The 288358-nt window shown below is 40.9% G+C and overlaps 10 protein-coding genes across 16 annotated transcripts in view; 4 read left to right on the top strand and 6 right to left on the bottom strand.

Annotated features, from left to right (window-relative positions):
• Positions 1-6993, bottom strand: part of cpt1ab (carnitine palmitoyltransferase 1Ab (liver)) — a 16070-nt gene extending 9077 nt beyond the window's left edge. Inside the window, exons 1-8 of the mRNA XM_030790568.1 lie at positions 6898-6993; positions 3864-4022; positions 3338-3480; positions 2486-2657; positions 2008-2109; positions 1507-1644; positions 1325-1402; positions 646-753 (exon numbers count right to left, since the gene is read on the bottom strand). Of these exons, the coding sequence (XP_030646428.1) occupies positions 646-753; positions 1325-1402; positions 1507-1644; positions 2008-2109; positions 2486-2657; positions 3338-3480; positions 3864-4004 (882 nt within the window). The 5' untranslated portion in view covers positions 4005-4022; positions 6898-6993. The remainder of the gene's footprint in view (positions 1-645; positions 754-1324; positions 1403-1506; positions 1645-2007; positions 2110-2485; positions 2658-3337; positions 3481-3863; positions 4023-6897) is intronic.
• Positions 6994-8117: 1124 nt separating this feature from the next.
• Positions 8118-18382, top strand: nap1l4a (nucleosome assembly protein 1-like 4a). 2 transcript variants are annotated; one of them, XM_030790280.1, is made up of 15 exons: positions 8118-8168; positions 9083-9126; positions 9395-9455; positions 9896-10040; positions 10900-10983; positions 11601-11732; positions 11921-11992; positions 12097-12236; positions 12489-12634; positions 14235-14254; positions 14989-15108; positions 16231-16266; positions 16364-16414; positions 16699-16730; positions 17220-18382. In XM_030790280.1, exons 2-14 carry the CDS (start codon positions 9099-9101, stop codon positions 16702-16704), a joined length of 1041 nt encoding a protein of 346 aa, XP_030646140.1. In that variant the 5' UTR covers positions 8118-8168; positions 9083-9098; the 3' UTR covers positions 16705-16730; positions 17220-18382. The 2 variants fall into 2 exon arrangements, with proteins under 2 accessions (XP_030646140.1, XP_030646139.1); XM_030790279.1 differs by lacking the exon at positions 16699-16730.
• A 7313-nt stretch (positions 18383-25695) lies between these two features.
• On the top strand, positions 25696-26112 carry phlda2 (pleckstrin homology-like domain, family A, member 2). The gene has a single exon (XM_030790979.1). The coding sequence runs from the start codon at positions 25696-25698 to the stop codon at positions 26110-26112; it is 417 nt and encodes a 138-aa protein (XP_030646839.1).
• Positions 26113-44181: 18069 nt separating this feature from the next.
• On the bottom strand, positions 44182-70727 carry osbpl5 (oxysterol binding protein-like 5). Its single transcript, XM_030790101.1, has 22 exons — positions 70716-70727; positions 56329-56481; positions 56125-56198; positions 54370-54450; positions 53692-53793; positions 53092-53295; positions 52883-52967; positions 52581-52743; positions 49190-49400; positions 48769-48953; positions 48581-48662; positions 48039-48137; positions 47619-47715; positions 47395-47493; positions 47050-47147; positions 46855-46944; positions 46558-46694; positions 46119-46298; positions 45597-45726; positions 45108-45222; positions 44901-45003; positions 44182-44747 (listed from the first exon to the last, which is right to left on the bottom strand). Exons 2-22 carry the CDS (start codon positions 56462-56464, stop codon positions 44612-44614), a joined length of 2607 nt encoding a protein of 868 aa, XP_030645961.1. The 5' UTR covers positions 56465-56481; positions 70716-70727; the 3' UTR covers positions 44182-44611.
• A 3104-nt stretch (positions 70728-73831) lies between these two features.
• LOC115827040 (receptor-type tyrosine-protein phosphatase eta) lies at positions 73832-99851 on the bottom strand. Of its 2 annotated transcripts, XM_030790994.1 has the most exons (39): positions 99632-99851; positions 93415-93436; positions 92791-93069; positions 92176-92454; positions 91364-91630; positions 90719-90997; positions 90102-90380; positions 89290-89556; positions 88645-88923; positions 88039-88308; positions 87228-87494; positions 86583-86861; positions 85977-86246; positions 85166-85432; positions 84521-84799; positions 83915-84184; positions 83104-83370; positions 82459-82737; positions 81853-82122; positions 81042-81308; positions 80397-80675; positions 79791-80060; positions 78980-79246; positions 78191-78454; positions 77750-78025; positions 77375-77524; positions 77063-77276; positions 76820-76941; positions 76631-76718; positions 76457-76501; positions 76364-76372; positions 76165-76252; positions 75941-76031; positions 75763-75836; positions 75530-75664; positions 75226-75342; positions 74719-74879; positions 74462-74597; positions 73832-74266 (listed from the first exon to the last, which is right to left on the bottom strand). In XM_030790994.1, the coding sequence occupies exons 1-39, from the start codon at positions 99689-99691 to the stop codon at positions 74168-74170; spliced, it is 7881 nt and encodes a 2626-aa protein (XP_030646854.1). In that variant the 5' UTR covers positions 99692-99851; the 3' UTR covers positions 73832-74167. The 2 variants fall into 2 exon arrangements, with proteins under 2 accessions (XP_030646854.1, XP_030646855.1); XM_030790995.1 differs by lacking the exons at positions 88039-88308; positions 88645-88923; positions 89290-89556.
• Positions 99852-108695: 8844 nt separating this feature from the next.
• Positions 108696-140511, top strand: dusp8a (dual specificity phosphatase 8a). 2 transcript variants are annotated; one of them, XM_030790761.1, is made up of 7 exons: positions 108696-108876; positions 114556-114905; positions 122042-122180; positions 137972-138138; positions 138516-138675; positions 138959-139082; positions 139331-140511. In XM_030790761.1, exons 2-7 carry the CDS (start codon positions 114675-114677, stop codon positions 140391-140393), a joined length of 1884 nt encoding a protein of 627 aa, XP_030646621.1. In that variant the 5' UTR covers positions 108696-108876; positions 114556-114674; the 3' UTR covers positions 140394-140511. The 2 variants fall into 2 exon arrangements, with proteins under 2 accessions (XP_030646621.1, XP_030646622.1); XM_030790762.1 differs by lacking the exons at positions 108696-108876; positions 114556-114905; positions 122042-122180 and adding an exon at positions 133242-133403.
• An 8693-nt stretch (positions 140512-149204) lies between these two features.
• mob2a (MOB kinase activator 2a) lies at positions 149205-186342 on the top strand. 4 transcript variants are annotated; one of them, XM_030789990.1, is made up of 5 exons: positions 149205-149631; positions 182655-182815; positions 183297-183390; positions 185382-185506; positions 185921-186342. In XM_030789990.1, exons 1-5 carry the CDS (start codon positions 149615-149617, stop codon positions 186187-186189), a joined length of 666 nt encoding a protein of 221 aa, XP_030645850.1. In that variant the 5' UTR covers positions 149205-149614; the 3' UTR covers positions 186190-186342. The 4 variants fall into 4 exon arrangements, with proteins under 4 accessions (XP_030645850.1, XP_030645849.1, XP_030645851.1 ...); XM_030789989.1 differs by lacking the exon at positions 149205-149631 and adding an exon at positions 167289-167740; XM_030789991.1 differs by lacking the exon at positions 149205-149631 and adding an exon at positions 168562-168809.
• A 6190-nt stretch (positions 186343-192532) lies between these two features.
• Positions 192533-193696, bottom strand: kcnj11 (potassium inwardly rectifying channel subfamily J member 11). Its single transcript, XM_030790612.1, has one exon. The coding sequence runs from the start codon at positions 193694-193696 to the stop codon at positions 192533-192535; it is 1164 nt and encodes a 387-aa protein (XP_030646472.1).
• Positions 193697-195098: 1402 nt separating this feature from the next.
• On the bottom strand, positions 195099-235621 carry abcc8 (ATP-binding cassette, sub-family C (CFTR/MRP), member 8). Its single transcript, XM_030790611.1, has 39 exons — positions 235601-235621; positions 232950-233112; positions 231807-231948; positions 231391-231512; positions 229892-230058; positions 227074-227316; positions 224561-224749; positions 222588-222752; positions 221449-221604; positions 219683-219817; positions 219261-219423; positions 218917-218957; positions 218340-218485; positions 216902-217010; positions 216659-216775; positions 216493-216565; positions 216028-216133; positions 211056-211088; positions 210667-210765; positions 208610-208694; positions 207736-207816; positions 206518-206655; positions 205847-205972; positions 205063-205159; positions 202740-202987; positions 200945-201111; positions 200360-200429; positions 200038-200195; positions 199701-199793; positions 199233-199335; positions 198563-198676; positions 198168-198288; positions 197783-197913; positions 197537-197615; positions 197080-197188; positions 196754-196857; positions 196130-196263; positions 195546-195608; positions 195099-195236 (listed from the first exon to the last, which is right to left on the bottom strand). Exons 1-39 carry the CDS (start codon positions 235619-235621, stop codon positions 195099-195101), a joined length of 4749 nt encoding a protein of 1582 aa, XP_030646471.1.
• A 5706-nt stretch (positions 235622-241327) lies between these two features.
• ush1c (Usher syndrome 1C) lies at positions 241328-258845 on the bottom strand. Its single transcript, XM_030790610.1, has 28 exons — positions 258810-258845; positions 256589-256656; positions 254975-255118; positions 254338-254476; positions 253491-253599; positions 253242-253266; positions 252608-252665; positions 252399-252493; positions 252154-252238; positions 251850-251909; positions 251626-251682; positions 250712-250854; positions 249838-249903; positions 248959-249095; positions 248417-248437; positions 248285-248334; positions 247872-248036; positions 247629-247745; positions 247058-247348; positions 246680-246826; positions 245825-245941; positions 244742-244804; positions 243157-243198; positions 242772-242825; positions 242528-242627; positions 242101-242210; positions 241752-241807; positions 241328-241421 (listed from the first exon to the last, which is right to left on the bottom strand). Exons 1-28 carry the CDS (start codon positions 258843-258845, stop codon positions 241328-241330), a joined length of 2649 nt encoding a protein of 882 aa, XP_030646470.1.
• Positions 258846-288358: the final 29513 nt, after the last annotated feature.

The raw sequence follows: 288358 nt of genomic DNA, 5'->3' as shown, positions 1-288358 counted from the left end.
ACATAAACATACTGTATTTCTGTTAGTGAATGACAAATCTAAAAGGTTTTTTTTTAATAGTCTATCAACAACTGAGACAAGCACATGACAACACAAGTCACTACATTCAAAACATTCAAATGCTCACAAATATTAGAGAGAAAAAGAACATAAACATACTGTATTTCTGTTAGTGAATGACAAATCTAAAAGGTCTTTTTTTAACAGTATATCAACCACTGAGACAAGCACATGACAGCACAAGTCTCTACATTCAAAACATGATCCATTTTTGGCAAACACATTGGCTTCAGACTCTGCCTCTCTTCCACTCTGTGCTCCAGTGAAATGCAGGGGAAGTTAATGTTTAGTCGTCTTCAGAGCTCAAGCAAGCAGACGTGAACACAAGTAGACACTGTATTTGCACTGTCACTGGGCCATATATATAAAATGTTGTCCTGAACAATGTAAGGTCAAACACTAATGGATAACTGTAGCTGTGAGGAACATAAGGTAACATGACCTCAATGCTCTCAGTGCTAAGAGATTACACCATCCCATTTAACACGCAACAGTCAGAGTGCAAAGCTCTACGCTCCTTCATTGGAACTACAGAGAAGAAACGTCCACAGAAGAAACTTCCAGAGAGGAAACAGTAGGACTTACTGGTTTGATCTGGGCTCTGTCCAGTTTCCGTCTGTACAGCATAATGGCATGGATGGCGTTGCCAGCCCTAGCTGCTTGTATATTGGTGGGGAAGACATAGAGGAAGTCCTGATGGACAGGAAGGGGAAGAGAGGAGACAGAAAGAAAGATATCTCTGGTTTAGCATCTTTGAATTGTGAACATCAAGCACTCATCCACCAAAACAGTGGCCTACCAGGATAAGATTAGCAAAGTAATTACTATGTCATTAATAACACAAAAAGTGAATAAAAGTGTCAAACAAACCCTAGATTTCCAGACGTGTTATAAGACTTTGGCCATACGTCACATGGCCATACGTAGTCTACACTGTTGTCATGTAGTAAGACGGGGGTTTACAACCTTTTTCAACATGCACCCCCTTCCCCCCTTGTCTACGTTTGAACCTGCACCCCACAGGTTGAAAACCCCTGTATTGAGCTATCAGAGTTTATGGCAAACTACTGGTGGCCTGCCAAAAAGATTCCCGGCATGACATTGATAATACATAAATAACAGCTTTACTATGACAGTTCACGGGTTACAGAATTTTCATTCAATTCTTACATCCTTACATTCAATCCCCCCAAGAAAAAGGACAGTTGCTTGAACATGTCTTTTTGTTTCCCTTGTACAGTAGTTCAGTGGTCATGAAACTTACCATAGCGTAGTAGTTACTGTTAACCATGATGGGCCCACGACCCCTGAGGTAAATATATTCCTCCCACCAGTCACTGACCTAAGCAGCCCAAATGTAGAGCAAAGGTAAGAACACTCATGTAAACGGATCATGGAAAAAAAAAAAAAAAAAAACCTCGCCTAGTAAACACAGTGTCAGCTTACATAGTTCGAGGCCCACCAAGACTTGAGTTTGAGGTACCACTGGAGCTTGGGCCCAAGGTTCTTCTCAAAGTCTTTTGCTAATCCTTCCATCCTGTTATACTTTTCATCATCCATCAGTGGACGAACAGACTCAAGATACTGCAGACAAAGAATGGAGAAAAAAAAAAAAGTAAATTTAGTCTGCTGCAATGAAAACTTTACAGTTTTACAACAACACTCTCACCAAAGTTGTCATTTTCAACCCTTCAGTAAAAAGTGTGATTTATTCCTTTATCTATAAAAAGCACTTGTTTTGCATGTGATGACGTAACAGTATACTTAAGGCACACTTTATTTAAAGCCAGGCTGGTGTTACGGATGATTCATTTGTGGTTTGATCACAGTGATGGCGAGGTTTCGAAAATCAGCCACTTGGATTTGGCATACTCTCAGAGAACTTTGCTTGCATTTGTCCTGTACGGACATGTTTGTTAGTCATATATGTCCAAGATCTAAACTCACTCTTCTCATTGTGTCCTTCACAGGAGGTACAGGTAATCGTGGCAGGGTATTCTGAAAACTGTAGAGCATTGGCTTTCGGCCAGAGAGCAACTTCACCAGCACCTGATGAGGAGAGAGGGGTTGGAGGTCAACAGAGCAAACAAAAGGAGTAAGCACATGTTTCACCCAGTAACCCTGCCTGGCCTGACAGCACGGTCAAATGCAGGGAAGCAGGTGACCATGATACAAACCACATGGACTTGGACATATTCCCAGATGACATAACACAGATGTAACTGTCTCTCAGCACAAAAGAAGACCAACGGTCAATTAAATCCCATTGCTGTGTGATATAACCTTCAGTTGTGTTTATTTACTAATGCTGAACTTATTTCTATTGATAACTATGTCAGAATATGCATCTGTTTGTTGTGGCCCTGAGTATCCTCTGGCACTGGATGGCAACAGTAGTGATGTAATGAGATGGTTGCAAGCTCACCAGCCAAAGCTTGGTTCTCAGGGACATGGTACCATGGCGATTGTACATCCAGCCGTGCCAGGACAGGAGGCTCTTCAGAATGCTCCTCATGAAAAAGATGATGGTGACCCAAAGGCCTGTGCTCACAAGCACTCCACCAACAATTCGCTGGGTGTCCTCTCCTATGTATTTACTGCAGGTAGAGAGGAAATCAGTCAATCAAAGCAAACCGACTACCGCAACATGCTGTAACTTACCGATAAAGGGATGATGAACTTCTGAGGGTCAGTTAATGTTTATTTGGGAACAGAGTACAGTTTGTACATCAACCAATGGTATCAATGAGGTGACTCAGCCAAACCTGACGTGAATATTTTGTGTAATCTATTAATAAATACCTTCGGCGGGAAATTCCGCTACATACTACCGACGTGAATTTCCTCTTAGGTCTATTCAAACAAAATACCTTTTGAAGTTTGTTTGTTTGTACGTGGCTACGTGTGATAAAATTAGGACAAGCTGTCCTACAGCTTATCAGAAAGTTCCCTTCCTAAGCAACAAAGAGGCAGGCATAAGCTATCATGGTAATATTTATGCCAGTATTTCAGTAATTAAGATCAGTTCTCATGAACAACAGTTCATATTTACAACATCAGATTATGCTGTTTTCGCTTTTTTTTTTTTTCTGTTGATCCCTATGTTGTTAATGACTCAACTGAATGTTTTATTTTCCTTCGAGGCAGTGTTTTCTTGCTCACACAAGACTTTTTTTCCCTTGATTTGGACAAGCACACAAAAAACACTCTAACATCCCACGTTTTACATTTAACAGATCCAAAATGACTACAAATTTTGATGCCAGAAGCTCTTTACCTGACAGGTAGGTAGGCACTCAGTTCGGTGAAGAGCCCTAGAGTAGGGTCCAATTTGGCATATTTGGTGGTGGACATATATCCCACAACTACAACCAGGAGGCCAGAAGGGCTGCCTGGGTACACTCCGGTCATAATCCCATTCTGTCCAAACACAGAGGAGAGAGAGTGTCTTACACAACCTGTCTGTCATCTAAACCAGCTTTAAGAACAGTTTCCACATTCATGCATCCTGCCCTATAATGTGTAATAAACATGTAAGTATTATTTACAACATAACACTGACTGCGGTGATAGCCGCTGTATTAACTGTTCTGAGGATATGAATCCTGTTTCAAGAACTGTGTACAAGCAATCAAGAAAAATGAACTGAATCAGTGGTGTTTATGCAGGGTTAAACTAAGAGGGGTAACCTAAGGGAACAGAATTGAAAAGCACCGTTCTAGCTCAGTCACAATGTGAAAATCTGGTCTTATCAACTACTCATAAATCTCAGTGAACACTGAGAGTAAGAGACATGACGGTACCTTAAACCTGATGAACCTCTTTTTCCAAGAGTGGAGGCCAGAGAGGTAGATCTGACGTAGGGCTTCGTGACACAGCTGCAGGTCAATTCCATCTGGAGTGACTGTGAACTGGAATGCCACCGCCTGGTGCGCTTCTGCCATGCTGGCTGTGTACAAGTACTGTTTAAGAGCAAATGCATTAGCACAACCCTCATAGATAAGCATTCCCGCACAAAGAAACGTCTAACCAACACTGAGTGTCTGCAACATCTACAACTACACACATTTCACACACTGCTTGTTCCATTCATATGACAGGGATACCTGTGCATATATCAAAACAATGTAAAAAAAAGTGAATGCTAAACTTTTGATAAAGGCACCTGTATGGCTAATCTTGTTACATTCTGTATTATAGTGCAGTAATAAAGTTACTATATCAAAGTAATGTTTATTCTGTAAAATAATATTTTCAGATGTAATGTGCTTAATTGAAACCTCAAGAATTCAAAAGAAAAGATGGATGTGAAAGCTACAGTAACTCAATACTCAAACTGAGGTGTAAGGACATAGGACTGAACTTGTGTGCCCTTTGGAAGGTGGCCTAGCTTTTATTTGTAATCTTTATTATAATTAACAAGACCTCTTGTGATAAACATTATCTCTCCGTAAATACAGACACGTGTAGATGCATTTGTTATGGCATCCTGACACAAGAAATTACATAACAGTTTGATCTGAAGGGCAGTCTTATTTGCTTTTATGGTTCCAATGGCAAGAGTTTCTCTTTGGCACAGCTAAAATAGCTTTTCTTGACATTTGAGTTCAGATTTACAGACCTCTTACTTCAATGTGTTGGTGACTGCCTTGATCATTACTGATATGTATTGATAACTGAAATACATTGGATACATTTTGACACAAAAGACTGCTAGCAACTTAAAAGACATATAATTTGTTTTGTCATTAAAGGAGTCACAAGAAAGCAGGTTCCTCCTTTTGCACATGTAAACATCCTATTTTGAATCCTGCAATCTGTTGTCAAGAGAAGGTTGTCCTGTTTCAATATGGTGATATGCCAGACACATGATAATTGTGAATTCTCATATTACCAGAGAGACAGCACGCCAGGAGTTGCACAGCCATACATTTAGTTCAGGTCAAAAGAATAGGTGATTTTTAAATAACACACGCACTGGAGGTATCTCAAGAGAAATAGAAGATACCATGGCACAACTCCCAACTGATTAAACAACTCCAACTCTACTCTGTAGCTGACCTACAATAAAGTGCACAAAGGTCTTTAAAAATGCACCGGTGTTTGTTGTTTAAATTGTATATGACTTTGTTTTGAAGGGCAGCTGAAGGTCTGTTAAAACTTCGTTTTTCTGTGTTTGCTTTAAAGGTAAACTTTCTCAGGTGAAAACAAAGGATATTCCTATGCCATTTTTTTAAACCAAATTTTAAGTTGAAGTATTGTAAGAGCTCAACTGTTACTGGAATTGTCCTACCGTTTGAGAACCTAGTTTAGTGCTGTGTCCATGGAAACCATAACAGGTTGCATGTCTGTTACATATGCATAAAATGAACAGCACCTTTTATGATGGTGAGTATCAGATAACCTTCTGCTTAAAACAATGAGTGCTTACTCAGAATACAACTCTCTTCAGTGGAAACATTGTTGTGAAAATGCACCTCTGTACAAACTTTTTAACGGCATTAATACTGAGTCAAATGACACAAACTGACTTCCACACAAGTACGCAAAAGTTGTCTGAAGGGCACATTCAAGACATTGAGGTAACGTTCATGTTTCCGTCATGGCGTATTTCACTACTCTACTCCCATCCCCCAGCAGCGCTCCCGTGATCACATGACTAGCAACTGGAAACTGGGGGAAAGGTCACACTATCGAAGCATGGGACTCTTCTGAAGAGGAGGATGGTAGAACCTCAGTACAAAACTGAGCAACATCTTATCATTTTCAAACGCACTGTGTAATTAATTTTAACAAAATATTTAAATAATCGGACATATAAGAGATATAATAATTTTGTCAGATTTTAAGGAAAATATACAAATATTTTCAAGTTGAAAGGACAAACCGCGCTAGTCTAAACTGAGCTGTGGCACAAGACCAAAGGAGACAGGATCCAAATAAAGAACGTGCGACTAATACAACTGAATTTAAAGGTTTCGCTTCCGTCGTGCGATGATGAACACAACGCCATGCGCGCCAGATTTATAAACATCTCTATTTGAGCTACTCGCGCAAAGAGTCATAACTGATGGGATTGTTCAAATAAGAAAAAAAAACATAAACCTTGTGTAAGAATCCAACCCAGTTGGAGTTGGCGTCAGCGCTTTATTAATTTAACAAAGCATAACCTAATCGCATACACGCATAAAGCTATATGATAACAGTTACTTTCAAAGTGTTGAGTAGGTTTCATTCTACATCACTTTCAGTTTGTTTTGTAAACGGAGAGGCGTGAGCGCTGAAATTGCACGGGAAATACACGCCCATAAACAATAACTGTTTTTTGTATTGGGTTATTATGACCTCTCTTTCGACTGTTGCCCTTATTCGCATTCGGGCACCTGCTGACCCCCTTGTGCAACACTCAAGTCTGAAGGCTTGGAACCCGGATCTCCAAACATTTAAGTGTAGACCTAAAAGCCTTACGGACTTGGTCTGCTCTGGTATAATCAGAACACGAATTTATGCACCAGGGTTATAAAGGAAAAGTCCATATTTCAAAATCGCAAATTTGCACATTTAATTACAGCAATGGTTCTTATTCTCATGTTTTACGAGTTAAGTACATTAACAAAGTATCAGTGCATTAGACAAAGCAATAACATAATCCCATAATAGGCTACACCTGTACACACCAGAAAAAAATGCGTAGTATAGGGATGCCGGTGGATTTCTATACTTGCCGGTGAAGACCCTGCGGTCTGTTTAGGAGCCGGACAACTATTTATTTGACCGCTAAAAAAGAGCAAGTTTACTTTAATATAATATGAAACCCAATTAAATTGAAATGCTTACCTCTTATGTTACAACTCGTTCGTATTACTGAGGATGGACCTCTTTGTATGTTGACCGACGCGGAAATGAACTGTGGTGGCGACAAACTGCTCCCCTTGCAGTATGAATGAAAGTGAATAAGGACAGGCCAAGGGACCGCCCAAAGTCGATGACGTTACGTGTTTTTGCGATAATTTATGCAAAATGCACTCTCTTGCCCTGAAAAGCACTCAGAGGTTAGACACTGGGTTGGCTGTATGTATATGACTGTGCGATGCGAATGATACATGTGTGCACATATCTAAGTAAAAAATACCAGAGTTCTCTGAAGCAAGTAACTCACGCGCCTAAGTAATGTTGTCACAACGGTATCATGTTTTCACTAGGCTACTAACAACTCCCTCACCTGTCAAATGAGGTGGGCTACACATGGGCTACACAAGTCCCAGGATGAGGAATTCCAGATTTACTGCCCGCCATACAGTAAGCAAGTGATCAGACAACGCTGGTTTTGAGCTGCTTTGTTCGTATGGGATAATACTGATCATTCTGTGATTATGAGGTCAAAAGGCACTACAGGTTGCTATATCTGTAAAACTGGAATATTCCCTAAAATTACCATGTGATAACAGGTTCTTCGCACACTGCTGAGGTCTTGATAAACAAATTTGCATCTCTGTTTATCATTTCTTCGGTCATCCTTATAGTATCGAGATCTCAGTGAACACTGGCATGAGCGTTTTATATTCCCCCTCTCTGATTTGTCTGTTATTTGAGGAGTTTTGACTTGAAATGTTTCAAATGAATGTAAACGTGAGAATTCAGCAAGAAAAAGAAACTCCGCCACATTCACAACTGACATGCCGGCAAGGATACTGACAAAATATTGCTGGTTCCTGCAGTAAGTAAGTTTGTAAATATTTCGAACATCATTTACAACGTCAGATAAACAAATAAACTATAAAGAGTAGATAGTTTGTTGGTCAATTCCTCAATGCTTAATTTATATACCTGTTTAAACTTCATTTAGCCTAACAGTTAGAACGTAACAAAAAATGGTTATTCATTGCTGACTATAGCCCGTTTTATATCTGTCTTGGGGGCACGCTCCGCTCTTCGCCACATAACTGAAACCAATGACGTTTGGCGATACAAAAGAGCCTTTATGATTTGCTTGAATACTTTAGCCTTACAAGGCATAGTCCAATGAGAGCTAGGAATATTGCGAAGTGGTGTACACTTGCTAGTTTGCTGTAGCTAAGAGCGTGAGGACCGTGGATCCTAACGCTGAGGTAAGAGAAGAAAATCTGAATAATTCTTTTTCAAGGTTGATTACATATTTGCACTTGTTTATAGGTGACATTTGCTGATAAAATTGTTTTTTGTCAGGTTGTGCCACTTTGTTTATGTCTTTTAAAGAACGCGACTTGGGGTTAGATAATTTCAGATGTTTCTCAATAACGAGGTGGTCCACTCCATGTGCTAGGATCTTCAGTGCGGTCATTTAACTCAGGGAGACAGTGTAGTAGCCTAACAAGGATTGAGCGATGCAGCTGGTGTCCTAAAATTAATCCGTCAGCAACAATACTCACGTTGAAATACAAATACCCCCTAAAAGTTTTCCACTAACAGAACAGTATTTAAAAACCACAATGTCAGCTACCTTTCTTACATTAGCGTTTCAAATACATTTCGTGATCTAGATAAGATACATTGTGTCTTGTTTGATATCCCATGCCAAACGTTACATTTAACGGACCCAACTATGAGTAACTGGTGCTCTTGTCGACGGCGTGCTTCAGCTCGCATAGCAAACTAGCCTGCCAGCCGTATGTGTCATCGGGCAGCCCTTGTTTTTCGAAACATGCCTGCCATGTCCAATGGGGTGTCTCGAGCGAGTGAAAAAAAAACATGTCATAGACATTTTCCCATTGACACGTACAATAGCCTGCGCTGTATGATTGCAACTTAATTAAACGTAGGCTACATTAGCGACACAGCTCACTAGCTGCTCAGTTTCTGTGGATATGAATGGTTGCACATTTATATTTTTCACAGATTAAAAGTAACAAGAACTCAATATAACCAGTAGAACTGTAGCCTACTGTAGCGTCGTTACGTCTTTGAATTGTTTCAGCTTGCGTTGTCTTAAAATGTCAAACTTACGAAGTCTGTAAAGCGTATTCGTTCACATTTGTGATGACAGGTGAAAGGAGATTGAGATGGAGGGGAAGAAGGCCGACGTCAAAGGTATTTTGGTTTGTGCATTTGTCTTCTGTCACACGTGTCACATTTGTTCATCTGCCTCTATTATAGGCCATCTGCCGGAATACAGTTCTGTCAGAAGAAGTCCCTTTTTAACCGTATTTGATGGAGATAAGGCTTCGATAATATTTTCTTATGTTGTTCTTGTCGTTCTTGTTAGAAATGTAAATGTCTGTTTCTCACGTTGTAGCTTCTAAGCTTTTTGTTACATGCGGTTGTTTATTGCTTCAGGGTTTCCTTTTTTGATTGACAGGTAAGAGTGCAGACATAATAATGCAGTTTAATAGACCAGAGGGAGTGCATCACATGGAGAGGTAAGTACCAGTGATTTAGCCATAGTATAACCATAGCCAAAAAGTAATTTACCATGTAAATGTACTTGAGTGATATGGGAGTATAAATCAACATGTTTACAAATGTATAGTTTGACAGCAGTATCAAAGTTTTTTTCAGAGTTTTTTAGAGTTACCCCTGATCTTGATCTTGCTGAGATCATTAAACATGTAAACAGATACCATTAGGAGAGGACAAATTGCATAATTGCTGTTATTGATAGCAGAACAAGTATGTTTGTGTAATGGAACATAATGACCAGACATTCAAAAAGAGAGGAAATAAGACAGACTGTCCAATCACTATTCCTGTCTTCCTCTTCAACGAGCTTTTCAGATTTGCATGCCCCCTATACAGGTTTACTGTAATGTCTTTGTTTGTGTTGACAATTGGTTTTGTGACCTGTCCTCTCTGTTCTCAGTCTCCTGCCCAAATCAGTGAAGAGGAGAGTGCATGCACTGAAGAGGCTGCAGTTACAGTGCGCCAACATAGAGGCCAAATTCTATGAGGAAGTACACGAGCTGGAGAGGAAGTATGCAGCCCTCTATCAGCCCCTCTATGACAAGGTATAAACTAAAACTACACCATTACTGTACTGTGTAGTGTCCCGAGTGTCAAAGTCATACAATACAGCCAAACAGTAAAATGAAGCAACACAGGTATTGGATTGATCAAGGGCAGTGTCTAATGACTCTCTCTAACATGCCATTTTTCAGTTTTGTTTTAGCACTTGTAGGCACTTGTACACTTTTTGTTTTGTTTATTCAAAACATGTTCTTAATCACCAGTGGAAAATGGAAAGGAGGTATACACAGCATTACGTTGCAGTAAGAATAAACGGAGTGGGTTTAGGGATCTTGTGAAATGCTTTGAGAAATGCTGATATAGCCAGTCAGACTTTCTCTGTTTGTCCTCACAGAACCATAGATTGTGCATTATTTTCACACGAGTTGCAACATTTAGCATTTTTATTATTTATATATTACAGAGCCTATAACCTAAGGAACTTTCAGCTTAGGTAACAAGTTAGCAGCAGTGCTAAGTTAGCAGTTGTTCAAATCACTTTTGGCCCTTTGCTATTCTGGTTCTGATCTTTGGACCTTAGGGGCTCTGATTTTTGGACAGCAGAGACATAGTGTCATTTCCTGCCTCAGCCCTTCGCAAAGAATGACCAACCTCCTTCCTCCTGGTCTAGTTGTTTTCTTTACTAGGGACAAGCTGGCAAAATCATGAGTAATGTTCACTGAGGGCAATGTGGGTGCTATTGCTGTACACAGCCTCCAGAGGGCATAAGGGTATCAGGGTTGTTGGCTCTGGTGTGTTGCGTGGGTTTCTTTGTAATCCTTTCCACATGGGTGTGAATGCTATGTACTGTACTTTTTTTAGATGCTGGATGAGACATGATGTTAAATTTATTTCGTTTAGAGAAGAGATGTGGTGTCGGGAGCGGTGGAGCCCACAGATGAAGAGTGTGAATGGCACAGTGACCGAGAAGAGGAGGATCTGGCTGTGAGTAGATTTGGGTGAATAAAATAAAAGTCTGATCACCTGGATCTTTGAATAATCCAGCTTCATAAATGCAGACTTTTGACAGTGAGACTCTATTCAGCATCACTTCACTTCTCATAGACTGTTCAGAATTACCCTTAGACCTTTTCATAGACTACTCAGAATTACCCTCAGACCTTCCCATAGACTATTCAGAATTACCCTCAGACCTTCTCATAGACTATTCAGAATTACCCTCAGACCTTCTCATAGACTATTCAGAATTACCCTCAGACCTTCTCATAGACTATTCAGAATTACCCTCAGACCTTCTCATAGACTATTCAGAATTACCCTCAGACCCTCTCATAGACTATTCAGAATTACCCTCAGACCTTCTCTTAGACTACTCAGAATTATGCTTCAGACACACTCTTAGGCCTTTTAGGACATGTGTGAAAGGAGGTTTTGGCATCAGCCATATAAAAATTAGTCCATGGTACTTGTATCAGAATTTGCCATGTTAGTTGAATCGGCTCAATCACTACTCATTGCAGAGGTGCTAACTGGTGATACTTGAATTTGGCCTAATTACTGAAGCGCCGGATGGTAATCAGTGACTGAATATATCCCTTTAGGAGGAGCTGAAGAAGAAGGCAGCAGTGGAGGAGAAGAAAGAGGACTCTGCCACCACAGAGGACCCTAAAGGCATCCCTGACTTCTGGCTCACCACACTCAGAAGTGTGGACATGCTTAGTGATATGGTGCAGGTGGGATACCTCACACAACTCTGTTGTGTTACCTTATGTTCACCATGCCTAATGGCACCCACTATAACCTTGAGTTGATCTGGTGTTTAATATATAGATTTTTAATGTAAGTTATTTACCGAATTAGGTGGAGTTGTGAACTGTGTTTTTCTAAGCCTAGTAATTAGTTGTGTTATTTTGTGAATCAGGAACATGACGAGCCAATCCTGAAGCATTTACGGGACATCAAAGTCAAATTCTCTGAACCTGGGCAGCCAATGGTAGGTCTCCGTGAGCTCTTGTGCACAGAGTACATTTGGTGATTTTTAGATGTCATTACGACTGCACGCATTGTTTTTTTTTTTCTCTTTGATTCTCCAAACAGAGCTTCACATTAGAGTTCCATTTTGAGACAAACAGTTACTTCACTAATGCCGTCCTCACAAAAGTGTACAAGATGAAGTCTGAACCGGACGAGGTAGATCCTTTCTCTTTCGAAGGGCCAGAGATTATTGACTGTGAGGGGTGAGTGCCGCTACACTGACTCTCATAAAGTCCTATACAGCTAAACGAAGTGCCTAGGAGGAATCTGAATTGTCTGAATTGTTTTACTGTAGATATCAATTCGTACAATAGTTTGGTTTGAATTTGAATGTTTCATGTCAACGTATATAAAGCAAAGATTTGAAAAAGTTAAATACACTCTGTAAAACATGTGTAACGTTTTTGGGGGTTTTTTTTTTTTCCTTTGTTTGTTTGTTTGTTTGTTTAATTCAGTTGCCAGATTGATTGGCATAAGGGCAAAGATGTGACCGTGAAAACCATCAAAAAGAAGCAGAAACACAAGGGTCGGGGCACGGTGCGGACGGTCACAAAGCAAATCCCCAACGACTCCTTCTTTAACTTCTTTAACCCTGTAAAAGGTAAGTGATGGCCCATGAGCCGAAGCCCATGTGTGACTAGTCATTTAACCATTTTTTAGTTGCCCAGCAGATGGCATCAGACGTCAATACTGTGTGGTCTCTTGTTATTGTAGGCTGCGAACAAGAACCACTGAATCATCCTCTCTTTATACTTTCTCTATATTTTAGTTTTCCTACAACCTTCATCGCTTATCATATTTCATTAAAGAAATGCTTCCTAAATTAGGGTGGTCATTCAGGTTTAGTAACACCTTGAATGTCTTTATTACAGAAGAAATGTAAATTGAATTAGAGTCTTTTACCTACATTACCTACATTTTATCCACATTTTTTTCCAAGAGACTTATTCTCAAGCACTGTGCAGTTTCTGCACATCAAGGAAGTGCCACTAATCTATTATATCTGTAACTGAAGGCATTCTTGCACGGTACTGTTCGGCTCCATTGTCTTTCTGTGTGTTACAGTGTTTGTAGCTCATTCAGTGGTGGAGATGCTCACCTTCACACACACAATTTCGGCCGCCTTACTCACCAGTACTGACTAAATGAGATGTTTTAATACATGCAAACCACGCACTAGACTGGCTTCATTATTTAGCAGGGAATGAGCTGAATATTTCAGTGAGAGAAATTTGAGCTCCCACAATAGAATGGCGTGGGAACAGGTGCTTCTCTTAAATCGACATTGTCATCCACCTCTGGCAGTGTCCATTCAAATATTTTATTTTCTTTTGAGCTTTTCGCCGTGTTGTCGACCAAGCCAACGAGAATATCTAAATGTCAGACTCGAACAACTCTCTCTTTTTATACAACCAGGAATTAGGAAGCTATGTGAGACTTCTTTTGTCTTTCTTTAGCCGATCACCGGAATCTAAGAATACCAGAGGGCTTGTAATTTCAAGAATTTAGTTAAGGTATTTCATTTGAATTTTGTGTGTGTCAACCATTCGCGTTTCCGAAAACGCTCGCCTGGCATTGTTTCACAGGCTGTTGCTTCAGCTCATTCTCATCAGAGCTGAAGAATGCGGCCCTACCTGTGAAGAGTGTGGGAAAACCAAGGTAGTGGTATTCAGGATTCATTCATAAGATTCATTTCCGGATATGTTGACGCGGTAACAGAGACTTTTCAGCGAGCCGTGCTCTACCTCACGGCATTCCGCGCGAGGGTGTGGCTTTCACCTTTGAAGTCACTGTTGCAGAGGCCTTTCGATGCAGTGCAGCGTCGCCTCCAACGTGATGTAATGGAGCACCAATCAGTCGAAGCAACCGAAGGGTTTTAGGCAGACAGGTTAAAACAAACATATCTCCTTTAGCTGACTTTTTTTTTATTATTTATTTTGTTTCGTTTTGGGGTCGTTTTTTTCTTTTACTCTCTCTCAAGCATTTTTCACATTTCATACCAACATTTTTTCTCATTGTGTCTCGTGTTACTGTTTTATTTGCTGGTGTTAACTGATACGGCTCTTAAAAGGCGACACACCATAACTTGAAGTTGTCAGCACATTGTTGACTTTCCTATAAAAATAATTTGAAAAATGTGTGTCTCTGTCATTTTGTTGATCTATCTCTTCCATCTATCTCTTTGTCCCTCTGTCTTGCAGTTTCCCCAGAAGACCCGATGGTGAGTTATACATTTTTTCCAAAAGCAGTCTTAGACACACTTTCCAAACTGTTCTTTGTAAACATTTACTTTGTCTACCTCTCTGGCTACAGAGACCCATTGCTAGACTCTTAGGGAGGGCCAAAGATGTCATACCATGCACTGCATTCTCTCCCCATATGTTAATGGGCAAAAGTCCACATTCAGCAGCCTGTGTGCGTCAGCAGTAGTTTATACATCAACAGCCCTTCACTTGATGCCAAACCCCTTTTCTGTTATGAATGGACCCACAGGTCCTTCAGTTGTTTCCATTTTTTGAGACATGATGGGGCTTTGAATGAGCAGTGTGGAATAAGTGTCTCAAATAAGCGTGAGGCAAAAGTCCACAGTAAGCAGTTTGTGTACGTCCAAAACTGTTTACGCAACAATATTTATGTCCTTCCAGACCTGTTTTTTTTTTTTTTTCTGTTGTGACAGGGCCTGACGATGTCACTGCTAGTCCTTAAAATGTTTTCATTTTCTACCAATGGGAAATAGTTTGGTTGTTTTTTTAATAGGTGACGTGGAAAGAGATCTGTTTTTTTTTTTTACATTAAATATTTTATTTATCCGTTTTTTGATCATAAATCTCTACATGACTCATTCTGAAGCCAATTGAATGAGGAAAACTAACAGATGCTAACATTAAGAGGTTATATATATTTTATATATATATATATATATATATATATATATATATAATTTTTTTTTTTCAGGATGAGGACACGGAGCTCACCTTAGCGGCAGATTTTGAGATTGGACACTTCTTCAGAGAGAGAATAGTGCCCAGAGCTGTGCTCTACTTCACAGGAGAGGCGCTGGAAGATGATGACAGCGTAGGTTACTCACTCCCTCTCTGATGAAAGTGTAAACCGTTTTTGTATTTTACACTGACATGTTATCCTCTTTAAACCCTACGTGACAATGCGGGGGCCTGCAAGCACTACATGGCCACGGCGATATTTTACAACCTCACGCAAAAGGGTTTTCACGTTGGAATTTACTAGGCCAGGCCTGTCTTTTAACGGTTGAGCTATCTTAAGCACAAAGCTAAAGGGTTCAGGTTGAAGCTAATCCTTCTCAGCCTGCGTTTAACATCAAAATTCCTTCACATTTGAATGGAATCTTAACCTTCAAGCCTTCCTTCTAAGCTTACCTTAAAACAGTGATATGAAACAGTGGTTCCGGTCCTGGAGGCTGATTGATTGGTTAAGCTCTACGGCTTGGCTGAGGCTCCCTATTGCTGCAGTATCATTGGGCTTATGAGTGGTAACTGCCTCAACCATTATAGAAACATTTTTAATCAATGGTGATATATATTATCACCCCACAAGAGATGAAACGTTTTTGAAAACAGCACAAATGAAAACATTCATGTCAGTTGGACCTTTTTGGAGGCGTAAACGTAGATGAATGGTATAAGCCAGACTTTGGAGAAAATGGCCAGATGAGAGTACGTCACCACTGTAGATCAATACAGCTAGATTCATCTGATTAAAACTGCAGAGAGCCTTAAACGAAGCTCAAGGTCAATGATTACAGTAACAAATACAATAAAGAGGGCCTTCGCACTGATTTTTAAGTCTGTTGCAGAAAAGAGGTTCGTAATTTCTTAGAAATTTCTATGAAACACAAAAGAAATAATTACAGCATCAGTAGAACCGTCTGAACCGTTTAAACTACACAAAAGACCCACAACTCAGACTCTCCTGATGCTTAATAAAGGACAGGAAGTTCCCATCAACCAACAGTGCCTTTGTTGAAGTTGTGATGTTACTAGCCAACTAGCTTCCAGACCATGTAACTTCATAACAGCTTGGACAAATGAGCAGGTATTTGGCTTAGCAAACAGACAAAAAGGAATGTGTGAAGTGTTTAGTAGTTCTGGATCTTTCTGATGTCTCTGATGTCATATCTTCACATGTGATGTTATACATCTGGTCTGTCTGTTATTGCAGTTTGATGAAGAAGAGCTTGATGAGGGGGAAGAAGAGGTCAGATCTTATTTTTTTTTTTTTTTATGATTATTCAGTTATACGTTTAGGATTAATGATGAAATATAAAAATCTTGTCTCTTTTGGTTTGTTTCAGGATAATGACGAGGAAGGTGATGAAGATGAAGAGGAGGAATACGACCCTCAGGTCAGTTACCAGGTTTTTTTTTTAAAGTTATCTGTTGATTGCACCTAACTTATAATCCTATTTCTAATTAAACTTGTTTATTTATGATTGATTTAACTAATGTAATAGACATTAGTTCAGCTACGGTGAGTTTATAATAATTTCGTGACGTCCAAGGGAGACAGTTGGAAAGTTGTATTGGAGGGAAATGTGTGACTCATCAGAAGTGTGTGACAGTGGAGCCTGTGAAGTAACTGCATGCATGTTTCTGTTTGCACCTTCCAACCCCCTTGTTTTCATTGCAGGCTTAATTCATTCTCACTCCATGCATTGTTAGGTAAGCAACACACGATGGGATCTGTCCTTGTTTTGTCCTTTTCTTTATGTCTTTTCCTTTGTGTCTGGCCGCATACTCCCCATCCACCACTTCCTTCCCCCCGAACAACCCCCCCACCCCCACCCCCACCCCCCCCGCCAACACCACGTACGGACACAATCTGCTCATTCCAGTCTTTCATGACTGGTGGCGGCAGTTTATGACACTTGTGGATCTTGTTGTTATTTTATCTTTCGCATCTCTTCCAAATGGCTACGTAGCAAAGTCTTGGGATTTCCTCATTTTGGCCTCCTCCTGTTTCCTCTTTCTTTACCTTATTATTGTGTTCTTCACTCTTTTCCCCAGCTTCACGAAGAATACCTTCAGTCATGCCACTCTGCTATTTACATTAATGCTAATAGTCTCTCTCTCTCTCTCTCTCTCCCCCTCCCTCTCTCTTCTTCATTCCCTCTACTTTGTCTGCCATCCCTTCTTTCTTTCTTTTCACAGAAAGGGGAGCCCCAGCCTGCCGAGTGCAAACAGCAGTAAGAATGGAGATGTAATCATTGAAAACGTCTGTCAAACTGATCCAAGTCTGTTAACCTGCAGGTCCACTTTCTGCTGGGCCACCCATACATAAATCAGTCAGACAAATGCAATAGGAAACCAAAAGCTCAGTAGTGAAGTGCATGATCTCTTCTGCCTTTCTAGGTTTTTTTTTGTCGACCTTCACTAATTTATATATCGGTTCATGTGGTTACATAGCGTGTTACTACATTTTGAACAGATGCAGGTAACCACAAAGCGAGTTTTGAATAGTGGTGAAAGTTCTGCCAGATCCGAAGTTTCTAGAAAATGAATTACGTAATAGTGCCACTCATTTATAATCTGTGTTCTGGGTCAACGTTGCAATATCTTGAACGCACCCCCGGGATTAAGAAAATTTCCCAGAGATTTATTCCTCTGGCGGATGAGTCACTCAGGGTTTTTTATGCCAATTACAAAATGTCTACCGACAAACTGCTGACAAAGTATCAATGACAACAATAACAACAACAACAACAAAAATACTCATTATTTGTTACAGCCTATTTAAATCAGTGTTCCTATTTTTTTTTTTTTTTTTTTTTGAGTCGATGTTCTCGTCTAGTCCTTTGAGCTCATGGTGGTCTCGTGTAGTTGACTTCAGTAGTGCACTGTATGAATGCAGCTATGACTTGCCACATTTAAAAACTTGTACCGAGCTTCGTAGTGATTAGCTCACTATAGCTCTGCCACAGAGCAGTGTCTGTCATGCCAAAATGTTGTTTTTTTTTTCTTCAGTATTTTCAGGAGGTTGGACCTTTTTTTTTTTTTTTAAAGCTTTATACTCAAGTCAGTTCCTCAGTTCGTATATGATCAGTGAGGAATGCAGGTCATTTAAAATGACTCCTACAGGGTCGCAGAACATAGCACATTTTAACAGAGTTTTGCAAACGTTTGGTTTCCTTTACAGTATGTGTAATATATTTGCATTTAGCTTTTACTTGTGAAAGATAAAGAAGCAAATCTTTATACCGAGGTAATTCTTCACACTCCATTTTAACTGTGTGCTAGCAATGGCCTTATCAAGTCTCCCTGGGCTGTTACACAATATTATATCCAGTTTGTACAAAATTAGTCCAAATATTCTATTAAAACATGTGCAACATTTAAAAAAAAGACTGGTTCCTTTATTTCTGTTCTTTATGCAGGGTTTTTTTTTTTACTTCCTTGCGTTTGAGAGTGAGTTTGTGCCTCACCTCTAGAAAACAGACTTTTAAAATGGGAAATAATGCCTCTTTCATAGAGTCAGATTTCTATGAGAAGAGTATGTGTTCATGAGCTTGATCTGAGGGAACTGGAGTGATTCCCATTCAACCAGATTCTTCCTTCCACATCCTCATTCCACAGCAGTATGTGTGGAATTTCAACACGGATTGGATTGATACCACAGTTATGAGAACCTCTTGACTTTCTCTCATGCACCTTCAAGGTTATGTTCAAGGTCTTGCCACATCACGTATTTTGAATTCTTAGAGAGTCAAGACACTGCCAAGGTACTGTAAAAAAAAAATCTATATATAAAGAAAAAATACATAAAAATTCACCACAGGTGTTTGTGTATTGTTGATTGTGGGTGTGGATGCTCCATGGAGGAAATTCTTTGCTTATCTGCCTGTGTATAGCAACAGGTTTGTTGGTAAATTGTTATTATCCATGTTTCAGTAACTTAGTTTAGCAAAACCGCCCTCAAATGCACAGCTTAACAGGCAGGCAAATAGAGGCTAATCTACAAGACTAGACAAGGCGATATTCATGTAAGAAATGCTTTTAGCGGAATCAGGGTGGAACACGCTGTAAATGGTCTTTTGTGTTCAAAGAAGTGTACAAATGGGTAGTTGGCCATCGTGAAGATGGACCGTGAAAATGTACCGCCTGAGTTGTGGTTAATTGAGACTTCTTACCTTCTGCTATGGTTTAGTGCTTCAAAAACATATGTGTGGTAAAGAAAAAAAAAAAGCTTTATCCAATGTGTTTACAATTCTTGTTCAAGTTCTGACACACCCTGAACAAATCCCAAACCAGAGAACGTCCACATATGTCTCTTTACTACCAAAACAGAAGCTTGCCCTGGTTCTCTAAGGCACCGTATACATGTGTGTTTGTGTGTGTTCAACCCCTAAAGCACTGTTTCTCAATCCTGTTCCTGGGGAGAGGCAGCCTGCTCTGCACATTTTCCATCTTTTCCTGCTCTGCCTACCTGGCCGAACTCATCAGTGGCACTTTTGATGGGCTGAGCACACCTGATTGAATCGAGAGCATGTTCATCACGCTAATCAGGTGTGTTCGGAGAAAGGACAGATAGAACATGTGCAGACCATGGGTCCCCCAGGAGCAGGATTGAGAAACACTGTTCTAGAGGGCAGAGCACAGTCCCTTGTGCTGAAGACTGAACAAGCAATCCTGTTCTTCCTGTATCCCTCTTGATTCACATCAGAGAGGAGCCACATTTCCTGTCCCAGCTGTCTGTGTGTAGCTGTCACTCTTGGCACATCACTGTGTTGGCAGACGTTCAGTGGATTTCTGCAGCTCTTGTGTGGGGGTGCTTTAAGTCCAACAGCGGAAACGGCACTTTCAGTTTTCAGACCTAAACCAGAGGCTTTTGTGCTGCTGAGGCCACCTCTGTGCTCATGTCGTGAATAGGCTCTGCTGAAATACTAAAAGCTTTATTGCATCAGAAATCAGATAAAACTGGGAGGCACAGGATCACCCACTAGGCGAACAATTCACCCATAATTATAGGCGCTGTTTGAGATAAGAAGGACATCCTAGGGCGCCTGAGCCCATCTGGCTCTAAGTTTTCGTAAATGGTCATTACGATTTATGTAGGCGTGAGATTTATGAAAACTAAACCAGCCCACACTAACGGTAAGTTTCCCCACAGTTTGTTGAAATTTCTTTGTGTTGTTAGTATTGCAGAGACTCTGTGTGTGTGGCTTTGTGACGTGAGTCTCAGAATGTTTGGTCACCGCTGGTCTCTCATCGAAGAACTGTATATATTTCTCCCCCTCACAATTGCTAGTAGTGACCAAGTTCCCTCAGGGTTGGTGCTCCCATGTATATTGCTGTAGGTGTGTTTTTCCACAGAGTGCATGGTGAGTCAGAGGTAAAAGTCATGTGGTTTGGAATTTTGTCATCACTAAATGCTTTAAAAGGGAATTGATAGATGTGAGTTTGATTCTGTGTGTCTACAGAGCTGTTTATATGCTAAAGCAGGAAAGACAGAACAAAGCTCTTGCCACATATAAATATTGTTGTTTCCTCTCAGACATTCAGATCCCTCAGGAGAACTGAATGAACGTTTAAGTTAATGAGCAAGGCGGAAGAAAGGTATAACAAAGGCAAATAGTGACTGTGATTCTCCACTGAACGTAAAGCCGAGAAACGATTGACACTTAAGTCATTTAGACGGCACCACTGATATGGTTTGGGTTAATGGTTGACATGGTGTGGTTATGTTATTAGTTTAGTGTCTGTGAGTAGAGCCACTGATAAGGCCAACCCAAGACTCATAGCCTTGTGGACCAGTGTGGAAATGAGACACTGAGTTAAGCAGCACAGAAACAATGATCAGAATGAGGCCCTCAGAAAATGCTCCTCTGCTTCAAGTTTCGTTATCAGAGGGAAGAAAAATCATTGTTAAAAGTTGTAGATATTTCAAAATCAAGGTAAAGAAAAATGCAGTCTCTGATTGGTCCAGACTATCCTTCAAGCATTTCACAGATGTCTAATGCTGCGCTAGTGTTTTTGTAGTGATAATCATCTGCATAGACACCTGCAATATTTCCTGGCACAACTTGCTAACTGTTTAAAAAAAAAAAGCATTTATTATCACGTTTTATTGGAATCACAAAAGCAGATGCATTAACTTTGACATCTCTAACCAAAAAGTTACAAATGATTCTGCCTTTAGAGTTTGTAAGTCCTGTCTGACTCAACAGGAGGTGCTTGACCTCATTTAACGATGAATAAAAGAACTCAATTATGTTAGCAATTACATCGTGGTTTTCAGATGCTAATATGACATAACTTGACAAGAAAAAGTGGGGCTAAGCTTAAGTATCAGGTGTGGACTTGACTTCTTCAAAAAGAAACAGACGCTGTCTAGAACAATCTGTCTCAATGTTCTCATGTTTTCGTAATAAATGAGAGAAGAGTTGAAGATATGTCATATAACCAGAAAATATTCTCAAAAGGCACAAACTGTGGTTTTCATTTGTGGAATTCATAAAATGGGATTTTGCATCTTATTTTGCATAATGTGTAAATGGTGGCTTGAAATGGCTTCATATAATTAATAAACTGTATGCTTCGCCATATGCAAACAAAGTCTTCTGGTCAGCGATTGTGTTTCTTATTCTTGCCTTTGACATTTGCTGTAAATGGTTTGTTAAGTCCACGGGAAAACCCAGGTCATGCAGACCTAAATGAGCTATATAGCAACCAGTGTGAACACTAACATTCCTACTGAGATGTGAGAAGGCAGTCTGAGTTCTTACAATGACCTTTTAATTGGTAACACCCCTCTGTCAGCTGACATACCAACCATTTCTTTCAAAGAGTTTAGGCCTAACCTGCACTGAACCACTTTCTCCTGAACTTTTAACCAGAATATTTGCCCAAACTCTTTCAGTTCTTAGGGCCAGCATGCTCTTAGTTCTGTCCTACCACACACAAGCTTTGATAAGTTTAATGGACAGAAAGCTTTAAAACCATAAAAAAACCCTTTTCCTTTTTTTAGGTTTCCAACATGTCCTGAGACCTGGGGAAGACTCGCTTTAGATAGCAGGACTTTGACCTCTCCGCATGCCGGGACATATCGTTCCTACTTCATTGTTCCCACTGCTTTTGTCATACATCTCTAATGCCATTTGTTCTTTTTCCCACGGTACAGAAGCATTTGCCATGGCCGTTACAGAGCTGGCTTATCATAACAATGCTTCAAATAACTATGAGGACTCATCACTGGAGCATTCTGGACCAGAATACAACATGTGTGTTTATGAGGACAAGGAGAAAGGGGGAGAGGCCTTTGTGTGTGAGGCTGGATTTTGAGAGCGGTCTTAAGAGCCTATATATAGACAGCCCCAAACAATTGGAGCATACAGAACTTGACAGAGATAGGCTGTTGACATGCATGGAGGCCTGTGGGAGAGTTATCAGGTAACAGCTGCGATGCTTGACAAGTCTTTGTCAGTCGTCCGTCCACAACACGGACGGACCACTGGCACACACCTTGAGGCATGTACCATGCATTTCAGCATCAGCAAAGTCTTGCTAATAATTGATTTCCTAGACTAAAAGAGAGATTTACCAGGAATCACTAAGTTATCGTTGGTTGTTGAGGGGATATGGTTTGCAAGTTTTTTTTTAAACTTGGTAAATTGTGGAATAAATTGGATAATCTGTAATACACAGGTTAAAAATAGGGTTGTAAAACAATTGAAGAAAAAAAAATCACTAAATTCATAGTGTTAACCATAATCTATTGCAATTAAAAATTCAAACAAACTCTCTCTTAATTGCAAGTGTTCCATTTACAAATCTTATATTACATTGTAGATATCACACGTTTTAATTAAAAAGGCAGAGAAAACAATTTGCTTTTCTGCCACTGGCCTCTGAAATAGACCCTGCCTCAGTGCCATCATGCACCAAGTGTTTTGTTGGTAGATGGTAAGTAAATCTTTATGCAGGCCTGCATAGCTCCAAACAAAGGCTGCAAAAATACTATTCTGCAATTTACTTAGAATCTTTTTTTTTTTTCTTAATTTACTTAGATAGTCCAGGGCTGGACTATCTTTTTTTTTTTTCATGATATACTTTGATAGTCCAAGGCAGTGTTTCCTCACACAATCATTTCCATGAATGCCGTTAAGAAAATAAATGGCATTTTGATTTCATCACAAATGTTAACATGTTAACTGTGACACCCTCTATAGTTTATAAATCCTGACTCATTAGGAGGTGTCTGACCTCATTTAATGGTGAATAAAAGAACGCAATTATGCGACTAATCAAACGGCAGTTCTGTGATGCTAATGTGACATAACTTGACAAGATGAAATTGTGCCAAGCGTAAGTGTGTGGCCTTGATTTTTTTTTCTTTCTTTTTTTTTTTTTTTGAAAGAGATCAACTCTGTCTTAACTCCCTGTTTTTGTGACTAGCTACAGGACTCCAATACAGCCAAAATAAATCATTTCAAGAGCAGAAATAGTGCAAACCCTTTAGTCACTGGTGGAGAAACTCACATGTTGCCATTTGTAGATCATTTAGAAATTTCATCACCTGTTTTCACAGCATTTTATTATGTCTGCACTCAGAAAATGACGACAATGTTTGGAATTTGTATTTCTCAAAATACACCCAATGACACCCAGGGCAGGATGCTGAAGGATTGGCCATTCCCCTTCAACGCATGAGATAAGACACAAGTAGACAGAAGAGCCTGGTCTTACTAAATACAGCACTGTCTGATTTTGGAACAAAAAGAAAGAGCAGGCACTTTCCCAGCATTCTTTGCTACAGAAGTACCACTCCCTCAAAGCTAATCATTCACTGCGCTGACTCACAGTACAGACATGCCTTTCTGTCTCTATGCTGTTTCCCCTCTGATGACGGCTCACACACACCCTCCCAGCGCTGCCTGGTAACCATAATACAGCCCAGTTATACAAAAAGGACAGAAGAAAGGAAAGGACAGAGGTCTCACTATAACAACTGATACTGGTTTATCCTTCCCTCAACAAGCATTAACAAGTATGATCTTTAAGACCTGGAAATAGGATGTGTGACTTTAGAGAATTAAAAAGACTTACGCCCATGTCAGCCTTGAAGTCCTCCTAGGGATGATTGGTGAAACCAACTATTCATTTTTCAAATGCTGTTGATTTTTCTTCTTATTATTATTATTCTTCCTCTTCTTCTTCTTCTTATCAGTATTATTATTATCATTATCATTATTATTATTATTGTTGTTATTATTATCATCATCATCATTGTTATTATTATTATTGTTATCATCATTATTATTATTATTATTATTATTATTATTATTATTATTATTATTTGCATATTTCTGTTGAATACCCTCCTCTCCACCGATCTCACATTTGCATGTTTGTGTGATGGTTGCACTGGTTGCGGTGAGGAGTCTGGTTACACAGCGGTGTTCATCAGTGGTTGAACATTGTTACATTACCGTTGCCCTTTGTCACATTATCATGATATGTTCATGAGGTTCTCTGGTCTAGACTCTAATTCCAGCAGTCTTTGAGATTAGGCCTCACCTTCCTCCTCCATTCTTACTTTTAACTAATTCAGTCGGTTAAATCAAGCAGTTAATCCCACATTTAGACATATGATGAATGATTCACAAGGTTAACGCTGATAATTACTATGTATCCACATACACACCGTGTAGAAGGGCGCATGACTCAGTCGCCTGAGAAACTGAATGCTTGTGCACTTTCATAAATGAAATACAGTGACAGTAATATTGAGAGATCACAGTGATCCTCATACGATATGTATATTGGATCACACCAGTTCTAGCCCTGCTAGTTATATTAGTTTTTGATTGCCACTTAATACCTAGTCCACTGCTTGTACGTTCATAGCGCTTTAACTCATCATGGTATAAGCCAGTTATTCTCAACTCCAGTCCTGAAGGCCAACTGTCCTGCACGTCATTGATTCCGCTGACCAGTTAATCATCAAGCACTTGATTGGTTCAATTAACTGTGATAATGAAGAATTAAAACAAAGACTTGCAGGACAGTGGGCTCCCAGGACTGGAGATGAGAATCACTGGTATATAAGCTACCTTTTGTATAAAATATACAATCACCACAAGGGAAGAAGCTAATTTGGTAGACAGCTAAAAGAACCTGTAAACTGTAAAATACAAATTTTCGTAGGTTTAGCGAAGAGCAAAATTATCAAGTGGAACTATTAAAATAACGGATCGTTACAGAATGCGAGCTAACAGCCAGTTTGTTAAGAGTATCCATTTCTGGGAGATGATTGCCTCCATAAGGTGCAACTAAGCCTATGCCATAAAGTGTGGTTATATGAATGATCATTTTAGTGAGGGTAATAAAGGAGCAGAACTTCCTTTGCTGTTTCCCGTGCCAACCATCCGCCCACATTATCCCAGTGAATTAGTCTACACCGACAACTGTTGATACATTCCGAAAGATAATGACGTCAGTGGGACGGGCGACGGAGTCTCCATAAAATGAGCGCTCAAACTGCTTCATTCATAACTTCGCACTGGATTCTTACGCGGACACGAGGGAGCTCCGTTGCCGGGGACTTCGCCGGAAAGTCTTCACACTGTTCGGAACTTTGTTTCAACGTTCTCTCTGTTGTACCAAGAACACTAGTTCTAACATTAGCACCATGAAAATGTCGGCGTCTGACACATCCCAGGTTCTGAAGGAGGGTGAGCTCGAGAAGAGAAGCGACAATCTCCTCCAGTTTTGGAAGAGGAAGACATGTGTGCTCACCACTGACAGCCTGAATATCTACGCCGACAATCAGAAGAAGACAAAGAGCAAAGAGCTCAAACTACAGTCCATCAAAAAGGTCGACTGTGTTGAGCGCACTGGCAAATTTGTCTATTTCACCATTGTTACCACGGACAATAAGGAGATTGACTTCAGATGCTCGGGGGAGGACAACTGTTGGAATGCAGTCATTACAATGGCTTTGATTGACTTTCAGAACAGAAAAGCCATTCAGGACTTTAAATCACGACAGGACGTAGAAAACACGTCCCTCGGACAGCAGGAGAGGCGAATGGCTAGAGCACCCTGAGAACTGACACGCCGTTCAGTATACACATGGTGAGCGCTTATGCCATAAGAGTAAAGACTGTAACATAACGAAACCTACTCTACGCTACAAAATTAAAATATGATACCGAACCTAAATGAGATTTCCCATCTTTCTCTGGACTTTCAGTGTCCATATTCTAGCCTGTTTCTGAACGTCATATTTCTCATTTTTTGGAAATGATTAAGATGAAACTGTAATAGATATTTTCACTGACAGTGTTTCAAATGTTCCAGGAGTGGATGACTCATTTTTTTGCCTTTTGTTTTTTTTTTCAGCTCAGAGATATAAAACATGGACCATGAAGGAAGCTTGGACCAAACAGACACTTTCAGCTTGGCTCAGAAGAAGAGATTGCTCAAGATAATTCCTTTTTTGAGCTGCTTCCAAGAGGTCTATTGAAAAGAAAGAAAGAAAGAAAGAAAGAAAGAAATGATTTCAATGTACAGCTCCAACACTCAAGACTGAATCCTTGAACTTTCAAATGCTTGGATAGGAGGGGAAGTTCCCTTAATATCAATGTTAATATGTTAATTTATTTGTCTAAAGAAACATTGTGTACTGAGACTGCTTGTCAGAGAAAGTTGTATGTTTATATGGTCTTTAAGTTATTTACATGTGCTATTGCCATATATATTTATTTAAATAAAAATTCATAACTTGGACACAAATTTTATTTATGTTCCTGTCTTTTTTTTTTCTTTCAAACAATCCACAGAGGATATCAAATGGAACATCAAGAAAAGTGTAACACCGTGACAAATGGATCAAAGCATGACCAAACTTAATTTTCTTCTCACTTCTAATGTAAATGCACCTTCTCAAAGGGACTTTTGAATCACATCAGAGTACTTCATCAATCTAATACCTAGATCTCATATCGCACCGTTTGTACTCAAACCCTTTCACACAGATTTTTTAAGGCGGTATCAGCAGAGTTTCACTAAGGTTTCATTTTTGGTGTCCAAAAAAACTAGTTAAGCTGGATATAGAGTTCCTGGCAGATACTTCATCGCTGGACTGATGACATCTATTGCTTACTCACTTGGAAAGTCCCCACCTTTAGTAACCTAGTTGCCATAAAAAGCTGTTCTGAGATGGTTTATGAAATCAGGGAGGAGGTAAAAACCAGGCTCAAAGGACCTTATCTGCTTTTACTGCCTGTATTTTGCCCTGGTTTTTTGGGAGTTTATTAAGCCGGAAACCAATTCTCACATGACTACCACCCCAGACTCTAGATAGAATATTACCACCAAGCAGCAATGGCACAGCGATAAAACAGCCTGATCACAGTTTAAGTCATTTATTATGAACATAAACTTTGTTACCACCAGGAATGTAAATTACCTGCTTGAAACGGTCAAGGATGTGCATTTTTTCCTATTTAAGGTATACAGAGTTTTACCTAGCAGAAAAAAAAAAAGTCACGTCCACTGTGCGTAGCTGATGCCAGTGTAGTGCACTGATATTGCTGGGCATGTGTCATGCTAACTGGGGATGCAGCGTGCATATATGAAAGGGTCAGAGAGCAGTGAAACTAAGCCCTTGACCGGTATTGCACAGCTTTGCAGTATAGTCAAGCTCAGAGCCTTTGAAGAAGGATCTGACAACTGTGAGGATCAAAGGATGTCCTGATCTGAGCGGTAATACTGTGGACATTTCCTAGCTAAATATATACCTCTTTAATTTACCCTCTCGTAATCTCCCCTTGCCAATGGTCATCTTAGAGCCGCGCGACCACGGAGTCAGGTTGGTCTTTGCTGAGCCGTTTGCTGTAACGCTAGGAGGAAACAAAAGTGAGCCGCGGACCCTGTCTCCAAACCCTGTGAGATATTACTGTTTATTTTGCCGTATCTCGCTACCTGAGGGGTTTGTGCGAGAGCTGCTGTGTTCTTTTGCTTTCCGTCGTACTTCAGACAACCTTGAATGTCATTTCCCAGCTGAACCTAAAAAAAAAAAAAAAGGCTGTACTACCAAGTCCCCATCTGGTCTACATTAGCTTTTCATAATTTGATGACTACAATTTGTGAAAGCTTAAAACTACCGTGGTTATAGTATGGTTGAACATAACAGTTTCCCCTAGTGACACAACGGACGCAATGAATCTCCTAGGATTCTATGGTTAAAATTTATAGGCCTTTTTAAAAAATTAATCATTGCGTTTTAAGATTAGCATTTATGTGCCATTAAGAAGTATGAGCTCAGGAACCATGGTGTTTTGGACATCCACTCATGTTTGTAAGCTGATTGCCCTCTGTGAGCGGAAACCTCTCCCTTACCTCTTATCTAGGTGATAAGCCTCACCCTTGCGCGGATCTCTCTGATCCTGGGAGTCCTAATTCTTCCGACCTGTATGACACATTTCACCCTATTTGAGGGTGTTTCAACATTAAAGCAACAAATTACTTGAAACAGAAGTCATTTCATCAATGTGAGCAATCCATGTCAGAGAGCATGGTGTGGGGGGGGGGGGGGGGTGTTCATTTAAAAAGAAAAAAAAAAAGCTGAACCACACTGTAAGGAAGAATTGCTAGACTCTCTGGTTTATTTGCCTGTAGCTGTGTGAGTCATAAGGCCATTGTGACTCCGGTAAACCAGACCATTCCAGACCAAACCTCTGACGCAAAGGGTCCAGTTACACTATTTCTCCAAACTGATCTCAGTGACACGCACTGAGACCCATCTCCCATGAGGAGCTGGATTGTATGAAGTAAATACAGTCGGACACTAGCAAACAAACTCGGAGTGTCTCTGCATCACCGAAGCAAAGTAAACAGGCCATTTTGTGTACTGTTCACAGATCACTCCCATGCTCCTGACTCCTGGTTATTTTGTCTTCTGTTAGAGAAAACACACTGCAGATGCTTCATGTCTTTATATACAACTCTATTTAATGAACAGGAAAACAGTGTATTGGATATTCCTTTGATTTTATCAGTTGATCGTCAACTCACATATTCAAAATTTCTCTAGATGTTCTTGTCGGCCACCTGCGCCCGCCTTATTGGAAATGATCATGTGGAAGATCTACCCACGCTGTCAGAGCTCATACCTTAGTCATACCTGAGCGCATTCCTCCACCTTCACTAAACAGAGCGGAAAAAAGGAGCTTATCGGAGACATGAGCGAGAATCAAATAAAGGCAATGTAAATGCTGGAGCCACAATACAAACATATGGGCATGTACAGGTGTTACATGTGTTCACAGTTTCCATCTGAATGAGGCTGGCCACATCTGATAGGTCGCTGCTTGTGTGGCTCACCTGACAACACGTCACCCAACCTTAAGGATGACTCAGTGGGTAAAGTTTCCTGATCTTATCTGATATGAGGTAAGATGGTGATGGTAATGTGAGTGTGTGGATGTCTGTGTGTGTGTGTGTGTGTGTGTGTGGATCTGTGAGGGTAGGGGAGGCAGAGGGTAAATGAACTATTGTCTCACCGTTTGGCCTGGATACAGTGGTTGCGTTTTGTTTCATTACATCAGTCAGATTTGAAGTTCGAACAAGCCAGATAAAAAGAAGTCAAGAAGATGAAAAAATTGGGGATCGTGTACACATAATATGTGACAATAATTTCATAATAGTACTTATTGGTTCACTGACATAGATTTTTTTTTTTTAACCATAAGTAGGCGATAACTAAGGATTTCTGTAACTGTGGGTCACTCTTCCAAAAATAGATAAAAATGATTATAACAGGTCAACAAGACATTTTCATGAAAAGGTCATTTGCAAAGAGCTACGACAATATGAATCCAGTGAGGCAGGCATGGTGTAAGGTATCTGTGTACCCGGGACAAAAGAAAATAAACATCAAACTGAAATATTATTTGTGGAATGAGGTTCTGATTGTTAACTTACATATTTTTACGGTCAAATATTTATATACAGTGCTATTATGACAGTGTTTTATTGCTAGCCAACATTCCTGGAACAATGTGAAATCTCTGAGGGGTTATTATATCTCTCTTCCATCGGGGGATGTTATGCAGAAAGTGAAAAGGTAATCCGCGCTGTAAATGAGTCCAAAGAAGTCCTATTTGGGTCATTTTAACATTAACCATGCTCAGCTTACATTTGGTAAAGGGAAAGAAAAAAAAAACATTCTCACTTATTCTGTAACCTTGGCAACAACTGGCTCTTTATTTCATGGGCCAGTTCTCTTGTTTATGCGGTATTCTTTAAAACTAATTTAGAAGTATTGAAAAATTCTCTATACCATATCTAGTTTAAATGTCATCTAAAAGTCACTATTCTACTTTTGATCTTGGGATAAATGATCAGAGGAATTGTTTAAATATTCTGGAACATTCTGTACCTCAGAGTGCTGACGAGCTGATCACTTTAAGCTCTCCATGCTTTTAGGGGGACAACCTATTCTATGACTAAACAAGCACACATATGAGCTGAATCTAACCTGAAATCTATTGGATGTGACATGTTTCTCTCCTGTGAACATCCAGCCAAAGCACACACATGTAGTCACACGGTCTATTAGACACGGATCTGCCGGTACAGTGTGAGATGGATCGTATTTTCCAGCTGTCCTGAGGAGCCTCAGACAGAGAGCCGAGGGAGAGCAGTAAAACATGTCTTCGGGGGGGGGCCGCGCTGGCCGAAGGAGATGTCAGCCGGACGGAGCGATGAGAGAGGAGCCGCCCAGTCGGTCTCCTGACACCCTTCAGATGGAGACCAAGTTACCGCCTGAGTGGGTGTGAGAGCAGACAAGCAGCTTGAAGTCTGTCTCTTGCTAAGATATGCTGTATCATGTCTCAAGTTTGTAGCTCTCAGCACAGCAGATCTGGCAACAGGAGATATGAAACACTAATAACAATACACTGTCTGTTGAAGTGAGAAAGTGACAGTTTAATTAATGTCACATGGAGCTGTTTTTTACACCCTGTGACCTTCTCGGGTCACATCTTGAGGTGTGAAATAACAAAGGTATTAAACAGCATTAAACTCTTGACCAGTAGTGAAAGCTGTAGGAAAACATCACGGACTTTGGATAAGGCAATGCCTTTGATATATGCATGAAATATATTATTGTTTAATATGTAGCCACAGAGGGAGATAGACAGAGAGAGAGAAAGAGAGAGGGAGAGAGAGAGAGAGAAAGAGAGAGGGAGAGAGAGAGAGAGAAAGAGAGAGGGAGAGAGAGAGAGAGAGAGAGAGAAAGAGAGAGGGAGAGAGAGGGAGAGAGAGAGAGAGAGAAACTATTAAAATAACTGTAAGAAATAGAGTGGCATAACTGGAGGTATTCTTCATGAATCTAAGGAAAAGCAACCGAAAAGAGTGAGAACTGATTGCAGAATAAGGTAAGCAGACTTTGCTGAAATATTAAAGATACTCTTATTGAAGCCATTAACGCTTTGAGGGGGAATGACGTGAAGTATCCAAAAAACCACTTACTTCCGGAGAATAGTTTTAAAAAGTACAACTCAGTGACACAATGGAGCATCCAGAGGGCCAGCATACTATTAGTCATAAACATGGGAATCACCAAGACTTTGGCAGGATTGTGTAAGTGATGAAAGCTTTCACAGTTTAGACCGACTTCAGTTACTGCAGCATTCCCATTCATGGTGGAAATTCCCAACCTCAAGTTTCTTTATTATGAATTTAACTTTCCTGTCCCTCAAGCACAAAACACTATAACAGAGTCCATTGTGTGTAACAGTATTCTCATTCAGCCTTTGTTCACCGTATTCTCAGTACAATTACTAGGTATCTTACTTCTGCTCAATCCATACATCCATGGAAAGCCCCTGTCCAGATTCCCAAGGAGCTGATGGCAAAATGTAATTACTTAGTGAAGAGAACCTGGCCCTATGAGTGGAAGTCATGCTTTTGCAGTTACTGACCATTTTTGTTCCCACAGAATAGCACATGGTTATCCAAACTGAATGCAATGGTGATGGTTTCTTGAAGATAAAGAACAGTTTAAATGGATCATGTTTAGGGACAGACTGAAAGCATCCTTAGTATACAACACACACACATGCACGCGCATACACACACACACACCCAAACACTTGTCTGGGCACAGACTGAAAAAGAAAGTCCCAAACACACGCCTGGATGCAGGTTGGAAATGTCCCCAGACTTACGCACATATGTTCATGCCCATACATGCACACACACACACACACACATACACACACACACACACAAATACACATAAAAAAACAATGATGGGATGGGGAGAACTTGCTTCACTTCTCTTCTGTAGTCCTCTGTGTGAGCTTGCACCTGTGCTATATGCAATTACGCATTTCCCCTAAATAAGGAATTGACTTTTTTTTTTCAACAGTATCAAAAAGGAATTCTATCTTTTTTTCCAACAGCTTTTCAACTCCTCTCAGCAGTTTTTCAACATGGTTTTCTAATGGTAGATTTTTTCTTTAGATAGAAACGTCATGCATTTTGCTTGCTATGATCTCTGGCTTTTCAACAACTCATGTTAGTCATTTCATTATCCGTCGAAATGAGAGATGACATAATCCGATAATGATGAAAGGATTAGCGAACCTAACTAGCGGGTTCGATTCCGGGCCGGGAGGGCACTTTCTGTGTGGAGTTTGCATGTTCTCCCCCTGTCAGCGTGGGTTTGCTCCAGGTGTTCTGCTTTCCTCCCACAGTCCAAAGACATGCAGGCCAGTCGAACTGGAGATACTATATTTCCCCTGCGTGTGAATGTGTTTGTCTGTGAGTCTGCCCTGTGATGGACTGGCGACCTGTCCAGGGTCTTTCCCTGCCTTTCGGGCCAATGAACGCTGGGATAGGCTCCAGCACCCCCACGACCCCAGTTAGGATAAGCGGCTTAGATAATGAGTCAGAGAGTGAGTGTTCAAAATGGATAAGACTCCTCCACCAAAGTTATGACATCGCTAACAGAACTGGAATAAGGTGAATGACATGTTCTACCCCTGTATCAAAGTTATGGCGTTGCCAGCTGAACTGGAAAAAGGTGAATGACATGTTGTTGTGAAAGCTAAAAGTTAAGAGTACAGTGAAGGGATTGAGACCATTGTGTAAGAGATTTATCCTAGTGCGGAAGAGAGACAGGAAGCCATGTGTATAACAATAAGTCAGAATATGATGTCAGAACAGAACAACAAAATTATAAATCTCTTTTTCATGTGATGTTATTACTGTCAGTTAATGTTCTGTACGGATGTTCCTGAGATATACTATCCTCTGCAATAAAAGCCCTTTGTTCCACAGAGAAAATGGCAGGTATCTGATTTGAACACAAAGGTATTCTTATCATAAAAACAAATATGACTTTGAAAGGTAACCCAATAAAAATGTAAACTTTTTTTTTGAAATTTGAAACAGAATATAAAATGATTTAAAAGGCACTGCTATCTTTATAGTAAATCAAACTTTCTTATTTTTTCCCTTTCATCTTCAAGTTTCACACTGAAGGGACAGAAATACAATGACGCTTAGGTAGAAATAGAAATATGTGTTCATTGTATAAAATGATGCTAATGTTAGTTTTGTTTTACGTATTTGTGGTTATCAGTTAGAGGTTAAATGATCTTAAAGTTACTGTATTATACTGCATCCTTAAAAGTGAAACTTAGGTTGTTGCTCGTTCATTATGTAATTTCTGCACACACCCTTATTAAAAACAACCAGATACACCCACCCACACACACATGTCTAAACTGTTCTTAGTTTAGTCAGGTTCCATTTTAGGGAGGCTTCTGTGTGTGTGTGTGTGTGTGTGTGTGTGTGTGTGTCTGTGTGTGTGTGTGTGTGCACGTGTATCTACGTGTGTGCGTGTATGTGTGCGCACGCTTGTGTGTGTGTCTACGTGTGTGTATGTATGTGTGTGCGCGCGTGTGCGTGTCTGTGTGCGCGCATGTGCGTGTCTGTGTGTGTGTGCGTGCGCATGTGTGCGTGTCTGTGTGTGTGCGTGTGCGTGTGTGTACGTGTGTGTGTGTGTGTGTGTGTGTGTGTGTGTGTGTGAGTGTGGGTCAGTTTTGCTTGAGTCACTGGAGCTTCCTTCAAAGCTTGACCATTGCACCCGAATGCTGTGTGGAATCCCTGTGAAGGAGCTAATGAACACAAATCTATAAGACACCACGGTCCCAACATGTTCCACACAACAACCTTTATGCTCTAGTGAACAGTATGTACAAGAGATGAGGTTACTTGTGCAGAATATATAGAGCAGTATGCGTGATACTAGTGTCTGTGTGAAATCAATCTATATAAATATCCACTCCTGCAAAACACATTAGTATACACGCTGAACATGCGAGGAAATTCTACTGGTGCTGCAGACGCTCTTTAAAGAAGTAACATATCACAAATGAATCATATGTGTTCAATATTACTTATAGTGGAAAATTCTATTTTTGATATTTTTACTGTGTTTCATTATTTTGCATTAACGGATTGTGCCTAAACATGTTTCACGACATGATTAAGGGTCTCTTTTGTGTGTCAAACAAAGGTATATTTATTTCAGTGGCATTCATTATTAATAGTCTGTGAATAACAAAACATGGATATTTATAGTGCCATTTATCATAAGACATGTTTATTCTACAGTGAAAGCAACATAAATGCAACAAATCCTAGATATTTAAGCTTGTTCTCGCTTTGTTTTGTTTTACAGTATTTTTCTGTGTGGGTGTCCTGAGAATGCTTTTCACCAGTTTTTCCATTACAGACCGTGGGCACTTCTGGACATGCGCCCGTTTTAGATTCAGCCTTAGACCAGTTTCCATTGACCTCTCTCTCTACCCACACGCTGTCTCTGCTCAATATTAAAACACCACAAAATGGACTGAGCGAATGCAAAGACACTCTTGGGGAAACTAGCTACAAAACAGAGAAACCATTTCCTGTTCGTGATCAGATGCTCAGACACACTGCACACCTTCAAAACTCTTCTCTCTCTCTCTCTCTCAAATCTATTTCACATCTTATCCAACTAACGTTACCTGTCTGTATTTTAGGTGTAAGGAGAGAAAAAGGCACAAAAAAAATCACAGTAAAGCGCTAAAACCACACATGGTCGTCAGAGTGGTTCTTGGCACTATGCTTGCATACTGAGAGGTGCTGATTTCAATCCTGTTCACTTCATTATCTTGGAGAAGTTTCTCTGAATGAATGCATCTGCCAAATGACTAAATGTAAATGTTGATGTAAATGTTGATGTAAATGTAAATGTTAATGTAAACTCGATGCCAGTGTGAAGAACATGGGCTGTCTGGTTCAAAAGGGCTTTTTCCATCGCCAGATAGAGTTTTTCCCTGATGCTGTCACCTTAGGCTTTATCACTGATACTCTCAGGTATGCTATCATGTAAAGCTACTTTGTGACAATGTCTGCTGTAAAAAAATTGTCAGCTCCTTGTGCAGACATTGAAAGGGACAAAAGCCTCTCTGTAATTTCATGATCCTTCAGCCATTCGAAACTGTAAGGCCAGAGAAACACAGAAGGAATGTTACATATTTAAATGCTAGCTTGTCCAAAAGTGGAACCAGAATCAACTTTCAATCTATTAACTGAGCGGAACATTTGTATCACTGCAGTGGTTGTGAGTAACACACTCTAGGCAATAATCTTCATTTATGTGTTCAATCAACTGTGCTTTGAATCACTCTCATTGCACTTAGAAACAGATCATAGAATATTATCGTTTCAGTACATCATCGTATTCAGTTGGGGGAATATACATACACCCAAGCAAGGCTCCCTAACAAGTTAAAACTGTAGGTGCCGATGTACAATCCACTGCTCAGCTCTGACCATACAAAATATACACCTCCCCTGCCAAGACCAGAAGCACTCTCTGAAGGTGGAGGGGTAAAGTGTTAGAGTTACAGGACATAAAGAAGGATAAGAGACTCAAGGCAGAGTCTTCTCAAAGAATAAGATTCAAATTCAGCTCTGCTAAATCAGAGGGAGTCCCTGCCCCCATTAAACCTCAGCTTGTTCATGCTTGCTAACGTCCCAACATCAGAGGGCATGCTATCACATTACACACACACACACACACACACACACACACACACACACACGGGACATGAGAAACAAGACCCATCAGCTGTGTTGGCAGGACTCAGGCAGTAGAATCCTGTTTATCAGGCCCTCAGCAGCTGTTTAGGACAGCAACTGCAGAGACAGGACCAAGCAGAAGAGGTGAGAGAGGGGAGGGACCATAAAGGCCAGAAAAGGAAGCGTAGAAAGCCAATGAAAGCGTCCGGTGCCCGCTGATCTCTGCAGTGGCGTTTATCCCTTCCTCACAACAACACAAACACATTTTCTTGAGAGAAACCTCAAGCTAATCCCACGTGATAGATAAAGAAGCCAACAGGCGTACGTGTATTTCAATTCTATTCATTTTATCTACAAAGCACCCCCGCCCCCACCCCCACCCCCAATTAACATCATGACAAAGCACATAGCTTCACGCTATACCAGCTTCTGAGGCACACAGTGAGCAAGCCTACGGAGACAGCGGCAAAGAAAAACCCCTTTGTAGCATGTGTGTGGCGTCTCTTAATGAACGTGGAGACATAAACAGAGGTGGAGTCAGGCAGTCGTACGCAGGCATGAACATGCAGGGGATCTGGGTGTGGAGCATGGGGGATGTAATTAGTCTCTGCTGCATATACTTGGCACAAAAGGTCATGGTTAAGCACAAGCTAAGTCAGTCTCCAAAGGTGCTGAAGCACACATGGGCACGTATGGCCCATGTGGACTCTCGGTGTGCTCTTTTTCATGTCTGGTCGTTGATTGGAGAGGATCCTATGCTTTATTTCTTTAGCATCCTTGTTTAAAACAACAGTTACGTGTGTTGTGTTGCCACTTGAGTTTAAGTGTTCTTATTCTGGCACCTTGCCCCCCTTCATCTTGAGGTTTCAGTGCCTCTAGGGGTGAGTGAGAGTTCTTTGCAACAAGATCTGACAGGCCGTCCACAGCTTCAGCCGTGACAAACCCTTCAGCGTTTAAATCTCAAACACAAGGCAGTCATGGAAACACGTCAAACTAGACAGACAGACGGACAGGGAGGTGGTATTATGGTAAGATACTAATCTGACTCTTTGAGGTCTACATCCTTCATCTTCAGGTGGTGCTTTGAAATAACAGAAGCTGACAGATGGAGACTAGCAGATAAACTCAGGCCTCTGAGGAGATGACAGAGACTGAGTCAACATAAACAGACAAAAACCGGAATGCCCTCACGCCAACATTAACCACCTCAAGACGCCTTAAACTCCTCTTCTACAAAATAACATCACAAGAAATAAGAAAAAAAAAACCCAAAACAAACAAACAGAGCCCAATGACATTTGCAGAAAAGGGCCAACACATAATTTAACTTCCAATTATTTAACAAATTTTACCCTTAACACAACTTATTATGATGACTCCTGGTAAACTTCCAGTCATTTATGTGTGAAAACCCCTCCAAAACAAGCATACAAAAAAAAACTTGATTTGAACTTTGTTTGGGTAATGCATCAAGTTTTGAATCTTCACTGTTTGTGTATGTTTTACCGTACAAATCAGAATGGAAGACCTCCACTACCATCTAATCTCTGAGGTGATAAAAACAGTCATCTGTTCTCTGTGTGACTTAATATACAGCATATGGACAGATGATTTATAACACAAGTAAATCTTTTCATCTGGCTCTATCAGCAGACACATAATTATACATAATAAGTGGGCTATTCTGAAACAGAGGGAACACTTTGGCCACAACAAAACCATATCCTTGCCTTGCCTTTCAATTCAATAGAACTTGCCTGGACATGTTTGCCTCACGCCTTTCAACTCTGTGAATAGTGAGGAAGCGTGTGACTGGCGTGATTATTGTGCAAACATCCGTAGGAGGCATTTCAGCCAATCAGAACAGACACACCTTAATGTGGAACCTGTGAACCTTTTTCTCACCTGTAAGAAAGCCCACATTTTTATCATTTACAAGCTGCATTCTTAATCTGCTGAGCTTTGTTAAGAAGCTGCTTTGTCAACAGCACGTTACATGATGACTGCCTTAACACAAATAAATAAACACCCCCTTTTTTTAGAACCCTTAAAGCATTTTTATTTGTGAATAAAATGTACAGCACAGCAGACAGCTTTTACTCCAACTTTGCCACGTCTTTCTTTGTTAAGTACATTTATCGCTTTATCAAGACAACACAAGTATAAGAAACTAATGCCACTGAACACAAATGTATCAGACCCAGTTCAGAGATACCGATCTTTACAGTTCAGGATCCAGTACATCATCACTCAAGCAAGTGATCCATTGTGCATTCACTTGGTCAGGCGGTCAAGTAGGGAGATAAAATCACTTCTGAAATGGATGGATACATAAGAACACACAGTGCATAAAAACATGCAGTATAATGCATTTTAATGTTCAAGTTTATCGTGTGATCAAATAATTCAACCGTGTCACATCTGTCATGCTCTTAACTGTTCTGAATATTGCACGAAGGTTTCCTGAATCTGAGTGAATGACAAGCAATTGATTTCATGCAGTCGAGAGAAACTGTAAAACTCCTTTGACCAAGTGTTTGCATATTCTATAAAATTCTTCATTAATGTAAAATTTACCAGCTTTCCATTTTTTTCACCACTGGTTTTCACTGACACATTTCACTGGTTGCGACAACCTGTGATTCACCCTGCTAACGTTAGTGTCTGGAAAAATAAAACTAAAAAGGAGTTCTTGACCACATGTTCCCATCGTTAATATCTACAAGGAAGTGAATATTGCTGTCTTGCTTGCAATTCCAGCTGTCAAATGTTTGATCTTGTTGTTGATCTGCAAGTAGCAACAAATTCTTATTCAAAAGATGTCTTGTGCAAGGCAGGGTGGGGAGACAATTTAGCTAGCATTGCTAATGTTGCTCTGTTGCTATGTTGTCGTGTATTTTATCCACTGTCAAGGGAGACTTCTTCCTCAGGCTAGCACAGACCAACTGCTTTTGAACGGCAAAAAAGTCCCGTGTTAGCTTTGGATAATGTCTAAAAACACTACAGATATATAATTATTTACATCATATTCTATATTGTCTAAAACAACACTTGGCTTAGTGATTGGTTAGGGTAAGTTACTTTTTAAACATGGTGAGATGTATCTAAGGGCTTCAGTATTGCTGGTCATTTTCAGTTGCTGCACTGTTTGGAACACAAGAGGACTCTTGCGCATGATGAGGCGAAGCATTTGTAGAAATCTGCAAATAGAATTATGTGTCATGTTTTTTTCCATTGCTGCTTCTCAGAAACAACAGGAGAAAGGCCAAACCAAATGTGAACAGAGACCGCCCTGTGTGTAGGAATCCTCATCTGAGAATGTATGACCACACCAGCAACAGAGCAGAGAAACAATAGCACCGTTCACCGCCTGAGACCGGTGGAATGCTTAAGCACTGGCCAGTGAGCACGGAGCACTTTTTGCAGGATGCTAATACTTATCAGTAACATTATGTCTAGACAGATTGTAGCCGTCTCTTGACCGAGCAGCAGACAGAACCCCCAAGAGCAGGAAAAGAGGTGCTTGACACGAATTAGGGGGCTCGCGTCTCAGAACTGTTATTCAGTCTCTGTTCATAACCATTACAGCCCAGCAAGAGTAGCTCTCGCCTCCAGCTGTCCATGGATTCTCCATTATCACTCAAAGATAACAGAACGGGCATATTTGGACACATTAAAAAAAAAAACAACAACAACAAAAAAACTTCAAGGCACAGACAGTTCCAGGGTGGAGAAATTCTTTTGTAATAATGTCCAGCATCACACGTGACCTAGTTTGGGCTTGTGGTTCAGAGAGCTTCCGTCTGCCCACGCCAGCGTGACAGCACAATGGTCCAGTGTGCACCCACTTACATGCATGTTCTATTTGGGCCTCCAGTTGTCTCCCTTGCAATGCCCACAGGAGCTGTTGCTTTACTTCACCTAGAAGAGCGGCTGACGACTGATACCACACAGATCAGTGACCATGTATTGAACGATGTATCAAACGCTGACCTAATTACCGACACAAAACACACCATAGGAATTCAGGCAAAGTGCAACTAGGAAAAATAATCTTTTCATTGTCACACAAACTCCATCAGTGGCATGTAACAGTCCATTATGGGTGGCATTCAACCACATTCCTTTTTGAATCATGTTAAACAGTGCATTAATCGATGTTTAAATCACGTTAAACAGTGCATTAATCGAAGTGAAAACTGAATACAGCAGGTATTCAGAAAGCCACATAACAAACTGTTTGTCTTAAATGAAAGGAGACAGTCATGGATATTTGCATATTAGGGAAAGTGACCCAAAGAGAGAAAACAAAAGAAGACAAATGCCACTGTTAAAAGATTATTTTTCAGGGCATTTACAAAACTAGGTTGATTTAATGAAGCTCTATCGTGACCAATGGAGCTGTTAACTCATTTGAAGGTCAATGTTGTCACTATTTTTATATTCATCTTTTTATGCCAAAGACAATGGTCTGCTTCTTGTCAGATGTTGTCCAAACTCATATCCTGTGACTCCTCCACCCTGCAGGGTTTCATCATTTCAGGTCTATTCAAACACTGTCACTTGTCTCAGATGAGATCTACGTTAGATAAAACAAATAAGTTAGATCAGAGCCAAAATACAAAACTGCAGAAGAGGGCATAACCAGGTGGAGAGCCAGCCATAACTTCACAGAAATCTGTCCTAAAATAAAGCATTTGTGTGTATGTATCTCATAAGAGTATATCATCCCTGTATAAATATAAATCTACAGATAAGTCACTGTGTAAAAATGAATGATACTTTAGACATTACACATTGTTTCAATGTAATGAAACTTAAATATCAAAGCAGATCTCATGAGTTTAGGCAGGGCTGCTTCAGACAGGCTGTGGTCAGTTTCCATGGAGTCCCCTGGGAATTTGAAACCAGACATCCACCCATACACTATTAATAGTTAAACATAAAAGATGAGTTTGCTTAACCTACAGTGTTCTTGTGAATACAGGTGTGTGTGTGGGCGTGAAGCGGAAACAGCAAAACCACACGACTGCAGGTGCGCGCACACACGCGCGCGCACACACACACACACACACACACACACTTTGAAACCTTTCTTCTCTTATTCCTCTGGCATTTCTTGGCACAGTCTTCCAGTCCCAGTTGCCCGTCAAGCCTGTGTTACTCATGGCAGGCCGTAGATTAAACCCCTGCACATGGACTACCTCATGCCAAACTGGTGCCAATGCAGTGATGCGTCATCCCCTCGCATTACACAGCTATGTGGAGTATGGAGCGGGATTTTCACCTGCCTGGTGCCCGCTTCACCATAGAGTGCTGTTCGCCAAATGCATGCGAGACAAGTTTGATGAAGGTCAGAAGGTCCTTTCTGGATTCTTCCAAATGATTAAACTTAACGTGCCAAGCTAAGCATAGAGCTAAGTCAAGTGAAGCTTATGCACACACACACACACACACACACACACAAATTCTTGTAATGGAAAGAAAATGTGTGTAGCCATTTCGCTCTATGGGAGACAAGTTCAGCCAAGGCTAATCAGTCAACTATATCAACCACCTTCAGGTTGGTTATTAAAGCTTTAAAAAAAAATATATATATATATATATAAAGACTGTTCTTACTTCTTTTCTTACGTTGGAAAAGCACACTGCTGCCACCTGCAGTGTGTTTAATGAATGCAAAGCCACCGACTCAATCAGTCAACAACAAACCACCCATTCCTTTACTTTAAAAAACAACAAACAAAAACAAAACAAAACAAGACCCCTCGCCCCCTAAAAAAAACCCAAAAAAACTCCATATTGGAGAGACTATGTAATATCTGCTATGGGGAACTAGTAACTATTTAAAAGTTTTATTTGGTATCCAAATGCTATACCATTTAATGATGTAAAATGAGAACAGTACAGTGATTAAAATGTTTGTGGAATTTGTTCATATTTTGGGGTTTAATTAAAATGTGTGCTGGTGTCTTTTAAGAGGGCTGCTGGTCTACAGCAAACATGGAAGATGTCATATCCGCTGACCAGTAGTAAGAGCAATGTAGTTTAAAGAGAACAAGGTACAAACAGGTGATTGTAAATGAACTATCTTTATTCATCCAGAGAATTGTACTATGTCCTCTATGAGCTTTATTGACTGCTTTAGTCTGTTGGTGGATCCTTACCTCCTAATTCTAGGGTTGTGGCTCTCCTCTGGAAACTGCAAAGCAACAAGCAAGGACACTCCCTGTGTAGTCATATCTGATAATAATGGAAAGGCTGGAACCATTATATTTCCACATTAAGGGGCACACTCATGGATATATGTGCTCTGATAAATGGATGGCTTGATGCTATTCTCCAGTTACAGCAAAAGTTCATTCCCACTGTCTGTAGTAGGAAAATGTATATATCTTCACAGTTCACCCTGGGGGTATTCCAGAAAGCTGGTTTAGTGAGAACTCAGAGTTAGTTTACTCAGAGCAAGTAGTGAACCTCCTAATAGAGGAGCCCTATAGCTTTGTTTTGCCAGGAGAACAAAGCCATAGGGCTCTTCTATTAGGGGGTTTACTATTTACTCTGAGTTAACTAACTCGGAATTTTCACTAAACCCACTGGAACACCCCCTTGATCTTCTTATGTCTTTTTCTTACAGTCAATACTGCCCCCTAGTGAAAAAAAGGCAGAAGTCAAAAGTTGATAGATTTAAGCCATAAACTCAAAATGGCAAAATCATAGACTTGTACAAATGTAATTTAATTGAATCAATTAAAAGCAAATCATACTTTTTTTTCTATTTTTTACTTTATATTTACAGCATGGATAAGTTGAATGCAGTGAGATCCTAAGTCTGTAGGACTGCTGGTACAGTTAACACTGCATGCTCTATCTGCTCAGTGCTGAAGGGACAATACTGACCTTTAGTCAATGGGAACAACTGTAAACTCCTGCTTTAACTGAAGATGAGGTCCTTTTAGTGTCCGGACTATGTAATGTCTTAGTGCTCAGGTATAAGTTTTTGTTTTTAAATTACATTGTACATGTGGCATACCCTGCTACAGCCACCAATGACTGAGTACCTGGATTTTCATGAACTATTCATATGTAACAAAAGACCACAAAACATCAAATCAAAATGTAAATCTTTACTGTAGTGTTGAAATATGCAATGCATTGACAGTGAACATTGGTAACTGATTGGTTCCAGCTGACAGAGTACTAAGATGAGAGAAAAAGAAAAAAATGGTTCAGACAGTATCCTGTGTGCTGCAGGTCTGGTGGAGCAGGCATTTAAAGAACAAATACATCCAGAAGAAGGAGAGAGGCTAGTTTTCTTCTTACACTCATCCCTACTTCACCTAGACCGTGTGGAAGAACTTTACAATGCTCACAGAATACCTGAATGAGCATTGCCACAAATCATTAGAAAAGAAAACAAAAAACTGGTTTGATTAGGAAATCAACAACAACAACAACAACAAAAAAAGGATCAAAATAAATACATTCACCATTTCCTTTGAAATCATTTTGTTACAAACAAATATATACATAAGAGGACTACGATGAAAACTCTCACTCCAACAGATCTTTCTGTCGACACGGCCTGAGGAGACGGCCCGCGTGGTTCAGTTTCCCAAAGGCCACCTCCATCCCCGTGAAGACGGACCAGACCGCTTTACTGTGCACGTCAACAGTTCTGAACCTTGGCCACATTGTCCTACGGCTGATTGTTCATTCTAGTGTCATGATTTTACAAAACAAAAAAAAACATTAAAAGCATTCCTTACTTAGGACTACACTATTAGTGTTATTTGGCAAGGGAACGTCCTTCTCTACGTCTTTGTGTGTAGCATACAGAACCGAGCTTGTAAACATATACACTTCCATTGGGATTAGAAACACTGTTTTGGTAAAATAATGATTATTAAAAGATGAGACGCACACGTTTATACAACAAAAAAAAAAAAAAAAAAAAAAAGGACACAGAATTGCACTGGAGGGAGTTTCTTCTGTTGCTGTTTTCTTCTGTTTCTTCTGTTGTTGTTGTTTTTTTTTGTTTGTTTGTTTGTTTTGTTCCTCTTCTTTTTTTTGGCTTCAGCATTAAGGCCCATTCGGAGTCTGGAGTGGAAGGGAAAGATAAAGACAACACCATGTATTTGCCCACAGGGCCTAACAGGTATGTACAAACACACACATGGACAGTATTGCGAGGAGTATAAAAGCAGTACACATACATTAATAAAGAGTGACATTTCCACTTCACTCTCCTGTGATGATCTGTTCTTTCTTTCTTTCTTTAAAAACAAACAAAACGAAAGAAGCAAAAGCAAAAACCAAAGGAAAAGAGTGTCTCTCTGAAGTGCTGGGTGCCTGACTATGTGGCGATGGGGGGGGGGAGTGGGGGCATTCAGGAGCTGATTGGTGGTTTGGCTGTGTTTATTGCTAGGCGACGGCGCTGTCCCTGCCGCTGTCTCTCAGGTGAACAGATAGTTAATGAGCAGCTGGAAGAGCAGCAGCAGACAGAGGATTAGGTAGTGTCGGCTGTTTAGAGACATGCTCTCCTCTGCCGACTTGTGACGCGCTATCTGCCGACTCAGGGCACCGAGGTTCCTGCGGTCGAAGAGAAAGGAGGGGGGGGAAAAAAAGACCCGTGTGAGCGAGGAGAATAAAGACAGCACATGCAGGCTCCTTTACTGAGGCACTTTTATCATGGATTAGATCATCTCAGATAACTCAAAATAAAGAGGAGGGAATCATACTTACTTCTGAATGTCTTGCTGTGTCTTCTGTATGGATGCTATAGAGGCCTCTATCTGGGCGATGTCCTTCATCTCTTTACTGCAGCGGGCACACTGGCTCACAAACCCTACGTACCCAACATAAGGAAGCAGACAGCTGAAATGAGAGTCTGTGTTTAGGTGGAACCATTCTTTACAGTTTTCTCTCTCTGTCTCTGTCTGTCTAACTTGCCTTCGTTGTCAGACGACTCGTGCGTGGGCTCTGGTGTCGTGCTGCTGCTCTCTGTGTTTTGACTGCAGCTGGAGGGCTGACTGCTGGCCTTCCTGTGCTTACCATTCACCTGGGTCTATCACACACACACACACACACACAAACACACACAAACACAAACACACACACACACACAAACACACACACACACACACAAACACAAACACACACAAACACAAACACACACACACACAAACACACACACACACACACACACAAACACACACAAGCACAGACACAAGCACAAACACACACAGGAAAAACACAAACAAAAACAGGAAACATACAGTAAACATTACTGTGCACTCAGAGCACTAATTCACTCTTCTTCTTTTTTCTTTTTTTTTTTGCGATTCTGCTAATAATAATACTTTGTTGTCTAACTGTGTATGTAGAAAACCGATCAGATTACTGTGAAGTGACTAATGGATTTTCTATACTCAGCATTACCTTTTGCTGTACGGTCCAGCTCTGGCCGTAAGAGAAGCTGTTGCGTTGGCGCTGTGGTTTCTCCTTTGTCTGAATGATGCCATTCTTCTCAAACTGAACCAGACAGCGCTCTGGGTCCCATGGCTTAGTGCTGAAAGACAAGCAGAGTCACGGAGCACTTCAAAACACCATCGCAGAAAAAAAGACACGTGATCTCTCACAAGGTGAGAAATTCGCTACTTCATATTCAACGTCAGACACAGTACATATCTACAAAAAAAAACAATAATAGCAAGGCTTGTTGGGTCTTAAATGTTCCTTTGATATTTCTTGATCTTTCTTTCTTCCAACGTCGCTGTGATTCGTGTAGGAAGGTGGAGTTTGACAAAGCTGTTACATTAGACCTTGTTTTACCAGATGAAGTGAGATGAGGTGAATATTAAGTGGATACCTCTTTATACACCTGAATGCATATACACAGACTCTGCTCTAAAGCGAGTTCAGTTTTCTTTACAACTTCAGCCTCGTCTTATGAGCACATACTCTGCGTATCTGTACTGCCACTCATTAGTGTCCGGGTTCAGATAGAAGAGTCTCGGGTTCCAGGGCTGATCGCCGCGTTCCCGCGCCTCCTGTCTCTGCGCCTCCTCCAGGACAAACTTCTCCTGCGTGGCCTTGTTCTGGTCTTTGGCCTTAATGGCGCTGGTCACATGCTGCCAGAGCCTGGGGAACATACAGACATGCAGTAATGTGGTCAAGTAATCACCTCAAACCTTTCAAATATGACTGTGATTAAAGCTAGATCAATGTTTGAAATGCATGAATACATGAAGTGTTAGTGTTCTTGCTTATGTATTTACAAACAAGGGAAGAAATGTCAGCAAACACATGTTGAGAAATTAAGAGACAACAAGTGTGTGTGTATGTGTGTGTGTGTGTGGTGTGGTGCGTGGTGTGTGTGTGTGTGGTGACTGTTCTGTACCTTTCAGACTCAAAAGGACCCTGCTGATCCAGTTGGACCACTTGTCTCTTTAACCTCTGCTTGCGCACCTCTGTGGTGGGGTTCCACAGCACCTCCTGGTGGGCAGTCTTCTTCTCGTGTATCAGCACTTCCCCATCCTGTTATCCCAGTTTTATTTCAGCCGTCAGTCATCCACGTTAACACATCGTGTAATGCTCTCATATGAGATTAAATATGTTTGTTTGTTTCTGTGAACGTCACAAAACATGGAGACATTTCTCTTTTAATCTGTGTGTTCTGCTCAGCTCAGACGCTTACCCAATGTCCGTCCACTGTGGCCAGCACATCGTCCCCTAACCGGATTTTTCCAGAAATCTGATTCACGTTCCAAGACGTGCCAAGGAAAGGCTGTATGAGGGGGCAGGGGATAAAGAAAATGAAGATGTGACTCCACAAGGCAACGGGATGTACATTAAAGAAGAAAAAAAAAAAAAACCAAAAAACATACAGTACCTTAAGTTTAAATTCAAGTTCAGTGAAATATTTTGTTTTTTCACACTCAATAGTGATCTTGCCGCCAAGTTCCAGGGTCATGGTACCATAAAGAATGCCTTTGGAAATTAAGAGGGGAAAAAAAGAAAACATTTTAATTGCAGTAATTTGACCTTGTCATACAACATTAATTTAAAAAAATGTTTCCCTGAGTTTCCCCATGATAAAACATGAATGCAGTAAAACATGACCTCTCTAACATTAAAAAGCCTACACAGACCAAACACAGCCCAAACTGTAAAGCTTGGTCCTTTACACAGAGAGAGTGGGAGGGATGTGGGGGGGGGTGTTGGGAAGCAGCAGTACCTTTACAGTGTGCATACGGCATGGTAATGACATACTCCTCATCTCGTGTCAGAAACAGCAGTCTGGCTTTGCCTTCCAATATCGCAGACAGCGAGTTCCCTATGTCCAAATAAGATTAACATGTTTACTGCTGCGCACGCACACACACACACACACACACCAGTCGGGCGTCTGTAGATGTAACTAAGTACATGATAGCAGTCCTCAGTAAAACAGAACTGTACCGTAAAACTTGGATTTGGTCAGGATGCTGCCGCTGATGCAGAAATTGTCCTTCTTGTTGCAGACATAAAAGGCAGAGATTGGGGGGTGGTGTGATACCTACAGGAAAGAAAGGGGACGTGACAGATCATATAACAGATGTCCAAGTCACAGTTATCTTATTGGTTATTAACTGTCACACCAGAGGTTCTCCAGCTCGCCTTACTGCAACTCCAAAATGTGATTACAGTCATAATAACAGCACGCATGAAACTGGAATAATAATATGGACTAACAACAAAAACATATTGTCAGTAGGGAGAGGAGTATGATTGGCTTGTGAGGATCTTCAGGGTACATTTATCATCTGACAGGGTGACAGTATATAATATAGAACAGTATCATTATGATTAACATATATGACGACAAGTTCGGAGTCTCACCTGCTCTGCTATGTAAAACGTACAACTGTCACTCTGAGGGTGGAGCCAGCAACAGCGGAACGTCTCCCCGAGGATGGGATTATACGGCTTTTTCAGCCCCTTAAACACACACACACACACACACACACACACAAAGACACACCACATCAGCAACTGACTAACCACACCCGCACACTCACAGGCAACCCTGTGTGTGTTAGTATTGTCTTGCATGTAACAGACCAGAGCGACTATGACAAAACCTGCCAAACCAGCTCTGTCATAATAACCCTGACTTTTACAGAACTATTGCCCCAAACACTCTGAGCCTGCATAGGGGCCTTGCTGACTCAGGATAAGGGTCTGCTTGTATTACACTAACAAATGACCAAAATGTCCAGTTATGGCACGGGCATGGAAAACCATGCATGTCTAAGCATGCAAATGAAGACGGAGGAAGGAAGAAATAAAGGCTAAATAAAGAAACAGAGAGTGAACAAGCTCATTAGCACAAAGAACACACTTATATGTGTTCAGGAGACACAGAAGAGATGACAGAATACCTTAGGCTTTTTGTAAAAGCCAGACAGATACCAACGCAGCACCTGCTTCATTCTGCAGTACGGGCTTTCCTGTGTCACTGCCCTGATTGAACGAGACAAGAGAAACCAATCAGATGTTATAAAATCTGCCCCCGCGACTAAACACACAAGAAGAGAAGGCGGCGGGGGAGAAAGCTCAGACTGCTTACTGAGACAGGAGGTTGGCGTGGTAATAATAGTCAGACAGCTTGTCCAGGAAAGAGCGTGGCTCTAAGATGAAGGTGGGCAGGACAACTTTGGACAGGTCCATGCCTGGTCTCAGCTGCTTCAGCAAGGTCCAGATTAGACTTTTATTCTCCTCAGAGACTGTCTCTACCTGTGATGCCTCCCCAGCCTAGGAGATGAAACAACAGCCTTTCTCATTCACAGATACCGCATTATAGCGTCTATTTTATTGTGTACATATGATGTATAATTTATTAAGTTTTTTTTTTCCCCAAATAACAAATGGCTTGTTCGCATGCATTATGAAATGACTGTTAGATTTGTAACATCTCATTTGCTTTTATCACACTGGATAATCTGGAAGAGTGAAACAGAAATCTTTCAAAATGAATCCATAGCCCTCACATCACCAATCTCCTCTTCGTTTTGCTCAGCATATGCTGTTGCCTGGAGGCACGGGGAAAGGTCATCTGATTGGTCCATGTCACTCTCTTCAGTCAGTCGCTCCCCGTTCTCATTGGCTGCATTGTCTGAGTCTTCGTGAGCTTCCCTCTCTGACTTATCGGAGTAAGCGTCATTCTCCATGTGATTGCTCTCTAGCATAGTATCATTCAGTCTTCAAAAAGAGAGAAATCCAGCGTATCAATACATGTCAGCCGAGCAAAGGGTCATATCATAGGCCAACACAAGTCTGTAGTTTGATTTTATAAAGAAAACACAAGGTCACTACTGAAGCTTCATTAGTCTTTAACAAATGACGTAAAAACTGAAAACGTTATAAAACAGCATTCAGAGGTAATGACATATTAATAGCACTATAGAGTATTTTCAAGGTTTTTAGTGGAGTAGTGGGGAAACAGTATATCTTCCCAAGCCTGATCAGCTTGGTTGCCTGAGCAACCAAATCATCGCTCACCTTCAAGTAGTCTGAATGTCATAACTGTTAATTACATCACAAGATAAACAACCATATTCATTATTTCAAAACCTGTGGCAGGTCCTTCATGCATCGACCAGATTCAAATAAAGTTATACTCAAGCTACATTTATCCACATGAATTAAAAAAAAAAAAAAGAACATTCATTAAAACACATCTCACGTAAACAGTTCTCTAAAAATATACCATGGCAGAAACCAGCTGAGAGCTACAAGGCTGCTGAATCCCCCTTAATAGCAGGCCATCAGTAATAATCAAGAGATAAAGGACAGTCTTTGTGTCCACTGCTAAGCAGGGGAGGGGCAGTTTCAAAGTAACAAATAACAGCAGCCACACTGACAAGCAGCATCTATCTCTGAGTGCATGTCGAGAAATCCGGAGACTACAAGGATATCGAACGCCTGATGTCCTCAGGCGGTAGAACCGACCAAGCAACAAATGAGTGTGAACAACAAACATCTTCTCTTACCTTGTAGGCAAAACACAACTCCCAAAAAAGGTTGGAGAAAACAACAGCACTGTGTTTCTATAGAGCCTAGAGCACTGCTGCTTCTCCCACCCTGGGTTTCCCAATAGACAGGAAATCGTGTGAGAGATCACGAATGTGAGGCAAGCTGTATTTATGCTGTTTTTTTTCCTTCAGCCTTGGCATGTGTGTGTCTGTGTGTGTGCGCGTGTGTATGTGAGTGTGTATGTGTGTGTGTGTATTTCTTTGCTGTCGCTGATGGCTCTCCTGGGGTGGTGTTGAGTTCACATTATCCTTGTCTCTTCCTGCTCCTTTGCCTGTCACATGACTGAATACGGCAGCGCTGATAGGCTGCTAAGTGCACAGAAGCTGTAAAATGACCATGGGGCCATGTAGGGAGGGGCTGAAAAAAGGGGCAGGAGTTTAGAGAGGACTGCCAACTGGAGGCTATCATTTGCTTCTGGCATGAGTGCAAAAAGACACACAATCTCACACACACACACACATATACACACACACAGAACTAATGCCAGACACAGCAAGATAATTCGTCAGTTTCCAGACACTTGGCTTTAGATCTGATATGGTTCAAAGGCTAAAAAAACACAGCACAGGCCCCAAACTGTTGACTCCATTGTGCTAAAGAACAGACTATAACACAAAGGGAATTGAAGAGCTGGATAGGAGATAGCTCTTTGCCTTTTGTTCTGTCTCCAAATGGGCCTGTTATGGGTGACTGACCCTACAAAGAACATGAGTGCAAAATAACAAAGCATCACTCAACTAACTTTCAGCTTAAAACCTGATTTAGAGCGGAGATAATACTAATATGGTAATATATAAATAACCAAATTCATTGATTGGAAAATTTCATTGATTGGAAAATTGAGATTCAAGAGATTAACTGTTGCTGATTAAATATAAATGCAGTCGCTGGCATTGACATTAAACACAGACAGAACATTAAGCAGTACTGAGATAGAAGTCACTCAGAAGTCAGACAGAGAAGTGAAAGTCTTCAGCCATGACAAAAACATAAGCTTTCACTAAACAACTGGACATCCCCTACACCTAATCTTTACAGAACTGACCATTTGGATTCATAGTTCAGGTAGGAATGACTGTTTCTACAACACATCGTACAAAACTATTAAAACAAGAAGACGACTATTTCATAACGCCTACAAAACTGTTTACTTTACAGACAAAAGCAGCTGACAGGCTGTGTTGATCTGAGCTAACAAACTTTCTCTAAACAATGATTCCAAACTATGTTTCTCAATCACAGATACACAAGTTTCAGCCACCATCTGGGCTGAAATGCAAACACACGGGCCTGGTTCTCATGCAACCCCTCTTTCCCTACAAAATGGATGAGACAACATCTCTCTCTTTCAGAAAGATCCAACTCTTGATTTGATGGGGCCCATCATAACAAGTTATTTCTCATTACTTATAAGAGATTTTATTGGACTTTCCTCATCCAGTGTTTCATATGTGACTATATGTTTATACGTTTATTTGTGTTTAGGTGTTTACATTTATATGGGTTTGTATGTATGAGCGTATGTAGGATACTCCTGGTAGTACGACAGGTTTTGGTTTCGAGCACTGGACTGTGTGTTGTTGTCATTATGGCCAGATGAGGAAATGGATTGTCTATGACCATGAACATGGCCAAGCAACCAGGCTCAGTCTCTCTGCAGGAGCTGTGAGCCTCTCAGAGCAGTTCACTGCTGGTTCCTGTTGTTGTGTCATTGTGGAATACTCACTAGGGGCACTCTCGGACTGACAGTGCAATGGGCTGCGTGTTACTGTTGTGTTAATAAGTCACATATGTTGGAGGAGCTCTTGGTCAGACACTGTGATGGGCTGACTATTACTGTTATGATGATAAATAAAACTTAGTGAAGGTGCCCTCTGTGTTATTACTGTGTTAATGAGAAAAACTCACCGAATAAACTCTTGGTCAGACAGGGCAGTGGATTCTGTGTTGGTGTTGTGTTAATGGTGAAAACTCACTGGAGGAGCTCTTGCTCAGACAGGGCAGAGGATTCTGTGTTAGTGTTGTGTTAATGGTGAAAACTCACTGGAGGAGCTCTTGCTCAGACAGGGCAGTGGATTCTGTGTTGGTGTTGTGTTAATGGTGAAAACTCACTGGAGGAGTTCTTGCTCAGACAGGGCAGTGGATTCTGTGTTGGTGTTGTGTTAGTGTTGTGTTAATGGTGAAAACTCACTGGAGGAGCTCTTGCTCCGACAGGGCAGAGGATTCTGTGTTGGTGTTGGTGTTGTGTTAATGGTGAAAACTCACTGGAGGAGTTCTTGCTCAGACAGGGCAGAGGATTCTGCGTTTTGGTGTTGTGTTGGTGTTGTGTTAATGGTGAAAACTCACTGGAGGAGCTCTTGCTCAGACAGGGCAGAGGACTGCAGAAGCTGCAGGATGTGGGAGGACTCGGAGGAGCTGCTCAGGTCTCCGTCCCGGCACGTCTTAGCGGTCAGCTTGTAGAGACTGGAGCAGCTGAGTGCCAGCTCTAAGGCATCCATCCAGCACCGACCTGAGTCAAACAGCAACAGACACGCACAGTCTTCAAAATGTGCTTCAGAGAGCGTACTGTACTAAAACCTTAGAACAGGAAAAGACAAGTACACGCCATGGGCTCTAACTGAACCCTCATCGCCACACGCTCCACTCACCATCAGATTCAGACGCGGCTCTGAAGATCAGGTAATTGCTGGGCAAGGGTTGTGTAATCGAACCCACGTTTTCTCCTTTGGGACCCTGGAGAGACAAACAGTTCTCAGTCAACGAGTGATTCAGTTACTGCGATGAAACAGTGAGACGTGACGCCGCTCCGTTACGGAACACAGCGAAGCGCTACGAGGGATAACCGCTAGGGCCTTACCTTTGTGGCCCATATGGATTTGTCTAGTGGGTGGTAGAGTTTGAAGCAGAAGCCGTCTTTCTTTGAAGGCCTCTCTATGAGCTTACAGGCGTTGAGTAGGATCGTGCCCACCCACTGGTCTGTGTTTGGCGTTTTGTAGATGAGGAGAACTCCGGGTTTCAAAGCACACCACAGCTTTGTCCAACTCTTCAGCGTGCCCCGAATCTGATGGACCAAAAAACAGCCGGCGGATCAACATGGGAATTTCATGGTGTTTCAATCACTGTAACAGCTGTACGGGCTATAAACTGGTAATGTCCGACATGAATTTGTATGTTCTGGGTGTGTTAACAAATCAGAAATGAATAAAGAGACACTGTTTAAAATAAGTGTTTCTTTTGTTGTTGTTGTTGTTTTTGTTTGTGTTTTAATTACTGATGTTCTTCTGTCTTAGTGGTCACTTTTGTTTGCTCATGTTTCCCCTCTTTTATATGAATAATTCATCTTCTTTTCTTGTCTGTTATATACTTAAACATTTCAGCTTGATGTAGTTGTTACTGTTGGAAATGTCAAAAAGTACTACACAGTTTCAGTGTAGTGCTGAAATAATGGTGATATTACCTTCAGCCAATTCGATATAATGACTACACTTGGGTCCTTAAGGGCACTGAACAGTTCTTTGGCTGCCCTCTTTTTCTCTTGTCGATAATTCTTTTTCTGAACCTGCAAAATAAATAAACAAACAGATAACTACATCCACAGTTCATACAATAACTTTACACTGTGGCCACAAGAGGGCACAGCTGACATACATATACAGACACAAAATTAAAACATTCTGTATTTCACATATTTTTTGTGTCCTGTCTTTGTCAAGCAGGAGCAGTGATTCAGCAGAGGGCAAGGCACTGCATGGTACCCAAAGCATTACACTGTCGAGGATCAAAAAGTATGCTCACAGAATCCATGCTCATTCTATAGCATCATGTTGTACTGCACTATCACTGAGCAACACCATAAAAGCATACAACCATACAAGCCACATCTGACCACAAGCAAACAAACTGATTTCTTCTCTTGTTTCCTCTTCATACTGGTCAGCAAGCTGCCCATTTATCATCAGTCTGACTGTTCATCGTCTCAACCGCAAACGCTTACTGTTTGCTCGTGGCTTTCCCCTGTACCCGGATTAACCGCGTCACAGTTAATTATACACGTATAAACATGTCTTACACCGGAGCAAAGGTCGACCGTCATTTACCGTTCTGTATCGTCTCACAGGCTGGAATGACCTCTTACCTTCAGGGATTCTTTCCGGGTTAACTTCTCTGTGGGCGACGAGCACTCCTTTTCAAGGCCGATGAACATTTTGGACTCAGACTGAACCAAAGAGACAAAATCAAATAAAACTGTTGCCACAGGTGAACAGGAATCTGTAACAATTCACATCTCTTAGTATTATTACTGTACTACACGTCTGGGAAGCCACACAGTTACACTACATTACAGTGGTCTGTAAACGCCAGATTGCATTCCCACTCCAAAGAATATGTTACAACAGTGGATAGTTAACCACTGTCTTTTGGTCAGCTGGACATGTCAGCTGGACATCAGAGGCAAAGAGGAAAAGACCAGAATTAGCCCTGTAACCACAGGATTTCAAAAGGGAAGACAAGAATAACTGTCTCAATGCTGCAACCTAGTTTCCACAGCACTCAACCAGATCAAACTACGTCAGTTTATAAATATGACAACAGTTTCACTGCTCTATTTGTTTTTGATTTTCTGCGTGATATTCAGAGTAATGAAAGAAGGGTTTATTATGAGAGAGAAACAGACCTAGGTCACTACACTCAAAACAAGCAACTTATATCCGTTTACTGTCAATACGTACAGACTGTTTAAAGATTCACCATCTTAGCAGTGGCAACATTTACAGAAAATATTACACAGGAGGACCAAGCAGAGCAAAACAAAAGAGATTAAGATAAGTTATTCTGAATCTGAAAACACAATGCTCCCCTCTGGCAAGCACCAGAGAAGATGTGTCATTCATTAATTTTGTAGGACTGCCTGAACCAGCATGCATCGAATACCTCTAAAAATATCAATGAACAGACTGCTTGTAAGATACCGAACAAATTTCAGTCAGTTCATGGTTTGGCCTTGGCAATGCAGCTGACATCACCTGATGGGACGTTCTCTGTCCATGTGACCACCATAAGAATCTGATGACCAAAGGCAACAGTCAAATACATTGTCACAATACATTGATACTCTCAGATCAGCCAGCTACGTACATTTTACGTGAATTTACTAGCCATATTGAATAGACTGCTTCCATGCCTTATGGAAAGTACAACTGTTTCACCCGTGACGATGAGGCTCGCGTTTCACAGATAAAATGATCACGTCAAATCAACCAGGGGATAAGCAGGATTACGTACTCATTTTGCATTGGTCATTATCACCCCCCCGGCACTGTGTGGTTATTCTCCCGTAAAGGAGAAGCTGCCAGTGTATTATCCCTTACCTGGCTAACACCTCCACACATCAGCACACACAGAATGACTGAACTCTGCTGGTCCCCTCTCACTGGGATCAATGGGCTCACTGCTTTAAGCACTATACGACCCACACTGCACGCAACACCTCTTCGGAGCACTCTGCATCCACTTCAGCAGTAATGTAGTGTGGAGAACGAAACACATCTACGCAGACACAAAGCTTCCATTGTAAAGCGGAGTGAAAAGGCCTAATTCAGTCTAATTCACTCTAATCGGAGTCTGTCTCCTCGCTAGGTACATGAAAACTAGAACAAATATGACGTTGTTTCAACTTTACAACAGCGCGTTAATAGACACTGCACATGACTAATAATCCTCTTCCTTATCAAGGCTACGCAGTGAATCAATACCGACGAGTGCTGCCAAACATGACGTTAGTCACTGAGAAGTGGTAAAATGGGTTGAGATTGAGACTGTTAGTGGTTAAAGACGGATGAGGGACGGTGCAGGCAGATTTGGCCGCGCGTCAGGGATCCGGCTGACTCACCGCGCTGCTGGGAGACTGGGCAGGACTGGCTTCATCCCTGAGCAAGGGCAAGCCGTTCCTCTCTGACTCTCCGCCTGTAGGACATGAACAAACACGCACATCCACACCTGTGAGTAAACATCCTGACTGACGAGTGTGTGTGTGTGTGTGTGTGTGTGTGTGTGAGAGAGGTTCTGGACTGTGTGAGAATGGTGTGTGAGGTACCTGGGCTGACAGGGTAAAGGTCGCTGTCCCCTCCATACGACAGGTTTCTGGTCAGCGCACGCGGGTCGATCTTTGGAGGGGAGGTGGTTGTAGGACACAGGGAGAACCGTCTGCGGAACAAGTTCTCCTCCTTCATCCTGTCAGCCAGATTGTCTGTGGAGGAAAAACAAAAAATAAAATCTCAGTTCAATTAAATGTGAGTAAGCTGGTGTGTGAGCCTCATGCGTACACACAAAGAAACACACACACACACACACACGTGCACGCGCTCACACACACGTGCACGCGCTCACACACACATGCGCACGCACAGACACACACAGACACAGACAAACAAAGAAAAACAGTTCCAGTGCTGTAATGACGGGGACCTCCTGTCCTTGTCTGTACCTCTGTGAATATACCAGTCAGTAGCTAAACTGTAGTAGCCTTCATGCGTGTGTATGTATGTATGTACATCAGTGTCAAAGAGGCAAGTACTGTGAAACTCCCATCAAACAAACCCAGTCTGAAAAAACATAGTGCATTCCAAAAGGCAATGTAAGTTAAGCATTACGCTACTGCGATAGCGGAGCCCCAAACGGTACAAGTAGTTTTATCCACCCAACAGATTTGGGTAAGAATTTCAGTTTCTTTACTAAGTTGCTGTTAAAACGGCAGTGGGAAAGCCAGCGCTGATGCTATGAGCCTCAATGTGATGACCCAAGCGGAAAAAGAAGAGTATTCCAAATGTAATCTCTCCTCTTGAGGATGTTCTATAAATAGTCTTTTGCTGCAGTGTGGGCTCTGAGGAGGGGTGTGGGAGATTCACAGTCTTTCAGGTGCACTGTTACAAAACCTAATTCTCTCCCTTACCGAGATGCACGATGCTTTTTCCTGCACGCAGCTGACTGGCAACTCACGCAGCCAATGACAGGTTGGCTTCACAGCTGGAGGGCGGGACATGGGGAGATTAGGGCAGAGTCTTTTACCTCCTGCATCTTACTACTCTCCTTTTGAGAAGATTACATGGAAATGAGGCACTATAGGGAGATGTAAACACCGTGACCAGACGGCCAGACCAGGCAAAAAAAAGAAAAAACGTACACCACACGCGACTCCAGAGAGGGGAGGGGAACACTGGATAAGATCATTATTTTATTGTAGATTGGTGGCCCTGTCATTCAAAGGGCCATTCGGTGACGTGAACAGCAGCACGTGAAACAGTGCATGACACGAGAGATATTTTTACGATGTTACTGATCCTCTACTTGTATCTTATGCAACTGTAGCTCTGTTCTGCTGTAGCTCATGTGAGACAAGCCTGCTTTCAGCTGACACTCTCACAGAGGAGCTAGGGCTGAAGTTCTGTAATTCTAAACTGTACTATAACGCATCTAAAATGGTTACAGAGAACATGCAGGTCATGAACACGTGTGTAAATGTGAACTGGTTACAAAACGCGTTTCGAGCCGGACACGATGTCTAGACTTATCCCTGGTCACGTACGGTATGTGATGCTAGTGAAGTAGGCTACTGAGTGTGATGTGCGTGCTGTAATCCCCGACATGCAGACAGATGTTCCTGCGCTAACACGGCTGGCGAGTTTGATCATTAGCCTGCTCTGTCCTTGCCTGTCGTAACGGGTTGGCTGGATGTTAAGTGGCACTGTTGGCAGCCATCTTGTTGTTTACTAATTCAAAGCCGTGTTCCTCTACCTTCCAGAAACATGACCCACTTTTCTAATGTTTATACAGGGCACAGTAAATGAGTGGTCAACAGAAGACAGTATATACTGTTTCGCTCTGACCTTACGATAGGTGATTAAACCTAAAACAGCATCCAAGGAGGGAAAAAGGCTGAAAAACCATGTCCTTGCACTGCAAAGCCGTTATTTTAATCAGCTCCGTTCTACAAGCAAACAAACAAACAAATATACAAACACTAAAGTTGAATCAGATATGGTGCTGAAGTACTTGACACTCTACTGATAGCGAATGAATGCAGAGACATAGAGTGAATTCTACAAGCCAGAACACAGGCAGGGTGAGGTTTTCACACTATTTGTGTTAGAGTAATATTTACACATGGCTTTGTGTAGCCAAAGAGTACAGTATGGCTTTAGCTGGCACTGTGCAGAGTCTGGTAGCGTACTCTTCTACAGACACGTCCCCTAGTGCGCTGGCTGGTACCCAACCCAAAACCACCCCCCCCAAAAGCTCTGTAACCAAGGAAAATTCCATAGCAACTCCTTCTGAATCCATGCCTTTAGTCACAGCCAATCTCCATTAAGAGGCAGACGCAGCGTGAGAGCCGGGCGGCCTGATAGCGAGAGACAGCTCAGTGACTATGCAGCACACACCACGTCTGGCCTCCGGGGGCAGAGGAGAAGTCTGGCCATCCGTCCGACCGCTCTCTCCAGCTGATGGCCTGAGGCCGCTGGAGATTAAGCCCACCCCTAACACCAGGATTACATACTGGCCAGATGACCCACTTAAAGTGTTGGCGTGAACCCTGACGAGATCGGGCTCCCTGTTTTTTCCATTACGCATACGTGGAGAACTCGGAGTCAATGCTGGAGCAGAGTGTGCAGGGCTGACTTCAAAAAAAAAAAAAAAAAAAAAAAAAAAAAAAACCTAAACGGGAAAATGGCAGTAAAGTTCACTCACCGCTGGACTGCACCAACAATTGGAGCTGGTTTAAAGTGTTACTATCCAACTGCTGAGCACGACACAGAGCCATGCACACTTCCATCCAAACAGTGCCAACGAAATGACCTGCTAAGCCAGCAGGGAGATGCCGCTGCTTAGGAAACTCTCTAAAATATTCCTTGTGATATTCCCACGATAGAGAGGTCATCAAAGCATCCATCATGGAAAGAAAGGGACATAACAAAACAGAAAATGTATTGGCACAGTTAGGAAAATACAGAGAGGTAGTAACAAAATGTTCCCCTGTTCAGGAAAGAAAATGTTTAAAGTCCCCAGGCCAATACGCCATCCATACACAGACATGGAAAACTGTGGAAGATGTGTAATAGGCCTAACTCACAGGAGGACAATACTTCTATTTTAGACGCTGGTGGAAAATGCAGTTGGTTTTATTTTGGGCGCTCCAGGGAAAAGACCGAAATCCCAAGCCCAGGCGGATCTGGCTTCTAAAATAGCTCACGGCGTTGGCCTCGGACCCCCCCGAGGGGCATGTCACCCCGTGCCCTCTACTGAAGGGTGCTCAATGCCAATTTTGGTCTAAGAGGCCGTAATTACGCTTCCTATTAGGGCTGCAATTAGATCTGATTGGACTTATTCAAAGAGACAAGGGCTGGCTTATAACTAATGTTTGTTTTGGCACCCTCATCTAACCCTCATTTACCTCAAATCTCTCAACTCCATAAACATAAACAAAACGGTTTGATTGGGGACGCTTGAAGAAGACACTCGAGAAGATCCAAAACAAAAACTTCTTGCTGTGCAAAAGAAATGCGACATCAGACACTGTGAACGTAATGACAGGAACTTTATAATCATGCAAAAATACCTGAAGAAATGTCCTGATGTTAGCAACACTGAGCACAAGTTTAATTTCCAGTTAAGATTGGAGACATCTCAAGATTCGGCTGACACTTTGTAAATCATCAATCATTTTCTTGTAAAACAGACAAGAGTAAACAATTACGCAGAAAAGGTTAGTGTTTAAAACAAAATTTAACAGCAAGACATGCAATGTGCATTTAAGGGAGGCAATTAATCTTTCGTTTGATTTTCAAGGAAAGTTTATGTTCTCTAGAGGACGAGAGAAGGTCTGTGTATATAAGCAATTTAGACTACGGGGTTAGATTTGTGGGCGGTCGTTCAACATTGCCGGGACATTTATTCAAGTGGGGTTTTTTTTTCCTTTTGCAAATCTCTCTCCTACCTGAGAGCATGGTCTGCTGACACAGTGTGTGTCTTTACTGACCACATCAGTAAAAAACTAAAAAAAAAAAAAAGAAAAAAAATCATGCCTCACAAACTTCGCGTTAAACTAAGAAATAGAAAAGACAGGCCATATTTCCATCGTGCCAAAGACTGCAGAGTGACTGTAAAGTGCACCACTAGGCCCGTGAGAACAGTGAATGTCATTTTGTGATTTAAGTAGTTAGTGTCTGTTTAAATGCGCTGCTCACTCTACTCACTGTTTCAGTGACTTAACGCCCTGGACTGCTCCAGCCCAGAAAATACAAACGATTAGCGTTTCATCTCTTTCAACGCACTGACGCTCTCGGTGGGAAAATTCCTTGTGTTCCTAGATAACATCTTGGTTTACCAATCATTAATGAAACAAAGGCAGAGCAGAATAACAGGACAGACTATGAAAGTGCTTGCTAAAATAACAAACACATTTTCCCTGCAAAGTGTTTGCGTGTATACACGTGTGTACACGTATGTGTGTGTGTGTGAGTATTTTCATTATGCAACCAAACAAGATTATCAAGGCCTGGTGTCATAGGTATCAAATGTCTAGGAGGTAAAAGTGTTCATCCACAGTCAGTCTTTGCTTTTCATATGAGTGTTGAATGTAAGTATAGCAAGCAAAGGGGAGGGCTCTGATCAGCAATCTTACTCAGAGACACATGATAAACACGGGCCCTAGATTCAAACCACAAACCATTCATGGAAATGTACACATCAGTTCATATGTTTGGCTACTTAGACAAATAAAGCTGGGCTGTCTGAAATAGCTTCCGTATTGACTGTCACTAGTCAGACGATGATTTTTACTTTGAGTGACATCTCACAGGATGTTTAAGTCAATAAGGTTGGCGCCAAATAACCACTATTTGAACTGGCTTCTTTTACCTACATCTGACGATAAAAGAAAAGAGATAAAGGAACATCGGCGGTCCGGGCTGGCGATGGAAAGATTCCGTCATTAGTGTCCCATCTGGACCGCTAGCAAATGACTCCAGTTTCAGACCAAACAGTCCATTTTGTTATACTTGTGTCTCTGAGTTCAGTTCAATCAGTTAAGGACAATGACGTCTGCTTGTTCCTCCCTCTGACTGCAGTTCACAGATTGAGGAATGAGGCCCGCTGTGTATGCCTTTGTGGCATTTAGAGGAACCTGTCTTCCTTTTGAGGGAGATCCTCAAAGGACTTCCATTCAGCAGTAGATGTAGGATAGGAACTCTTTGTTTTGACCACAGTGCGATTTGCATTTTGACCTTTTAGATAACAGTAAAAGCGGATACAGTTCTTATTTTTGTGGTTAGCCTTTGAGTGTGTTCTTCAAATGCTTGAATTATGCATGAATAATGTAAATAGGCCTATTTTTTCCCCCCCTTACTGGATCTGTGCGGTAAAATCCTTTTTTTTAGCGTGATAAGTTCCTCTCTCTCCAAAAAGATCCAAAAGGCAATCAACAAAAAAAGCCTAAAAGTGCAATCATTTGCACTTTGAAGGCAAAGCAAATAAATTGGGCATGCAGTGAGCAGCTGTTGAAATGAGGAGATGTGATGGAAAAGCATCTACAAAAGCATTTTTTATAAGATAACTAACGGTGTTACTGAATGTGACATTTTCTGCTGGAGGAAATGAAACAAAATTGGAGTCAAATCCCATAGTGAACTCTCTCTGGTGAAAAAGGATTCAAACCTCACAGCCCTGTAGAACTTGCCAGCATTACATATGGAGCTGAGCATCCTTCAACAAGCTGGCTTCAAAAAACTAAAAAACCTCTTTAAAAACGGGTCAAAGTGAGCATATATATCTGGTACATGCCAACAGTTCCAGCAGCTTCATGTCTGTGAAGTTTGGATTCCCTTGGGCATGAATAAAGCAGAGAATTAAACCCAGTGAGTCAACAGCTTTCATTCAATTATGGACACACACACACACGCACACACACGCACACACAAAAAATAATCTAGTGTGTTTGAGGTAAAGCTAGTGGTTGGACCAGGACAACTAGACTAGAGTACAATCACAACATGACCTTAGAGAGAGTGCAAAACACACACACACACACACACACACACACACACACACATACACACACACACACACAGTGTTACACATGACGCTGTCCTTCACTGACTTTGTTCCTGTCACGTATGGTTACATCCACGCTCTTGCCAGGAGGGTTATCGGCTGTTGAACAATCGATAAGGTTTGGCACCGACATGCAATATGTGATGCAGAAATTCTCAGCCCTGAAAAAAAAAAAAACTCCTTTCACTCTAAAAACACATGACTAAGCCAAATTCAGTCACGGAAGAATTTACGCTTCTAGAATGTCATCATTCAGTAATGCGGCTTCCTGGCTCATCAAATACAGTATTATCTTCTAAATCAGAGGATCTGATCTCTTTGCGTCCAAGAGCACAACGGTCATGAACGAACACACATGATCAGGCAGTAGAGAAGAAACAAAAGTTCAGCAAACCATCATACCCTGTCTTATCTGATGGCGTGTATGATGTAAAAACCAGGTTAAAGCTTGAGATTGTGTCTAGTAGAGGCTCTGCTCGTAGATGAGTGAAAGTGCTGTGAAAAAGACAAGTGGAAAGTCTATGCATTCCTCCGTGCCCGTTGAAAGCTTGGTTACGTGTTAGGTGACACGGTGCACAGGCAGTCTGTTTGACCAAGCGTGAATGAAGAGGGACTTTTATTTTTCATGCCCGGAGACGCTCAGGGACCTGTCTGAGCTTCTAGCAGCTTCCACACCGAGCTCATGGAGTCCATTATGCCAAACGCGCTCGCGTAACCACGGCCGACATACGGCACTCAGACAGCTGCCTTCACGCAGCACGGCTGAGGCAACCCTGCATCTCAGAAATAGCATCTAACAACGCTGAGCAAAGGCCATTTGTTTACTGTAAAAAAAACCACAAAACATTTCTGCAACCCAAATCCCATCAAGTTAAAACTGGGCAAAAATACATTTAGGCCAAAGCACTTTGAGCTGCATTTCTTGTATGAAAGGTGCTATACAAATAAAGTTGTTTATTATTATTATCATTATCATTATTATTATCATGGCTACTATTGCTATTATATATCTCCCTGTACAATTAGTGGTTTATGACAGTAGCCTAAACAAATAAATGTTTGTTTGAACATGGCTTTCTTTTATCATATCTTTCTTCCTGTTTGAGATAAAAAAAAAAAATTTCCTTTCAAAGGTCAGCGATGACAGGACGTCACGATGTGAAGCGTCTCATTACTGAATCTATCAAATCTGGGTCAAAGCTTTCCTGTGTTTAATATAGCTCTCTGAGCTAGCATTCTCACAACCCATCCAGCACTCACATGTATTCTTCTCCAATACCTTACTGCCCACACTGATATACAGTTAACGACAGCAATTTTTATTTAGGGATTGTTTTAAAAAAAAAAAAGCGTCTGCCATCATTAGACGAAAGTGGCTTAATGTGTAGTTACTGCAGCATAAAGTACAGATGTTTTATTCTGGGCGAGATGTAATGGAAAAGCTGCCTCATAGGAGACCATCACTCTCCCAATGGTATCTACAGTCCATCTGGGTAGGAGACTCAATAGAGCAATTTACAGATGTAAAAATTATGGTTAAGGTTAATGTATTGCATAAAATCATCATTTCAAACCCTCTTCAGTCAACGTGAAATAATAATAAAACAAAACGTGAACACGCCACCTCTTTTGAGCATTAAATATAGGTTAACGTTATAATGCCAACATACCTCGTTCAGACACGCCCTACAACATAGACTCCACAGTCAAGTTAGAGACCAGATTTACTGCACAAATCCCTCAGATGCACGCCTTGAACAAGAAGAAACACATCTGCTTACCTAAAAAGCATTTTTTTTCCCCCCCAAACAGCCTCAGTGTCAGACTACGGTATAAGCTTGGCGGTGCACTTTCTTGTTCAGGACTACAAAAAAAAAAAAAAGAAAAAAAGAGCAGAGATCAAAACACTCAACCGTCACACCACTTTTGTCTGAGCTCCACCCTATAACTAAACAGGAACCAGGAGCAGGTACAAAAACATTTCACCAACAGCCCACAAAGCACGTTTTCCCAGTCAGTGATTACCTCATCACACATCCTGCACGTTCACCTGCGCTACCCGTATATGTACTGTCGGGTAGAGCCCAAACATAGAGAGCACAAGTCTTCAGACCAGACCCGGACTATCGGTGCGTTTGGTTTTCAGTCTACGTTGGGTTTTTTTTTTTTGTTTGTTTTGGTTTAATCTGTTAAATGTGGGGTTGGTACAGCACTGTTCCAGGTCTTTATTTACTTTGAAAATTGGCCCACATTCTCAACAATGGAGGGGGAAAAAAAACAAAAAACAGAAATGCTGATAAGCTGCCTTTCTAACACGCCTGTAGTCTGAGTAGACTTCAGCTCTAAATCCAAAACACCCAGGTTAAAGAGACTTGTGTGATGCCTTAAGAGGAAACCCCAAAACCGCAACCAAGCCGCACCTCTTCTTTTATCTACTGAATCGGAAAAAAAAAATAACAAACAAAAAAAAACAAGTCTTCTAATATTTAAAGGGTACAACCAAACCTGCGTCTGTCTGTGCCTTTAAAAGCCACTGCTGTACGGAAAACAGAAAACAAGCCTGACAACACTGAGTAGCTTTAACCTAAATAAGAAGTGAACTGAAAGTTATTGCCAGGGCCAGGAACACAGAGTGTGTGTGTGTGTGTGTGTGTGTGTGTTGGGGGGGACAAGGAAGTAGTAAGAGAAGAGGAGAAAGACTTGATGTAAGCAATTCTGCCTGACAAACCTTTGGTTCAAAGGACAGGGCCTTGACTATCATTGCCAAGGCAACGCAGTTCTATAGGCGCTGTGATTGGCCGAACGCCACAGACATTTCCGTCGCCTTTCTCTTGTATGTGAAACAAAACGAACAGAAGCAGGCATTTATGAGGAGATCTCAACAGTTAAAACAAAAGCTAAAATGCAGTTCAAAGGTCAGTCTTTACTGGGTAATCCAAGAGTGTAGCATAGTAAGTGAGAGTAAGCCTCAACATAAATTTACAGAGCATTTCAATTAAAATTAGAAATTTGAGATTGTCGAGCAGACTTTGCTTTCTAGTCATCGGGGCTGACCCAGAACACTGTTAAGCATCACGGCTGAGGGAAGGTACTCTACTCCGGTCTCCTGCACAATCTCTGCGCCATTGGTGAGGGTGTGGCCCTCGGAGAGGCTGAGACACTTTGTTTACCGTACAAGTGCACGTTGCCAAGGTAAATATGACTATAGAGGCTAAGGCAGTACCTCCGCGTCCCTCCACAGGGGTGTAATCGCTCACCCACTCCTCCTGTTTGTCAAGCTGGCTAAGAAGGGATTGGACCGGGGTGTCAGCGTGAAGAAGCCCTCACTTTTAATGAGAAACCTTTGGAGAGTACAGAACTGCCAATAAACGAGAAGAGGCCTGGATATATTCCACCCTGTTAACAAGTGTCACTATAGCCTAGAGGCAGGAGAATACACTACCTCCTAAATAAGTGCCACATGATGTAGCCTCACTCCTTCTGCTTGACAGCAAGCATAAGACAATGTTTAATTAGCTTCGCTGACTTATTTACCATCACTGAAAAAGGGTGAGGTACTTAGTGTTTCCTATTGGGCACAATGCTGTATCTAAGTGTCGATAAACTCAGGTATATCTATTGGGACCAATTACTGTATCCTCTGAGTGCATTCTCTCTGGAATCCTGCTCCTAACTGTGAAAGTTCAGTGCTGTGCTCTTGCACAAACACTGTACACCTCATATATAGAACAGTTTCGACAAATACTGACTCAACTTTATATATATATATATATGGAAAGGGATCTTTTTCCATAAGACTGATTTCTATTGACACTTTACGGAGACTTCCCACAACAGAAAGCACGTGACTATGAGAAACATGTACATACTCCCACCCTCCACAAACAAACAAACAAACAAACAAACAAACAAACAAACAAACAACTACATGCACACAGACAAAGGAGTGCAGGTTCGTTCACACACCCGAACGGAGTGGGAGAAGTCCATCTGACTACTGCCTTGTGCTGACAGCCCTCTCAAACACATTTGTGCCTGACCATGTTTGTCACCGTGGGGGCCTTATTTTGACAGCGCTCCCTCCCTGTCTCTATACCCCCTGCCCTCCATCTCTATATTTATCTCCACACACATGCAATTAAGAGAAAAACGAAAGTCTTCTGTGCCATCCTCCTCCCAGTGCTAACAGCTGCTACACTAACTTCATGTAAAACACTCACAATCTCCCCAGTGTTACTACTGACTTGCCGTTTATTGGACGCTGCCGTCAAATAAATACGATTTTCCAATCGCTGAGAGTTTAAGTACTTCTTTCCCCCCCACTCTGTACATGTTCCAATAATACAAAAACCTCCACATTAAAAATGAACCCCATCTAGTATTTTTTTTTTCTGCTGAACGTAGCATTTTTTTCTAAACTGAGGGTCAAGCATTGGGTTGGTGTAAGAAGCACTGTGTTAGCTGTGTGTATTATATGTATATGTGGTATATTAGTCTATGTGTAGGCTACTCCATCAGCAGGGCAGCTCCACATGGCTGCAGTGCAGAAGCAGGAGGAAAAAAAAAAGGGGGGGGGGGGGGGGGGGGGGGGGGAGTAGGGCAGGGCCGCTCCCATCGCCTCTGTTTGGCTTAGCAGTCTGAACTAGGTTTCCTGAACACTTTTGAGACTAGAACGTCAAGCACCTGAACGGATGAAAGAGAACAGAGAAATGGAAAGCACCTCCGTGACGTTGGGGAGGATTAAAGTGAGTCAAGAGCCCTAAATTCCAAAAGCTAGAAAAGGAGCTTTGTCACATTATATCAACACCGACACCAAAATTAGAAACCCTGAAATCCATTATTTAAATTCCACCTAACAATTTATGCCTCTCGCCATCATCGCTATCAAAGAAGGCTCTTTTAGTATAGCTGCAGCCACACACACACACACACACACACACACAAGCCCTATTTTAGATGAGCAGTAACCACACACATAGGCCCTATTTTAGATGAGCAGTAACCACATACACACACACACACACACAGGCACTATTTTAGACAAACTATAGCCACACATACACAAAGACAGACAGAGACACACACACACACAAGCACAATTTCAAACAAGAATAAACTGAAGTGGAGAGACACTCTGTGAACATTAAATTCTAAGGGAACAAACTGAGAAATATTGACCACTACCCACTTGTGTGGCACAGCAGGAAGCATCTTCAGCTCGGCCTCTCAGGGAACTTGACCAATTCAACCGCTTTCCAAAAATACATCTCAAGCTAGTTCACCTCAGCTCACTACCACAAATAAGCAATGCATGAACTGCAGCTGTCATGTGCAGGCACTTTTTAGAAAGGGCACTGCTTTCGTCCTGATCAATATTGTCTCGACGCATAACATAGCAACCTGTTTCAGTCCTGGGCATTTATGACTCTAGTATATCTGACTTGTCTTTAAATATATTAATAGTGAAATTACTAATGCAATTTCAAATTCCATGAAATGATATCCTCACTAATCAGTTCTCTTATCTAAATGGATACAAAATAATCCTGTGCTGGTCCTCTTTATTCTGGTCATCAATGGCATCAGTTTCCTTTTAGCCATTCACATAAGCAAGTGTTACCGCTCGCACTGTCGTGAAAGAAGGCACTTCTCAAAATCTCCAAGTGTTACGAGAAGAACTTTCAGAAAGGTCACAAAGACCGTATTCTTCAACACTGAATGAAGAAAGCAAGACTTTTAACCCAACATTTTGCCCTACTTACACGATGAACACTTTTAACAAAATGAGGAATGTTGTCATGGAACTGAAAACAAGCAACTGTAGTGAACCACCATCAATCTGAGGGGGGGGGGGGGGGGGGGGGGGGGGGGGGCTTCTGTAAGCAACTCTAAGAGTTTACAAAAACTGGCCTACTTTAAAGACACATCTGTCCGGCACCAAGACATCTGTTGAGAAACTAGCTTAAATTTTGAGCATGTAAGACTAATCATGAAAGGGATCAGCTCGGGGTTGGTCGATGTCTTGGGATGAAGGCAAATAGCATCTTTTATCATATCTCCAAGGTCCCAGATTCCCCCGTGGCTCCAAAGAGATCAAATGCATAGAGACATTTTATTTTTTGAACACATGAGCAGTGAGCAACATTTTTTTTGGTCTATTTTATTCAATTAATTATCAACCTACAGTCTGTAACTCCAAAAAGCAACATCACTGTCCACTGGACATGCTGTATAAGTGACTTAAAGGCAATCCAAAGGCTCTTCTCAAATAACTATCTCCCCATCATAATAAACAAAGGACTTGCAGGATTTCATTCACAAGACTGGAATAAGACGCCACAGGAAAAGTATAACTCCAAAGCCCTGATCAGCTATATATGGGCTATACAACAACCCAAGAATGAATTCATTTATTCCAATTCAAGTGAAGAGCATAGAGTTAAAAAAGTGACAGAACAAAACTGAAAGTGAATTGTAGTCAGAATATATTGAATTAAATTCTATGAAATTCATTACCATTCCACTTTGTGGAGTGTCAAAACTGTCAGATCACAACATTTGAACACATTTGAGTATTCTAAGAAAAGTACAGTTAAAAATGTTCTTGAATAAATAATCTAAAATGAAAATATTGGTTTAACTTCTAAGAACAGAACTGCACATTAACTATCAACACTCAAATAAACTGAGTAGAGAGCTGACCCATATTCATGTAAGAGGAATTGTTTGTGTCTGGTCATAGGCAAACTAAAAACAAAAACAAAAACAAACAATTTTTATATTATTTTTCTCACACTTATTTAGTGAGATGTCTGAGGACTTTGGGGGAAAAAAAGCTAAGAACACTATGATTCATGTTCCGGAAGCACTGGCTGACCCACGACACGTAGAGGAATTCGACGGTCTGCACAGCATACAAAAGAGCCCAGAGCCAAGAAAAACGAGACGTGGAGAAGGGAGTGACGAGGGAGCAGGGAACACAAAAGAAAACAGAACAAGCAGTGAATTGTCGAGCAGTTTGTTCTCACTTCTGATTTCCTAAATGTCACGGAACCTTTTATTTCAAAACCTGTACACATTTTTTTAAACCAATACTTACTTTAATTATTGACCATGGCCAATAATTATCCATGCTACATATTATTACCTTTCAGAACAGCAGTGGACTCTGGATATTCTGTCAAAAATTGACTAAAACTTAACACAATACATATTTTATGTGTATGTTACACCTATTTCGTAATGGAGGGCAAAATAGCACAATTGCAGTTTAAAACCAAACAAGGCCATACAGAACTGTTAAACAGTTGACAGTCCACTGAACTCACAATACTGGTGACAGCTAAATGACTTTGGTTAAGGTCACTAGGTTCAGGTCAAAGCCTTAGCAAGGCTTTAAGAGTACTGCATAACCAGTTATGATGGTACCCGTGCACACAACGCACAGAAATATATAAACTAGCTACACATAATACGTACCGTAGATTATATCAGTTAACCAAAGCCTTATGTCACGTCTTATTTTATAGCTGTATCCAATCAGAAAAGTCAGACTCCTAATATAATGTCGATGTAAATAAAAACACATTTTTTGTAGGGGAAAATAGAGGAACGCTCTCCAGTGGGTGTGAGCAATTTCATCAAAGAGTTCGTTCAGATTTAAATCCATTCAAGTTAGTCGTCACTTCAGCGAAGCAGCCAAAATTTGCCACTGCAGCCCGTTACAGATTAAGCTAACGTTAGTATACGAGGTTATCAGTGAAGCGCTGTAGATTCCAGATAAACAGCAATATCATCATATTGGTAACAAAGGCCTACAGCGAATATTTATGATAGTTATGTCCGCATCTATAAAACACGAACTATGATAATGTAACATACAACCTCATCTTCACGGGATTTATACACTGCCAATATTCTAGCTAACAAGACAGCGCCCGACACCCAGTAAACGTCAGTTGTCCTACGCTTCAAAAATATTCATTTTATCACCTGTTTAAGTGAAAATGGCTGGGGAACTGATATCCAACAAAAATATTAATGCTCTATTCGTGGCTACCGCGGGGCTTTTATTAAAGATCACATTAGTAAACCCTGCTCCCTCTTTTGAGGAAACACTAGTTTACCTTGTGTGCTCAAAGAACAGCCATCTAATTGCTAAATCACACTAGTCAAGTGATACGGGGTAGATTTTTAACGGCTATTCTTTCGGTATGTAGAGAACTTTTCCAGTGTAGGTTTTCAACAGTTTGAGACTAATCGCAACGCCTTCAGACTAGTCACAGCTAAACAATGCTACACTGATGGATCCGTTTTTTCCTGCTAGCTAGTCAAGTTGCGAATTAGTTTGATGTTTATCTGAGTTTTTGCCCTTCTTACCTGTCTCTTTTCGTCAATCCCGCTGGAGCTACCTCTCGACCCTTCGCACAGTCAGGTATGTTTATATCCCACGGACTTCATCCCAGATTATGGTAGCACAATGTTGCGCGAGTCGATGTTTTCTGATGGTCCAACGTTGAGCCACGTTAGCCAGCTATATTTGGATCTCAATAAGTACGAATAACTACTAGTTATACAGTACTGCTTCAGGCTTACTTTACCGTTCTTTTCCCATTTTCCGTCGACTCAGTCCACTTCAAAGCTATCAATTCAATTCAAATCAATTTGGGAGCCAATGAACTATACGTTAGCTAATCTACTTGGCGTTTTGTAAAACAAATAGCTGCTGCTAACTAATATTAACGTTAATTTTAGACTGTTGAGTAATTTAAAACGCGTGAACAAATCGTTAAAACAGATATTCTAGGGCAACAGACCGAAGAGGTGTGTGAAATAAAGCATAATCCTGCGTTTCGGTGGGACGGAGACTGATGCAGCACGCGACGTTTGAAGTAGCGGTCCTATTTCATGCATTAGCATCTTACAGCCACTGCCAGACAGGCAGCTGTTCATAGGAGTGATGGCAGGAAATACCACCAGAAATGAGCAAGCACATGAGAGGCAGAATAATTAGTAAAAAGTGGACTGGATTTCGGAAGAGGATTTATATATAACCCATTTCCCATTAAGTACATTAGATGAGCTGTTGCGGGGGTAGGGGTGGGGGATCATAAAAAGGAATATCGTTATTGAACCCTTACACACACTGGCTTACTAATTTCTTAAAAATGTATTCAGTTTTGAAAAACCCTTTTTGAAAATATTTAAAAAGAATGTTCCCACGTACTGAAGGCCACATACTGCAAATGACGTTCGTTGTGACATTTTTGTGATTGACTGATTAACTGATTGACAGATTGATTGATTTGGTTCTTAAGAATTTATTTTTGCTGTGGTTAGGACAGATTGGCGTTATCCTTTTTCTATTTGTTTTACATTTATTTTCTGAGTTGATCACACTTGGTGGTTCAGTTTAATTTTGTTTCATTTTTGGGCAGAGTGCCTTCTGTCGAAGTTTGATACTTTGACGTATCTTTTTATGAGGGTTTGAAGAGATTTCTATTTGACTGTAATTGGGTCCTTGAAGTAATCAGGCTCTAGGTCACCACTACTGGCCCATTTTTGATGGATTTCTTTGCATTAGACCAAAGTTCTCTGTATACTTCCAGTGTTTCTCTGGGACACAGAAGTAGGCTGAAGCTTTTCTGCAGGATATCCACTTAAGGGCGCTCCATTTTGCAGTCTGTCAGGAGAGTTCAAATAGATGGGTTTCAGAACTAATTTTAACAAAATGGTTTGCCTCACTTTGTCCCTCATTTACCTGTACACATGTTGGGATTGACTAAAACTGATCTTGTCAATACTGCTTTCTGGTGATAAACCATTTGCAAATTCTCTCTCTCTCTCTCTCTCTCTCTCTCTCTCTGTGTCTCTGTTTCTCATGCACACACACACACACACACACACACACATACAATAAGCTTTTACCAGGAATAGCACAAGAAAAATACCTTGCTGAAAAAAGTTGAACTTTACCTCAAGACTTTCTAAATGTTCAAAACAGAGACTAATATCGAAGAATCTAAGAGTCTGTCTAAGAAGTTAAGAAATATTTCTTTAAGTTATGGAGACTGCTTATTGTCATGTAATTTTACCTGACCCCCATCAAGGTATATTTATGTTTTATCATGGTGCTTGTAAATGCCTGTCATCAAGTAAAAAAAGAGTCTTTCAGTAACTGTTATCCGCAATAATTGGGTTGTTATTTTTCTTGATAATACTGTATCAAGAAGGCTAGAAAAAGATTAGTAATGAAATAATGAAGAGAAAAATTATGATTTTTTTTAAAATTACCATGTAATTAATCTAGCAGGTATCAGAATTTTTCCATTGTGCTGAGTAAAAGCTGATTGAAAAGAAACCCTAGTTTTGGTTTGTGCAGACGTTTAATGACAGAAGGAGTGTCAGGCCTTGTCTTTCATTTAAAAACCACTCCACACAATAAACGCTACAAAAGCCTCAGTGCACAAATAACTTCATAAAGAGAGAGAACATTTTGGAAATAAAACATTTGAATTATATTTATTCATTTAGCAGACACTTTATCCAAAGTGACTTCCAAGTAAGGCAAAATGCAAGCCAGAGCTTTCTGTGTTGTAATCCCCCCCCCCCCCCCCCCCCCCCCAAAAAAAAAAAGATTAATTAAACACCAATATGAGATGAAAGAGAATAATTAGCATAGCATAGATCATCAGTGTTTATAGTCCTTGTTTGCGCATCACATCTTTTCAATTACTTACTATCTCAAATGTCTGTGTAATGAGAGCCAACATTTCCTATTCAATTTTTATTACAAATGCAAAATGTCACAGACTATCAAATCTAGGTCTAGGTTACAGTGTTTCTATGTCAGAATTACACAGGTTTATGTGCAGCTCTGTGGTATTGCCACTCAATGCTGATCTGCAGGGTTCATGGCTCATCCGTGCTTCTTTCAGGAAATAAATAATAAACATATACATCTTGTCATAAAAAACAGTAAAAGACATTTTAAAAGAAAAGAATACCAGCAATCTTATTACATTCAGCACATTCTGTAAAGCTTTTCAAACAACTGAGAGCGGTACTTATTGCATTTTTACAGTCCTTACAAAAAAAAAAAAACATAGATTGAAACAAAGTATTTGACCAATTGTTATGTTTTTAGTCTATTCCTTTATATAAGGATTTGACATTTTCAGTCTGTTGCCTCGCAAAGGAGTCTTTGCTCCTACAGAAAATTATATGAAATTATGTTCACTAAGTCATTTATCATCATGAGCACAAGTAATTCAATCAGAAATCTTAAGCCTTTGTGCAAGCGCCTCCTGCTGGAGATGCTGGGAATAGAGACAGGTTTGAGGAAATGTAAACTACACCACTGAAAGTTAGAAAGGGGAGGGACGCCTTAAAAAAAATAATAAAATAAAATCTAATATACTTATAATAATATTAACAGAGATATATCAGATACAAAAATAACTAATACATTTGTAATAACATAATAATCAGATATAGCACATCTACAATTTCAAACTTCAACAAAATAGTATTATTTATAGACACAGTACATTTTGCATTTTGTAACCTGTTGGTTACTATCCACAGCCAATTCACTGTAACAACACATAGTACCTACATAGTATTTACAACGCACTGGTTGCATCTGAGGTGTTTCATTGCAAAAATGAAATATGTCACTTCTACCCTCATTCAAATTTTTAACCTTGGTATTTCTTGTAAATATATGTACATCTGATGTTTTATTTGACATTCCAGAATCTCTTGCAGTTTAATCTTGCAGCTGAAGAACAAATCCTGTTCACCTTAATTATGTTTTGGGAGAAACACTCTCAGAGTGCTGCTGAGTTTTGGTAGATAAGGTCCACATTGGTTCCTGTTCTTGATTTGATAATATCCATTACACACTGATGAATGAACACATACTGGTCCTGTCAAAAAAAAAAACACACACACACAGCAAGTAAACACCAGTAACACGATTAGTTACAGATGATGCCATTTTACAGGTCCAACTTTTTCTAACAGTCCATATTAATGGATGTTAATGTCATCACATTCTGAAATGCTTACGTTGGCCTGATTCGGCTCAAGTGCCGGATTTTTGGGGAGGCTATTTCTCTCACCTCTGTCTGTACCATGAGAGGCCTCTGCATTCGCATGTCATGGACAACTCCGTAGACGTCCGCGACGCTTTCCCGTTCGATCTGGAAAATCAATCTGTCGAGCGCGACGAAGGTTCCCGTTCGCCCAACTCCGGCACTACGAGACCAAAGAAATGGGCAAAGGAGACACTGTTTTTACAATTTAGCCAATGTAGATATTTGTGTGGGTGCTTTCGTGTTTTTAAAAGCTTAACGTTCGTTCCTGCTAAACAGCTCACCTGCAGTGCACCACCGTTGGGGAGTGTCGCGAATACTGGTCCATGTGCTCCCTTACCAGGAATCTGAAATCAATAAGGAGTTCGGGGGTTTCTGGCACGCCGTGGTCAGGCCAGGCTGTGAAGTGGAAGTGCCGGACGGAGCGAGTCTCAGCTGTCTTTACCTATAATCCGTCAAAAAATATTTCCAATTTTACTAATAATTATTGTTTAATGTTTGTTAGGTAGTCATGTTTGTAATTCAATCACTCAATCACTAAAATATCTTTAAAGTAAGGGTGAATCTCTATGAATAATAATTGCTAGTGCACTACACAAGAAATTTGTAAAGATGCCGTTGAGCTACTGTTAGACGGACACAGACAGTATGTCCATGCACAGTAAATTTGCATCTGTTTGAATTTCTGGGCCAAAAACTGCATACAACTACAAATACACATAGTTTATATTATTGAAAGGGGAAACCATAAAGCAGTGCTGAGCATCTCTGAGAGTTAACTGTGAACTCACATTTTTGACATCAAAGTCTCTTATGGTCCACTCATCCACTGAGATTTCAGAAGTGGTTGTCACAGTGATGTTGTTGTAATGCTTGCTCTCAGATGGCCAGTATTCTTCACACTTAACCTGTACAGAAATTGGTGATATGTACATATTCATAACTGCACATATATCTGATCAGTGTTGTCCTTGTAATGTTGTGATATTTTGGTAGAGCATGTGATAACCGTAAAATATACTGATCTCAAGTAACCAGCACAAAACTTTTGCTTTGGCATGTTTGTAAAGCAGTTCTCAATATATTTAAACTCACACGTCCTTGCTCATTGCATTTCGTCAGCATAACCATGGTATGAACATTCTGCTCCCAGATCATTCTCCAGAAGTCATCAACTGTGTTCGGTAAAGGCCCTTGTGCTGCAATAAACTCTTTTCGGGAGTTGTGGCCCTAGAAATACAGACACTCCAGTCATACATTCACAAACAACTGGGATGTGATAGGTGACCATAAATCACTATATATTTTATTATTATGCACATGCTTACAGGGATGTAGTTGGCATTGATGTAGTCATCGTAAGGGCTTCCAAGGATGGATAATTTCACTCTGGAAATCTCATCTACGTGCGGTAGACAAAAATAAAATGTAAGCTTTCACTGAATTTCACAGACAGAATTACTGATGTGGAACACGTGGACACTGAGTCAGACTGGAGTTGCTTACAGGGCAGCACATTGATATACCGGTTTTTCCCCTTGTTTTCGACAGCAAGAGCGCTAGTATTAGCTTGGGCGACACCAACAGATTTCAGCTCCTATATACAAAACACATGAGATTTTTGTAGATGCTTCGCTATTAGTGGTCAAAGAGACATCATATTGTAGATCCCTTTCAGCTATTATGTTATAATCATGTAAAGCGATAGCATTTTTTTATTGTTTCATTACCTCAAACTCCTCGGCAAAGCCACGGTCTGAGTTAGCTCGCTGTTGCTTGTAGTAAGCCTCATATTCCTCTATTTTCACAGGGAGGCTACTGCTTAACAGAGGATGAACAATAAATGAAATGGTACTGCGTAAACGGACTGCGCTTATTCACGTATAATTAGTGACACTATTGGTGGAAACGAGCCAGAAATTTACTTACACTTTAGACCTGTAAAAAAAAAAAGTTACAAGTTAAGGTGGATGTGTTATTGAGGTATGTGTACGATTATGAAGTTAGACAGAATAAACTTGCCTTAAGGTGTTAATGGCAATGCTCGATGAGAGCTTTTTGGTTTGTCTGAAAAAAAAAAAGAACACACACAAACACACACACACACACAAGTTCAAGTCAGGAAACTGAGATCATGATGCTTATTTTCAGTATATTTACATGAATAAACTGAACTCACAGTAAACCGGAACTCACCTTCTCCAGTAAATAAAGAGAATGATACAGACGGACAGAAGGCACACTAAAACTCCTAAGGCAGCCGCCACAGGGGTGCCTATATTAACTGTAAAGAGATTAAGTGTGAGATTTTTAAAAAATAAAAAAAAAAAAACACTTTGATTAACGACAGCTCTCGTGAGATAAGGATGGTCTGCTGTGGGTAACCTGGCTCTTTAAGTAACGTGATGGCTTCCATAGAAAATGACGTCATAGAGAAAATGGATTTTGAGACATTCACTCGGCCATCCGAAGACATACTCAGTTGCGTAAACACTACGACAGCATATCTTTAAGAAAAGAAAAGAGAGCAAAGAAAACCAATTAATCAATCTATCCCCAAACGTCTGTCACAGTATGTGGCACATCTAGAATCAGCCTCTACTGATTATAAATGATTTAATAACCTACCTATAGGGCTGATTGAACGTCAGCTGTCCATTTTTGTAGCTTGTGGTTTTGCTCAGATTTTGAGTATCATCATCTCCCACAAAAACATAGATTGGGTCCTCGATACCCCAATATTTGTGTTCTTTTTTCTTTAAAACCGTTAGGTATGATTTCGTTTTGTCTGTTTTCCAGTCATCATAAGTGTTATTCATATCGTCTTTGACGGTGTTATTCTCTGAAATTGCACGTTATCACATTATACCCTGAATAACCATTTATAGTATGAGTTCACATCAAATATTCAGAAGAAGAAGAGGAAGAAGAAGAACTTACTGTTTGGATTGGTCGTCAACAGTAAACCATAGTGTGTAACTGGTCCATGAGAACTATTCAGGAGACTGGTGTGGAAGAAAAGGCTAAATGACTTATAGTGCGTTTCATTTTTTTCCACATACTGTCCTGGGTTAAGCAGAAGAGGCGGTGCTTTATTTAAAAAAAAAAAAAAAAAAAAAGAGGAAAGAAAGATGAAGTAAAAAGTTAAACGTGTGTACGTTCTCTCATACTGACGGGTTAAACGTGTCTTTATGGACAAGTGAAATGACATCAGATTAAATGAACCTCAAAATGAGCACTATCAGAAAATGACCCAAAATTCCACGGGGCACAGTGCCTCTAAAATGAGTTTTTTTTTTTTAATGTGGAATGTACCTGTGATTCCTGTTTTACAAGTGACCTTGTGCACGCTGTTTTTCCCACACCCGAGAGTTGATATGCTCACTTCATAGTCTTCAAAGTAGGAGAGCTCAGTAACGTTGTACTGACAAACTGTGCCACAGGTTTCTTTACTGAAGTTCTGGGTCTTCTTATTTGCTTCAATCTGGAATGCACTATAACAGCCATCAGGCTTGGCCCAGTTTAGCCTGAGCATGGCGGCAGTTTGGTTTGGTCCTTCACACGTAAAGCTTGCAGAAACCGGTCTAGTATCTTTTAAAATAAGTTTGAAAGACATTTTATTTTGGGATGAACAATTCTTTCGCGCAGCTTAAGTCAAATTAAAAAAAAAATAAAACTGAATTTAGTACATTTAAAAAAAAAAAGAACTTTTCCCCAAGATCATCTTGTATGTACCTAAGAAATAACAGTTTTTACCTGTGCAAAATCGTTGACCCACAGGCTTTCCCTCTGTTTGGTCAGATGTAAGTGTAGTAACATTAAAGTCATATTCACAACCAGGTTCGAGATTCCCTTCAAAATGGCTGACAGATGCCGTGGATATATTTGTTATGATTGAAGTCAAATTGCGCATCAGAACTCTGAACTGATATGTTTCTCCGAAATCTGCAGGGGCTTCCCAATGTATTTTTATTGATGTCTGACTAATCTGTGGTTTCAATAACGTTACACTTTGAGGTCCTGGAAAATCAAAGGAAATAGAAGAGAATAATTTAATATGCAGCAATAGGCAAATCGGTACTGAGCGAGGCAATAAGCAAGGAGTAGCCTGGTTCTGTTCTGTGAAGAAAGAGAGTATGAGTTGAACCATTGGATTGGCAGCAAGGAAGTCAGTTGATTGACAAACATGCTTGTATAGATTAGGAATTTCTTGGGGGAAAGTCTTGGGGTCCCACTGTCACCACAGAGATATTATACGGGGTGCCTGATTGAAGGTCAGACAGGACCTTCAATCAGGCTAAAGTAAAAGGTAAAGCTTCTCGTCTTCAATTTTACCAACGGAGCGAATACGTTTCATTTTCTCTTTCAAATGCACAGATACATTTTGATGACTAATATACAAAGAGAGGCAAAGACAGAATGTAGAAAGGCATTCATATTCTCACAAAACTGTTGTGATCAACATTACATTGAGATAATCACTGTACGTGTCCACATTACATCATGTCTAATCAGAGTGTAACAACAGACACATTGATCTCTTACGTGTGTATTGGTGTTCTGAGACTGACTCTCCCTCTGTGCCATCCCGCGCCCGCACATAAACACTGAACAAGCACTTTGTTCCTGGTGTCAGATTTGTGATATCGGCCTCTGTGATGTGAACTGTTTGATTTGAGGAGGGTGATATGCAGTTTGAGGTGTGGACACGGTATGTGTAACTGGCCTGGTGTTCACGTGGTTGAGTCCATTTCAGAGAGACAGCAGAGGTACTCAGTGCTGTGGCACTTAGACCAGTCACTGGATATGGTCCTGAAAACAGATGAGAAAAGTAAATACAAAATTAGTGAAAATATGGATAATAATTATGGAAAAGTCTTCATGTCAAAAATCTGCAAGTATCAAAAATAAACAATGCACTCTGCTTGGGACTGGCCTTGTGTTTTATCACAAAGCTGCTATTTCAAATCTTAGACTGTCTTTACTCATTCCTTTTCTTTTCTGTGGAATGAATGCAAATACCAAATACATGAATTCATCACAACAACATCAAACAACAGCAAAACCCATTTCGCTTCACAAATCTAAATCAAAAACTGTCTAAAACTGAATTAAACATTTAAGGGATGCAATATTTGCCAGGGTAAGTAAACACTCTACATTTGACATCAGTCTAAGGATTCATGAAGTGAATAAGTAAATTAAGATAAATAGTAAAAGCACTTCAATGAAGTTTTAGTAAAGAAATTGGACAATAAGGTGTCTGAATACATTCCATGTCTAAAATGAATATTAGTGGATGCATATTTCTGAATGTCAGGAAACTGTGGGTGTGTCATCCAGCATGAGAACGTACTTGTTGTGATCTGATTGCTTTGGACAGCCTCACTCCTCAAGTCTTGGGGTCCCACTGTCACCACAGAGATATAATAGGGGGTGCCTGATAGAAGATTAGGCAGGACCACGCTTGTATGAAGTGTCTGTATACTGTCACTGTGAGAGGAGTTTGAGTACTTCACAGTGTATGAGTGTGAACCTTCAGCCATCAGTGGGGCAGCACCCCACTCTATTGTGATTGAATGTGTAGTCTTGTTCATTATCACAATCTCTCCTGGAGGGTTTGGATCTGGAGGAAAAGCAAGTTTTGAATAATTTAATCAAACTGTCTCTCACTGTAATATGATGTCAAAGGCAAATTAAGAGACTACTTGAGTGTCTTAGAATATGCTGATGACTGTCTCTGTTGTCCAGAATAATTCTGATGATGAGATATCTGACTCAAATTCGAAAGATTTCATTTGTAGTTAGTAGTTTCAATAGCATTTGAAAATTTCATGAGGCTCAACAGTGTGTTTAATTCCTGTCCTGCTGAGAGAGAAAAGCATTTTCTCTAAGTCTAATGTTACTGTCACATCAGCTGTCAGTTGTTAGTGTCTATAAAAGACTGATAAATCAGACTTACAGGTTGCTATTGATACTGGTTCAGATCTCTGATCAAACGGCCCACTGATGAATGAAACAATAACTGTGTATAAGGTCCCAGCTGACAGGTCATTGAATGTCACGGTGAAAATATTTTTGCCATTGAAAGGGGAGCTAAGTGTCTGGTTGAATGTCTCGCCATCACTGCTGTTCAGAAGAACAATATATTTCTCCACATTTCCAGAGGGGGCAGTCCAATTGATGTAGATTGAGTTATTAGTGCCCTGGTTGTACACGGATGGTTGGGTTGTTTCTGGTCCTGTGTTAAAGTAAAGATGGTCAGAAACAGACAGAAAAAGAGAGAGAGAAAGAGGGAGAGGCAGAGAGGGAGAGGGCTACCAAGACTGTACAGAGATCCATCAGTTCTCAAAACCCTATTGCAAAAAGGAAAGTTTCTTGTCTTCTCCCTTTTTATCATCACAGTGAACATGTTTCATCTTTTCCTTCCAATGCACACATACATTTCAATGACTAATATACAAAGAGAAGGAGTGAAAGAACGTAGAAAGGGATTCATATTCTCACAAAACTGTCGTGATCAACATTACATTGAGATAATCACTGTACGTGTCCACATTACATCATGTCTAATCAGAGTGTAACAACAGACACATTGATCTCTTACGTGTGTATTGGTGTTCTGAGACTGACTCTCCCTCTGTGCCATCCCGCGCCCGCACATAAACACTGAACAAGCACTTTGTTCCCGGTGTCAGATTTGTGATATCGGCCTCTGTGATGTTAACTGTTTGATTTGAGGAGGTAGATATGCAGTTTGAGGTGTGGACACGATATGTGTAACTGGTCTGGTGTTCCTGTGGTTCAGTCCATTTCAGAAGGACAGCAGAGGTACTCGGTGCTGTGGCACTTAGACCAGTCACTGGATATGGTCCTGAAAACAGATGAGAAAAGTAAATACAAAATTAGTGAAAATATGGATAATAATTATGGAAATGTCTTCGTGTCAAAAATCTGCAAGTATCAAAAATAAACAATGCACTCTGCTTGGGACTGGTCTTGTGTTTTATCACAAAGCTGCTATTTCAAATCTTAGACTGTCTTTACTCATTCCTTTTCTTTTCACTGGAATGAATGCAAATACCAAATACATGAATTCATCACAACAACATCAAACAACAGCAAAACCCATTTCGCTTCACAAATCTAAATCAAAAAATGTCTAAAATTGAATTAAACACTTAAGGGATGCAATATTTGCCAGGGTAAGTAAACACTCTACATTTGACATCAGTCTAAGGATTCATGAAGTGAATAAGTAAATTAAGATAAATAGTAAAAGCACTTCAATGAAGTTTTAGTAGAGAAATTGGACAATAAGGTGTCTGAATTCATTCCATGTCTAAAATTAATATTAGTGGATGCATATTTCTGAATGTCAGGAAACTGTGGGTGTGTCATCCAGCATGAGAACGTACTTGTTGTGATCTGATTGCTTTGGACAGCCTCACTCCTCAAGTCTTGGGGTCCCACTGTCACCACAGAGATATAATAGGGGGTGCCTGATAGAAGATTAGGCAGGACCACGCTTGTATTAAGTGTCTGTATACTGTCACTGTGAGAGGAGTTTGAGTACTTCACAGTGTATGAGTGTGAACCTTCAGCCATCAGTGGGGCAGCACCCCACTCTATTGTGATTGAATGTGTAGTCTTGTTCATTATCACGATCTCTCCTGGAGGGTTTGGATCTGGAGGAAAAGCAAGTTTTGAATAATTTAATCAAACTGTCTCTCACTGTAATATGATGTCAAAGGCAAATTAAGAGACTACTTGAGTGTCTTAGAATATGCTGATGACTGTCTCTGTTGTCCAGAATAATTCTGATGATGAGATATCTGACTCAAATTCGAAAGATTTCATTTGTAGTTACTAGTTTCAATAGCATTTGAAAATTTCATGAGGCTCAACAGTGTGTATAATTCCTGTCCTGCTGAGAGTGAAAAGCATTTTCTCTAAGTCTAATGTTACTGTCACATCAGCTGTCAGTTGTTAGTGTCTATAAAAGACTGATAAATCAGACTTACAGGTTGCTATTGATACTGGTTCAGATCTCTGATCAAACGGCCCACTGATGAATGAAACAATAACTGTGTATAAGGTCCCAGCTGACAGGTCATTGAATGTCACGGTGAAAATATTTGTGCCATTGAAAGGGGAGCTAAGTGTCTGGTTGAATGTCTCGCCATCACTGCTGTTCAGAAGAACAATATATTTCTCCACATTTCCAGAGGGGGCAGTCCAATTGATGTAGATTGAGTTATTAGTGCCCTGGTTGTACACGGATGGTTGGGTTGTTTCTGGTCCTGTGTTAAAGTAAAGATGGTCAGAAACAGACAGAAAAAGAGAGAGAGAAAGAGGGAGAGGCAGAGAGGGAGAGGGCTACCAAGACTGTACAGAGATCCATCAGTTCTCAAAACCCTATTGCAAAAAGGAAAGTTTCTCGTCTTCTCCCTTTTTATCATCACAGTGAACATGTTTCATCTTTTCCTTCCAATGCACACATACATTTCAATGACTAATATACAAAGAGAAGGAGTGAAAGAACGTAGAAAGGGATTCATATTCTCACAAAACTGTCGTGATCAACATTACATTGAGATAATCACTGTACGTGTCCACATTACATCATGTCTAATCAGAGTGTAACAACAGACACATTGATCTCTTACGTGTGTATTGGTGTTCTGAGACTGACTCTCCCTCTGTGCCATCCCGCGCCCGCACATAAACACTGAACGAGCACTTTGTTCCCGGTGTCAGATTTGTGATATCGGCCTCTGTGATGTTAACTGTTTGATTTGAGGAGGTAGATATGCAGTTTGAGGTGTGGACACGATATGTGTAACTGGTCTGGTGTTCCTGTGGTTCAGTCCATTTCAGAAGGACAGCAGAGGTACTCGGTGCTGTGGCACTTAGACCAGTCACTGGATATGGTCCTGAAAACAGATGAGAAAAGTAAATACAAAATTAGTGAAAATATGGATAATAATTATGGAAATGTCTTCGTGTCAAAAATCTGCAAGTATCAAAAATAAACAATGCACTCTGCTTGGGACTGGTCTTGTGTTTTATCACAAAGCTGCTATTTCAAATCTTAGACTGTCTTTACTCATTCCTTTTCTTTTCTGTGGAATGAATGCAAATACCAAATACATGAATTCATCACAACAACATCAAACAACAGCAGAACCCATTTCGCTTCACAAATCTAAATCAAAAACTGTCTAAAACTGAATTAAACACTTAAGGGATGCAATATTTGCCAGGGTAAGTAAACACTCTACATTTGACATCAGTCTAAGGATTCATGAAGTGAATAAGTAAATTAAGATAAATAGTAAAAGCACTTCAATGAAGTTTTAGTAGAGAAATTGGACAATAAGGTGTCTGAATACATTCCATGTCTAAAATGAATATTAGTGGATGCATATTTCTGAATGTCAGGAAACTGTGGGTGTGTCATCCAGCATGAGAACGTACTTGTTGTGATCTGATTGCTTTGGACAGCCTCACTCCTCAAGTCTTGGGGTCCCACTGTCACCACAGAGATATCATAGGGGGTGCCTGATAGAAGATTAGGCAGGACCACGCTGGTATTAAGTGTCTGTATACTGTCACTGTGAGAGGAGTTTGAGTACTTCACAGTGTATGAGTGTGAACCTTCAGCCATCAGTGGGGCAGCACCCCACTCTATTGTGACTGAATGTGTAGTCTTGTTCATTATCACAATCTCTCCTGGAGGGTTTGGATCTGGAGGAAAAGCAAGTTTTGAATAATTTAATCAAACTGTCTCTCACTGTAATATGATGTCAAAGGCAAATTAAGAGACTACTTGAGTGTCTTAGAATATGCTGATGACTGTCTCTGTTGTCCAGAATAATTCTGATGATGAGATATCTGACTCAAATTCGAAAGATTTCATTTGTAGTTAGTAGTTTCAATAGCATTTGAAAATTTCATGAGGCTCAACAGTGTGTTTAATTCCTGTCCTGCTGAGAGAGAAAAGCATTTTCTCTAAGTCTAATGTTACTGTCACATCAGCTGTCAGTTGTTAGTGTCTATAAAAGACTGATAAATCAGACTTACAGGTTGCTATTGATACTGGTTCAGATCTCTGATCAAACGGCCCACTGATGAATGAAACAATAACTGTGTATAAGGTCCCAGCTGACAGGTCATTGAATGTCACGGTGAAAATATTTGTGCCATTGAAAGGGGAGCTAAGTGTCTGGTTGAATGTCTCGCCATCACTGCTGTTCAGAAGAACAATATATTTCTCCACATTTCCAGAGGGGGCAGTCCAATTGATGTAGATTGAGTTATTAGTGCCCTGGTTGTACACGGATGGTTGGGTTGTTTCTGGTCCTGTGTTAAAGTAAAGATGGTCAGAAACAGACAGAAAAAGAGAGAGAGAAAGAGGGAGAGGCAGAGAGGGAGAGGGCTACCAAGACTGTACAGAGATCCATCAGTTCTCAAAACCCTATTGCAAAAAGGAAAGTTTCTCGTCTTCTCCCTTTTTATCATCACAGTGAACATGTTTCATCTTTTCCTTCCAATGCACACATACATTTCAATGACTAATATACAAAGAGAAGGAGTGAAAGAACGTAGAAAGGGATTCATATTCTCACAAAACTGTCGTGATCAACATTACATTGAGATAATCACTGTACGTGTCCACATTACATCATGTCTAATCAGAGTGTAACAACAGACACATTGATCTCTTACGTGTGTATTGGTGTACTGAGACTGTCTCTCCCTCTGTGCCATCCCGCGCCCGCACATAAACACTGAACAAGCACTTTGTTCCCGGTGTCAGATTTGTGATATCGGCCTCTGTGATGTTAACTGTTTGATTTGAGGAGGTAGATATGCAGTTTGAGGTGTGGACACGATATGTGTAACTGGTCTGGTGTTCCTGTGGTTCAGTCCATTTCAGAAGGACAGCAGAGGTACTCGGTGCTGTGGCACTTAGACCAGTCACTGGATATGGTCCTGAAAACAGATGAGAAACGTAAATACAAAATTAGTGAAAATATGGATAATAATTATGGAAATGTCTTCATGTCAAAAATCTGCAAGTATCAAAAATAAACAATGCACTCTGCTTGGGACTGGTCTTGTGTTTTATCACAAAGCTGCTATTTCAAATCTTAGACTGTCTTTACTCATTCCTTTTCTTTTCTGTGGAATGAATGCAAATACCAAATACATGAATTCATCACAACAACATCAAACAACAGCAAAACCCATTTCGCTTCACAAATCTAAATCAAAAAATGTCTAAAACTGAATTAAACACTTAAAGGATGCAATATTTGCCAGGGTAAGTAAACACTCTACATTTGACATCAGTCTAAGGATTCATGAAGTGAATAAGTAAATTAAGATAAATAGTAAAAGCACTTCAATGAAGTTTTAGAAGAGAAATTGGACAATAAGATGTCTGAATTCATTCCATGTCTAAAATGAATATTAGTGGATGCATATTTCTGAATGTCAGGAAACTGTGGTTGTGTCATCCAGCATGAGAACGTACTTGTTGTGATCTGATTGCTTTGGACAGCCTCTCTCCTCAAGTCTTGGGGTCCCACTGTCACCACAGAGATATCATAGGGGGTGCCTGATAGAAGATTAGGCAGGACCACGCTTGTATGAAGTGTCTGTATACTGTCACTGTGAGAGGAGTTTGAGTACTTCACAGTGTATGAGTGTGAACCTTCAGCCATCAGTGGGGCAGCACCCCACTCTATTGTGATTGAATGTGTAGTCTTGTTCATTATCACGATCTCTCCTGGAGGGTTTGGATCTGGAGGAAAAGCAAGTTTTGAATAATTTAATCAAACTGTCTCTCACTGTAATATGATGTCAAAGGCAAATTAAGAGACTACTTGAGTGTCTTAGAATATGCTGATGACTGTCTCTGTTGTCCAGAATAATTCTGATGATGAGATATCTGACTCAAATTCGAAAGATTTCATTTGTAGTTACTAGTTTCAATAGCATTTGAAAATTTCATGAGGCTCAACAGTGTGTTTAATTCCTGTCCTGCTGAGAGTGAAAAGCATTTTCTCTAAGTCTAATGTTACTGTCACATCAGCTGTCAGTTGTTAGTGTCTATAAAAGACTGATAAATCAGACTTACAGGTTGCTATTGATACTGGTTCAGATCTCTGATCAAACGGCCCACTGATGAATGAAACAATAACTGTGTATAAGGTCCCAGCTGACAGGTCATTGAATGTCACGGTGAAAATATTTGTGCCATTGAAAGGGGAGCTAAGTGTCTGGTTGAATGTCTCGCCATCACTGCTGTTCAGAAGAACAATATATTTCTCCACATTTCCAGAGGGGGCAGTCCAATTGATGTAGATTGAGTTATTAGTGCCCTGGTTGTACACGGATGGTTGGGTTGTTTCTGGTCCTGTGTTAAAGTAAAGATGGTCAGAAACAGACAGAAAAAGAGAGAGAGAAAGAGGGAGAGGCAGAGAGGGAGAGGGCTACCAAGACTGTACAGAGATCCATCAGTTCTCAAAACCCTATTGCAAAAAGGAAAGTTTCTCGTCTTCTCCCTTTTTATCATCACAGTGAACATGTTTCATCTTTTCCTTCCAATGCACACATACATTTCAATGACTAATATACAAAGAGAAGGAGTGAAAGAACGTAGAAAGGGATTCATATTCTCACAAAACTGTCGTGATCAACATTACATTGAGATAATCACTGTACGTGTCCACATTACATCATGTCTAATCAGAGTGTAACAACAGACACATTGATCTCTTACGTGTGTATTGGTGTTCTGAGACTGACTCTCCCTCTGTGCCATCCCGCGCCCGCACATAAACACTGAACAAGCACTTTGTTCCCGGTGTCAGATTTGTGATATCGGCCTCTGTGATGTTAACTGTTTGATTTGAGGAGGTAGATATGCAGTTTGAGGTGTGGACACGATATGTGTAACTGGTCTGGTGTTCCTGTGGTTCAGTCCATTTCAGAAGGACAGCAGAGGTACTCGGTGCTGTGGCACTTAGACCAGTCACTGGATATGGTCCTGAAAACAGATGAGAAAAGTAAATACAAAATTAGTGAAAATATGGATAATAATTATGGAAATGTCTTCGTGTCAAAAATCTGCAAGTATCAAAAATAAACAATGCACTCTGCTTGGGACTGGTCTTGTGTTTTATCACAAAGCTGCTATTTCAAATCTTAGACTGTCTTTACTCATTCCTTTTCTTTTCTGTGGAATGAATGCAAATACCAAATACATGAATTCATCACAACAACATCAAACAACAGCAGAACCCATTTCGCTTCACAAATCTAAATCAAAAACTGTCTAAAACTGAATTAAACACTTAAGGGATGCAATATTTGCCAGGGTAAGTAAACACTCTACATTTGACATCAGTCTAAGGATTCATGAAGTGAATAAGTAAATTAAGATAAATAGTAAAAGCACTTCAATGAAGTTTTAGTAGAGAAATTGGACAATAAGGTGTCTGAATTCATTCCATGTCTAAAATTAATATTAGTGGATGCATATTTCTGAATGTCAGGAAACTGTGGGTGTGTCATCCAGCATGAGAACGTACTTGTTGTGATCTGATTGCTTTGGACAGCCTCACTCCTCAAGTCTTGGGGTCCCACTGTCACCACAGAGATATCATAGGGGGTGCCTGATAGAAGATTAGGCAGGACCACGCTTGTATGAAGTGTCTGTATACTGTCACTGTGAGAGGAGTTTGAGTACTTCACAGTGTATGAGTGTGAACCTTCAGCCATCAGTGGGGCAGCACCCCACTCTATTGTGATTGAATGTGTAGTCTTGTTCACTATCACAATCTCTCCTGGAGGTTTTAGATCTGGAGGAGAAGCAAGTTTTGAATAATTTAATCAAACTGTCTCTCACTGTAATATGATGTCAAAGGCAAATTAAGAGACTACTTGAGTGTCTTAGAATATGCTGATGACTGTCTCTGTTGTCCAGAATAATTCTGATGATGAGATATCTGACTCAAATTCGAAAGATTTCATTTGTAGTTAGTAGTTTCAAAAGCATTTGAAAATTCCATGAGGCTCAACAGTGTGTTTAATTCCTGTCCTGCTGAGAGTGAAAAGCATTTTCTCTAAGTCTAATGTTACTGTCACATCAGCTGTCAGTTGTTAGTGTCTATAAAAGACTGATAAATCAGACTTACAGGTTGTTATTGATACTGGTTCAGATCTCTGATCAAACGGCCCACTGATGAATGAAACAATAACTGTGTATAAGGTCCCAGCTGACAGGTCATTGAATGTCACGGTGAAAATATTTTTGCCATTGAAAGGGGAGCTAAGTGTCTGGTTGAATGTCTCGCCATCACTGCTGTTCAGAAGAACAATATATTTCTCCACATTTCCAGAGGGGGCAGTCCAATTGATGTAGATTGAGTTATTAATGCCCTGGTTGTACACGGATGGTTGGGTTGTTTCTGGTCCTGTGTTAAAGTAAAGATAGTCAGAAACGGACAGAAAAAGAGAGAGAGAAAGAGGGAGAGGCAGAGAGGGAGAGGGCTACGAAGACTGTACAGAGATCCATCAGTTCTCAAAACCCTATTGCAAAAAGGAAAGTTTCTCGTCTTCTCCCTTTTTATCATCACAGTGAACATGTTTCATCTTTTCCTTCCAATGCACACATACATTTCAATGACTAATATACAAAGAGAAGGAGTGAAAGAACGTAGAAAGGGATTCATATTCTCACAAAACTGTCGTGATCAACATTACATTGAGATAATCACTGTACGTGTCCACATTACATCATGTCTAATCAGAGTGTAACAACAGACACATTGATCTCTTACGTGTGTATTGGTGTTCTGAGACTGACTCTCCCTCTGTGCCATCCCGCGCCTGCACATAAACACTGAACAAGCAGTTTGTTCCCGGTGTCAGATTTGTGATATCGGCCTCTGTGATGTTAACTGTTTGATTTGAGGAGGGTGATATGCAGTCTGAGGTGTGGACATGGTATGTGTAACTGGTCTGGTGTTCACGTGGTTGAGTCCATTTCAGAGAGACAGCAGAGGTACTCAGTGCTGTGGCATTTAGATCAGTCGCTGGATATGGTCCTGAAAACAGATGAGAAAAGTAAATACAAAATTAGTGAAAATATGAATAATAATTATGGAAAAGTCTTCATGTCAAAAATCTGCAAGTATCAAAAATAAACAATGCACTCTGCTTGGGACTGGTCTTGTGTTTTATCACAAAGCTGCTATTTCAAATCTTAGACTGTCTTTACTCATTCCTTTTCTTTTCTGTGGAATGAATGCAAATACCAAATACATGAATTCATCACAACAACATCAAACAACAGCAAAACCCATTTCACTTCACAAATCTAAATCAAAAAATGTCTAAAATTGAATTGAACACTTAAGGGATGCAATATTTGCCAGGGTAACTTTACACTCTTTGTTTGACATCAATTAAAGAAATCACAAATTAAATCAGTAAAGTAAGATGAACTGTGAGAGCATATAAAATGCAGTTTTGGACGAGAAATTAGACAATAGGGTGTTTGAATACATTCCATGTCTAAAATGAATATTAGTCGATGCATATTTCTGAGTGTCAGTAAACTGTGGGTGTGTCATCCAGCATGAGAACGTACTTGTTGTGATCTGAATGCTTTGGACAGCCTCACTCCTCAAGTCTTGGGGTCCCACTGTCACCACAGAGATATTATAGGGGGTGCCTGATAGAAGGTCAGACAGGACCACGCTGGTATTTTCTGTATTAAGTGTCATTACACTGTCACTGTGAGAGGAATTTGAGTACGTCACATTATATGAGTGTGAACCTTCAGCCATCAGTGGGGCAGCACCCCACTCTATTGTGATTGAATGTGTAGTTTTGTTCACTATCACAATCTCTCCTGGAGGGTTTGGATCTGGAGGAAAAGCAAGTTTTGAATAATTTAATCAAACTGTCTCTCACTGTAATATGATGTCAAAGGCAAATTAAGAGACTATTTGAGTGTCTTAGAATATGCTGATGACTGTCTCTGTTGTCCAGAATAATTCTGATGATGAGATATCTGACTCATATATTTGAAAGATTTCATTTGTAGTTACTAGTTTCAATAGCATTTGAATTTTTCATGAGGCTCAACAGTGTGTTTAATTCCTGTCCTGCTGAGAGAGAAAAGCATTTTCTCTAAGTCTAATGTTACTGTCACATCAGCTGTCGGTTGTTAGTTTCTATAAGAGACTGATAAATCAGACTTACAGGTTGCTATTGATACTGGTTCAGATCTCTGATCAAACGGCCCACTGACGGATGAAACAATAACTGTGTATAAGGTCCCAGCTGACAGGTCATTGAATGTCACAGTGAAAATATTTGTGCCATTGAAAGGGGAGTTAAGTGTCTGGTTGGATGTCTCGCCATCACTGCTGTTCAGAAGAACAATATATTTCTCCACATATCCAGAGGGGGCAGTCCAATTGATGTAGATGGAGTTATTAGTACCCTTGTTGTACACGGATGGTTGGGTTGTTTCTGGATCTATTTTAAAGTAAAGATAGTCAGAAACAGACAGAAAAAGAGAGAGAGAAAGAGGAAGAGGCAGAGAGGGAGAGGGCTACGAAGACTGTACAGTGATCCCTCAGTTCTCAAAACCCTATTGCAAAAAGGAAAGTTTCTTGTCTTCTCCCTTTTTATCATCACAGTGAACATGTTTCATCTTTTCCTTCCGATGCACACATACATTTCAATGACTAACATACAAAGACAAGGAGTGAAAGAACGTAGAAAGGCATTCATATTCTCACAAAACTGTCGCGATCAACATTACATTGAGATAATCACTGTGCGTGTCCACATTACATCATGTCTAATCAGAGTGTAACAACAGACACATTGATCTCTTACGTGTGTATTGGTGTTCTGAGACTGACTCTCCCTCTGTGCCATCCCGCGCCTGCACATAAACACTGAACAAGCAGTTTGTTCCCGGTGTCAGATTTGTGATATCGGCCTCTGTGATGTTAACTGTTTGATTTGAGGAGGGTGATATGCAGTCTGAGGTGTGGACATGGTATGTGTAACTGGTCTGGTGTTCACGTGGTTGAGTCCATTTCAGAGAGACAGCAGAGGTACTCAGTGCTGTGGCATTTAGATCAGTCGCTGGATATGGTCCTGAAAACAGATGAGAAAAGTAAATACAAAATTAGTGAAAATATGAATAATAATTATGGAAAAGTCTTCATGTCAAAAATCTGCAAGTATCAAAAATAAACAATGCACTCTGCTTGGGACTGGTCTTGTGTTTTATCACAAAGCTGCTATTTCAAATCTTAGACTGTCTTTACTCATTCCTTTTCTTTTCTGTGGAATGAATGCAAATACCAAATACATGAATTCATCACAACAACATCAAACAACAGCAAAACCCATTTCACTTCACAAATCTAAATCAAAAAATGTCTAAAATTGAATTGAACACTTAAGGGATGCAATATTTGCCAGGGTAACTTTACACTCTTTGTTTGACATCAATTAAAGAAATCACAAATTAAATCAGTAAAGTAAGATGAACTGTGAGAGCATATAAAATGCAGTTTTGGACGAGAAATTAGACAATAGGGTGTTTGAATACATTCCATGTCTAAAATGAATATTAGTCGATGCATATTTCTGAGTGTCAGTAAACTGTGGGTGTGTCATCCAGCATGAGAACGTACTTGTTGTGATCTGAATGCTTTGGACAGCCTCACTCCTCAAGTCTTGGGGTCCCACTGTCACCACAGAGATATTATAGGGGGTGCCTGATAGAAGGTCAGACAGGACCACGCTGGTATTTTCTGTATTAAGTGTCATTACACTGTCACTGTGAGAGGAATTTGAGTACGTCACATTATATGAGTGTGAACCTTCAGCCATCAGTGGGGCAGCACCCCACTCTATTGTGATTGAATGTGTAGTTTTGTTCACTATCACAATCTCTCCTGGAGGGTTTGGATCTGGAGGAAAAGCAAGTTTTGAATAATTTAATCAAACTGTCTCTCACTGTAATATGATGTCAAAGGCAAATTAAGAGACTATTTGAGTGTCTTAGAATATGCTGATGACTGTCTCTGTTGTCCAGAATAATTCTGATGATGAGATACCTGACTCATATTCGAAAGATTTCATTTGTAGTTACTAGTTTCAATAGCATTTGAAAATTTCATGAGGCTCAACAGTGTGTTTAATTCCTGTCCTGCTGAGAGTGAAAAGCATTTTCTCTAAGTCTAATGTTACTGTCACATCAGCTGTCGGTTGTTAGTGTCTATAAAAGACTGATAAATCAGACTTACAGGTTGCTATTGATACTGGTTCAGATCTCTGATCAAACGGCCCACTGACGGATGAAACAATAACTGTGTATAAGGTCCCAGCTGACAGGTCATTGAATGTCACGGTGAAAATATTTGTGCCATTGAAAGCGGAGTTAAGTGTCTGGTTGGATGTCTCGCCATCACTGCTGTTCAGAAGAACAATATATTTCTCCACATTTCCAGAGGGGGCAGTCCAATTGATGTAGATGGAGTTATTAGTACCCTGGTTGTACACGGATGGTTGGGTTGTTTCTGGATCTATTTTAAAGTAAAGATAGTCAGAAACAGACAGAAAAAGAGAGAGAGAAAGAGGGAGAGGCAGAGAGGGAGAGGGCTACGAAGACTGTACAGTGATCCTTCAGTTCTCAAAACCCTATTGCAAAAAGGAAAGTTTCTCGTCAAATTAAGAGACTTTATCCCTTCATGAGACAATTTACTAACCTTTTCATTATTCGTCATACTGTACATAACAAGGATATTAATGTGTTTCAAAAAAATATGAGGCATTTTAACATTGAGAATTTCACAAAACTTGAATATTTTGAACATCAGAAAGGAATATTCTAACAAATGAGATATTAGAATTGAATCATTTGTACTTACTGTCGGCTTGCGCTTGCAAGATCTGATTGAGAAAAGAAAGAGAGTGAACTCTAAGATCATTTACACAAGAGATTCAGGTGACGCTTTTTGGTAAATCAGACATGAGAAACATCACGATAGAATCACTCTTTTATTAGCTCTTTTATTACTTATTTACAAGAAAAAGATACCGTCATCAAATTCAATCCGTTCATTCTGCATGTTTGTGTGGTAGAACTTCATTTAATTAGGTCTCCCCACCTAATCCCACCTTCCAAACTATGTTCTGATACACTCTTTGTAAAATTCCCGTGTTAACCAGCAGGGGTCAGTATTAACACACATCCCAAATGCAAACCGTTTAAACGTGTCAGACTCCTGTTTGTCATTTATCTAATCTGGAAATTTGTCGTGTACTCGGCCGACACAAAATCAAAGAATTTGGCAAATATTTATTTGTTCTCAACAATGCCAATGTCAGAAACTGAAGAGACAGAAGGGCAAACCAACAAACTAAATGAACGTATTAACTTTCTGGGGGTTATGTGGATTAATCAATTACTGGTTGTATTTTGGTCAATGAATTACACAACATCAAGTGAATACTTTATTATGATAGGATACAAAAAGAAAAATACATTAAATAATCAAATTAGATCAATTTCAAAAGCAAAGTAACATAAACTTTGTGTGTTTATTTATAAAGTGGCTCAGTTTTATCTTGATGTTTGGGCTGAAATATGACATTGTAGCTCTGAAACAATAAACACACACGTGCATGCACGCATATACACACATGCACGCACGCACACACACACACACACACACACACACACACACACACACATACACACACTCACATACACACACAAACCTATTACACTAACAAGGATTTTCTACGGATTCCCAATATACTGCAACTAAAGACACATTTGGCTAACCCAGATCTTAACCATGGAAATACTTGTGTGTTTTAAGTTGTTTAGGTATTACCATTAACAGAAACATTTTGAAAAAAAAAAAAAATTAAAAATATTTTTCATGAGTGGAGATGAGCAAAATGTCCCCGCTAATCAGACAGTTACGCCCTCTTAGTGACACTTGGTCCACACAGTGTCACATGAACCTAAAACATACACACACACACACATATTTACACCCATCACACCCTAACAATCACCCCACCCTTGTGGAGGTGTAACACACTGAAACTGCGTTCATTTATGCCATCACATATTTGTCTGTAGCTCCAGGGACAGGGAAGACAGAGAGTGCAACTATGATTATGATAACTACACAAAACAGTAAAAATTCTCTCTTTCAGATATTACCATGTCCCTATGTCCAGCACGTTTACATGATGTCTTGTCAGGACAGAAGTATAATAGTCATCACTGGACGACTTTCAAACGATGACAGGAGGATTATAGTATTAATATGGTTATAACTAGCCCACACAAAACTGCATCTTGTAATCAGGCAGCAGAGTACATCAAAAACTCAAATCCTTGTATTTTGGGATTGTGAGGAGGTCTATACAGAACACACATTCTCTGTTTCTTAACTGAGCACACACCCCTTCTTCTAGTTTGTGGCAGTATTCACAACCAGTGCCCTGTCCTCTCTCTTGTTCTTCACTGAGTCTGAAATTCAGGGCCAGAGGCACTAATGTTCTTTAAGTATCCCATGCCACTTCTTTTATCAGTCACAAAATCTGATTCTCATCAGGTTTTATAATAGCTGTCATTCATCTATGGCAGTTTTATAACGGCAGTCTCATCTATATTTGGCAAGACTGTTTCCAAGGTGATCTGTATTATGGCAGTGCAACTGTTTCTAAATGCAAAGCTGACTGAAGTGATGACCGGGCATTAAGCAGGATGACTATGGGACCTCCATGGATGTTAGAAGGCATAGCATTACTGAGCATCAACAACTGAATATGTTCTTCTTCTACACCTCTTGAACAGCTGACCAAAATCATGCCGCAGATACTGTACAAAGAAATGTACAGTGTTATTGTTCAAATATAATGGAGTACACCACACTCTCATAAAGCACTGCTGGCTAATTATATATGCGTATAAATGAATATTCATTAACTATACAAACTCATTACGTTTCTTAAACAGTTACATACATAATCTCTGATGTGAACTTGGACAACACACTTGAAACAAGATCTATCATAAACTTACAGATTACAGTTCAAGACATTATTATAAGTATGAATTTCTATTGCCCTTCCTTCTCTGTTGTTCCCGTTAGTGAATGTGCCGCTGTGTCGATAACGATGCCAGTGAAACTTCACTTTAGTGAGTGAAGTGGGTAGGGTTAACACTTCTGCACATTTGTTAATTAGAAAAGTTACTTCTCTTTCAAGAAACTCTGGCGTTACCCTTAAAATTACCCTACACGTGTGAATTTCATATACGTGATACTTAGTTCCTCAAACAGAATTTTCATATATCTTTTAATCCACAGCACTCTCAGTGATGGCCTCTGTCAAATTATGATTAAAGATCGAATCATGTGTATGATTCACGTTGTAGAAAGTATTTCTCACATTTGTCGTTACATCTTTTCTCTTAATGTAATAAAAAAAACAGTTACTTTCATGAAATAAGATTATACTCCCTGTCATCTGAAGAAAAAATAAATGTCTGTTTTTGCCCATTATTTTCCCTGTATGCTCTGTCCATACTGCTAGACTCAGCGTTTAGATCACTATTCAATGTATCAACAAACAGAACAAGTGTCTTTTTTTTTTAGTCTTTTCTGTCCCGTGTTTCATTTTTGTAAATCTACTGGTCAGCTAGCTATGCGTTTTCAAACGAATATGCTGAATCTCAAATTCAGCAGTGTCTTTATGATTACATGGAGAGATCTAATTTGATGGTGGAAAAGCCTTGTTGGTGGATGGTGTGTGGATGACACAAAACCTTTTGGAAATATCATGTACGCTCATTTCATAAGATGGTACCAACAGCAAAATCACTATCTAGTGATACATGCAAAAAAAAAAAAAAGGCTCGTCTATTGTGAAATGATAACCTTTATTTGTGGTAAGATTTTGTATGGCCTGGATGGCACATGGTACTGATTCCCCTTTAAGAACTGTGGTAACCCACGTATTCACAAAACTTTTATATTTCTGCTTAGGCCCTACTGTAACTACAGTAGGTCAAAGACTTGAGAAGTACTATAGCCATATTTTTCTACTGTGACCTCTGAACACTTGGTTTTGACAGAATGATGAGAATGAGCTTATTAATCAGGCAACATACGGTGATGGAAAAAAAAAAAAACAGCCAAAAAAACATGAAAGTCTGTCAAGAGCCAGTAAGACATCAGCAGGTCTCCACAAAGACATTCAATGTGGTTGAAGTAAGGAGCCCATGTTCCAGATACACACTTGCGCAAAATTTAGCAGGCACAGCCCAGCAGAGCACAGACAGTCGACAAAAATGCTTTGTCCGCATTTATGCTATAATCTCTCCTAAAAGGACTTCTTTGATGAATGATGTGATTTCCTTCTCACTGGGTAAACAATTAAAAAAATCAATGTCATTTCATGTTCCATGACTCTGAACTCTTTCTGTTCCTCACAACCATGAAAACTCTGCTTAACTTTCCATGTCGTCAGCGCACACTCGGAAATTCCCAGTCGATTGGAAATTGATCGACTCGTATGCAAATTAGTTAACAAATAATTAATCCTACCATTTCTTTTGCAAAAGTACAGTGAACAGACCTACACAAAATACAGTTTCTCCATTATACACAGAAAACACGGATACGTGCTTGTTATTTTTCTGATGTGTGATATCAATATGTTTATAAAGCCACCAATATGTCATTTGAGCTTCTTGGCAGTAATGATAATATTTACCATCACATTTCACACTTGTAACCCTAAAATCAAAAATAATTTGTGTATCACCGAAAAAAAAAAAATGTCATAACAGAGCCTTCTGTACTTAGATTTGAACACAAAAAATAGACAGTTTTGTTCTAAGCAAGCAAACTGATATTGTCCACCACCAAGTTACAGTGAAACCATTTGGAATCAAAGTGGAGGCAAGTCCTTCATACAGGGCCAATACTAAGCAGAGGCAGAAAAAAATCTACAAGGTACTTTGCCAGTCTCTAAGTCTATACTTGAATGTATCCAGAGCATGTCACAAAAGCAACAATTTTAGCCCGGACCTTAAATGTGGAGGAACCAAGGGACAATTGACATGAACCCTCTTCATGTAGATAGCTACTGTTAGTTACCATTATTTGTCATATGCATCTTTTTTGTATAAAACACAAATGACAGACATGAACATCATTATTAGTATATTTCAGGCACATTAATACAGTGATCATAAATAACATTAGGCAAATGAATGGGCTGGTCATAGGATAATGTCGCTGAGAAAATGGAAGCCAAAGCCAAAACCCAAGGCAAATTCCAGTTCTAATTAAGGTGTGGGCAGCGCGGTAGCGTAGCATTGCATTTTTATGAAGCGTCTATGCAAACCACCAAAGAGTGTTTCATCTTCTCAGAAACATGTTCTATGAATCTTATCACGCCCTTACCTTAAAATAACTCTATCAGTTGGGGTTTAGTCTATTCAGCTGCTGGTGTTAACATAGATATCCCTCACTAGAAGCAAGGACAGTGCCAAGATCACCAATGATTTCATTACATACCATTTTGGAGGAAGGTAAAACTTCCAGATAGAGCATAAGAACTGATGACCTGTTTCAAAACATCAATAGTGTCATCTAATTTCAGTTAACAACAACCTGACTGGTATGATGATTTGCCATCAAAGCCTTTTTTTCACATCGGCGGTCCATGCAACATACTCCCCTTGTTTCCAGCTTTCCTGGGCTGGCAGTGGAATTACTCAAACCCAGCTAGTAGGGGGGGTTTACGAACTATACTTACGGTCCCATCAATTTTCCTGTTTTTTGGGGGGGTTTTTTCCTCTTTGACAACTACAACGCTAAGCCTCAAAGAGTTAAGCTTGACTGACACAGCAAGCATGAAACAGGAGCAAAACATGTGGGGATGTTGAAGCGCGACCAAGAAGACAATGGCAGGAAAGAAGTGATGTAAACTTCTTGAAGGTGTACCACCCTTAAGTTTTTACCGCCTGGACTGAGTCACAAAAAAGCCTTGACTTGAGAGGTGGTTTGCAGCATTGCTCCCAAACACCACGAACGTAATCCTTTTGTGGCGTTGCAAGTTTCACATTTTCTGCCACAATCACAAATCGCAGCTTTATACAAAATAAGTAAATAAATAAACTACCTCAGCAGTACCTGGTATTACCAAACAAAAAGACTGTTATTAACGTAGTCACAGACTTTGGTCATTGCGTGAAAAAGAAACGTCTTCTAAAAACAGTCTACCATCAGTTCCTAAGACAGAAAACCACCATTTCCATGTCTAATCAAGATAACCAAAATATCAGCAACCAAGATCTGTTTTGTTTACAGCAGCTGTGCCACATTAATCTAACACATACCAAAAACAAGTGTGAGTTACAAACTTGGGTGACACTGAAAGTCAGCATGAAGTATTCACATAAATTCCAGCTAACTCTGATCAAAGCCCTAAAGATACAAACGACAGGTTCACTTGCTGACTAACAGGTATCTGCTTGTTATTGATATAGCCGGTATGGCTTGCATCCTTCTGTATGCACAATCCTAAAGACATTTTTTGCTTTCATCACTGACATTAACATTTAAAGTTATGAAAATCTGAAGATCATATGTATTTTCAGCACCTTATGTACATTTAGAATCTTTTACCAAAAATTAATTAAGTCTGAACATAACATTTGGGAATGTATGCTTGTGTATGTGTATTTGTACGTGTGTGTGTGTGTGTGTGTGTGTGTGTGAGTGTATGTATGCACAGTATGTATGTATGTATTTTATATGTACTGATGAGTTTATTCTGTGTTGTTTAAATAAATAAGTACATAAAAGAATACTACTTATTGCAGAGTCGCCCCAGTTTCCTTTAAATAATGCTATGGAGACAGTTTCAGTTCTGCAGTTAAAATCTACACATAGAGGTAAGTATGTTAAGGTTTTCTGTCAAAAGTCTGGATATCGGAAAGATGTCCTCTCCGCTGTTACCTGATGCAACAGGTGCAGTCATTCTTCACACGACTAGCAAAAGCAATGTACCAATAGTTCAGATGGGCTGAAATCTGTGAAAAGCGCTTACCTCTAAAGACAAACAGAGAATAACCACCACGCCAAGGCTTTGGACCGTTTGTAGGATCATTCTGGCCACTTAGAGACAGTACAAATGTATCATATATTGGTGAGCCTTTACATGTCCCGTTAAGTTTCCTTGGCTTGAATATCGACTATTACTTGTCTTGTAGATGAGATGTTGCGGAAAGAAGATGTTCGTTGCCTGTCTTATCAAAAAACCCTCTACACTAAAGGGAGATGATAAGATTGTGAAAACTTTCATTCAAGTAAGAAAAGTTTTGTGTTCCTATTCCTGGGTGGAACGGAGCGCTATGACTGTCGTCACTTCAGAGGTTACTGCCTTTGTGCTTTCTCCCGTACCGCCTCTCGCGGCTCTCCGTTGATGTCCGTTATGCTGTCCCCAAAACCATCTATCCGCAACTGTGGACTTGTGGACGTTTTGTCTTAAACATGTTGTTCAATACTATGAGTAAGTGAGAGATAGACTACTTGAGAAAATCTTCTCGACAGTTGTCCGAAGCTTCTTAAATTCCTTAAATATTTATTAATTTCAGACACGTTTAAAACAAACTGTGGACTACATCGTTATGGTGTTGTGTTCAACAAAATCTCAAGAATGCACGAAAGGGCTCAAATGAACTTTTTACTATACTTTATCATCTGCTTGATCAATCTGGCAGTTTTCAATTGCCATGCGGCAGGGACAGCCATACTTTTTTTTCTAGAACAGTTGCTGATGTTGGTAGCTCATGGTGATGACAGTCAATGGTGAAAACAATGACAATTCATATTTGACACATCTGTACATGCCAAACTAGATCATGTTGCTATTTTGATGTAAAAACGTATTCTTGAATATTTTACTCCCCTCTGGCATAGAGTGTATTAACACTGACCTATCACTTCCTGCTTGTCCCAGTGTTGGTCACAGTGACCCACTGGGAGTGTTGCATAATAACGCATACTGGACATAACTGCTGTGTTTTCTCCTAAGATGCAAATTAACAGTCAAGAGCTATCATTCATCATGATCTGTTTGGATTCATGTGTCAAATGTTAAAATGCAGCAAACTTTCACAGTACAAAAAAATGCTGCTGTACAATTTGATCTAATTTGACTGATTAAAACTGGATCCTAAAAAAAGAGAGAAATATGATAGTGTTTGAATAACTTAATTACTGTATTTCAGTCTTGAGGAAAAGGCAAGGATTCATGGTGCTGCCATTACGTCTGAATAAATAAAAGTGTGTATAAACACAGCATCAGCTGCCTGTTTTGATGACGGCAGAAAAGACAGTTTGATGGCCATGCTAAAATTGTACTGAGTGTAGCAGTGTCGTTACATGGTAATTGTACAGTTCCAAGCTTGTAAATGAGGTTTCAAGATTGGGGACTTCCAAAAGCATCAGCGCTGAGAGATAGAGTCATACTCTCCATTTCACGTTGCTGTAAAAAGCAGCTAATAAACTGATTTAATTACTGTCAATGAACATTTCATGATTGACTTTTGCACAGAGCTCTTTCACAGAGAGAAAAAAGTATTTGACTAACACACACACGCACACACACACACACACACACGTGGATATGGAACTCTGCTCTCTCGTCCATATTTTAGTTTTACAGTTTTGTAATGTGTAATGTGTAGCTCTACAGTTTTGTAATGTGGACAGGTTTAAGTGCATTTTAAACCAGTGACTTCAATCTCATATGTATATATCTCCTAATGTGCAAATTACAACACAGATTAACCTTGTGCAAAAAAGGTTAGCCAAAGGTCTTTAGTGGTAAAACCACTACCCCTGGAGGCATACTATGTTGCAAGAGAGGTAGACATAACTGCATGCTTCATACAAATACAGTGGTTCAAGCCAGAATAAGACTCAAAAAGAGAAAGCTTATGGAAATACAAGATGTGGTGATATGCCTTGAATTTTAGCTTTTTACTCCTTTTAGAAAAACACAAAGATAATCCATACTTAATGAACAGCAAGAGATCAGGCAAACAGAATGGGTTGGGGGGGGGGGGGGTTGTTTCTGGGATGCCAGAATCCACCGTTGAGCCCTCTGGAGGCGTAGTGGGCTAATCAACGAAAGGTTGAGGAAGGAGGGTGCCCACTTGAGAACCCCCACCTGTCAACCGTCTGCCACTCCCAACAACAGGGCAAACCTCATGCAAGTCCTCACCACCCATTGGCACAAGGGATTACGAAGCATCACGTCCTGAGTTTTTTTTTATCCTTACAGCAAGTTAATTACATTTCCAAATGATCCTGCGCGTATTTAATGTTATTGTCAACAGTAATTAATGACATGCGCTTGTTTTAACAATCTAAATGCATACTTTCGCATATGATTTTCTGAGGCAAAGTCCACAACAAATTATTAAAGGTGTCAAATACTTTGAGTCCACGTTACAGGTGTGTGTATCCTATAAGTTATTTGATTTGTCGAGGGTCTTTGTCCTTTTTGGCAAAAAAAAACCCCAAAAAAAAACTGAAAGGTGCGCCAAACAAGGAAAAAGTTCATCGGGAAAAGAGGAAGAATGGCCATCAGTCAAAGCCCCTGCTGTGACTACATGACGGGCAAAATGACAGTCTCTAAAAATCAATGCAACAACTGAATCTAATCCTCAACGGCTCAGCCGAAACTGTATGCTGCGGCAAATTTTTGAAAATTACTTGAGACAAAGACATATTCATAACGACACTTAAATGACGTAATGAACGCAAAACTTGGAACCCTGAGCGCTGGAAGAAAGCACGATGTGATGAATCATTTTCTATTCCTTTTCTTACATCTGAAGGGAACAAATAATCCTTTAAACCCTTGCTGTCCATTGCTGACTTTTTTTTTTTTTACAAGATAGTGGGTCTGTACAGTTGTGGCAGGAGTGGGGTGCAAATTATCAGGTCTAGCGAGAGAATTTAAAGCCATTTCAAGCGACCAGTACACCTTTCCATTCAGAGAGTGTTTCTGTAAAGTGTTCTTACAGTATAAAATCAAATGTCAATGGCATTTCAGCTACAGACACTTATTCTATCCATCCTCTTGCAGCACTCACACATTTTTTTTTTTGAATCCTCTAAGTTCACACACTTTAATATGATGTGTTATTACACTCTAACTAACCAGTAAAACTCATTTCCTTTTGTTGTCCCCGTTTTTGGCTTTTTGATGATAAAAAGCATCAAAGCAGAAGTCAAAATCCCATAATGCATTCTGTTATTAAAATAAACTCCCGTTTTAACATCTTTTTAATCCTCTCAGTTCTTCTCTTTTTTTTTAATTATCAGCTTACTTTTGTCCACAGTCCTTAGTTTAGTTTACGTTCCTTTTGTTTTAAATAAATAAATGTATTAATGAAGAAACACCTGGAATACAAGTGTCTGACTGAAAACGTGCTAATGAATTACTTAAGTAAACTTCCAGTGACCCGATGGGGTGAAAATTGGTAAAGGGTGGTGCGGGCAGTATTTTTTGCTTCCTCCAATGAGAACACCATCAAAAAAGATCAAGTGGTCCAGAACAAATATTCAAGACAATGGGATTTCCTGAATAAAATGGAACCCACGATTGACATTGGAAGAGAGCCCATTACTTTAGGGGCTTTTCAGGTTACTTGTTCCCTGAAGTGGCAAGTGCTTAAAGGCCATTGTTGCTAGATGCACTACATGGAAGTAACCTTCATATGTCTGCAACAATAAACTCCATATGTCTAAATACATCTGGATTTTTGATCTCCTCATTCAGTGGAAACTGAAATTGGAAAATGTGTGTGTGTGTTTGTGTGTGTTTGTGTGTATTTGTGTGTGTATGTGTGTATGTGTATATGTGTGTTTGTTTGTGTGTGTGTGTGTGTGTGTGTGCGCGCACGTGTGTGTGTGTGTGTGTGTGTGCGCGCGCACGTGTGTGTGTGTGTGTGTGTGTGTGTGTATGCGTATGCATAGTATATATGTACATATATACAGAGAGAGAGAGAGAGCATGCTAAAAGTTGGCAAGTCTCTGTTCAGTCGCTGTGATTCTGAGTTAAGCTGTGTTTTAGGTAAGAAAGTATATTCTTTCTCAGTAGAAAGCTTTCTCAATTGAAAACTGTCAGATTGATCTCAGTAGAATGCCCACACATTTCCTCATTCTGCAGCTCTCTCAAGTCCTGTTGATCTTGGGAAACTGATAGAATCTAGAATAACACGACAAAGACATTCTTTATTAAAGGGTGTTGTTTTTCTAGTTGCAGTTTAATCGAGGGGTCAAGCTCATTTTGGACAACCTCCACATCATTGCCTCTTATGGGAAAGCCCTTCCTCTGAAGTTTTTTAAATACACATACACTTAGAGTAGGCCTTGTTAGGGCATACACAGTTGGCGGATTCATGAAGAACTGTACAGATCTTAGATTTTGCTCCATAAACATAGATTCGCCCAATTGTGCAATACTAATTGGGTTATGGTCACATTTAAATATTAAATTTACTCTTCATCCTATTTTTGGATGAGATGGAAACTTTACAAACTGGACTGACTGGATCAGTATGAGTTATGTTGGGAGTACTGCGTTTTCTTGCACACACATCATGCTAGTTTGAACTGGGTGGGGCAGTTAGCAAACCTTATAGATTTCTCTCTGGCCCACTGCATTCCACTGTACATTACTATTTCTATAGGTTAGGTGTAATTAAGATAGCACTTGGGCTTCACGATGGCTCAGTGATTCACACTGTTGCATCACAGCAAGAAGGCCCTGGGTTCAAGTCCTGGCTGTCCCAGGTCCTTTCTGTGTAGAGTTTGCATGTTTTTCCTGGTGTTTGCGTAGGTTTCCTCCCACCACAAAGACGTGCATACTAGGATTAGTACGCCTGTCAGCGACCTTGACCAAGGCACTGGCAAAAAGACCTGGGGTTGGTCCCCGGGCCCCCGATGGTGATGGCTGCCGACTGCTCTTAGATCATAGTGTGTGTGTGTGTGTGTGTGTGTGTGTGTGTGTGTGTGTGTGTGTGCATGCTCACTGGTGTTAGGATGGATTGAATGCATCCTAACTGCTCACTGCTCAGTGTTTGTGTGACAAATAAAGTGCCTCTACTGTTGTTTTATCCCTAAGTGTTTATCCCATGTGTACAAAAAAAAAAAAAAAAAGAAAGATAATAATTACATTTGCGAAGCACACGTCATGGAAAGAAGAGAATCCCCATGTAACCATCATCAGTGTTCCCTGTTATTTACTTGTTTACGGCCTGGTCTGCAAATGTCCAAACTGCATGCATGGACCGTAACGCTGGCTTCTCCAGACAGAGTTGTTATGTCACCCTGGAACGTTTTTTTTTTTTATTTGAACTTGAACAGCGGGATGATTATCCCGTCCTATCTCCCCCTGGCCCTGCGCTTGACCCGTGTCATGGTTGTGCGCTGTCACTGGTATGTGAATTTCTCTGGAGGTCTCGCAGGCCCTGTCGTTGTGCCAGATCTCCGGGGAGTGGGTGGAACCGTTTAAAGAGGTGATTATCCTCCCTCCATTAGAGGCCAGTTCCTCTGTCCTCTTTTTTTTGTTTTTGTTTAGAGGACATCACATAAACAACACAAACACACTTTTATTCCCATTATATACTGAATCTTAACCATCTGCACACTCTGGACGGCACAACATGTACAGTAAAGATGTACTTTTAATGTTGCCAGTGTTTTTGCACCAAACCTTTTCAGCTGGAACCGCTGTCGTCCAATCATATTTCTTCACTCTTTCATGTATGTTTGTACATAGTTCTGCTGGTCTAAAACGGCGTTTTTAGAAAGATCATATCACACAGATAATTTGTAGGCTAAATGGATCTTTGTAAGGAAAGGGGGAACAAAATTATAGTTTACTCCATCCAGTTTATGGGGGGGGGGGGGGGGTGTATTCCGCTAACGGTTGGATGTATTCCGCTGATTTTACATCGTAGACAGATAGATACATACATCAAAAATGAATTCATATCTTCACTTTTTACATTTTATCCACGTTTTATTTTAAGTAGTTCCGCTTGGCTGGGTGGAGCAGACATAAAAACCCACTAACACAAAACGTGAGAGCGGGACATTGTCCAAACTGTGAAAACTATAAGAAAATGTGTCACTGCAGATGAACTTGTTTCCTCTTTTACTGGAATGCGTAAGGTTGCTTGCGTTGTAACCATGTTTGTCTGACCTTTTGTATCAATTGTAATCATATGTGCTATATCTGCGGATTAACATCTATGAAACTTCCATTGCTTGCATAACCTGTACAAGAAAATGAAAACGAAATCTAAGAGGTGTGATATAATGGTTTAATGATATTCCTGGGTTCCGCTGCACTAATGATTACTGAATCTTATAAATTTAGGGTTAGGGTTACTTTTCTCTCTCACGGAGCTGGATGTTCTGTATTAGCCCATTCATAGGAAACTGGTTTTGTAAGAGTGCATATGAAAAAGATATTGCACAGAATATTTTTTCCTGGAACTGTATAGTATTAAGAGGTAATCATAATCATTGTTTCTCTTTTTTGATTCTTGCATGTTTTATGGCCACTTGTAATAACGTGGTCCTCGTGTACCAAATTTCTTTGATATCTTTATCTAGAGCACTTTCCGTCTAGCTGAATGGCTATGTCAGAGGACAAAAATGCAGGAGAATTTGAATGTTCAGACCCAAAGTAATCAATAGTAGTGTGTTCTGTAGCCTGACAACTCAAGGATGCTGAATATTGGGCTTTCTTTAGATCATTAACTTCCTGCTAAACTCTGTGTATTTACTCACTGTTCTGCGTAAATGCCCTTCACTGCCTTTGAGAGAGAAGAGACAAGTTCATTGGGTTTCATGAAAGGGCTGTATAAGTGTGTATGCATGACTCTGTGTGTGTGTGTGTGTGTGTGTGCGCGCGCGTGTGTGTGTGCACGCGCGCGCGTGTGTGTATGTGTTTGTATGTGTGTGTGTGTGTGTGTGTGTGTGTGGTGTGTGTGTGTGTGTGTGTGTGTCTTAGATGTATTTTTTTAATTCCCACGGCCAAAGACAGACATAGAGTTAGAATTAGATTACTACCATGTTGTGAACTGACCTTGGTTAACCATTGACCATGAAACATTCAGCTTGCTCTTATGTTGCATGTTTCTGAAGTAGATAACAGGTTATATTCACTCATACACATCTGTATGTAAACTGACATACAAAGACTCAGAGACACAGGATAATGCTACTGTACTGCATGCCACTCATCACAACTGCTAATGGTCTTTTTAGCTCATAGATCACATTTATATGATTTAGTTGAAGATTTCTTTATTATTTTTAATCTATTATCTCTTTATATGTCTTAGGGGAATCATTAAATTGTCATGCACAGTTGGCGAAAAAGCTCTTACCTCTTTATGAAGGGGTACTGACAAATAGCCTCGTTAATGCAAACATAGCCGACAAAACTTACATATGTATCATAAAGCGTCGCAGTATAAGTGACCTCACTTTGAATAGCAAAATAAACTTGACAAAATGTGGATGAATCTTTTAAGCAAATTGTTACCTTATGGGTACAAAAATTATGAAAAAGGTCCAAAGTAGTACTTAAAGACCACAGATTATAGCGAAAAGGCATTGCAACAATTTTTTTATGTTATTTAACAATTATGTAAAGAGGTAGTCATATTTAAATTAAAATATCTTTTTCACAAAAGACTGAATAAAGCATCCAATCAGAATGTTATTATAACTAAGAGAACTGCAACAAAACCACCAACAAAAAATACACAACAATCCAACTAACTATAGTTCTACTAAACTGCTATTTTACCAAGCTGTTTTGTTTCATAATGAAGTCCGCTGCATATTCAAATGCAACCCACACTGGTGTAACATGACACATACAGTAAAGTACTTTTATACATATTTTATTTCACAGGTACTTATACGTACAATGGCAGTTAACAGGCCCATAATAACATATTCACACATAAATATGAGAGAGGGAGAGAGAGAGAGAGAGAGAGAGAGAGATTGGTGTACAGAGGCTCTCTCTCTCTCTCTCTTTCTCTCTCTCTCTCTCTCTCTCTCTCTCCGTTTAGATAGATAGATAGATAGATAGATAGATAGATAGATAGATAGATAGATAGATAGATAGATAGATAGATAGATAGATAGATAGATTATGGCTCCATTGTGACATTTCCTTGCCATCCACATTACCGGGCCTTAAATTCGTTGCACCTTCGTATTCGAGCCAGAAGATGGCGACCTATTCAATGTTATTTCAAAAACCACAACGTGATATTTGTTCTGCGGAAATCTCACGTCGTCTTTGTGGTAGATTACTGATATTTATGCACAAAATGTTTATCATACGTGCTAGTTGAACAGTACATCATACATATATCTCAGTCTGTAGACGCTCTTACGTTTTTATTCCTGTAATAGGTGCGCTGCTGGGTGTGAGTTTGCTAGACTGTTTTAACCTCCACCATATGAGGGCGTTATCTTGCTTCTGTCTCGTTTCCTCCCAGAATCCCAAAAGCTACTCATGTTTGGGTTGTTATGAGGTGGCACGTTAATTTATTTATTTTTTTAGTCATAAGTAAGCAATCAGTCACAGATAATCTTTCGTATCAGAAAATACTTCCCATAAGCAGACTAAAGGCATGCTTCACACACGCACTGTCATATTCGGAGCTTGCGTTAGCATAGTCTGTTTTTTAATCAAGAGATGTATCTAGTCTGGTTCTACTATTCGAGTTGCTGACCCACAGAAAGAAGAAGAGAAACAGCCCACTCTAGCTGCAAGTCATCTTTAAAACCAATGTGTCCCTTTAATCTACAGGATCAGAAGGCTGACGTCAACTAACCCCTGGGCCACCGCCTCTCATTGGTTGAAGGTGACGTCAACTACATTTTTTTCTCTCCTGAACCATGACCTCATCCTTAGTACATTTTTAGTGCCTAAGTGCACCTTCTGTTTTCCCGGTTAGCTAATACCGTGTAAATGCAGATTGCTTATCTTACTAACCTCACCCACACACACTGTCCTGATTACTATGCAAGCGAATTAATTTGTGTGAGGATCGTTTGTAGTTTCATCTGTATGATAAATTTTAAGGTGCCATTATAGTACGCTCCTTCGCACTGTCTGTTCAGTAGCACCCCGACCGATGATTAGTAAACACTGACATTTATTGGCAAATGGCTTCCCATTTGGTGCGCAGTTATCCACATGGAAACTAGCTGAATACTGGGACGAGGGAGATTGAGGTGAGTAATGTAACGTATAATGGTAAATCGCCATTGTGATATGCATGTGGGCAGATTCTGACGATACATTTAGATGTATCGACTACCAGACGAGACGTGCTGGCGCCCTCCAACCCGTAGCGCCATCAAAAAGCGTTCCGTAGTGCCCGGTACCATAGGGAACCTCGGCTAACCAGTGACTGTCAAACGATCTCAGACGTTTAAAAAATGTACGTTTCGGGGGACAGTTCTCCACCTGTTTAATTTCTAAGGTAAATGGTAGGTTTATTAGATAGTTTTTCCGCATTTACTTGATTAGATCAGTAAGTAATCATTGTTTAGTGGATCTCCAAATGAATTGTTTGTTCTCGGTCAGTTTTGAATAGGACATCGCGTGCACATCTAAGTCATTCCTTCATTCTTCTGCAACATGGACGTTTGAAGCGCTTGTTTATTCTCGTTTCCGAGTGCTGTAACGTCTTTTTATTACATCATATTGAGAAAAACGCGATTACACTGTAAACGGCAGTTTTGAATGAAGGTATTGCAGTCTTTGGAGCAGTAAAAACGCATGTTTTGAAAATTTATAGATATTGGAGGCCTTTTCGTTGCTTTTGCGCAACAATAACAACAACAACAATACTAATCGTTTTGTTTATTGTTGCTGTTGCATCTTCAGTGATAATAGCAGAATATTTGCAGCAGCTGTGTTTGAAATTTTAATATATGTAGATATTGCTTATAACGAGTTAACTGGCCTGCATCGCAAGAATATCTGTTTTATATTATCCTTATGTTCACAGTGACCTGTCTGATACAGTAAGCACAATTCTGGAGGCACTCTGATGTCATGCCAGTGCAGGGGGCATGTTAACACCCAAACAAAATATTGTTTCACTTACTCTGTCATATTTCACCCATCGCCCTATATTCATCCTCAGTGGAAGGAAAGTCATTGAAAGTCATATTATATTTAGGTTCCATTTGCATGTGTAGTCTTGTTTTTTTTTTTCTTCTTTTTATAATCTAGAGAAACTGAAATGCTGGATTAATCTGAATGAATTTGATTATTTTGTGTAGGTTTATTTTTAGTTTGGGATTAATGGGACTTCTTCAGCATGATACTATGCATTCATACTGGCAGAGAAGCAGGTTAACAGAGATGTGTGCTCAGCTGAGGTCTAAAGACAGGAGGAGAGATTAATGCTAACATGCAGGGTGAAAATATGCGTTCCGCTGACCCTGCCCGCACTGTTAATCTCACGACTTCACTGTGCTTAGTCCGCTGGGTCGCAGCCCATCACTTTTATTCCGTCAACAAATGTTAATCATTTAAAGAGGAAAAAACTGTAATATGAGTTGCCAGTAATTTTGGGCCTGTATATCATAAACAGTAATTCTTTTATCAGTCCCGCCCTTGTTGCTACATGTGGCCTTTATGGTAAACTACATCAAAAACCCTACAATCTAAAATCATATGTCTATTTTTATATTGCGCCTTAACACCATAGTTTATTGTGTACGGAAGTTGTGACAAGGCGCACAAGTTCTTTAAGACGTGTTAAGCTGACTTCAGACCTGTATCCAAAATATGTCATGTTATTGCTTTAATGATTAACATCAAAACAACGCTCACGTGGAGGCAGAACAGTAAACGAGTGAAGAAAAATCATAAACCATAAGCATTACGACATGCATCTTGGGTCGAAATCAGTGACGTTAATAATGTGGTTCATGAGTGGCCAGGATGTTATTAACTGTGCTATTCAATAGGTACCTGCCTGTTTGCTCTCCCTCATCCATGCGGTATGTCACATGTAACTGACTTTACCATTTGCTCACGTAGGTGTGTTTTACTAGCTATGCTTGGGCTCTCGTATGTCTTTTAATGCTGTGGGTTACAAAGGGACGTTAAACCTCTCATCTTTGAGTCCCAGGCCCCTCTTGCATTCCAGTAGTCAATGAAGATCAAAGAATACTAATAAGATGACTGGGTTCATCTGTTTTTGTTTTTTTTTTTTTGGGGGGGGGGGGGGGGGGGGGAGGGGGGGGGTAGCGTGCAAGACCAACATTTTCTGAGCATCCTCACGGCGCCACATGCCCAGTCACCATTTTTGATTCCGTTTGTTTCCATGGCAACCAGAGAATCTCACCCTGTCTCTCTCATGCACTACTGTGTCACACTATTTCAAAGCTTTGGGAGGAAGAAAAAAGTGAATAGAGTACAGCTCTAACCATTTAATTTTCAAATCTGAACATGTTTTATCACAGAGAATCACCTCTCAGTGGAGCTAGGTGAGTGCGCTGGGATCTTGCTAAGTTATGAGAGTGCAGAGATAGATAGAGAGCGTTTCTCTTTCTTTTCTTTTCTTTTCTTTTCTTTTTTTTTTTTCCTTTCGTCTCTGCTACATCTCAAACTGCAGTGCCCAGCGCAGTCTCCACCCCCCCACCCCCCACCACCCAGCCCATGTTGTCAAGTAGAGGAAGGACCATTAGAGGCACGCGGTGTCAGTCATATTGTACTCACACCCGCTTCTCTCCATCACCACCGAACACACACACACACACACAGACAACGAGGACGCTAGTCTTCATTCTCATCTCTTCAGCAGATAGCACAACTCGCGCTGGCTCTTAGCCAAGGTGAGGACGCCTATGATGCGGAAGAAAACAAACGCCATGACGCAATTATATATGTAACACTCAGCTCATATTCAATCTGTAGAAATTGTACAGGTCTATTTGAATTAATGCATGATTTGTCTGTTATGGCGTGGTTGTATGTGTGTGTGTTTGTTTTTTTTTTAACCAACCAGAGATGCTTGTTGTGGGGAGTACTGGGGACTTTATGTACTAATTAGAATAGGCTCAGCCATGTCGCTGTGTTTTTGTGCCGTCGGTTACTAGGCAGCTCTACGTGCTGCGCTGGAGAACAAGAAGGAACACATAATATTCACGGTCACGTCACACAGAGATTGTTTTTGGAGAAAAAACGACTATGAATTGATCTGTCAAATTGATAGATTAAGTGGTAACAGAAAGAGAAAGCGAAGGGAAGATTTTGAATGAAAAAAAAAGAAATGGAAGACATGTTTATATACTGAAATACCTTCCAAACACACAAAATGAAGAGATAACTTCCAAATTAAAATAGATGCCAGATGCCAGCCCGGGGGGAATCAGTTAATTGATTCTTTTTTCTTTTTTTCCCTCATTCAGTTGATTTATTTTCTTTGTGTCTGCGTGTCTACCTGCTTATCCTGTAATTGTTTGCGTGTGCTTGCGTGTGAGCGCGTACGTGTGTATGTCTCCACTTGTTTGTTTGCGTGTTTGTGATGTTTGTTTAATTGCATTGTGATCATAGTTCTTCTATAGCTTGTATGCCTGGTCTGCATGTGTACATCTCTCTCTCTCTCTCCTGTATAGAGCTGTGTTGCACTGCAGATTTCCACTCGACATAACAGCACCCTCCCCGACCCTCTGCAGTACACAGCAGAAGTCTTACTTTAGTTGGATTATTATCGCCCGATAAGAGAGGAGAGCTGCTTTTCTCCTCAGCTTCTACTTTTTCAGCTGCTTGTCTGTTGCACTGTATCGCTTGTTTTCTCCCTTAGCGTGCTTTACCGCTTGGTGAACCCCCCCCCGCCCCCCCACCCTCAGTGGTGGGACTGCTGATTATTGCAGCGAGTAGCCATTATTCTCCCTCGTTTCTGTTCGTCTCTGTCGAGGAAAGTTAAAAGGCGAGCAGTGGAAATGGTATCTTGTTTCTTAGTAGACCAGTTTTACTGCTTTGCATGAGCCGTTGGTGATGGCTTTTGTCAGCGAGAAAACCTACCTCATTCCACTTTCGCTTTCATTGTGGCTAAATCTCCATTAGTAAGGGAGAGGACGGCTGAGCTAAACAGCATGTATTTTTTATGGCGTGTTTGGAGGGAGAATGACCTGCATGAAGAACCAGAGGCACTGCAATGATATTTGACATCATTAGATAAATGGAGATTTGCTATCATTCAGGTGTCCAAGCGCCGTTGGAATTTCCCGAGCTGTCAAGTCGTATTACGCTTGGCTGTACCTTATACATGGCCCCTGATTTCTCCACCCTTCAGTGATTTTCATTTATCAAGACTGATTGAAGGCATGAAGTGATAACGACCGATAGAGTATTGGAGAATACAGCAAAGCCCTTTAAAATAGGTTGGTCTGGTGGTGTCACCCAGCCCCCTGTTGATGTCTGCATATTGCCAAAAAAAGCACACACACACACACACACACACACACTGCAGTTTGTCCAGAGACTCACTGGGTTAGACTTACACTAGTAGTTTGAACTCTTTCTGAGGGACACAAGAAGAATTTTAGATGATGTCAAATGTGTTTATATTCTTGCTCATGTCAAGGCAAATGACTGTAGCGTAGAGGACATTTGACAATTGATTTTAGGGTTGACGCTCATGTCTCTTAACCAACTGGATGAGATGGCAGCCAGTGAATAGTCAGATTAAACAGAAGTAAGTTTTTTTTATGTGCTGTATATTTACAAATGGAAAAATACACTGGGAAGCAACCATACACAGTTAAAAAAAAAGCAAAAAAAAAACCTCTCACAAACACAAAGCGATTAAAATGTGTAATACTTGATGTTGCCACAGGTTGTTTTGTCTCAGTTATATAAATCAGTACTTACTTTTTGATTTACCTTTAAGTATCACGCAGATAACAGTCTGTTTATTTTATAATGATTTATTTATGTAACCAGGGTATTATTCTAATTTAGTTTGTTGGACACTTTCGCTCTGACTGCTCTCCCGTGTTCAGTCTGTGCCAACACACAATGGTTTGATTTTTCCTTTAGAACACAGAGAGGAACACATTAAGAGGAAGTCACCAGTCACTGACTGCTCGTACTGCTGTCCTTCACACAGTCTTATTCTATGTTAGCATTTGACCTTGAGTGTCATTTGACCTTGAGCTGAATACAAAATAGTTTTTGGTCGTGGCCAGATGTTGGAGTATCATGTTATTCATTTAGTCTATTACCCTACATATAGTTCAGCTGTGTAAGTGTTAGAATGTGTGTGTGTGTGTGTGTGTTTGTTTATAGATGCCTGTGGCACACTCAGGCATTTGTGCACATAGAGGGTTGAGAATAGGTAATATGGTGATACCTGTTTAAAGGAGAGCAGGCACTTCATGAATTTATTGAAGGTTTAGTGTGACCGTGAATACCATGTGGGCAGTTCATCAGAGTATGGACTCGCTTTAAAAATTCCTCGTGCTTAATTTAACACTCCCCCTCTGGTTCCTGTTTCACGAGTGGCCAGACAGTGGCACGTTAAAATCTAACGACAACAAACACAGCGACGTTTATAGTATATATATAGACAGAGAAATTGTACTCTTTGTTTTGGCTCTGGATAATCATACTCGTGTCAAAAACGCTCACTATTTCATAACATGCTAAGCAATTTTAGAGGCAGTCAATCCACAATTTATTCCCGCGCTGAACTCATCTTGATGTTTCTTGTCTTAATTGAATCAACGAAGAACAAATGAACAAGTAAGGGCTTTGTTCAGTATTCTCAGGTCATGTTTTTCTAATTTAAAAGATTTCGTTGTCTTTCCTCTATTATTAAATTCCCTGGTTTAAATTCCTTGAAACCATGTTTTTTTTTGGGTTTTTTTTCCTCTGTCTCTCCACAGATGGCTATCCTGAGGCCTCTTCCCCATCTTCTCTAGCGACCTGACCTCACTGCCCCTTACTGACGACTGCCCCCCCGTCCTCCTCACTGCGAGTGACCCCATCAGGCCGGATCACCCACATGGCGGGGGAGAAGGGCCGTCGCAGTGCCATGGACATCAAGCGTCTGGCCGGCCTGCTCCAGCGAGGGGCCGGCCGCCTGCTGGTCATCGACAGCCGCACGTTCTCTGAATACAACGCGTCGCACGTTCATGGTGCTATCAACGTTTGCTGCTCCAAACTGGTTAAGAGAAGGCTCCAGCAAGACAAAGTATCAGTCACAGAGCTCTTGCAGCCCAACGGAAAGGTCAAGGTAAGGCTCCAGTGCTTTATGAAAATGACAATGACTTGGAGAACTTCACTTGTAGCCAGCGGGAAGATGAGAGCTTGCAATCGTTGAATTACTATTCTCTGAGTAGATGTACATGTATGGATGGAAACCAATGGAACCCTAACATATGGTGCATTATGAACGCTTTCACATTGATTATCACAAAAATAATATTAAAACTGTGGTAGCCTACCATTGCAGCTGTTGAAGTCAGTAGATTAAGAAGTGAGTTTCAAAGAGAAGTAAGGACAGCCTGAGTTCTGTGATTCAATTCAGGCCTTTTAGCGTCTACATTTGATCTTTCTAGCGGGCTAAATTTGGAGGACCACTGTAGGTTTATTGCTTATCAGTGCCTCTGAAACCAGACCCTTCAGTTTTCCATGACTTCTGTGTTGAATATGACATCGTTTTTTCCATCAGGCCTGGCATGCAAGCATTTATATTTTTAGTCACTCGGTGAAATTGAAGGAACTTGGTGGGGAAACCCAAGCGCGCACACACACCACACACACCACACACACACACACACACACAAACACACACACACACACACAACCCATTTAACCATCTTACACCATAGGTGAGTCCTCATAGCTAATGAGCTCACTACCGGAGCTGAAACCGATATGCTTTTTTCAGAGCATTCATAAATTAATAACATCTGTGAAACATTGCCAAAGCATCAATTCCACACCGATATAAACATGGTACATGACTCATGCCTCTACTGTCTGACTTTTATTTTGATTGGCAGTTCATAAAACTCATTTTGTTAGTTCCTTGTATTAAATTTCAGGCACGAATGACTGACCTGTCATGCATGTTGTATATCTCAGGCTTTTCCGGCACTCTCGTTTTCTTTTTGAGGTAGCTGTTCCTCTTTGCTTCTCTCTCAACATAGATACAAACAGACACCAGGTGCAGGAGTTCCCCTGTCTATTTTACAGAAGATGTGGGGGATAAAAAAAGAATGAAAAAAGATGGGTGCTGAGGAGTTTAAAACTCGATTCTTAGTCCTTACAAATGGGGTTTCAACAACAGAAGCTTTAATGAAAGTCATAAAAATCATTTAGTTTTGAGTGTTACTCGGTGGTTAGAGCGTCTGTTTCTGCTTTGGACTGGAGCGGTCTCCTATTAACCAGAGCAGGGTATTGCACAACTTCACTCTTATTAGATCGGATAATGGCTCCCGGAAGGATTTGGCATAGGACGTTTAGCTGTTGTTTGCCATTTGGCTTCAAATAGGGGATAGGCTGCCTCCTTAGACCTGAGCTGCTTGCAGAAAATCACACCATGAGAATGGGAGTACAGTGGCACAGCTCTCCCGCATGTCTTTCCTCACCCCTTCCCTCTCCCAGGCTGTGCCCTTAGCTTGGCTGGCTTCTATTATCTCCCTCAGTAAAGAGGATAATGCCTGTGATTAATGCAAGGCCTGGATAAAGCTGGAACTATCAGCATGGGGAGGTGGGATGGGATGGACTTTGGAGTCTCTTTTGTTATTGGTTAGGCATGACATCATCCTCTTTTGTGAGGCTGCTGGCAGAGCGCGGGCTGGGCACGTGCAGATCGTCTGCACAACAAGAACAGGATCCTAACCAGCCCCCTTGTGTTGCTTAGGACTCCTGGCATAGCCAGAGACGGCGGCCTCAATGCGAGCGCTTAGAGTAGTGGCAGCCCAGCGACTAAAGGCCACCAGTGTAGTCCTTTGTCAGAGTGAATAAAGGAAGGAAGTGAAAGAGGGTAGTAATGAATGGCCAGTGTACATCCACTTGGAGATAATGGTATGAGGTCCCCCAAGGCTCACTGTTAGGTCCATTTCAGATGACATCAACGGAAGACGCCTCAAGCATTTAATAACCGTGCCTGATTTGTAAATGGGTCAGTGTTAACTACAGTACGTAGACCGCACAAGTGGTATGGTACGGGAGTCGGACTTCCTCTGCCACGACAAGCCGCACCATATCTTGGCTTATGGTAATCCCTTCTACTGAATGTTCCATTGAGCTTTTATTGACAGATGGTTCAGTGGTCTCCCGTAGTGAGGACAGCCTCAGAGACTAACCCTCAAGGGTGGCCTGACTCAAAAATGACCTGAATGAAGAGGGGAAAAAAGCCTAAGGGTCTGGAGGTGGCCTAAATCTGTGAAACAGTTGAACATATTGTCTTTACACATGCTTCAGTTCCCCTCAATGTTTAAAAGGCTTTCATATGCGCTATGATATTGCTTAGCCCAGTGACTCTTCATATAGGTTTCAACACCAGTGTTCTGTTGTTCTCCTTCCTTTACAAAGCTACGAAAGAAAGAAATTATGCGTGAAATTATTTGCGGTCTGTTGCATGTTCAGATCCATTCTTAATGTCATGTTTTCTCTCAGACCCTGACAGTGACTATGTGTGGCATTTTATTGAGTTAGGAACAAGATTGCTCAGGGACAGTGTAGGGGAATTGTCAGGTGTCACTCCTCTTCATCCTACTCTGAGAAACAGTTTGATGACTGAACCTCCTTTGTCTCATTGGAAACAAGGCCACTGAGAAAGAGCGCATGTAGCAGACACTGTCAGTATGACTAAAATCACAAATTTTTTCATTTTTCATAATTATTCCCACATTACCCAACATCTAAAGGATAAAACACTGTGTCTTATGTTAGAGATCTTGGTCACAATAATGTGCTTTTGTTGAGACATGCAGCAGACCAGACAGTAATACAGTGTAAGCCATGCGGAGTAGGAGCATATGATTAGTCAGGCAGTTGAACACAAGTGTAGACCAGAGGAATTCAGATTGCTACATCATGCAGTGAAATGGGTGATGTCATCCCAGGGTTAAACGAGGGTTGCTTAACAAATTGCAACTGAACAAATGGCTTTTCAAACGGACTTTCAAAGTTATGTTTCCCTAACTGTACAAGTATGAACATAGAAGCCATACTGTACATGGAGTGGACGCATCAGACTCGTGGAATGTTACACATACATAAGCTCTACATTTACAGACGTCGTGTGAAAAGCATTCCCATACAAACGTATAGTAGCTCTTGTTTATCAGGTTTAAACTGTGGACAGCTTTGCTAACCACACACACCAAAAATGTCTTACTCATGCTGAAGACAGTCTTTTAGTTGTCTCTGCACTGTTGATAATCCAAAGCGAAACCTGTCAAATTAAACTGTGATAAATGTTGGAGGGGCCAAGTATATAGCTATGGGTGACCATGATGTCAGCATGGCTATATTTCATAATAATGCCATTGCTGATATTTTTAGAAACAGAATGTGTCATTTTTTTTTTTTATTGTTTCTGCTGATGTCATTGCAGACATGTGAGCTGAATATGTTATATAGCCTATGTATACACTGACCTTGTGCCTCCTTCTCCACACTAAGAGTGTTGATTTTTAACTTGTTCATCTCACTGTCTATTCTGTCTCTTTTGACAGAGAGACCTTTCTAGAACAAAGACAAATGGGTGGTTTCAGACCCGCTGTGGTGGTTTTCATTCGGTTTAAAACACCATTGTAAACACTGTTACACAAGTAGTTGACTAGTGTTACATTGTTGTTAGTGTAATTCTAGGTCACAGGAGTTGGTTAAGTAGCAAATTGCCTCCACAATAACTATTAATTAAATATGCCGGTAACGTAATGTGTAGCTTTTCAGAGAAAAGTACCAGACTGTGTATATTGTTCACTTAAGCTTAAACCTCAGACAACGGACTATCATTTGTCAAACAGCACTTTTGGCATAGACTTTTTCACTGTGTATACTGACATATTGTACTAACACTTCACAAATTAAAAATTGTAATAAAACCCGAGGCAGTCTGTGTTATCATGTTGTTTTGACGGACATAAATCACGAACTTAGCATTATATGGACTTCAAGGCTAAACTAAGTATTTTATGAACTACATGAGAATAATCATTCAGCTGTATCAATAAACCTTGAAGTTTTATCATCTGGCCTGAGCACCTGATCCGGATACGCCAGTCATGGTGCAGTAGTTGCTTTGGCAGGAAACTGTTCTCATGATAGCGGAGACACTCTAGTACACATGCATTGTTTTCACAGGAGATGGGCAGTTCTGATAGGGATTTAAGTGCTTGGCCGATGACCTCTGTGATGTGAGCAGAATCTGAGAAACAGCCTGGAGGATTGGCTTGAATAATGCAGGTGCCTATGTTGGCTGCTCCCTCTCTCTCTCTCCCTCTGTAGGGGAGAGGAATGACAGAGCAGGCGGTGATATTGCTGTTACCTTCCTCCCTCTGCTCCCAAAAACACCCCCGTGTCACCCTCCTGGAGCACATCTCTGCCATCTGTAAGCTGTGCAGTGACATTTTTAATGTGGTGTGTACATTTCAGGAGTGAGGAAAAGCTTGTCGTTCACGTACACTCTGGTCTCATTAGTCTGTCCTCTGCTGATAAATATATAGCCATCATATATGAATGTTAAAAATATTTACCAAAAAAATAGTAATTAATTAAAAAAAAGTCATTTAATCGTGGGGTAGAGGGCAAAAATCAACAAAAGCATGTAGCATAAGGCCCAGGTCTGAGGAAACAGTATAAACATGGCACATCGCAAAACATGGTATATATATATATATATATATATATATATATATATATATATATATATATATATATATTTTTTTTTTTTTTTTTCTTCTTCTTTTTTTGTTTCAGAAGACAGAACACACTTTGAGGACAGGTGCATTTTCAGTGTTACTCTGAGCTCCTCCTCTTTACTGTGACAAAGAACAGAGAAGTTGTTATTGTCAACTCATAGTTAAACCACAACCAAAAAACGGCTTAGCAGTGATTTAAGGCAAAGGTTCATCAAAGTTCTGTTTAAAAAAAAAAAAAACTCCGTCCCAGTTAACGCGAAAAGATGATGTTATTGTTTTTAGAAGAGGTTGCCGTAGTAACGCCATCAAAGTTAAACTGCTCGGTTAACGTGGTTATAAAGGGGAGATGGCACAGATCAAGGAGCAGATATGACTTTTGTTCACTCATTGTGATCTATGTATGTAAGTGACAGCGTGAGTGAGTGTGTGTTTGCTCAGTAGGTAAGCCAAGCTCCGTCAGCAGGAGGCCCCTGCCAGAGTGAAGCTGTAATCTCCAGGTGATGTCACCCTCTGGATTTAGCTTTCATCCAATTAAGGTGGAACACCTTGTTCAACGCCAGAGACGGCTAGGTGCCGTGTGACAATGGCTGCAAGCAGATAAAAGCGAAGGGGGGGGGGGCAGAGTGTTTTCTCTCTCTGAAGCTTTTACTGGTCTTTTTAAAACAAAATCATTTCTGTTTCATATGTTGTGTGAGGTCTTAATCGTAATATTTCTCAGTAAGAAGGGGGGGGGGGGGGGTTGGATTGACTCAGTGGGTTGAGTAAGTTGTCTGGCCTTGCAAGACGATTGGATACAAAGTCAGCGTTGTTCCGCAAACACGGTAACTGCGGAAAAAAAAAAGAAAAAAGAAACAAAAAAAAGGCAACAGAAGGAATCGTAATGTGGAACCTGTGTCTGACCTTGGGCTTATGACATCACAGCCAGGGCAGCCTGCCAAACTGCAGCAGTGAGGCTGCTGTGTAAACGCACGCGCATGCACACACACGTACACACACACACACACGTACACACACACACACACACATGCAGACATGTACCCCCACACACATTTATACGCTTTGGACACTTACACACACATGCTTAGACACATATGCTCACTGAGATCATCTTTACACTCAGACACACCCTTTACGCTGATGTGTGAGAGTGACTATATGCGTGTCGGTTCGTGCAGGCCACAGCTGAGCTACTCCTCTTAATGGACTAAAGTTCAGGATGGATGAAGTGAAAAGGGAAGCCTTGTCCACTGTAACAGCGGCACTGAAGGGGAATAATTTACGTCTCAGTGAATGATTTTAAAGTTGACCTCTGAGAGCGGCAGAGGTGGAGATTTTCAAATTTTAAGTTGTTTTTGTACAATAGGATTACAGAGTTGATGGTAAACTGACTGCGGTTTCTTTTCTTGTATCTGTTTTGCTCAAATGATTCATAGTCTGATTAAAAAAAAAAAAAAAACACCCTTGAAAAAGAGGCCGTCGGTATTTTTCTCCCATCGTGATAAAGACTGTGAGATGATCATGAAGAAGGCTTGGGGTTTGTTTTGTTGCTTCCTTTATCTCACCTGCCCATTTTCTCTCGTTTTATTCTTCTCTTCCACTCTGCCTTCTTGCCTCCCTCTCTTCCACTCTACCCAGCCCCCCCCCCCTTCTCCCCTCTCCTTTTCTCTCCTCTTTTCTTCTCTCCTCCTATCCCTTATTCTCTCAACCAGTAGCTGTTCAGTGTTGCAGTGAGTCATTCTGCTGCAGCCCCTGGCTGATGGTCATGTGATTATAAACTGCCTGACAACATAGAGGCAGCCAGACTCACATGCAGCTACACGGCCCCATACATCCATACTCCATCACATACACACTCACTCACGCACATACGCACATACACACACACACACACACACTCTCACTCATACACGTACATGCACACACACACACACATTGCACAATACCATCACGCCCATTTGCCAATGCTTACGCTATGCATTTTATTCAGTCTTTTATTCATACATACACCTGCAGTACCTCAGACATCTTATCTGTTCTATAACCTGATTTATTAATCTCCACTCTCCACCTTGTCTTTTATGTTGAGGGGTATATATATATATCAATATATATATATTGATCTGACTGTTATACTTTTTAGAACGGAGTTCAGCGGTCGGTTGAATTACCAATAGAAATGAAAACAGACTAAGTTCCTGTAGCATTTGCAGTCATGATAACCAGTGTCTCATTACTGCAGTACTCAGAAATCCTCCACCCATGAAAGGGAGCAGACTGTTCATGTGCCAGTAGCTGAAATGACCCCTTGTTTCCCTCTGGGTAATTTTCAGGCACTATTCCAGTGTTCGCATCAGCTTAAGAAGTGTGCGTCAGTCCAATGCTGAGAATTTTCAAGTTCCTGTTGTTTTCTGTATTCTTGAAAAATAAAATGTGACCTCTTTGTGTGTCTCTGTGTGTGTGTGTGTGTGTGTGTGTGTGTGTCCACGTACAGGTGGACCTGTGCAGGAGACAAGAAGTGGTCGTTTATGATCAGAGCACTAAGGATGTGGGTCAGCTGTCTAAAGATGGCTTTGTCCACATTCTCCTCAGCAAGCTGGACAGCACCTTCCACCGGGTGTCTCTTCTCACAGGTAGGCAGCGCTTCCTGATAGAGTCAGTGCTGTAGAGACCAAATTCAGACATGTTCAGACTTGCCATGTATATTTTCAACCAGCAGAGGTCGCCTGTTAGATTACCTTTCTGGCACTCTCCCTTCATCTTTCTCATTTACTCTCTCTCTCTCTTTCTCTATCTCTTTCTCTCTCTCTCCTCCCCATTCACTCACACACATACTTTCTCTCTCTCTTTGTGTCACTGTCTCACCCACACTTACACACACACACACACACACACACACACACACACACACTAAACAGTCGCGAATAGATTACGGTTCAGTAATGAATCATGTCATTTGAGTGAGAGAAGTGTGGGTTATTATTTTCTGGCTTCATAAAAAATGTCAGATATGAATCGTGAAATCTGGAACAGGAACACGCAGGATGGCGAAGTTAAATAAGCGGTGTCGTTAGCAGAAGACTGGCTGTAACTGACTGTAGGCAGCTCTCTTGCTATTGTCACCTGTATGTAACACATGTAAAAGCTGTGAGCCGCAAGGCTTGTTCTTTTAGTTTTGACACATGCTTGCAATACCCCCCCCACACACACACACACACACACACACACACACACACACACCCCTGCCCCCACTTTCTCTCTCTGTCTGAGGGTTGATGATGAGTCTTACAGACAGCAGTGTCCAAAGATGTTAACAACAAGCTCCCAGCTTATAGCAATTTTAAAGCGCCATTACGTACAATCGGGGCTCTAATTATGACTGGTTCGCATGGCAGCGACTTCTGTCAAGTAGTCTGTAAAGAAGTTTTTTTTGTAGATGAATTACAAAAGTACTGCGTACTGACAAGCAGCGGTTAGCACTGCGAGATGGCTTAACTTTTCCAAAAAGTTTCCTGCTCCAAATATGCCACCGCTGAAGTGAAACCTAAATCTGTTTCAATCAGGATTTTGGAGAAATTCAGAAATAGCAACCGGGCTCTTAACAAAATCTTTGATTATTCAGCGGGCTTCTTTTTTTTTTTCTCTCTCTCTTTTTTCGTTTTTTCGTTTGACTCGGAGATTAATGGCTTCATGTGAGTCGCTCATGTCGCTCCTGCTTTATTTATTTTTTTATTTTTTTTATCGCCTAAGCTCTAATACTCAAAATTTCTCAATTTGTCACACTTACACCCAAAGCTGTTTTTTTTTTTTTTTTCTCCAGTTTGAGCTCGTATCACTTTGCGGATGAGATGAGACAGAGCTCAGCACTTTCCCGCCCGGTTTCTCCAAAACAGACGCGCTACAAAGAGCAGTAATATTTATTTCAGTCTTATATCAGCAGTTTCCACGACAACAGCGAAGGATAATCTCCAGTGGTAGGGGCCAGGCCAGTTGGAAAGACTGGTGTTAGGAAGGTTCTAGAAAGGAGGTCAGATGAAGTCAGTAGTGTTCTCAGTTGGTTTCAGCTGTGTGGTTTTTGGGTCAGGTGTTTGAGCCGTGCCTTGGGTTTTTTTTTTTTTGGCACGCTTTCGGTTTTCCTGCATGACGTACTGCCCCAGAAGCAACCGCGAGCTGCATTTTGATTTTCAAAGAGTCTTTCTCTTCAGCTTGTGAAGTAAAGTGCAATACAGCCATGCTGGCTTTATCGAGAGACTGTTTAACAACTAAAGATCCCTTCTCTGTTTGGCTTTGTGACACATGAAAAGGAAGGTTAATGTAATTTGGTGAGTTTGCTGTGTCCAGTGCTAGAGATTTTGTGTGTGTGTGTGTGTGTGTGTGTGTGTGTGTGTGTGTGTGTGTGCGCGTGTGTGTGCGTGTGTGTGCGTGCGTGCGTGTGTGTGTGGGTGCGCATGCGTGCGTGCGTGTCTGCGTGCGTGCGTGTGTGCATGTGTGTGTTTGTTTCCTATACACTTGGCTCTGAGCATTTGGCTTAGACTCAGACTACTGCCTCACTCCAGTCTTTGGCACATTAACACAGAGCAGCAGGGGGGGGGATACCCCCCTCTTCCCAACCATCTCCTGTAGCTTCATATGCATTGTGGTGGCCCCCCCCCCTCTTTCTCTTTCTCTTTCTCTTTCTCTCTCGCTCTCTCTCTCTCTCTTTCTGTCTCTCCCTCCCTCTGTCTCTCCCCCTCTGTCTGTCTGAGTGGGGCCGTTGGCAGCCCCCAGCAGCCCCTGCTGTGACCTCACACAACTCAATCTTCCAGGCAGCGTGCTGCTCTTTGATTCTGCACACCCCCTAAACTCTGATCCTCTTCTGATCTCCCAAAGGGCCAGCACATGCTCATTTAAAAGCAACCACACAGCGGTGGGAACTTGCATGCGTAATGATGAGCAAAAGGTTCCTTCTATTCTCTGTTATCCTCCGAGTCCAATAATGACATTAAACATTTCTGATGGTCTGAGGGAGTCCTACTTTTGCTTAGTCTCTGGTCTCCCATAATCCTGATTTACAAGTTCATTAGCCGGTGTAGATGATTTTCCTATCTAAGCAAGAGTTTGATGTGGACAAGCCCTCCTCCCCCTCATGCTGTTCCAATTGTCTAAAGCCTGGTTCTCCTCTCATCTTTCTCTTCTCACACACACACATACACACACACACACACACACGGTATAAGCTACACAGTGAGGGCAGCAGGAGGAGAAGGGAAGAAGAAAACTTTAAATGAAACTGACAGTACGGATAAAGGAATAATTACGGGGTCTTGTTTCGCTGCTTGAAAGAGAGGCTTTGTAAACTGTTCCGTATACACACACACACACACACACACACACACACACACACGCACATGTTAAACAGAAGAGCAGAGCACGAACGCTCAAAACGCATACTGCAGTTTCTTGGAACAAGACAAAAACGATCAATACACTGACACTCTCAACGACTCTTCCAACCGTTTTGTTTGTTATATAGTCATGCTCTTTCCTGTGGACTGATTAACTGTAGTTTAACGAGCAGAGTGTTTGTGATGGAGACTGATAGGTGGAAAAAACCCTCTTGGCTGGTTATAGAAGTAGGAGCAAACATTTCCCAGCTCTGGCCACAAGCATGTTTTCATTTTGCTGGAGTGTTTGTGGGGTGGAGAATAGGGTGCTGTTTATCCAGGCATTGCTCTTAAGTGGGAACTCTTCTAAAATTTGCACTCCCATGACTCAAGAGGAAAAGATGATATGAGATGAGAGAGAGAGAGAGAGCGAGAGAGAGAGGGAAGTTCTTAAAAGGTTGGATAACATCATCTATGGAAAATCTGACAGAATTACTGTACATGACACCAGAAACGCAAAGTGTGACTTCCGACACTCTGAAAATGGCTCATTGTAATCCTGGAGGAGGTTAGTCTTAACGGGGGCTTCCGGATGTTGAGGTTTCTGACTGCTCTAATGTGCTGAGGCTAGAGTCTGTCCAGAGCTCTCTGACAGTCTGGAAGAAGAAAGTCAATATCCGATATGCTATGTCATGCACTAATGTCCAGCAGCAAAAAGCATGTTCTGAAAAATACATGCGTTGCTCTTTTTTTTTTTTTTTTTTTTTTTTCCCCCCTTCCCAAATGCATGCGTGTTGGAAACTTGGGATCGGTTGGTCATCCACGTTCACTGACATTCCACAGAAGAAGCATGTTACATTTTTGTCTTACGAAAGCTTTGTGACTTCAATTTTACAATATTTTTCTCACACTTTTAAAAGTCATTATCCATATTTGTGCAGTCTCATTAGGGTTCTTTGGATCAGTAAAATGAGTTTTAACAAGCTGAACTTCTTGAATACCACTAAGGGAAAAAAAAAATGAACTGCTTTTTTTTTACTGTTAAGAATGTAACTTCTTGTGTGGATGGGATTTTCGCATCACTCAGCGTTGTGACATGAAAACATGAGAAAAAAAAAAAATCTCCCTGTTTCTACAAATACATCGTGTTTACAGAGATGGACGGCTGCAGAGCCTTGTTTTAGCTCCCTGAGAGCTAGGGACTGGTTGCCTCCCCAGTGGAATGGCTGGAATCATGTTTTTTCCTGTTTTGTCATTTTCTGAACTGATAAAACATCCTGACAGTTCTGTCTTTTTTTTTTTTTTTTAGTTTGCGTCCTCGTGAGAATGCAAACTCCCCGCAGTCAGTGTTGTTGTCACACAGCTCTGCCCCCCCCCCCCCCCTTTCCACACTCACTCACACACACACACACACACACACGCACACTGCCCCCACGGGGGTCAGGGGCCTGAGATTCTCACCTCCTGCCGAAAGGATATAATTAAACAACCCTGTGTGTGAGTGTGTATGTGTGAGTCCATGCACCTAACAGCAGTATCCTACAGATGTGTGTTGACTCTTTCTAATCTCCACAAGGCTCTGCCATCTGCCAGTGTTTTTCCCCCCCCCAAGGACGGCAGGGGTGTGAGACTACCGGCTCGCCCGACAGCCCGTGCCCACTCGCGTCTGTCTGGTCGTCCCGCGCTGACCAGCTTTCGCCGCGACATCCACGGCGGTTCGCCCTCCGACGCCATCTGCCGATCCACGAGTCTTAGATATGCAGGTCTTATCAGCAAACTTGGATCGTGATGTGTCATTTAGACTACGACTGATCCGTCTGATATCATAGTCCATCAGCCGTGATTTAGTTCACGGGTGGAATGATGACGTCGACGTGCGATAAGGAGATGAAAGTGGCCGTCCTGTGTATGTCTGATTAGATTAAACGCGGGTGGAGCTGGACTTGTTCACGGCGTAAAGGTGTGATCCCGCAGGTAAGCGCGGTTTTGAATGGTTCCCAGGGGCACCTTTGTGTAACAGGACATTATGTTCGTGTTACAAAACGCAGTAAAATGGGTCCACTAACATTCCAACTCTAAAACAAATCTAGACATTTCCTCCCACAATGCAGCGTGCACTCCCGCCTTCTACATGACTTACTGACTGAGATACTCGAGTCCAGAGTTGGCGTCTCCAGTAATTCATCACAAACATTACCCCCCAGAGAATTAAACAAAAAACCTAATGCCTGTGATAAACATCTGCACTCTGCTGATTTTACGATTGCTCCTACAAAGAACAAAAAAAAAAAGCAAATTATCTAACTATATTTCACCATATTTGGAGAAATAAATCTTCTGCTCCCGTTTTTCACAAAAGCATGTTTACAGGCTTCTGGGGCTGATGTAATATGTTTGGATATAGAAGACTGAAGAACTGGCTTTCACTCCGTTACTGCCCCGCAAACATTTTCTCCATCTATCTGAACTGCTGGTCCATTATCGGGCCAAGGGCAGGATAGCAGATCAATGACTTCATTCAGAAGGAACCACCGGTGCAATTAGATGGTGAGGTAAGCTCCCTAGAGGAGCTTCTATGAATGTCTCTCTCTCTCTCTCTCTCTCAGCCTCTCTCTCTCAGCCTCTCTCTCTCTCTCTCTCTCTCTCTCAGCCTCTCGCTCTGCTGAGAACAGCTCTCTATTTTTAGTCCTAGCTCCTGCGGTCATCACATCTGGCGCCAGTCGCTTCCATTTACACCAGCGCTTGCTCTCAACCCCTCCGCTCGCACCCGCTCGGGAGGTCCGCAAAGGTCAGGGAGATGACCTTTCGGAGGGCAGATCTCCTCCCTCTCTGGACGTCGCCCCGCCCGGGAGCTGACCCCGCGACGTTTGTTTCAATATTCGCGTCGTTGCATAAGTTATTATCCCGGGTTCCCATAGACCTCAAATTATACGTATGATGTCAATTTCCAGAAACAACATGGAGAAATGAAAATATGTCAGCAGGACTGCTGGGGCCACATAACTGGAGAATGATGCGATCCCATCGTTTTCTCGTCTTCCTCTTCTCTGCCTTAAAGGCACCGCTCTCTCTCTCTCTCTTAATGCTCTCTAGCCATTTTCCATTTTCCAATTCGTTTGCCTTCGTTTGTCTTAAATTCTTTCATCTGACAACATAACAAAAATAGCCATTTTTGAAAACCTCATGATCCTCTGTGATCCCCTTCATACTTTCATTCCCTTTCTAGGACAAAACAGAAGAGTGGAATCTCCTGGGCGAGCCCCCTCTGTATCTTTCTCTGTGTTACAGACAGTAGGAAAAGTCGGTTTTCAGTCCCAGAGCAGCAAGGTTTGCTGGCGGCTTACAACAAAAATTCCATTCAATACTTTCCCTGCACTTTCTCTGCCTCGGAGAATTGTGCAGCTTTTTTTCATATAATGTTTTCTTTGCATGCTTACATTCTTTTCAAGAGCCGTGGCTTGTAGCGCGGCTTAGATGAAGCTACATACACAAACTATGAATTCCAGGAAAAGTTCAGCCAAACACAGGACATAAACTCCATAAAACACACACACACACACAAACACCCCCCCCCCCCCCCCCCCCCCCCCCCACACACACACACACACACACACACACACACACACACACTCTTTGCTGTTGACGTATCCCCGGCACTCATTTCCCGATAAAGGCCGGAGATCTTTCCATTCCGCAGCCTGGCTAAATTTGGGTTTCCAACGAAGCCCATGGGCCCCCGTGTGAAGAATGCGGACTTTGTCATCCTTTTGAGCTCTGTCTGATGACATTCCTCTCCCCGCGACTCCTCCTCTCTCTCTCTCACACGGAGCGTCCGCCGGAGCAGCCGCCTCCACGCTGTTGTGTAACGCTCTCAGGAGACTCCCTTCCTGCTTTACATCCAGCAGGGTGACATCATAGTCCTCCGGGGAGGCTGGTGGCGCTCTTTGTTTGGGGGAAGGGTAATCGAACTGAAGCCTTCTGTGTGTCTGTTTTTTTTTTTACAGCCCCTCCATGGTCTAACTAATATTCAGCCTTTTCTCCAAGATTCCCATGTCCAAAAGTCACGTCACTGACCCTTACTAGCCCATTCTATGGCTTTATACCGGTCCAGAACATTGTTTCTGACATGTAGTAAAATATACATGTCTGTGTTACGGCCCATATAGTCAAGGTTTTTTTTTTTTACTACAACTGGACTGGAATTCATCAGAGCAATGAAGTTGTTATGCTGCTTTTGAAATTTGTACTGTATTGTTTTGCTATACTGTATAATATGCCGGTCATTATTAGCACAGAGAGTTATATAAGGGGTTGAAATCAAATCATGTATCTTTACATTCCTTGTCTCTTACATACGTTTTATTGTCCTCATCTAACCCGTATCAACACAGGGGCGCCTGAGAACCGTACTGGCAGCGTTGGTCCGAGGCTGATGTGTTAGAAAGAGAGGTGAGACATAAAGAGAAGAGAGGAGATAAGGGATGTGAGATGACAGCGCTGTTCCGGTGGGTTCTGTGATAGACAGTGTTGGGTTAAAAGGGAAGAAATTCAGTGACTCACATTTTGACTGTGTAATGACACACGCGGGCAACGCCGAGAGTGCGTGATTTAATCATAGACTCAGAGGTTATCTGAGGATGCTATGAGTTGCGATCTGTTTGTTTTATGAAAGCCACGCGTACATGAGCAAATCGTAGCTTTTTGTCCAAATTGCCATCAGAGTGATAAATGATGAAGTGGCCTTTCTATTAGTCAGAAGTGACATAATGAAATAGCACGTTAATTACTCGCACGCATCCTTTCGCAGTGAGTAAAACACGACCCTCCCGTTTTTCTTCTTTTCTTTTTTAATTATTGCGCGATTACTCAGACTCGCTCTGTCACATTTTCTCCCTCCACAGCTGGTTCCTCTGAAAAAAAAAAAAAAAGTCGTTGTTCTGTCCTTCGTAACATGGCCGTATCTGCTCTAATGAGACGCCGTCTAACCCACATGCAGCATACCAGTCACATTCTGACTGACAACCGCTGGCATAGCATAAGGCCCTCCTCACTGATCTGAGAACAGCTCTTGCCATGTGACGAGAGAGCGGGGCTAATTAGCTATGCTGAGGGGAGAGATGGGTAATTTGCTGTCAATCCCTGTTCATCTGAGCTGCGTCCACCAAGCGATTAGCGTCTAAGATGACACGCCGTCCATCTGTCGCCGTCGATTTCCGTCAAATAGTTATGCTAGAGTTCAAACGTCCTGTTAGTTCTCACCTCCTTATTGCCATCAGTAAGCAAAGCTTTGTCAAGGGACTTTTTTTTTTTTTTTTTTTTTTTTTTTTTCGTGCTGAGTGAAAAACTTCCCTTTGAAATTAGAGAGAAGAGAGAAGTGTTGAAACCTGCTTTTGCCTGGTCTGTGATGTGTGTTAACTGTGGCTTACTTCCAAAGCTCAAGCTGTTTGCAATTTTTTTTTTTTTTTTATGTGACTGTTGTGACTGTTCCCTACATTGAGTTTAAGCTCATTTTTATCTGATTTGAGAATAAACTGGGTTGAGCATGAACCAGCCTTTAGACACACAGACTGGAGCTGGTGTGCGAGTGTCACGTGTGGTGACATTTTTAAGGTCGTAAGGACAGCTTGACGTCTGGCACGTGAGCACGCTGGCATAAACATGGATGTATAAAAATAACCGTTTTATATGAGCATAGTGTTAATGTGTAAATTCCATTTGATTAAAGTAAGAGCCTTACCCCACACCATATTTGTAAAGGACAATTAGATCAGTAATTTTACCCATGAGTAATCTTCAAGGGTTTAAAAAAAAAAAAAACGAATTTCAGCATCCCAGCTTAAATTTGGCGGTGCAGGTGATAGTGTCCCTCTCATTTAGAAGTGAGCTCATTTTTTTTGGAAATTCATTCAAATCCAACTTAAATGTACATCTCGTTTGGTATATCACGTTTGATATATCATCATTTTTAAAGGGTGTCTCAAAAGGTTTGGATTTAAAAATTAGGTTAAATCCAACAATGTTAGGAAGAAAGTAGCGGTCTTTCCATATGCTTCCAAGGTCTACTGAACTTACACACATGTCTAACATTTCAGTGTTTCCATTCGTTCACGCGGCGATAAGCTGATGTCATTGTAAACATAAGATGTTTAAAGCGTGGAACTTAACCGTCATGCGTTATTAGTTTCAACGCTAGACATCTGAGTAACTGAGAGCTTCATGTCGAGAACGTTACATACTGAGAAGAAGTCATGTTCATCTGGCTGTGAGAAGCAGTTCTGCCATGTGTCCACCCCCACTCCGCGCCCCCCCCGCTGTTCCTGATGGGTTTCTTATCCCAAGCAGTTTGATTGCCTATCCCCATGAGGCCCATGTTGAGTGATTGGAGCCCCTTGGCAGGCATTAACCCATCATCCTGCTGGGTAACTACATCACACTTTTGGCATGACAGCTGGGGCCACCAAAGCCATTACATCATCCACAGATCTGCCTCACATTCTCATGTCACTGATACTCAAACAACAAGCCATATCAACACCCGTTTTCTCCTCCATCACTACCTCCACCACCAGCACCACCACCACCCTCTCTCAGTGTCTTTGGCGTCCTTACGCTAACCTCACCTGAACGAGAGCGGGCGACGTGTCCATCTCCCGATAACCCGGTCAGATGATCCCGTGGTTTCAAGTGTCGTAGCTTTGTTTGAGTTCCAGCTTCCTTGTCCTGACTAGCTAACCTCCCACAGGGATGTGTTTAGCCTGTGCTACTCATACTTGTGTGTGCACCCCCCCAACCCCCCCGCCGCCGCTCTTCCTCCTCTTAAACAATCTGCCAATCATTTCATTTGCTACATCTCGCTGCCTGAGGGTGATGGAAAAGGAGGGGCAGACATGGTGGATAGGAAGACAGCAGCTGGCTGCATTGTTCCTGATGTGATAGACCTCTTCAAAATGGAGCCCAGGAAGCAGCCGCGCTGCCAAAATTCCTCTCCGCTGCTGTCTTATTCGCGCTACTTATTAAAATGTCTTGGAAATATTAGGTATCTCATCATAATCCATATAAAGATGATGTGCATATATAGCATATGGGATGCTGGTGGTACGTGCATGTGTGTGCGTGTATGTCACGGACTATATGCGACTCAGTTTTGTTATTCTACCATATGAATTTAACCTTCATGTTAATCCAGTTGATGGTGACAGTAATCACACACTTATTTACAGCTTCTCCAACACATGTTCTGAAGTAATGACATCACGGTGCAATTTTTAGAGACTTGAAAGCCACTAATTAAATTCAGACCAATCTGAGCACTGATGATCTGCACCCACATAAGCCAGATAGTAGAACAGCACTGGGGCTTGAATTTTTATATTAAATGAATGGAATATGCGGGTATTTTTGTCTCTCAGATAGAAGATATTGTCTAGAATATATGTCATTTTGGTCATTTTGAGCTGCCTGAGTGGTAATGAGATCCCCCCCTCCACCACCCTAACATAAATTTTTCAGATGAAAAGCAAGTCAACCAGCTATGCAGAGTTTCATAAATAGCGTCGCATTTTTTCCTATTTTAGACTTCTGTCAAACTTCTAATTTAAAAGAATAGTGACAAAAAAAAAAAAAAAACCCTACGATATGCACTGTCTTGTATGTGCTTTGAATTTGCTGTTTTATCTCCCACTGAGAGGGAAAGTGTTTCTCTCTCTCTCTCTCTCTCTCTTGCTCTCTTAAAATGATTTTTTCGTTTTGTGAAAAACACAGAGTGGGCCCCTAAGGTGGCTACATATTTGCTGGGTGAGTAAGGAATGTGGTTGCATGCCTTAGACATGAGCCATAACTCTGCTCTGGCTCCACTAGAGAGAGACAGAGAGAGAAAGAGAAAGAGAGAGAGAGAGAGAGAGCATAGCCTGTGCTCGCGGCAAATGAGCTCATTCACTCACAGGGTACAGAGAGAGGGAGGGGGCAGGGGAAGAGTCACTCAGCGAGCGAGGGAGGGAGGGAGGGAGAGAGAGAGAGAGAGAGGAAAAGATAGAGAGAGAGTGAATGGGGCTGTACAACAATAGCAAGCTCCACTTTCAGTTGTAGGCACACAGCGCTTGAGGACGGACCTGTGTCGTTACCGTGGATAAAGCAGAGACCCGATTCGTCCTTACCGTGCTTACAGCAGCTGTGTTTGACGCACGGCTCCTTTTTTTAACCTATACTTTTACTCCTGAGGAACTTTTCCTTTTTTTTTTTATTCCTTTATAAGTGGACTACTGTTTTAAAAGTGAGAGAGAGAAAAAAAAGAAACGAAAAGAGAAAGAAAAGCAAAAAAGAAAAGAAAAGAAACGCAGCAGTGTGAAGCAAAAGGACAGTGTGAAGAGCGGCAGATGCCCCTGGACGTAGTCCTAGTTCCTCCCGAGGACTGTATCTGGCCGGCGGAGGTGAAGCGAGGCGGCATGAGGCTGAAAATCAGGGTTCGGAGGATGAAGGAGGGCAGAGACCTGCGAGGTGTGTATGCGTTTATCGCATCTGCATTTGAATTCCGTGGAAAGGAACATGCCAGCGGTTGGTTGGTGGTCATGTTTATTTAACACCTCCGGACATAGATGATTGCATGGTTTTTTACCTCTATTATTTATGCTCTGTTATTGATTATTTCAGCTATAACTGAAGTACATTCCTCTTCATTTATGCACTCATTTGAAGTCTTGTTTTAGATGTAATTTCTTTAAGAGGAGAGATATTTCGCTGTCTTTCTGTTCTCTTTTGAGGGGAAAATTGGGTTGAGTGCTGAAGGTATTAGTGAGGTGACTGAGCTTTGGTACAGAGACCCATCCAGAGACAGGGGACTGTCTGGTAGATCCGCTGAGTAGGTTCAACATAAAACCCTGCAACTAAGTCTCAGTGTGTGTGTGTGTGTATGTGTGTGTATGTATGTGTGTCTGTGTGCATATGTGAGTCATTATAACATACCTCAGTCAGAGAGACACTAATTATAGAATCTTGCAACTCTTGCAGCTCAATAGACTTGCACTCACTTTTATTCAGAATTTTGCTGAATTTCAAAGGTGGTCTTTTGCTCAAATAATAGAAAAACGCAATGGCAATGAGATATCCGTTCATGACTTGTTAGCCAGAAAGTGGTTTTAACCCTTTGCATGTCCAGTAGCACATTCTCTCAAATCCTAGCATGCAATTGTAAAAGACCTGAAGTGTTCATTAAAAAAAAAAAAAATCCCAGCCATTTTAGTGCCGCTCACTGTGTAAAGGCTGAATATGTGTGGTAATGATGTAATGCAGAGGGACATTCAGATGCTAATTGATGGGTGGATGGGTGGGTGGATGGGTGGATGGGTGAACGTAGGGGACAGATGGAGAAGCCTCTCCATGTCGTCATGTCTTTCTGCATCTGGAGGCCGGGAGTCGGGAGTAGAGGAGTGTGCAGAGACCTCATTCAGTCACATCAATGCCTCTGGACACAGGCCAGTGAATGGAAGGTCTGTTTAAGGCTGTCTATAGAGACCAGCTGAAGAGAGAGTGAGAAATAAAAAACGGCACACAGGGAAGGTGTCTAGGATAGGGGTCAGGAGCTTGGGGCCAAGTAGCTTTATATCAAAGACTGGTTAGTGTACAACTTGTCCCCTCTATTTATTTTTTTCTGTATTTTCTTTCATAACAGAAGAATGTGGCTAAGTGTGTGTGCAGTGTATCCAACTGAACAAGGCCTTTGTGTTTTACAGCTCTGACTTGTGACATATTTGGATAAAAAAGTTTTTTTTTTTAATGAATAAGGCTTTTCATGGTTTTTACATATTCCTCTCCTGTGATTGTTCATGTCGACGCGTTTGCTGAGCTTAGAATAATTTGTGTATAATTAGAAGCCCGGCTTTGTTTCATCTGAGGCCGAGTCAGAGTCATGTTACTGTGTAACAGAGGCTGTTAGCCCTACGCTGTCTTTCATTCAGTTTGAGCCAGCTACAAAATGAAGTGCCACAGTAAGAGCGCAGCCGCTCTGGAGTAAGGAGCCGAATGGAGCAGGGCACCGAATGGGCAGGCTTACATAAGCTTTCAGTGTTAGTGGCACACTGCCCTCCAGTCCAGCTCAATTCTGTCAGTGGCTGTCTTCCCTGTGCACTGACTCTCACCAAAATTCATCATGCACCACTCACTGACCCCATTACACAATTACAGAGAACAAAGGTCAACAATGACATCAGAGTAGAACTCTGACAAAGTGTGTGTGTTTGTGTGTGTTTGTGTGTGTGTGTGTGTGTGTGTGTGTGTGTGTGTGTGTGTGTGTGTGTGTGTGTGTGTGTGTGTGTGGGTGGGTTTGTTTGTGTATGTGTGTGTTTGGGTTTGTGTGTATGTCTGTGTATGTGCACGCGGACATGTTTCTGTGTTGTGAATAAAATAGTGGTTGACTCACTCGGGAGTCGTTGAGGACTGCTTGGGTTTTTCCAGAATGACTGCATTCTGTTGTGGACAAACATGACAAAGGACACATCATGTCATATGTATGTCTGCAGGGTCAGGTGAGCAGTGACTAAAAGTGACATAAACTTAACCTCCTGGGGGTCTCACAGAACAAAAGTACCCTTCTAGGAGCCACTCTACAGTATAAGAGAGGAGGTTTTGATTCAATATCAATGCAGTGCTCTGCACCTTTGAACAGAGAAATATCATCAACACAGTTTATTACATTTATTACATTATACAACTGGGCGTATGATTTTGTGGTCCTGGTTAACTTTCTTGGGTTATTGTTGAATAATATTAAACCAATTTACCAGAAAGGGAAGCCCCGGACTTCCTCGTTATCTAAACTTTTGTGATGAAGTTTTACAGTGATTTGGTGGAATTTGTCTGAGAATTTCCCCCCTTTTTTGAGCTCAACACCCTTTATTTTTGATGGCTTTTTTTCCTGTTTATGTTGTGTTGTCCAGGAACGCATTCCTATCGAAATTTGAAGGGTGTCTTTCTATATAAAGCTTTCCGATTGAATACTCCAAGCATGAGAACATGACGAATGGTGATGGTCAGGAAGAAAACCTTCAAAGATCAAGACTGAAAGAGATCCTTCCTGCTTCCTTTTCCTGTTCTTCATGGTGTTCTCAGTGTCCTACCCTTTTGCACTCTTTAGAGAGGTTCTCATATGCCATTAGTGAGAGGTTGAGAAGGTGTAGGGTTTCTGAACTGCCCAGGTTAACACTAATGGTCTGATATTACCTCACTGAAGGACAGCAGGGAAGCTGTGATACCAGTCCAATGAGGCAAAGTCCACAGTCTCCTGAGGATAGCTGACAATGTTGACATAGCGACGGGCCCTCCCTGGCAATGATGTCATTGGACTCTGATGGTGAATTTGGTTCCAGACGGTGCGAGAGGCGTTGGGGTGGGGGGGTGGTGGGTGGGGGGTCTGGGGGGAGGTGGGGAGGGGTCTGTGGGGGAAGAAGGCGGAGGGTCAGGGTTTGGGGGGGCGGGGGGTCGTGGAAAATTTGGCCAGTGTTCATTCATCCTCTAACAGCCTTTTGAAGGCAAATAGAGAAGCAAAGGCCCGTTCTGCCTGAAGTGACACGCTCACCCTCCCTGTCTATGTGAGCGCTGAGAGGTGATGTCATCTCCCTGGCTGTTGCCATTAATAGCTGGAAACAGACAGCTTGTCACTCAAGTCTTAAAGGGCCAGTAACTGCAAACAGTAAAGCTGCTTGATCAGTTCCCCACGGCAGCTGAAGAACAGGTGTTCTACTTTGTCTGTTAACTGTTATTGCATGTGGTTACACCACTTTTAAATGATGAATTATGGTGAGACAAAGTGATGTTAGATGTTGTCACTCGCTGACTAACTCCTTAATTATACCACTTATCAGCACGCTGCTTTATTTGCATTGACTCATTCTTTATTCTTTCTTTCCTCCTCTCTCTCTCTCTCTCTCTCTCTCTTTCTCTCTCTCTCTCTCTCTCTCTCTGTATTGTGCTCTGTCCTGTGTATTGGTGCCCTGTCTCCTGGCAATTTGAGCACAGTGATGTCATAGCTCTGTCCGACTGCTATGCTGGTGCTCAGGGTTATCTCGTCCCAGATTCTCATGGAGCTCATCTGAGATTAAGGTTTTAACCCATCTGCTGGGGCTCACGCTTTCCTTGAAGCACTGCACAGTTCACCAGACACTTTCTTTTTTACTTCCTCTCCTCATTCCAATTACCCAACTACACAAATAAACGTGCGCAGGGTACGCTCATTACGGCTAATGAAAGTGCCCGTGCTTGTGTGTAAGTATCTGTTATCACACGCGTGTGCTTGTGCATGTGTGCTTGTGCGTGTGCGTGTGTGTGTGTGTGCTTGTGCGTGTGTGTGTGTGTGTGTGTGCGTGTGTGTGTGTGTGGTTGTCAGGGGTGATATTGCAGGATTTGAATCAGGGGCCTCTGTGCTTGGGCTGCACCTGTGGTCTTTCTCATTCTCTGGGCCTGACGCAATGGTGCAGCAGAGGATATTAGGTCATGCAGGAAAAGGAGCTGGGAGAGACAAATGCCAAAACTGGAACCACCCGCCTCTTAAAGGGGTCATACTCATTTATATTAGCCACTCTCATACTCATAGCCAGTGACCTAGATCCAACACATAATGACCCAACAGAAATTTTGACTAACAGAGCTTATGCACTTTTCCATCCATCCGTGAAGTAGGTGTTTCTCTTTTACGGTTACTGGCGCACAATCGCCACGCTCCAGATGCATAACGCTGGCAGAGTTCTCTGTCTTTAGTCCGGTTATATAATTTCACTTTTCAAACTGGTTTTCTTTGACCTTTAAACGAATCTTTGACGGAATCCTTTTGTCGTTCTTTCGTTCCGTGATCGCTTAAAAAGCTCTTGAGAACTTGCTGTCATAATTATACCTGTCAGTAGATGTGGTGCAGACACACCTGTTGTAATACCCTATTGTTTTTCGCCACCAGCGCAGTCCAGACATTCCGGATAGTCTTGCAGCTCTCTAACAGATTTGCATGAGGTAATCATTAAGTCCGTGTTTGATCTGACTATGACTGATAAGGTGTCTTTCTCTTCTGGTTTTTTGCGTAGGAGGCTTTGCAGCATTCTCCTCCTGTTTCCCTGGTTTGTGTGAGGGCAAGCCCGTTGCCACATTACCCATGAGTCTGTCTCAGCCCTGTTTGCCAGTGGCCAACGTGGGGCCCACACGCATCCTGCCCCATCTCTATCTGGGCTCCCAGAAAGACGTGCTCAACAAGGTGAGGGGGGGGGGGGGGGGGGGCTTTTGGGGTAATATGCACCCATTTGAAAGCTGGGTGGAATGTGGATTGTACAGCAAGGATTGAAATGATTCAAACCTACATCTTTGTAATTGTTCATCCAGTTGATCTACAGCTAGAAATGCAATAGATCAAAATATCCCGTGAATGATATAGTACATGACAAAACTTAATTACTCAATGATAAATGACTGAGTGTAATTCTGTAATATACACTGCTGTTTTATAACACACCTTATATTAACTCTGCCTGTACTATGAAGGGGACAGTACTGAAAACAGTTCTTATATACTAATATACAAAGGACAGTAGGACTGAAAAGTTTTTGTTTTTTTTTTGCTTTTTCATGGCTCAGGATCTCATGGCTCAGAATGGCATTACATATGTGTTGAATGCCAGCAATACATGCCCCAAGCCAGAATTCATCTCTGAGAACCACTTCATGCGCATTCCTGTCAATGACAACTACTGTGAGAAACTTCTGCCTTGGCTGGACAAAACCAATGAGTTCATCGGTAAGGATCGACATGTGGGAGAGTGGCTATAGTTTATATGACAAACATGTTCTAGCATGAAAAGTGAGTGTATTGCCTCAGGCAAGCATAAGCAAGCCTAGGATTGTTCTCTAGAAAGGTATCTGAGCATAAGCAAGCCTAGGATTGTTCTCTAGAAAGGTATCTGAGATAAGACTACTTTTCTTCCTTTTCTTTTCTTTTCTTTTTTTTTTTTTTTTTTTTGCCTAAACCTGGTCTTCCATTGTGTATTTGCTCACGTTTTTGTTTCTTCTTCCCTTTTCAGATAAAGCCAAGGTTTCCAACTGCCGAGTCATTGTCCATTGTTTAGCTGGCATCTCCAGGTCAGCCACCATTGCCATAGCTTACATCATGAAGACAATGGGTTTGTCATCGGATGACGCATACAGGTATGTTTGCTTGGATGCTTGCGAGGTTAAATTGCATGTTTTAAAAGCCCTTCTTTTCTTCTTGTAATTTTAGATGTTTTTCCTTAGTCCTGAAAAATGACTAGCATAGAAACGTGTGGACAATAGCTAACTGTCATTGTCTCAAAACATTTTGTTGCGTTTGTGTGTGTGTGACCATGTCAGGTTACATTAGGACAGTCTTGATTCAAGTGCTTATGAATTCATATGCTTCGTTCCTTGTTCGCTAGGTTTGTGAAGGACCGAAGGCCTTCGATATCACCCAACTTTAACTTTCTCGGACAGCTGCTGGAGTTTGAGAAGGGTTTGCGGCTCCTGAAAGCCTTGTCTTCGGGGCAGGAGAAGATGGGAGCTGAGCAGTCTCAGGAGTTACCGGAGTCCAAAGGAGAAACCACCAAGCCAGAGAAGGGGCATCAAGATGCACAAACAGAGGGTGTTGAATCAGAGAAAAAGCTGGTGTCACCCACAACACTCCAGCAGGGTTTCAACGGCCTGAATCTATCGGCTGAGCGTATCCTAGACACCAACCGTCTCAAACGCTCTTTCTCTCTCGACATCAAGTCCGTGTACACCCCTAGCAACTGTCCTCGTGTCACGCCCGTCCACTCCGAGGACGTCCCCAAACTTTGTAAGCTGGACAGTCCCAATTCGGCCAACGGCGTCTGCCAGTTCTCGCCGGTTTCCGACAGCCCCGGGTCGGCGGAGTCGCCCGGGTCGATCTCAGAGGGACGACCACGGTCCAGAAGAAAAGGGAAGAACAACAGCAGTGCGGGCAGCTCGCCGGTCCATTCGCTCAACCTGAGTTTTGGCCAACCCCTTCCCGTGCACAAAAGCCCCAGTTTGGACGACAGCTTGAAGCCATCTCTGCTGCTTAGCCTGCCCACGATGGGCACAGGGCCAATGTGGACCAAACATCGGGACACCGTGCAGGCCACTACCCCCGTCACACCCACCGGTGACGCTCCGTGGTTCTACAGCTCAGAGTCGCTGAACGGAAGCGGGGGTGCGGTCCATTTCGGCGGCGGTTCGGCTTACGTGGCCCTGGGCTGCAGCGGGTTGCCTAATGGGTGCGAAACGGTGCGTCTGCGGGAGAAATCCGCCGAACCCCGGGACTCGCGAGGCAGCTGGCACGAGGATTCATCTGCCAGCGCCTCGGACAAACAGTTCAAGCGGCGCAGCTGTCAGATGGAGTTCGAGGAGGGCATCTCCGAGACGCACTCCCGCGAAGAGCTGGGCAAAATCGGCAAACAGTCCAGTTTTTCAGGCAGTATGGAAATCATAGAGGTTTCCTGACATGCAGATGCACAAAAAAGAACTGTCATGCAGAGGCATAAGACTATGAGTGAGAACAGCACCTGGGGTAAATTATGATGCATAGCATTCGTTTTTTAAGTTCATGAGTTTTGCTGAAAAAAAAAAAAAAAGACTGTTTCTCAGACGTTGGGATTTTTTTTTTTTTTTTTTTTGGGGTGCTTCTCACCGGTCGAGCTGGACACAGCCGGACTTTGTTTCGTCTTTTAGCGTTGAAGCCTTCGTTATCCCCAGAGGACTGAGGCTAAACCTGCTGTAACGTGTGCAAGCAACCCCAGTTGGAGAATCCAAACTCTTCCCTCTGAGCACTGCTTGCCAGAGAAACTAACGTTGTTTCCCCCCCCCACTCATAAAGCTTTACCAGCCTCACAGTGTATTGAGAATCAAGCATGGTTCGGGTCTATTCTCGTCACACTTATTTCTGGTATTACATTACTAAGTACTGGGTATGGTGCCACCCCAAAGCACAAGGGAGTGCCACAGACTTAACGCCATAGCACTGGCTTTTTGAGAAGACATATAAATGAAGGCGTCTTTGTGTACCCGCGTTCGTCCATCCTGCTTCTGTGTTCGAGCCGCAATGGAATCCTGGAGGAGGTGGTGGGCACTCTATGAAGGAAAGGAATTGTGGCCATTTTTGCATAATATTCTGACACTCTTTTGTTCTCAGTGTTAGTACTTCACCTAGGCCAGATTTCAGGGTTGACCTTCCCACTGGCAGTGAGGCAACGACAAAAAGCCCTCTCTGCTGAACTGTTGCCCGATCTCAGTGCACTGAGCATGCTCAATGACTATTGTTTCCTGACAAGACAGATTCTATACTATACACAGCGATTTCAATGGACTTCAAATGTTGTGTTTTTGTTTGTTTGTTTGTTTTCCTTTCGGTTATAGTTTTAAATTAATTTATCCATTCATTCTGGTAATGAGAAATAATATAATGATTGTGGAAGTTTTTTTGTGTTGATCTCAGTTTTGCTTTATGGTATTTATAAACTCTCACAAACAGATACACAACTACAAGCAATATCTGCTATTCTTCTTTCGGTTTGCCTCCTCTACAAGGGAGAGTGATTTTACGGATTTTCTTTTGACGTATAAATGCACTTTCTGTTGCTCTGAAAACGCTTTTGAAAGGGTACCACGATATTTTGTAAAACCACGTTTAACTATCCATGTCCTGCCGTATGTGTCACCAAATGGGGTATTTGGTGTGGCTTATTTGTCTATCCAGCCAAGGCATTGGCTTGAAATAATTCAGACTGTAATCCAGCATGAATAAACTTCTAGAAGGATCCTTAGAATATCCCAACATCATATGATGGGCTTAAATGTAACTCAGCTCTTCTTATTCTCCTCCTTCTTCTCCTTCTTCTTCTTCTTATTCTCCTTCTTCTTCTTTTCCTTTTTCTTTTAGAATTTGAACATTTTGTCTGAAAGCACATGAGTTAAAAGGGGTCAAAATGACAGTGAGTCTTAGGGGTTGAATGCGTCCCCCTTAGCTCTGCATATTTATGAATTTATTTATTGTGAGCTTGGGCCTGCTTTCTGGAGGCTGTACATGAATGAGCGTGAATGACAGATGTACTGTCTTACATCCATCAACCTCCGGATCAATAACAATCTCCAAAAAAAAAAAACAAAACAATTTAAAAACGACAAAAAAAGAAATTACCCTGAAAGCATTAACGCGCATCAGTGCTGGTCTTACGAATGCAAAATCACACACACCAAGTGTGTTGAGAATCCAGCTATTTCTCTGTCAGGCCATATCACTTGGTGGTCAACCGCTGTCTGTTGGCTGTAGTGTTGACCATTCCAAGCGTTAAAAGGCTTGCTGTGTGTTTGGCACAGCACAACGTGGTCACCGAACACTGAGAGCTGCAGAGGCTGCCGCTGACTGTGGCAGAACTAAATGACTGGGGTAGAGACTCCTACCTTTTGTCGCTCTCAGGGGAAACTTCAGCGAGTCAAACCCAACACAGACCTCTCTGGGTGTATTAGCACAGTGCATGTCCACTCTCTCTCTCTCTCTCTCTCTCTCTCTCTCTCTCTCTCTCCCTCTCCCTCCCTCTCCTCTCTCTCTCTTTGTATGTGTGTGTATGTGTGCGCGTGTTTCTTTTATGTTCCAAAGGTTTAAAAAGAAAAAAAAAAAAAAGAGACTCCATATGAAAGGTGCAAATGTGAATGGTGTTACCATCTTGATGCAAGATGGTTATTTATTTATGTATGTAAATTTCAGTTAGCTTTTTCTGTATGGCAAACCTTTGACTTTGTCTTTGTGCTGCTGTAAATTCAGACCTGGATTTCTGTGTTTCAGTTTTTTTTTCCCCCCTTTGTGTGAGGCATTACCTGTCTTTCCATTTCTTTCCCTTGACTATATTTTTCAATATAATGTTATAATTATTTAAAACATGTAATGAAAAGATGCAGGCTGTCCTTATTGCTGAAATTGTTTTAATTGTTTATTATTATTATTATTATTATTATTATTATTATTATTATTGTTATATGTTGTGTAAATAGCAACGTATATACAAATATAATTGATTTAGGGAAATTTTTAAAAGAAAATCCTGATACCTTAGGCTGCTTGACGCAAAATACCTCAGGTTCTATTGAAGGCTTTTTCCTCCCCTTGTACCTGTTTTGTGAAGATGAAATGAAAATACAAAACCTTACAAAAAATTAGCATGTCTGAGTTTGAATCTTTTCAGAGGTGTCGTATCACATCACTCATATTAAAATGCCAGATTTGCTATACATTGCTATGCACATTTTCAGCATAAACACATCAAACGGCTGAACTGTAAATTATATTGTGTAGGGGGGGAAAAAACCCTCTCTTTTATAATTACATTTTCTGTACATTTTAGCGCTTTACGCTGTCTGGTGACGTTTTTGATAATGAAATCTGCCACATTTTGTACCACATGAGAATCAGTGGAATTATGCCTCATGCCAAAAAGAAAACTCAAAGAAGTGTTTTTTTTATCACTTGGTCGCTTAATTATTAGACTTAAAACACATATGTCTCAAATGGGCATAGAAATGGCTGTACTGATAAATCCAGATTATGAGAGCGTTTTTTTTGTTGTTGTTTCTCGGGTAACCATGGCACCGTAGCGCATACAATATGTGACGAAGTGTTAGCTTTGGTCATAATGCGAGTCAAAGGTAATTCTATGAAACAAAAGTAAAAAGGGTCTTTATGTAGCAGTGATGACAGGTGCCGTGGGTGGGACAGTTTTTCAGGATCTCCCGCCAGGTGCGTGGGCCTGAGAGACGGCCAGGTGCGGCATTGGCTAATCTGTAAAAGTGCGCACCTAAGACGGGAAAGCCTTACGTAAAGCAACGCGCAAAAAAAAAAAAAAACACCCATAAAGCCGAGGTATTAAAATAGCACTTCTTTCTTTTGTCCTCTTCTCCTAGACGACGTCTTCTCTCTCTCTCTCACTCTCTCTCTCTCTCTTTCTCTTGTTTTTCTGTGAATACTTTCCTGCTGTGGTGTTCTTGACTATTGTTTAGTGAGCAGAGAGCCTCCTTCTTTGTCTAAAAAGATGTCAAAAGAGACGGAACAGAGAGCTGGCGTTGGGGATGGCGGTTATACAAGTGACTATACAACACAGTGCAGAGTCAGCTCTGAGGAAACACCCCACCCCTTTGCCGTGTCCTAGCGCTGGGCTTCCAGGTCAAGGTGAAACCAGTCAGTGATAAACAGATCCTGTTTGTGCTCTAAGTCCCGTGGCGAAAACAGAAGAGAGACTCCCATCTGTGCGCAGTAGAATTTCTCCCTTGTTTTCTGCCACCCCTCTCTATTTCTTCAATTTAATTTCCTCTTCTCTTTGTACTATAAATGTGAGTGAATCTCACCACCTCCTTTGTCTCAATAATCCTTCTGCTCCAAATCTGTCAGGCTTCACGGGTGACATATTGAGCGGTTAGGTGTGGGTGCGGTGTTAGTTCAATGAGGTAATGTGTTTATATAGTGTGTTGTGCAGTGATACCGATGACTTGTCCGTATGTAAATGTCCAATGACTGAAGAGCAGCTGACTCTGACCGCATGATGACATGCTGCCTTTTTAGACTCAACAGAGATCCTTCTGTTTAACCCCAGTCTACCACAAAAGCACAAAAATCTCAACTGGAGACATGAGTGCATTGAATTCTTGATGAGGTTATTCATGTGGTAATCATGCTGTAATTCTTTCTGAGTTTTCTTTTGGGTAACAATAAAAGATTTTAATCAAGCAGATATTTAACACCGCTTACGTCACCTCTCCTGTGTTTTTTTGTTGATAGAATTGTATATTTAGACTGTATATGGAGCAGAGCATGAACTCAGTGCTAGTTCAGAAACACTACCTTTGACACTCTCCTAAATTCCAAGTATCTACTAGAAAAATACATGATAAATATAGCATGTTAAGGGATAGTTACTGAACAGAAAGTGGTAAGAACTAGTATTCTACATTCTATTTAAATACTTCAATATAGAATGTGGTGTATTATTCTATTTAAATACTTCTTTGTATCCATGTTTTGTATCCAATGTTTTAGAGCTGCAGATGTCCAAGTTCAGTGCTTGCTGACAGTGTGGGAAACTCCTTTCACCATTACACATTAAGGCATTGTTAGGCTTCCATGGAAAGCCCGCAATTTCAGTTATTGGCAATGCACTCAATATTTCACAGTACAGTGCCTTGGAAGCGTAGGAGTCCTTTACAGTCTCTTATCAGGAAATTACTGTCATCCTGATGGGTAACGTTAGCCCTTGGGCCTTATATACGTACTGTATTTGCGTGTGGGGAAAATACTGTGAAAGGAAATGTAATATCCAAAAAAACTACTTTCTCAGGAACTCAACGGGAACTTTGCAGGAATTTTTACTTCCTCTGCTTTTTAGGCAATAAATGTGGACATTTACTGTGTAAGTCATTATATGTTATTTGTAGGTAGTATGTAAAAGGTATTAGTGACTTTTGAATATGTAGAATGTTTAAGAGTAACCAGGTGTATGTCGACTTCCTTTTAGAAACAAAATAAAAAAAGACTGAGGTATTCAAATAACTATAGTTTACATAAGATTTTGCTAAAAGTGGAGATCCATCATATGTATAAGTCAGCAGTGATACAGTGATTTCTGTAGTGTGTATTTTGAGCCACTCAAAAATTTTTGTTTAATGAAGAAAAAGACGTTCCAAGAGATTGTTGTGTAGTTGCATTCCCCCCAAAAAGAGACAAAACACTTTTCTTTAGAGAGGCTGCATAAGTAAAAATAAATGGGTCAAATAAATGGGTTAAATTGAATTAATTTAGAGTTTACGGGGAAACATCTCTATAACTCTGTTGCATAAAATGAAATCTTTAAGAGCCTTTTCAGTCAACATTATCAGATTTGCTGTTCCAACAACTGGCACATGAAGATATCTGACCTCTGTGAAGAACAAGTCTTATTTTCTAACCAATCATGCTTGCACGAAAGACACTGGACAGCAAAAAGGTTTTTTGGCTCTAACAATTGCAGGATAAACTTATACCTTTTGAAACTGAACTGAAGCTAAATTTGAGCATCATTCAGAATTGCATCAAATATGCTATCCTTTCAAACCAATACAAAATACTTGTGCACCTATAAGGATTTAAAAATAATGACTTGAGTTGCATATGACAGCTGGGGGTCGAAACGTTTTGTGAACGACCGGAGAGATAGAATTATAGAAAAGTTTGGTGGCTGTCAGAGCAGAGGTCCATGACTTCATAACACCAACAACTGGGAGTTACTGTCATGTGAAATACAACCTGGAAGGGATAGTTTTTGGCTAACTGACCGTAACACCCATAATGCACTAATAAGGGTTAGCTAAGTTGTAGTTCAGGTGGTAGCCTCAATTACTCTAGGAACTCTATGTAAATGTAACACTGACACAGGAGGTCAGAAAAAGCAAAAGTCGGTCCCCTTGCTGTGAGTTTAACGATGGATGAGTTTTTATAACTCATGGGAAAAGCTTTGAACAGATTAGCTCATTCAAAATTTTGCCAAATAGTTGTGCTACAGGGTGAAAGAGAACACAAACAAAAAAAATATTTGTACTTGAGGTGCAAATTTAAACACGGGTCTTTTGCAGTAATCTAAGTAATCAGTAAGTAATCAGTCATCTTTGCAGACTTAATAAGAGAAAATTTGTAAGTGTGGTTTTGTATCTGTGTGCATGAGAGAGATAGAGAGAGCAGGAGCACATATGCACACAGAACTTTGGAGGAGCTGATTACTCCCAGACGGGGCCATGTTGTGTGCCAGATTGGTGTCTGCTCCCAGAGCTTAAATATGGAAACTTTTGATATTGTTACATCATAGAAATGTCCCACACTTTCCACTCTCTAGAGTAAGTGACTTCACCAAAGACTTCTTGCCCCATTACCTCTGTCCTTGAATTACCCCTTCACATATGAGGAGATCCTGAACGTTTTCCTCATTAGGGATTGAGAGAGAGAGAAAAAAAATACAAGGACTCATTGTAGTACGTACTGTAACTTGAAACTGTTCTGTTGTATGCTTCCAGCATCTTATACTACTAGAATGTACTATTCCTCCATTATATGCACACCCAAATTTAAGATTTATGAACGTGGATGTGAAATCATTGCTTAATATTTCCACATAGCTGATCTACTCTGCATATACCCTGTTAATTTGTTACTGATTTTTGGTTTTGTCTGTCGACTCAGAGCTGAACAAATGCGTGTGCATTTATGCCAAAATGTGTTATGTAAGACATGTACACATTGTGACATGTCTGATATTACTCATTCTAAGGCAATGTTGCTGTAATTACTTTCATTGCATGGAAGTGTAATCTGGTAATAGTGATATGTCTGACTTTTGGAATCGAGGCTTAAAGTCAATCAAATTTAAATTCTAGTGGTTCAATAAGCATAATTTAAGTGGTTGAACGCCTCTGTCAGTGATGTCCAAATACTTCAGTAATTACTGCAACACAAAATGAATTGAGCATTATAATGATGAGATCATTTCATAACCAAAATTTGTCAGCCATTTAATCCCTAAACAGAGCTGGCTTACTTTTCAAACTGGCAGTGCCATGAATTCATGCTTGGAAATATATGGAACTTTGTTGGAGCAAAGGCAATGCTGCCACCTACTGGTAACATTTGTGATAGGAAAATGACTGACTAATGATCATAATGCATCTGCATCACACTGAATTAGTTGTCCATGAATAATTGCTTGCTTGAAAACCCTGAAAAATTCAGAATCTGAGGGTTTTCCATATATTTAGCTTCTGTTCTGTTCTGTTCTGTTCTGTTCTGTTCTGTTCTGTTCTGTTCTGTTCTCTTCTCTTCTCTTCTCTTCTCTTCTCTTCTCTTCTCTTCTCTCAGCACTGAGTGAAAAACTATACAAATCCATAAACTCTTAAATGTGGATGCTATACTGTAGGTTGCTGATAATATTGCCTCTTCTAGCACTGAAGTAATTGCTCAGACACAGGCTGGAGTCAGGAGTATCTCTTTAGCTTGTTTGGAATGAGTCTGTATTGATTAGAGCATCAGTTTCACTGAGGGGATGGCTTTCAGGAAATGACCTTGTATGTATCGGACTCTCGGTACACTGTGTAGCAGTCCCTCGATCCTACATTGGACCAGTCGTTCATTTTCACTTTCAGACAGGTTGTCCTTTCCAAGTGCAAACGAACAAACATTATGACATTGCACAACATGATTTTCATACACAACTGTCACCTATAATTTAAATGTTCTCATCAGACATTTAAAGGCTCAAAATTGTAATTAAGTCTAGGCTGAGGATTTTATTAAAGTCGATGATACTACTTAATTTGGAAAAGAGAGACAGTGATATAATAATACAGATATAAATCTTAATGCATTGAGAAAAGTGTAGGTGATAGGTTTTCAGCATCCCTTTATCATAGGCAGCTTACATCCACTACATAAAAACATTTTCACCCTCTACAATACTTATGTTGCGGGTTATGTCACAACTTTTCGCATGCGAAACTGTCCTGTGCATTTCTGTTTTGGGGCATGGTCTCATATTTCATGGATGTAAACATTTATTTACCACTGTCTAGGCATATACAAATCTTTTAGGTGTCCTTATCATAACTCCACCCATTTTTTATGGCGATTGGTTCCCTTTGAGATAGAGGCCCTGGAGAGGTCCAATCCTGAAGGGCTTCTCCTGCCTATTAACGGAACATCTATTCTTGACATTTTCTCCAAGGCCTGGAAGGACTGGTATTTATAGAATATCAGGAACCAAAGATGGGAGGATGACATGTCTCAGTAAAATCCCATTAGATTTTCCTGATGTGAAGCCTTGCCATGCGCAAAATAATGAGCAACAGTGAGACAGTGGTTAGTCTTACAGTGTCATACAGTGCATTGTCTTACCATGCCAGTTGCGTATATCGATTACAGATGTAACAATAATTTTAAAAATAATTTGTCAGCAAAACTCCAGGTTTACACTGAATTACAATATTTACATTTAACAAAAAATACTGTTTTGAAGGCTGTACTTACAGTTTTTGATTACCACTGCATTCCGTTATGTAAGGTACCGTAGAATTACAAATATAGAACGTTTTCTGTTCTACCTACGCTCAACTACATATCCCAGACATCTCTGTGTGGGACGGAACACAGCCACGGAAACGAAGGTGGGTGTCTGTTCTATGTTTACTTCCGGATTCTCTGCAGGAAGCACGGCAGAATTATCGCTGCAGCGGTAGAGGCTCAAGAACCAATGCTAGGGTTCATGACAGAGTACGTATCACCGGCATTCAAGGAAACAGTTCATGTAGTTTTACTCTTTGTAGAGAAGGTTCACCTGGCTGCCGGATAGCCATTACACAGCGATTCTAAGGGTTAATATTCTTGCTAAATCGAAACCGTTGTCCTATTCATCAACGTCTTCAACCTCAAAGTCAATGTAGCCTTCCTCTCAACCGCCTTTAGAGCGGCATCACCGGATCCACCGTGTGACACTTCTCATTCTAGTGAGCTGAGTCTTCGACAAGTTTTTGTTTCAGATAGTGAAGAGTGGCTTTTCCGCTAAAACGGTATTTGGCACAAGACAGGGTCCAGTTTGGGGTGCCCAGCTAAAGTAGCCAGAGGGGTTGCCTCCAGCGCGCGTGGATACTGTTCCCAGCCATAAAACATGGATTGGCTGATGGGGTGAGTTAAATATTCTTTATTGATTGCACACAAAACATGTTTCTCACATAGTTTTGGGTTGTCCATTGGAAGGAGCAGCTGTGTCAACTTCAACTAATTGAAACTAAGGCAACTTAGTGGAAGATGCGTGTTGAGAGCACACTGAACAAATGGGCTGCGCTCTTCTTTATGTCAAATTACTTATTTAACACGCTGTTCCAATATATCGTCGTTCTTTGTAAATACAGTCGCAAGAATCCATTTTTATTAGAACCATTTACATTTATGGCGTTAGTTTAACTTGATATTCGCATGTGTTGCTGCGTTGCCAGCAGGATTAGGGTTAACAAACTGTTAATTTTATACATAAACTACGTTGGGAGTCCGGAGGCATGTTCCTTTTCGCTCTCTTTTAGTAAGTGTCGTAAACTAGAGCAGGTAATCTGTTAGGATGAATTCACACCGTAAGTTTATAACGGTTTCAAAAACGTGGGCTGTGTCATGATCATCATTGCACTTTGTGGTGCGCATGCAGCACGTAATGGCAGTTAGCTACTTTCAGCGAGCTGACAACCGCGAACCTTTGATGCTGACCTGTCAATTTATTTTGGCTGTTCCTCTTCCGCCTTTTGAGTAGGCGAAGTACAGGAGCCTAGGCAACATATGTGTTCTTTCAGTAATATTACCGTTTTTAAAGAAATAATGACTGAAGTGCGAAGAACATGAATTGTCGTGCACTTGTGGTGTTTTTATTTCACACCTATTTAATGAGAGGAGTACGTTATTATAGCATTATTATGAAAATATTCATAGTATTATTTAATGTACATTAACAAGTATTGTTATGGATAGTCTAATGTGGGTTTATAACAGTATTTAATTGATGCTAAAACAATTAGGCTTTATTGAGTGTGGATTAAAGGCTGTCACGGAATTCAGAAATGTGGTAAAATTGTACACCACCGCTAAAAGTGAAGTTGCTACTATCTGACAATCAAGTAAGATTAAAAACGGTATATTTAAATATATAAAATATGGAATAACGTGGTGGCATATTGTTCTCTTATTCTCATTCTCTTTCTCTTTGTGTAGAGTCAGATTGTGGTAGCTTTCAAAGCCACAAAAAAGTCGACACTCCTTTTCACACGGGCCGCTTTGCAACTTTTAGAACTTTCAGTTTAAGGTCTGAAATGTAATATCCTAAAATGGCCTCACCATTCTTAGGCACAGTGTTTGTTAATGGTGTGTCCTACTGAATCATTTGAATGAGGAGTAATTGATGAGATACAGCTCAAATTGATAACAAGACTAACTGAGTAACTTAATAACATGGGTTAAAAAAAAAACAAAAAAAAAACTGAAACTGTGTGTGCAGGTACACTCACACTACTTCTCCTCCCAAAACCAGTGCTCTCCTACCCTCCAAATAAGATTAAATAAGCATTAGTAAAGTGTGATTTTGTTCAGTATACACAGTGACAGTATTTAATGACAATGACATTTATGTGTCTGTCTGTGTCAGAGTTTGAACAGGAAGAAAGCGAAGCTACACCTTGTAAGTTTCTGAAAGCCCCAAAAAAGTAAAACCCTACAGGAAGTGGAAATAAGTATTGATATCCGTGTGTGTAATTGTGTGTTTTTTGTATGTGTGTGTCTGTCTATGTATGAGTATATATATACATTATTGGTGCCTGTGATGGACAGAATGGTAGAAAATGCCAGAGTTCATTATGCACTTTAGCTTCACAAGGCACCGGGTAAACTAGTTTCACCAACGACGCTGCTCCATCACCATGTATTAGAGTAAGTATTGAATTTTTCTCAGCATGTGCCTCCTTCTTCGCCTACCAAAACCCACGGGCTCTCAGTGTGGCCAAGGAGTTCTATTTTCATCTCATCAGACCAGAGAACCCTTTTCCACTCTTAGCACCAGAGGTGTTTTCAAACTCCAGGTGCTTCCATTTGTAAATGGCTGTTAATAAAGACTTTTTCTCTGGAAACCCTTGGAAACAGCGCTGCGCTGTGAAAGTGGTGACGATTTGGAGACTTGGTGGCTCCAAGATGGAAATAAGTTCTGGAATAATCCAGCTGTACCTTTGCCTTGCGCTGTAGCAAACTACATTTGCATCCTTCTCTAAGCAAGTTAACTCATGGTCCGGTTTTTGTTATACTTCTTCTTTATTGCTGTAACACTGGTGACTGGTGTAGTCACCGTTTTAATGATTTTTATGTGTATGACCTGATTGCTGAAGGTCAACAACCGTTTTGTCTATTTTCATTTGTTTGTTTTTCCTCATGGTGGGGGATGACAAATGGGTTCTGCATGCATGTTAGCTCAGTTCTGCGCATCGGTCCGTAGGATGAAGAGGAAAGTTTGGATATAGTTCTTAAAACTTAGATAACAGGTAAAATAAAATGTTCTGGCTGATTCAGTCCTTTAAAAGAACCTTCAGGTGTGTCAAAAAAACAGACTCCTCTGTTTTTCAGGAAAAAACAGATCTGCTGAAATTTGGTTTTGCCTAAACAGGGCTATTCTCTCATTCCCGAGAGTAAACTTTATGCAGACTTTGCACACTTGCAAAGATGAAAACCAGTTAAAAGCAGAAGGACTGTATTGTTAAAGTTATCAATGAGAAATGAATGAATGAATGAATGAATGCGAGTATATGTATTTTTCTTCAACTCAAACTGAAAGTGAGGATTCACTGAATGTGTTAATTTCCTGATTAGTCAATAGTGACTCTGAATCTTAGAAAAGGGTCGATTATGAAGTTGTTTAGATTCATATGTAAGGCTACAGGTCACATGCTGAAGCTGAAACTGCACTTAAGGCGTGAGAACTTCCCCAGACAAGAGCAACTCAGTAAAATGAGCTTAACCATTTGGGACGCAGTGTATTGTCATAGAGTCAATCTGTGGGTCTGATATTTACTCTGAACACAGCCTTTGAGTGTAACCTTGTGTATACAGCCATGCACGGTTTACTTAAAAAGTCGTTAAAATGAAATGGGGTTGAGTAAATAACTTAATATCCCTTTTTTTGCCCCTTTTTTCTGACTGCAGAGTGCTTTTTTATCCTCTCTGCACAGGGTACTGTGTAGGAGCTAGCAGTGTCCTGGATCCACCGTTTGTGCCTTGTCATTGTTCAGTAGCCTATATCCGCAGGGATACCTTGAAAGTATATGATTGATGGATTTGAGTTTTACCTTGTTTGCATGTGGTTGTGTATGTATCCTTACAGGAACCTCTTTAGAATAAAAAGTAGAGTAAACTTGGCAAAGATGTATGCACTGGTTAAGCGTTTTTCCTCATGTATGGCCAACTCTTACATTACTGCCTGTGCATGTGTGTATAGTGTATTTTGCGCCTCATTATGAGCACAGTGTCGGATTCTCTTCAGGTCAGAAAGAATCCTAAGTTTCTTCTAGCGTGAGTCGATTCCTTTAAGTCTGATCATTTATGGCGCAAGATGGAAGTTGTGTGAGTGGATGTTTGCTCCCTGCCGTCAGGCTGTACTTTGGAAGTCTCTTGAGTTTTTCTGAGGCACTGTAGCCTTTTTTCCTCCAGTGACATGACTGGCCATATGACATTTGCTCAAGCTGCTTGCCAGACTGTCAGCACATTTTTGCTTTTTTTTCCCGCGGAATGAACACCACCTTCCTCTGATTCACGAAACCAATTACACGTTTATACGTTTGCATGCTCAACCTGAGTTGTGCTCAACAGTCAAGTAAAAAAAAACATCAGCTGAGATGTCGTGGAGTGTGAATTGCATTACTTGTGGCATGGTTAGTCATGCCTTGAATAGGGCGAGTTTAGCACGGCCGTCGGAGGAAGATTGGACGTCCTGTTAGCCTTGGTCACTGTCCAGCATTCTTACAAGTTTGTGCCATCGTGCAACTGACCGAACTGGTTGACAGACACGATACATGCACATTCCTCACTGGTTATGTAACCAGCCTCTGTTGTTTGGTGCTGGTGGCATGTATTGTTCACAGTGGCTATGTTAGGTATGAATAACAGTGATTTTTTTTTTTGTTGAAGAATGGTAAGATTAGCATTTAAACTTTATGATAACACCAACAAAAACAGTTCTATAGAGTTAAGGAACTGCGATTTATCGGTTAGGCTGTAGACTACTGGTAATAACCAAGGCTATTACTAAACTTTCTACTTGGAGGCAACAGAAAAGAGTTTAATCATATATTTGACTGTTTGGCCTTCATAATAAACCCATTTTGTGATGCGTCTTGTCGGAGTGACAATCTTTCGAAACCTATCTTGGAATCACAAAGTGTGAGGGTGCAGAGGCAGAAGAGTGGGAAAGAGAGCCTGGTCCCTCCAGACACTAAATAAAAGACATTAAGCAGAAAAGCAGATTGTCGGGATAAAAATAATGTTATTCCATAGAAATGGAAGGGAAGGAAATGGTCTTGACTGGGGTGGGGGTGGGGGGGGTGACACACAATTGTTTTCAAAGCTGTAACGTAAGGCCCATGTGTGAACCTGTACAATGGACTACACATTCAGTTACAAACCAGGTCTGCATTCTGTGTCAACTGAGCATTTTTCTTACTTCAGAAATTGGCCCTACAGAACATAGAATAGCATTGATTGACTTTTGACAAACGGCAGAGCTTTAGCATAGGCTTTTACTGAAAGGCAGTTTCACTCATTGGTTTTTGATTCTTTTGAATTACCTCAGGGCAGCGTAGGCTGGGTGATGCAACGCCGGTCCGCCAGTTGTGATGTGGTATCCGCCTGCAACTGTGGTGAACGAGTGGAAGCCAATCTTCCACTGCGTGAGCTGTCTGCACTGACCCCTCCTTTTAATTCTACGATAAAGATAATCCACTCAGGTCTTAGTCTGCTATGCAGGCTGCCTTTTTATTTTCCACTGGAGGTCATTAAACCAACATGGACCTCTCCTTGACCTTTTTTCTTTTCTTTTCTTTTTTTTTTCTTAACCGTGTCGGTCTGTGAGTTTTGATTTGGATTGCACAGTTTGGGTCGTAAGTTGTTTTTGGGTCGTGACGTTTGCCCCTGGCCTTGGGATTTGTACTCTTTCAGCCTGTTGGACTTGGCATAGGTAAACTATGCTTTCGCCATGTTTGCTCTGTCAAAACATGCCGAGCCAATCAGCTGACAACTGGCTATGCCACTGGTTTCAGAAACGAATCAAAGTGCTCGGAAGACATCGGTTTTGCTGGGTTATTTCCCTTGTTTTAATTATTTATGACTTTATTGAACGATTGATAGATTTCCAGATGCGTGCACCGTGTTATTTTGTGTGAACCGTCAGCTCCATGTTACAACGGGCGCAGCCGTCATGTTCCCACTTGCTTGCTCTATCACGCCCACGCAGAACTAGCTAATTTGCCACTGTACCTGTACGACTTCACGTTCTAGAGACTTCTGTCTTTTGGGGTTTTGGATAGGTCCCATAGTTACCTAAGTGTTTGGCTTTAAGAGTTTGTTTTATTGAGAGTAGTTTGCCTGTCAGAAGGGGATGAATGATCTTTTAAACCATCAGTAAGTACAGGTTAAAGTTTGCGACTGCTCCTGTAGTCCTTTTTTGGCCGTGGTATAGGTCTTGTGTAAGCTTTGTCGGGAAGACAGCGGAGGCATGTTGTCTTTGTCAGTTTTAGAGCTGTCACTGTTTTAACTCAAACTCTGACATCTCTGGAAGTCTCCCGCACCGATGCTGCCAGGGGACAAGTGCTTCTTGGGATGTGATGTGCCTAACTCTAATGTCTGATATTCAATTTAGTGATGGTTTCTTTGGGAGATTTAAAAAAAAAAAGAAGAAAAAGAAAAAAAAAACCCACAACAACAACAGAGCAACAACAGCAACTGCTTAAAAAAGAAATTCCTCCAATATTTGCAATGAAAATTTCATGCAGACATATGGTTATAAGACATATGCAGATATGTAATTTAAAAAAATCACATGCAAAACTATTTGCACAAATTGTTTTCATATGTTCATTTATACTTCACTCATATAACCACAACAGAGTTAAAGACACAAGAAAAGAATAGGCTGCAAGTTGTTGACACATGCAGAAGTAGGCTTCTGGTATGCATGACAGTATCAAATACTACATTAGACCTGAAGGTTTGTTCTTACTGACCTAATTCACTTCCAGCAAAACATATTGAATCTGGATTTTTCCAGTTTTCTCCCCTCTCACCACTCCTTGTTGAACAAAACTTGTCCTCTTTTCAGGACCCTTCATTGAAAAACATTATGCGTGCGTGAAGAGGACGAAGAAAAACGACAGTGTCTGAACAAGCCCTGGGACAGTTTATGGGATGAGGTTGATTTTTTGGTCAGATGAAAGGGATTCTGAGAACGGACTGGGAGTCAGTAGAGACCCAGTTCTCACTGGATTCAGCAGGCTTCATAAATCAGGCTAATTGACTCTGCTCAAACACCCCTTCTTTTAAACTTCTCCTCACATGTCTTTTTATGTCCTAAAACAGCTGCCGGTTTGTAACAGTGAAGAGAACAAAAACCGGGATGGTCTGTTAACACGAAGAAATGTACTTTCACAATCTTGACCTGAGCTCAGTGTGGTAAACTGAATCCAGACTCAGTCCTCTAAAAAAAAAAGAAGACGAAAAAAAGCCCTTTGGAGTTATGGAACATTAGCTTTAGTTGAGCTCCTGGTAAAGATGATGTTTTAATTGGATTGTGGTATGTTCTGTCAGTCAGCCCAAAAGCCTCCACGTTTTGGTCTGAACCCACAGGAGAGCAGAGCACTGCGGTGTGTAGTCCAGTAGAAACAGATTTTGGTCTCAGGCCTCTTTAAAACACCCTGACAAATATGGTCCTCTGTTTCCTCTCCTTGTCCTCTCTCTAATGCTCTTGTGCAATCCTGCCTTTTTCATCAAATCCCATTGATTGAATTGATTCCTTGAATTTCCCATTGATTCCTCTTTATCTGATTTTTTTTTTACTATATGAGAGAAATAAATTCTTATTCTGGAATATAGTATTCTTGACCAATACTGTGACCTCTCATAAAGTCACTGTGGCATTGTTATCTGTAACACTTAACCCACTAATGCTGAAACATGTTCTGTTCCAGTGCTTGTTTGCCCTACTCATATTTAAGCTATGCTTTGTAATGAACAAACACAATTGGCAGCAGTTTTTCAAACTGGTTAGAGATTGAAACCTGTGAAATGTATTTAGCGCTGTTGTTGTTTTCTCGCACAGGTCTTATGATATAGGGCTGCCTATTACATAACAGGATTTGGAGAGGAACAGGCTTAGCTTTTGGGTTAACGACACCAGACTAACTGTTACCAGTGGAGCACAGAGTGGCTCTCAGGCTCTTTCAGACATTTCATTTCCTAATATGTAACGTCTGTCTTAATTAAGTTCATTTCGTTGAATTAAGTTTTAATTTACTCTGAGAACAGAATGTTAGGCAGCACATGCATCCACTTTCATTTTTGTCTGGCGTAGCACCCATCGTTAATGAACTTTACTCCTTTGTCAACTCGAGGAGACATTTACCCATTCTGCTCTTCGTAATGGGAGACTGGTTTCTCCTTTTCTGACTCGGACACTAACAGTTGTGTGTGATGATGCTCAGAGGGTTGTCTTTCTGGGTGTAACTCAATTAGGTCTAAACTGGGTACAGTACGTTTTCACCGCCCCACATTCAGACTGTTGTGTAGTTCCTTAGGTGCTCCGTTCCTCCAAACACGCCTTGTCAGGGGATGAAAAACCCGCTTTATTTCTCTCCGGAGGACACTACAGTTCTCGGAACCAACCCCAAATCAACCCACAGGATTCTCAGTAATAAACAGAGTGCAGAAAGTCCACCGCAGCGGATAATTAACCGACAGCGCAAATACAAAATAAATATCACATAACAAGAAAATGCCCGTAGATAAAACAGAGCTGACAGCAAAGTTCCTCCTAAAAGGGGACTCACACTTCTATTTGAAGCCCTGCTAGCGTGCGTCACTTCTCTGTTCTGGCTTGGATGATGTCTCTAAAGGTCAAGCAGCATATGTAAGGTTACATGTCTTCTGCCTGTGGTCTCACTTGGTTCCAGTAGAAGACTCCCTCCCTTTTTATCTAAACCCATCTTCCTCGTTCATGTGCACTACAGCTTTTAAGCCTTTAAACTTGTTCAATTACGTCCAAACATGGTCAACACGAGAGCACTTTTAGATTAAGGGTAAGGCTAATTAAACTCAGCATACTGAGCCCTCTCTCTCTCTCTCTCTGCGTCTCCAGCGTTTCCTGCCGTCAGCAGTCTTTGAGTGGGGTGAGATGTAGAGTACATGTTCCTTGTGGGAATTTTTGCATGGTTGTCATAATTTTTTTCTTTTTTTTTTTCCAAGAGGTCTTTGAACTTCCTCTGGCTTTAGCAAAGATTCGAGAGACAGCGCCGAAAAGCTTCTCTCAGTTCCACGGGAGAGTCTTACGCAGCCTCGGATTCCCCCCCCTCCCCCCCCGAGGAAACGTGCGTCCAAACACCTGAGAACTTATGGTCGCTTTTAAAGGCTTGAATAATGTCGCCGTGCAAATACCCGTCACAGGCTCGTTTAAATACACCTTTTTAATCGATGCCCTGGAGACTGAGTTGAAGGGCCAAGATGGCGGAGTGAGATAAGGAGCAGCGCGGTAATGGAACGGGTCGTTGCCCTGAACGGCTACGCTAGGCAAACGGAGATTATATGTCTGAACAGTCGCACACAACCCGGAATCTTAACCTCTGCTCAAACTGGAGCTGAGAGGCCGTCACATTGATTTATGGACCTTGTTTTAAAATTGCTAAGTGGGGTAAAGTGATCTTGCTCGCGCAAGTGAAAGAGAAAGTAAAGTGATTGAACTGATTAAGAAGAGCTGAAATGTAAGGGATAGGCTATTTTTCTTTTCTTTTCTTTTTTTTTTTTTTGCTGCTGCTGATGGGAAAGGGTTTACAGCTTTCAGATCAAACTGGGTACACTGATGTAGTGTTCAACATACATCCTGAAACATAAACAGTAAACACCCAGTAATATACGCTTTATTCTTTGAAATACTTGGACATAAGGACATGCCAGGAGACAGATGTGATATCTTAACTGTATTTCACCTCTAAACAATGGTGGTTCGATGAGACATTAAGGCTGTGCTAAGGTGGAGTCATTACAGTATTCAGTAACTGACCTAGTGCCCAAAACATGCAAACAGTAGCACTCCCAAGGCAAAGGATATTATAAAAAAAATGGACTTAATAGCTTTTTAAAGAGAAATGTCTACTTCTATTCATTTCTATTGTATTTCAGGATTTTTATACATGGTGTTCACGTCTGCCAAACGCTGTCTCATTGTTAATCGGACAGCTTCTCGTACAGTAGCTTGTGGCCTGGGTGTCTCATTTAAAAAAAAAAAACAACAACAAAAGAAGCATTGAAAAGCAGTGTCTTTAGTGGAAGAGCATGAGCTGTTGTTGTCTTCTCTGTCAAAGCCCTGTCTAAGCTGGATTTGGAGTGTTTCTGTATATATATACAGAGAATAAAAAAGTTCAGGTCCCTTTACACTCAGACCGAGTTCATCTGGGGCACAGTCTGTGCGTGGAACAGAAGGTACGGTCAACTGAGTCAACCACTGAGACGTGCATCACATTATGTCACTACTGACAACCTGCTTTCCACTCTAAATCATGCTGTATGCATCTCTGAGGGTGTGGCTTCATATATCCTACATAAGCACAGTCAGAATGCAATTGAAAATGAGCTTTTTTCAATCATCTCCTTTTCAATCTACGCGAAAAGGGCTGCAAAAACAGCGCCGTATCCTGAGTTATTGGCGAATTACTTGCGTGGTTGTGTCAAGATGTTTTTGGGTGGGATAGGTTGTTTCTTGGAAGCCTCAGCCTTTTTAAACGTTCTCTAACATTGGTGACGGCGGGCGGTGACCGGGAGTGACCTGAAAGGACTTCCTGGCGGGCGTACGTGTTCTGCCTGCCGTCGCCGTGTTCTGAGCGTGAGGAAGGGGTGGTGCGCGGACAGAGGAGAAGAGCTGATAGCCTGCGCTTCCTTTGATTCAGTCCGCTTCGATCCGTGCCCTTTACGCTCGATCTTAAGCCAGCACCTTCCTCTCTCTCTCTCTTCCGACCTCCGTCGCCTCGCCGGCCGCGCCTTTAAATCGCCGCGCGCCTCTCTCTCTCTCTCTGGCTTTACCGCCGCGGGGGGGGGGGTTTGTTTAAATATCGCATTCGTGTTTTGATGTTTTAATCCTGAAGAAATGATGATGTAATGAAAAAAAAAGAGTGATTGAATTGGGAGACTGGAAGAAACAAGGAGTGGTTCATCTCTGTAGGCACCACGGCTGACTCACCAGCTCAGAACCATTCTTACTGCAAGTCCAAACGCCTTAAGGAAAGGTGGGAACTGATTGGCAATGTTAAAACTTGGCCAAAGGAAACAGGAAACCCATTAACTGCATCACAGTTAACCCTCCTGTAAGACTGTGAGCAGCAGTTGTGATGTTAAGGTTTCGGTTTACTGTGACGGGCCTAAATACCGTTGTTTGGTTTGTGGTAATAAACCTATTATGTCAGGTCCAATGGCACCCCCAGTCTCCACAGCCATGCAAATGTATGTGTTGAACTCTTGGAATGTGTACAGGTGAGTCCTTAAGATCTGCAGCACAAACATAAATAACATATTCAAACTTGTATGAAATGATCAGGGTGAGCCGTAGTGAAGTACGTTTGTCCGCAGTTAATCAGTGTTCACAGCAAACCCCACCGCCAGTGCGTTTGTCTTCAGGCTCCACTTTACGACTCTTTGAATGTTAAATCTGAAATTAACGATGGATGCAAAAGATGTGGAGGTCATTCAAATGTTGGTGAAAGCTTTTGGAATGTAGACTAAATGTGGGTCAGTTTGTTACCTAACAAGTACATAGCAGAAATTGTATTTTTTATTTATTTTGGCTTAATTGAACTTAATGCAACATCACAATGGAGCATTTCTATGGACTATACAATGTGCATAGTTTAGGTTTTGAGGAGTGCATTAAGAAATAGTTATTTTGACTATTTTAATGGTGTGAGACTAAAGTTGTGTTAAACTGGAGCTAACACAGAGAGAGAGAGAGCAGGGAAATGGGCCTCCAGTTAATTAAGTAGTCTAAGATCTAGGGTGGCGTTTATTTGAAATCAACATTTCACTCTGCCCTGTTCTCGTAATGGTTTGTTTGTGTAGTCCAATTATGCACGTGGATTTACAGTGTTAATAAAAGTTGTTGCAGTAAAGACATCCAAAAACTCTTTTATGGACTTGTGATTCAAACTCAGGCTTGCACATAAACAGACCTCTTAATGAATCATATCAAAACAAAACATGAAATAGGTCCAATAAACAAATTAAAACGGGCCTAAAAAGCCCCTCCTCCTTCTGCATGAGCACCACTGATCACGCTCCAGACACTCAACTAGACATAGCATTTGCTGACGTTTATGCAGCCTGTGCAAAACCTCCTGATTGACCATGCTATATGAGATGCCACTATCTTTTGACGGGAAATTGGTTCAGACCGTGAGCGAAACGCTGTGATAAATGTTGTTATCAGACTTAACGGGAGCCAGCGCTGTGAGTATGATGTAGCTGATTCCCACTCTCTGTTCTCTGTCTGAGAGCCACCTAAACGAAAACAGCTGTTTGGGTCTATGGTTACAAAGGCTTTTTTTTTTTTTTTTTTTTTTCCTTTCAGCTAATCTGTTGTTTCTGATAAAAAAATTTGGTCTCTGCAGCCAACAGGTGTCTCCTCCCAGATCTCAGAAAAGATAAGAAGATATATTTATCGTACCTAAGTTGTTTTTTTTATTATTATTATTAGTGCTGTGATGATGCTCATAGGGCCCTTTCAGTTTTGATATATTTGCTTGTAATTCCTGATTGACTCACCCACTATGGGTTACATGAACGCTACTGTCTGTAAACGCATGGCAGTAATGAAGTGAAACAGCAGTGTTCTCACTGAATGAAGGGCAGTTGTTGATGTTGTTGGGTTGTTGATGTTTTTCTGCTATTTATTTACTCATATCTTAAGGCATCTTGAACATAGCGTTCTTTAGTAGCCCAGTGTGAAAGCACAAGGCACTAAATAACAGTTCTTTTGACCACGTCCAACCAACAGAGGTTCTTTAGTTCTTATTGCCTGTCAGGCAACACATGCTAGTGTTACCAAGCATGAAATCACATCTCCATATTGTGTAAACGCAGCTCCAGGCTGATTCCCATGGTACAGGAAAAAAACCCCACTCTTCTTGGTGCAAGTCACCCTCTATTACGTCAGCATAGTATCGCCATATTAATAGTAGCTCTTCTGTGGTGTGTTTTTAGTTGTTAAATTTTAAGTGGTTTATTTTAGCTCCAACCGGACAAAATAAGCTTTACAGCAGAGCAATGAATATGAATACTAGTCGTGCCGGCTCTGCCTTCATTAGCCATTCCCACAAATGACCATTAGGTGGCAGCAAAGTAGGCAGAAACATTTAATGTTGCCTGTGCAGACTGTGGAGTCATCCTTCATTCAGTCTTGGTTATATTTATGGGCTATCAGATGTGAGCTGACTGTATTGTCTTACATAACGTGGCTGTATTTGGTCCTGAACTGGATCCTCTAACGGACATGTAGCTTCGTCCGTGTATTGACCCTGACTGCCCTTCTGAGGCTCCTGCCTCAGTGTTGTGTCATGTTCCCACAGACAGAGTCTAGATAGGAGAGAACGCTTCAGATATGCTGCCAGGCTAGTGACACTACTAATCATGCTTGTCATCGACAAAAAAAAAAAAGAAAAAGAAAAAAAAGTCACTTCTTCTCTTAGTTAAGCATCAGGTTAGTTAGGGTGTGTTCAGTGCAGCATTTCATTACTGGCACTGGGGTATTTTTTTGGTTCTGAAGTTCAGTTGACATTGTGTGGCAAAGAGATCCATTCATTACAGCTTTTGATTTTGACCAGCAGATGATGTCGGTTGAATTGAATTTGTAAGATAGTGAGTGAATGTCCTTTTGTCTTTGGTTGTTATGGCTTTGCATTCTGGTCCACAGATCTTTACTGACCCAGGCTTTTATTAGTCAGGGTATTGTGTGTGAAGTGGATGGGACTGCTGTTTGTCAAGGCCCTCCGCTAATTGAGTTGATTGGCCATAGCGGCCTGTGGGCATAATGTTGAACCATTGGAAGCCTGCGTCACTTGGAACAAATTGCCTATATACAGCCTCTACTGACTGTACCACCTAAAGATGCTACAGCTCTTCTGTCTTTAACAGAGGTTTTCAGCATGGTCCTGTTTGGCTCTCTTTCTGAGGGCATGGCCTGTCAGATTTGAGTAATGTTAGCCTTTTCATAAAAATGTAATATTTTTTTCGCATTCCTCCAGGAATCGACTCCGCAACACCCCCCCCCCCCCCCCCCCCCCCCCTCCTCACACCCCCACCTCCACCCCTCACCCCCTGCGTGCTATCCTATAAAAAATCACCCTGTAACCTTTTTGATGGATGATTCATGAAAACACTGACATATCTGGTGTTGCAACTTTGTGAAAGAGACTCTCGTAGCCAAAAAATGTGTGTCTGAGTTTGCTTCTTTTGGGAAAAAAGAATGCCGTTTCATTTCAATTTTTTTTTGTGATGATGATGAAGTTTTATTTGCTCCTTATCCCATGATGATTCAGAACAAACACACAGCGAGTCACAGCTTCTCCTCATTAACATGCAAGCTCACAACCAGTTGTGTCACTGTTATAAAACTAAGTAGCAGAGAGAGGGGGGAAGGGGAGTAGGAGTGGAGGAGAGGAGTGAGTGTATGTGTGTGTGTGTGTGTGTGTGTGTGTGTGTGTGTGTGTTGCACAATAAATAGATGATTGTCCCTAGTGTGTGTGCAGTAGCCTGATGCGCTAGGTTCTTTGTAGCTTGCGTAACCTCAGAGTGCACAGCTACAGGGATCGATTAGGAAGAGCGATGCCAGTTTGCTCCTAATATAATAAATGCTTTCGGAGCCTGAGCTGGCAGTCGAGCTCTCTGCTAAAGGCACGTCACCCCCCCCCAAGTTGTGCAATTCATCAGTTCTAGCCTGCCAGCCTCTCAAATGCGTCTGTGGGACTGCGTCTGATCGCACGCGGAAAGGCCCTGAGTCTTAGCTTCTGCGTTAGCCAAGACCAAAATGATGGCGAAGAGGAGATGACATCATACAGCAGACCGCAGCAGACATTCCTTTTCTTTTCTTTTCTTTTCTTTTTTTTTTTTTCTTTCTTTTCCCGCTCACCGTCTCTCTTGTGCAGTACCACAGTTCTTTACAAAAAAACGAGCTGTATCTGAACTCGGACGTGTGGCCGATCTTATTTTGGGCTCTTTCCTGTTAGTTATACTTTTTTTTTTTGCTTGTGGGAACGCAAGTCTGAAAAAGTCCTGATAGAGCTAGTTGGCCTGTCTTCTGCATTAATAGACAGCTGAATAATTTGTTTGGTTCGACACTCCTCTTTTTTGTCTGTATTTGATGTTGGCTCTAAGAAGTTTTTTCTTTTACGTTTTTAGACTTAGCCTCAATTGTGAGGTTTGCCTGAAAAGCATCAGTGAAAGCAACTGCGTTTAGGGTGGGATCTCGTGGTCTCGTCTCGACAGCAGTCTCACATATGTAATTTCCATTTTAACTTTCAGTCTATTTTTAGCTGTGCCCCAGTTATTTTGATTGGAAAACAGCCAGACTTGCCATACAGAAAAAAAGGAAAACGGCTTGGCGAATTCTCGGTTTATAGGGGGAATTTGAGGGGAGGTCAGTAAGGGCGGGGGGGGGGGGGTAAGGATGATGTCATTTGAAAGTAACTTACTGCTTTGTGCTGATGCTGACCACATCTGGAACATCTGGGCTCTCCATGTCCTTCTGAGTTTATTCTAAGATGATGTGTTTCCTTTTGATACAGATCTTTTTTTTTTACAATGCTCAAGATGCAGTGCCATCATTGCCAAACTGTGTTTTCATTCATCCTGTGTGTCCCCCCCACCCCCCCATATTCTTCCTTTTCATGTGTGTTCTGACACATCATCTCAACACACACACAATAGATTTTCACTCGGTTTAGTAAGATGACATGAGCTGAAACAAGTGTTTTTCATGAATATTTAATCACAATATCGCATGCACAAAAGCTTAGGCTCATCGCTGTTTTGTTCTGTTTGCACAGACGTTCTGAGGTGCAGTTCATCCATGACACCACACTTCGCCTTCCTCTCTGGCTCGTTTTAAACCCTGCCCTACGGAAGCCTATTTATTAGAGGAGGCGGTCTTGGACCGATTCACGGAAAGTCTGCACAAAGCGCTCCCCGTTCTTTGTCTTAGGCAAACAGCAAAAGGATACTTGGAAACGCAACGTTAGACAGATCTATTCAGCTCTGGATTTCATAAACAAATTCATATCTTTCGGAATGAGGTTTAAAAGGAACGGTTCGTATACTCTAAATAGGTAAGTTCTGACCAGTGACTCGGGTTGCGTCCTATCGTACGAGATCTCTGTGCGTATATGTATATATATATATTGTAGTTTCATACAATTCGTATGACATTTAAATGCTGTGCAACAGTCATACCCGGTTTTGCATAGCTGAAATCTAGCCTGGTCACTTGGCTACCTTTTTAACGAGAGTTTTGCTGAACTGCATGTGGATGGCGAGTCTGTCTATCAACGCGCTTCCATTAAGGTCAACAGACAGTTTTAGTGTAGTGCTGAGTACCCCATCACAAAGATCGATTGCTGTTTGTGCCATACTTTGGAGTATGGCTTACGTTTTCTTGTAGAAATTTCGAGAATGCCTCTTTGTAAACGATTTTAGTATGAGCAGTAAGAAGAGTCTACTTCAAGAAAAGAATCTCGTGGGTCGGTCGATTAACTCGTTCCCATTTTTATTTAAAAAAAAAAAAAAGTTCACAACGGATACCCCTCTGTCATTTCAGCGACAAAGAGAAAATATTTTTTCTCATGCTGAAAGTCGGACTTTTCCCGCAGTCTCGTTTCTAAGTAATCCATGATTTACACACGTGGCTGTGGTGACTGGTGGTTTAATACTAGAAACCTGTATGCCCGGCTTTCGGAGGGGGGTGTTGTTTCTTTGTTTTCGCGTCTTTTGAGAGGTAACCGAAACGAATGCACAGCATCCTGTAGTCCGGGAGCCTCTCCCAATTGTCATTCAACTCTCCACGTAACTTGTCCATGCGATCATTGTACTCGAGTCGTCATGAGGGCAAATAAGTCTATTCATGCTCCTTTCATTTAGAAACTGGTCACATGTCTCTCTCTCTCCCCCTCTTTTTTTCTCACTCCTACACATTTTTCCTCTCTCACTGGAAAGTTTTCGAATGTTCATCCTCATTTCAGGAAGTGAAGCGTAAACATATGAGTTGATGTCGCTGTAAACTGTTTTCTCAGTTCTTGGTTTTAACAAGCTTAATCCAAATGTTTCCTTTTGCATGAACAAACCGGGGTTCCTGTACTTGTTTTCCCCACTTAGATATCACTGCCAATTATTTCCTTTCTCCCCTGTGTACCAATTTCCCTCTAGCAGTGTCACCAGTCAAAAGCAATCATAGTGTTCCCTTAACATCAGCCGCTGTTCCAGGCAAGACGGTTCTGCATAGTCTATTATTAGAACACACATTCACTGCTACAGACTTCACCAATCATTACGGTTCCCCTTGCCCCAACAGTCTCCAGAACTCTTGGTTCTGAGAACAGTTGTTTGCAAAACGGAGTGTTATCATCATGCGTTGAACCTCTGTGATAGATTGCACATTATTTTAATTTACAAGTGGCAGATGCAAAAGCGCTGAGGTATCTACCCTCCAATTTGAATATACTGCGTTCACCGTTATTGCAGTGAATTGAAAAAGGCCCACGTTGCCTGTCCGTCTGAGGCAGTGTGTGTGTGTGAAAAGGATATACCAAGTCTTCCGCAGGACGGCATATAACGTGGCCTGGCCGGTGTATGGAGGCAGAGAGGAAGGACTGTGTTAGTCAGTATGGGGAGTCTCTGCTTTGTATTAAAGTATGCTAATGTTTCACTGTATTCTGCCATGGTCCCAGTGAAGCTTACTGGACAAAGTGAAATCAGTGTAACTAGGTTCACTGTTTAATAACAAAGCACACTTATTAGCAACATTATGAGATGTAGTTTCTGTTGCTCAGATGTGTGAATGTGTGTGTGTGTGTGTGTGTGTGTGTGTGTGTGTGTGTGTGTATGTGCGTACGTGAATGTGTGTATATATCTATGTATGTTTGTGTATATGTATGCATGCTTCATCAGGACTTTGTCTGCTTCCATTCGCTGTGTGTAGTTAACCTTCACAATTAGACTATAACTCAATGACCAGGTTTGTTTTGGCTAATACTTTGACATTTTAAATCAGTGTGGAAGTTCAGGTTGATTTGGGTGGGGAGTAAAATTAAGGAAGCCGTTCCAGAGGTTTGTTTGGCTCCAAAAAAATATCCTTCTCAAGTTGTTCCTGCTGTGGGAAGTCAGCAGTTTGTTTAATGCAAGTCTATTTGCCAACCGATTGTTCCCGCCTCATATGTCAGAGCCAACGAGAGAGAGAGGGAGAGGCAGTGAAAGAGAGAGAGAGAGAGAGGGAGAGAGTGAGAGAGAAGAGAGGGGAAGGCAGGCAGGCAGGCAGGCGGGCGGGCAGGCAAGGGAGGCGATAGGAGCAGAGAGGACCACACGAGTTCTGTGTTATTGTGCGAGACTTGCTGCTCCTGCTGCGGACACTGCTGTTCGTTTGCTGCTGACTGGAGAGTTTGTTTGCTGCATCGTGTCAAAGGGAAATTATTCACCAACACAGTCCTGACTCCTGTGTCCGTCCACCTTCCTCTGAACTGGAAAAAAAAACGTGTGTGTGTGAGAGAGAGAGGGAGAGAGAGGGGGGAAAAAAAGAGTCGTGCTCCGCTGCAGAACTGTGAAAGGTGCAATGCCGAAGCCTCACGTCCATACCGCTTGCCCCGATCCTCAGCATTAATCACTTGAGTTTGGAGCAGACCTGAGGGAAAGGGTTTTCACCACCTACAACGACACCTCCACCGAGCTGCATGGGGGTTCTGGTCTGTTGTGACTGCTTCTTTTATAGGTACCACATTTTCTCCTGTTTCTTTTCATGTTTTCCCTCTATGACAGGATGAGCTTAAGTCTCTTTGCCTTGCCTGTTGCCACTTAAATTGAAGTCTGTCCTCCCCCCTACTCTCTCTCTCCTCCAGGCTGTTCTTGTGGCTTTGCTCTGTAACGTTTGTGAGTGCAGTCGGAGACGTTTGAGGACACTGTGTACATAGGCCCTCTGGTTGAAGGCTGTATGGCCTCTAGCCAGAACTCAGTATCAGTAAACCTTATGATATGCCTTTTTGGGGGAGGTGGGGGGTTGGAGGGTGCACTGTTTGTTTGGACAGTGTTCCATCACTTTTTGTGTGTGTGTGTGTGTGTGTGTGTGTGACAGTAGACTTTGTCCTTTCAGATGTTCTGTTTGACCTCTGACTCAGTTTGAAACTCAACCAAAAAGCAGTTAAAATGAGCAAAATGTTAACAGATTAATGTGAATGGCTCTGTGTGCCAAACTCAGGAAAAAGAAATGCCATATCTTTTTCTTTTTTTTTTTTTCTTTTTAAATGTGGTTGAGGTTTTTTCGTCTATTGCAGTATAAATCTATATATAACTTAGTGCAGCTCCAGTGTGTGTGTGTGTGTGTGTGTGTGTGTTTTTGATGATGCTGGCCAAACTGTAGCACCCACAGCTGCATCGGATTAAAACCATCAGAGCTGAGTGATTCATGCCAGTTTCTCCTCCCTCCACACAGCATTAAGAACAGCCAGCCCTTTGTGTGAATGTGCAAGTTTGTCTATGTTTGGCAAAGCAATGGGAGCAAATCAATTCTGCTTGTGCTGGACATGGTTATTATTTTATTTTTTTTTTTTTCCTCTGATAAGTGTGTATTGTTGGTACCGATCTTTTTTTTATGTTGGTGGTCGTGCAATTTTTCATGACTTGTTTCCAGTTTGTTTGTTTTTGTTTTGGTTTTTTTTTAACTGCTCTGTTCTGTTTTGAGTCAACACGTTCGGTTAATGTTTCGTGCTTTTAACGCCACCATCCGAGGAGCCATGATCCGCCGGGTTCACAGGGGCCTGTTAGTTTAAGTTGTTCTTCCAAATGTGAGTTTTATTGCTTTTCCAAACCACCTTTAAAAAAAAAATGGGAGTTTGTTTATGTGATTGCTTTTCCCTAACTTCACTATTCCCTGACATCATACTGATCACTGTTTTAAGTTTTTTCTGTGATAATAGCTAACATACTCTCAAATGGAGGGAGTTCTGTACACTGACCAGTTGAGTTTAATTGCTTTATATGTTCTTATTCCAGCTGAGGAAAGGTGGGGGGTTGTTTGTGTATTTCCTGTTGATAACTTAGTGTCGTTGCTCTGCGTATGACTGAACAAGGGCTGGTACGTGGAGAAGCAATGTTTTAATTTTCGGATGGAGATTTATGCTTAAATAGACCTTTTTAAATGGTGTAGGATGTGGTTTTCCAGACGTGGTCCAATCATCTTAATTTAAGAGCAGAAAACTCTGAGAAGCCATTGTACGTCAGTCTTAAGCCACATGTTAAGGGCTCACTGTAAACTATCCTCAGTGAAATTCATCTTTTGATTGGATGTTATTCTTTTTGCGAACCCGTCGCACCGATATGTTTAGCCTACGTACCCGAATGTTTCTGTATTTCTTCTCCCAAAAGTTTGAAGTAGTGATTTGAGGGTTTTTTTTTTTTTTTTACTTGACCTGGCACTTGAACTAAGGATAGTATTATCTGTTTTGCTATCACAGTAGGCCTCTATTTCATCAGATATCCTTTAATTGGTGCATGTCGGCCACTGGTTCCTAACCATCTGCATTCCTGGCTAGCTTTAGAGCACTCTTCTGTGACGGGCACCTCCTGAAGGCAACATACACAAAATAGGTTAACATTTGGCTAAGCAAAACATTTTGTTACTCTGTCTTTTTGGGGAAAAAAAACAGCCTGAATGAGGGAAAACCGTTCATTTTTTTTTTCATTGTTTTTAAAGGTAACTGTGCTCTGTTGATGAAGTTGTTGCTAAAATTGTGCTGAGTTGTTTGTGTACGGCGTGTACCAGTATATCATATCGCGTGACCTGGTCTCCATTTCAAGATTGAGCTGTATGGAAAAGAGTCTGCAAACTTCATATAACTGAAATGATGGCTCCTCCTAACCAGTAACATCAGGTCCACACAATACACTCAATAATACACACAATAGGATAATCAGTGGTAATCAATGTCTAATCTCTTTCAAGTGAACTGGTCGTGTAGGAAAAAAAAATATTTATCTCATAATTTGTAATAGCTAACAAATCACTCAACTCAAAGCAAATGTTTTTTTTTCTGTGAAATGCAGTCAAGAGGTTTTTTTGACTGAAAAGTTTCTGGGAGCCCCTCCGTATCCTATTTAACTACCCCCCCCCCAAGTGTGAACATTACGCAATGCCCCCCTCCCTCCCCCAATCCCTCTGGATATAGATGAGATGGCAGAGACTGTTCCCTCTACCTCTGCATTCAGAGCTGCAGTGCTGGCAGCACCTGCTCTAGTCTGCACCGCACTAATGCTCCATTATACAGAGTCATCACTGAAGGTCGTCACAATTCCTTTGAGAGAGACAGAAGATCTAATCAATGGACACCCAGCAGTTTGTTCCTGTCCCATTAAATAATGTCCCAGCTGCAGGATAATCTTCTGAGTACATGGATAAATACTAAATACTTAAGTGAACCAGGATCTGGGTGGGGGGTAGGGGGACTCTGTAAACTCTACCCCCCCCCCCCCCCTTTACATAGTTGTGTAATTGCCTTGGAACTGCATTGCATGTTTGGCAGCTGTGTCCTGTTCGTCTGCTCGGACGAACAGAGACTGAGACACGTCTGTTGACAAAAGAAGCCGCGGTGATCGTAAGCACGCCGGCCAAATGTATATTCCTCGTCCAAAAATCCCCGTTGTTCCTGTTTTGTGTCCATAGATCCGCACCCCCAAACCAGAGTGATTTCTGCTTTGCTAAGCATCTCTATATATAGTGTGTAGGAGCTCCTCAGTGACGGAGAGGTATAGGAGGGACGCAGTATTGCTAATGGCAGCAGATTTTTATTACGTAACAGACACACAGAGGTCATCAGAGTGGTGGTGTTCTGTGTAGGCATTGGGGGGGGGGGGGGGGGGGGGGGGGGGGGGGGGGGGGGGGGGGGGGGGGGGGGGGGGGGGGGGTGCAGACAGGTCCACATCATGACGGAAATGCATGTCGTCGCCTTGAAACCCAGAGAGCATTTGCACTTTCAGGACGGTGGATGTCCTAAAGCTCAGGGAGGTTGTGTTTAGGGTCTGTGTTCTTTACACTGACTAAGCACAAAGAAACCTTCCGAAGAGAAAGGGTGAAACAATAGAACAATACCCATGCTTTCTCCTGCTTTCTCCTCTCCTTTCTCACCGTGTGATTTGAATCTGAATCACAGGAGGTCACACCAGGCAATTTCGATGACCAGACATGACTGGCTATTGGTTATTTTTCATTGTCAGTCAGTTAATGTAACTTGTCATTGGTCAACTCTTGTCTGCCAGATAACTGAAGAACCTTCACATCTTCTCCACCGTGGAGAAATTGAAGCATGTCATTGGAATTGGACAGCTTGGAATATTCACAATCACTCTTGTGGATCTGCTTTATGCTCTAGGCCTATACTGGGTTTTGCGCATTCCCTCTGGTCACTTATTGATTTGATCTTTCACCTCCTTTTGAGAGTTCTTTGCTGCTCTTTTGAAGGTAAACAGTAATGTTTGGTGACATCTGGTTGTTGGTAGATGCTTAATTGCACAAAGACATTGCATGTAATCTTTGAGGTCAAACTGCAATCCAAAATAAAACGTTGTATGATCAAAACACCTCATAATCCACTACTTTAATCTTATTACAGTTTGTTGTCTGACAGACTGTTTTGTGAAGACCAGGTGACGATAGAGAGTAAACCTGCTTTTCCGTTGAGGTTGTATCCATACCTAAGATGTACACTCCCCCCCCCCCCCCCCCCCCCCCCCCTTAGTTGTTAAGCTGATTACAGGATAACAGTGAGTTTCCATGAGCTTCACACTAGGGCTGGGGTTCTGTTTACATTTTACCAGCCAATGGTACGCTGGCATTTAAGATGTATTTCCACTCAGCCATTGTTTTGGCCTCAGCTTTTCCTCTTTCTTTAATGTGAAAAGTTCTTCCTTTTCTCATTTCCTAAAATGTCAAATTTTCCCCTCTCCCCCCGAGCCACATGAAGTGTTTACATGTGTACACTTTAGCCTGTTTTATTGAGGCCTCAAAGATTTGCTAGTAGTATATCCATTGGTTTTGCCCTCTTTCCCCCTTACACACTTATGCATGCGTACACACACACACACAGACTACTTTAATCATTTATGTGGAAATGATTAAAATGTCATCTATTGTAGCCAAGTGGGGGAAAAAAAAAGCTATTTTAAGATGGCAGTCTTATTTCTGGTATACAAGCTGTACTTAGTTACTGAATCATCTTGTGACAGAGTCTGGTAAAATAAAAAAAAAAAACCCTGCTTATTGCTCTCTCCGGTCCAACAATCATGTGACCTCAACCTCATGTTTTGCTGTTTTAGAATGGATCCCAGTTAGTTTACAGCAACAAAGAGATTGTCGTGAAGGACTCCTCTATGCAGAGCTGGAGGTGGGGTGGTGACTGACTTCCATAAACACAGGAAAATCATTTGCTAAACACAACAGTGAGCTACTTGGGTGTGTTTTTTTTAGATCTTAGGAGGGTCAGGAAATGAGTTAACACTCTGAGGACCTGAATGGGGTCCTTAAAACTAATGGGTTTGCTTTCATTCTCTGTCACTTGGGTATTGCCGTTCAAGGAAAATATTCTTCTCTTGGGTCTTGGTGTTTGAACTGACTTCCCTTGAGGACTACAGTTCAAAACAGCCGCCTCCTGCAACTTAGCATTGGTTCAATTTTGAGGAAACTAAACCGATTGTCGACATCCATATATTCTCAGCTGTCGAGAAGACAGAGAGTTTTGCTCCAGTGAATAGATAATGGATGACTTCAATATATGTCTCCAGCAGTAACAGTGTGAATCATATCTTGCTAGTGAAAACCAGACTGGAATACTCTTCAAGCGTTTTTTTTTTCTTTTGCTTTTGCTTTGCATGCGTCTGCAATCATTTCTGTGCTCTTCCCGATCTGTTTTTCTTTTCTCTCCACCTCCTCCTGTGCTCCCTGTGAAAAAAGGCACTGTGTTCTTCTCCCTTTTAGCCAGTTTTGTGTGCCCTCCGCCTGGCGCGTCGGCATGTTTCCTGTACAAACACGGGAGGCCGCGGCCCCGCGGTGGGATCCCGCCCTCCCTCACACAAACCTCCCTCTGTGTCTCCTTCGCCCGTTACCACTCACGCCCCGTCCAATCACCAGGCCCCAGCTCAGAGAGTTCCAGAAACCGCTCTCCGAACCCTCACGCTCTGTTTTCTTTCCATGTGTTTACAAAACACTGTCCCCTTATCTTTTCACCTTCAGGTGCACTGGAGCAAAGCATCACTTCGTTCACCGTGTACAGTAAAATCTTTTCGAACGTTGGCTGCAGTAAACTGCACACCCGTCCGCCTAGGTGGAGCGTGTCTGCGCTAAAAGTTGGTCAACAGTGTTGGTTGAAAAAACGTTCGATACTATTGAACTGATAAGTGCCGTACCATATAACGTATATCAATATGTTCAATGGTTTGATATACGGAGGAGTTTATAGTCAAGCTTTTATTTTTTCAAAATCTTGCCAGTGTGGCCAAGGCAACCACTCAGCTATCTTATTCAAAAACAGCCCTAAGCTTTTCATTAAGCACAACTTGCTGATGTGAGAGGAAAAAAACAACAACTTGGTTTTAAATGACGAATTTAGCAATTTCATTCTTACTAACTTGAATAAATGAAACTTGTCCATTAAGATCCATAAGACTGATAAGAGATCAGGGTCCTGCTTTTGACTGTGCAGTGAATTTTTACTGACCGTTTGAAATGACAAATATTTGTACTTGTCAGTGACTTTGGTTACACGAGCTAACAGGTAGATTTGCCCTTGCTGGCATGTATTTCTAGCGACAACCACTAGAGGTCAGTAGACTCACTGTATAACAAAATCAGTACCTTCTTTATGCTCTTACTATTCTCCTCAAGTTGGTATGTGACTTCATCATATGCAATGCCTTAACTGCTTTTTAGCTCCTATTGGTGGTGCTGTCGGCCACTTGCTTATCAGTAGAACAACTTTGGCTCACATGGGCTCTTTATCAGATAAGAAGCACCAACTGTCCTGTTTTGTTTTTCTTTGTTTTGATCTCTTTTCCACCTTTCCCCTCTTTTCTGGAAACCAAAAGTAAGAGAGCCTGTTATGGTAACACTAAGATAATGTTTGGTCATGGAGCACAGATATTCAGAAGACAGTCAGATTAATCAATTTTAGATTATTATTATCTTTTAATCATGCTTCTGTCTTGTCTTGACTTAATGATATCTTTATCAACTGTGGTCCAGGAACAAACACTGAACCTTCTTCCCTGTCATGATTTATGCCCACTATCTCATTTTAAATGAAAACAGTGTAAAATCTCTAACAGAATCCTGTTTTACATAGTATGGAAACTTTAATTTCACGCAAACCGGTTTCGTTTGTTGAAATCACCTGGAGTAGACCCCTCTCTCTTCCATGTATTCTGTAGACCGTTTAAGACAGAGATCATGTGCTTACTTAAAATGTCCTTGTATGTGCTGCTTGTGAAGGTGAATGGAGGTGAAGTAACATCTGAATCACCTCTACTGAACAGGGTCGGTTTCACTGCTTCTTTTTTCCTCCTACCTCTTCCAAAGGTGGTGCAATGGACAGTTTATTGCTGGATGTCTGGACATACACTCCCCACGACTGCAATCCCCCCCCCCACCCCCCCAAAACGATTTCACTATCTCCCTCCCTCAGGAATTTTGGGAGTGCGGTTTGGCCTTCTTTTTTTTTCACCGACATGCCCGAACAAGCCCATCTTTTTCTTCTCCTGTTTCTTTCTCTTTTCAGCCCACAGTGATAATACAGTGACTTCCAACCTTAGCATTTATGAACGAAGTCCTAACGCCGTGAATGCCCAGCTCTGCCCTGCCCTGTCATTTTCTAACGGGTTCTCTCGTATTTGTTGATTTACAAAACTACTCCTTAGGCTCACCTCTTCATTTACTCATTCAGTAGAAGCCACACTTCCAATGTTGAAGTGGCGCTCGTTGTGGTTTTCTCACTATCGGTGCAAATATCTTAACAGCCGAAAGGATCTGATGGTAGGGCATCCACCTTTTTTCTCGTTCTTGTTCTTCCCTTTCTTCTTTGGCATCTTTTGTTAGAAGGGAGGAGAGCATGTCTGTGCATGCAGCCTCACCCCTAGAGGAATGCAGGGCCTGACTGTGGGCTGCGTCGAACGTGGCTCTTTTCCAGATGACTTAAAGGAGAGAGAGAGAGAGAGACAGGTAGGACGACATATAGACAGCACTGAAAAGGTAGACAGCCCGTTTATGAAGAAATACCCACTGACAACATTGTCACACTTAATCATGCTCCATCATCTTTAAGGTCTAAAAACTAGAACCCGAAAAAGAACAGTTAGAATCCTATTGTGGTTTTTGTGGTCATAAGAAGACAAATTACCTCTTGCTTCATTGGAGAATAACTAAGAAGCATCATGCTCGAAGTGACTTGACAAGCATAGACCTACACCATGCTTTACGTCATAACCAGTCACCGGGTTTACTGCTGGGTGACCTCCCTTACTAAACTCTCCCCAGACAGTAGTCTATATCCATTACTAATCTCTCCCTAGTAAATGGTCTACATCCAAATATTACAAAAATCCCCCCAGTCAGTGGTCTATATCCATATATTGCTAACCTACTCCTAGCCAAGCAATCAGAGATATGTCTTTGACCTTTCAGTAGTCTTATTCTCACGTTGCAGAAATAATACTGATTTGATTTAAATATGAGATGGAGAATTTTGTGTGATTTCAAGAGTAAGAAAATGTCCAAATGATCCAGATTGTGAAATCCTAGCCTTTGTCTTGCCCCCTTGCGTTTGTCTTGTTTTGCCCAAGGCAAAATGAGCAGGACAGGCTTCAGCTTTAGCTAGGCGTGCTTGGCTCCTCTGTGCTGACTGTAAATTGTGGGCTGGAATTTTGTTTTGTTTCATTTTCTTTTAAATTACTGGAATATTTCTTGACTTTCTTGCCCAGCCAGTTAAACCTGACAACATTTCAAGTGGTGGGATAAATGAATACGTAAAACTTTAAACTAATTTTATGTGGTGTTTGAACAATGAGTTTAAATTTGAACTGCTGTGGTATTTTTCTGTAATTAGTTCACTGAGTTGTTTGAGTTGAATGTGGCTACACTGTCAGTGGTTAATATTTTGTTCACGCTGTGTGTTAGTATGACTTTGTCGCGGTCTTCCTGGAAGAGTACGAGTTTTTCTTTTCTTCTTTCTGTATCATTGAACGCTACCCACTAGGTCAAGTATGTTGAGACCTTTTGAAAGAAAAATTATTTACTTTAGAAGGACGATATTTGAAGTATGAAATAGCACAATAACATTATAGACGACAGTCACAAAAAAAAAAAACCCAGAATATACTGAAGTTGAGAGCAGGAAGCTGAGTTACCTTGAATGAGTCAAGCATTGTTAAAAGGTTGTGTGTGTCTGTTAGACACTGTGGGGCCTGTAGACTTTACTAATTGTTTTGGTGAATCAGCTTGTGAAAAGACATCACGAGATGCGTGTATGCGTAACTGTGTACGATCAGACGGGAGTTTTCAGTTGACATCACCAGTCATTTTAGCAGTCTCTCTCTAACACTGTGGACGTCAGAGTTGTGCAATTATTCCTCCCATTTGTTTTTTACAGCATTCTTAAAATGTCAGATTTCTGAGCTGATATACTATTTTTAACGATTTCCATGTCATAGCTTGTCTTTTAGACAGTTTATGGAAGGTAAATTGTGATGTATGATAAAACTTGGGTTGTTGCCAAAAGACACACGCGGTTCCCCAGAATTCCTTGCTTCATCTCCAGTCTTCCTTAGAATAGTAAAGATCTTCTTTTGAGGAAGCATGGGATACTGCATCTTTACACAGTTTGAACGCCTGGAACGTTTTAATATTAAGGATTTAATTCGTCCTCTCTGTATAGTTTTAGTGTAATTTGATGGGAGATAGTCGTGGTCAAGATTCACGTGTCTAAAAATTTCAGTCCATGTCTTTGGCCCACTCTCATCTTCATAGGCATGATGTGGTAAAGTATTAATTGGCCATCATATGTTACCTTCTCTTATCCACTTACTAACTGACACCCCTCCCTCAATATTTACTATCTGTCTGTCTGCCCATTCAAAGAAATGTTTGACCATTGCCAATCAAAGAAAGCTCTTTTCACCCTGACAGACTTTCAGAAGCTTGTTACACTGGAAACTGATGCTGTTGCTTTCTTTTTTCATACACAGTCACTCATCAAAGTCAAGTTTAAACACATTTCCTCCTCGCCTTTATCGGGAACCCTTGTCTGCTCTGGCTTGCGGCGCAGTTCACTGTCATGGTGCGGAATGTTGTTTTAGTTGTCTCAACATGCTCACAGACCGTGGTAATACGCTGCCGAGAGCAATCTTAAAAGCTGTAGTTAACTCGGATGACTCTCCAAAACGAGATAGCTCTGGCTTTTTCTTGTAAGACAGCAGTGCTGTAGACATCTCTTAGCTGAACTGAAAAAAAAAACAAAAAAACAAAAAAAAACCCCAAAGCAGTCCATTCAAGCAAATAGCTGTCATCTTCTAATCTTCCCATTAACTCCCAACTGGGTTACTTTGACCCTGTTTTAATTAATGATAAACCATTCAATTACTTATTTATAGGCCAATAGGATTTCCTTAGTTCTTCTTTATGGGATTAACTGCGTAGGTGCATGTTACCACGCTGACAGATGTAGTAAAGATCAATTCTGTTTTCGCATTTAATGTCGAGTTACTAACATAATAACTCCACATAAATACGTGTAATTATTTTATATTTATTAACAGCAAAGGGCCGTACAGGGAAATTACTTAGATATACCGACTCTCCTACTTGTGCTGCAGTTTGTGCAGATAGTGCGTTCAAACTTTAACTGTTAACACCACATGCTCCGCCCATCGTCTCTTGTGATTGGCTTCAAGTAGGTAGGACGTGCCTCAGGAGAGTCACAAAAGTTTTATTTAGTATCTTATTGCCACTGTAAACGCTCTGAAATTTAGTGTTGAGAAGTTTAAGAGGAAAAGCGAGTTATCGAGCTATTTGGACTCCGTCCATTTTTGGTTAATGAATTTAGCACTTCGGATATGCACTCTCAGAAACCCCCCAAAAGTGGATTAAGTTGCAAGATGGTTCTTCAAGCAGTAGGCAAAGTTCTAAGGTAAAAAAAAAAATACATATGTTTTAAGTAATAATATAATTTTCAGTTTGTCGTGTACATTTGTTGATATACCATTACACGGAGGTATACTGGACGCACATGGTGATGCGGGTGTCAGCTGTATGTTCTTGTAATGAAATTTTGATTGAATCTTACACTGATAGTTTCGAGGTCATTAGCTTTTGGATTGCCGTTAAGATGTGTATTTTGTCGCTTCTTTCATATGCTAAACGATGCTTTATGTGCGAAACTAACCAGATGTGTTCCATTATGTTCGTGTTTGACATATTCCTAATCCTGTACACGCTGCTAGTGGCCACATACATAACCAGTTTGTTATTTGACGAGGGGGCTCTCGCGGAACTGCATGTGCTGGAAATTCCGTCAAGATTTGTATTCTGAATAGCTCCTTGATTTGAGTCTTACTTGTGCGTCATTCGACTTTGTTTACATATATATTCGCCGTGCTCTGATTGCCACGCATGCTGTATGGCGTGCACGGACGCGTACACATTATCGTCTATCATCACCTCTCGGGGGGGAAAACATTTTTTTTTTCCCTAAAGGAATATCTTGAACCGCACAGTGATTAAAAGAAGAAAGATCTGCAAAACAGATCATACACCCAAAACAGTGGTTGAGAACCGCCTTTATAAAATGCGTTGACCAAAGAAAGGAAAAAGAAGAGTGAAGGTCTTAAAAAGCAATTTGAATACCACAAACGTGCGGAAACTCTTTTCACCCCCAAGTGGTGTGAACTCAGCCTCAAGGATTTAGTTTAATGTTCCCCCTGCATATCCTGTAAATGACATAAACACCACTCTGCATTTGTAGTGCAAGATTGTAGAGAACAGTTGGTGTTGCAGGGATTTAAATGGCAGTCTGCAGTCTGCCTCAATAGGCACTGTTTAAAAAAAAAAAAAAAAAGCCCTCCTCTCTTTATTGACTGAACAGTGTAAAGAAGTATGAAATCTCCAAATTAAGTAATTGCATCAGGCACTGGTCAATAAAGTCTTCAACAGGTGTAACATCAAAACTTAAAGACCAAGTCTGAGACTTGTCTGTGTCTTGGGGAAAAATCTTTTATGTTGAATTATCCCCAGACCCCTTTGCTCCTGATATAGTAAGAGATCCACAATGCATATTTTAAAGATTGTTGTTAGACACAGGTGTGCAGTGCACTTTTCTAATGAAGATGGGGGGGGGGGGGGGGGGCTGGCAGGCTGTGTGTGGGAGGGTGGCACGGAAAGATGGTTCAAAAGACTCCGTGAACACAGGCGCACGCTCTGCTGCCACTTAAGCTGTTGTAATGTTGATGACCCCTCAGTATACTGTCACCATGGATACCTCCTGTGTTTAACAGGATGGTGTGGTCTTAATGGCTTTTTTTTTTTTTTCCAACGCTAAGAGGGAGTAAGCTTTACCCGATCATGTTCAAAATGAAGCGCTGATCCAGAGAGAGCTCGAAAGTGTCTCGTGTCTCGACACCCCCCCCCCCCTTTGTATCAGTGCTTTGTATCTCTGTATCTCTTATGATCTGATGATGGAATATAATGCTCCTCAATACATGTGACTTAACCTGGACATTAGATTAGGAATCCTGTGTTTTTGATAAGTTATTCATTCCTCCGCTTTCCCTTGTTCTCACAAAACAAATCAAATCTGCCAGTTTGGTTCAAAAGTTTTTTGGTTTTTTTTAGCAGCTACTGAGGCTGAAGAAAGAGCATGCTGGAACTTTATGGGTGTTGGAGTTGGTCCATCTCTGTAGAGCTAAATTCTGCTTTTTACTGTTAGAGAGGTTATTCATTTACTTTTTCCAGGAAAAATGAAGGAAGTGATTCTCATGATTCTAATGCCTAAGAGTCATCTTCTTTTTTTAATCCGTTATCTCCTACTCTAATCTGTCTATAAAGATCAAAAGGACATTCACATCATCGTAAAATGGTTGCGATTTTTCCCAGAATTTCTTTGCGAAGGACGGCGTTGTCACTTTTTTTGCTCAGTTTGGAATATAACGTGAAACCAGTGTGCTTGTCAAATCCCTCTCATTTAAACACTGAATTGGTGAAATGAGTCGTTTTAGCCGTTGGCGTCATCTTTGGCTGGGCCTTCGAGTCTTGCCTTTAGAAGCGTGGAACTCTTGTGTAAAAGTTCTGACGCAAAACCTCGCTCAAAAAGATTCTTTCTCTCTTTCTTTTGTTCTGCCTTTCACTCGTTCGTTCTTTCTCTCTTTCTTTCATACTTGAACGATTATCGCAAGGAAAAATCTTGCCTTAGTCTGCAGTAGACTAGCGTAATGTCGTTGCATTTCTACCTAAGATGCGTTAATGTTGATCTAAATAAAAAACAGATGTAGGGACTGGATCTTGTCAAACATATTGTTTGTTTTTTTGTTCTTTCCTGGTGTTGTAATTTTCCAGGAAGCTCTTCTTTTTTGTAAATTATGTGGCACAGGGCAAATTCTCAAGCCATTAGCTGGTTTATTTTAGGAGAAAGAAAACTTTCTTGCTGCCAGCAGACCTCCTACTCCCCTTAACACACACACACACCATGCCTTCTCCTGGTAACTTCTCTAAGAGGGCTTTTGCCATAAAAGGTATTGGTATTTCTTAGACTCAACCAGACCAGGAAGCCAGGATCAGAGACCCAAACAATTCTCCCATCCGCGGCCCCTGCGCGGCCAAAAAAACAAGGTAGACGTCTTCTCGATTGTTTTGTGTCAGAGATCATCACCGTTGGTATACTCTCGGCTCCACGCTGCAGAGCGTTGTTTGTCCACATGAAGTATGTGTCTGGAAATTAGATGTCCCAAAACCAGTTTTTAAGGTGTTTTGCACACAAAGGTTCAGCATGACAAGATCTTGTTGTTGTTATGGAATGCAAATTTTCTTGTTGGGGTGCTCCTCACTGGACATCAACCTCCTCCTCCACAGTAATGTCATATGAGGGACTCATTATTTTGAACCCAGGCTATTTTTCTCTAACCCCCCCCCCCCCAGTGCCTCAGTGGTTTTAGTTTTCTTCTCACCCTTGTTTGTGTCTTTATCTGTCTTCTTTGTGGTCCATTACTCTCAGTAATAAGAGGGAGTGCGTAGATGACATTTTTAAAGACAGTAGAGTTGCGTCTTCAGCTGTGCTGATCAGTTAGTGGGTGGAGAGAAAGAGAGAGAGAAAGAGAAAGAGAGAGAGAGACTCAGTCACTCTGTCCATGGTTCTCCAGCTGGCACAGACCTGGATCCTTTTCATTACTCCACCAGCTGGACACGACAGCTGCCTTACAGCATACTTTCCCTCTGAATGAACACACTGCATGCAGGCTTTGAAAGATGGCCTGGAGTGTTTGTCTTAAACCTCGGCTGGGCTATCTACCTTCTCAGATCTCGACAAATGGAAATGTTGGCTGATTGACTCACTGAATGATAGTTTTCTACATTAAATTCACTCGCTCCGATAATCAGGTTTAGGAGACTGTATTTGAAACTGTTCTCATCTGTAATGATTTGACTGCAGACTGAGATTTACTGCTTTAGGGTCTTTGATCAGGTCCCGATTGAGGTGTTAATGGCCTTCCTGATCAGAAACAAAGTTAGCTTTATGTTTCCTGATCAAAAGAAGTGGTGTTTCTTTGTTTTGGCTCCCGCTAAAAGATATGTCTATGGACTTTGGATATGAAGTTAAGGTTGTTTCCCGCTCTTGGAGACTCATAACAGGAATGGGAGGTTCTTTATGTGAATAGGAGGAAAAGAGAAGGAGGCCAAGAAGTTGAGGGCTGGAGAGGGCTTAGTCAATGTGTTGAGATAGCGGGTGTGGAAAAGAGAGAGGCCCGGAAATTAAGGTCAAGAAAGGTGCAATAAATTCAGGGAGCATACTGTAGCTCTTCCTTTGTCCTCAGACAAACCCAAACAAAGTAGCGGTGCCAGGAGGGACGGAGGCTGAAACAGAGAGGGGAGAGAAACAAAGTGAGCGATGAAGGGGGGGGAGGGGAGGGGGGGGGGCGTAAAATATGTAATCTTTGACCAGTTCACTCATTTTACAGTCAAATCGCAGCCGTTGCTCAAAGACACATAACAGTCCTCCGTCTCTTTTTCGTTCTTTCGTAACCTTTGCGGTTTTTTTTTTCAGTGGTAACGTTCGGTAACATGGACCCCTAGGGGCTTTGTCTTTGTCTGCTCTCAGATCAATAAAAAAAAACAAAAAAAACATTACAACATCTGATTCTTACACTCTAACGGCAGCCAAGTTTTACGATTGGGAACTGCTAGCGTTGGTGTGATTATGACATTTACGTGTTAAAAGTAGCACTGGAAGTACAGAAACACTCTTTACACCCTGGTTTTAAGTGACATGGAATGCGCCCCTCGCCAAAACCCAGATCTGGAGACCGGCCCACTGAAAGACAAACTTTCTCTCGCATTCTTTCTGACCGCATTTATCTCAAGCTGTCCTCTCGTTTCCCTGGCCCCGTAGGAAGTCCAAAACAAAGCCGAATGGAAAGAAGCCACCAGCGGAGGAGAAGAAGCACTATCTGGAGCCCGAGTACACGAAAGTACGGGTGGTGGACTTCGACCTCAAAGAGCTAGTGGTGCTGCCCAGAGAGATTGACCTTAATGAATGGCTGGCCAGCAATAGTAAGTAACTGTAACAACGTTTAAAAAACAAAAAAAAAAAACAAAACACTTGGTCCATTTTCAGCTGGCATGCAGCTACTTTTATTGTGGAGCATGTTGAACAGGTGTTGTTTTTGTCATGAACTTTTTTGTTCCATTTTAATGAGTAAGCACATAGCAGTTAAATGCATCACTTCCTTTACCCTGATCACAATACCTTTTATGCTTTTTTTTTTTTTTTGAAAGGAAATGTGCTGAGAGCAAATAGACTTCATTTCGAAACTTAGTGAATCCCAAAATGAATCATTTTGTTTTGAAACATCCTTTTTTTTTTTTTTTTTTTTTTTTTTTATGAATTTTCAATTTCGAGTTTTCAATTTTTAACTTCAGTTTCAATTTTTGGAGTTAAGAGACTTTTTAGAAAGTTTTTTTTAGTGAACGACTTTAGCGTTAATATTCTTGTTTACTTAACATTCTCTTCATCCCCCCCCCCCCCCCTCAGCAACGACCTTCTTCAATCTCATCAACCTGCAGTATAGCACTATCTCAGAGTTTTGCACTGGGGACACTTGTCAATCCATGACAGCCTGCAATACGTAAGTTTACCTTGTCTTTCTTGGATTTTTGAGAGGGGTGTCCGTGTAATTTCGGGACACAGGATTTCTCAGAGGTTATGCTTTTTTTTTTTTCTGGGGCTTTTCACTCCGAGCTCCTTTTCATGAAGATAGCCAGAGCGTTAGAGAGAGGGAGTTATGTGGGTTAATAAACAATGGAATGTACAGTATGGGGTCAGCATACGTACACACACACACACACGCAGTATAATTTCCTGGCATGATTTTTCATTCTAGTAGCAAGGGGTTCAGTGTAGGGATTGGGGTTTCATAATGTTTTGGAACACAGATTGACTAGCCACAGAAAACACATTGCCAAGAGCCAGGCCCTACACTTGTAATTCTGTGGAAGATCTGGACTCGTTGGACGGGTCATGCCACTCAAGAGATGATGGTCAAAGTGCTTGTTAATTAAAAAAAAATGACAGATATCCTGCCTCCCCAGCTAGCTTTATAAGGGACATTACGATTACACAGTAAATTTAGATTAGTATACTTCAAATGACTTCCCTACATTGGGTCATTCTTGTTTTTGACAAGGAAACTTTTAACGCACACACACATATGCCTTAACCCACTGGGAATCGTCCAGAGAGGCAGTTGACTTCTGAGCTCATTGTCCGACGTGTTCTCCCTGTTTGGCGAGAGCTGCATCTGTAGGTGTAAGTGTTTATGCGAGGCTGAGTCCCCTGGTGAGGTAAACCCTGAAAAACCTGCTCCCTTTCTTTTATTTCGGGCCCGTCTTCAGCCACAACCCGGCGGCAAACAGGATTGACACACACAATGTAAACAATTCACTGACAGTTGAGAAATAGCAGCGATGGTCTTTTACTCGTGAAAACAAGTTTACCGGGTCATTCGCAATTTGTATTTTTCCATGCTGCGGTGAATCCTCATTCCACAACTTGGAAAAAAATATCTCTCTTTGCATAAAGTTTCTGTTTCGTATTCACACGTCGAGGCTGTTGTGTAGCTGTAATTTAACAGCCTTCGCTTTCACAATCATATGACAATACGTCTACGTGAGCGTGACTGAGCGCTCGTATGAGTCAACTTCGTTTTGTCATCTTTTTTTTTTCCGACGCTGTCCATACTGAAGAGCTTTAGGCCTAATTCTTTGTCATTTTATTCAAATGGGTCAAATGATTATTTCAGTGAAATTTTCCGTGCCGTTGGATTTGTTTGTTGGTCCACAATACGTCTTCTGTTGAATAAGAGTCATTAATGCTGGTTTGCGGTCAGTGGGTCCCTGTGTTAAGGGCAGTTATGCGGACAGTCTGCATTCCTGGGGATTTGCAATGTCTACAGTGTCCTGGCCCCTTCATGGTCACTGCAGTCATTTCCCTGCTGGTATTCTGCTTAAGCCTGGTGGAAACTAGGTGAATTCCTTCATTCTGTGTCTAGTTTTGGCTCTCTGACCAGTGACGTGTATAATACTTAGTTCACATACTTGGCTTTCCAAGCTTTTAGAGTGAGGTTATTTAAAAAGTGTTGATGACACCCTGTAGGCAGAGACGGAGTCTATAAAATCTTGATTTTCTCAAAGGCGACTGTTGAGCACAGTGATTGTTGTCACGGAGATTTAGTGACTAACAATGCAGAGACACTGACCAGCATCAAACTGACAAGCTCCGTGAAGACACAGTCACTAGCATAACAGTGACTAACATCTCAGACCAGTGAATATGATTGAGATACAGTAACTAGTACCAGCAAGACCTAGTACTGCCAGTGATTCTGATCTGTTACTGATGTTTTTTTTACATCAAATAATGTGGCTAGTTCAAATAATTGTGTGGCAGCGCCCAGTGTGGCAGCGCCCAGTGTTAAAAGCAGGTTCAAACAGAACTGAACTGAACTGAGTAGAATCGGGTTAAAAAAGGGAGTGATTTCTGGGTGTCCTGGTTAAGAGGTGATAGTGGCTGATTTTGTTTCTTCATGTCTTGTTTCTCTGTGATCTCTTCCTGTTGCAGGATATACTACTGGTATGACGAGAGGGGGAAGAAAACCAAGTGCACGGCTCCCCAGTATGTTGACTTCGTCATGAGTATGGTGCAGAAACTGGTGACAGACGAAGAAATCTTCCCAACAAAATACGGTGAGTGAGAGCGACCGTGCCTCCGTGTGCGCTCGACGCCGGACATAGTCGTACGGTGCTTCTGCAGCAGACCCAAATATGTGACTGGACAAGGGCTCCCCCGAGTTTGTAATGGGAACTGCGCCCAGTTAGCGACTATGCAAACCTACAGCGGTCAGAAATGCCTTGTGATACATTTTAATCAAACTCGGCTGCATTTGTAGATTAAACTAGGCTATACATTTGACGATGTGTACCAAAAAAAAAAAGTGAATAATAAATATGCATTAGTCGTTGAGATGGTGCTGTCTTATAAAATAGCATATGTATTCAGTAATAGTGTCAACTGTTAAAATGGTAACTGTAGCATTTTTGTCAGTTTTGTCTCTGGCAGTTTTGAAATGAACTTTTCTTTTTAAAATTCCTCCTCTAAAGGCAAGGAGTTTCCTAACTCCTTCGAGTCCTTGGTGAAGAAGATTTGTCGGTACCTGTTCCACGTGCTGGCTCACATTTACTGGGCGCACTTTAAAGAGACGGTGGCGCTGGAACTGCAGGGACATTTGAACACTCTGTACGCGCATTTCATCGTGTTCGTAAGGGAATTCAACCTGGTCGACCCCAAAGAGACGAGCATCATGGACGATTTGTCCGACGTCGTCTGCGCCCCCCTCCCCGCCGCACAGAACCACGTGACGGAGAGATGAACCAGCGGGACCTGGTGGAGCCCCTGCGGAGATGAGGACGAGAGGCCTCCTTCTTAGGCCGGGCTGCCTGGATGGCAGGACTCAGAGACCTTTGACACCCTGACACTTTGCCACCCTAAGAACCAGTGAGCAGGGTGGGGGGGTGGGGGGGGAGGGGGGGGTGGGGGGAAGAGGAATGGGAACATTGTGCCAGCGGAGACTGGCGTGAGCTTTCATAGGGCAAATCCCTCCTGTATACCTTGCAATCTAACTAGGAACAATGTGTATTTTTTTTTTTTTTTTAAATTTTTTCTGTTGTTTTTTATTTGTTTTTAATCTTTGATTTCATTTTACTCTTTTTCTTTTGAGGCTGTTTTTTTTTGTTGTTGTTGTTATTATTTTTTCTGGAGATGGCATCTTTTCTTCACGCTCATTACTTATGTACAAGATTGTGGCACTGTATTCATGAAATTTGGCAAAATTATATATTTAAAAAAACAAATCTCTGGCTCCCCCTAGTGGACAAAGGATGGGCAGAGAATGGCAACTGTGTGCTAAGTATGCCGAAAAGTTAAAAGCATTGCTGGATGTGATTTTAAGATCTTTTTGATTCTTTTCCAAATCATTTGTCTCACATAGTTTCTCTCTGTTAATGCACACACAACCATAAACCCATTTTAAAATTTTTCTTTCTTGCCCATGTGTTTGACTTTTTTTCTTTTTTTTTTTTTTAAGAGATTTTTTTTTGTAACTGTCATGGCTGAAGCCATGCAGTCTCCACCTCTCCTCCACTAAAACTGGCTGTAGAGCAGACACACGGTGGTATTCAAAAGAATCAAGAATGTTCTGTGGATGTTTTATAGCGCTGTGTTCACCGCCAATCAAGAGAGACTCTTGAGTTGGATCCAGCGTGGGTGCAAGGTTGACTGGAACGTTTTGTCCCAGCGTCAGGGTAAGTTCTGCTGGATGCTGCTGGTCTGGTGCGCCTCCATTCCAGTGACAGCCGTCTGGTTCGATTAGCAGAGTCACAGGACAAAGACATTGCTAATGTCTGCATGCCCACCCCCCCACCGGAAAGGAACGCGGGACACAGATTGATGGTGTATGGCAGTTGAGTTGCTGTTTTGCCTAGCATCACACAGCCTTGGTTTGCTTGTTTTTCTTTTTTTTTGTTTTTTCCCCTCGTTATATGGCTTTTTTTTTTGTCAGAGATCATGGTAATAGCGGTGACACGTGTAAAAAATGCACATTCTGCTTGCGATTGATAAGAAATAGACTGTAACTGTATAAAGGATCGCAAGTATATATTGTCAGAATAGCCTCTATTAAGAGAGATTCAAAACTCCCTTTTTATTTTATTTATTTCGACTTTTTATTTTGCAGGGTTTCTCAGTTCTGGCTTTCAGTTTATGTATTTTAATTATTATCTAAGTTAAAAGGCAATGTAATATTTTAAGCTCTGCATATTATAATCTAATAAAAGCCAAAAATGCCACCCTAAGTCAGGTTGTCATTTCACTCTTTGATGATGTTAAATAACAAACCATCTAAATTGATCTAGATCGTCCCTGAGCACTCAGACTTTTATTTTGATATTGTCATAACTCACGGGTTAGGGTGAAACAGTGGGAACTCAGGGATTGGAGGTTTGAATTCTGAAACACTGCAGTTTCACAGTTCTCCTGCAGAGCACTGTTACGGTGCCCTTGAGCTGCATGTTCTCCTGGGAATGGTTGTAGGGGTACTGTAACATAGCACCACTGTCCCCTCCCTCAGCACAGAACGTCCTTGCAAAAGAGAAGCTACTTCTCACTGGATTCTTACCACCAAGAAAAAAAAATTCGTTTCAGAACCATTGCACACTGATTGCAGTTGTGCTTGTGAACATTTTTGCGCAACTTGTGAAACAATGAGCATTCAAAATATTCTTTAAAAAGAAACAACAACAGTTCATTGTGCTTTGCTACTGCAAGGAGCACAAAGGTGGACAACTAAACTATGTCCCTTTAATTGATCACACTAACAGTATTGTAAATTATTCTAAGGAGGGGAAAGCAAATAAGAGAAACACAGAGTTAAGCAGGACTAGTCTGAAGTCATCATAATTAAAAAAAAAAAAAGAATAAAGTTTTAATATGTACTTCAAATGAATTAAAAAACCTTTAATATCGTAACGTTTAAATGGATTTCCAAAGCAAGAAGAGGGTTTTATGAGATTTTGGAGAAGTCAGACACTGAATACTGAGTCACTTACAGTAACTGTAAAAATATTTGAAAAGTTAAGGGAAACATTGTCAAAAATCAAGTCAAGACACAGAAGACGAGATAGAATCGCATCAAGCAGAGGAGACAGTGGTCATGAATTGAAGCTTAATGAATGTCTGATACTTAACAGAATCGCGGCTAAAAACTACAAAGCAAATGGCATCTAAGTTTATCCCAGATCTGAAGTGACATCTCTGTGACACAGTCTCAAATAAAAACTATATGTGGTGAGCTCAAACAGCTGGTATTTATATGGTAGGGCTGCCATTTCAAAATCGTGTAACTGAGGCCAACATGCCACAAAGGTTAACTTTTTGTAATGAGCTTGTAATGAACTTTTAGTAAATGCTCTTGAGCTTCTGAACAGTAGAAGTAATCAAAGTAATACAGTTTGTTTGGTGCTTTTTTTTTTTAAATTTATTTTATTTTTTAAATTTTTCTTTAGATATGGGTATTTTTTTTAACTTTGAAGACAGCCAAAGGAAATATTTAACCCTTGCTCCATATCCCACACTATGGAGCACAGTGTTGGACCTGTTATGGTTTGAACAGGCATCTCAGGAGAGTCACTGGGTCCACTTACCACTCCGCATGGAAGAATTACAGCCAAGGAATGCAATGCCATTTTAGGCAACCCACTGCACCCTACGGCGCAAACATTGTTTCCTCAAGATGTTCCCATACTCCAAAGTAAAACCATCTCCATATACTCCGCTAAACGGATTCAAGTGTAGATTCACAAAACACCAGTGAGTCAAACACCCTCCATTCCTAACCACCACATCTAAACACTGTTGAACCTTTATAGGAAGTTCTAAATGCAGGGAGGATTTCCATTACCTTGCTGATCAGTAATTTGTCCATGCTCTAGACATTCAGACAGTGAGTTGTTTACCAGAATGACAAAGTCATGGAGAGATGAAAGTCATTTTGGGTCAGGCTCAAATCCTCCACCATATTAAAGACATTAATTGTGTAGCCCCACTTCTCTCAGTTCAGGTTTGCTGGAACATGGTAACATGATGCTTCATTGGATGTGCTTATGTGAACATTCAGCAATCTGTTCGTGGTAAGTGTGTTCTCTAGATACCTTAATAGACAATATTTATGTCAAATCAGTGTTAGATAGTAATAAAAACTGTCAAAGTGGTAACTGATAGCCAGTTACACATTCTACTACAACTCAGCTTCTCTTTGTTTAGACCATGCTTTGTTTCGGTGAGTAACGCCTCAGTGTTGGTGGAGAGTTATTGTTGGAGGCTTTAATGGTAGGGTTCAGAGTCTCAAAAGGCAAGTAAGACCAAAGAAACATCTTTTATGTGTGAAGCTAACAAGCTGCCTCTTTGCTGTTTTCAGCCGAAGCTAATGAGTCCTTAATGATGTCATCAAGACCGGGCCTGTACCCACATCCTGTTCCTGAGACAGAATGGTAATTTCACTACGAATATTTACAGGATCTCTTTGACTGTTTTTAAGCCATTCCATTTTATACAGTAATTGACAAGGGGAATCGACATTGTGTCAGATTTGCATGAGATTTCAGTCATGATTTTGGTCAAAGGTATAATAGGATTACATCTCTCAAACGTGCTTGCCAACTCTATCTTGGCTCCTTTGAACCCCTCTCTGACCTTTAACAATCCTGCCTCTGTGCTACCACAGAGGCAAACATCAGTGGATAGCGCAACCTTATCTGTAATGGGACTGAAATGTGCAAAGATAAGCGAGGTCATAGTTGTGCTCATAATTTTTTTTAAAAATGTATATACTTTATTAATCCCAGTGGGAAATTCAACCTCTGAATTTGACCCGTCCGAGCAGTGAACACACACACACATACTTTGAGGCAGTGAGCACACACACACACACACACACACACACACACACACACACACACACACACTTTGAGGCAGTGAGCACACACACACACACACACTTTGAGGCAGTGAGCACACACACACACACACACACACACACACACGCACACACGCACATACACACACACTTTGAGGCAGTGAGCACACACACGCGCGCGCACACACATACACACTTTGAGGCAGTGAGCACACACACACACACACACACTTTGAGGCAGTGAGCACACACACATACACACATACACACTTTGAGGCAGTGAGCACACACACACACACACACACACACTTTGAGGCAGTGAGCACACACACGCGCGCGCACACACATACACACTTTGAGGCAGTGAGCACACACACACATACATACACACTTTGAGGCAGTGAGCACACACACACACACACACACTTTGAGGCAGTGAGCGCACACACACACACACACACACACACATTTTGAGGCAGTGAGCACACACACACACACACACTTTGAGGCAGTGAGCACACACACGCGCGCACACACATACACACTTTGAGGCAGTGAGCACACACACACACATACATACATACTTTGAGGCGGTGAGCACACACACACATACATACACACTTTGAGGCAGTGAGCACACACACACACATACATACATACTTTGAGGCAGTGAGCACACACACACACACATACACACTTTGAGGCAGTGAGCACACACACACATACATACACACTTTGAGGCAGTGAGCACACACACATACATACACACTTTGAGGCAGTGAGCGCACACACACACACACACACACACACATACATACATACTTTGAGGCAGTGAGCACACACACACACACATACACACTTTGAGGCAGTGAGCACACACACACATACATACACACTTTGAGGCAGTGAGCACACACACATACATACACACTTTGAGGCAGTGAGCACACCCGGAGCAGTGGGCAGCCACACAGCCGCAGCGCCCGGGGAGCTGTTGGGGGTTAGGTGACTTGCTCAAGGGCACTTCAGCCGTGGATACTGAGGGAGGTGAAAGCGCTGTATGTTCACTGCCCCCGCCCACATTTTTCCTGCCGGTCCAAAGAATCGTACCGAATCGGTCCCAAGCCTGCTTCTCCAGCCTTTAGGCCACGGCTGCCCCAAAATGTCCGTTCACTTACATGGCTTCTGAGAAGAATAATTCTAAGTATTACAGCTTGTGCTCTCAAAACCAACAAGGTCGCATAGAGAATCCCAGAGAAAAAAAACAGCATGTTGTCCAATGACAAAACAGTATAAGCCAAGTTGGCTCCATCAGGAATTATTTCATTAACTGTATATATATATATGTGTGTATATGTATGTATGTGTATGTGTATATATATATATATATATAAATGACATATAATCTTGATTGGATGGTCTCTAGATACAGCTTGTCCAATACCACCTGCCAACATTGTAGGCTTCTATGGTCCCTTGAAGCCATTTTCCTCTACTAGTTTTGTTAATTTCTTTCAAATCAGGAATTTGGATGTGAGATATTCACAGTTCTGCATGACCAAACTCACGTTGCCTCTAAATGTCCCGTCTCAGATGATGGGTCGTGTGGGCACTCTACTTGTACACAAGATGTCAGTATTGCTTTGGCATCCTCTAATTGCAGCATACCTCCCTATGAATGTCACGTTGGTCGTAGACTCTTAAAAAATATAACCTCCGGTATTTCACGAATTATGCATTTTACACATACATGTGTCGTCCGTTTCGTGTTATCCAACTCTGCACCTCCTATGTGTATTACAGTTTATAACAATCGCACAGAGTGACTTGGTTGGTAAATAAATAAACAGAAAAACAAATGGCTCAATATTTGTTAACAAGCAGTGCGATTTATTTATATTGCATTCCTGGCTAAAACAAAATGCATTAATTAAATATAATACAGGATTTGCATAACAATGTGTTTTAATATTCATTTAGCACCCTGAGAAGATAGAACGTGCATATTTTTGAATCCAGGTAATGCCACGTGAGCATTTACAGGAAATACCGTCACCTTACTACTGTTTCGAACAGTGCAAATATTTTTATTTCATTACGACCAAAAATGCAAAAGGAACTCGACGACAAATAATAACTTGGACACATTTTCCTGTTACTTGAAAATACAGCAAGCTTTAACACGTCTTATGATATATAACCTGTATGTTTTAAAATACAAATATAAGATTCTATCGTAAAATATCTACTTTTCTTGAGAGATGCTTTGCTGTTTCATGCGTATAGATATGTGTCGTCTTCGCAACGAACCCCGGTGGGAGGAATAGTCCTGAAGTTTGAACCGAGCAAGGCCGCCCTCTTCCTCTAGTTTCCTTGCACTGCAGTTTGGGGTTGGCACTTTGACAGTGTTCCCAAACTTAGAGTAGTCCACAGCGTACATACCTTCTTCTTCCGAGACAGTTGGCACAAAACGTTGTCCCCACAATATCTCCTCAGACAGGTAAGACGTCCGAGCTTGAGTCGTTATTCCAGTGGTTTCTACAACTCCCTCCAGTACAACAATTACCTCGATATCTTCATGTTGCAAATCATCTGCCGACAGATCATAGAGCGGACTGTTTTTGTCGATAACATGACTAATTATGAGGGGAGAAACGAGAAAGATACCGTTCGTACCAACGGGGTTGTCCATCTGTATGTCTATTTGGTCCAAGGGAACCACTTCTCCCTCCTGTGTTGAGGTCTTCCTCACTACTTGCATTCTGACCGTTGCACTAATAATCATGCTCTTCCGTAGGTCGCCAATGCGGATCATAAAGCACAGTTTGCTATTTCGAAGGCTGATCACAGCGTGTTTGCTAAAAATGAGCGTCTCAGCCCGGCGGTGGGCTTGTGCCGTCTTCATGAAAATACATCCCAACATAATAGCGTTAATAACTAAACCCACGATGTTCTGAATGATCAATACTATAATGGCAGAGACGCATTCCTCGGTTATCATGCGGCCCCCAAAACCGATTGTAACTTGCACTTCAATTGAGAACAAGAACGCCGACGCAAATGAGTTGATATCTGTAACGCACGGAACAAAATCATCTTCGTTTAGGTGTAGGTCACCATGCGCAAACGCTATGAGCCACCAAATCATACCAAACAAAAGCCAACTGCAAAGAAATGACATTGTAAATATTATAAGAGTATGAAGCCATTTTAGATCTACAAGGGTGGTAAAAACATCTTGCAGAAATCGTCCTTGTTCGCGAATGTTCGTGTGGGCTACATTGCAGGTTCCGTTTTTCGCTACAAACCGTGCCTTCCTCTGTTTAGCCTTGAATTTCGGCTGTAGTACATCCTCCGCTAAACGAGTCAGCACATAATCTTCGGGAATAAGTCCTTTTCTGGACAACATAACTGTCCCTTACGACAGTATCAGTGTCGAGGTACGTTTTTCCCTCAAAAGACACACATGTCGACTCCTTCAGTGGTTTAATGAATCGTGGGAGATCTTTCTCTGAGTTCCCGAAACTAAAGTCAGTCGCCCATGACAAGTGTTGTCATCTGCTCTCCAAAAGTATGCGTGTAACCCTCTGTGCCCGTTCGGGCGCTGTACAACCGCTGAGGTGATGTCCCATAAGAAGTCTCCACTTTCAGTACTCCAGCTGCCGCTGCCTGTCACTTGCAACCGGATATTTTGTCGGTCATCCTTAGACATTAGACACTGACTAGCTGAGAGAAATTCGGCATGGGTAATGTGTAGGCTATTCCATGCGAGCCATTTCAAGATTCCTTAAAGTTTAATAACGGTTACAGCGCGATAGCAGCAATTAGACTGCAGTATAATAATACAACACAGTGTCAAGGTGGACAAAGCGAATGCAATGCGTTTGTCCGTATTTCACCCACCAGGTCTTTGCAGAAGGTAGAAAAAAACTTGATAGAGGAAGGAAAAGTTGCTATCAGGCGTGATTTCACAATGTAGCCGTACGAAATGATAGACGTTTATTGTTTTATATTTGCACACTTTATTGCAAGAAGCAACTGTATTCATGTCTGTTCAGATTATTTCGCAGTCACGAACAGTCGTTAGCTCAGTAACCACTAGAGTCGACTTGCTGAGTTCTGCAGTTGGTCGAAGCAGAATTAGAATCTGACCAAACATTCTAACTGCCCCATTTCCTGTAATTTAGACTAGGTTCATCATTAAAATACCATTTATTTGGTGTAGTGCAAAAGACATTCCAGCGTCAAAACTTTAAGGGTCCGTCCTTGCTGACTGAAATGGTCCCTTGTAAGTCATTGTATTTCAAAATTCCTCATTATTTACATTCACAGAGAAATACGGAAAGCCCTTGGCAAAACATGTACATCCTCATGCCCAGACATTATTATTCTCCTCCGTGACCTTTATCAATGACTACGTGTTTTGTTGTGTCTTCTTTATTTCCATAGTGAATGACTTTGTAATGGTTCATAAAATAATTTACTTTTTGTACATAAGAAGAGGGATACATGCTAAAGTGTGCTCTAAATTTAGCTAGATCATGGGATCCATAAACATCCTTTTAATATATTGATGTACAAAAATTGATGTACAAAATATATTGATATACAATACATACAGAATATTGATGTACGGTCAATGACATTCTTTTTTTTTCCTGAAGACATTTGTGATAGAGAACAGGAATTAAAACAATAATAATAATGTATTTCTTTTATTAATAAAGAATTCAAAATTAATTTAAAAAAATAGACAGACAAACAAACAATAGTCCATGGTTCAATTGCACTTTGAAAGTCTTTGTCGTCTCTCATTTGTCTGCTCGGACGAACGAGGCAAAGACGCTGTCCTCACGGCTTAATAGGACCTCCGGTTTGTCATATTCCAGAATGATCCCTCTTTTCATCACGATTACCAGGTCTGCGTTCAGTATAGTGTGCACACGATGCTGTAGAGAAGAACAACACAAAAGACAAGTTAGAGATATTACTAATTACTGAGAGTACTGAAATACGCCTGACTGAAAGCTGTTGCTGTCAGACCAAATTTATCTTTCAAATCACTTGGGTCCAAAATCAATGAAATCTCCTCATGCGATATAAGGTAAAAGCTCTAAATGGTTTCACTGTCTATCAGGGGTTTAGGAGCACTGTAACATTGTTGGCCTACATGGACATTTGGCTCAAACATTCCTAATAAATATCACAAACAGATTATTAGTCCGTGCTGTGAAGGTTGTTTTTTTTTAGATACTTACAGCTATCGTTACTACAGTCCTGTCTGCAAAAGCCGTCATCACCACCTTCTGTAGAATACTCTCCTGTAAGGACATTACAAATTCACAAACTGTTAGAAATTGTTACATTTATGATGTTTACCACAGTATTTTGTAGTACTGTAGGCAGATGTTTTACTATGTCGTGCTAAAACTGCGTACAAACAAAGGTCCTTCTGATGCATTTTCATTTTCCCTCCTCTCATGTTAAGGTTTAAACCAGTGTAGAATCGTGAATCTCGCGCATGAGGAAAATCGTATTTCGAGGAGGATAGTGCTTTGGATATACAAAACGTTTTGTGAGCGCCTGCAGTGTAAGCTGTGTAAGTTTCCACTGTCAGAATGGAAGTACGTTCCTTCAGCCACTCTGCCAAGCTCAGCTCACTCTTTGTGTGTTCAGTGGTTTCATTCAGCCTGTGCATTTAGTAAGAGCCATGCTCCATTTATTTGGAGTGATGTGCAAGCAGACTTTTCCTCATTGTGACAGGACTCTGTGAGTGTAAGGGAATGGAAGCTCTTAAGAGTGCAATACAAGTCCTACAGCCTTAGGGTTTTCTCTGGCTCACCGTGGCCATGTCTATAGAGGCAGTGGCTTCATCCATGATCAGGATACTGCTCTTCCGCACAAATGCTCGCGCCAGGCAGAACAGCTGACGCTGCCCCTGGCTGAAGTTTTCCCCACCTTCCGTCACCATGGCGTCTGGAACACAGAACAATACAAAGGCAGTGGGACTGTCCTTTAAGGACTGAAACAGATAACATTCACATTCATTAAAACACACACAAACACACAGACACACACACACACACAAAAACAGGAATACCTAGAAGATAATGAATTATACAGTTTAGCTCTTGCAATCCGTAGGCCTTCTGCACCACTCCAGTGAAATAAAAGCACTTTAAGGAGATATTGTAGACTTATTCTGGCCAGTTTTCAGCAAGCCAGAAATGAGATGATGAATACTTTATGACACTGCTGGCTGGGGTGCTTTCTCATAGGAATGAATCTGAGGTCATAAGGAGGTTTTATGTCTGGAATAATATAAGTTCTGGTTTGGAATCTCATTTGGACTCCAATACTACAGTAGAAAGTGATATAGAATAATAAGTTTAGTATTTTCTTTAGTATACAAATGGTTAGTCTAATAATTTAACAGTAACTATCAGTTATGGTGTTAATAACTTACCAAGACCCCCAGGTAAGGTTTTGACCACTGTCTTAAGTTGGGCAATCTCTAAGGCTTCCCATAGCATGCTGTCCGTTGCTTTCATTTCTGGGTCCAAATTAAACCTACGTGGGAATAATTTTAGTCACACTTTGGTTACCAAGGCTTGTCATCCACTCTCGCTCCTGAGTTAAAATTGTTTCAAAATAGGATTTTTGTAAAGTTAAATTCAGCAAATTTGCCAGTGTTAAAATAATTCCAGGAGTGTTTACTCTGATAAAATAATTACACAGTTTTTTTTTTACAGCAACAATATGTTTTATAGAGTCATTATGCAAGGTTTTTACCGGATTGTTCCACTGAATAAAATGGGATCTTGGAGAATTATGGAGAAGCGGGATCGTAGAGTTTGGAGAGGCAGCTTTGCTATATCGATGCCATCAATGATTATTCTTCCTGTTTGTTTATAAAATGACAAATCAGAGAATACAGAGCAATTATGGAACATAAAATACATAATGAATTGTTATTTCACTTGTAATTTAAATCAGGTTACATCAACCTAGCTCAAATAATGATGGTAACAACTTGCTGAATTGCTTGTAGGAGAAAAACAAAATAATGATCAAATGAAATAAACAGTTAGCCTTTATTTACGATGCATTTATGTCAATTTCAGAATGAAATGTAACCAAGGCTCTTTCTAAGAAACAAACAAAAAGTGAAAGAAAAATAAACTGTTGCACTCTAAGTTTATTCAAAATTTGAAATAGTTTTTTGTTTTACGCTCAGATTTGTCCTGACCTTCAAATGTGTCCACCATACGAAAAAAGGCCAGTGAGAAAGATGACTTTCCACTTCCTGTTCTGCCACAAATACCAACCTATGGAAGAGAGACATAGAATATTACAGAGCAGAACAGTCTATCATGCTAAAGTACACACGTCAATCACATTTTAATGCTCAGAAGGCGGTGCCCATGAAGTTCTGGAACTAACATTCCTTTTGAAGTTTTCCATCGTGTTAATGATCTGCTTGCTCTGCGTGTACCTTTTGGCCAGAGCTGATGTGGGCGTTGACCTGCTTGAGAACAGGCTTGAGAGTGCTGTCGTATCGCACACTCAGGTTCTGGATTTGAATCTCTCCGTGCTCAGGCCAGCCATCTGGGACCTGAGATGCAGCTGTTCCATTCACACGTCCGCAGACACAGACACAGAAAAGAGAGAGAGAGCGAGACAAACAGATAGAGAGGGAGAGAGAGAGAAAGGGCCATAAAAGAGATGGATGAGGTAAACACAGAAGATAAGACAGTGAAGATATAATCGAGTGGGTGTTTAAAACCGTAAATATTAGTGAGAGAACGCGTCGTGTTCAGTCCAGCGTGTAGGCAGTTTCCTCTGGGGAAGGCCTTAGTTTAGATTTTGGGCCGACTTACATAGAAGCCCCTCATAGTTCTCAGGCTCAGTCTTCAGGAGCCCATTGATCCTCTTCACAGAGGCCAGCTGCACCTCCATATCAGCCAGGTTACGCACCATCCAGTTCAGATAGTTAGATACCTAGGCAGACATAAATAGGTGTTAAAAATGACCAGGACCAATATCAAAAGCCTTGAACATAATGTGAATGAATTCTCAATGCACTAAAGCTTCCCGTACATTGCTAAAGATACGTCTGCTACACTGACAAGACTAGGTGACAAGACAAGTTGAAAAATATATCTTTTTAGAGGCATGGTAAGAGAATTCAGTTCCCAAATGAACACGCTTGGCAGCCAATGTGGGGAAGAACATGGAGGAGGAGGTACTGAGGTCTTTGAGGAGATGTCCTTACCATCAGTGCATATGTTAGCCCCAGGCCCACTAAACCAGCTGACAAATTATTGTAAAGAGAGCTAGTGATGGAGGCCACTGCAGCGATGAGTACTATACAGGCACCAATGTATTCCTGTGAACAAAGCACAGACACTTTAATCAAAACCACGCTGACTTCAGGAATGAAACAATCTCTCGGTTCTGAAATGTAATGTACATGCTCGATGAGCCAACAATTAATAGTGAGATTGCACGTGAAATGCACTGTATGTTTTAAACGGTCAAAATGTGAGTTCACTCCTTTCCTCTGTTGTGACTGTTAATGACTGCAGGTGTGGAAATACTGAAAGGTTAAAAAAAAACAAACAGAAGTATGTTTCATATATCAGAGTGAGTAAATGCTCTGTTTTAAATAAATATCTTGTAATCCTTTAAAATCCTACAGAGGGAGCAATCTCCTACTAAAAGAATACTCTCTCAGTTACTTTACATGGCTCACAATTACATTCAATGCTGAGAACAAAACGTAGTATTATAAAAACAAACATAAGCATCATTAACACTTTCACTGACTGTGTTGCTGGATTCATGATTTAATAAGTGATGATAATCATGATAATTTACTGTAAAAAAAAACCCCATAAACATATCATATCACTATCATGCAAAGCAATGGGTCGTGGCCTTACCATGCGTACTTCCAGCCAGCGGTTAGCCGCAGTGAGAAAGAGAGAGGCAATGTTATTGGCATCGGTGAATTCTAGAAGCCTCTGTCTGAATCTGGCCTCATACCTGAACAGCAGAGAAGAGAAATCTGTAAAAGTCAAATCTTGTTAAGACTTTTTGCTGTTCAGTAATCAGTTTAAATAACCAAAGACGTGTTACATTTAGAGTTTCGAACTTAATGAATACAGTTATTTTATCCTATTGTAAAACACTGTAGTTCAAAACTCTCATATTAACAGCATCTGTTAATTTATCATTTGGATCTTGTAGACTGGCAGTCCCTATATCGTATAGCCAAAACAAATAGTGGGGATACTTTGTCGAAATTAAGCAATGTAGATTTAAGTTAATACTAAATTAAAACTGGTCAAAAATATGGTTTTACAAATATGTAATATTGAATGAGTGAGCAGCTGTTTTGGCTTTCCCACCTGAAGGCCCGTATGGTGGTCAGCCCCTCCACGGTCTCTGAAAAATGAGACAACAAGGGCAGTTGTGTGCTGTCCTCTAACTGCTGGAGATCTCTGAGAAAAGAAATGGACATCCACACCTTCATGATTCATGCAAACAAATTTATAGACATACATTTTTCTAATAAAATGCTGTTTACAGAGCTAGATTTTTCTCTGAGACGTATTTCAGTATCAACTAGATAGACAAAATCACGCCACTGAAATGCACTAATGCACAGACTCAAAGGTAAACCAAACCAAAGTGTGTCTGCTATAACCTTATAGTCAATATTCTCGGTTCCCTCTTGAACCCTACCTGGAGGCCACTCTGAAGTACTTCTGGATGAAGTAGCAGGTGATGGTGAGAGGAAGGAGAGCGATAAGGAAGACCGGGGTGACATAAGAGATAACACCCAGAGCGGACACACAGAGCAGCGTAGAGCGACTCAGACACTCCAGAGTGGTAGGAATGAGCTAGAGACACATTAAAGCAAACACATAAACTGCACAAAGTCAACATACAGTGAGATATCAGGTAAACAAAGTATTCAGTCTACTGGAATATCCCTTTCAAAGCAGTACTTGTAAATAGAGGAACCACACGGTAAAGCGTTGAGAGTTGGGGTCCAGAATTATACCTGGTCTACTGTGTTTGTGTCAGCAGAGAATCTGTTTAAGATGCTTCCCAATGGCGTCGTCTCAAAAAGTCTGGATAAAAAACAAGAACAAAAGAAAACACTTAAATCTCTTTATCTTTTTTTTTGGATATGTTTTTTAATTTTCACAGCATGTGTAGCGTGAATCTGAAGACTAGCTTTAGTTTTTGGACTGGTTTACACAAAGGATGCACGCCACCCTTTACCCTTAAAAATTCAGTTTTATTTACCCATTAAGAACTAATCACTCCAATTACACAAGGATGAGCAGGTTGAGTCTAATTTGTCATCTGACATGGGAAAACTCATAATGTCTACCCCATTACCCATAAGGTCTACTGTTGCCTTGGTGCTGAAAGCGGGAAAGAGCGTCTACTAGTCTCAGATCAATGAGATGTGAGAAATTTGTCAACAGCAGTGGGAACACAGCCGCTGGTGTTCCAGGCAATGCTCGTGCATGAAGTGCGCGATTTTGTTGCACACATGCTTTGCGCCACACACACACACACAGTTTTTTTTGTTGTTGTTGTTGTTTTTGCAAAGAGGTGAGGTGCAAGGTTTGTGTACCTCATAGGAGCGAGTATGATGTTACTGAGGAGGGAGCGATGAAGCTCTTTGGCTACACGCAGCCCTGTCCACTCAACGGCGACCGAAGTGACCAGACACAGCACAATCCCCAGGCAACAGAGCGCGCTGAACACCAGCACGTAGGAGGAGTGACTGAAGCCACAGTCCTGAGGAGAACAAGAGTTGAACTCAGCATGACTGTATTTGTGTACCGTGTACCCTAATGGTTAAACATGTTATTGAGAGAGAAAGTTGGACTGATTTTTTGTCGTGACGAAGCGGGCTAGGGTAGCGGCCAGATGCGAGATTTGAATGCGTGTCATCCTGTTCTGAGATTGTAAACAGGCACACGAGTGTCCTTCAAAAGATTAGTGCGCAGTTTGATAAAAGCTGATGTAAATAGGCCTCTTCACATAAGATCCTCTCCTAAAATAAAGTCATCAATCCTGACTCTTTGTTACCTGAACAGATACACAAATTTAGTTCAAATGGTTTGGAATGAAACAAACAAAAAAACAAAAAACAAGCAAACAGCAAAAGCCTAAAGAAAATACATGACATTTTCATTTTTCAGGAAAGAAGATATGATTTGATACGATTTATTCCAGCTAAACAGGAGTGATGCTTAAAAGCTGAACAGAAACAGAGAATCAGTTCATCGAAGAACGGGAGTGAGGTTAAAAGCATGTCTCCAGGATTTGAGCCTATGGAGGATTAAGAATGTACATATCAGATTCTTCAGATTAAAAGTTTGTCCCTTTTTTATTACATTTACAATTCCAAACTTCAGAAGTCTTTGACTTCTTAAGTAGCATTGGAGAGTATTTTATTGATTTAAATACTTAGAATAAAAATCATTTAATGTGTATTGCCTTCTTCGACCACAAACACATTCGGGCTCATGACTGAACTCCATATGAATGCAGTCAACTCCAATTACCTCTGCTTGTAAAGCATAGCCTAAATGGAAACCAACAGTTTTTTTCTTTTTTTTTGGGGGGGGGGGGCAATTACAGAGAACAGCTGTGCTTTAATACCCAGGGGAGCAATGCTGCAGTATTTGAGGTCTACAGCATTTGATGTGTGTGTGTCTGAGAGATATGCGCTACTGCACATGGAAAAATTAGTGGTTTATGCTAGTGTTAAACGGCTTAACTCACACAGCTGTATTTGGGCCCATTACGCATGTAGCTAGATTAGATAAGGTTAGAGGGAAGCTCTTCCATTTCCCACTGCTGCTGCCATTAGGACAGTGTCAATGCATTATCAGCACTGTCACAACATACATGGCTGGTCTAGTAGGTGGATGAGACAAACACAACCTGGTAGTTCATTTGCCAACAGAGACACAGAGAGAGATGGAGAGAGAGAGGGAGAGAGAGAGAGAGGGAGAGAGAGAGAGCGAGCTGGAGGAATGTCTATAAATAAAGATTTTGTGTCACCGTGATAACCCGAAACACCTGCTCTCACGGATTTGAGCTGCACTGACTTACTTTGTGTGACTCATATATTTAGACCCTGCAGGGAATGTCACTTTTAGTTTTAACTACATCATTTTAGACAGAATCAATGAGTAGAGAATAAATTTCACACAGTATGTTATACATGAAAGACTCTATATGAATGTTTTGCATTATGAATCATGCAGATGTTTCAGCATCCTCAAAGCCAATAAGGGTCTTAGAAATGCGATACATTATTTAGCGCGCTGCATTAACATGTTGGCCGAATCAGCAGCAACTCCAGCAGCAAAGAAATGGGTGTGCTTTATTTACAATATACATTAGTCCCTTACCTGCACTAGAGTACAGTTATGTCCTGTGGCCTCAATCTTGGCTCTGATAACATGGGAGGTCCAGTGCGCGAGCCAGTAGTCTATGGCAACCATGAGGGAGTGTTTTAGGAGCTGGGAGAGCAGGAGTAAGATCAGCAGCAACAGGCCGGCTGAGCCCAGGTAGGTACCGCAGGACCTCCAGGGTATGGTGGCCCGCTGCCGCAGGGCCTGGGACAGGTTGTCATCACTATCATTCTCCACAGACTCCTCTAGAGCCACAGACAGGTCCAGCCAGAGACAGGGAACATGGTGGAATGTAGTGTTAACAAGCTCTTCTATCGGATCACGTCATCAGCAAAAAAAGTCCCTGTATCGCTGTGTTATTTAACTACCTTTAAGCGACAGAGACGTTAAATAACACAACTTCAGAATCTTGAAAAATGACCTCTCTTTTAACTTGATTTGGAAGGACACAGAATACAGATTACAACTACAGATTAGCAATAAAAAACAAAACAAAAACAAACAAATAATCCTAAGAAGTCCACAAACTACTAATACATTCCTATAAGCAGAATGAAAGCAAAACAAATAAAGAACCAGCTGCCAGATTTTAGTTTGCACTAAACTATGAAAGCTGCAGCATAAATGGTGCTGGATAAATAAAACCCCAAAAACAACAAAACACAGTTTGACAAAGAGTGTGATTGATGCAGTATAGTGTCAACTGAATACATGAAGGTCAAATGCCTCAGATTTCTATCACTGTTTCTAATTCAGATGCATGCAGCTTATAGCCCAACAAGTGTCAGTGTCCTGATGGAAGCACTATGGTGGGGTAGGATGAGCCGCGCCTTCAGAGGGCTGACTGAAAAGACAGTTTGAAAGGTCTTTGAATAGACATCCACGTCTGGGGATGCCAAGCTACTTGTGGACAGAGACGAATGAAAGAGAGAGAGAGACAGAGAGAGAGAGAGAGAGAGATATGGTGCAAGGGCAGAGGAGTGAAGAGATGAGAGTGAGATCGCTGAAGTTGTGAAATGATTTTTGAGTCAGAGACAGATAATGTGGGAGAAGCTTGGGGGCACGAGCGTGAAACGGGCCAGATGTTCAAAGTGACAATGAGGATGAAAGAGACTGACAGTCAGTCAGAGGACAGGACAGGAGGAAGAGACAGTGCACCTGAGTGCAACTACAATGTCTGTTTCTCTCTGAGCAGACGTTGCATTTGTGGATGTGTACATGTGCAAAGGGAAAAAGTTGTTGGTAAATTTGTGCGTAAAGAGGAGGAACATCTATAGTGAGAGTGCTAACCTCTCCCAACCCCCACAACACTACTCTAAATTTACATCATCACATCACACAGTCATTTTAAGTGCATGTGAGAGCATGTGGCTGCCAGGAAGCACATGAGAGAGAGAGAGAGAGAGAGAGAGAGAGAGAGAGCGCAAGCACAAAAGCATCTAGCACAGAGACATGCTGAAGTACAGTAAATCCTGTAGTGCGGGATGATTGGTGGCTCCGAAATGAATGATGTGTGTGGAAAGCCAGACATCCAGCACCATTGACACTACACCACAGACAAAACCATGCAGCTTCGTTCACACCTTTATCACCATACAATTCTATTCCCAGTGCTGGAGACATTCCACAAGTCCACATAGGAGTGCCAGACACAGTCAGTATAAAATACAAGATAAAAAAAAAAAAAACACATCTTTATAACACTAGGCAATATTATCGCACAAAATAACAGCTCACCAAATCACAAAATCAATGGTCACCGGTATAAATGTTCACAGACTATAGAACAATTGACTTAAATGCAGGGATGGTCAAACTATTGGTGTTGCTGAAAAAAACCACGAAACTCCATTTTGCTAATGTGTTCTGTTGGAGATGCTCCTAAAGCAACTTCAAGTTCACCGTTCGTGTTGATGATGCCATTTAGAATGTGTCAGAGTATCAGATTCTTGGCTGAAAGAGAGCTGAATCAGAGCTTTGGAGTTAATACTGGCTGTCACCTGAACATAAAAAAAAGACTACTGTATGGATCATTTAAGAGACTGCTGATGTAAAAATACTGACTGGAAAATATTGATCAGTTCACACTATTTACCGGGAGGCAAATTATGAACATTTGAAGGATATCAGTGCTTAGAAAACCCATTATCCTACACCCAGAATTTGTCAATCCTAAAGTAGCGACACAAAAAATAATGTTTTGTGACCGAGAGGAATGATGTGCACTCGACGCATAGAGAACGGACAAAAATGATTAACAATGAAGGGCAATGAATCTTTGGTTTTCGGATTAAAATTTTTTCGGATATCTTCCTCTTACCCGCGTCCTCTTCTTCGGTTTTCAGCGCCTCTCGGGAGTACATGGCCCTTCTCAGATTCTTACGCTCTAACGCCGTCATGTTTTCTGCCACTGTCTCCTGAGACACACACAAGACAGCAGACTCTCAGAGGGTAAAGCAAAGCAATAGACTGGGTATTTTATGGGGCGAAAAAGTTATTCTAGAGCAGACAAACCAAAAAAGGAAACCCTGAACCAGACTTCAATGTTAATTCTGCCCTCGGTTTCCAGGAGGATTTCCTCACAGAAATTCTTTCACCCCATCATAGACTTCCTGTCTCTTACTTACTTACTCATTTTGTCATTTCAGAGTAATAGAAATCAGCACATTATCGCTTTGAAACATTTGGGGAAAAAAAACGTTCTGAAGGCAGATCCACTACACTGAAGTCAAACCAGAAACCATATCTAACCTTAATTTATTCCTATTGTTAACCTTATGTCTCAAGTCTGAAACAGACCTGAAACACCATTGCTCTAGATACATTATTGTTAACCTTATGTCTCATGTCCGAAACAGACCTGAAACACCATTGCTCTTGATACATTATTGTTAACCTTAAACCTCAAGTCTGAAACAGACCTGAAACACCATTGCTCTTGATACATTATTGTTAACCTTAAATCTCAAGTCCGAAACAGACCTGAAACACCATTGCTCTAGAAACATCATTGTTAACCTTAAATCTCAGGTCTGAAATAGAGCTGAAACACCATTGCTCTAGAAACATTTAAGAGAAAAAGATGGTTCTAACATTAGTCTCACCTTCTCAAACTCCTGGTCCTGTCGATGCATCAGTATTTTCCACTGTTCAAACAGCTCTGGTTCTGAATTCTGGATGTCCTTCAGCGTGCCCTGAGTCTGAATGGTCCCATCTTTCATAGCAATGATCTGAACGCGAAATACCAGAGCACCCATTCATTTAGACGCTCTCTCAAGATCAAATCGGCTGAGCCTTATCTTTCCATAAAGGAATAAATGAATACCTCTCTCACGAGATGAGGTAAAAAGCGCGGTTTATAAAGGCTCTCCGTATTTCAGAGGACGTGTCACATTTTTCTAATTCGAGGATGAATAATGTTGAACACTCGAGTGTGATAAACAACACTTTCCTCTCTAAATCCTCTCCATCACAGACAGTTTGTTGACAAGACATTCAATAAACGATCCACTGCCAGCAATTAAATGAATCTCACAACAACATCCTTATGGCACTCATGCTTTTTGCACAAACACTTTTCCCCTGATGTAAATTTAAACGAATGCATCAACAATTGAATGAAACAAAAGAATAATTTAAAAGTAAAAAACGCTATAAATCACATCAATGTTAAAACAGGATGAAATTGTATCTAGGTTTGTTTGTTTCATTTGAAAGGTAAAAGAATGTGTTTTATACCAGTCAGAACTGACTCTCTGACAGTGGGGATGCTCACCCAGTCTGCGTGAGGGAGATATTGCAGCCTGTGAGTTACCAGCACCACGGTTCTCTTCTCCTCTCTCAGAAGTTTCAGAATGCCCTCCTGCAGGAGGTGGTCACTCAGATGAATGTCAAGCGCAGAAAATGGATCATCCTGTAACCCAGCACAGAAAATGGGCATCTCCAAGCTAAAGGACAGTGTGATTATCTAAGGCTGTGAACATGATAGGGGTTAAAAAAAACAACAACAACAACAAACCTTATATTGATTATGCACTAGAGAGTAGTTGATTAAGGCTATCCAGTTTCAGTTACTGTGTTTTTGTCCCTTTGTACAACTTAACCGCAAAAATGCCTCTGTGATGTTTAACTGTTGAGCAAATCTTTTTTCTGAATATGAACACACTTCTAAATATACCCCAGGAAATTGCTAGAAAGGGGACTCACAAAACTGCTTCGGGAGATCTGAATTAGATGCAGCTAAAATATTATGTATGATTCAGTTTTACCAGTTACAGTAATGAGCACCAGTAACATTTGGTACCCAATATCTTCCAGTAAAGAATCAGTGCTTCCTTATCTATCTTTATCTGTCTTTATCTTTTGGCATATAATCTATGCTGCAAGAGTGTGAGCAGGTGAGAGGAATACATTATTTCACCAGCAGTAGAAGATGACAGAAGCACTCCCTGACAGTGAGTCAGTGTGAAAACACAGGATGTTTAGGAGCTAACAGCTCAGAGAGCACAGGGAGATCTACAGTTCACTGGAAGAACTCTTAAAGGGCAAGTCACTCTTGTTGATATATGGACCTATTTTAATGTTGCCTCATAATTTAATTGCTGACATGATTCTTTCCCGACATAGAGAAACCTTTGCCAAATATTTTTGTTGTTTATGTTTCAAAATCTGGTAAGGACACCGATGTGCAATGTTCACAGGTTGTATGATTGAAAATAGTTTCGTGTGCTATTCTAAATATAAAAGTTGCTGCTTCCTCCTCGTTCGAGCAAGTGTGAAGAAGAGGAGCATCAACAAGACTAAATATCAGACACAAAACCCTACAAAGGCAAGAAACCAGGTTTCGGTCTTTATTTACCCATTTAATGTTTAAATAGATACCCTTAATGGTAACTTAAATCTCCAGTTTTGAAAGAATTTCATTGTGAAATATCCAAAAAACCTGAAAATGAAAGTGTTTGGTGGGAAACCGTGTGTAGAAGCATGAACTGACCAGGAAAACCACGTTGGTAGTCTGATAGAGAGCTCTGGCCACACTGATACGCTGTCTCTGACCTCCTGATAGAATAATACCCTGGAGAAAAAAAAGAGCCATAAACAGAATTGGCACATCGCTGGTCTTACTGGTTTCACTAAATGAATGGCGTACGGAAGAGACAGGGCGCGAGGTACGAAAGCACCAAACACACTGTCACGTGGGTGCTAACACAACGGGATGAAGTGAGGCCTTAGCCTAAGCAAATATGACACGCGGACGGATTTTGTTTGCACTTTGCTCTGAGAATGTTTTAAATGAGGTGGAAGGCTGGTACTCCTGACTCCTCTCAGAGATGGCAAGATTAGATAACAACACAGCTCTATACATGGACTCTATACACACCGGGTCCCTGAGGCAAAGAGAGAGTAAGACAAAGAGAAAGATAAAGGAAAAGAGGGAGAAAGAGAGGATACTTATCCTCTCTTTAAACAGTGAAGGGCCATTGGAGTGCAATAATTTACTACTGTTACCTTTAGGGTTGGATAGAGTCAACAACTTTAGGCAGTTCTTTCTTCTTTAGCACACACGTACACACACACACACACACACACACACACATATATATATATATATATACATACACACGTACATACACTTAAACATGCAAAACAGGCAAAAATACCACATGGCCCTCAAACACACATAAAATAGAGACCACCATTGCAGCTCGTGCACAAAGAGACAGAACATGGTGCAGTGTTATATAAGCATAAGATCAGCATCAACACTCAGAAGTCATTAGTATTAATGTATGTGATGATAAGGAGGCACTGATATGTCCAGTATGAGAATGTCAGAGAGAATGAAATGGGACTGATGGGACACTGACCCGTTCTCCAATCTCGGTCTGGTCGCCCTGGGGCAGGATGTCTATATCAGGCTGTAGGGAGCATGCCTCAATCACAGCTTTATACCTGGACCATAAACACCCCCCCCCAAAGAAAAAACCCCAACATAAAAAAGCATAATTAAGAAAGTGCAATTAACTAAAATCATAGGCTTATTTGTAATTACACCTCAGAAAATAACAGTATGGAATGGAACAAGGTGAAAAAAAACCTGAAAGAGAACATAGTGTAATTGCAATCTGAGACACATGGCCCTGGACAGGAAAAGGATGCATGTTTACAGCAGAAACTGCACTGTTGCAGGTTTTCTGAATAGAAAAACGCAAACATCAGCTTATATGGCATCACGAAACTGCATTGCTGTATTGAACACACACACTGAACAGTGAATATATATATTAGGGATGTGCAGAGAGCCAAGTATTTGTATTTGTATCTGTATTAGTTGAGGCAGCAAAATTATTTGTATTTGTATTCGAACAAAAGTCGAAATAGGCATAACAATCCTGTTGTTTTATTACACTTCTAATGTTAGAGTATTAAAGTGTTCACATAAGTGTTCTTCAATAAACTATTATAGTAATTATGAACACTTAAATGTAATATTGGTTTATGGTTTTCATAAACCAAGCAATAAACATCTATAACCATAAACATTGTTGAAAAGAAAATTATTTTAAAACTAACATTCAGTTCCTAATCCACACTCAAGACAGTAAATTAAACTCTAAACGAATAAATGCCTATGTGAACATTGTGAACCCTGCCAACACCCGCCCTGATTGGAGGATACAACCGTGTGACACACAGGCTGCCTACACGGAGCATGTTAGTTATATTTTAGTATAGAATTCACAATTAACAAAATATTCAATCTTTTGGCACGTCAGGACCACATTACCATGAGTATCAGGACTTTGAAAAGATTGTGCAAGAAACTGTGTCTACTCTGAAGAAAGAACCACTTGGAGGAAACTGCCACGAGAATAAAACTGTAATTTTACGAAAAAGAAGTCATAATATTACGAGAAGAAAGTCGTAATTTTAGGCTATGTGTTATTTCAGAGGGGAAATATCAGAAGAGCAGCCTGCCACCCCAAGTTAAAATGAAGAGCGTGGAGCATCTTGTGAGGTTACACTTTAGAATAGGTTTCATGAATAATGAACTACTTAATCTTTTGGCACATAAGCACCATATTGCGGAAGGCTGCTCTTCTGATCCTCTTCTGCTCTTCTGAAATTACAACTTTATTCTCGTAATATTACGACCCTATTCTCGAAATCTCTGATTTTTCTTCCCCTCAATGTGACCCTAATACTCTTCCCGAAAACAAATCAGTTTTTAAACTTTTGTACGAAATAAATATTCATAAAAACCCACTATTTGTACTTTGCCAAATACCATGCTGTATACATATATATATATAGAGAGAGATAGAGAGAGAGAGAGAGAGAGAGAGAGAGAGAGAAGGCATTAGGACAGGGATGGGGTCAGAGCAAACACTAACTCTTCGTCTAAAACATCACCTTAGCAACAAGGAGCTGGACCCTATTTAATAACCTCTCAAATAACAGTCCATTAAGTGGGGAGAGCAGCAGCAATATGACAATAAACACAGATGAATATCTGCAAGAAGCCATTTGTTAAGTCGATCAAATCTGGGCAAGGTGCCACTGATAGCAGGTGAAAAACACATAGCATATGGTGTTGTGTCACAGACCCACCGACCTCTTTCCATAAATACGAAACACAGATTTATATTTTAAAATAGACCAATATGGTTTTGACCAGAGTTTTCTTCCCACACACGGTCTGTGGCTCCAGCACCGCTCTGCCCTTCATAGCTTCTTGCAGTACACTTAATGCTTCCTACAGGGACATTCAAGTCAGTCTGCAGGTTTATATTTTTTTTTATAGTTACTAAATATGGATTTGTGTTCTGAGAGTGGAGAAAATATTGAATAAAGACACAGGAAAACAAAAAGGGCTGGCACAGAGTTTTTCAACAAAGTAGTATTTTAAGAGCATTAGTCTTACCGTTGCTTTATTAAGGGCATCTCAAAAGTGATGTTTTCCACTACAGTGGTGTTTAGCAGCCAGGGCTTCTGGGACGCGTACGCCACGGGGCCTCGTTTTCTATCCGAAAAAAAAGGAAAAAAAAAAAAAAGACATGGGATAAATGTAATCAGCATATTGGAACGAAATGTAAAGTCTGGTCATGACAGCGATGAGACACGATTTTTTTTTTTTTTATGTTTTAAACTCATGATTTAAAAGCTTGCCTTTGCTACAGAATCTGTAAGTACCCCTACAGTAATGGCAGATTAAATGATTCATCACGGAATTATTCTCCGAATCCTCCTGACGAAAACAAACATGTTCACAATGACCATCTGGCATAGAGATTTGTTACTGTGTGCTTATACCTGATGTCTCCTTCCCCAGCTGCGTCTGTAGGGCTGCGGACGAAATGCACACATGCACACGCATGCACGCACACACACACACACACGCACATGCGCGCGCGCACACACACACACACACACACACACATTTATAAAAAAAAATCATAAAACAAGGAATTGAACCTCAGTACAGATCTGGCAGAGATGAACGATTTTCCACATGTAAAGACTGCAGTAATTACATGTGGAAAATCTCTCAAACTGTCCTAATCTGCCTCCGGCTATAAATAAATGCGAAACACCTCTGCTGACGCAGTGTAATCAGGAACCAGAGCCAATGGTGTACAATCATTAATGACCCAATCAGGGACTCAGGATGTGTTGATGAATAGAGTCGACAGCGGCGTGCAGGAGGAGGGAACGCTGAACCCAGTTCTGATCAGTGCTCAGGCTATTAGAGTCCCTTTCATCTGCCAACAGTAACAAGAGCTGCCTGTCCTTGACAAACACTCTGACGAGGCAAGAGAGAGAATCAGTATTGTGATATTACAGGACTGACAGAGGATATGAGGATGTCACTCTCACTCTCATTGTACACTGATAAGTGCTTCTCTTTTTGGTCCAAAGGACTTGGCACAACACCTTGGTGGATAACGAGTATCTTACTGTAATTAATATGATGAAGTACTATCACCTTGGCTGGCCGTAGGTTAAAGCAGTGAACCAGATGACAATGTCTTTTTTTTTTAATATCTGGGGAGGAGACTGCATAATAAAGAAATCTAGAGACGTCTATAAAGGGTCCCAGCGGTCTACTGAAATGAACAGAGATCTATAAGACAGGAGACAAGACCGGCGCAGCACAGATGAGACCTATGACAAAGAGAAAAGAGGCGAGAACCCAGATGGCTATGAATCAGGAATCCAGATGTTTATTAAAGAATAGGAGGACATGTTTTTAGTGACAAAGGGTGTGATGAATGGGAGCAATTTGGCGTTGTTTTAGTATGGAGATAACAGATTCAACTGGACGTTCAAACAATTCTTGATTAGGAACAAATAAAAAAGAGTGAAAAACAGCTGAGTCGTGGGAGAGAGCGCTTTGTGCTTACCCCTCTGTGCTTGTTCTCCACAGTCAATTATCCAGCAACTTGTTTCCTTTGATAATTAGACAACTGTTCTAACTACCAGTACGGATTTCAAAATAAGAGTCTCACAGTATGTATGTATGTATTCTGTTAGGTTCTGACATAGACAGAGCGGCTGGAAACACAACAGATAGGAATAGATGTGCATCTTTTCAGAGGGTGTGTTTTTGTGAGGGGGGAAGGTGGGGTTATGGGACATAGACATTGGAAAGCTCAGAATCTGACAAGAAGACAAGCAGCGAGTGATGACAACAACAACAACTGGAGCGAAAGATAGCGAAAGCAGCTTGACACGCTAAACGATTTTGCAGCTGAAATGCTTGAGACTCGTGGTGCTCTGTCTCTTTCTTTGAGAGGACGTGTCAGCCACACAACAAAAAACAGAAAATCTGTTTATGTCTAGACATGTTTCTGAGTGGAGAAACAGAACACGCACCTTTCCGCTTCTGGAGAATCCAGATCTTGAAGGCTGCAGGGAAACAAAACAGCCAAATAAACCAGAGAGAAAAACAAATCAATTTACAATCAAAAATAAATTAGTTCAGCACAACCAGTATTACAGTAATATGCATAGGGACCATAGAAAACATACAAACAGATGCAGAATATCTTCTACAGCTTACAGGCCTTGTGATTCTGATAGTGTTTATGTGACTAATTCTGAGTCATGCTCATAACAGTGCAGAAATATGAATGAAACTATCCCATAATGAGACACAAGACAACACTGCTGTTATAAATGGGCATGAAATAAACAGTTAATCTTCAGAGGATTCGCTGCTGTGTCAGAGAACAATAATTACAGCTGCAATATATCAAGGTAATAACATAAGGAAATACAGTTTATATATGGTTCACATCCAGGGAGTGAAACTCTCACCCGATGTAAAGATGAGAACTGTAATTCATGTTTACATCAGAGACTGAATGAATTGACTTACACTGAAAATGAACATGCAGAATATGTGACCTAATGCCATTGGTTGGTACAGATATCATGTAGGCTTATGCAATACCAATACAACATTAAATTTGACCCATAAAAATATTTGAAAGAGAGACAGAAGTTCAGAACCCAGTGTTCTTATCTTGCCTCCTGCATTTCTAACAATAAACTAGAACTGTATGTTATACCATGTCTGTGCGTGTGCTCGGTAATGTTAATTAGATAGAACTGGCTCCGAGTGCGACCGCATTTATATTTTCAGCTTTTACAAGTTTTCTGCGATGTGCTTTTGGGACATTCCATCTCTGGGCCTCTGGAACTGGCTGTTCAACACCGTGTGCACTTGTAAGGTAAAGGGAACATGGTGGATATTAGCATGGGGCAGATAACACAGATTGTTCTAGAAAGCTGATATTTAAGATGCGGCCGTAACAAGCCACACAGTAAAGCAAAGTGCTATGATAGTCAGATGGGCAGAAAGACGGTGGGTTTGCTTTGATGATAATATGCTGAGAAATCACAGGGAAAGCTAGATAACGCACTGTGACCTCCAAATGTGCTATTGCTGTATGATTTACTTGACTGCCAAGTTGATATGCTGGGCACTAAATATGTTGCTATTTTCAACACAAGTCATTGACCAGGCCAGCGTGATTTTCTTTTCAAGCCCGACTCCCTTTAAGAGCTTTTGGGATGAAAATGCTCGTGGTAACGGGAATGAGGGAACAAGGACACGGAATATTTCAGGATCATTTCATTGAACTATTTCAACAAAAAACAAAAGCTCACTCTGAAGTTTTTTGGGAACTGCTATTTAAATGAGTGTTTGGACTTAAAAGGTTCAGTACGCAGGCAAAGGATGCATTGGCCAATGATAATGAGCAGATTGCACTAGTGTGATTAACGATCGAGATAAGGGTTAAGTTATTCTTGGTGCCATGCCTGATAAAGCAACTCTTTCAACATTCGCAAGAGCACCCAACTTCCTCGTCAAAATGAGGCTCTAATGACTGATTTCAAAATAAGAAAACCCAAACTATGCAATCAGAACAGCTACTCCATTTCATGTGACCGCTCACAGTGGCTTTAGAGTGCTGATCTTTGCCGTTACAAAGGCTTCAATGGACTCTGATCTAGATCTGCTATTTCCATTTCAGTACTGCTATTGAATGCACTTGTGTCCTACTTGGAATAAGAGGAATGTTTTTCTTGGAGAGAGAGAGCACATGGTACTGACTCTCTGTGACGTGAGGCTGATGACAGTCTGAACAACTGGCCTCAGGTCAGCATGAAGATCTAAGACAGACCACAAGCTGACAGCTAATTCACAGCTTATCTTTCTTTCCCTTCAACCACCAGGAACAAGCTCTACATGTGGATAAAAATAAAGATACCAGTAATGATTTTGGTGACAAAAAACAAACAAACAAACAAACCAACCAACCAACCAACCAAAACAAACATATTGGGAAAAAAACAGTAACTTTTAAAAAGCTGTAAAGTTGGAAATAAGAAGAAGTTGTCAATGTTGGTTTTTTTCTAAAGAGTCCATTCAACAAAACGGAAGGATAAACACAACACGTCTTATCTCATTGTTATCATCAAGCGCATCTTGAATCCTAATTGTCTGGGTGGACTCCAGGGTGTGGAGAGGACACAAATTATTGGGTGTGCCAGCATTAACTGGCACTGGAACAGAGTCCCTCCTCTGTTTTGGCAGAGAGGCGAAAACCGGGGTTGTCCCGTATCTACCCAATTTAACCCGAGACATCAATCTAAGCCGAGGTGTCCAAGCATCAAAGCCAACTCTTTTCTCCCACAATGAAATTACCCACAAATAGCTTGACCTCTGCTCTGTCAATGACCCAAGAGCCTTCTCCCATGACTGCTCCCTCAGCTTAGCATTGTGACAGATTTCTCCTCAGAGGCATAATAAATACCCCATCTATCTGGGGGGGGGGGTTGCGGTCTCGGAGAAGCCTGAGTTGTCATCCCGGCCTCAGAACAGTGGCGTCAGATCAGCTCTTTCAGGTCTTTTTCTTTTTTTTTTTATGAGGTGACGATGATCGGCTTTATTTGAACTCTGATCCAAACCTTAACCATAACTGTAATATTCAGAAGACGAGAGAAAATTAAGAATTGTGTGGTCTCTGGGAACACTGTTTACACATAAGGATGTCTTAATGGGGAAATGACTCCCCTATAATAGGGAGTGTATATCAGTTTTTTTTTGGGGGGGGGGGGGGCTGTTATTGTAGAGCTCTGTTCAGCACTTTTTTACTTTAAAATGTGAGTCTTTAGGCTTGATACAATAGACTTGATATCCTGAGCCAGCAACACACAACAATATCTGCTGTCAAAGCAGCTTCAGAAAATTAATGCCGCACAAGACATGGACGCCATCACCATAAATTAGGATCCTTTCTCTAATGCAAATTGAAATGCTCCACAACAAATGCATTCCATTTCTCACAGAGCCCGTGAGCAAATTAGTTTCACTCCAACGGACAGATCAGTTACCACTCTGAAATTCTCTTTGAATTGACCAGAGAGCAGTAAAGAACCCTGCAATCGATTCAGGCTTTTCAACTTCTCCTTCTTGTTCACTTACAGAACTTGAATGCTGTTTCCTGCCAGCACAGAAATCTGTGTCCTACTCCTAATGGCCATTTAGTGTATTCATTTGACAAAACAGAGCAGCAAATTCTCATTTAATCCCAATAACAATGCCAATGAATGTGTGTGTGCAGTCAGTTTTCCTTGTTTAATGTGATAATTGTTATTGCACATTGCTCTGTCTGTTGAAATCTAAAATTCAGTCTTTGATCCCTCTCTTAACCAAGCATTCTCTCCTTACACAGGGAAATGTAGGATATGGAGAATGAAGCTGTGCTCAGACCTGTTCCATGTGACATTTCCGGAGACTTTCTGCATCTCTCCCAAAGCTGCCAACAACAGAGATGACTTCCCACAGCCAACCTGTCCTACAATCATAGTCAGCTGGCCTGCAGACAAAATGAATACACACACACACAGGCACGCACGCACACATGCACACGAGCGCGGCGCCCACACACACACACACATACAAACATATGTTGTTTTTAAGTGGAGATTTCACAGCAATTTCCATAATTTCCAAAGTAATTTGGTATTTTTAACGGCCATATCTTTCTGGACTAAAACCATAAATCTAACAAAAGTCTTAGAAATTTTTATATCTGCATGGAGACACACACACACATACACACACACACACACACACACACACACACTCACTCACACACACACACACACACACACACACTCACACACACACACACACACACCCACAAATTCCACCAATATTCTTCATGAGACTCACCAAATGGAATCTTTATGTCTACATTTGAGAGTGTGGTAGTGCCGTCAGTCCAGGTGAAATATCCATTTGTTATCTGTCAACAGTTTTAAACCAACAGACATAAAATCACTTTCTTTTCCTCATTCTGAGCAAAGCAGTGACATACAAATCAGCTTTGCATTATCACCTTGATACAGGTATCGTCATCTTCCATGACTTGTGTCTCTGTCTCATTGTCATTCTGTAAGCCGTAGCTATTCCAGTCCTCCCTGGTCGGCCGTTTACGGTTTACCACCTTCAGGGGCTGCGAGAGACGAGACAATTTTTTTAGTGCAAAATCAGTGTGTCCCCTGGTCGAAGCTTCATCGTGACATATGACACAGAAAAAAAAGCCAGTATATTTCATATATTTTTTTTTTTTCATACTCACGAGGGCCTGATATTTGCTGTGGTTGGAGGAGCCTGTGGAAACAGTGGCTTTGGGTTCCTGCTCTTCCTCAATCTCTTCACTGGAAAAGAACTCACTCAGCTTCTGCACACTAATGGAAAGGGGTAGAAAAAAAAAAGTCCTATATAAATTCTATTCATTTCAAATTACACGAGCAGCTCTGCTCATTAGGACCAAGCACAGCATAATGGTACAAAGCTATTTAATATATAAATTAGCAGTTCATGATAAGAGCCATGGCAGCAAACACCACCAGATTATAGAGAAATGCATTGGCCCAGTCTGTTCAGTGTTTTGAGGGTATGTCTACTGAAACTATCAATTCTGCTGAATTGATCTGTGGTGAGTGCACAACATGATAGTTTTTAATTAGGTACTGACTGAATTTTTTTTTTTTTTTTTTGGTTGTTTTTTCTTTTTTTTTTTTTCCACGGCAATCTTTCTGAATCGCTTTTTTGTGTGGAGTGGCACCTCACTGTAGATCTGGGGACATGGTATGCACTTGCAAATCAGGAACGGCTATAGAAAATCACAAAATGCTTGGATTTAAAACAGTGACATTAGTGTAGTTTTTGACAAGTTTTAATATTTTTGAGAAAAACAAAGAGTATTGGTGCATGGGAGCTGGTCATTAATTCGGTGTGCCTGAAGAACTGCATACCAATCAGGACTAAGCGTTTGGTGGCCAAGTTTTTGCAACATCAGAGAGTGATGGATTGGTGGAGAGATTCATGACCACCTTGGCTATGTGTTCTGTTATTCTAATCAGAGATTATCAGTGGGCCTTGGACCCATCTGCCTTTCATCTCTCTGGCAAATGAGTCAGCAGTCCAAAAATCCACCCAGTGCACACCAGCAGCCTCTAAATCTCTGGATGGGAACCCTGTACCATGATTGACTTGGCTTCTGTACATTTCTGTGTCCTCCTGAGTCTGAACCCCTATAGCATGTAAATATCATCTATATGTCTATACATGTATATGTATATGTATGTCTGTATTTACTGAGTATTAAAATTTGCTTTGTATCACTGATTTTATGTGACACGATAAACTGCATATGTTTCTTTATTTATGTGAAGGCTGTGATGTTATGTACGCCCATCTGAATGTACCTGATGAAAATCATTGATCTCATCCTGACAGAGGGCCACTGTGAGACCAATTATTTCCGTCTCCCCGGTGCTCTTAAGACAGTAATTCATCTCAGCGCAAATTACATGAGCTGAAAAAGCCGGTGATTTATTTGTAGGTCGTAAAATTACTTTACCGCAGTATAAGAACATAATTTTTTTCCCAAATAGAATTAAATTGTAACCAAGCCCTTAAATATAACCTCCACAGTCCGGGGCCTTTACCACCACCGTTTATGAATGTGAACTGTTATAGCTGTGTGGTTAAGACCCTCTTCCCTACCTCACCTGACCAGTGCTTTAACAGTGGAGCGCACCACGCTGGACAGGAGGAACAGAGGAGTGACCAGGATGTGGAAGAGGGAGAGAGAAGCAAAGGCCACGGCTGGGGACAGGTCTGCATCCTCAGACAGGTGCACATGCACCACAAATGTCTGCAAAAGCAAAAAAAAAAATTAAACAAACAAATCAAACAAGTTCTTCCAATTCATCTAAAAGCACTTACCACCACTGCTGCAAAGCTCTCTTCCGTAAGCTTTGATACCAGTGAAAGTTATTACCATTTCACAAGGAGAACTTTAAAAGCCTTCATAAATATAAGTTGGATTTACAGTTCACTGTGAAAATGGCAGTTGCTGTTTGTCCCTGTCAAATGACACTGAGTACATCCAGTGATACAACTTCCCTCCCAACAGATATAAAAAGATTCTCTCTGACTTTGTCTCCCAACAGAAAAAGCCTATGATTACCTTTTAAGAGTTGCAAAAAGCTGCTTTCAAAACAAGATGTGTGCTTATCCTTACATAGAGTTTGGACTGCAGCAAAGGTCATATAAATGTAGTGTGTTTTTGTTTAGTTTACTTACAGTGAGAACTGCTGCAATTGGGATGGCAGCATTCATGAATACTGGAAAAAAACACACAAAAAAATAAGAATAATAGCATAATGAAATCTGAACACATATTTGGATAAAACACAAGTCAGAATATTGAAAATATTTTGAATTATTTGTAAGCTTTGATCACAATGTATTCCTCAAATTTTAAAAATATTTTGCGTGAAATGAACTCAGATAAATACAAATAAATTCAGTCTAATTGCTGGTTTATTCATTCAGTACAAAAGTGCATATCGTTATTCTGAAGCTCACAACTACAGTTTCAGTGAACCAGTACATTCATGTGTCAGATGAATCGGTGCGTATCTCACTGGAAACGGAGGTGTAGAGGGCGAAAGACTGGAGGCTAGTGAGTTCCTTTCCTCTGGTCTCCTCCACACTGGCACAGAAGATGTGCTCCCAAGCATACAACTTCAAAAGCTTAATACCCCGAAGTAGCTCGTTGGTCTTCTTCAACCGCTCACTGGAATACTCCTGTGGAGAGCCCAGGTGCACACGGACCAGTAACATCAATACTATTCCACACCACCGGGGAAATATGTAGTATGGTTATGAGTGTTTAGGATTATGTACGAAGATAAGTCGGGGTAATGAATTCCAGCAGAAACAAAAAAACTCACATTCAGGTCTGTATGGGAGGCGGGGGGGGGGGGGGGGGGGGGGGGCATAATGTGTTATCATTTTGGTAAAACTGCACCACTGAGAGGTCTGTCTGACTCAGGAAGTAACTCACCAAGGTACTCTTCTGTGCTTCTGACAATTTGGTAGCCACGAAATACTGCACAGGAGCCAGCAATGCAATGACTGTGGCTCCAATCAAGGCACTTATTCCCAAGAGGTAGTAGAGCAGGATAACTCCAACAACGATCTAAAACAGAGTGAGAAACAGCCAATGGAATTAAGTCTGTACTGCACATTAACGAGAACTTTTATGAAGGATAGAATTATGTAGGAGACAATTAGCACGCAGCTCTAGTTACAAAAATGGCCATCTTCGTACACAGCTGAGTATTAGGGACACGTTGACAAAAACACTTTGAAATTTACACCGCCTCCAAATGGTCCATTAGGGACATAGTGCCCTGTACATTTTCTCATTATGTAACTATTAAAATGCTGTTGTGCGCTAAGGAATCGTAAAGTGATTGCAAACACATCCTAACATTTGTGGTTTTTGCCCATGTGTTGCTTAATTAAGGTGCTGCACTATATTCTGTGCTTGTCACAAGATAATTCCTTTTTTTTCAGTCATGTCTGAGAACACTCCCCAACAGGGCTTGGCAGTAGAGATAGGTCATCCCTAGGCCATAAAGCATGATTTATTAATACAAACCAACTGTCTCTGATCTATGTCATTACAACAGTATGCAGGTCCTTAACCGTAATGTGAGGAAGAGCTGATCATGGCAGAGGGAGTGAATGGAATGCATTACATGGGTGCAAAGCTGTTGTATTCTCTTATGGGAAACCTGCGAGTGGACACACTAATTACAGTTACACATTCTAATCCCTCCCTTCAAACTGGAATTGTAAGAATTATATTCCATAGTTATAAAATTATTATGCATGATTAATTAATCATTTTCCATACAGCGGAGGAAAATTCACGTTCTCATAAAAGCTACATGTTCCCCTTTTTCTCTCTTTTTTGGGGATTATAAATATTTTTTCAAAATTGTACAATGGGTCCTGCAACCAAGCAAAATCCCTGAGGTGGACTTTTTTTTTGAGAGGTGTAGAATTTGACAAAACAAACATGACACCTAATTTACTGAAACGGTGAAGCTGTGAGTTTTACCCAATATGTCACATACATAAAAGAGCAAACAACCAGGAAAAAAAAAAAAGAAAACGAAAACATGTTTGGAGGGAGGCTATTCAGAACCATGCTATGAATAGAATGAATGGCTTGAGTGTTTGGCATTTCAGTCATCAACTGTCCCTGACCTTGGAAGCAGAGCCAACGAAGAAAAAAGTGAGACACATGCGAAGCAATCTGATTTCTTCTGACAACAACACCCACCAGTGATAATTCAGAAACCTAAAATTCACCGCTTCTGGCCACAAATTAGCGATTTAAGACGAGGAGAATGTGCACAAAGAGAGGCAGACGGTCACATAAATCAGTCGAGGAAATGAAATATAAGTAACTGAAAATAACTAGAGGATGACAGACCCGGACAGATGGGTCCTGGAGATGAACTGTAAGTACGACTGCTATCAGTGTTGGGGGAATGTCATATCAGCCTGGACTATGTAAAATGACAAAATCAGGAAAGGCCTTTACGAACTAAAAAAAGAAACCGTGAAAGACAGAAAGAATGTAAAGTAAATGTTAAGAAGGACAAGAGCATCTTTCATGAAGACAAGAAGAGATTCTCTGAAGCACTTAGAATAAAAGATAATTGCTAGTTCTTTATTTACAACAGATCACTGTTAAAAACGACACATATACACAACAAAGGATTATGCTTGAGTGACTCTCCTCTAAAGCCTTACCTGAACTGGCATGGCCCACAGGTTAGGACACAGGAAGAAGAACCACATCAGCTGGTTGGTATCTATGGCAACCAGGTTGCAAATCTGCCCCCCTGTCATTTCCCCCATGGACATGTTTGAAGTGCAAAGACGCATGATCTTATTGTATATTTTGGTCTGAGAAAGAGAAACACAGTTACTAGCTCAAAAACACTCTATAATTCTGTTTTTCTCAGTTGCTAGGAAATTGTAAATGCAACTGCTTCTCAAATAGCAAAGACAAAAAAAAACCTCCATGTGTGAAAGGATAAAACCTCTGGCCATTTATCACTGCTTTCACATTAAATCCAATTCTCAAGCTCTTTCTGTGCAAAACATGTGAAACAATATCCTATAGATAACACCCAAAGTCATTCGGAAAACTAAACAAACAAATTTCAGTTACTGGGCCCCTGTTGACGGTAAACACTTACACGCAGAGAGACAGACAGGTGGCTCTTTGCATGCATATAAAATATAATTGCCTTGCTATTTACCTATCACACAGTTCATTATACCATTATTAGGATTTCTCCACTGAGTTATTTTATTTGTTAAAAAGACAATTGGATGTTATTCTGAATATAACAGAATATGACTAATAGACTTGTGCAAACAGCTGCTCATTAGATAAGGTACGATACCATTGATTTTGTTATTTGCTATCATGCTATGATTTTTGTGTTCTTCGAGTGAAACTACTATTGAACGGTAAAGCATGTTTTGCAACCAAATAAGTGGTTTTGGTTCACACATTCTGAAAGTGAACATGCTTTCAAGAAATATGCTCAAGCAGTGAAGAGAAGCTGTTATTACACAATAAAACTACCTCCCACTGGTGTCATACAGTTCTTCCATAGACATCCCCTGCCAGGGTATGTTTAGTCTTTTAACCACACATTTAATTTCCTGAGCGTTCTTACAATCTCATTAGACAGTAAGACTGTGTACAGTGTAAAAGCGACTGTGAAAAAGTATGGATTCAACACAGTTACACAGCAACAGACACAGCATGATTCAACTTGACATTTAAGGCGATTACATGATATATAAAAGTTCAACAAATTTTACAATGCTCCTACATTTAGCACATGTCTCCAGAGGAGATATGTTTTTTATACCTGGATGGCTCCTCTCAGGTTGATACCGGTTTCTATGGCGACGTAATAGGAAGCCTGGAGGAAAGTCCTCTGGAGGAGAAGGGCGAAAAAGAGCAGGACAGCGAGGACATATGCATTTGCCAAGAACTCCTGCGAGGAGATGAAATAGATCCCCAGAAGCCTCACCTGAAAGGAGGGGTATTCAGTCATTCATCCACCCGTCATCAGCTCAGGGCTGGAGCCTAAATGATCTCTGTCTGTTCTACAAGGTCATTCTGTCTGGAGGAACACACTGGGCCTTAATCTTACTCAGACATATCTATTCTGTGCTTGTAAATCTCTATCTCTTCTCTTTTCCTGTTAGATGGTAACATTTGCGTAGCAGGGCAACAATAACAGGAGAATCTCACCGATTTTATTCAATAATGTTATTACTCTAATGAGCCTTTTCAGATGGTATAATTAGCTTGTGTCATTGACTTTCGCTAATCTCGTTTCCAGACCTTATTCTCCTCATCCAGTGAGAAAAAAACTTAACTTAAGTTTTAAGCTAACAATTAAGCTAAATAGAATCTTAATATGTGTTAGTGAGACAGATCCAATCACACACACAATAATTGCATGACCTAATCAATAAGAGCAAAAATCGCATATGAGAGACTGAGACATACGTTCTCAAAAAACAAGACATCAATGCCAAATCCACTCTTCCCAGTTTATCCAAAATGACACAGATGCATTTTAAATCAGGTTGAAAATCTGCAGTTCTTATATTTTACCACGGGGCAACGACATCGACCCTCTGCATCTGAGGCTGAGTGTAATTAAGTGATTAAGTCAGAGTAATCGACAATCTGTGAAGATTTAAGTCGAGAAAATTGGCTCAACTAATGTCAATACACTTAAACAGTACACCTGTTAAGGGACAAGGAAAAGCAAAATGCCAGCAAGGTACTCTTTCTCACTTCAGGAAAAGTGCCAGGTTTGGAGAAATCCTATTAAGGTGCTGACATTTTAAATAAAACATGTACCTATAGTACATGGACAGCTTTGACAAACTGCATGATTAATGAAAGACGCCAGGATTAATCCATTAATTCTGTTGCTCCGCTTTAACCAAAGCCACCTCAGAATTGTAAAGCAGAACAAAAATAACCACAGCAGAGACGGAGACAGTGAGAGGTGGCTTCCTGTCTTCAATCTGTGCGAGTGAGATGCTAGAGGTGTTAAAATATTCTACATGTAAATAATTCAGCTCTCTTCTATGCTCAACCATTCGATTCACTCGTGGCCTTTTTAGGCAAAGATATTGTTTGCCTTGTTGTAAAGCATAAGGATATTTTAAGACTGGATCCTTTGAGAAAATGAAGCAAATATTTCCATATGGGAAACATGACTGAAACTGAATGTTTTCTCGTTAAGACAAAATGTTTCATTACAGATGTATTTATAATAAAATCTATTTCTGATGTTTGTGTTATAGTGCCTGACTTAGCTCCTTATGGATCAAGGATGTGGGTGGGCAAGGCAGGCATGACCCAGCAGTATGCCACGGGTGACTATAAAGTTTACAAAGCACAGACAACTGACAGGGTAACCTTGATAAAACTAAAACGTACAAGTCATGAATATGGATACACAGCACAGATAAAAGACACTGATCTCCAAAACTGACCTTGAAATAAGGTTGGCTGTTTATAAGAGGAACGAGTATCATCATACCTTATATTGTCTGACTATCTAAAAAGGGCTGACACCTGAGTCCCAGACAACAGGGACTTTGTCTAATAAATATTTGAGAAAGTTTATATGAGGACAACAGTCTTGGCATTTTGGCTTCTGCCTATACCAATCCAAAAGGTTAAACAACTCTAAAACCTTTAAAAAGGGGGAGAGGTGATCTGGAACAAAATCTCTTCGTACCCATCTGATGGGACTGTTGTGTGTGTGTGCGCTGTGTGTGTGTGTGTGCGTGCGTTGGATACAGATCTTACTGGAGGCTGAATGGTGCGGTTCTCCCTGCTGATGTGATGGACAATGCCGGAGATACAGAGCGGCCCGGCGAAGCCCAGCAGGTCGGCCATGAAGCGGAAGGTGATGCTGAGAATCAGGGGTCTCCCGAAAGCTTGACGCAGGGCTCTCCAGATAAGCTGTGGCCCTTGGGGGCCCATGCACTGTGGCTTCTGTCAAAAAATGAAGAGGGAAAATGTGGAGTAGGAACAAGAGGAAGAAGAGGAAAGTAAAAATTCGCAGATCGCTGATTCCTAGGGGCTCTGGAAGCAGAGTGCAGTACACTGGGACCGCACAGATGGTTTTCTGCTGTAACGAGGGATCTCTTCTCTAATGAGGCAGAGTGAGCCCGAAACAGGCACAGCTATTGCCGCTGATTCAGTTTTCTGGTGTCAGCATTTCTATCTGACCTTGCACCATTGCCTGCTCTATAAATGTGGGTCTCATTAGTTCCCCAATGATTTACTGCAGCAAAAACAAAGGAGAACATTTATTCAAAGTCCATCACAGCTGTTGCCACAGGGCTGTGGCTAAGATGCCTCTGCATTTAATCACAACATTGCATAAGCCTCTACACCAAACAGCACTTGCCAAACAACCATGCATCGTTATTTATTCAGATCACTTAAGTTTAAATCTCTATGAGGGCTTTTATTTATTGGGCTAATACAAATGCTAATACAAGACTTTGACATTCCATTAAACGGAACAGCACAACTATGAACTATCCCCCAATATTTCATTACACTGTAGCCCTTTGACGTGATATAATTGCACATACGTAATCATTTGAAGATATATGGAAACTTTCCACATCAAAATAAACACATTATCAAAGGTTTATGATCTTAGGCAACATCTGGTCCCTACAGTCCTGCGTGTGAGACTGAGGCCAGCGTGTGACATTGGAGACGTGACTGATTTCAGACTCCTCAAATGACATGTGAGCACTGATGCAGTTCCAAGCATACACACACATACACACACACGCACACACACAAGCACACACACAAACAGACACACACACACACACACACATCCGTTTACCTGGAGATCAGAGAGGGTGATGAGGGAACTTACACACAAATAAACACGCTCCACAAACACGTACGCACGCTGTCCCCCTCTATTCCCATGGAAACAGAGAGACAGAGTACTCTGACCCCTTGTGGGTCAATAGGTCACTGTATTCACAGTAGGATGGGAAAAGGCTTACCCCCTAAGCACCAAAAGGAAACAGGACCAAAATCACACACTGAATGTGGACAACCTGACCTCAGCCTGCAAACGGAAAACGTCCACCTTCTAGCCCCTGCCACACCATCCCTGTATCATAATGAGAATAAACAGAAACAGTCTCAATCTCTCCCATAACCTTTCTTTTTTTTTTTTTCCCCCTCTGTCGTCGCTTCCTCCTCTCTGCTCTTACTGAATATCAACGCTTAGATCTCCAATGCTCACCCATTTTCTCATATCTCTAGAAGAAAGCACGAATCCCCTCACCCTTCAAATCTATCGTCCGCGCTCTGGTCTCCTCTCTCGCTTCGGCCGAGACACATCCAGATATGAATCTATACGTGACATGGGTGCTTTCGTCACAGAATGTTAAAACACATTCGTATGGCGGACCAAAGTAACCTGTCACGTGACCAAATTTTCATTTTTTTTTTTAACTATTTGGTTTTTCTGAAAATGATTTGGATTGTTTAAATATTCAGTGTGTTGCTCTGTTTTGAACTCTCTTAGTCACTGTTTCTCTTATTGAGTTGGCACTTTGATGGATCGCTTTGAATGTTTGGATAGCTTGTCAGGCAGAATAGATGGACTGCTGTCTGGGCAGATACATATATCTTTTTTTCATGGCAACATCTGTGTTTACTGAGAGAAAACAGAGGGGAAAAGGATACTTTTTAAGCATGTTAGGCCTGTTAAATCTTTTTTGGCATTTTACGAGAATAGAAAATCAGTGAGATTCATTGGGATTATACAGGCTGCCATGCCTTTGTCCTTAGGCTTCTTTTCAGATTGACTGACAGAGATGCACGATATTCTGGAGATGAAACTGTTCATAGTGCTTTTCTCCAATGACTTGGAGAAAGTTGATTTTGATAGAGGTTGGGTAATTTTCTTAATCATTTGGAAACAACCCGGCTCAAATTGTAGGTCTCAATTCAGATACTGTGTATATGATAACCTTTGCCTTCATCATGATAACATTTTCATTTGCTTTTTCATAATCACTGTACCAGTGATAAAGCTGTAAAAAAAAAAATATGATAATATAACTGCTCCGATGAAGTTATATGTCTTTGTGTTATATATCTTAGATTTTGAGTTTTGAAGAGATATTTTAGTTCCTTGGTCTGTGTTAATTTTTTGATGATACGAATACTATTTGAAACAATGTACTCCAGCAATCATGAAAAACTACAATTAACTGAATTTTTAACTTAATTGGTTTCTCTATTGTTCATGTCTGTCAGTGAAAAGCTGGTACCTTATAGGCCTCAAACACCTTGCGAAGTCGTAGGTAGTTGGTGAGAGCTCGCATGGCGATAGGTAGCTTTCCTATGACCTTTAGATCGATAGGTCGTCGGTGCGCAGAGGTGATGAACGTATTCATCCACCAGTATGTGCTCTTTGACAGCAGGTTGACAAAGGGCTGGAGAAAACGCACGCCCAGGTCTTGTAGATCCTCTGGAGGTTTGACTTCAGTAGGGTGGGTGAAACAGACATATCGCTGCAAGAGAGAGTTCCTACATTAGGACAGGGCTATTAATTAAATGTGACTGCAGGTATCATAGCATACCAAAAAGTAAGAAAATGCATGGGTAAAAATGATATCTACAATTTTATTAAATCAACACATTGATTTATTTGGCACACAAATACAATGGCTACAGCAAAGGGCGCTATATATTATGTATTGAATTGTATGAAACAGTAGACCAAAGTCTTGAAGTTATGCTGGCAGGAATGCACCTCTACGTATGGCGACATCTCAGAATGAGTGCAATCACGTTATGTGTGTCACCGAGTGATGAAAGTTCTTACAAAAACAGACTGTGACCCCAGGGCGTCACCCGCCTGGGCGGTAAAACCGTGTCAAACCTTCTACTGATGTAACCTTCCTTTTTACCCATGTTGGATTCTGTGGTGTGCCCCACTAGGAGAGATCTGTGTAGCTTAAAGCACTGTGAGACAGCTGGATTAGCGGTGAGTATGACTCATACTCTGTTGTGTCACATGCACTGTTTATTCAAGGATAATGACCAGGAAACGGTCAGCAGGTTAAAATTCAGCCAACGGAGAATGCAGCGTATTCATAAACATCACCCGAATGAAAGGGCACGTCGGGGGGGGTGCCGAACAATACAAGATAATGAATCCATCTCCGACGAGGCCAGATGTGAATACAAAAATGAAATGTTTTAAAACAGCCTTACAGAGGCTCATGTCTGTAGGACTGCCAGATAATTTGACTGATTGATGAAATGATCACAAGGTTCTTTTTTCTTCTTCTTCTTCCTCTTCTTCTTCTTCCTCTTCTTCTTCTTCTTCTTCTTTTTTATAACAGCTCATCATTGCTGCTCCTAACTGCTAAAAGTAGGTTACTGTCGATCAGACGGCCAGGGTACTCCACACAGATGGCTATTTATATACCATCCACACATAGAATGCCAAGCTTACCAGGTTTCTGCAAAGAGCTATTCAGTTTATCTGCTGCAACAAACAGCTGCACTTATATTCCAAACTTCATTCAGTTCTACAAATACGATTGGAAAGACAAGCACCTACAAGTCAACTTTCATGCAAATAGGTTTAGGAATTACTAATAAGGGGACATTTTTATAATATCAGCTTTGCCACCCAAACTGGATTTCAGCTCACTCTATCAAAGATGCTCCAGGGTGAGGATCAAAGAACTGTCATGTGAACATTCAGCTGCCAAACAGACGTACACAACATTTGCATAACACACCACATCTAAAGCGAGGACCAAACCTCCTCACTGTATTCAGTAGCTGATTTAGCTTTAGAGTGCAAAAATGAAACCTTGCTGTGGTGGGTTTGAGCCAAGGTTAGCACTTCTATTAATGCGGAAAAAAGCTATCTCTTCTTTTATTCATAAGAAATTGAAAGAAGGCAGGTATATATATATACACATATATATATGTGTGTGTGTGTGTGTGTGTGTGTATGTACACACACACACACCCACACACACACACACACACACACACATATATATATATATATATATATATATATATACATATATGTATGTATACAGTAGGCGATTATTAGGGGGATGTCACCCCCTTGTTAGCAAAATGACCAAAATGCATCCCTCTTGTTAACCTGCCATCCCCCTACATACTCTGTAGAGTACTGTCAGTGACCACTTATATATAATGCAAGTGTACTGGCTCAACACTGAGTTGTGTTGGGCCAAAAATAATGAAATAAGGCATGAGACAAGAAAGACTCCATTGCTTCTCAGGATTTCATACAAATACCTATAGCTGCACTGTGGAAACACATAAAACCTCTGCTATGCAAATAGTGCAGTCGTGACAAAGCGCATTACCCCTCCTTATCATTAGAAACATGTAACAGCACTGACTGTGTGAATGTCAGGGCCTTTCCTCAGCAATCAAATACAGCCATACTCTGAACTCTGAATCATTAGCAGAGAACAGAGAGGAAAGAGACAGCCGTTTTATAACTCTGCGGCTTTATGTGCCTTTTGGAGGCGGTAAAGGCATGGAAGCCAAAGCAGTGAAAAACGAGATAGATGTTTCAAAGAACGTTATACATGTCCCCAGAAGGTCAAAATCATCATACTGTGCGTTGGACTCCTGTCAGGACCTTTCCTGAACCTTGATGACCCTGACATTTCAGTCGCACTGTTCCTCAATTGCCAGCATCAGCTGTCAGCACGACAGCTTTTCAAACTCCGATCTAAAGCCATATCATAAATTTACACAACAGCTTTGGCCTCGCATGTCTGCACTCGTTTACGTCCGACAAATCACTCAATTTATCCACTACTGTACAGAGTAAGTATCCACTAAACAATATTGATTTTTTCTAGGCGACGTGTCCCCAAAGTTCTATGACAAACATTTATCATTAATAGCATCTTCGCGTCTAAGACTATAGTTTCAATGCAGGTAGTAAAAAGCCAGCGACATATGAGGAGAATTCACGGTCAGCTCAAAGCGTACACACCAAATCAAAACAGCACAACACACAGGCTTACCGCCTTCAACACTACCATTGTGACACAGTGTATAAGTATACATACTTACTCTGCCCATTATGACATTGATCTCCACAGCAAGTAGCAGGCCATAGAGCAGGGCGAGAAGGCCAGTGAGACAGAAACGTAACTGTCGCAGTCCTATACCATGCTCCGTGTACTTAGCAAACTTGATGGTTTTTGTTACAAATGCCAATATCCAGTAGATGAGCAGTGCTGTGGAGAGGAATGTGAAAAAAAAAAACAAGTTATTGCCTTCTGCAGCCACCCATTATGATACTTGTCAAATGTCATCTTTTTTTTTTTTCTGTCATGATTGTTATTTTCCTGTGGTGATAGAGTTTCGAGGGGCATGTGGCACATCTGCTGAAGAAGGCAGTGACAAGATGACTCATCTTTGCTACAGTAAAGATTCTCACCTCAAACACAGAAACTGTTTCTATCTGACCAGGGGAGAGTAGCGTCAGTAAATAGTGCTTTTCACATCTCTCCAAAAGCTAGAGGCCGAACCATCTAAGTAGGCCAGAGCAGCATGCTAAGAGAATCGTTTTCTCCCTTCCTCTGCCTATTGGGAGACGTTAAGATGTTTAAAGAGAGAGCGAGAGACAGGAGTACATGGTCCCTGGCTCTGGTAGAACTCCTGCAGCATGGCACAGATGCCTAACAGGACTAAGGCATATGGAAATCTAATTATGGGTTTTGCTATACCGTGATCTGTAATTACAGACTCCATAATGAATGCTTTCTACATCGTCCACTAACTTTTGCACACATTGAGGGACCAGGAGCATTAAAATCTTTGAAGTCATTGAATGTGGATGTTGGACCTGGACAGAGGAAATAAATATAAAATATAATGCTATAGAAAACAATTAAGAAACTTCCAGGGTTCATACATTTTTTTGTCCATTCCACTTATTTAATTTGAAAGAGAGAAAGAAAAAAAAAAAACGCAGACTACCGACATGACACCATCAAATACAGAAACTAGTGTGTATTTTTATGAAATAGTATAATATCTCACTTTACAATCCCTAATGTATTCATGAGAGGCTATTTCTTGTGCGCTGAGTGCAAGTGAGATGAATTCTGTTAGTGACTGTTGGCTGCTGCCAGAAAATCTATAAATGGAACAAAAACATATAGTAGACAGAACATTTTTATCAGCCCTGAACACTCGCATCAAGCTAATATCTGTTTCACCTTATCATCAAATATGTCCCAATCCTGCTTTATCTTATTTTGGGAACATTCATAACTGATGTAATGACATTAAATTTGATTAATGTGTAGTTGCATGGTTCACTGAAATTAATATTTATTATCTAAGCGACATTTTATTAATTTCTTGCCTGCTTCTTATCAGAACAAATTTAGATCTTGAGTAAAAGCAACTCCCCTCTCCTCACAGTACCTTCTTTCTCCTGTGTTGTTAAAACATAGATCAGATTTGTGCAGCTCTGTTGCATCCTGGTGTAAAGAGCTTTACCTAAGCATATTACTTGTAGTGTGTACAGTGGCTATGAGCAGTCTGTGTTTGTCACATACCTAGCAGTAGCTTTGGGAAGTTAGACGTTTCTATATTGTGGTAATAGACTATTGAGGTGATAGCTGCCATGAAAGCAAGCGCTGAGGGCATGTACAAGTGCAGGTGAGCAGACTGAGTAAACCTACGAGAGAAAGAGAGAGCAGCAGATCAATTCCCAAGTAGCATGTTTCCATCCCACTGAATCAAACATGATCAATTGCCTATCAGGTATTGCAGAATCAATACGACAAGTCTTTAAGCTAACTGACAAAAAAAAAAGAAATATTTAATCAGTCATGATTATGGAAGGAACTCAGTGATTGGTTATAAGATGTCTACTGATGTCTTACAGTCCAATGAATAGATTGGATATTGAAGAGATATTGGCAAATAGCAATGGTTAGATAAAACCAGGATGTTACGGTGTTTAACGTACCCATCTGACACAATGCCCTCTGCGATCTCACACACCAGCACAAAGAGCAGAATGAAAGTGAGGATCCATCGTAGATTGTGTCCAGGGAAATGCAGCCAGGTGCTATGGTGGATGTGTACTTTAGAACTCTGACTGCCCCAGCCTGCAATGACAAATCAGGTCACGGGAAGGCCCTCATCCTTAGACAGTCTGCAATAAACATCTGTCGCTTCACACCACAACACCAGGGACCTATTGTGTCTCTCCTCGGCTTTGAGGCCCTGTCATTTGGCTTATGCCTGGAACCAAGCAGTTCCCTGCCAATTATGATATGTAAATGGTCATGGCAGCCACTTACTTAGGCGTGAGAGAGAGTAAATCCTAGACAACATGACATCTGCTGGCAGTTCCACCTGCTAAAGCCATCAGTATGAAACTCAAACTCTCTCTGAGTAAGGCTGAATTGCAGCTACCAGTTACAGAGGCCTCCAGTCAGGGCTTAATGTGACAAAGTCATGAACTGCAGGCTATGAGTCTGATCACTATCTGTGTGTGTGTGTGTGTGTGTGTGTGTGTGTGTGTGTGTGTGTGTGTGTGTGTCTGTGTGCGTGCGTGCGTGCGTGCGTTTGTGTGTGTGTATGAGATCTCTCAAATCACAACTGTGGGCAGTTCATATTGGCTGTAATTTTGAGAATGAAATAATTTTCAGCATTAATGTCACTGTAAGCTGGACAAAACAGTGACACTGGGTACCAGAATATTACTGACATTACTGGTACGGTGAAGTGTCAGAGAGCTGTAACTTGACTCCGGAGTCCGACGATCATTACAAACTCCTGCTCTGTAAATTCCAGTTCTAAGGTCACATTTGTTTGTCTAAAATAAAAATGCTTCCCACGTCCCCTTCTCTGAATATATCTCAGCCCACATACTTCAGCTAAGTTACATCTCTATAAAATTACCTACACATTTCACTGTGCTTTACCACGGGTCAGTACTTTGCATTAGGATCTTGCTGAAAATATTCATATTTCAAGCCCTTTCTTTCTTAGTTCATCAAAACATCTAAAATATGGGATATTCAGCAAAAAAAATAAAAAAATACATGCATATAGGGCAGATTTACATATAAGGCATATTTGTGCAAAAAACAGTGCCGCTCACCGATGAAGAGGATGGGGAAGGTGATGAAGAGAAGGAACACATGAGGCACCACAGTTAGGGCGTCCAGGAAGCACCCGTTGTTAAGCACCCCACGATCCACATTGTAGGCGGACGAGTTATTCTCATTGCCGCAGAATGCCAAGGACATGGTGGAACTGGGACTCTGGAGGGGTTCCAGAGGTGAAAGAGAGAAGTAGAGAAAAGGGAGAAGAAGAAGAAGAAGAAGAAGAAGAAGAAGAGGAAGAAGAAGATGAAGAAGGAGGGGTACGAAACAAAAAAAAAAAGAAAATGACCCAAGAGCAGCTCTCAGATCATGATTGTCCTCAGTATGCAGTGGCTGGAGGCTGAGATAGAGAGAGCCGTGCTCTGTTTTACATCCTTGCTGCAGATGGTGGATGGTAACAGACAAGAGAAGTCAAAGTCACAGCCCGGTGAAGCAGAGACCGCTCCAGTTCTTTCTCTGCTCCAGCTGTCTAAATGGCTTTTCTGCCAGCGAGTAATTCCTGCATTGTGTTCTGCTGCAGTCTCTTAAAGGCATCCTTCTAACTGCTCCAGCTCAATGTTTAAAATAAAAAAAAAAAAAAGCTCTTCTGCTCCAGAATAACTACAGAGCCACACACATACGGAGATGCACACGCCAAACGGGCACTGTCATACACTGATTAGAAACACGTTCTCTGCCGTCACTGCTCTGCCGGTGCTGCTGCTTCTCTCCCTGCTGATCAGAGCTCAGAGTTGACCTTGCAAGATGATAGCTGTGTGCCTGAATGTGCATGCGTTCGTAAAATGTGAAGGAGAGGGGGAGAGAGAGAGAGAGGGAGAGAGAGAGAGAGAGAGAGGGGGAGAGAGAGAGAGAGAGAGAGAGAGAGAGAGAAATGTATAACACATGGGAGAGGGAGAAACAGACAGAACGTGCAGAGTGAGTGAGACAGAAGGAGAGGGAGGGGGGTGGCGGCAAGAGAGAATAGAAAAGCACCACGACTGGCATCAGAAAGCAATGCTGACGTCACGGTGAGGTACGTGACAGGCATGAGAAATCATACAAATCAGAATCTGCACAGATGATTTTAAGAAACTGCGTAGCTAACTGTTTCCACAAACACAAAATGATTAATCCCAGTGGACAGCAAAAACCTCATAACTGTCTGAATAACTAGGTCATAAAAAATGGGATTTAATCTGTAGTGGATGGCTTAAACTGAGAGTGTAATATTTTAAATAACTACTGTGTCTGGTAATATAGCTAATGTATATTATCTATCATTGTTCCCTGTAATTTGACTGTTTAGGACATATTTCAGTCCGTATTTATAGCACACACCATTACACTGTGAGCCGGGCATCAACAGTACCCTGGAATGGTCTATGGTGATCTACGATTTGTAATTCAAAGGCATACTGCAGGTAATAATGGAATTTGGGCTTGGGGCTATTAGAGGCGTTAAAGAGATGAAGATCTAAAGCTGTCCCAATGGACAGAGGTAACAGGAAGGAGATGGAGTAAATGACACACCCCTCCGTGTCTAGACATGTTACCTGATCCACACTGATATCAGAGCCATGGGTATACCAATGCTCTAGCTCCTCCCTCTAGCTTCCTGTCTCATGCTAAAATAACTTCCCACCATTAACTTGTGACTAACCTCTGAATTCTGAGACTCACTGACAACCGTAAACATCAGGCCATCAGAATGCATCCAAGATCTATTCTAGACATGTGTGAGAGCGAACAGTTGGATATTCCAATGTTTAATGTCAATGAAATGTGTCCCTGTCCTTTGTATAGCTTTGCATCTGATATTGATCAGTATGCTCCAGCATCTGGAGCCCTTCAGGTTTTTTAATATCTGTTAACATCTGTGGCATTTTATTATGTTCTCGTATTACGTGTGTGTATTGTATACAGAGTGTCATTACAGCAGTTTTTTTTTCTTTCCTTCTTTTCATGTCAGTTATTTGTGGTCAGTGTTGTATGAAAGTCATTCACCGAGAGATGCCGGTGCTCATGTATGTCACTGAGAGTGATGCTCTCCAGGGATGTCCACTGTCGTTTGGCTTGACAGTTGGAGGCTGGGGGTTGGTCAAGCATCTCTGAGCATCTGAAGAAAGCTGCAGCAATACCTCACAAGACCGCAACATAATGATCACAATGTCTCTCCTTCCCCCCTTTATTTTATTCATGCGCGCGCACACACACACATACACACACACACAGAGGTACGTGCACCGTGTACATTGAAAGTACTACACTCAAAATGTATTTCCATAGTTTTCACTAGCAGTTACTCTAAACCAATATGATACTGTACGACCGATTATTATTATAAGACATCGGTCATTAACAACTATTACAGCAGTGCAGGGAAACGTTGTGTAAACGCTCGCGTCACTACACTACAGGACAAACAAAATATATTTCCACACATACTTGTGTGACCTGATTTATTTCACCATCTACATGATATGCACAGCAATTTATACTTGATCACATTGGACCCATTTGAATATTTTCTTAACGAAAGTTTATAGGGTCTTTGAAATGATTCAGAGTTCAAAATGATGTCTGTATTGTTTATAATTGTTTAACTGAGGCATATTTTATCGGTCAAAGAATCCGAAATGTAGACTATTTTATGAATGGTCGTGCGTACCTGTTTGTAACGTGATAGCATCTTGTCCCCGAAGAGTCTGTCAAAAAAGTCTTCATGTGATTACCAACTCCAAAGTTTTGGATCCAAAACTTGCTATCAAAACGAGAAAACAGGGACTGTTTTTGTCAGAGTGGCTGTCCAGACTGCATATCCACCCACGGAAATGTGTAAACAGTCAGAAATGATGGATGGTGGCGTACCGTTGGCATATGGTGATAGTTTTTTCCGTAAGTGGAACTAGCCAAGGTGCTGAAACAAACGACTAAAGAAACTCAAATTTACTCCTCCTAAAAAGGCTTCCAAAACAGGAGCCAAACGAGTTCCCGCGCACGCCTCGACCCGATATGTCACGTAGTCACACAAGCCACAGTTAATCGTTCATCCAGCCACACACGCAATTGAACTGAACGTCAATGGCTGGTCAAGAAGTTACATAATGTTACAATACATCTGATTGAAGTGGTTCATAAACATAATTGTTCTAGGGGGCCATGACTTGGCATACGTGACTCATCAGCTGTTTGCACAAAGAAGCAGTATACATCTGCAATAGGATGCGAAAGAGGTGCGTGGTAAAAGGTTATCATTTTGTCAGTTCTGTTTGTTAAATTTTGTATCACATCTGTTTCGGGGGTAAGTAAAGAAAAAAATAAATGCATGCAATCATGACATAAAAGCTTGGGAAATGGATAGGCCGTAGAGGGTAAAGAATATTTTCTCAAAATTGAGAGCCCTCAACTAAAATAGAACAACACCGCCCCCTGTGTCCGAAAACAATATCAGGTGTTACAAGGCTCTACAACTTTCCTTGTTAATGATTTCAATTACTGATAATGTGTAACTAAAATCAGTTTTTGGTACCCTGGTCCACCTCTCAATTTCGTTCCAATAAAATATATTAATTTTGCAGGAGGTTATCAGCTGACAGATATCACCAAACGACAGCATTAACCGGCATATCCACGCGTATCCAAATGAGCTGTGCTGGATATTTTTTGACGCACTTTCTACACCATCACTCACTGTGAGGTCACGTTTTCGAGCTAAGGAGACAACTGTCTTAAGCATTAAAGTATACTGAATATTACCTGCATTTATCTGTTTGACATTAACATATGTGTCTTAGTGTATATGAACTTAGAATCAGCCAACATCTCTAACTGTACACGCGTTCAAAATTTGATATGAACAGAACGCATGGCGTACAAAGCGTGAGTACTGTGAATAAAACTTGTGAATCAAACAATATTTTGATATTTTACAGCAAAAGGAATAAACATTGCCAAATATCGGTCTGTAGTTAGTGCATTTTAAATTGGTTGCTGCTGGATTTTGGAGCTAGGCAGTAGGATGCTATTTTATGTAAAACAGATTATAGTCCAGTTTCCACCGATTTCATTAAAGATGACGGTGAATGACAGATCTGCAATATTAGAGGTGGCGTAGGTAGTTGTCTTGTCTAAACTCTTGTCAAACTACACAAATTTTATAAATTGATTAGTTCATTTGTTTCAGAATCATGCAAAGAGAAATGGTAAGTATGGACTAAGCGCTATCCCGGGGATACACGTTTGAGGGATTATGAATGAACTTTATGCTTATATACATGTTATACATTCATATTATGGTGTGAAAAATATTTACTCTGTTGATGGTTTAACTGACTTTGTGATTTCTGCTCATAATCCAGGAGAAGTACAACACATATAGAAAGTAGCTCCACCAGAAGTGGCTCAGTCTGACTGGAGAAAGGCAGAATGAAGCCATAATTTTATAAGGATTAAAGACCAGATAGAGCTGGAGAGGACTCTTATGGCCTGACTGTCCTTGTGGGGTCATATAAATGTACACAGCAGCCCTTAGAATACTGCTGATATGTCTCACTTCTGTAGCCAACTGTTGTAAATCTTACCTGAAAGGAGTTAAAGCTACGAGGGATCAGTAACTTCGACTTCATTATGTTGCCCATTTGTTCTGTTTTTTGACATCTGATCTAATTTATGTGTTCCTGTTTACTGTCAAATACTGTTATTGCTATATTGGTCTCTCTTTACCCAGCTCTTACTGAGAGAGAATATTGCTCTCTCGGTCTTACAGCCCCTCTTGGATGGGCCACACTTAAAGAATATCCACAGAATTGTGGGGGTTTTTTATGTTTACAAATTGTTGTTAGACACCAGTTTTAAGCTTAACATCATTTTAACAAACGTGAGAGAGTTCAGAGGTGAAAATGAGCATTACACCTGTTAGACTTATCCTAAATGGGAAGGACTGATTCCTCTCCTGCAAGACAAGATATTACATGCTGATACTATGGAAAATACGGAAAATATGGAAAATAATGTTAATTTTGTTTTATTCATTCACTTTTTTTTTCTTTTTTTTTTAGAAACTGACCAGGGATTTGGCTTGTATAACTGAATTTGAGATCTAACTGTCCTGCAAATCCAGATGTATACGTTTAATGGAAAGAAAACATGTTTCAAGATTGAATTCCTTTAATCAGATTAGCAGTAGGTTTCACAAGTCATAACGCGTAGTGATGGTGTTGACTCTTTAGCATCCTTCCCTTCCAACCATGCCCTAACTGCAAAGACTAGGTCTCATGAGTAGGTCTAATAGAAGATATACTTGGCTCAACAGTAGTCTCTGATTTGGAGCTTCTATGACTGTATAGGAACACTAGACCAACAGTTAACGCATTCACAAGTCCAACAACACTCAAGAAAGACTACAGCACAGCTTGTGAGAAGACATTTTTTAAATGCTCTTTCATCCAGCTCAAAATTTAATTAATTTTCTTCATCCCTCTCTCACATTATGAAAATATATGCAGACAATTTCTTTTTATTCTGAGACGACATGTGCTGCATTATAAAGTAAAGGGTGCTATGACTGAATGGCACAAAGTAAATGTTTTTTTATTGTGTCTCTTTATTCTGAGCAAACAAAGCCATGGTGAGATTTCATTGCTTACACAGTGAGATAATAGTGATTTGATGTTCCTGAATACTATTATTTTTGAAGCAAAAGCAGTATTTCCCAGGAGGAAAAACATATTTATAAGGTCTGATTTTTTTTTTTGGATTACAAACCATCTTACCAACAAATTACAAGGCTGACACAAAATCTGTTATCTGTTTGGGTGAATGTGAGTTTATGTGTATTGTCATGAATGTGTGAATGAGCTTGATTTTGTTTGTGTCTGTGCGTGTCTGGTAAGCCTTTAGGTGTGAACTCCTGAGGGAGAGATGGAATCATGTTCAGCAAGTAACAACGTGCTCTTCAGTTAGTATAATGCTTCCCTGATTGATACAAATGACCAGGCTGTGACTGGTATGGGAGTGACTGAAGTTTGGGTCCAGATCATGTGACTCTGGTCAGTATGAGGGGTGGGGTGGGGAGTGGAGGGGGCTGGCTCTTAAAAGAACGTCCTGCAAAGAGAGAGAAGCACAAGGGTCAGTTAGAGGTAAGCTGCAGAGAGGACAGCATTCATTCTTTCTTACTGCTGTGTTTTATATTCTTAAGAGAACACCAGACAAAAAAAAAATAGGTCAGTGCACACACAGGCAGTTGGGAGACCAACAGATTCAAACTATGAACGAGAGGAAAAATCAAAACAGAATGTTGCTCAACTTTGTCAACATTTTTTTTTCCACCACCAACTGAAGTATCGTTATCAGTTCTAATTCCTGTAAGTCGCTTAACCAAGGTGAGACTGACGACATTATTTAAATTTCATTAAATTAATTACATTTTCATTTCAATTTCAAAACTATACCAATTGCCCTACTCAAAGCAACATGCTGTTGCTAGTATCTGAAATAAAAGGAAAAAAAAAATATATATATATATATATATAACAGTCCCTTTGAACAACATCAGTCAGAACAACTGCTAAAGGCTGGTAAAGATGCCCCATAACACTATGTGATTCCTGTGTCTTTCTTGGCACTGGAAGTCAAGTATAATTTAGGCCTAGGCAACGGGAAAAAAATTCTAAAGATCTGTCCTTACTAGTGTGTAATTCCATTTCGTCTACAACGGATGTAATGTAGGGATTGCCTTGGCTACCAATGTTAATGTGTTTAGTGAAACCAATTTGCACTGAAAAATCCTCATATGTTGATTCAGGTAATTGGAGGCTCCAAATATTGAAGTATGAATCAGCACATAATTAGACTGCAGTGAACTGTAACGAAAACTAATTTTGGTGTGAAGGGTTTTTCAAAATTGCTTGTTTTCCCTCATTTTATCTCATTATTTACAGTTAAGAAAGCTTATGTTAGCATCTTAAGACACAGCTATCATAGCCAACCAGCATCAACTCTACAGGTGTAAGCAAAGAAAATATTGCTGGAAGATGAAATATTGATTTAAAAAGAAACTTTCATTTAACAGCAGCATATGTGATCCAAGCAAAGTCATGATGAAGAGAGGCATGAAATAGAATATCTGACAGAGGACATATATATCTTCAGTAAAATGTATTTCCTGTCAATGACAGTCATAAATAACAATCAATAACCACCTAGCAGCCTCAAAAATAAGTTAGCATATCACGTATGTTAGCAAACCAAAGACTGGACAGTTTTTGGGCAATCAACTACAAAACCAACGACAAACTTCTGTAAGAAACAATTAGTTTTATGAGTGACTTTTATCACAAACATGTCAATTTCTATAATTGTTGGTAAAAAGTCATAATCAGTGCTTCCTTACAGCACCTCTTCTGTGTTAATGCTAATCTTGCTAGTGTTTCTTGGTGAATGTAGCATCTAATACATTACTGCATTGCATGCAAAGCTGTATATGTTTTGCTTGTGGTGAGAACAACATTTTCCCTATATTTCATCTGCCGTCTCTAATCTAGAGTGCTGGGAATAGGCCAAGTGACTACTGCCAACAGAACATGGATTGCTTCAGGCTAAGTCTGGCCAGCCTGGAAAGGATGTGGGCCACCCCACTTTGGATTTTGGGTTATCCCTGGGGGGCAATGATTGAGAGCCCCAAGCTTTGCCTTAGGAGCCACTCATCTCTGTATTGTAAGGGAGGAGAGAGATACCAGGGTTTTGGCAGGACCATCAAGATATCAGTTATTTGTAAGAAGGGTCTTGTGAGAAAAGTATCTGAAGTTCTAAATTGGTATAATCTGTCAAATTTTCAGACCTGCTGGCAGGAGTGTGCTGTCAGAGAACAGCCACCAAAAAGTTGTGGGGTTGAAAAAAAAATATTTGTAGTTAATTTTTAGAAATTACAGCAGTTAAATCGTACATTTTACTTGAGCATGTTGTACTGAACGAACAATGAGCTGGCCTTTTGAAAAACAGGCCCATGTACAAACAGAATAAGCTTATGAAAACTTAATGTACTCCTATAAAAGATTAATTATGATAGAAGAGCAAAAATACTGTGCAGGCAACACCTCTTAAACAGCTATGACAAAAAAAAAAAATCAAACTCCCTAACAGAATAATTTGAGGTGAATGGAAAGATATATATTAACCAGATTAACCATAATAAAATAATTTTAGCCAATGTTTGACGTGTATTAACTGAATGCAAAATGAATTCTGTCAGCAGGAGAAGATGCGCTGTCTGCCAAAGGTGAGCAACCTGATTGACAGAGAGACTGTCACATGCATGTGATAGATACGCAAAAAAAAAAAAAAAAAAAACACACAGACACACCCGCCCTACTGGCTCTCCGGGACATGAGCGGAGCAGCTAAAACTTGAGCAGGTAACCTTGTCTGTACACCGGAGCACTGCCTTCGAAAACCTTTCTGTTCGCAGTGGGACTGAGTGATGCTGTCTTAGGGCTGGATGATATGAATGACAAGTTCAGCAAAGAGGCCAATCAGCTTCATGCTCTTCACTTCATTTAAAAAACAATGAGCCTTATGGTAAAATCACATGACTCCAGACTCAGGCAATAAAACATGATCATGATGGAGTAAAACAGTCCTTCTGGCCATGACTTGACACAGATATTGATATGAATTCAATGATTCATGTTTTGGAGTTGGTTTACTGACATGTTTTTTTTTTTTTTTGGCAGGTCATGGAAACGAGGCGTAAAGGGTCTCTAAGGAATAAACCTGTCTGAGTTAAAATGTAGAGTTTTTATATAATGTTAACAGCATACGTACACCTCATCTTCGTATTCCTTTGGTGGGGATACAGCTATCACGAGGTCAATCCAATCCTGCAAATACAAAACCATGAACAAATATAACTATACCCAATGAAACGCCTGTGATTTGTGTCTTATTTTTCTCTCACAAAAGACAGGGAGTTTCCAAACAATTCCTTGAGCGTATTGATTTTTCTTCTTGAGCTGGTCCACTGGTCAGTCTCCATTACGCAGCTCAGGAACAAACAGACAGCAATATAAAAGTGACTAAAATATGGGCAGGTCAGTACACATGAGATTATACTCTGAGTTTTATTTGTAGCCTTGGCTAATGAATGGGTGGCTGTGAAAAGGCTTTTGCTTACCCCTCCACTGTTCCAAGCCCGAGCCAGTGAGCTCTGGGCCTCAGAAAGAGTGGCATCAGTCAGGATTTTCCCATTCACTGCCATTATTTCATCCCCGGGCACTATCCCACCTGAAAGAGAAGCATAAACACATGATGTCTGTCATACCAGAATCCAATCAGCTCTCAGTCTGGCCACGCTCCGCCTCTCTGGACTATTAGCACCACCTACAAGCTCATTGAACTAATTACTCAGCCACACAGAGGTGGGACTCTCTCCCAGTTGGGTCTTTGTGAAAATACTGAGTGTCTTCCATGATTTGCCGAGCTAATGGCCATTATTCCCAGTGTTCCTGTGTATGATTCTGATCTGTTTGTGATAATGTTCTGGTTCTAGTGTTGTGTAAGGACTGACTGTGAGAGGAAAGGACAGTTCCTATTCAGCTCACCATGTTTGTCTGCAGAGCCATCTTCATAAACAGTTGATACCACAATCTTCCCCAGCGGAGAGTCTATACCTCCTTCCACTGCAAGATCCAGCGGACCATCCTGCACAGAGCACGCTCAGTATCATTTCTCATTTCTCCACATAGACGTTCTTTTTCTCTGATTGTTAATATCCTCTCTGATACACAGCAAAGTTGCCACAAAGCAATATTTGTATGTCTGTATACATCTTTAAGGGAGCTTTACCTTTTTAATTCGGAGTAGACGTACATCTCTTCCATCTAGTTCCGTTGGAGCGAACTAGGAATGGGACAGGAGAGTTATTGTGGATAGGAAAATTCCAATTCAGCTGGTAAACTGATTTGTTCTATTTAGGGTGAGGTATAAAAACTGGCTGTGAAAGATGATTCACTAGTGTAATGTAACACAGACATGTACAGAGAGCACATAGTCAGCTATTTCATCCCTCAGATTAGACACAGATTTCTTTTATAATCAAGCTCTGTAGTCACACACAACAGAGATTAGCACTCTGATATTATTCAGTCAAAAGTAGGCATCGTGTCAGAAAGCTTCTGCAACCCTTTTCATATGCTTTAATGTGCTCGTAGTAAAGGTCAAAAAGACTCACCATGGAGTGTGGATCAAAGTCGTCGACGTATTTCTGAAATCCCTGTTGAAGCAAATGATAAATGAGGGCACTAAATCGGCAGAGTAAGTTAACAAGTGTATTGGAAATCAAAGGAGGTCTTTATAGAACCATAAATAATCCAATATTGATTGAGTTACCCTGTAATCACATCCATATTCAATATAATAAATTCAAGTAATTGGCATGTTTCATCTGTTACAGTAAATGATTAACGTTTCTCCCCTAGCTGCTTCAGCAGTATGACACTGCTCACACTTGTTATTCATACAGTGTAAGACTGATTTTGACTGAAATATTTTAAAATAACTAAAAATAACGGAACACAGATCTATGATGAAAATAAAATAATAAAGAACTAAAATAAAATGCAGTGTGATCAGTATATCTATTAAAGAAAAAAACCCAAATAGAAACATTATGATTACTGAGCTTGTTTCGATGCATGGCTGAATTCATTTGACAACCATTTCCTTTCCATTAATAAAATGAATATGCAATCTGAGGAGAATATGTGAATCTGACTGTGTATTTTGATGCATAGTGTAATAGACTTAAGGATCTGGACAATGGCAGTCTGAAAATCTGCTAAATGTGACACTCTGTAAAATTCTGTAGATATTAAATAAATGTGTCTTTAAAAAAAACTCTATAGCGAAGAGCAACAAGGGGAAATACTCATTTTGCATCACAGGCAGGATAGAAGAGACAGTAACAGACAAAGGATAAGATAAAGAGTGGAAAAAATGAAAATAAAACCTGAAATCTGCTTTGACTGTTAAACTGTGTTCATTCCCCTGTAGGACACTGACGACCTTCAAACAAGGCTGAATCAATCCCATTCATTCTCCTCAGCATAAACAGACCAGGACCATCAACAACGCAAATGCCATTCAGAACAATTGCAGTTGTATTTAATTATGCAATATTGGTTTTGATGTTTCCATTTCAAAACAAGATTACACAGCTTTTTCAATGCTTTGTGCTCAGACGGAAAATAGATTATTAAATATAACTACTTGAAAGATAGTACACATAAAAGAACCTGGTTTATGGCGATGTCATTGAAATTCCACAATGACATAAAAAGAGAAATAAGATAAAATGATAATTAGCCTCCGAGTAAACCCCCCCCCCCTTTCCACAAATAAGGAATGGGAATCTTTGGAGTAAAACAGATCCATGTTTACAGATAAAGGTTACGATGCCATGTTCCCTTCGCTCCTAACACACTGTGTTTTCTCACTGTGGATCTCCAAGTGCCAGATCAATACGGGGTTTGCTATATAAATGTCAGGAAAATCATAATTATAAAATACGCCAACAAAGGCAAAGTCTCAGGAGAACAACTGTCCTCTTGTCTCCTGTTCCAGCACGTGATCAGAGAGGATCAGCGAATACTGAAGAGCACAAACAGAACTGAACAGGACTCGACTGGGTGAAAACAGAGCAAAACTGTGAAATGAGGCTGAAACTGAAAAGTAACACAGCACACGGAGAGAAGAATCTGCAGAGCAGTCAGAAAAAAACCCCATCACTCAGGATGAACATGGAGGACATTCTTTACTTGTTTCTTGTTGGACTTAAAGGAGGAGTTGTACACCACCATCCGTTTTAGCATCTCTGGTGGCTGCAACACATAACAATAAATTATTCTGATCACATTGACACAAAACTAACACACAACAACAGCTGTCTATTGACCCAGCCTTTGCAGGGGTTACATAAATCTTGGCCTTCAGATCCAATCGATTCTATTGACAACGGAAGAGCTTTTGAACTGTATTGACACATCATTAGTCTGATCGTATTGATTCCAACCTTAGGAAAGTTTTAAGAACATTATGTCATACTCCACCTAAGAGTGCGTTGATTAAATGGCATGGACTACGTTTGAGAAACACGGTTATAATCATATTTCAGATGTTGCTGCAACCCTCAGATCTGAGACAGTGGACTGATAAATACAGGGCTATTCATTGGGATGCAGAGTGTGTCCTTGTTTGCCCTCCATAGGCCTCTGACAGAAGAAGCAGATGGTCATCCAGCGTGAAGCACAGCCCACATTTCAAACTATATGAAAGCGGAAAATGTATTAACTGGGGATATATTGGCTCCCTCTGTGATTTAATAAAGAGAAGCTGGATTCTCACATTTGTAAAGAGACTGTGACTAAGACTAGAGAGGGAATCAATCAAAGCACGGAGATTTCTAAGCCGATATTCAGTGGAGCTCATTTAACAGGCAGTGTGTGAGTCTCTCTTTCTCTCTCTCTCTCTCTGTTTTGGGGAAAAATGAAAAATGTTCAGTCTCAGACTTCAGTGAAACGAATCACAGAGGTCAATCTAAAAGATTTACTGCTTTTGGACCCACAAATACTGTATGTCCCTTCCTGTTTCCCCCTACATTTTTGAACAACCCAGTGAATTCACTATTAAAAAACCACTTTCTACTACCGTTTCACGATAGCATGCAGAAAAATTCTGAGGTCTCTTTGTGATGAATAATGAAAAACAACAGCATATAATGGGTGATATTCTCAATTATCCAACAGGACAACAACATACATGCACTACTACTGAAATTACAAGTAAAAAGAGCATCCAGATTGACAACTAAACACATGCATCCACACAAGCACCCTTCTTACCATGGCCTCTGAGCGCAGAGTGGGTCTGTGTGAGGTCTGGGATGGGGGCAGCATGACAGGCTTCGACACGACAGGAGCAATCTGTCTCCGCTGATTGGGCGGGCTAGGAGCTATTTTCTAAATAACCAATGGTACTTGCATGAGGAATTACTTTAACAGCGCTCTTAGACCTAACATACAACAAATGAGACGGTTCAGTGACTTTTAATACAAAGTCTATCAATCTCTAAAGACGGGGCATTTAGCTAGCGTCTAGGACACAGCGTTGACGTGAGGGGAGACAGGACAGGGTGAAACACTACTTGCGTTGTTGTTCATTTGGTTTGGACGCTGTCAAAAACGACAGAAACTTCACTTAGTCTGCACATTCCACAGATACTGATTTACACACATTGACTCACCAAGGAATTGCTTGAATTTGATATTCTACTGGCATGGGAGGTGTTTCTCATAACCTAAACCACCAGGAAAAACACAGCAAAACTATTTATTCCATCCCCTCAGACATCATGCTGTAGGAAACACACACAAAAAACCCCCAAACACTTAACACACGCACACACACACAAATACACACTACATCCTTGTCTACCAGCTGATGACTCAGGCCTTCCTACTTTTCAGCGAGAGAACTCTTAAACAATTTGTTACGATTTGAGGCCGATGATTCAGTGAATGTCAGACATTGCAATTAAACATTTTAGATGCTACAATCACTTCAACCGGCAAATGAATCACTGCACACAGACAAAATGAAGCACACTTCTAGCCATGATTACTATCCAGTCAAAGGAAAAGAGTCCTTTTCCTGCCACTTGACGAATATAATAATCATGCCATACTCAGACCGTCTACCTTTGGGCTTGGGGGGTATGAAAGTTCATTCGGGCTGGCTGTAGAATAGCCCCCTCGCTGCCTGTATGCACGACTCTCCCACTCGTTGCTATGCTCCAAAGGGCTGGGAGACCTGCGGTAACCGGAGGGGCTGTACCTGGCCTCAGACTGGCGGGTGGGTGGAGGAGGCGGAGGGGGAGGTGGAGGTGGAGGTGGCGGAGGTGGTGGGGGAGGGGGTGGGGGTGACGGCTGAGGGGCAGATGGGGGCCAGGAGGACTGGGAAGGGTGGATTCGAGAAGAGGGCACCGGTGGCGCTGGGGGTGCACGTGCTCTAGAGACTGTGGAGGGATGGATCCTGGCAGACTGCATAGAATGATGGCTTTGAGGATGTGCGTGCACTGGTCTGGGAGAGGGCGCAGGATGGTGCTTGTTGTGGTTGGAGGGCCTAGGCGACGGGGGCGGGTAGTTGGATGTGGGGTTAAGCCTGGGTGAAGGTGGAGGAGGAGGTAATGGAGGTGGTGGTTGATTAGATGTGGGTGGAGTAGGTGCCAGTCTTTTCAAGGGCTGCCTGAGACTCTGATCCACTTCATCAAGATTAATGTCATCCAGATCGGTAGTGGCCAACTGCAGCCCCCCAGGGAACCTCCGCACGGTTGGACTCGAGGCAGCGGGCGAACGTGCTGGAGACATCTGCAGATATACCTCACCTTTTAAGAACACTATGCAAACCGTGTATCAACTCCACTGAGACACTAACTGATGCCACCATTCAACAGCTACCTTGAATTTACACAGTAAAATCAGTGGAAACAAACTCTGAGAAAACAATCATGAATCAATATTTCAGGGCTGCTGTATGCAGAGTAAACATCACAAAGGCCAAGACAGCTTTAACTAAGTCCTTTCTGTGTAATTACTGAAGATGTACTGAATACAAACACAGACAGGTGACTGTTGCGTGCGCCTTTACCTCTGGAGAGTCGTTTTCTACCGAGGAGATCTGTTCTAATCTGGTCTGACACAGTCTCTCCACCCAGTGCTGCACCTTCTCAGATTCCTCCAGGTCTTCCCTTTCAGTCTCTGACACCTGTGCCACATTAGCGTAGACGTGCTAAGCCTGAGTGACATAACTAAAGGCTTTTTCATAAACTTTGATGTTTTTCTACACACAGCGACAAATCACCAGGTGAATCCTCTCTGGCCACACGCCTACCTCTTGTACCAGTCTATTGATTTTCAACTGTTTTTCTCTTTCATGCATCTCCTCCTTTTCCTTGGCTAGTTTCAGTTCAAACTCCATCTCCTTCTTGTTCTTCCTCTCTGCTGGAAGGGTATCGGTCTTTGACATCTTTTTTTTCTGCTTCTTCTCTTTTCCTTTCTAATTACATGTATGGAGAGTGTTTGAGTCATTGAACTGTATTTGTCAATTATTCCAAGATCCATGCAGGGTTCACATACTAGCTAAAATGATTATTTTCCAGTAATATGACCTGACTACATTGTAAACGAACTGACATCAACTAAGGTACATTTGACCTCTTGTAAAGAACAGATATCAACCATTTGTCATGCGAATGCACTCCACACACTTCAGAACACTGCAAACAACTGCTGCACACCAAGTACCTTTCTGAGAGTGGGCAACTTCCCTTCATAGCGGTAAAACCAGCCAAAAGCTACAGGAAAGAGCAAAATATATTACACAACGCCCCCCCGACACGAGTGACCGTGAAGAGACGGCTCAAACCGAGATCAGACCCGTCATCTCTGGGCTGTCGACTTGAAAAACACAAAAAGAAAAACGAAAAGAAAGTGACGCAGAAAGAAGAGCATGTGCATGCATCTCAGTGACGTATTATGGGCGGTAAAAGAAGAATGTATGAGAGGAAGTGGTTGTCAAAGGAACTGTTCACTGTCTCAGGCTTCGGATCAACTTTGATATTTCACTCACTTCTGTCTCATGTGTCTTGTCCCCATCTTCATCTGATGAGAGATGACAGAGAGCATGGCACACCAGGGCAAGTGAAAGAAAAAGGTGAAACAGTGAGAGAAAGAGAACACATGCAATGTGTATTTCCATTAAGAAAGACACCATACGTAAAGAACAACCATTTAAACCAAGAAAGGAGGCACAGTGCAACCTGAGTGATATACAAAGACCGGCCTTTGTATGTTCAGAGGATATTTACGCTCTTTGTTGCCTCCTATCACTGGTTATCTGTGATCAGTGATAGGAGCGTATTGCATGCAGAGTATGTTCAATTCAAACATGCTTTACTGTGTAAGACCTGAGTTCATACCAGAGTTCTTGGTTTTGGGAGGCGATGGGGAGCGGGGGGGTGGAGATGAAGGTGCTGGAGACGGGGTTTTGGGCGTGTCCCTGTTACCCCAGTCCTCCTCCCATTCCCTGTTGTGTTTCCTCTCCGCAGCCTCAATCCTGCAGATATAACAGGCAAAGCAGTTAACGAATTAACGAATCCACTTAGCCAAGCCATTGTGAGGGGACGCCAAGACTCTTTTTTTTCAAAACGTTGTGAATGATAAATTGGACAATACAGAGGACAATTTATCCTCTGGAGTTATGAAACATTTTCTCTGTAATCATATACCTCAAGGGGGAGAATATTTTCTAAATATCTCTCTCTCTGAATATTTTTTGTGAGTAAAACTGATATTAATCTGATGCTGTGCTTGTTTTGTTTAGATTAGGAAATGAGTTAATTTGTAAACTAGGCTGGATTGACCCAGAAGCCAACCAAGTCCTTTTCCCACTGCAAGCAAATACCTCGGCTCACCTTAGTGCTACACACAGATAAACAGGTTGTTCTGTTTCTCCTTCGGCAGCTAACATGATTCAAACGCTAATTCAAAATTCATACTGAAACAATTTTTCATGCTTTATATGTAGTGAGGCTTATGACAGTTTGACCTTTTTAGGTGGTCCTGAAATTGCCAGTATCTCTTGGAAAATGTTTGAATTCAGCAACATGTTGACAAAAGGACAGTCAGTATCAAATCACTGGTAGGTGACTGTCTTTTTGACAAATCTATGAGATGCTATTCCTTCCACTGCGATGTGTTTAGTCTTATGACACATTGACATATCAGTCAGAACACCATGCTATTTTTTTTAGCTGTTTGACGTTGCATGATATCATTTGAGTTACAGAAAAACCTACTTCTCCATCTCTTTGCGATATCGTTCCTCCTCTTCCGCCGTCTTCTGAGATATCTCCAGCTTTCGCCTGCACCAAACACACAGACTTTAAATAAAACCAATACAAATCACTACCGAGGAGCAGCACAAAATTCACATTCGCTGGTGTTATTCTTATGTTTGTTTAACCCAGCCGTCTGATGGGGACCAAAGAATGAAGAACAGTGAATCCATTAATACACATTAACTTTTGTGACATGATCACAGAAAGCACAATAAAATGGTGAATCATACCGTTGGGAGAATTATTGGTCATTCGGTAGTGGTCATTCAAGCAAGAATAAGACAATTACATACATAAATGAGATGCTATTAAAAGCGTGCTTGTTTCGCAAAACAGCAGTTTACTCATAATCAGAGATGCTCCTCTGATGCTCGCAGTAAAAAACGTGTACTGTTTTATACCCCTGTGTTTACAGTAAGGGTTTACAGTAAGGGTTGAAAGATAAACACTGACATTATGGCGGTTGTCCACTGTGGTTGAGCCTGTTATCACTATGCACACAGTTATTTAACTGTGACTGTCTTGGGCCCTTTAGGTGCATTTTGACACCTCCTCTTATTCGAGAAACAAACAGCTTAAATCGAACACACTGTTTCCTACAAAATTACATTAGCCAGAAATATGAAAATTACACATTTTTCTTGTGGTATGACACAGGTAAAATTTGCGGCCTATTTTTATTTCTCATTAATAAAGGAAATGACAGGGCAAGCAAATAAGCCAAGGTGAAATTCCCCTTCAATATAAAATGTTCCATCCGCCGATTCAGAGAGAGAGTGGTTTAATGCAGTATTGTGATGAGGCAGAGAAAAACAGATTAAAGGCTACTGACAGGCGTTCTTTCTCCTGCTGTTCCTTCACAATCTTGTTTGTTTCTAGTGCCACCCTCTTCTGATGCATGAGCTCCTGCCTCTCCAGTTCTCTTCGCGCCTCCGCGGCCAGCCTCTCTTCATCCGTCATAAACAACTCACTGCCCTGATACACACACACAGAAAGAGTGGCTGCATACAAATGGACAAATCATATGGATGAAATTCATGTCAGATATCAACGGAAGGGCTTTTGTTAAAGACGCGTCAGTTAATCATTGCTGTTGGAGTCTGATGGATATGAAAAGTACTACTGAGAGTTTGAAACACAGACCAGTGAGTCAGACCACTTTTATTTCCTCAAACCTCCAACGTCGAATAATCAGAACTTGACAATCAGTGTTTTAAATGTGTATAAATTGCAGTACATGATGCATACCACAGCACTGTAAATAAACCCTGGTCTGCAGCCACATCTCTCTCACTGATAACTCATGCATATAAAAAACCCTCTCTCTGCACAAAAATTAGCCCTCCAATACCTAGCAGCAGCTGAATTATAGATAAGGGCCATTTAGGCATATTTTGTAGACAACACACTGTCTTAGACAGAGGGATATGGGACTCTTCAAGAAACAACTGGATGCCCTGAATTTACCGCCTCATCCCACCACTGACAATGAGAATTCGATTTTATACGTTTCATAATAGAAAATGTTCTATAAATACATCTCCCACTAAACTTACAGCTGGCAAAAAATATAACTTTAATTATGTACAAGACTCTCTGGATATATAAATATGTAGACTTCAAAACACTGAAAGACTACTGAGTGTATTAGGCACACTGAGGCAGACAGAGAGATGAAACATTAAGAGGAAGTCAATAAAATGGATACAGATGCAATTGATGTCGGCAGTATAACTGTGTACTTACAGCTCCTGTGAGGACAGTGATGGTCAGACTCCTACTGCTCTTCAGTACGCGAACTGCCTACAATCAACACATCAAGACAGCGCTCAAGACAAATGATTCAAAAATGACTGACTGTGGTGCTGTGTTCCTTCTAGAAGCAATTGCGATTTATTATAGATTCAGTCCAATCAAGAGATATGCAGAATTGTTGTATAACTAATAGTTTCCATGGCAACATCACATACCTCCTTATGATCCAAATTGGTGAAATCCACCCCATTGACCTCCACAATCTGGTCACCCACCTTTGAAATGCACACACACACGCACACAGACACACACACACAGACACACACACACACACACACACACACACACACACACACACAGATACATGCATTAATCTATCTATTCACCTTTGTGTTACGACAGCTTAACGTGCACAAATGACTAACATCTCTTTATGATTAACTAGATGCAAAACAGATTCGTATGCTGCAGGTAAATTTTCCTTTCGCGTTTGTGAATAAAACGGAGCTGATACGATACCTGTAAGCCCACTTCTGCTGAGAGAGAGCCGGGTTTTACGTTGCTCACATAGATCCCGGGCTTCTGTGTCGGCCCACTCGAGATGCTGGTCATTTGAAACAGCACAAAAATTCTTACGACAGTTACAATTTTCTTTTTGTTCTCATCTACTTCATGAACATTAACCCTTCTTTTCCAGTCACTACATTTTATATATATATATATATATATATATATATATATATATATGTATGTATATTGCTCACCTAATGCCCATGCCTTTGGTACCAACCAAGCTGAGAAACACTTTTTTTTCCTTGATTTCTTTTCCTCCAATGGAAGCAAGTCCTGCTACGCTGCTCTTTCTCTCCTGGTAGTGACAGACAGACACTCAGACATGTCTTGCTGCTAAACATATTATCTTTTGATGAATATGACTGACATAAAACCATGAGTGTTTTGGACTGCTACATACCCCAGATTCAGAAACAAACTGATCCACAAATTGCCACTTCAGAGGTTCATCCGCAGAACTGATTAAAAGAAAAAAAAAAACAAACAAAACAAAACAAAAAAAAACCCCAGTGTTTATCGTTACATCACATTATTGTGTACATTCCACCTGAGGATGTCATTTGACAAAGAGTTTTGAAATCTTATAGTTTATTCGGATGTCTATGTGTTCCTACTGTTTCAGCTAACGCTCTCTCTGCAGGCTGTCCTGAGTAATACTGAGATGTCATCATAAATGGTGATGGTCAAATGATTCATGACTACTAAAAGGACACTGATACCACCCACTGTTTTAATCATGGTCTGTCATTAAAAGACTCACATCAGGATATGGGGGTTTAAGCCTTGGCTCCTTACATATACATTTACGCAATATACAGTGAATGGGAACCATGAATCATTATAATACGTATTATAGCTACAGCACCAACAAATGAATGAGGCCTCTATGTTTTGCAAATCATGAAACACAGATCAGCACTTCAGAATGAGATCACAAAATGCCTACACTGAAAAAAGAGCCCATAGATTGTTAAAATATAAAATATATTGAAAATACCATGTTATGATGAAAAATGTTATCAGAATGACTGTACCTTTTCACTGGTATCATTCCAACATCTGAGAATAAGAAAAACATAACAAAGAAATACATCAAATAACCAATGAGTATGTATAATAGAATTCAAATATGAAAAAAGAACAATCTCTTATGACAGACAGCTGTTAGAGACTTGATCAATGCTGTGACATATCAGCACAGTACCACTCATCGAACCCTTACAATAACTCGACAAGGAGTGCAGGATAACAAGCTAAATGAACTGAAACCACGTGCTACTTACATCTGACTTTTAGCGACACTGTCTTCTTAGTCTTGATTAGGCTGATCACCTCCTCATGGATGCAGGAGGAGATGGAGTATCCATTAATGCGGACAATCTCGTCCCCGACCTGTAGAGGGCAAAAGGTCAGGAGAGTCAAAAAGATGTAATAGAAAGCACTCGGCACTCGACCTTCAGATGTGCTCCGGGTGAAGGACCGGGGGCCGTTTTTATGGCACTCATTTAGATGCCCGCCAACAGCAGACATCCAAATGAGTTCTGTTTAGTTAAGGTCCACCTTTGATAAACAGCAGTCGCTTCAAGTCAGTGAAAATGATTCACTCCATCTTGAGTTCTTTACAAACTGAAAAGAGTCACTTGAGTATATAGACATGGTCACAAAGATCCAGTTTCACACAATCTGACAGAACGGATATTAGTATAGGTGTTGTCTCCTCGAAAATTGGTATTCTTATTAGGTCAAATGACAGTCCCTCTGGTTACACATTATGTTCTCTGCTTTTTGTAGCATGGCTCATTACTCCCCCCTAGTGGATGATGACTGCATTAATCTTTTCAACTTCTAAATTGTCCTTGAATAACCCATAAAAATGAAACGCAAGCAGTGAAAACTTCCTTACCTTAGCTTAACGAGTACATGTTAACCTTTGTGGGAAAGCACAGCCTACATAAACTTTTAATCTTTGATTTTGCTGCAATAAAAATGAAAACAGTACAACGCCTTCACACCTGAGGTGAATATATGAAACAGAGAAATACAATTCGCCTCACGATTCACTACACTTCAGATTCTGATGAATGTTTATATCATGTCATGTTAGGACGACGGTGTCTGAAAGCTCTTCACCTGCAGGCCCACATTCCCAGCCTGTCCATCCTTGACTATTTGGGAAATGAAGAGACCGCAGCCAAATTCCAGTCCTCCACGCACACTCAGACCAAGGCCCTCCGGATGTGTGCGGTCCAGACGTACCTCTTTCAACTTCCTGTTGACATTAGAACAAGGACTGTCTGTCTTATGTAGTCCATATCATACTGTACATACATGCTCTAAGTAACATTACACAAAATCATGAATGTTATATTGCTAAAGGGCAGACAACATACTTATAGTACTAGATTTGTATCACTAAGCTACCCTCTGAGTTGTGTTGTTGCTACTGAATGTGTTTTACACTATTTGCTTTCTATACCAGACACTCATATCTGAAAGCTGAGATGAAGTCTGACATTAATCAGGGCAAACTCCTGTTAGATTTGCTCTATTGTAGAGAGATAAAAGACTCGGCTGAATGACCTCATCCGCAGCAGTAGCCATGACCGGCATTCCTTCGCCATGGTTCACTGAGTCTAAGAAACAGCAATTATGCCGTGCTGGGATGGGGGTTTGGATTTCAGACTCATTCTCTGTCTCTCTCTCGTTCTCTCCCTCTCTCTCTCTCTCTGTCGTTTTTCATCTAGATGCTCCAGGCAGGCCAACTCACCGTGATCTCTTAGGCGTAAGCAGGTCGTACTCCACTTGATGTTTCAGTGGGATCAGCGGACGGATGGCGTCAAACAGAGGTAGGCGATTGGGTTCATTAATCACCAGCTTCAGGTCACCAACCAGAACAGGCAGGTTCATAGACCTGATAGGCACACGAAAGGTTATGGGAAATAATAACAGTTGTGGTGGCCCATTCTTGTCCAAAGTTTTGTCTCAGAAAATCATAACTTGCATGTAGTACCCCAACTGTGGATGGTTGTAACAGAGTACAGTGCTAATGCGCTCTCATAACACGGCAAAATTTTTCTTCCTCAGCCTCAAACTCTAATCAACTCCCTGGGTCTAATCTATTTCTTTGGTACATTATCTCTAATCCCTCTATTAGTCTTAATTAAACACACATGACATCACACTGATATCTTCATTAGCAATGCACTGTAAACCCTTTGTAGATACCATACACTGACTGATAAGGAATGAATTAGTGGTGCAGACAACCTCCATATGTATTCTGTGGACTGCTAATGCAAGTTTGACACGAGCAGCCTACTGTAATCTATTGATAAAAATGACAAGGAGCCAAGAAAAGGACACCGCTTGAAATGACCCAGTCATTTGAAACCATTCATTATTAACCATTATTAAGTCACATATTTAATGTCATTCTGGTTCTCCAAAGTAATACTGAAACATGTTTACACCTTGATTGACGACCTTTGTAGGAATGTTCACAGAAACACCATGTAATGGAGTGGTTCCAGGAATATATTAGCTAAACGAGGCACTTTATAACAACAATATATTAATTTAGTCACCTGCCCTTGTCTATGAATCATTGATGATTTGCATTTCAGGCTTAGACTCGGGTATCAAAGGGGCTTTTCTGAATGGCTGCCCGCTCTGGATAAAGCAGAGTGGAAACTATCAAGTGCCCGGCCAATAGGAAAACAGCGCTGTCACGCCGCACAAAGATTAAATGGAAACTCCTGCACCCTTTATTCCTTTATTTAGTTCTCATTGCTTTTCTGCTTTTTTCCTGAATGAAAATCAATATTGCTATCTGTAGTTTTTCTTGACAATGTGAGAGTACAAAGCAATTTCAAGTCTAAAATCAAGTTTTATTTTCCCAATATTGTGGGGAAAAAAAAGAATAAATTGACAAATCAACTTCACTGCCTCCAAGGCACGTATGGGCTATAAATAACTCGGTGTAGATTTCATGAGATTTTTTCCCCCCACAAATTCAAAGTCTCAGACAGTTAAAAGCAAAAGAAAAGAAAGAAAGAAAGAGACATTTAAGTTTTATATTCATAGCCACTGTTAGAGAGTAATCTGATGCAAGTGTAGCAAAATAAGTATTCCATGTATGTCTGCTGTAAAAGTATCTGTTATTACTTCGTTTTGTATGGATTGTTCACATCATCTCTATGTTTTTTAAATGTAATGTTGATGTTTATAAGATAAAGAACAGTACACCTCAGTGTATGTGGCTAAGCTGTGTGTCAGTCCCTGAGAGATCTTTCAGAATCCATGAATATTGTATTCTAATTTTCTCATGATGTAAGTAACAGGTTAAAAACAAAAGACAAAAGGGAATTCGGTGGGAACTCACTGATGATACATCCGTAGCACATCATACAGGTAGTCTTTCTCAGCTTCATTGTCAATGAGCAGCTCCACCTATAAAACACAATCACACACACACACACACACACACACACACACACACACACACAACAGGCTGTAATCTCCAACAGTGTTTTTTTTTTTTTTTTTTTTTTTCAGGCTTATACTCCAATATGATTGAAATAAAGACCTGTGACCTGCCTGTCAACAGTCATCATCAACCTGCTGCATTTTCTGCAAATCCCTCTTCAGTGCCAATCTCACTTACCTTACGACGGCTGAGCTGCTGCACCAAGGTTTTGAGAAAACGCTTGGGCCAGTCGTTGATATAGCACATCTCCCTTACTCAACACAATATATCTGTGTGTGTGAGTGTGTGTGGGCTTGCCAGAAATATAAAGTGATGTCCCTCTTGCTGGTTCATAGAGTCAAACGGCTCTATCCTTGACAGTCACCAGGTCTAGCAAGACTGGACTGTGCTCTACTGGACATGTTTACACCCCCTCCACTCAGCCGGTGGGACACACCAATGAGCAGTGTCACCTTACAGTATTGTATCTGGCTTCTATCATTAGCCACCATTCAGCCACTGAGCTCAGCACATGAGCAAAACGTAAGCACAGCTAATCATAGTAAATCAAATAAGACATACACATTAAGTTTGAAAATCACCAAAATAATGCATCTGGAAAAACATCAAAATAACTGAACAACAAAAAAATAAGTGAGTGTGCAAGGCATTGCTCTTCTGTACATACATAACGATTAAAAGATATTTTTTTCAGTAGTGAGTATACAACTTAAAATACTTATAAAGACGTTGGGGTAAGTACAATGTATCAAAATGGGGAACGCCTTAGAAACTCAGCCACAAACACACAGTTGCCTAGGTGTGTGCTTGGAAAGTATTTATGGTGCAATAAAAATTTCTAACATACAATCAAATGACAACATGGCCTACAGATTAGACTTTAGCATTATAAAGTGATTGTGGTTGATATTGTGTGAGAGAATGCTGTATGAGTAGAACCAGATGAGGAACACCCACTCTCAGTTATATGAAAGAAAACGGACACCAAACAGATATCTGTACAAAATGTTCTTAATGGCAACCTTGACTCCAGCAGTTGTGCTGAAAGCCATTTTAGTGATTTGAGATGAGACATTCTAAGACAAAAAAACTGTACACTTTTGCTGTAACCATGTCTGACTGTATGTGACTGTTAATCAAGTGAATCAAAGAAAGACAGAAGACCAGAGGACCACAGTTGAGATAGCAGGCTATTAAACTGTCCTGTTCTACATGCTGCCACTAATGAAGGCAAAAAATAAATGAACCAATCCTCTCCGCCTGACTGAACATGTTTAATTCTCCTCATCTAAATAATGTGCTGCAGAAAGACCTTTTGTGTTGGTCTGTTACCAGAGGTTCACAGCAGATGGTAAAGGACTAAGATTACAAACACTAAAGCTTGTGTAGCTGATCACGTTTCTGTACTTTCATATAGAATGTGGAAATTATAAATGTCTACAATAATATTTAAACATTTTCTAATAGTGTTGGTAAATATGAGACAAACGCTCCATATTTGGACAAACTTCGAGCGAGAGAGGCCTAAATATTTATTTATGAGGAACGTTCATCTATAACCTACTCAACCAGTGGTGGAAGCAGGTAACTGACGTGATGCAACATTTTCTACCTGTAAAGGTACCGTCTTCCTGCCTTTCCATCGATAGCGAGTTGCTATTCGGCTACCGAAACTCCAAAAATATAAGCGTGCACTCACGACAACTAAACAAGAGAGTTATTATGACAAAATTATACTGCAAGTGTACAAAATACGTTTTACTAATTGCCTAACTGTTCACTTAACACCTTAACACCGCTGATAAGGCGAACGTAGCCCAGAGTTTAAACAAATGGAGTTAGACACAAGAAAATATATTTCCCACATATTTATACCTCTATTTAGGTATCTTGAAAACTTAAGAGATCGAATTTATTACGTAAGGTTCCAGTGCGGTTCGGGCATTTGATAATGAATGGGTTTAAGCGGTTGTTCTCTTCCGCCATTCTCATTCTTGTGATAAGACGTACGCCTGTCCTCGGGGGTAAGCGATAACAAAGCGGCTGAATTTCTGAATCTGTGAAAAAAAAGAGAAAAAGAAAAAAACCCTCTGTGTTATAATTTATGGATTCTTACCTTATGCCTAAACTCTCGGGCTACTTTCCGCTCCATGTTCACTGTTACCGTTTGTAATCTACCGTATCTTCTGCGTTCGCCTCTATCCTGATCCTGTAGGTTCTCTACACGAACACTTGGTGGTGTGAACAATTCACGGAGTTGTTCTATGCGAATTATTACCTGCACCGGTCAGAGTCCAGTCTCGAACAATTCTGCAAGATAAAGCTATGATTAGCAGGCTATCACCTGGATATTAAACTGTATGGACCTTGGCAACATTTGTCCACAGTCACGCCCGGAACACTTTTTTTTAATGATTATGTGACGGCATAAAAAACAAACAAACAAACAAACAAAAAAAACCCCAATTATAGTGCTTTGTAATCACTGAAAAACAGCGCGAAATTCTCTATCTAGTATAAAACAGAAATGCTGAATTCGTTCATATTCGTTGTATATGAGAAGACCTGTTGCCAGATCCTGTTTATGACTGAAAAGTTAGCACATATGTTTTACTTCATAGGAATGCCAGGTATAGACCATCAATTTGAATGAAACACTGTAGTCCTAATGTAAGTTCTTCAGTGTGATAGAGAAAATACATGACATGACATAGCCGCCATGCTTGCTCTAGATATGTCATAGGAAAAGAAGATCTCATAATTATCAAATTTAACACCATGACAAAACTGAGACCACACACATTTTCACAACAATTTTTGTGTGTATGTGGTCTTGCCCACTTATGTGTTATGTTTGTATATCTATCTGACTGTTGTGTACATTTGAGTCTGTCCACATGCACATTTGTGTGTGTGCGTGTGTGTGCATGTGTGTGTGTGTGTGTCTGTGTGTGTGCTGATTCAGCTGTTCAGAATGTTGTGCTCTGGGAGGTTGGGTACTGGACAGATCTAAACAGTACTGGGGCCCAGTGCTCACCCAGGGGCTTAGAGAGAGGGATTAGTGGCTGTAATGCTATCTGACCAACTCTCCATATAAACACACATGCACACATATAAACATGAGACAGATAAAAAAGAGCAGTCTGAAATGAGCCCATAGCTTATTGTATTCAAGATGTTTGAATAGCTTTCTGAATATATGTGTGCAAAATTTCAATATCAGAATGTATTGTGAATCTGCTTGTTGTTGTGCCTATTTATGTTTAGGGTATGCCCTGAGTATCCCGTGGTACTGACTCTAAGGGGACCATGGCTCTATGTGCCCCTGTTATATTACCATTTTAGGTATATTATCATTTGTGGTCTCTTTACATGCAAAAATATGTCTTGAGAAAAGTTATCATATTTAAATGGGGCTTATCATGTCTGATCACAAGGCTGAATGTACTTTCAGTCATAATACAGGAACATTGAGAAGTGTGTTGTGTATCATGAAGTCTCCTCTTGGGGGCGCATTTTGAATGTAAATCTTTATTAGACGTGGAGATGTGGTCAGACTGTCATCACTCAATGGGCTTGAGGACTGTACAAAATATACAACAAATCAGAAGTTGCACTGTTAAAACACAAGTTAAATTAAAAAGTTAAAACACAAATTAAACTGAAAGACCGAAAACCGACACTGAAGCTTTAGACTGTTAGATTTAGTAAATGGGCAAATGCATGTGGGTTTTTTTTCATAAATAACTTAGTTCTGCTGATGCTTAGGAATCTCAGAGAGTATTTCATGAGGTCAAAAGTCAAGTTATGTTTCGCAGGATTAATTGGATGGTATTTTGTCACAGTAAAACTCTTTAGAGCACGACATTCGTCTGAAATCTCTTAATGATTTTGCCTAATTAAAACCATGAGTGTCTAATGACATACTGAGCAGGGCTTTTTCTGTGTCTGAAGATATATTTAGACATCCGATTAAAACGGCTTCCAGTTTTCTTCCGAGGGGTCGGGGTTTTTTTAGAGGTGGGGGGGGGTTTGGGGGGGGGGGCGTGATGGAAGATTTTAAGAGGAGACGTGTACTACAGTATTCAGTGACACACCCACAGTAACTCACGGTGGTTGAAAGATCAGATTCCCTACGGCAGCAACCTAAGAAGTAGTCTACATCCAACACACTGCGTGACAAAGTAAATCATCTGCTACGGCCCAGCAGTCCGATGGCAAAAACACCACTGGATAAAATATCGAATGGAAAACTGCCCCAGCCAACAGAGACTCCTCGCACAATTTCAGTCTTCTGATTAAACAGATATTTGGTCTACTTTGGATTTCACGTGTCTCAGTTCGGTTGGGTCGTGTGGTGGGGTGATCCAACATGACATGCCTTCCTGTTCTCGACCGAAAGAGATGACACTGTGGTGACAAGCTGAGAGAAGCCCTGACAGAGCACTTTACGCATAGACATCTGAGGTCAGAGGTCAAAGACAGGTTTTAGCTTCATGGCGTTTTACATAACAGAGTTACTCAACAGTTGTGGTTTAGAGGAGTCTCACTTTCACAAAATATGTTTACATGTCATAACCATCCTTACGTAATTTTTTTGAGAGGTTGCTATCATTTTGCTTATTTTTTCCCCGAATTAAAGAAATCTGAGATGACGAAATGAGCACAGTTGATATCAGTGCACAGAACGGTGCTTGATCTTTAATCGATTGACTCGGGTATGCGTGCTTTGATATTTACATGTAATGTATATCATAGCTTTAGGGTGCAGTCAGTCTGCAGGACTATGGCTCTCTCTGATGTGGACATTTAGCCAGCGTTTGGGAACAATGACTGCATTCAGCCAGGAAAGGGTCCCATGTGGCCAGGCCTGAGCAGGCCTCTGGTGGCCAAACAGCCAGGGATTGTGATAATGGGCAGGCGGCCGTGTTGCTGTAAAGCCTGAGCCCCTGCAGCTGTCGGCTGGCACACTTCGACCTCACGGAGAAATGACAGCTTTTGTCAATGCCAAGTGCCTTCTGCATGCTGGTGAGGCTCTTTAATCATGGCGACGTTGAGATGTAGGGAGGACGCCACTGTAGAGCCAGTTTGGGCTTCTCCACCCCCACCCCCACCCCCCCAATTCCATTCCAGTGCTCTACCCCGATTCTTGCCAACGCAAATGAACCAGTGCCCTTTGCTGGGAAGATATCTATGCCAGGACAGGATAAACACAGTAAATTCGGCAGAAACTTTAAACTATTTCTAATATTGCTTTGATAAAGTTTACAGGAGTCTAATGAGGGCATGTTGTGGTTGGATGTCGTGATGAAAATATGGTACGGATTTCAAAACTCATTTCTAATTTTGCGGGTACATAGTTAGCTCTATTTACATCTAAGCTGAATCTTGTCCGGTCCGGCCTCTGTGGAAAAATACCATCTGTAAGATACAACTCAACCCGCAGAGCCGAAGTGCTACTCTACAACAACGTTAATGGTCAGAGCCCGGGTTCCGGTTACGGATGGGGGTGAGGGGCTTCTGAACTGTGCGGGGTATGTGTTCTTCCAAGAGCCAGGATGCTGAGACAGGGTAATTACAGCGGCTAAAAATACGGCAGCATTTGTTTTAGTTAATGGGAAAGTTACACCCAGGCAAGAGTCCCCGGGCAAAAACCAGATTGAGTTTCCCTGCTGACCATGCTAGATGCCAGGCATAACGGCCTGGGAGAGGGCCCTGGGGAAGAGGAGAAAGTGTCCTAATGCTCAGCGCCAGGGGAACCAAAAACCCAAACTTTGCACTCGTGTGTCGCACGTATGTGACAGTGCCGTCAGGATCTTTGACGGCGTGACGGTGGGTGGGTGTTCAGTGGTCCTGAAGCCTTGAGGAAATCCCTGGAAAAATATTTTGAGTCTTTGTCAGAGAGAATCTGTAATTTCATCTACTGAACATTAGCTTTAGCTTGTAACCGGTACTCACAAACATTTGCATCATTGCTTTATTAGTGCTGTTAATTTTGTGTTTGTAATATGAATAGTCTATGTAACTTAACACTGAGTTTTAAGTGTATTGGAATCAAGTCACCAGCAGAGGGCAGTAGAGTGTGATAACTGATTGAAGAGGATACTGTGTATTCTGAGTTCCTGTGCATTCTCTCATCTATCAGATCCAAACTGTGCAGTGGCACATCAGCCTGAGCAACAATGGACCCAATCACTTACATGTAGTATTTACTGTGGTTTTCCTCTTAAAGGAGCACTCACATAGCCATGATGATCAGTTAGATATAGCCTATATGGTCACATCAGGTAAAAGAACATTGCCTCATCATACTTGTGCAAATGAGTGTTAATAATAAACAAATTCTCACCATCTTATTGCTGCTCATTGTGTATTACCACTGTTCTAAACAATGCTAGACACATTTAAAACTAGATTCAAGCTAGTTTTAAACTATGTAGCATGTGCTGAGGCTTGTTTAGCATTTTCTGATGGTGAGTTAAAAAGGAGAAATACCTACAGTTTTAAGCGAGTCTGTATATATGGCTGATGGGATAAGAATAATGTACTATAATCTCTGTGGTATCCGCTAATCGGCTGCATTAGTTTCTGCTCTTCTTGACTCTGAATGGGCTCATGGTTTTTGCTCACAGTGGGGTCATAGATGAGCAGGACACTGGTATAGAGAGAGTACGCTTTGCACGTGCTCTTGGGCTTATTTATTGATCCCTGCGCATATTACATCACCACAGTCAACTATCCAATTTCTCAGAAGTCGAAATATTCATCGCAACATCTGTTTAATTAAACTTGTGGCCATAATCTCCTGTGCCAAATCATGAGTGCAAGGATTTAGACCCTGCCACAAGTTATGCATTTACTCCTCTTCCCCTCTCTCTTTTTTCCTCAATAAGAGTACTTATCTAACAGTTGTTTTATTATTTATCCCCAGGCTTTAGGCCAACAGTTGCTGTTGGACCTGTTGCTCCCTCCAGCCCCGTGTCGGCACCTGCAGCTGTCACTTTTGCGGTCGCCACGGCTACTGCGGCCTTCTCCACGGCACGCTCCACCCCCACTCCCCTCTAAGCAGGAGTCATGCCTTCGGAAACCGCTGTCCCCTATTAGAACAATGCATAGACTTGGAGGTCAAAAACGAAACCTTACTCACTCATGAGTGACTAACAGACAGTGCCGAGTACAAAAAAAATCCGATTTGATATTAGATGTAAAATTTGCTAGCACATATATTTGATTATGAAAGATTTACCACAGAAAATTGAAAAAAAAAAACCAAAATACAGCAGTGTGTCTTGAAATGCAAACAGTACATCTTGAAATGGACACAGAAATGGAGACAATTTCATGTCTCTAGTTCTTTTGACCTTTACTTTTACTCTATGTACCGTTTCTGTATACTGCTTTTTTTTTCCTTTTATTTATTAAGGACGTTTTAAAACTTTCTCTTCTGTCATTTTGTCATGGCTCTGTGTGGCACACTGCTAATAAGTGAGCTTTTAACGACAAGCTGGGACTTCGTGGATAAAAAAGAAAGTTCATGTCTGCAGTGCTTTTTTGAAGTGTGTTGATAATTCTCTAAGGAACATTTGGGGATTATGGGATAAATCTCTTCTCGATTGAGTCTAGTGCATCTGCAGGTAGGGCTCTTGTTTCTGCAGCTGTTCTCTTTGGCCTGAATTCCCCAATGGAGGCGTTGTTAGGAAATGTTTGGCTTCCCTCTGCCGCATTGTCTCTCTCAGAAACTAGCCCCTCACCTACCGGTGGAGGTCAACAGCCACGTTACTGATCAATGGAAAATGGCACCTTTATGATACACAGGAGAGTTATGAAATGGCAGAAGTAGGAATCCTGCATTGAACAATGTCCTTTTAAATGTTCCCAAGACACATGGTGTGGGTCCTTTGATCACATGGTTGTCAATACACTACGTGAGTATGGCAGCTGTACTGAGACTGAATGAACAAGTTGAGCAAATAGGGAGGAGGTAGAGTAGGTTGGGAGATCCAGCGAACTGCTTATAATAAAGTATAAGGTCTGAGCACGAGGAAGCTGGGTGAAATACTAATTTTCCTTCTCCAAATTCAAATTAGTCATTACCTTACGAAGAGATAATAATGGAACATGATTTACTGTCTAAAAATCATTCAAATCACTAAAAACAACTGTAGTATTAGGCTGACCAAAACATCACCGAAGCACAACAAAAGAGAACCCCACTGCCACCTTAACGCACTAGCCCTGATAGGAGATCATAAAAAGACCCAAAATTAGAGGTGATAAAGGGAGTCATTCCTCCAAAAACACAGTGCTGCATACCGAATATGCATGCTTCTGTGCTCTGCATGTGTGGGCACTCATAAACCTGACTGTGTGTCAAGCAGGGCGCTGCCACTCAACATGTAAATAAAAGGTCTAGTAAAAGTGCTTGTTACCTTTACCATGCCTCATCAGAGAGATAATAATGCACACCCCTCCAGATGGTTTTTCACTCCTGAGGTGATGCACATCAACAAAAAAAAAAAATACACTCACAAAACCCCTGAAACCTTTACACTTGCCTTAACTCAGATGTTACGGTATTAACAGGTTTCATTTTGCGTTTAAATACACCGAGAGACGGTGTACGGTTTCTCACTGCTCTAGCCGAGGTCAAGAACTATCTTTACATGCATCAACTGCAGGGGTCTTAAAACGGGTTGTTTTTTGGGGGCGACTGTCAATTCTGAAGGAGCATGGCATCAAACTTCACCTCTGACAGAACTCTAAAGGAATTGAAAAAAATGTACCTATTAAAAATGCTTGCTAAGTTATTGACAAGCTGTTATTCAAATATTTATTATGTAAAGTGAATAACAAATAATAGACCAAACACAAGCAGAGTGTGAAGTTACAGAGTGTTCTTGGAGATTCAGACTCAGAGAAATAAACACATAATATAAAATATGTATAAGTAACAGAGACTCCAAGTTAAGCACTTTAATATGAGTCTCTTGTTATGCAACAAATCATAAATATGAAGGCTAGGAGCCCTAAATTGAATTATTCTTTACTGTTTGATGATATTTCAGATATAGTAGGTTACTATAAAATGTGCTGTACCTTCTCAACACAACAAAAGCTGTAACATGACACATTGTATCAGAAATGCATCTTAAACTTCTTTATTTCAAAGTTTTTACTACAGGAAATATTCATATGAGGACAGTCTTGCATAACATGTCGCTGACCTTATTTTGAATGTGTTAAACTGACATCCTGTTAATGGTAACCAGTTTTCAATGAGACTTAACAAAATAGAAGTCCAGTCATGCTTCTATGGCAAGGGTCCTGCTTACCCCCTCCACACCTCTGCTCCTCAATCCATGAACCAGCTCCTCTTGTCCATCTGTTTGCTGTCTCTGATAAGACAAAACACAAACAGATGACTGAACAGTGAAAACAGAGACCTCTATTGTTTTATTCAAAAGTGTCCTGTCAGAGGTATCGAAACTTTTATCCACCACAGACTGCTGTATTTTCATTTAGGACTGCATGTTGTAAAGTTAGCTTCAGTATTTCCTTTGCGTTTCTATAGACAGTTTCATTTGTTTGTTTGTTTAGATTCAGGGATTCCTTATGTCAGTAAAGTAGACCAACAAATATCCATCCTTTAAAATAAATTTGTTCTCTGCAAGCAAGCAAACACTGAAAACTCACCTGTAAGCCGTACAACACAGGACACATATGTTAAAAGTATCAGTTTGTTGGAAGAATATGTCATTTTAGTCTGTAGCTATGTGGCCAGTGATGGGTAAATGTTGTATGTAATTAATTCATAGTTGAGAGCTGTGGTAGAATCCTGTTTGAACATCCTGACTTTTGCATTTTGCTGAAAAAGGATAATGATTCAAAATTCAAATGAAACAATAAAGAAATAACACTTATTGTTTTAACATGACTTTAAAAAGCCTCTGGTTTCAGACCCATCAAAATGAAAGGTACAGGGTTAGGGTGAAGCAAAAGGTATGTCTTACTCATCAACCCAACTGGGATTTCATGGTCAAACTTTAAGTGAGAGCACAAACCACAGAACACATGGAGTCGATCTGTTAACCTCAGACCACTGACAAATTGACCTTCGCGTTCATGCGTTAGGTGAGAACTAAATTCCTTGAACTTTAGGAGAGAGTAAAATAACTCAAAAGATCATACCAAAGTCATGATGTGGCTTCATTGTAAACATTTTGTTCTGACTGAATTGTATTCCTTGGATGGTAAAACCAGCCCTGAAAAAGTCAGGATCAGTGTGTGGCAATTCTGAAACCAATCAGTCTGTGCTAGACTATAAATTACTATATAATATATAGTTGCCATTTGTTTGTAATCTATGATATAGCTCATCAGCTTCACAGAATGCCACTGTGTGTTGCCCCTAGAGTTTGGTCCTTGTGTCCTTATCTACCGTAATGATCATTTCAGTGAAAGATCAATTAGGTGTAACTTTGAAGAAGTTCTAACCTCAAAATTTTGAGTTTTGTTACTTTATATTTTTCATGGCAAGGTATGTCATCAATTTTTAGTTATCCCAACTTTTGCTGGAGTAAAGTGTAAAGAGATATAATATGATGCTTCACAACCTGACTGTAGGAGAGCCTATATAATATACCACTGAGTTCTTCAGTGCTCTGGCCTGAGGCTGGGCATCGGTCAAGAAAAGCAACAATAAAAGACTCAAAAGTTGGCACATTTCACACATCCTAGAAATGGAGTCAGGGCAACTAATGCACACAAGAACCTCTCAGTGCAACAGAAATCCCTTTTCTCTGGTGTGAGGGGTCAAATTACCAAGAACATTTTCAGGGGTTTTAACTTCTTCCTGTGGAAATCAATATATTCTCTGTGGTAAAATGATTCACGCTCAAGGTTTGACCAAAGCTAATGCTGAGCTCCATGTACTAGCTGCTCCCTTCGTTGAAAGGACATACTTCAAAGTGTTCAACCAGAGATGTGTGACTTAACCCCTCTCCTGTTTAACTCATGCAGACAAACATTAAGTTTTCTTAGCATACATGATATCACAGGTCCATTTTCCATTACGACAAACTTCTTCATTTGCTTCTCTGTGCTCTGATACTGAAGTGATTCTTAGCAGAAACACGCTCAGTAATCATTACCCACATTTCTCTACACTGCATGGCTGTAACCCTTGTGATAAACTCCTTACACATCAAACATCAAGTCCGTGCAGATGTTGCAATGGGATTGTTGACACCGATACAGTGGCAATTACAGAGCAAGCCTTTTGGCGCCTTTAATTTCCGATATCGACAGTTAGCTTTATTTTTTTTTACAGCACGTTTTAAACAAATGACTTTCTTTGTTTGTTAATTAATGATTGGAATCCACTCTTGTCTTTGCACTCACCGATAGCTTTTTGGTTTTGTTTGGAATGAGGGGGTAAGGAGTGCGTGAGGACCTTTGGCTACACAGGGTTAATGTGACCCAAGGGGGTGCATGAGTCCACTGCTTACACTTACACACACTGTACGGCCCTAATCCTCCCAAAGCAACGGCTTTAGTGTAATTTGCGCCGCAGCTGTCCGCCCCTGGAAGAATCGGGAAATTGTATGGCACATGTTCAGCTGCAAGAACAAATGTCACGGAGCAAATGAAAAAACAAGATGCTCTGAAAAAGAAAAAAAAAAAGAAAGAGAGAGAGAGAGAGAGGGCCGGTGTATGCTGGATGATGTGGTGGGTGGGTGGGGGTGGGGGTGGGGGTGTGGGGTGGGTGGGGTGGAACGGTTGGCGTTTTCAGGTGCAGCAGAGCAGAGAAGGTCGCTAGGCAAGGTCACGCAAGCAGACCTAGCGTGCACTGTGAGTGAAATTTTGACCGAACAGCCGCTCCAAAACAAAAGGCAACACTTTGTTTGGATAAGCAGAACCTGCAGCTTCCATGTGAGAAGGTCTCATTAAACAGGATTCATCACTATTCCTCCACCCGAGGACAGCCTCTTGCTGCAGGTGACAAGGGCCAGAACAAATTCTGACTTGCTACGCAGTTGGCATGCGTTCTGGCCGGACCATGCATCATGTTAACAATAACACAGAAGAGAGCCTGCTGATGGCTTGGCCTTAAAAGAAAGGCTGACGTTATGCGCGTCCATAACTTAAAGTGCCATGCGCATATTTGCTTTGACAATGGGGTTATTTATATTGTCTTTGATGTTCTCTGGTTCACTGTCCGCTTTTCGGTTGCAGCGGTGATACAGTATTTCAGGTATTCACTGCATGTCCTCTTGGGTCAAGTACAATGTTGACTGATAATATGCATGCACGTATAACATTTCTTAAAATTTTGCCAACTAGCCAATTTAAAAAAAAAAAAAAAATGGTACAGCTCATGAATGATGATAAGTTTACCAGTACGTGCTTTTTACAAATTTGCCATTTTTTTTTAAAGTTAGTGTCAAAGAACAATACACAATTCACTCCAAAATTCATTTTGCCTACATATATAGTATTCATAGGAAACATAAAATCTGGGGACACGGTTTTTGAATGTTCACCAACAAATATGTTCTTGTAATTAACAAGCAGTTTTGTACTATTTGAGACTGTTGTTTGTAATATTTAACAAGCCCATGAGGCAGGCAGCTGGAGGGAGGATGTTCAGTGACTGAACCTGTTGTCTGAGCGGATCCACTGGTCAGAGTGCAGGGCTAATCGCTGGGCTTAGCTGCTTGGCATGAAGAGAGAGGGAGAAGGAGAGGGAGGATTGTGCACCATGAAGATCTGGGCTCTCTGAGATTTCATGGCAGCCGAAGAGCATGGAGAGTTTGTGATGACGCCCGGTGCAGGCCAAGTCCGTGCACTCTGGCACGGACAGCTCTCTAAATCCCCTGCCTGACTGAGCAGGAACCATTCCACTAAATCAGAATGTGTATTTTCAGTGACTGGTCTGATTGCACAACTCACCACTAAAGATAGGGCCAACACTATTTTTACGGCAAGGAAAGGTTCATGAAAATGTTTATTACTTTGCGATTTAAAGATTAAAGTGTATGACTATTTTATTGATTCGAACATAATGAATAGCACAAAGAGTATACAGATGTAAATGTGTTGTCCCTCCCTATTGTATAAAGTACTGGACTTAATCAACATATGGTCTTAAATGACTGTGACAGTAAAGATCTTTTGAGGATTCCTTGCAACATGCTTTAAAAATATGATAGGCCTTGTGGTATGTGTTACAGAGAAATATTAAATAAAAGCAAGTCTCTCGTTTTGCATTTTTGGAGTCTAAGAAATGACCGCTGTACATCCAAGAGAGGAGGCCATTGGGTTTGGTTGCGGCTTTTCTCCAGACGTTCGACAGCGCAGTTCATGTGACCACGGGCGACGCGTTCCTCAAACAGGTGTTTTCGGAAACTGCTCTACATTTCCTGCAACCTTACCCGCTTGAGTTAAATCTGAAACAGAACTTTCTCTTTTTTGGTTAAGATTAGGGTAATAGCTGTGATGCTGATCCCAGATCGTCAAGTCCAGGAACGTGCATTGCTTACAGATGAAACACAATCTCTTATGTTAGCTTCTCTAAGTACTGTATACTCTTTGCCCTGCACTGTGAAAAGCATATTTATGGAGACCACAAAAATTGTGAAAACACCTGTTGTGCTCAAGAATGTAAAACATTGATGTGAAAAATCCAAAATGAGAGGATTCTGCGTGTTTATTTTCAAGCGGCACTGTGTCAAAACAATGTTTGCTACTACACAGTCATTTACTTTGTGGAGTCTTAAAGCCAGTTGCTCATATTGAACACATCCTATAGAGAGACCATCCAACAGAAGCCTATGAATGGTTTTGAATGATGTGAATTATAAACTATGGCCTGTGTAATACAACTGAAGAATAAACAGAATTAAATATGGATTGTTTTGGAATTATTCAGTGATTATTTATTCAATAAAGAGAGACCTCTTGTGGCCGACGCTGTCACAGGGTTTCCCGTGTCCGTCACTTAAACGGCCGCTCTTGAGTTCAGGGCTGTGAAACAGCTTTGACCCATTTATGAATGTATTAGTTAATCTAGTGTTTCAGAAAGCATACATTCTTTTAATAAAAGAACATTTTCATTTTGAGTGTTTGGTAAACCTGGCTAAATAATTTATTTTATGAATAATTACATATTGACAGGCTGTCCACATAAGTAAATATTAGTTAGTAAGTCCACAATAGCAAGTATAAGTTTATCAGAATGACATGACTGATGTCATCGAACACAAACTTGAATGCTGAATTCTTAAGTAGCCTATTCTTGAATAAATGTTATCTACACAGGAGCGTTTGTGTAGTCTTGATGAGAGAGTGAGGTGGTAGGACAGAACTGGGCTATGGTTCTGCTAATGGTTTACTTGATCTTAAATTTCATAAGGTGTTTGTCCTCTGCCATCGTATCCATTTGAGAGAGAGAGAGAAAGAGAGAAAGGTCACATACTCAGTGCTGTGTAGCAAAGATCACTATGACGCTAGCGACAGAAATAGCGTCATAAAGCCATCCATCACACTAGTGGGCCAAAGGTAACCTCTGCTGGTAGCGCTGAGAGCTGGTCCACCAGACATACCAACGAATGCATTTAATGCAGTGCCCTGACAACAAGTGAAACAATTTAAGTTAAAAGCAGCAATATGGTGGGGGATCTACAGTGTGACTAACATAAAAGAGGAACTAAATGTTTTATGTGTAAATATATAACTATATAATGTTTCTATTTACCACTCCTCAAGGTCCAGCTCTAACTGAAGGCTATCACACCCGGTTAAACTTGTCTGTTTAGCATAATCAAGACTGACCGTTATAACCAAGGTGCATAGTTCTAGCATATAAGGACAAAAATTACCAATCAAACTTTAGCTCAGGAATTTACGTTAGTGGCAAGGGATCAAAGGATATGAGACAACCTCTTGAAAAGAGCTGCTATTTTCCTAAATGTAACTGAATTAACTTTTCAACCTGTGTGGACAGGTTTTTCCATCAACCAAAGAGTTTAAACAACAGTTTCATTAATGTTCAGATCTTTCTTCTTTTTTTGTAAAGAGCTCATAGATGTCATTTTAATATGTCACAGAGCTATCACGTCAAAATAGCGAAAAAGACACTACCTGTTTTTTTTAGCCTGTTTGTAATAAATAAAATGTTGTAGGCAGTAAAACGCCAGGGCACTTCTAATCTTCTTGTGGTAGGTAGAGGCTAGAGGGACAACATTGGGGGTTCTACTCAAGTGTGAGAAACTCTCACTAACTTAATATGTTTAATCTTCTCTAAGTCTTAGACAGGAAGGACATACTTGGTGTTTTTCTTCGAGATTAAGAGTTTACTTCACAGGTCCCCTGGAGACACCTCTACATCTCGCCTTGCACAACAGACAGAGGAGAAAACAGAAGTCTTTGTGAAACTGATCTGAGGGCTCGAACAAAAAAAAGGCCAAAATGAAAACAAAACAAATCACCCTCCCATTCATATTCTGTTCATAAAGAATAACAAACCAATTAAGGATGATGATGAACCATAAATATCAAACAATTGCCGGCCCCAGATGGGCAAGATTATCTGTCCCAAAGTCATTATAGTCACATCCTTTCGCTAATCTTTCAATTCCCTGTTTTAGCCCCTTTGTAATACCACTAAGAGATCACTTTTCCATATTAAATTCAGTGTTTGGTGGAGGGTTTATTAATACTCTTGTTTTGGGGTGCCAAAGTAAATGGCCACACCGGAGGATAAAAGTCAAGGTGCAATTCATTTGATTAAATTGTTAAGACCCAAATCAGGCGTAAGTACAAAGACTAATGTGCACTAGATAGGGGAACAGAGAACATCTTAAGTGGCACAGAGAAGTTCTCTGATGCCAGTTCTCTTTGAAGTTGTTTGATGTTGGGAGAGTACGCTCCAAACTACAACTCCTCTCAAAAAAAACGTCCAGCTTTAACCCACGGTGGTAACTGGACACTCCATGGGGACTTAACTCTCCCCTGTGTTTTAATGGAGTTTTGATATCGATTAGATATGATGCTATTTAATACTGACACTGGCCCACGAACATCTGCACAGGATAATGAAATCAGCCATTTTATAATACTTTGAGTGTCTAGGTTCCTGTCCTGTCTGCAAAATGAGATAAGCCCCAACCTCCATCAATTATAAAAAAAACAAGTGTGAGAGAGAGAGAGAGAGAGAGAGAGAGAGAGAGAAACTTACTTTGCTACCATGACAAGTATTCCATGAAACTTGATTGTACTAAACCTTAGATTTTAGTGAACCTTCCAATAAATAAATGAGTTGAAAAAAACCTCTAAAGTCATTTTTAATCTTCTTCGTGCATATGAGCATATTGGTTAGATATTGATGAACACAGTGAGAGCCATAGATAGACTCAGACAGGAGGCCAGGAGAAGGCAGGACTTTTAGTTGGACACTAATGAGGATGAGTGGCATCATTAAAATGTCCCACCATGTGTTAGAGGAACTAGTACTGGTGTGTGTGTGGCAGTGACAAAGAAAGGGAAACACCTGACAGCACTTACTTACATGGCATTACTCACATAGAAGTATTCAGAGCATGAATTTTCTGAACTTTTAGATTTCTTCAGACACTACTGTCTGATGTTTGGTTATTCATTTGCAGACATAATGTTTTGAAACATAACCCATTTAAAAGCAAGAACTGGTTATGAATTAGATGTCAGTTTTTATCATTTAGGGAAAATTCAAAGTGCTATTTTCGAGGCAGTATATTTAATACATGAATTACCAGCAATAGCGTTTTTTTTTTTGTTTGTTTTTTTTTTGAAAAATCAACATTTTTAGAGACTCAGTGCCTGTCCCATGTGGTGACACTCAACCTTCTTTTTAGAATAGGAGTTGCTGTTGGCCCTGGATTTATATTTGTTTCTAGGCAACTACACTTCACATGCTGTGTATAGCCCAAAACAATCATTTGTGGAGTTCTTGTGTACAGTGTGGAAGAGCCCACTGGGAGGATGAAATGGGAGGTCCGGTCTCCGAGGGCTCAGAGAACAGCACAATCCTGTTCATTAATTAACGTTGTCCCTCGGACTCGTTGGCTGCTCACACGCGGTATGCAAACAACCTTCCAGCCAGCTCTGATTTCAAAGTCAAGTCCTAAGGACCAGCTGTAGACCATGGTACGTTTTCACCACCTAATGCACTAGGCTTTTGAAATGAAAGCCACGCAGGCTGGGCAGCTTATACCAGCAAAGGGGAAAGACAAGAGGGGGTAGAGAGGCCGTTCCGACCGGGGGGAAAAAAAGAAGGGCTAACCATGTTTAATAAGCAGCAGATATTTGATTGGATTTGGAGTGGCTGTCAGCAGTTTTTGAAACGAGACAGCTTGCGTCTAAATCGGTGTGCATGCGCTTTTACATGCGAGCATGTGTGGGAACGTTCAAATAACGGGCTTAGAAACGACGATATAGTGAAAAAGGAAGAAAAAATTCAAATTGTGTGGTGAATTCAGATGTTCATTTGCGCCTCGTATATTTCGTCTAGCGCTGACCGTCTGACTGCCAGTCAGGAGGAAAATTTACATTCTTTACCAATCCCTTAATCTCACATTCTGATCCGAACAGTACTGTTGATTGTTTCTCAAAAGCAAAATACATGTGCAATTATCGCAGTGTTTATAGCGAGGTGTCTCATGATTGGCATACCAGTGAATGAAGGGAAAGAGATTTCTTTCTTTCTTTCTTTCTTTCTATCAAACTTTGGAGTAGGCTAAGGAACTGAAACTTAGACAATGGATATCTGAGGCACAAATTCCACTGAAAGTTTAAAAATTTAAACAGAAATTATTAAGTTATATTCTATGTCCATGGCAGCCATCTGTGGAAAGACACAGATTTTTTTTACACATTTTATGTGGTTTTTTTCTCTCTCTTTTTTCTTTCTTTCTTTTTCTTTTCTTTTCTTTTCTGTTCTTTTCTCTTTTTTTTGATGTTATAATACATAACACCTTTTGATTTGGCATGTCTCAGCCTCAATGTTCTGGAACAGGTTTCATTTTTTCTTTTCTTTTTCCCAGTACTGTGACTAAACTGAGGTCTCCACCTCATTGGATAAAAGGGCGCAGGTTTTTATCACTGAGCAGTTGCTGTTAGACACATCCCCTTTAACACATTCCCTGTAACACTGCAACACCTCAAGACCAATAACAACATGAAAAAGATCCACTTTTAAGAAGAACACATTCACTCTCTGATTAAAGGTATATTCATTAGGTCTGGGTGAGCACTGAGGACGATTAGACATAAAATCGTGAAATTGAATTTAATCTTATTTTCATTCTCAAGGAGGTGCCCACTGATCAGCTAGATACACCACAAAAATGTATTTATCAAAAATAATTCAAATAACTAAATAACTGTGTATGTAGTTATTTGTATTCTACTTTGGAACACTGTGCATTCTTGGAGATTTTCTATAGTTAATTTGTTCGCATTAAATTGCCAAAGATTTCAGTGGATAAAGTTTAACAGTAAGCAACTAACTGTTCCATCATTTTACAGTGCTTTACTGTGGAATGTTATTATTTTAACTGTATTTTGAAAGTACAGCATGATACCAATCAGCATATTGGATATTGCTATATTCTGATAAATTCACAGAAATGAACTGTCCACTGTCTTGTCAGAAAAAAAAATCTACTATATATTGAAATTACGGTGTCCTAAATGATTGCAATTTAGATATTGCAAGACATTGACTGTAATTTTACGCTGCTTACTTAGCATTGCCAAATTTTGCCAAATCACTGTAAATATACAGGCAGCAACTCTTAAACTAACAACAATCATAATCATGGATCCAGCTCTGTTCCTGTATTGTGATTTCTGCTACCAGTGTGCACCTCTATCCAAAATAGTAAACAAACAAACAAACAAACAAAAAGAGCAAAAAAACAACAACAAAAAAAATGTGTGTACTCAGTATCCTCTCTGACAAAATATAAAACAGGCCCAAAAACAGAAACAGGGCTTAGTTAATTCATTTCCACAATTTAAACATTCAAACAAATAGAACTCTGGGATGCCCACTAAACCAAGAATCACACTTTGACTCAGTTTAGACACAAATAAATGAAGACATTAATACCTGCAGTTCATGCATTAAAAGATTGTTCTAATCTCTCTGATGGATTTTTGGAATATGTTTAAGGGCTGGTTTTGACTGACATATATAGGACATATTTTGGATTTTGACATTAAATCAATCTTTTCTCATCTTTATTTCAGTTAGGTTTAGCACCTGTTTTTCCATCAACTGTAAAGGGCACTTTCAATGGGTGCTTTAATACTCATTATAAAAAGACAAGATCCTATATAAGACATTTACTTAACGATAGGTTTCTGAAATGTCTTCCTAGCAATATATGTGATCTCACAAGACTGATATTCGGCAGACTTTACCGTTCAGTAGTGTGGGCTTTAATTTGCATGTGTTCTCCAAATATCTTCAAAGTTCATGTCCACGATCAATTCTATTAGCATTTCAGACCAATGGTAGAACAGCTCAACTCAGATTTTCTGACAGTTTTGTGTTGTCAGTTCATTACATGCAATATACTTACAAATCTCTGCATTTACTGTGTGAAAGATGGATAAAACATTCAATTAAAAGTAAATACACGTGTGAGCTTTTTGGTAATTTGAACAAAGAAATAGTTAGATTTTATGATAGTCCTAACACATGTATCACATCTACGATATTATCTGCTACTTTATTTTTCTTGTCTACAAAGTGATGATAGAGTTTAACAATCAAAAAAATAATAAAATAAAATAAAAATTAAAAAAGTAATTCAAGTGATAAGATGGCTTTCATTAATTTTGTGATGCACAGCCAAAGTGGTTGAATAAATATGAAACAACATGAAAAGCAAATTCCCACAAAATCTGGAAAAAATCACAACAAATTCTCAGTAAGAAAACTGAAAGACAGAAATGCTGAAATAATTCCATTTAACTGGATGAATTTTAGTAAGGCACCACTTTACATGAGGTGATAATTATACTTTTTTCAACTATAATAAACTGTCATGGAGTTGTGTGTTGTGCAAGGCACTAATGACAGCTAACAGCTATAGCTGAATCTTATTTTACTTTTCCTGTCTGAATCTTGCATTTTTTTCCCCAACTTTATATGCATCGGTGACAAAGGCCAAGGGGTGAGAAATGGCATATGGGACCTGACTTAGTGTCAATGCCTCAATTCTGGCTTAATTACCAGAAGGTTGTGGGTTCAAACCCTAAGAAGGCAGTGACAACTCACTGCCAGCGGGGTCCCAATCCCCAAAGGGCGTGACCTCTGATATAGATAGTAAAAAGCATTCGAGCTGCTCAGGATAAGATTGTCCTGACTGAAATTGTAATAATTTCCTGTAAATGAAATTACAGGAAAAATGGTTCTGGAATGCAATATGTCATAGCGAAGTCCAATGCACTGATTCATTTAATTCTGTGAAACAATGACCATTAAGCATGTAAGCTGGAAGTATTTCAAATATCAAAGGCATTTGACCGAAAGAAAATCGATTCTTTCATCAAAACTCCATACAGCTGACTCAGAGAACACTGTGAAACACTCATAGTGAAATCTGGCAGAACCACACCTATGACACCAACCCAGACACACGCATACATATCAGCTTACAGAGCGCCATGCGTGTGCCCAGCAAACACGCTTTTCCTCGCTCTTTCACACACATGCGCACGCTCTCTCACACACACACGCATATGCACTTGTGCGCACATATGCACAAAGACACAGACACACACACACACACACACACACACACACTAAAACAAGGTTTACCCTGTTACTTTCATGCCCATCACAATTTCACACATATCCCAGAGTGTCTGGCTAATCCCCTGTCGTGAGGGGGTTTTTGTGTGTGGGACGGCTAACACACAGCATGCCCATGTGACTGACTCAGACTCTAAAGACAGAGTCATGGAGATGAGTAGTCATTACAGCAATAGCTCTCATCCCTTTTTATATACTTTTCCTCTAAAATAAATAAATAAAACGAATTAAACATACATTCTACGAGCAAAAGTGTTAACACTAGCTGCAAGGCAAGAGGCAGCAATGTGATCTTACAAACCTATGTGAAATGTGAGGGGGAAAAGTTTAATGTTTGGAAAAAAAAACTTTTTATATAAATAACTTATTTCTTTACATTGACATCCTTTGTATGACAGCAGACTATTCTTTATTTACACTGTTGTCTTATTTAACCTACATTTATGAAAAAAAAAAAAGTACAGAACTCCATTTTGTGGATGTACTGAGAGCAATGCAGGGATTTCTGTCTGTCTCTTTATCTGCAGTGGTCATGGCTGCTCCCATACTTGCAGCATAGTGTCATAGCTTGTTAAAACCTGGATTACCTCACCCAATTTTGCACGGTGAACATTCTGGCCCCTTCAACAGAGACATTCTTTCCAGTTTAGTACTGAAATGATAATTAGCCCACCCTGAACAGATCACTTCTAAACCAAACATTTCTGTGGTAAAGCTCACATCTCTCTCTCTCGTTCTCTCTCTCTCTTTCTCCCTCCCTCTCGTCCTCCCTCTCTCTATTCTTTGTGCTCCCATCACAACATCATTCTCTTCCAGTAGAGATTTTACTAAATCTGTGAATTGCAGAACTAACCAACAAAGTTAAGAGGCTGTAGAAATGAGAATTAAGCTCCTTATATACACTGGAGATAGATTTCACAGACAAGCAAATTCATGGGCTTAATCACTATGAATTAACAAAGTAAGCAGTATGAGAAGTAATATGAGAAATAATCTTGTAGAAACAATATGATCACACTTTAACAAAGAGGCAAGTTACTATGATCCCTACTAACTTTTTTTGAAAACTGACCTAAACAGTAATATTAAACATTTGCACTCATATATTACTATCTAAGCCCTGGTCATTTGATCATATGGTTCTGTATCTAAATAGCTCTCACTTACTGGTAATCCTAAAGAGGAAAGAGTAGTACAAAAGGACAAAGGATAAAGTCACTGACTGAACACAACAAATCTAGTCAAGGCAAATCAGCCACTTTTACATTAGTGCCTCTAAGACACTGGAGAAAGGTTAGTGGTAACAAGACTTAATTTATCTCCAAAGAACTTTGAGACTGTGAACAAACCGGAGTGAAAAGTATACAGTGCCATGTACTGATTTTGAATCAACATCACAGCCTCTCATGTGTTGCAGTGGGGTTAGGGTTCAGGGGTCAGCAGTAGAGGGGTCAGCAGTAAACACCAGTGGTGGGCTGGAGGGGGAGACTGAGTCAGGTAGGCTCTATTTGGACGAGGGGTTATTTATGAGTGCCACCGCCCCCCCCCCCCCCCATCCCACCCCAGGCCAGAGTTTGCTGCAGGCTGCAGGGGGTTTCTGCTGTACCCAGGGGGATAAAAAGTTGGTCATCGGGTCAAGGGCCGAGGGGACTGCTTGGGGAACAGGTGGGACATTCAGGGGCTTCTGGAAATGGCCCAGGACAGCCCACACCTGTTTCTGCTGTCAGTCATCAGACACTTCGATACACACACGGCCTTCAAGAGAGAGACAGGAGTGAACTCTCATCTATCTCACAGGGAGGAGGCTGAAAGGAGAGTTAAATACACTGCTTCCATGCAGCTTTTAGGTATAGCCCCATTTTAAAACAGAAGCTGATTTAAGTCGGGTTTTTTAAGGTGGTGAGATTGATTAAGATTATCGTTTCGCTCACAGTTGACCTGTGGGAACAGCCTGTCTGGTCACAGACAAGTAAATGATTGCTGACATCTTACAGAGACGTCAGTGTCATATATAATAGCATGACACTGAACACATAATGTCTAGTTGGATGAGCTTATATTACAATATATTGTGAGTGCTTCAAAATGATAACAAAAATCATCACAAACCAAAGATATACTGTTAGTTCCCTTCATTACATGTACCATTGTCCATAAACATGATAGCTTTCAAAAATACATTTAAACACAAGCAAGGAACATATTTTCAAAGCTGGAAGTCTTTCAAAAAAAATTCCTTCTTTTACTGAAGCATCCATGCTGACACCTTAGCTGTGCAGGCCAATGAAACAGATCACCATTACAATTTTGCCACCGAAATCCCAGTTTGGATCTCCCGAACGCTTGGTTTTCCTTGCAAAGTCATCTGCTCACTGAAGGTCTTTCCGTGTCTGCCTATTCTGTCCACGCTTATAAGCAAAGCATCCTGTATATACTGTAGACCACCGCACTTCTCCACAGGGTGCCTGGCAAAACGTGTGTTGGCCGCAACGGCTCCAGCTCTTATACACACAGTCAGATAAACCGTCTGGCTCGCCTTGCTGTGTAAGCAGCAGGTGCAGGTGCTAGGTCTTCTTCCCCTCTGACAAGATGAAGCTTTGCTTCACTGTAGCTGGAGCCACTCAGCACTGACAACGCTGACAGCAAGGAAAATGTCAGAGAAATAAGGGAAAAATGATCTCTTTTTATGCTGTTTGCTTCTTCGTCTCATGAAATAGACATCAAATAGTTCTGTGTGTGGACTATTCCAATATGTTTCGGGAGACTGTCAATATTTGACATGTTTGCACTATCCGTACTGGAAATCATTATATTTTCTTTTTCATTCTCCTGTTCAATTACAAAAGGTCATGGGCACATCATTTTGTTTAAAAGAAACTACGAACATGGTCAATGATGGTTAAAGTTAGGGTTTAAGAGATGTAACTTCATTCTGAGGGCACTAACTTTACAACTTTTAACAAAACTATTTGAGTAGCAACATCAAACACAATTATGGAATATACTTACACATTTAACGTTGTCATTCAACTTAATGTCTTAATGTCTGGAGAGATCTTTAATGAGATCATGTTGATGTAAAGGTTCTAGTTACATTTAGATACATCTTCTTGTACTTTATATAGCCCTGATTATCTGTATCATATATATATAAAATCTATGATACCTGCCATAAAATGTGGTAGTGACGTAGTGGTGGCAGACTAACAAACACTCAGTCATCAGATGGTTTAAGGTTCAGCTCCAGAACAGAGTAGCTCTCCTGAGCTGAGTCAGTTCCTGACTCTGTGCTGACCTACTATCAAGCAAGACACTTAACACCAAGGTTGCTCCAGAAGTGTGACGTAGAAAATAACCGCAGATCAAAATGTCAGCTAAATCAAGAAATATCAAAATCAAAGGTCAGTGCAAGCATCTGTTGTTCCTGAAATATTTTATGGAATATTAGTTAAAAATGTATATTGTAAATGTTCACAAAGAGGACTGTAGAGGGCGCTGTTCCTTTTGAATGTTAGCTGGGTTTGTATCTGTGTGTTTGGAGGGCCTTGAGGGACTCTGTGATTCTCCAATTGCAGGCAGTCAGACTGGCTGGCACCCCAAAAGTAGCTTCTTCATCCTAGAGACAGCTGTTGTCTCCGTGACGACACAGGCGGCCAATGAGGAGCGGCACTCAGGAGAGGGGTTGGCTTATGGGCCTGAATGCTATCAAGTGGCCAGGCGCTGGAAAGGCCAGTTGGCTCTGGACAGTAAACACCATTCCAAGGCCTGCTGTGGGCTGGGCAGGAGCAGCCCTACTCATATACATTGTGACACTTCCTCCTACCAGCTTACATTATGGGGTCACCCATCTTCACCTTGTCAAAAGCAGCCTAGAAGATTCCTGTCATCTCCTTCAGGCCACACAACCTATTCTGCGCCTCTTATCGTGCGTTTCGAGCTGCCCTCAAGTTCAACATGTTTTTAATAGCTTCATCACAGCAGAAATCATTTAAAAAAAAAAAAAAGTTAACGAAAAATTAAATGTAACTGACTTTCCTTCTGCTCTTTCCTGTTTCTCCGTCTTTTGATTCGACAGAAGTCAATTTCATTTCATGAAACTGCTTGACCGAGTACTGTAAAACGAATCAGTGAGTGCATTTAGCAGCCAGCTTCGTAGTCTCAACATCATGATAATATTAGCAGAGATTTTTAACCCCTGTGAGAATGTCATAACTTGCTGACACGCAAAGTAAGAGATATTGCTGTGAGGACTCTTACATAGGCATGAGTGAAGATACAGTCACAAACATGGACAGAGTTTTATTAGGATAGCTGTGAAGTTAGTGTCCCTGCTGTGCAGTTTTGGAGACAGTGTTTATCCCTAACATCTTATTTTAGTACAGATAGCATGTCAGTCACTCACAGCTTAAGGGAGAATTAGACTGATGTTCATTGGTACTTTCAGGTAAATACCTCAGTACATTATTGTTGTAGAGAAACAATACAGATTATAATATATGTAGCTAATCTCTGAACAGTAATTAATTAAACTGCAGCACAAAACAAATCTGGATGCAAGTACTTTTGGGTATAATATGGCACAATAAATTGACAAGTCAGTAACTGTTTGAAAAAAAGGAATTGGAATAGACTGTATATATATAGCATTCTCAAGACTGATTAAAACAGAACAAAACTAAATGTCAAATTAGTGTTTCCATCATTAAAAGCACTAAGAAAGAAAGTAAAAAACCAAAACAAAACAAAAAAAAAAACGCATGTAATTTACATTTGAAATCATTTAAACTTATGATACCGCACCACAACGCTACATCAAATTTATAAAAATCCATCTCCTTATTACCCTTAACACCAGGAAGGGTTACACCTGTTTCCAAACACAAGGGCATTGACCCTACGCTACCCAAACTGACTGATGTATCCTACAGATACACGGCAGCCCCCGAAACCTTCCCCCTGGTGCACCCCTATGATTATCTTGCTCTCTGGCACTCACTGGCTCATTGTTCAAGGCTGAGCACTACGCTGGCCTTTCCTGATTCCCGTGACTCTAGAGGCAGCTGGACAAGGCCTATGCCACTGAAAGCTCCATAAATCTTCCTACTACTGGGCTGAGAGGCCATCGGCTCTCCACGGCACACGTAAAAGATGATATTTGTAATGACTACAGTATGATTTCAGTGTTAAGCTCCTTGTGTCATTGAGCAAAAAGTGCAGCTTTTGAAAGTTGGAGACTTCTTAAACTGTCTTTAAATCAGTATGAATGTTGAACGATAAAATACAGTGTGCAGTGTGCAAAGAGGCAAGACAAGTCATGAATTTGTTCATAAAAATTGTTCCCTGACTCATAAGTGTTTTAGCAAAGATGAATATGAAAATAAACTTCTTGTGTATATGTAAGCCTAATTATCAGTTATTACCACAAATCAACTGACTTCAGTGCACTTAAAAAAAACAACCAACCAACCAACTAACCAAACAAACAAACAAACAAACAAAAAACTATGAACTGTTACTGGTATCTGAAGGATCCATTAAAGAAAATGAAAATGGAAAATAGTGTTTTATGACAGCTTAATCACCAAAGTTGTTTTCACAGACCTTGAAAGTGCCTAATTGGGGTAATTTACAGGCACAATGGTGGGTTTTGGGGGGGGTTGTGCTGTGTACTGTTAGACTCAGGCATAGAGCAGGCTTTCAAAGGGTTTAACACAGACAAGATTGAGGGCTGAAAAGTGATTAACAGACGGACGAAAACGAACTGACCACATGACAGGAACAAGAAGCACTACATTTGTCCTCTGAGCACCTTGTCAGGAAGTGACCTATCACCTTTCTCACACCAAAAGAACAGATCATTGGGTCATCTGTAGTCATCCTCATCAGTGTTTGGACAGGTTGATGTTGATGAGGGAGGATAGTGCGGTGTCTGATCTGTTCTCCAGATTGGTCTTGGGTCCTGTGCCTGTAAAAGAGTATACTGTATATGTGTGGGCTCTATTAATATGGACAGATCCAACTTAAGATTAGTCCTTTAAAAGGAACTGAACAAGGTCCAATGACCTTCCTGGTTCCAGCTTGCATTTTGGTATATTCAGAAATTTTTGTCACAAAAGTCAAGAACAAGATGTATTTATGTCTTTATTTATTTATTTACTTATTTATTTATTAACTGGGAAATCTACAATTCACAATTAATGCCGCTAAACTGGACAAATACTCTCTCACTTTTCCGAATGTAATAAGCTATATATATATATGTGTGTGTGTGTGTGTGTGTGTGTGTGTGTATATATATATATATATATATTTATATACGCATCACCTTTCCCAAAAACATATATGCTCATTTGTCTTGTGATACATTTGTTGATACTTTAAAGAACAAGTCCTGGTACCCTTTACGGTGGCTCCTCTTTGCTATATGTATGTCTGATGATATGTGCAATTAGAAAACTGTCAGTGGGGACAGGCCTATGAAAGAATCTTTCACAAAAACCATGATATTGAGATCACTAATCTGTGGTTTAACCACTCCATATGGTCCTTCTCCAAGACTGTAGTTCGGTCAGTGAAATCTCACTTCCATTAAGGGACCTACGCTTGGAACTTGACACTAATGGCACAGGCAGAAGGGTCCAGTGAAAGGCTAAAACCAGCATGCACAATTATCTGCAATAAACGATAAACAAAGGACAAAATATCAGGAGATGACATGAGTTGGCAGTGCATGGAGGTCAGTTTGAGTACACATTAAAAAAAAAAAAAAAAGAGTGAGAGAGAGACACAGAAACAATTTAAAATGATATGGAAACTTACCATGTGCAGGCTTCTGATAGAACTCTCTATATATAGTTTTATTGATGCATTTTTAATCCAACATTTTTTGAAATGAATTTATTTGTTAGAAACTTATTCGGCCTGAAAAATACGTGAAGGCTCATTTATGGATGAACAATAGGAGAAAAATTACAGCAATAACGTTATGTTGGGGGCCTAATGTTTTGTTTTGGCCTTTTTTGCCCACCTTCTCGTGCTGCCTCTGTACTGCCTCCTGGAAAAATAATTCTGCAGTTATAGGGAGATTATAATTCATAACTATGTTCTGAGAAAAGGTTGTTTTTTTTTTTTTAATTTTCTGGAGACAAGTGCTGTGTCAAATACCAGTGGCGTGCTGCCCAAAAAAAACGATTCACATGAATTATCTCCTTAAATAGTTTCCTTTCATAATATATTTCTTTGAATGGCTATTCAAAATTGAGCCACAAATCTGTTTTTATATAACCATTTTCCTCAAACGAGTGTAATATTCAAATTCTTATATCAGTTGAGAAGTACTTTTGATTTTTTACCTTTACTCTAAACACACTACCTGAGTGCGAGACAGGCATAAACACATTGTGGCACAACAATGTGCATCTCTCAATGAGATGGCATTGAATTGTTGCCTATGCTAAAATGTTATCTGTTTTATCATAAAATGTTATCTATACTTTAGATATCTGACTGCTTCAAGAGTGATCCAGTGGAAGGACATGAGTTTACAGTCACTGTCTTGTTGTTACCTGGCAAGAGTCAATGTAAATTTTTAAATTTTTATTTATATTTGCCAGGGTCAAATTCAGCCTGTGTCATAAGCCACTCCCCATCACATTGGCAGGCTCTCTAGCCCAGCAGCCACTGTAACTAACCTCATCTCAGTTTTAAAATTCTATCTAAAGGACTTTAGAGTACCATCTCCACCCATACTGTAACTTAGTATTACCACGGGAGCATTTAACGGCGTACCACTGCATAAGTAATTAAATGAGTTGGCCTTGATGGTCCTATCACTTGAAAAGTATACTCATCATTGATTGGGCATGTCTCCAAAGTCCAATCCTCTTCTCGCAAAGGGACGATCCATAGCACACGCCAGTCTATGAGACAAAAGATAAGTAGGATCTTGATCCAATAGCATTGCTGGACATGTGTGCACACACCAGGCTGTAAACAGCCTATTCCAGCCGCACATTCATTGCTCTTTGCATGTCTCCCTATGACTGGAACAGTGTCTGAGCTCATCCATTCAGAATGCTATCAAACATTTCTTCCAGGATGCATGTACATCTCAAAGGGCTGTCTCTTCATTCTTCATGAATGTTGCATTAATTACTGAACATTCACGTGTATTCTTGATTTGAAAACCCAAGCCCAGAAAAAGAAAAAGAAAACAAGACAGACTGACAGACAGACACACACACATACGCACACACACACACACACACACACACACATATGTACTTATATATGTATATACATAAGCTGAATTGAGGCTACTTTTTTAAATGATATCAGTTAAATTTATTTATTTATTTTGATAAGCCAAGTTGCAAAATGGAACCACTCCCCCTGCATACACAAATCAGAACACCACTGTGTATAATCATTAGAAGGTGCAGTTGGCTCTGTATATCACGACACAATTACTCCACTGACAACTTTCCCTTCACTTCATTGTTTCTATAACTTCCTGGTCAGAGGGTCATTTGTCAGTATTAACATGGATCATGTCAAGAACCACCCATAGACGTTAGGGTCAGGACGCAGCAGTTGAGTAAATAACGACCGTGATCATTTGGCCATATCCATTTCCATACTTAAAGTCATGAGACGACTATGCTTACCTAAAGATAAACATTCATAACAGGGATGTAGAAGATGTCTAAAGCCAGACACTCAGGTAACCAAATCTCTCCTGTGGTGAAAAGGAAGAGCCTTCTCTCTCAGTAGGTCTCTGAGTTTCACAAACGCTTGAGAAAAAGCATTCTGAAAACGTGCGGGGTGAAGTGGAATGTAAGAGAGGCGGAAGAAGGTCAGATTTTTTGCTGCCTGTGCCTTGTGCCACTTATCTCTGTCTCTTAATACGGTGACCATGGTTTATGACATTTTGAAGGTATTCTTTGCTTGACCTTGAAGCTGCAGGCTGTCGATGCTGAGGCATTTACTGATAGATCACAGGGATTGTCGGACTTCACCCTAGTCAGGGTCTAGACACGAAGCTTGACCCTTCACCTCATCCCGTATCTCACCCCTCAGCAGCCTCCATGACCTGTGATATCTGTGTTATGTGAAGATGGGCGGGCTTGTTATATTTTAGAGCATTACTATTAATCAAATCTCTATATGCAAGGCTTGAAATGATTCCAGAATACTGGGTAACCCAAGGCTAGTTTCACTGGAATCCTCCTTCGTTTTTAAGACAACTAGAAATTTACAGGCTTTGAAATAAACGGTATGTGGTATGGATTGGAGAGGGCTGCAATGTTTGTCCTCAGGGTTCACTGCTGTCATTTTTTGTCAAACGGTTGCCACGGTTAACGTCTACATGTCCAATCTGTCCAGTCGACAATAAATAACTTTTTTGTTTTGGTGTGCCGCAGACTGAGGATCTCTTCTGTGTTCGTCCAGACTTTGACGTTGACCTACTAGTTAGCGGTTTTGCCACTATGATATTCAATTTCACTACAGTTCTGAAGCGCTGCGGACGCTGATGAAATATTCAATGATGCTTGGGTTTCAGTGTTGCTCAGTTTTTCAACAGAACCTGTCCCTTCTTTCTCCTGGACCACTCATGTTTGTGTAGAACACAGGAATCCTAACCCCAATAAAGGTTTGGCCACTCTGGAACGGACTCCCAGGATCTATTTATAATGTGTCTCCTACCTCTGAAGGTAACATTTCTTTGGCACCCACCAGCCAAGTGTTAAAAGAATAGAACAGTCCATGCCATTTAAATGGGGTTTTCAACAGTTTCCAGTGTATTTTCTCCTTTTACACCCAGGCACTCAGAGCCAAGGGCAGCTTCACTGATGACAGCTAAGAGGATCTTTAGGTTTTTGTTTTGAGCTGGAGTGAGTCAGATTGATGTCTTTGAGAAAGTCGCTGCTTAATTAGAGCCAAGGCTGTGTAATCTCATGGTTCTTCGTACACTCAGGGGACAGGAAGAAATGTAAGGCTTAAAACCGAGGGTGGTGGTTGTTTAAGGGGGGCAAGATGTCATGAGGGGAGGTGGCTGGATTTATGGAGCTTTTTTTTTTTTGGAGACAGAAGCATAAGGCTACCGTAAGTTATCTAAAGGAATGATCATTGTAAAATCCTACCGTAAGTTATCTAATGGAATGATCACTGTAGAATCCTACCGTAAGTTATCTAAAGGAATGATCACTGTAGAATCTACATAAATAGTGAATGCTGAATAACAATTTCTAACCTTAACCATTTCTGCAAATGAATGATTTCCTCTCACTTTTTTTACTCAGTTGTTTTGTCCTGATGTTGTAAGACAACAGTAAGACAAAGCAATAGAAGTCCAAAACAACATGAATGAGACCACATATAATATCTATCTTTGGTCAGCTGACTATCTCAAGGTCAAACCTGAATGACTGTCCCGATGACATGCTTGCACCAAAGATGCTCCATTTTTTTTTCTTTAAGCTCATTGTCAAAGGTCCCTTAAAAAACAAGAAGGATGACACACAGTAGAGAGGCAGACCACACATTGGTATCTTGGAGAAGCTTAGCATTAACTAATGAGCCCAACTCAGGATTCAGACCTCAAGCACAGCTATTGGCTTCAGCCTCCTGGTAACTGAACCTGCAGTGCAGTTGGACAACACAGCGTGATAATTGGGGAATTACAGCTGTTAGTCACACAAAACACATTGCAGTTGTGGGTCAGGGACCAGGGGGTCGAAACACAGGAAGCTAAAGTGTAATTTAGAAAGCACCAAAATCTAGCCCCCCCCACACACACCCCC

The sequence above is a fragment of the Chanos chanos genome, chromosome 13, assembly GCF_902362185.1.
Source record: "Chanos chanos chromosome 13, fChaCha1.1, whole genome shotgun sequence".
NCBI classification, from domain to species: Eukaryota; Metazoa; Chordata; class Actinopteri; order Gonorynchiformes; family Chanidae; genus Chanos; species Chanos chanos.
Note: the sequence above shows the minus strand (reverse complement) of the source record. Positions and strands in the feature narration are given on the sequence as shown.

Bases quoted from the DNA above. Each gene is read 5' to 3' on its own strand.
- nap1l4a (XM_030790279.1), top strand. From the start codon at position 9,099: ATGGAGGGGAAGAAGGCCGACGTCAAAG. The intron at 10,984-11,600 runs GTGAGTAGATTT...ATATCCCTTTAG, and splicing joins GAGAAGAGGAGGATCTGGCT to GAGGAGCTGAAGAAGAAGGC. The intron at 14,255-14,988 runs GTGAGTTATACA...TTTTTTTTTCAG, and splicing joins TTTCCCCAGAAGACCCGATG to GATGAGGACACGGAGCTCAC.
- phlda2 (XM_030790979.1), top strand. From the start codon at position 25,696: ATGAAAATGTCGGCGTCTGACACATCCCAGGTTCTGAAGGAGGGTGAG.
- osbpl5 (XM_030790101.1), bottom strand. From the start codon at position 56,464: ATGAAGGAGGAGAACTTGTTCCGCAGACGGTTCTCCCTGTGTCCTACA. The intron at 48,954-49,189 runs GTGAGGGCTATG...TTCATCTCCTAG, and splicing joins ACGAAGAGGAGATTGGTGAT to GCTGGGGAGGCATCACAGGT. The intron at 44,748-44,900 runs GTAAGTATGATT...CTTCGACCGCAG, and splicing joins ACACAGCAAGACATTCAGAA to GAACCTCGGTGCCCTGAGTC.
- LOC115827040 (XM_030790994.1), bottom strand. From the start codon at position 99,691: ATGATCCTACAAACGGTCCAAAGCCTTGGCGTGGTGGTTATTCTCTGT. The intron at 81,309-81,852 runs GTACGTTCTCAT...ATCTGTTTTCAG, and splicing joins AAGCAATCAGATCACAACAA to GACCATATCCAGTGACTGGT. The intron at 76,942-77,062 runs GTAGGTTATTAA...CTTTTCTTAAAG, and splicing joins ACGTTCAATCAGCCCTATAG to ATATGCTGTCGTAGTGTTTA.
- dusp8a (XM_030790761.1), top strand. From the start codon at position 114,675: ATGGCGGGGGAGAAGGGCCGTCGCAGTGCCATGGACATCAAGCGTCTG. The intron at 138,139-138,515 runs GTGAGGGGGGGG...TTCATGGCTCAG, and splicing joins AGAAAGACGTGCTCAACAAG to GATCTCATGGCTCAGAATGG. The intron at 139,083-139,330 runs GTATGTTTGCTT...CTTGTTCGCTAG, and splicing joins TCATCGGATGACGCATACAG to GTTTGTGAAGGACCGAAGGC.
- mob2a (XM_030789988.1), top strand. From the start codon at position 178,114: ATGCACTCTCAGAAACCCCCCAAAAGTGGATTAAGTTGCAAGATGGTT. The intron at 178,188-182,654 runs GTAAAAAAAAAA...CTGGCCCCGTAG, and splicing joins GCAGTAGGCAAAGTTCTAAG to GAAGTCCAAAACAAAGCCGA. The intron at 185,507-185,920 runs GTGAGTGAGAGC...CCTCCTCTAAAG, and splicing joins AATCTTCCCAACAAAATACG to GCAAGGAGTTTCCTAACTCC.
- kcnj11 (XM_030790612.1), bottom strand. From the start codon at position 193,696: ATGTTGTCCAGAAAAGGACTTATTCCCGAAGATTATGTGCTGACTCGT.
- abcc8 (XM_030790611.1), bottom strand. From the start codon at position 235,621: ATGCTATCACGTTACAAACAG. The intron at 233,113-235,600 runs GTACGCACGACC...GAACCCCTCCAG, and splicing joins TGCTATCACGTTACAAACAG to AGTCCCAGTTCCACCATGTC. The intron at 208,695-210,666 runs GTAAGACTAATG...TTTATGGTCCAG, and splicing joins ATGCCCTTAATAAAGCAACG to GTATAAAGCTGTGATTGAGG.
- ush1c (XM_030790610.1), bottom strand. From the start codon at position 258,845: ATGGAGCGGAAAGTAGCCCGAGAGTTTAGGCATAAG. The intron at 253,600-254,337 runs GTGAAGAGCTTT...TGCCCTCTACAG, and splicing joins CTGGGAATGTGGGCCTGCAG to GTCGGGGACGAGATTGTCCG. The intron at 249,096-249,837 runs GTAGGTTTTTCT...TTATATCTGCAG, and splicing joins TATCGCAAAGAGATGGAGAA to GATTGAGGCTGCGGAGAGGA.